The sequence below is a fragment of the Arvicola amphibius genome, chromosome 6 (genome assembly GCF_903992535.2).
Source record: "Arvicola amphibius chromosome 6, mArvAmp1.2, whole genome shotgun sequence".
Taxonomy (NCBI): domain Eukaryota; kingdom Metazoa; phylum Chordata; class Mammalia; order Rodentia; family Cricetidae; genus Arvicola; species Arvicola amphibius.
The window spans coordinates 108,081,046-108,369,403 of NC_052052.2; the positions used below are offsets into that span (position 1 = coordinate 108,081,046).

Below are 288,358 nucleotides of genomic sequence, written 5' to 3' on the forward strand. Positions count from 1 at the left end.
GCACAGACCTGCGTCTGGTCCTGAGGGGAGAAATCTAACAGCATGAAAAGACCAGAGGCCAAGTAAATGGAAATTTGGCAGGATAAGGCAGGCTGCTGGTGGTGGCTGCAGCCAGACAGGAAAGCTGAGATGGTGTGAGCAGAAATGACTGGAGGGCTCAGTCTTTTCTAAGAAGTGATGGAAGGATCTTTTTCCAAGGGACTGGGGGAGGGGGCTCTGCAGACATGATCTCATTGCCCTCCTCAAGGTTCCCTTGCCACTGAGATCCAAGCTTAGCTCATTTTCCTAACAAGACCTCTCTCTGACAGCAGAGAGATTAGAAAGTCCCTCAACTCTCACCCATGACAGCTCACCATGGCAGTCTCTTCAAACGACAACATACTTGAATTCCTGTGTGCAAAGGTGGCCGTGGAAGGTGGGGGAGGGGGAGTTGTTCAAGGGGATTCTATCATTCTGAATTGAAGGGTTGTCTGTCTTACCTTGCTTTGGCAAAAAGAGATGCTACCACTCAGTGAAGCGGGCATTGTTAGACACAGGCCCCTGCATTAATACACCTTCAAAGTGCTCATTACTTTTTCTTTTTTCTTTTTGTCAGCTAAAACTCTGGTGAAAGCTGTACACCCAGGGCCATTCCTGCCCACTGTTTATGTAATACAAGCTGACCATTCCCAGAACCATTCTTGCCTTCTATTTTAATCTTCCACACACATACCCCGTACATGATCTTGATGGATACCTGATGTAGGAAGTCCTTTTGTATATGTGTTGCTTTTATTGCTCAATGAATAAAGAAACTGCTTTGAGCCTATAGCAGGGCAGAACAGATGTAGGTAGGGAAAACTAAACTGAATGCTGGGAGAAGGAAGGTGGAGTCAACAGAAGCCATGCAGCCTGCCCGAGACAGACACCAGAACTTTACCCAGTAAGCCACAGCCTCGTGGCGATACACAGATTAATGGAGATGGGTTAATTTAAGATATGAGTTAGCCAGAAATACACCTAAGCTATTGGTCAAACAGTATTGCAAATAATATGGTTTCTGTGTGATTATTTTGGGAGTCTGGGCAGCTGGGAAACAAACAAGCGGCCTCCTACAACAGATACCCTTCTGAGCACATGACACATGCTCAGAGGGGTATCTGTTATCTTCCTGTCTTAAACCATGACTGTAAACCGACCACACTCAGGAATGCAACCCCTCCTAAAATACTTTCCTATATGAGTACATAGGGCCTCCTAAATAAAATTCCCGTAGGACCTTGGTTTGAGGAGGACATTACTTTGGAAGTGGTAGCCATGCTCTCCTTACCTGCTGCAGGTGTAAATATCCACTCATATCTGTTGGTCACTGAGATGCTAACCCACTACGGTCAGTTATGGAGAGAGATGGGGACCATGTGGAGCAGAGAATTGAGAACACCCAGTGTTGTGGGCAGAGAACATCCAGGATCAACTAGACAGTTGTTTTTTTTTTTTTTTTTTTTTTTTGTTTTTTTTTTTTGTTTTTTGGTTTTTCGAGACAGGGTTTCCCTGTAGTTTCTAGAGCCTGTCCTGGAACTAGCTCTTGTAGACCAGGCTGGCCTCGAACTCAGAGATCTGCCTGCCTCTGCCTCCCAAGTGCTGGGATTAAAGGCGTGCGCCACCACCGCCCGGCTTTAGACAGTTGTTTTTAATCTTTCCTTTGGCATAGAACTTTTTTGGACACTGGGAAAGACAAAGTTTCTCATTCAATTTTTACTTGTGACAGGTACTGAATGAGAGTCACAGGGTTTGGACAGAAGAAAGAGCTTGTCAGCTATGGGTGGTGTCTTAGGGTTCTATTTCTATGAAAAGACAAGGACAGCAGCAACTCTTATAAAGGAAAACATTTAATTTGGAACAGCTTACATTTTCAGAGGTTTATCACCCTGGCAGGAATCAAGGCACTGCGCAGGGAGACCTGGTGCTGGAGAAGGAGCTGAAAATTCTACATCTTGAACCACAAACAACAGGAAGTGAACCGTGTACCACACTGAATGTAGCTTGAGCAAAGGAGACTTCAAAGCCCACATCCACAGCGATATACTTCCTCCAACAAGCCCACACCTCCTAATAGTGCCACTCCCTTTGGGGGGCATTTTCTTTCAAACCACACAGGTGGTCTGAGATAGCTTCATGAGCTGTGTTTATAAGCCAGAGTCCGTCTACTGCATGCTGACTGTGTGCCAGGCATCTAAAGACACCCTCTCATGTAATCTATATCACAGTTGGGAGGATGTTTTGGATTACTTCCCATTCACCACCACCTTAATAGTGTCAGATATGGGCCAGTGATGTTCTCGAGGGAAGAGTGGTACTAACAGAGATAACTAATACAAGTTGGAAATTGTGTAATTGCTACTTAATAAACTAGTTTGGTTTCATAGACTGAACCCAGGGTTTCATGCATGATAAACCCATAGTCTGTCATTGAGTTATACCTCTGGTCATAAGATGTGTGTGTGTGTGTGTGTGTGTGTGTGTGCGTGTATAAATGTGTGAGTGTGTGCATGCATGTATACACACATGTTGAATGCCAGAGGGCAACATGTCTACATTTTAAGTTTTTGACACAAGGTCCCTTACTGGCCTTGAACTCATGCAGTAGGTAAGACTGATGGCTGGTGAGCCCTCAGGAATGTTTCTGATTTCCCAGTGCTGGAATTCTAAGTGTGTAATCCATATATGGCTTGAATTCTAGACATAAAGATCACATCCTTGCTCTTGCCTGACAGCCACTTTACTAAGCTATCTCCATAGCCCCGAAGCCAATACATTTGATTAAGGAAATCAGAGAACATGGTTAACTATGTCCTGGTTGGAGTCTTGTTGTTCATTTTTTCTCGCATCTTGCTGCAAAGCGGAAAGGCTCAGATTTGAGATGGTGGAGCACAGTGAAGGACTGATTTCTCTGTATCTGCGGATGATGGTGCTTTGTGGTCTGAGAGATGAAAGGACACACTATTTTTTCAGTGGTGCAGTGTCTCCTTTTTGCTGCCAATCTAAAGAAACTTGAGACTCTTCACAGTTAGAAGCTGGGGGAGATACCCTTATTCCAGCTGGGGTGCGTAGCTAACATGAAAGAGGAAAGAGAATGCAGACTGTAGAGGGAAAGGCACCAGGCCGCCCCTCCCTCGGAAAAGTCTTGTTCTATTCCAACTCTCAATATTTGCCTTGGCCCCAAGCAGTAGACCCCTCTGGGCAAAGAGGAACCTGGTGGAACAGGAGCAGGGAGGAGGCATTTGAAAACCACAGGGTTGGTGATGAGGTGGCACAGAATACACCTAACCAAAATACTGAGTTTAGGGTGGGTCAGGTATGTGGAATTCCGGACTGTTCCATGACCACCCAGGCCAATGTGAATATCTGCACACACCCAGATTCATGGTTCCTGGCAGATCTGGATTTCCTAAAAAATCTTCTACAAAGTGGTCCCAAAGCTTGAAAAACCACAGTAAGCCTCCCTCTTACTACATCACAGAAGCAGTAGCTCTAAGGTTGATGAATTTGCACATAATAAACAAGGATTCTAAAATAAAAGACCTGTAAAAGCTTTAAACACACACACACACACACACACACACACACACACACACACACACACACACCACACACACACACACACAGAGAGAGAGAGAGAGAGAGAGAGAGAGAGAGAGAGAGAGAGAGAGAGAGAGAGAGAGATAGGTTCTCCTGTACCCTAGGCTGACCTTGAACTCATTGTGTAGCCAAGGATGATCTTAAACTCTTGATCCTCCTGCTTCCATCTCCTGAGTGCTGGGATTGCAGATATGTCTGGTTTATGTGGTACTAGGGATGAAACCCAGGCTTTGGACACATCAGGAAAGCACTCCAATGACCGATCTACAATCTCATTCCTTATTTGTCTTTTAGAGCTGAGCTGTTCATTTCCACAGCCCAGATGTGACTATAGGTATTCTTTTCTAGAAATCAGGGCTTTTCACCCAAGCACTCAGATCAGGTATACAGCACATGCCTCTCCTCCAGCCTCCAGCTTCCAAAGCTTTACAGAAACAAAGTTCACTTGGCATAGAATAAAAGACATGGAAGCCCCATGGTACCACCCAACTGGGGACTCTCATGAATGAATATAAGCCATTTGTATTATTCATTACTTGTAGGGAGATGAAGGGCCATGGAGAACTGGAGGGACATTAGAACCAGTCTCCAGTGGGGTCCAGGGCTGAGAAGAAAATCTTAAGGTGAATGACAGAGGATTAAGGTGGCAGTATGGTGAATGACAGAGGACTGTCTGTCCCTGCAGCATCTCTCCATGCTGCAGTTGTCTCTCTACAGTTTGGCGTGAGCTGGGAAAGAAAATCTCAAGATGTTAGCTTGTTTGTACAAACTGAAGTTCTCTGACCAAGTCACATTAATATCAAGGAAGCTGTAGATTTCCTGACCTCAGCCATCTAGAACTTTGTGATTGTGGAAAGGAGAGCCAAAGCTGGCTTGGGCTTATCGTTACTTCCTTTAAAGAGTCGTTTATTGCCAACTTCTGCATCTTACCTTGGATTCTCACTGCTACAAGATGACTCTGAGAATACACAACAAAGCCTGGCAGACTCTGGCCTCCAGCAACCCGATAGTTAAGGATACTGTTAAGATGACACATGACTCTTGTAGACCAAATTGCTCTGCCATTCTGGAGCTTAACTGCTGATCCCATCAATGTAACTGGGACATGTGTTGACTTATGATTTCTTGTTTGTTCTGTGACTATACAACTTCATGTAACGTGGAACAAGTCATTTCAGGGCAATTTGAATGCATGCCCTTGAGCTGTGGTCATTCATATTTGGCTCTGAATAAACCATTTTCTTTTAAAGTTGAGTTCTTATTTTATGTCAAAATGTGTGTGCCTTTCCTCATCAGGAAACCCTTAGAGGGAGACTGCTTGCTTCCCAGCTTGCTCGATGTAGCACTTTCTGTCTCATTGCTGACATCAAATGTCTGAGAAGAAACAACCTAAGGGAGAGAGGGCTTATTTTGACCCACAATTTGAAGGTACTGTCTAATGGTAAGCAAGGCATGATGGTCGGCAAGTTCCATGACCTGCTCGGCTTTAGAGATCGACCTGACAGGAGCAATGAAAGGACAGACATATTGATACATGTACAGGAAAGCTCAGATCACATGGGCCGTGCACTCTGCTCAGACACACCAATGACATCCTGGAGACTCAGCGTGTTTATTACATACTGCCGAGAGAGAGAGAGAGAGAGAGAGAGAGAGAGAGAGAGAGAGAGTAGGTTTACTGTATACGGCTGAATGAGGAGACATGTTTATTGTACACAGTGGAACAAGTAGGAGGTGGGTTAGCACATCTGGGTAGGAGGCTCTGTAGAGCAGTGGTTCTCAATCTGTGGGTCGCAACCCCCACAGGGGCTGCATAAGACATATCCTGCATATCAGATATTTACGCTTTAATTCACAGCAGTAGGAAAATTACAGCTGTGAAGTAGCAACAAAATAATGATGTGGGGGGTCACCACAACTGGAGGAACTGCACTAAAGGGTTGAGAACCCCTGCCTTAGGGGATGAGTTTCAGCTAGCCATCATTTGGGATAAGGACGTTTCTGCACACACGTTCTTATTTAAATGCAATGATTTGTACCATCACTACTTGGACCAGAGGAAGGCTTTGCCATTCCCGTGGCTCTGAGGCACTTGTGTCTTTGACATCCGGTGGCTGTGCTCCTGTCGCTGATACACATTCACTCAGGACTCTGTTCAGTCTCCACAGGAACATAGGGCAGGTGATAACACTTCCGTCCCAGTCAGGAAATAGAGTGATGGGCGCTGTTGCTCAGTTTGCTTTCTTGTTTTTATGGAGTCTTGGATCCCCAGTCTGCAGAATGGTACCCCCTTGTTCACGGAATCCAGTGTAAAATGCCCTCCCAGATATAGTCAAAGGTTTGTCTGCTAGTTGATCCCAGGTCTGTCAAGTGGACTGTGGACTGTCAGTATTAACCATCCCAGAGCCGTTCTTAGAGGTCATCCAGGTAGTTGATATTCAGGACCTAACAATAGTCTGGTGACCACATAGTGAAGTTAGTTTAGTTTAAACTCATTAGTTTAGAGGGGTGTAGCGCAGGCTCTAACTGCACACCTAGCTGTTGGAAGCTGCTCGGAGTGGCGATCAGGCCCCAGTGCACCTGTTCCTCAAGTAGTGAGGAGTGAGATGAAATCAAGAACAGCCTCACTGCCTCCTGGGATGGACACTGTGTGGCCGTCCAGAAGTGGAAGGTGAACCTTACCCTTAGCTCTGTCATTGATTAACTCCTGGCTTTCTGCTGCCTCTTGGCCTTTTCTCTTTTAAGAAGCTGTACCAGCCTTGCCATATGTCGTCCTTCCGCAAGACTGAGAGCATCTGATGAGGGTATATCCAGATTCCTGGGAAATGGGAAGGAGGCTGAGATATGACTCAGTTTCCCCTAACCTGTGCGTCACTAATAACTGCAAACATCAGCCATGCCGGAAAGCTCTCTTGGACTTTGCTCGTGCTGCACCCATTGACTTGGAGGCCCTGAACTGCAAAGCTAGGACTTCCCTCCCAGCCCCTGACCATGGACTCACTGCCACTACAGGGGCACTGTGGAAGCTGCTGCTGGACTACAGCCTTTGAATTTGAGCTTGCAAGCACTTAATGAATATACAGTTGCATGTTGATAGTAACGAGAAAAGAAGCCCTTCCCATTAACCTTACATGGCTCTGTCAGTCCTTCAGTGACCAAGGGCAGGAACTTTTGAGGTGTGTAAGATAACACAACAAGCCACATGTTCTACTGTTTCCCAAACAGTTCCACCAACTGGGGACCAAACATTCAACTATATGAGCCTATGGGCTCCCTTCTTATTCAGGCTGCCACATTTAATGAATATTAGCTACTTTACGGTAAGCAGTATGTCTCAGAAAGACTCTACTTCACTGGTATTTGGACACCTAGAAGGCAAAACCTTTTTGCTTGAACTTAACCCTTGGTGAAGTCAAGTCATGTTGCCAGTTTATAGCCACTGGTAGTATCTGGCACATCCCCCACTGGGGCTTTAAGAGGGAGTGGGAGGAGCTTGTTGGTCCTCATCCCCATCGCTGCTGCCATAGAGGAGGACTGATGTCTCAGGCTCTTATTCCCGTAAATTGTTTTCCACTTGCCACTCTGACGACGTACCATGCCTAGCCAAACCAAACCGAACCGAAGAAAAACAAACAACAGAACTGTAAATGGTCTTGAACCCAGGAGAATTCTTTCTCAATTTCAACCATGCAAGCATTGTGGTTCACTTAACTGGGTTGCCAAACCGGTCTTCCCAACACACACAACCTCCCGATGCAACTTTTATTTTATTTAATTAACATAAAGAAGTAGCAGATCTCCTTATGACCTTTTCGCACACGTGTAATTTTACCCATTCTTTCCCCATTCACTCCTGTTTCTTATCTCCCTGCTCGCCTTCCTTAGTATCCTTCCATTGACCCCGCTTTTTGTTCACACCGTATCACTCTCTCTTACAGAAGGATTCTCTGTGTTGAGGGTGAGTGAGACCAGAGCTAGCCCCCCTGCTCCTCAGCTTAGCGCCACCACCTTTTCTTCTACCCTTCACCTCTCTGTTTTGCCTTCCTGAGGCCTAAACACGGTTCCTTCCTCCCAGTCACATTTTCTGCTTCGAATCTCCCTGCTTCTCAGTGCCTCCTGAATAATGCTGCCAGATGATCTTCTGGAAAAATCTCATCCATTGCATCACCCAGCCTTCTGAGGATGCTAAAGAGTGCACACAAAGTTCTCAGGATATTGTAGGCACACATAGGGTTATTATGATGGGAATTCAGGGAGTTTCCACTCACTGGCCCCAGAATATCTATACATGAGTGATGGGGGAACAGGAGGGACTGATAAGTGCAGTTTTATATCCTACTTTATAAACACATTTGTGCTTCGTATTATAGAAAGCATCTGCACAGACATGTTACTAATCGCACATAAACACAGCAAAGGGTTGGTTTGTTTTGAGTTAACCTCCCAGCTGGGGTGCTCCTGGAGGCGTGTGAGGTGGTACCAGCCTGTGCTTACTAACTCAGTACCTCCAAAGCAAAGAGTGGAAGGGTTGACATAGCCATCATAAATCTCAGACGTGTGGCTGACCACCTTGTTAGGAGACTAAGACTGAGCTCTGGGATAAATAACTGCTATCGCTGTCCCTCTCCCACCCCCTGTAAAGTCTGCTGGCTGGAGACGATGCTTAAGCCCATTTTTTCTAGTGCTGGTTTTACTACACTGTCTTCTCAGCTCACTCGGTCTCTGAATAAAGCACATTCCGCTCTGGTCTCCATTCATCAGTGTTTGTGATGAGAAGCGTCATGAGCTCTAGGATTCTGGTTGGAGGAGTTTATGTGACAATCTGGTTGACAGGGGGTGTGAAATAGGGCATCCTTTGCAGTGTTTTTTTTTCCCTCTTAGGGCTGTTCTACCAGGTCAACAATCACTGGCTGGCAGGATTTTTATTTTTGTTTTTGACAGCAGGAACCCAGTCTTTCCATTTCCCTCCCTCGGTAGGCTGCTGGTAGCTCCATGGGCTTGTTTGGAAACTGGGTTTTCTTTTTTAGGCAGTGATAGGGATTTTTTAAAAAAGATTTTACATGGAGTAGCACTCAGTTTACAGATAATGTGGTGTTTTTGTCTGAGTTTTGAGGCTCACGTTGCCTTGGGTTTATTACTCAGATTCCTCAGTTTCCCTCCCACATTCCAGATCTTCCTCAGTAGAATCTTGCAATGAGGTGGCCTCCTGGCTGGTGGGGAGGGTCCTGGCAGGGAACCTGTACTTCTTTACTTCCTGTTTTGCATGTCTGCAAAGAGAGGAACTTCTCCCAGGGTCCTGTATGTGCTAACTACAGGGGATGATGCATCACATCATGATCCTATTCATGTGGTTGTAGAGTCCGAGGAACCACTGCACAACTTCCTCAGGGCACCGGTTATAAAGAAATGAGAATCTAGAAGAATTTGTTTCTCCTTAAATCAAGACAGATCTTCTGTGATTTGAGAAATAAAATGCTGTTATCATTTGGGAAACTCTTAAGGGTGCCATCCTTAAGAGATGAAGATAAGCCCAGACTATAGGAGCCTCCAACATTGTAAGAGAATTTTGCTCTCTGTCGTAATTCATCAGGTGTATTTAGGGAGAGCTACATGTTGAAGTATTCTGCTAGTTGGCAAACCCCACATGATGTATATCCCGAGTCCCTGGATTCTCACTTGTGTCCTACTGCCCAGGGGAGCCACACTTCTGAGTTACAGAATCAAATTGTCTTTACCTGTTCTTAGACTTGAGGTAAGCAGAAGAGTGCATGGTGAGCCTTTTGTCCCAACTCTGAGAAAATTATCCAGAACTAAAGCAGCCTCTTTAGAATGTTAATCCCAACAGCAGCCCCTTACTGGATTGCATAGAAAGAAAGCAGGGAACATTTTTTAGAGAAAATTTTAGCTCAAAGACAGAGAAACCAGTACTGTCTTTACAGCTGGTTTCTCAGACATGGTTCTTGAGAATCCATTTTAAGTTTCAGTTTACCTAAAACTAGGGTAATAACTCTGCCCATGTTGTCATGGGCATTGACATTTCAGGGTACCCATCTATTATATTATGCCCTCCACCTGCATGTATGTGCAATACATGCATGCACACACACATGGGTATACACATATACATGTACATGCACATACACATGAACCCACACACATGAACACATGCGTGCACATACACAAACACTCATTCACACAATACACACACACAGGCATGCACACTCGCACAAACACACACACACACACACACACACACACACACACACACCTATCTCCCTTTTTCCCTGGTGTTGTGGTTGAATGTTGTCGAAGTCCTCATCCCAAAGTGATGGTCTGAGTAGGTGAGGCCTCTGGGGGATGGTTAGAGCCTATGGATGGAGCTTTCAAAAGTGAGGTTCGTCTTCCTCTACAAGGGATTCCAAAGAGGTCTCAACTCTCTTTCAACCATGTGAGAGTCTAATGAGAAGTCAGCAGTTTGCAGCCAGTAAAGTAAACCCTGATGGCATCTGACCATGATGACTCCTGTGTTGGGACTTAAGCCTCTACAGCCACGAGAAAGAAATTGCTGTTGTTTTTAAGTCACCAGTTTATGATACTGAATACAAGACCTGTCTTGCTTATATTTCTCCTCAACTGTGACAAAATGCCTAATGCAAGAAGGCTGTTTTGGCTCCTGGTTTCAGAGGGCTTTCAGTCCATCATAGTGAGAAAAGTATAGGGCCACAAAGGGGAAAGGCTGTTCATGTAACAAAGCATGGAAAGCAAAGACCATAGCTAGAACATTCAAAGGTCCATACCTAGTGGCTGGATATCCCTCCTAAAGGCTCCATTTCCTTACACAATAGTGCCACAAGCTGGGGACTGAACAATCAAAACATGAGCCTGTGGGAGACATTTCATACTGAAACCATAACAGGACCCTGGAGATCTTTTTGTTATTGCTGTTGCTCCAATCTAAATTCCTAACCCAGTAATTTAGAAAGGAAAAAAAAGCATATCTTTGGAGGGATGATAATTCAGTAGTGAAAAATTGCAGTGATCTTGGAGTTGGCTGTTTGCACGGCTGTGAAAAATCATGTGCTTTATAAAAAATTTGTAAAGTAATATAAGAATCACAAAGTCAAGTAACACTTTATTTGGAGAGCAGGCCTGAGGCAGTGAACTCCACAGGAGCAGGACTGAACCAGCGACCTGGGCTGAAGCAGGCCTGAGGCAACAAATTTCATGGGAGTAGGACTGAGCCAGCAACCTAGGCCAGAGCAGGCCTGAGGTAGCGAACTCCACAAGAGCAGGACTGAGACAGTGACCTGGGCCTGAGTGGGCCTGGAATGGTGAGTTCTGTGGGAGCAGGAAAGAATCCAAACCAGGGTCATTTGCAGAAGCAGGACTAGGCCAGTGAACTAGGCTGGAACAGGCCTGAGGTGGTGAGCTCTACAGGAGCGGGACTGAGCCAGCAACCTAGGCCCAAGTGGGCCTGAGACCACAAGCTCCACAAAAGCAGGAGCAGATCCAGGCCAGGGACATTTGTAGAGGCAGGACTGAGCCAGCAACCTGGGTCAGAGAAGATCTGAGACAGTGAACTCCACAGGAGCAGGTACAGGGGAGAAACTTCTGAGCCAGTAGGCCAGAGCCAGAGACCACTGTGGGTCTGGGCATGAATCTGGGATCTTTGAGGAAGTAGACCTGAGCCAGGACCCCTGAGGTTTTGGGTGTGACTCTGGGACCTCTGAGGAAGTAGGCCTGAGCCAGAATCTCTGCAGGTCTAGGGGTTGGTCTGGGACCTCTGAGGAAGTAGGCAGGAACCAGAAACCTTTGTGGGTTAGGGCATGAGTCTGGGACCTCTGAGGGAGTAGGCCTGAGCCAGGTCTTCTGTGGGTTCAGGCACACCTGAGTCTGGGACCTTGTATGGAGAAGATCAGAGCCAGAGACCTTTGCAGGACCAACCCTAAGCCAGGGACCTCCGCAGTAGCAGATCCAGACCAGGGTCATTTACAGAAACAGGTCTGAGTTGGCAACCTAGACCAGAGCAGGCCTGAGACAGTAAACTCAACAGGAGCAGAGCAAACCCCCAGGAATGCTGAGCTACCTCTAGGAACATGAAGTGAACAATGGGGTAACTAGAACTGTGGCACTGACTGTACCATGAAGAACAATCATCTGAGCCTTAAATCCACCAGCACCTAGAAGATTATTCACCAGAGTCACAGAAGGCTCAACCACATCAATTATAGCAAAAGATGGGTAGACAAGGTAAAAACACATGCAACACTACAAAGAGCAACATGACACCAGTAAAATCTAGAGACCCTTCAACAGCAAGACTTGAACGACCAAATATAGATGAAGCAGAAGAAAATGACCAAAAAAAAAAAAAAAAACTTCAGGAGAATGGTTAAGACTCTTAAAGAGGAAATGAGAAATTCCCCCAAAGAAATGGAGGAAAGGCAAACAAAAAATTGGAAGGCATCAGCAAATCTCTTAAAGAAAACCAAGGAAAAGCAATCAAACATATGAAGAAACCATTCAAGACTTGAAAGCCGAAATAGAGACAATAAAGAAGACACAAGCCAAGGGAATTATAGAAACAGAAATCATGAGAACATGATCAGGAACCACAAATGCAGACATAAACAGCAGAATACAAGAGACAGAAGAGAGAATCTCATGTGCTGAAGATACAATAGAGGAAAGAGACTCATCAGTCAAAGAAAACATTAAATTTAACAAAAGCTTAACACAAAATATCCAGGAAATATAGGACACCATGAAAAGACCAAACCTAAGAATAATAGGTATAGAAGAAGGATAAGAAGTTCAATTCAAAAGCAGAGAAAATATATTTAACAAAATTTTAGAAGAAAACTTTCCCAACCTAAAGAAAGATATGTGTATGAAGATACAAGAAGCTTACAGAGCACCAAATAGACTGGATCAAAAAAAGTCCCCTTGCCACATAATAATCAAAACACTAAACATACAGAATAAAGAAAGAATATTAAGAGCTGCAAAAGAAAAAGGCCAAGTAACATATAAAGGCAGACCTATCAGAATTATACCTGACTTCTCACTGAAGACAATAAAAGCCAGAAAGTCATGGTCAAGCGTTATATAGACATTAAGAGACCATGGATGCCAGCACAGACCACTATACCCAGCAAAACTTTCAATCACCATAGAAGAACAAAACAAGATATTTCATGACAAAACCAGATTTAACCAATGCCTAGCCACAAACCCAGCCCTATACAAAGTACTAGAAAGAAAACTCCAACCCAAGAAAGTTTGCTACATCAACAAAAACATAGACAATTGATGATCTCACAGAAGCAAATCCCAAAGAAGGGAAAACCACACAAATTAACATCACCACCAATGAAAACTAAATTAACAGGAGATAGCAATCACTGGTCATTAATATCCAGTAATATAAATGAACTCAACTCATCTATAAAAAGACACAGGCTAATAGATTGGATACAAAACCAGAATCCATCCTTCTGCTGCATACAAAAAACACACCTCAACCTCAAAGACAGACATTGCCTCAGAGTAAAGGGTTGGGGGGAAAATTCCAATCAAATGGACCTAAGAAACAAGCTGGTATGGCTATCCTAATATCTAACAAAATAGACTTCAAAGTAAAATTAATCTAAAGAGACAAAGTGGGATATTTCATATTAGTCACAGGAAAAATCCATCAATAGGAAATCTCAATATTGAACATCTATACCCCAAATACAAGGGCACCCTCTTAAGTAAAAAAAAACCACTTCTAAAGCTTAAATTGTATATTAACCCCCATACACTAATACTGGGAGGGAGACTTCAACACCCCACTCTCACCACTGGACAGGTCAGTCAGGCAAAAAATTAACAGAGAAATAACGGAACTAACAGATGTTATGACTCAAATGGACTTAACCATCTATAGAATATTCCATCCAAACAGAAAAGAATATAGTGAGGTAACCCAGACCCAGAAGGACAATTATCACATATACTTACTCATAAGTGGTTTTTAAACATAAAGCAATGAAAACCAGCCTACAAATCACAATCCCAGAGAACCTAGACAACAATGAGGACCCTAAGCGAGACATACATGGATCTAATCTACATGGGAAGTAGAAAAAGACAAAATCTCCTGAGTAAATTGGAAGCATGGGGACCTTGGGGGAGGGTTGAAGGGGAAAGGCGAGGCAGGGAGGGGAGCAGAGAAAAAATGTAGAGCTCAATAAAATCAATAAAAAACCCTAAAAAAAACCCAAAACAAAAAGGAAGTACTTCATTTGTTCCTCACACCCAGTGGCAGTTCTCATCAATCCCCTTTCTTCCTTCCTAATGAGACTGTGAATGGACTCCACAACTTCCATGTCTTGGCAATTAGAGTTTAGTCTTCCCTGTTTCAAATGACAGCTGTCACTCAACTCATAGCTGTTTATCTCTTTGTATATGCTTCCCCATGGTGCTGCATGGACATACAGTTGGATTACTATGCCCAAAGCTGTCACAGGTATGCTTTCCCTGTCTGCTCACCTGAGCTTTTCCTTTTGCATTTGAGGAACTAACAATAAAATCAAAAACCCTGAGCACAGTAGGCTTAGGGTTTTGGGAAATACCTTGTACAACATTAAACTCAATAAAAGGTAAAAATTTTTAGCGGGGTGGTGTTGGTGCACGCCTTTAATCCTAGCATTCGGGAGGCAGAGACAAGCGGATCTCTAAGTTCGAGGCCAGCCTGGTCTACAAGAGCTAGTTCCAGGACAGGCTCTAGAAACTAGAGGGAAACCCTGTCTCGAAAAACCAAAAAAAAAAAAAAAAAAAAAAAAAAAAGCTAAAAATTTTGCTAGTCAATAATAGGAAGCCCTTTCAAATTTCAGTTCTTACGGTCATTTAATGGTCCTCTCTAAACCCCATCACTCTATAGGGTATGATGATGGTGTAAACTATGCCTTACAACCCAAGGAAGTCTTATGTTAAAGGGTTGTTTCATTTTTGGATCCTGTGAGATGATGCCCTGGGTAGTGGTACTTACTATGAAGTCTAATGATTTGAGTTTGATCCTTGGAATCCACATGGTGGAAGGAAAGCAGAGACTCCAGAAAACTACCCTCTGACCCCCATAGACATTCAAAATAAATAAATGTGAAAAATGTAACACTAAAGTAAATGTGAAAAAAAAGTTGATCAGTTTCATCCATGAAACAGCAGCCATAGAGTGACCAGTAGAGAAACTACTTCACAGTATGAAGGTAATCCCAGAGACCTTAGACAACAATGAGGACCCTAAGAGAGACATATATGGATCTAATCTACATGGGAAGTAGAAAAAGACAAGATCTTTATTTTTTACATATCAACCCCAGTTTCCCTTTCCTCTTCTTCACTCACTCTACCTTCCATCCTCCTCAGAGAAGTTAAGTCCTCTCCTGGGAAGTCAACTAAGACTACACTGGTCCCCTCACTGAGACAGGACCAAGGTTCCCCTGCTCCCCTGCATCCTGCCCTGTGCCTAGGAGAAAGGCCCTTAGTGAACTATGAAATGGTTTCTTTCTTCATTGAGTCTATTCTTTCTCACAATGCTGAAGATTTTATGACAACATGCTTAGTGCTCTCTGGAAGGTGAATGGACTTCCTGACTTCCAGTAGACACCTCATCAGGTGGGGAAACCCACAGGGTTGAGTCTGTGATGATGATAAAGCAAGAAATAATGTGTTTGGAGCTTTAAAAGCAGAATACTAGGCTGGCTGGTGGTGGTCCACACCCAGCACTCGGGAGGAAGAGGCAAGTGGATCTCCGTGAGTTCAGGCCAGCCTGGTCTACAAGAGCGAGTTCCAGGACAGGCTCCAAAGCTACAGAGAAACCCTGTCTTGAAAAACAAAATAAAACAAAAAAGCAGAATACTAATGCACAGACCACATTCCCAGAGACGAAGGGTAGTGCTAAGTGTATAAGCACCTAGAGTTAGATTAGCACAGTGAGTGAAGAAACAGGCCCAATGGGGCCCTTTGGGGAGTGCTGAGACCAGGAAAGTAGAGGTCAAATCTGCAAATGCCTGAAGCCAACTTCAGTTAGGGAGATGGGGAGCTGCTCCAGCTTGGATGAAGATGGGGTTTGCAGATAGCAGATTAGGAACAAATGAAGGGTTCATGTGATCCTAAGGCTTCTTTAAGCATTCCAAGGCCAGCATCTTGGGCCCTGCAGGACCTTGCCAGGATAAATTTCAGCTATGTCTGTCCTGTTTGCCTATGAGATACCTAGGACATGATTCTGCTTCCCTAGAAGAGGGACAGTCCTGCCAGTATCCCCTCACTCATGCAGCCTAGAAACAATTCTCCTGGCAATGACTCAGTGATCTGCTGAACTTGCTGGGAGTACATGGGGATAACAGGGCATTGCTGTAGATGAGAACATCAGCCAGGACATTGAGAGACCTTATTGGGTCTGTTTGATTCCATAATAATGTAATAACAAGCAGAACCATGATTGATGGCCTAGGGATTCTTGTGAGGCAGGTCTTAAGTCCAGATCCTTCTTCCTCATTCCAAACTGCTTTTCTGATGCTTCAAGTTAGCTCTGGCTTCATTGTGGCTTTTCTGCTTTGTCTAAGTCACCTGTATTTCCATTCATTGCTTCTTTTGGGACTTGTAAACATAGAACAGTCTATCATCTTGGATCTTTATCATTTGTACTTAGAGGGTCAAGGTCTAGACTTGTACTTAGAGGGTCAAGGTCTAGACTTGTTTTTCTGGTGCCATCCTAAATGCCAGATTTGAGAAATAGAATCTTTTTTTCTTGTTTAACCGTCCTTTATTCTCTCTCTCTCTCTCTCTCTCTCTCTCTCTCTCTCTCTCTCTCTCTCTCTCTCTCTCTCTCTGTCTCTTTCCTTTCTCTTCCCTCTTTCTTCAACATTAGAGGAAAAGAATGGAAACAGAAAACTAAAATTAGAAATACCTGACCAATGATTCTGCTCTGGGCCATGGAAATATAAACCATACCCACATTTCTATTTTTCCCAGGATCTGAAGCACAATCTTGGCTGTTTGGGCAGTTGACTATTCCGGGGTACATTTCAGAAATAGCTCATGTTTATTTATCATTGGATATTTATAACGGTGTTTCAGAGTTGGTTTCCAGTAACCCCATGAAGAATCATGGGCTCCGTCAATACTGGAGGAGGCTGAGGGGACCTAAGCAGGCAGAGATACTGGCACTGCTAGAAGCTACAACCCTGCCTTCCCGTTAGTGTTTAGCCCATTGAGGTTGCAAGGGCTAAGGGGTGGGTACTGAAAAACAAGACAAGTTTTGTTTTTCTGTGAGTCTTCCTGGAAAGGATGTTAGAGCCTAAATCGGATTACTTCTCCAGTTTGATGGAGTGTGGGTGTATATGAATGCACTCACGTGTGTGCACGTGCACGCGCACGCGCACGCGCACACACACACACACACACACATACACATACACGCTCACACCCTCATGCGCAGATACTTTGAGCTCAGGCAGAGATGGTGTTGACATTTCTGGAGGCACAAAAGGATCGTGAATTCCTGAGCAGTCACCCATAGACCTGAGCTGCCCAGGAATGCCGAGTGTTCCAGGCACTGACATCATTCCTCTTCTAGCCCCAGAGAAACCCTCTGATCCCCCGGTCTTAGGGCAGTTATTTTTAGCCTGCAAACCCTCCACATTAGCATTCCCTTGGTGTACTCAGGGAGCCAGGTTTCAGGAAAGGCCTTCGACTTCACTGACTCTGTCTGAGAAAGAACCAAGAATGAGGCATAAGAGATAAAGGGAACCAGGTGGGGGTGGTGCACACCTTTAATCCTAGCACTCAGGAGACAGGCACGCAGATCTCTGAGTTTGAGGCCAGCCTTGTCTACAGAGTGAGTTCTAGGAAAGTCAGGGGGTATACAGAGAAACCCTATCTTGAGAAACCAAAGAAAAAACAAAAAGGGAATTTGGAACACATCTGGTTCAGCATCTCCATTGGGCAAAGGATGCCGGGGAGGTTGAATGGTTTATTCAAGGTCAAACAGCCAATTGTAGATTTGCCCTTCTAGCCTTCCTACAGTTTGCTGTTTCTTTTACTTAGTGGTTCCCAAAGAAGTTGCCCTCAGAAATCTTTTGCACTCTAGAAAATTATTTGTAAGTGTGTATGTGTCTGCATGTGGCATATGTGTGCATTTGTGTTCCTATGCGTATGTGTGTGTAGAGGCTAAATAGGTGCTGTGTATCTTCTACTATTATTCCCCACTTTACTGTTTTTTTAATTTTATTTTTTGAGCCTTGGTACATGAGCACTGTATCCACATTACTCCCTTCACCGGCTCAAACTGCTCCCAGTGTCCCCCTGTAAAATGCAGTTTCTTCTTTAATATTATTGTTACACGTGTGTACAGCCTACTGATTCCATTGTTTGTGTATATTTGTGTCCAGGGTTGACCACTCAGGGATGGGGATCAGACATCCTCTGTAGCAGTTTCTCACTGGGGGAAGTTGATTCTCTCTCTCAGGAGCGTTGACCACTTGCAGCTCTTCATCTAGAGGTGGGACCACGTGGAATTTCTCCTGTCCACGTTGACATGGCAACTGGTGCTGTCACTATGCTGCTCTTCCCACCTTCATTTTTGAGATGGGGTCTCTCCCAGAACCTGGAGCTCACAGATTTGCTAAGAGTAGCTGGTCAGTGAACTTGAGGGAGCCTTCTGTTTCTGAAGCCCCAGGACTAGGAGCATAAGTACAAGTTGCCTTGTTTGGTTTTTGACATTGATGCTTGGATCCATCTCAGGTCCTTACGCTTGATCTGCAAGTAATTCACCTACTGAGCCAAATCCCCAGACACTGGAAAACTGCTGAGGATCCCAAAAGAGTTGTCCTAGTTAGCCTTAACTCTCAGCTTCACACAATGTAGAATCTCCCAAAAGAAGCTTCGGTTGAATAGCTGCTAAATCAAGTTGATCGGTGGGCATGTCTGTGAAGGATGGTCTTGATTGCCTTAACTGATGTCGGATGGCCCGGCCCACTGTGGGTGGCACCTGTCCCTAGCAGGTGGTGGGAAACTAGGCGACCGTGAGCACGAATGAACTAACGAATGAGCCAGCAAGCAATGTTCCTGCAGGGTTTCTGCTGTCAGGACTTTCCACAGCCTCAATGATAGGATGTGATCTGGAAATTTAAGCTAAGCATTTTCTTTTCCTAAGTTGTTTTTGGTTTGAGTATTTTAGCATAGCAATGGAAAGTAAGCTAGAACTAGGTCTTGTCTGTATGGATTGTGCCTGTCAATATATATCATTAAAAACTAAATCTGAGAGTTTGTGAAGATATTTAAGTGAATAAAGTCCTTGCCTTGTAATACGGGGGCCTGGGTTATATCCTCGGCACTCACATTAAAAACTGGGCACGGTGCTACATGCCTGCAATCCCAGGGGCAGCAATGTGGGAGTAGGAGGGAGTATGAAGATATTTACCCATGGCCTCCAAATTTACTTACACAAGAGTTTGTGCACTGGTGCACATACAAGTGGGCACACACAAGCACACACACACACACACACACAGAGACAGACACAGACACAGACAAAGCTGAGAAATCAGGCAGGCATATGTAAGTTTGAAGCTATCCTGGGTGACATAGCAAGACTCACTTTAAAATAAGTGAGTTAATAAATGTGACTGAGAGCCATAACACATTTATTAATACAGGAAAAGTATTATAGTGGAATATCTCATGACAATTGTGTTGTTTAAATACAAAATAGTGGAAAAGCAACATTTTTATTTTATTTAATTTTTAATTGAAAATAAATAATTTTTATAAAATGTATTCTGATTATGGCTTTTCTCTCCCTCGTTTTCTCCCTGACTTTCCCGACCTCTGTGCCCATCCAACTCCATGCCTTCTTTCTCTCTCTTTTTAGAAAACAAACAAAAAAGCATGAGAAACATATATTCACACACACACACACACACAAAACAAAATTCATAAAAATACAAAATTGCAAACCATAATATACAAACAAAAGACCAGTAAGATAAAAAAATGCCAAAACAAAGCAATATGAAACATAAAATCTCCAAAAATACCATGGAGTTTGTTTTGTGCTGGTCGTCTGCTGTTGGTGATGGGACCTGCCCTTAAGTGTGTTTGTATACCTAGTGAGATTCCTTTATGGAAACTATTTATTTCTTTGTAAGAAATTGTCAGTTGGAGGTAGCTTGGTTAGGGATGGAAAGCTCATGTCCACTTGCCTCTCTCAGTGCTGTGACCTCACCTGCCTGGACCAGTGCAGACCCTATGCATGTTGCCACAGTCTCTATGAGTTCATATGTGCTTTAGTCTCGGTGTGCCTAGAAGACACTGCTTGCTCGGTGTTATCCATCCTCTCTGGCTCCTATAATCTTTCTTCTTTCTATTCTGTATCGCAGCTCCCTAGGCCCTGAGGGCTGGATTTGATGAAAGCATTCATTTTGGACTGAGTGTTCCAAAGTCTTTCACTGTCCACATTTTGTCCAGTTGTGGGTCTCTGCATTTGTTCCAATCTACCGTAGGAGACACTTCTCTAATGATGGTTGAATGAGGCTATGGATATAGTAGAGTGTTGTTAGGAATCATTTTTCTTCTCTGTCTCTGTCTCTTTCTCTAGCTCTGTGTCTCTCTCTCTGTCTCTGTCTGTCTGTCTGTCTCTCTCTCTCTCTCTCTCTCTCTCTCTCTCTCTCTCTGTGTGTGTGTGTGTGTGTGTGTGTGTGTGTGTTTGAGATAGGGTTTCTCTGTGTAGCCCTGGCTACACGGAAACTCACTCTGTACCAAGGCTGGCATCAAACTCACAAAGATCTTCCTGCCTCTGCCTCTTGAGTGCTGGGATTAAAGGCATGCACCACCACTGCTCGGCCATTAGGAGTCATTTTTATTGCTATGCTCCTTTAGCACAGCGGTCCTCAACCTTCCTGATGCTGGAACCCTTTAATACAGTTCCCTATGTTGTGATGACCCTCAACCATAAAATTATTTCATTGCTACTTTATTACTGTTATTTTGCTACTGTTATGAATAGTAATGTAGATATCGGATATGGAGGATAGCTGATATGTGACCCCCAAAGGGGTCATGACCCAAAGGTTGAGAACCACTGCTTTTGCAGCATAGTATTATATGGTTTTCCCCTTGGGCCAGGGCCTATGCAGTCTCAGTTCCTTGGCCATCTGAGCAGCGTCAGGCATGGGTTCCATCTCATGAAGTGGCAATCAGTTAGTTGTTGATTACTCCAACAATGTTTGTGCCACTATCACCCTAGCAAATCAAGCAGGCTGGCTGCCACTGTAAATTGCAGGATGTGTAGTTGGGTTGGTGACTACTTTTATATTCTAGTGGTGCAAAGAATACTTTCCAGTAGCACAAACATAATCAGTGAAAAGAGTAGAGTTATTATTTCATATTTTGCAAATCTTTTTAACATCTGGGTTAATGGAGGGCAGCAGAGATTTCATATTTTCTTTCTCATTCAATCAGTTACAAAATCTCAGGTCACAGAGTTTCTGGAAACTCCACTGTGAGAAGATGAGAGCAAAAATGCATCAAAATGTTACAGGATTAATACAAAGAGATCTGTGTATCTCAGGGGTCTCTGCACTCTGCATATCTGTACATGTCCCACTGACAGTCTTTTTCACTCTGGATCAGACTACCATTCAATAAATACTCATCAGAAAACTACTATTTTACAACAACAACAACTACTACTACTGCTACTACTACTACACAGGAGAGCTGGCCCCACCCGTTTGCCTGGGCAGCAAAGGTAACCTGGCCCTGGTGGCAAGAGCACAGGAGAGCTGGCCTTAATGGTGTGAGCATGGGACAGTTGACTTGGGAGAGCTGTCCTGGATGGCACCAGCTGCTGCACTCAGGAGAGCTGGCCCCGCTGACTTGAAAGAGCTTGTGGGGTGTCTAACTCAGCTACCACCCAGGCCCAGACCCAGAGCTTTGAGTTGGTCCATCCTAACATCTACCCCATCTATGAGCTGCTGGAGCCCAAGATGAGGCTGGTCATGAGAATCCATAGCTGTAGGATCTTCAGGGCATCAGCAGGATATCGGAGAATCTCAATGAGGGTGCAGTACCAATGGCACAGCAGAAGTCAGAGGTTTTTAAACTAGACTAATGACTCCTTGCAATAAACATTTGCAAGTAAAGCTGTTTGGGTGACATGCCACAACATCCGATGTGAATGCCAGTAAGGTGAACGAGTATGTGATGGAGAAGCAGGTAAGACAGAGGAGCAGAATGAAACATGTACAGGCAACTGCGGTTGACAGAGGAAACAGGACTTTGCCCAAAGGGGTTGGCGAGATTTTTTTTCTTATAAAACTTTATGCTTTATTTTCTTTTGTGGGGAAAGTTAGAAGGGTGGAGGGCAGATACGGAAGGACTTGGAAAATGAATGAGATTGGGGTGCAAATATTCAATAAGAATTATTTTTTTAAAAAAACTACTACAAGGTGTTAAGTTGGTAATTTAAAGACAAATAGCATATGTAAACTTTCTTCCCAGTTGCAAAAGAAAGAAAGAGAACTTAGTTTTTCTAATGTAATTAAACATCCGATTTCAAGCCCACATTCTGCCAGACTGCTGGGAAACTTGATCCTGATATCCTTTCTCAGACTTTCCTTTCCTCTACCCAAAGAATGTGGTGTAATCTACGGTCTCACAGAGGGCAAAAGCTTTTGACTGACTCTTATAGATTCGCGTGCCCTTGTGTGCTCGGTCATCCACAAGTGGAAATGGGGTGCCCGTGGTTGTCTGAGCATCTACGGCAGGCTGGAGGTGATGGTTTCTGTCCATCTACCTCATTCAGAGTCCAGTTCTTTCTGCCTGAGTGTTAGGAACGTGGGCACAGGTATTCAGACTGAGAAATCACACTTCTTTTTTTGAATGCTCACACACACACACGTGTGTGTGTGTGTGTGTGTGTGTGTGTGTGTGTGCGCGCACGGCACGTGTGTGTGGCACGTGTGTGTGTTGCACTTGTATGAACATTGCATGGCTTTGTGGAAGCCCCTGAGTTCAAGCTTCTGACATGGCTTTATATAATTTACCCAGCCTCTGCTCAGACTCACCTTCCCCTGGATGGGCAGATAGGCTTTTCCCCCTCAGCTCTGCCAAGCCCTCCTCTTGTGACTCACCCTTAGCCCGCAGAATTTTCAATGGTGTTAACTAGGATGTCCTTCCCTCTCTAGAACTTGGTTATTTCTGGGGGAGATCTCAACCATTTTAAGGCCGTTTTTGTAGAATACACAGATCATGACAGACACCAGACACACTTTGTCAGAAATGGAAATATGTTTATGTATGCATATCTCTCTCTCTCTCTCTCTCTCTCTCTCTCTCTGTGTGTGTGTGTGTGTGTGTGTGTGTGTGTGTGTATTTGAATGTATATGTCCATGGCTCTCTATAACCATACATTCCATAAGCAGAAAGTCACAGTGTGGAAAAATCTTCTCTTTTCTTTGAGGACTGTAAGACCTCCGGAGGGTAAGTCTAGAAGACATATGGTATCTGAATAATTAAGAGGTTTTTTTTTTTTTTGATGGAAAGCTCATTGTATGCCATTCTCTGTATACTTTCTTAAGATGTGATAGTCATGACTGGCTGTGCAGTCTGGATAAAGCTGATGCTGCTGCTATGCACCATGCTGATGTTTTCTTGTGTGCAGATCAGAAGTGTGATCGGCTTCTACTGGACCCTACAGCTAGACACTGAGCTCTTGTGAGTCTGGGCAGCATAATCCTCTGGTTCCTCTGGAGCAGAAATTGGAGCTGGATGGGATTTGTTGCGGAGAACTGGATTAGGACTCAGCTCCAGCCTGGGCTTCCTGTCCAAGCCACACACTATTTGTGAGTCAAGAAGTCATGGCATATTACAACTCAGAAAAACCAAAGTCTGGGTTGTCTGCTCGGGAGCAACTCATAGGTGAATTAGAGGTGAGTCAAGAGCTTTCAAAGGAGGAAATGACTTATCTGGCTGCACTTCCTGGCAAGTGTGCCCATCAATCATCTGCAGAAAACAGAATAGCAAGAAAGCACTTTGCCAAGTCCCAGTTGCAAATTCCCCTTTTCTCCATGAACCTTGGAACTGTCACGGCCTATGAGCTGCCTCAAGGGGGCTCAGGCGTCCTTCCACTGTGTCAAGCCATTCTATGAGGTTCAGGAGCTTCCTGCAGGACCAAAGTCAGTGTTTCATATGCTTTAAGCATCCCCTGCTCTACAGTATCACCACTTAAATCTCTTCTTCTGGAGAGCTCTGTCATGGAGACTGATACTGCAGTTGAAGGCCTGTAGCATCAGTTCAGTACCATTAAAGAGGTCCCAAGATGCCTTCACAATATGGTTTGGAACCCAAATTTAGTCCTTCTCCCAAAGACACTTGAGATCTCATCTATGGTTATAGTTAACCTTACATTTCAGGGAGACCCAGGCCTTTCTAACTAGAGTCCTTTGCTTACACAGCATCTTTTACTACCCTGGTTTAATGACTTTTACTGGTTCCTCATCATGACTTCCACTCCTCCTGCTCTTCCTTCTGCTCTTCTTTGGATAGGTGATAGAGAGTCTCATGTAGCCTACCCTGGCTTCCAAGTCACTATGTAGTTGAGAATGACCCTGAACTTCTGGTTTTCCTGTTTCTATCTTCTAAGTGCTTGATTTACAAGTGCACACTACCAAACTCAGTTTATGTGGTTTTGGGGATTGAACCTAAGCCTGCCAGACTCTACTGACTGAATCACATTCCCAGCCCCATAACTTTATGGTCTAATAATTCTGATTCTATACTTCATAAAGGTGCCAAAAGTTCCATGGAGTTAGAGACTGATGGAAATTCAGACAACACCTGACCTGACAGTAGAAGAAACTGAGATTCAGTCTGGATTCTACAACTAAAAGCATGGAAAAAAAATCAGGGAAAACCAGGATAAAATCCTGCTTGAATGGTCCAATGCGTTGTATACATGTCTGGGTGACTAGCTAAGACAATATGCTCCCCCCCACCCGAAACCAATAACCTTATCACAATAGGGCCTGGAGAAATGAAAGCTAGCCGAAGCACATCTTTAAAACAACAATTTATGAATACGTTCAAGAACTTTAAAGAGTGTTAAATGTAATAATGAGGATTGAAAACACCAACATTAAACAAAACAAATTAAAATGAAATAATTTCAAAACATGAAAGTAGAAATAGAGTACCTAAAGAAAACCCAAACTGAAATAAAACTGAAAATGAAGAACTTAGGATGTGAAACAAAAACCTCAGAGATGGATTACAAGACACGGAAGAGAGAATTTCAGGTAATGAAGACAAGGAAGAAGAAATGGGTAGCTCAGTAGAAGAGAATGTTAAATCTAATCAATCAATAAATGAATAAATAAATAAATAAATAAATCCAGGCACAACACATCAGTGAAATATTGGACACCATGAGAAGATCAAGCATATGAAAAACAGGGATAGAGGAAGGAGAAGAAACCCAGGTCAAAGGCACAGAAAAACTTTTTGACAAAAAAGCCCACACCATAACAACACAATAACAAGAATCAATAAATGTGACTCATTGGCAACTTCCAGTATTAATGATGTCAATTCCCCAATAAAAAGACATAGTAACAGATTAGATTAGAAAACAGGATCCATCTTTCATCTGCAAGCAGGGCAGACATAAACTCAGGGTGTAAGGATAGAAAAAGGCATTCCAAATAAGTGGACCCAAGAAGCAAGCAGGTGTATCCATTTTAATAGCTGACAAAACAGATTTCAAAGTGAAACTAATCAGAAGAGATAGTGAAGGACACTGTATATTTATTAAAGGAAAAATCCACTAAGAGGACATTGCACCAAACAGGGGAATCAAGTTTATAAATGAAATACCACTAGAGCTAAAATCACTGACTGCCCTTCACACAGTGGTAGTGAGAGACTTCAATACCCAACTCTCACCAGTAGACTGGTCATCTCCACAAAAACCAAACAGAGAAATATTGACTCTAAAGAATATCATATACCAAATTAACCTAGCAGACATCTACAGGTCAAGCTATCCAAACATTAAAGAATATACTTTCTTTTCAGTAACTCATGGAACTTTCTCCAAAATTGACCACATACTAATACACAAAGTAAGTCTCAACATATGTAAGAAAATTGAAAACAAACAAACACACCCCAAACCCTGAATCCCATTTGGCCTCCATGGATTAAAACTGGTTATCAGCAACAACAAAACCAGCATAAAGTATACAAACTCATAGAAACCAAGCAACTCACTACTAAGTGAAAAAAAATGTGTCAAGACAAAAATCCAAAAGGAAATTAAAGACATTTTAGAATTGAATAAAAATGAATATATAACACACCCAAACCTATGGGACACAATGAAGGCAGTTCTAAGAGGCAAGCTTGTAGCACGAAGTGCCGACAATATTAAACAAAAAAACCTGGAAAGAATAAATAGCCAGAAACAATCAAGCTCAGGGCTGAAATCAATGAAATAGAAACAAATACAAAGAATCAGTGAAATGAAGAGTTTGTTCTTTGAGAAAATCAAATAGATTAATAAACCCTTAGACAAATTAGCTAAAAGGTGGAGAGAAGAATGAAAATTAATAAAATTAAAGATGAAAGGGGGACATTATAACATACATTGAGGACATTCAGAGAATCATAAGGACATGCTCTAAATTCTGCATCCACCAAACTGGAAAACCTAAAAAATGGATGCATTCTTGATATATACAACCTACAAAGTTACGACGTCTAATAGGCAGACCCGTAACCCCCATTAAAAGAGAAGTCATTTTTTTTTTGTTTCCAAACTGGGGTGGGGGTGGGGGAAGAGCCTAGGGCCAGAAGGATTCAGTGCAGAATTCTATTTGACCTTCAAATAAGAATTAAATCCAGTACTCTTCAAATTATTCTGCAAAATAGAAGCAGAAAAAACATATCCCGTTCTTATGAAGCCACTATTATCCTGACACCAAACCATACAAAGACCCACCTGAAATATAAAATTATAAACCGATATCCCTTATGAACATAGATGCAAAAATTCTCGACAAAATATTTGGAAATAAAATTCAAGAGTACATAAAAACATTATCTATCACGATCAGGTTGGTTTCATTCCAGAGATACATAATAAATCAATAAACATAATTCACCACATAAACAGACTTGATGGCATAAATCACAAACAATCCCACACCAGTTTGGAATTATGATTAATAGAATGGTTATTTATTTAAAGGGGAAAAAACTTACAGATCACCGTCCCAGACAACAGCCCTCTGCACAATCAGGAAGGGAGCCTAGTCGTCAGAAGCAGACCTGGAAGCCAGAGAGCGAGCGGAGGGAAGTGGCCGCATTTTTAAAAAGAGAGACCACGCCCCAATGGGCTGGTATCTCAGCAGCTATTGGCTGAAGGAGCAGAAGGAGCTCCCGCAACACCTCCCCCTTTTGTTTAAGTAAGAGAGTTCTAAACCTACTATGAAATTATATACAATAAGCACAAATATCCTATTCCAACTAGCTTAAGTCTTGTATAATAAATAACTTGGCCAAGTCATGAGAGGAAAGTAACTACATTTATATAGTCTTCAACCCCATCGAAGATCTGAGAAGGAAAAGAATGTTACCTGAGTATTAGGAAGTGCATTTAAACAACTTCTAAAACATGCAACAAATCACAGAGACAACTAGCTACCTGGACAATCACCCAAAGTCACGTTTGCAGCGTTGAAGCAACCAACTTTGGCTAAGGCCTAACGTAACTGACATACCATTTTCAAAGGCAAGAAACTTTTCAGAACTATCTTACCCTGTCTTGGCAGGATATGACAGTCCTGTTTTATCCATTTATGGATGCTCTGTATCTGACAGTGGTTGAGGTATGGGCATTTCTTTGCCCAAAGGCCAGTTCTGCCAAGAAGAAAGGCTCCACGTGGAGTGTCTTTGGTGCTCAACATTCTCTCGGGAATAGATTGGTGTTGCCAGGAGCAATTGTGTCTCACTACCAAATTATTTGTCTACCATGGAACTCTGAGTTAAATTAAAGGCCATTTTCTACAGCTCTTTGAAGAGGTTGAAGATTATCTATCTATTCTGAGTATAATCTCTATCTAATGAACCTGATTAGTCTAATTATAAATGACTGACTGAAAAGACAAAAACCACGTGGTCGTCACACTAGATACAGAAAATGCCTTTGACAAAATCCAACATTTGAAAGTCCTAGGGGCTGGAGAGATGGGTCAGAGGTTAAGAGCACTGCCTGTTCTTCCAGAGGTCCTGAGTTCAATTCCCAGCAACCACATGGTGGCTCACAACCATCTATAACGGGGTCTGGTGCCCTCTTCTGGCATGCAGGTATACACACAGACAGAATATTGTATACATAATAAATAAAAAATAAAAAAAGAAAGTCCTAGAGTGACTAGGGATACAAGGGACATTCCTCAACATAATAGGGAATTCTAAGGCAAGCTCACAGTTAACATCAATTTAAAAGGAAAGAGACCCAAGGCCTTTCCACTAAGATCAGCAATGAGATAAGGATGCCCACTCTTTCCATATTTATTTAATACAATAATTGAAGTCTTAGGGCAATAAACAACAACGACAAAAACTGAAGGAGATCAAGGGTAAACAAATAGGAAAAGAAGAAGTCAAAGTATCGTTATTTATAGATGATATGATTTTTTTTTTTTTCTGGTTTTTCGAGACAGGGTTTCTCTGTAGCTTTGGAGCCTGTCCTGGAACTAGCTCTTGTAGACCAGGCTGGTCTCGAACTCACAGAGATCCGCCTGCCTCTGCCTCCCGAGTGCTGGGATTAAAGGCGTGCGCCACGGCCGCCCGGCTAGATGATATGATTCTTACACAAAAAAGATTCTACAAACTCCACCAAGGGAACCCCTGCAGCCAATAAACACTTTCATCAAGGTAGTAAGACACAAATTTAACACATTAATAATTAGCAGCTTTCCTACACACGAACCACAAACAGACTAAGAGAGAAATTAGGGGAACAGTACTTTTCACAGTAGCCTTAAAATATATCTTGGAAGAACTAACTAAAGTGAAAGATTTGTATAGTAAAAAGTTTAAGACAACAAAGAAATAAATTGAAGAAGACACCAGAAAATGAATCTCCCAGATTCATGAATTGGTAAGATTAATATTGTAAAAATGGGTATCTGACCAAAGGCAATATTCAGTGCAATCCTCATCAGAATTTCACACAATTCTTCACAGAAATGGAAGAAACAATCTTCAACTTCATATGGAAGCCCCCAAAGCCAAACTAGCTAAAGCAATCCTGCATAATAAAAAAAACTGCTGGAGATATCACCATTCCTGACTTCAAGTTTTATTAAAGAACCATAGTAATAAGCACAGAAAGATACTATCATAAAAGCAGGATCAAGGAAATTGAGTTGAAGATCCAGACATAAGTCCACACAAATATGGTCACCTGATTTTTGACAAAAAAGCCCCAAAATACAACCTGTAGAAAAGACAGTATCTTAAACAAATGGTGCTGGTCAAACTGGATGGCTGTATGGAGAAGAATGGAAATAGACCCATGCCCATGACACTCACAAAACTCAACTCCAGTTAGACCAAGAATCTCAACCTAAGACCAGATATCCTGAATCTGATAGAAGAAAAGATGGAGAATAGTCTGAAACTCACTGGCACAGGAAAAGGCTTTCTAAAGAGGATGCTGACAGCACAGGCGGGAAAAGCCACAATTTAAGAGGTGCACCATGAAGCTAAAAGCTTCTGTACGGCAAAAACACCCAAGGTAAAGCAGCATCCTACAGAGTGCCAGGGAAAGATCTTTACCAATAATATATCTGTTGGAGAGTGAGAATCTAAAATATAAAAATAACTAAAAGCAAAACAAAAAAAAAACCCCTCTGCCACCAACAACAAAAAGCTGAATATAAAAAAGCAAATATTCCAATTAAAATTGGGGTATAGAATCAGAGAGTTCTCAAAAGATGAAACACAAATGGCTGAGAAACATTTAAAGAAATGTCCAACATCTTTAGTCATCAGGAAATGCAAGTCAAAACTGCCCTGTGATTTCAGCTTACACCAATGAGAAGGACTGAGATTAAAAATAAAAAAAATCACAATACATGCTGATGAAGACACAAGGAAAGGGGAATACTTACTCATTGCTAGTAGGAGTGCAAACTTGTATGGCCACAATGGGAATCAGCATGATGGTTTCTCAGGAAGCGGGGAATAGATATATTTCTAGATCCAGCTGTTCTAACCTTGGGCATACACCCAAGGACTCACATCCTGCTGCAGATATACTTGCTCATCCGAGAGACACTTGTTCATTGCTGCTCTAGTCGTAACAGTAAGAAATTGGAAACAGCCTACATGTCCATCAGCTGATGAGTGGGTAATGAAAATGTGGCACATTTACACAATGGAGTATTATCCAACTGTTAAGAAAATTTGAAATTATGAAATTTGCAGGTAAATGGATGGAACTAGGAAAATTATCCTAAGTGAGGTAACATAGATTCCAAAGGACAAATATTATATTCCCTCTCTCTCTCTCTCTCTCTCTCTCTCTCTCTCTCTCTCTCTCTCTCGCGCGCGCGCGCGCGCACGCTTTTTTTTTGGTTTTTTCGAGACAGGGTTTCTCTGTAGCTTTGGAGCCTGTCCTGGAACTAGCTCTTGTAGACCAGGCTGGTCTCGAACTCACAGAGATCCGCCTGCCTCTGCCTCCCGAGTGCTGGGATTAAAGGCATGCGCCACTGCCGCCCGGCTTCTCTCTTGCTTTTTTGAGACAGGATTTCTCTGTGTAGCTCTGGTTGACCTGGAACTAGCTTTGCAGAATAGGCTGGCCTCAAACTCACAGAGACCTGCCTGCATCGTCTTCTGAGTACTCAGACTAAAGGTGTGCACCACCGCCACCCAGCTAGCATTTTCCCCCCTTAATTGGTCTTTTGCTTGTTTGTTTTGATTTCCATTTTTATGGAGATCTTTCATGTTTCTTGTTTTTGTTTGTTTTTGAGAGAGACAGAGACAGAGAGAGAACATAACTTGGGTGAGTAGGGAGGATCTGGGAGAAATTGTGGAAAGGAAAAAACATTATCAAAATATATTTCATGAAAAAACTTTTACTATGTCTCTATGAGATTAAGTAATAACTACTCAATATTTCATGTGCCATTGCTAACAATAACAATGCTACTATATTCACTTCTGTAACCATGGAAATCACTCCTTACATTTTAATCAAGGCCTCACTTGCCCAAAGCATACAAAGTTAGGTTTGAATGCAGCCGAAGATTCCCATTCAGTTGGAAAGTTTACTGGTTTTGTTTGGGTATTTGTGTTGGGAGGGAGTTGATTTGTGTTTCTAGCCGAAGCCTGGAGTTATGATGTTTCTTCCTCTAGACTCATAACAAACACAGTATTCCATCTCCATACAGCCCGTGAGCTGCTTCATCGTTTCGTTTCACACTCATCCAATGGTAACACAAAGGGCTGTAATTGATGTGGCTGAGAGACCAACATCCAAGCAATAAAAATGAATTCCGTATGATGGTCTGCAGCAGTGCAAATGGAGCCAGCGTCTGGGCTTAATGGGAGTGGGGAAATGATTCCCAGATGACTGGAGTGTTCACACAGTCTCTGGCTTTGCAGTTGAAACCGTTTCTGATGGCAGCTCGTCTCCAACATGTGTTGTACAGACCCGGGTTATTTACGGGATGCCCCGAGAGCAGCCAGGCTCCAGGTATAACAGCAGGGCCTGCATGCGTGAAGGCTGAGGTCATGTAGTCATTCATTTCAAGCTGTAAAGGCATTTGGTTTAAAGAGCCCAAGAGACTCCACAGGGATTGGTTTTCAGAGAAGAAAAACAGCCCCGAGTTCTTTTCCTGTCCAGGCAGCAGTGGGTTCACCCTGACATCACCGGCCCTCTCTTAACTCTTTTGCGCTGGTAGAGTTGCTAAGTATTGTCACTTTCTCTTGGTGATCTTTCGCTTTTGAAGGAAGATAGCTTAAGCACAGTGATTTACAATGGGGCTTGGGCTGTAGCTCAACTGGTAGAGTGCTTGCTCAGTCTGCACAAAGTTCTGTGTTCCAGCCCCAGCACTGCAGTAAATTGAGAGTGGAGGTGTGACCTATAATCCCAGAGACGGAAGGATCAAAAGTTCAAGGTCATCGTTGGTCACAGGTTTGAGACCAGCCTGGGCTACATAAAACACTCCCTCCAGCCAGGCATGGTGGTCTACATCTTTAGTCCCAGCACACCGAATGCAGAGTCAGGTGGACTTCTGTGTTTGAGGTTAGCTTGATCTACATAGTGAGTTCCAGAACAGTCAGGGAGAGAGAGAGAGAGAGAGAGAGAGAGAGAGAGAGAGATCCTGTCTGACCTTTTCTATCCCCTCCCCCCAAGAAAGGTCAATTCCCCCAAATAAAGTGATTTAATGTTAACTCAATGACAACTTCCAGGCATGTGTCCAAACCAGAAGGTGCAAAGATCAGTAAGAAACCACAGGGGACTCAGGGACACACATGTAGGGCTCTGAAGGAGGCCTTTGGCTCAGTCTGAGTCTGGAGACACATCCCTATGTGTAAAGTGAAGGATGCATGGTGGAGGGAAGGTGCCCACTCGTTTTTAAGTCCCCCCCCCCCAGCTCTGTAAAAGCCTGTGAACATATCTGCTGACACGCTATATAATTGTCTCTAATCTGTGGCCTCTCACGGACAACTGCTCCTTATGTCAAGGACCAGTCCTGGGCACATGGGCTATTATACGGTTTACTGCCTGTGCGAATAGACCCCTGTGAAAGCGCTGGGAGTCGGAAGAAACAGTTTACATGTGCACCGTGGCCTGTTATCCAGTGCGCATCACAGACATACAGCACTGGGAAGCAAAAGGGTAAATTAATAATGTTTAGGTCCATGAGTGTCTGGAGATGAGGCTCAATGGCTTGCTCTCCATGCACAAGGTTTTGGGTTTAATTCCTAGTACTGGAAACAAAACAAAATAAAACAAAAGAAAATCCCAAACAATAACAACAGACATTCTTAGGAGTTCTGTTAAGGCAGATGATTATCCTGGAGGCTGAGAGACAAATAGGTATGGGCCTTACTTTCTTAATCCAAAGACATCTGGGTTAATGATAAACCAAAAGAGGTAATGTGATTGAAACGGTCATGATTTCTATATGGTAACTCTTTCCAGTGTGTCATTCTTATTGAGCCAACATTGAACATGCATAGCAAATGCAGAATCTAATGTAAGTATGCCTCAAACCAATGCTATCATTCTATAGCTACAATTCAGCAACAGAGCACTTACACATAGCAGAAAAAGTGGGAGAATGATGTGTCACTGGGTGAGAAGACACATACGTTATGTTTTCTTCTTTTTGCTTATTTGTACTTTCCAAATTTCCTACCAAAAGTAGTAAGGGGTTATTTAGACATGAAAAATATGTTGATCTCATTTAACAACTAGATTAGGAATATTAGAACAGGGGAGTTTCTCACAGTGGCTTTCTGTGACCTCCCAGGTCAGGTACCACCAGTGAGACCCAGGAAACCATCCGATGGCACGGTAAATGATGGTAGGTTCTCTTTTCCTTCTTTTTGCTATGATATGGGCAATTTTATATAATATTCATCCATAAATAAGATGACTCTTGGCGTCTGGTACTGATATCAGCCCTCCACATGGAATTCCATTGCTCCATGCTTTAGAAGGTTCAGATTTGACTGGCATGTGGTCCCAGTCACTCCTGTTCCTCCTCAGAAAGTCATGTGAAGTTGGTATCATTATCCCTTTAAATTAAGTCTCTTCCTTCTCTCCTCCCTCTTTCTCTCTTGCTTCCTCTTTCCCTTTTCCTCCTCCTCCTCTAGTTAGACGCAGCCCACCCTGGCCTGGAACTTGCTATGTAACCCAAGCTGGACTCAAATGTGCAATCCTCCTGCCTCAGTCTCTTGATTGCTAGGACTACAGGCTTGCATCACTGCACCTGGATAACAAGCTATTTCTTTTATTTTTATTTTTTCTTTTATTGAAAATAGATTTTTTTCTCATATGTTATTTCCTGATTACAGTTTTCCCTCCCTCTATTCCCCCCTCCAGATCCTCCTCACCTTACCTGCCATCTGGATACCCTCTTTTCTGTCTCTCATTAGAGAACAAATAGGCTTCTAAGGGATAATAATAAGATAAAATAAGCTAAAACATAAACTAACACATCTGAATAGGACAAAACAAGCAGAAGGAAAGGAGCTCAATAAAAGGCACAGGAAACAGCGATGCAGAGACCCACTCATCTGCATTCTCAGGGATCCTATAAAAACCCTAAACTGGAAGCCATAATATATCCTCAAAGAACCCACAGGAAAAAAAGGAAAACAAAATATAAGTAAAATAAAAAATAAATAAATTAACTAAACTTAAAAAAAAAGTTCTGGTACGACACTAGGAGACACAGAACCCCCAAAGATGCCATTGGTTCTTGCCCAAGTTATTTCTAATAGCCTAATGCTGTGCTGTGTGTCCAATTAGCTTTGTGAGAGAAACAAAACTCAGTTGTGTTTGAACCACACAGACAGCAACACGCTTCAATGACGAGAATCTCTAAGGGTCCCGAAGAGAGTGGAGGAGCGGCTTGCCAAACGTGATGTCTAAAGAGAGATCCCTGAGCACCAGGGATATGCGGCTCGAGCAGACAAATACGAGGAGGAAAGGCATGAAATCACTGCTGCCACGGGTCACCTGGTCATGGGCCACCTGTCTGCATGGCTCCTGGGTGGCTGAGGACAGTTGTTGCCTAGGTGGCTCCCAGAACTGGTACTGATGCTAGCTTCGCCGCCTCCTCTACCCAGACTAGGTTCCTTCATCCTTAGTGATGCAGCAAGAGAAGACAGGAAAAAAAAATCATTCATAAAGTGTGGGCAGTGAGCATATGGCTCAAGATCCTGTGGTCACCTAGTACATTTCTCTCACATGAGCTCCTAATGGGTGACCCTGGGGTTGGGAGGACTGAAACCTCGTACTCAGGGAAGTTTGTTGGGGGCTGGTCTGGATGTTGGAGCTAGCCTGTCCTTCGCTGCTGGCCTCAGCGGGCTCATTCATCTTCTACAGCTGTCGGTGGCAGGGGATGGGGGCAACAGGTGAAAGCAGGCCCGGCTCATTTTTCCCAGGAAGCCTTTGGCTGTACCACCCTCACATCTGCTGGTAGAACAGACCTCCCAGCTTAAACTGAATCACTGTGGGAGGCCAGCTCTCAGAGTGAGTGGACTGGGAAAGCCATTTTCCCGCACCCAGCCCTTGATCGTCTCCGGAGCCTGTGCCTGGAAAGCTGACTTTAGATCCCTGGAAGTGTTCCTTGATATAGCGGGACAGGTGTTACAGTCTCCCTGGAAGCTCACTTAGCCTGAAATCCAGATAGCTACAGGGTCGGAAGAGGGCATTTCCTCTCCAGGCATGAGGCCCCTGGTCACCCACTGGGACATCCTCAAACAACTGTTTCAGGTCCTGTGTATCAACCACACCTTTCAGATCTTTTAGATAGCTCTAGATATTGGTGACCATGTCATTTTCATTTTTAAATTCCTTCTGATGTCTGAGATTGGTGCTTCATGAATATTAATATTTGAAAAATAAGTGTAAATTTAGTTGTATTTAAATTTCACAGGGTAGCAACAAGCCTAGATTCTGAGATTCTGAAGGCAAGGGTCCCCAATATGTGTGTGAGGTTTACCTAAAGTGATAGAGAAAGAGAAAGGCTTGAACACTGGGGACTATCCACCATGTGCAGACACATAGACAGGAAGAAATAAACAGGATGGGGAGATAAACTGAGCATGCCCCGGCACACCCCCACACCCCCATGTGTATTTCTGTGTATGTGCACCTGTACACAAGTGGAGGTGAGTAGTTAAGATGTTGTGTATTGCTCTACCTTATTTTATGAATCAGGGTCTCTCTGGCCTGGAGATTCCCAATTCAGCCAGTCAAAGGGAATTTCCTGTCTCTTCTTCCCCATTGCTAAGGTTACAGGGCATGGTCCCAAAGGGAACTGTGTCAACCCCAGTGCTGGGGTTGCAGATGCACAGTCCTGTGCCTGGCGTTTTACATGAGTGCCAGAGACTGAACTCAGGCCCGCATGCTTGTGTTGCAAGCGCCTCACCAACTGAGTCATCTCCCCAGCTCTGCACAGACGCTCCTTTAAAGCCCCAGTGAGGAATCTAGCCTTCTGCTGTAGTTAGAGCTTTAATCAGCCATTGAAGAATGTCCCAAATGTTCCTCTCAGCATCCAAAAGGACATATTCTGGCTCTCTGTGACCCAGAAGACTGTCTCTTACCTCTCACCCTCTCGGTGCCCACATACTCCCCCTCCTTTGTTACTTCATTACTTTTGGGGGAAGAGAAGAAAGAGGGAGGGGGTAATATGACTTCAAAGAAATACAAAACAGAAAATAGGCAGCCTGGCACGATCTGGGACCAACACACACAGTACATTATAGAGGGACGATGACTCCAGATCTTGAGAAAGTAGGAAATTCTGCCATTTTAAGTATGATATCAGTTTAAATAAACATTGTCTCTCCTACCTAAAGGCCTAGGGTTGGTTGTAATAGAGGAGCGGGCTTTGCCTTTATGGGAATCCAGGATACTGTCAGGCTCTCCAAAGGCAGGGCACTGGGGAGTCCCATGCAGGTGAGCACCTGGGGACAGGTCCTGTCCCTGGGCAGTGAAGGTTTTTTGTTCCCATTCCCAGGGGTGATTTTCTCTGTGGATGGCAGCACTCCAGCTCTGTCCTCAGTAGGAAAGGTGGTAGATAGGACAGTGTGCCCCAAATCTCTACTTATCAGTATCTGACTTCCTGGCATTGGCTTCACTCTTCCATGGAACCCCTGAAGAAGAGGCCACTTCACCAAGTTGCTGATGACACGAAGCAGGTTATTAGCCAGTTATATTAGTCAGATTTTCTAGTTCAGGGCTCTGGAGATGACGTTTTTTTTCATTTGGTCTTCCCACCGTGGTCTACCTTATACTATATCTATGCCAACCCCTGAAAAATTCCACTTCTTCTGTCCTCAGCCCCATCCCCAGACCTTAGACTGTACCCACAGTCTACCCTACCCCTCAGTATATAGCTTGAATTCTTATCAGAACTTTTCAGTGATCTCTAGTTTGTCTCTCCACCTTGTGACCGCCCCAGTGCTCACATAGAGTCATTTCACTGTGTGGTCTTTCTTGCTTCTCATGGCACCTCTGCTTCTGCCCTCAGATTTCTGCTCCCACTCTAAGGCATGCTAAAGTGAGCTCACTCAGCGCATCCTCCAGATCTTGCATGGAGTCTTCTTGGAACGACCGTGGCAGCTGTGATGTTCTTCCTGGAATCCTTGTAGTTGCCGTGGCTGTAGCAAAGCTCATGGCTTCTTGTTTGTTCCACTCCCATGACTCTGTGGCTTTTGCTTTCATACAGATGTCCATGGCTTATGACAGGCAGATGCACCAATAAACTTCCTGCATATTGAAAATTTAATTAAGTTGAAACTGCATTTGTGTGCATGTGGTATGTGTGTGTGTGGTGTGTGTGTGTGTGCACGCGCGCAAGGGAGTGTGGGGGTTCATGTGCCTGTATTTCTATATGGTGTGGCAGCCAGGCGCTAAAGCCATAGGCCCCATTTGAGGTGGTCACTTAGCCCTGCAGACAGAATGTCTCTGCCTAACAAAGGGTCAGGATGTTTGTTGCTCCTTTCTTTGTAATTTGGAGAATGCCTTATAGAGATGCTGATTCAAGCCTACGTGACAGCTAGCATATACAGCAGACAGGTAGATGCGGACGTGATAAAATACCATTCGCCTGGTTACCTAGGAGACAGGTCTGGTGTATTTTCCTGCTCAGTTTATGTGTTGGTATAAAAGCTGTTTGGAGAATAAACGCAGGGAGATCCTCAGGAGGATGAAGCTTGAGATGCCCTTCCGTGATGACCGTGTAAGCTGTGTCTGGTTATTCCTTGTGGCTCTGTACTAGTCCAGTTAGGGAAAATAGTTATCTATGTTGGGGCCCACGGGCTCTAACATGTGTGTACCCATGTAGAAACCAGAACAAGATGTTGGCCATCTTCCTTTACCATAGTCAACATTATTGCCTTGAAACAAGGTTTCTCACAGAACCAAATGCTCTTCACTTCCGTTGGGCTGGCTCCCAGGATCTATCTGTCTGCCTTTACCTCCTCCCCCGAATGCTGGAGTTATAGGCAAGCATAGCAACTTTCAGCTTTCATGGAGGTGATGGAGATTTGAACTCAGGCTCTCACACTTGCAAATCAACAGCTCCTACTGAGTAAGCCATCATCTCTAGCCCCTTAAAATGACATTGAAAAACCGATTTGCATGTGTTTTTGTGCTTGTGTGGGTATGGATGTGTACATGGTTGTGGTGCGTGTAGAGGCCAGAAGTCAACATCTGGTGGTGGTGACATCAGGAGATACCTAAGTTTTTATTTTTAATTTATTTAAAAAGACTTTAAGAATTAACATACAAGGTATTAGACATCATTATGGCATTTTTGAGCAAAGTGTGTTTTAATGAATTCTCCTTCCCCTCATTTCCCCCCTTGCTGCTTCTGATTTTTCCTTATGGACCCCACCCCCCCCCGCAACCAACTATTTTCTTTCCCTCTTTCCTGTCTCATCTGTCTTTGTGCCTGCCCCTCTTTCTTTTTTATCATTTATTTTTGTCCTCTTTTGGTTTTCTTTCTAGGCTTTCGGTTTTACTCAGACGTGAGAATACTTTCCCAGCTAGGAGCTACATATGAGGGGGATGTTTCTGACTTTCTGAGATTGCATCATCCCATTTAGTATTATACTTTCCGGATCATCCACTTTTCTGTACACGTCATAATTTTGTTTTTCTTTACAGATGGATAGAATTCCCTTGGGTGTATGTACCACGTTTTCAGTATCCATTCATCTGCTGATGGGCAGTTCCATTTCCTGGCTATCACAAAGAGCAGCAGTGACCATGACATGCAGGTGTCTTCGCCATACGCTATGGAGTCCAAGAGCGGCATAGCTGGGTCACATGGCAATTCGGCTTTTAACTTTTTGAGTTCAAAATGTGCTGAAACTGCATTTGAACTCTCTGATTCACTGACATCACAGTTTAGAATAGAATACAATTTAGAATATGAGTTCCATACCACTTGATGGTGGGATTCTCTGCTAGTTGTGGCTCACTGGAAAGTATCACATCACACTGAGTCAGCTTAGGAAATGATTAAAATTCAAAAACAGGAGTATAGTTTCCATTGAACATGGCCTCTACACCATCATAAAACTGAAAAACCGTAAGCCGGATAAAAATGACTATCACTCAATACTGATTCTTAACCACTAGTTAAGTTTATAAGTTGTGTATAACTGCAAACTCCATGTCAAGTTTGCTCAACAAAATGTAGGAACTGAAATAGTTTCTAATTTATCTGAGCACTCATATTTTAGAGATGTTCTTTGCAGGATTCTTTATGGTATACTTTTTAGTTAGACTTGATCATTATTAACTTTATTTTACAAATAAAGGATTCACATGCTCTATTTTAAAAATAAAAAAAGAATAAAAAATTGTAAGTCAGCTACCACAGACTTGTGACCATCTGGATTCTATCCAAGGAGATCATCCATTTTGGTTAGTGATGACGTCACACATGTGAAGCTTCAGGCATGCAGATGTGAGTCTGGATCACTTCCACAAATAGCTACTCCAGGGTTGGGACACAGGGTTGAGAAACCTTGATGGTTATGTCCTCTTTGGTCACAAGAGGTTCTGGGGGCACAATGACAACAGGAAGACATTTGAATTTAATGGTCAAAGAGGGTTCAAGAGGGTAACAGCCTATCTCAGGCTGTGGAATTATACCCATGAGCTGGGGACAAACAGGAGTCTCGGACACTGACTCACCTCGAGCTTCAGATAAGATCTCAGGGCACGGGGTTTGGGCAGCAGAACGTACTGCAGATGTAGACTGGAGAAGATAGAACCTTTGGACCCTGGTTCCCATAGAACACTAGGGCAAAGAACCGCAGTAAATCCCCAGCAGGGCAGGGAAGCTGGCACTGCCACGGTATTCAGCCGATGGGAGAAAACCACGCACCAACATGATGGATGTGAATGGATAGATCCTTCCAGACAAGCAGTTCCTGGTTCCTCATGCTTTCCTCGGACACACCTTAGTCCCACCTGGACACTAGGATCAGCTGCTTCCAGCAATTCACACCTCAACTGCTTCTCTCTGCCACCAACCCTCAAGTTACTGGAGTGTCCCCTGGCTCCTTCCAGCCCAGAAAGCTCCCAGACAGAGGCTTTCCACTCTGACTAAAGACCTCCCATGAAATTCCACTCCTTCAGTCATCTGCTTGTCTGGGCTGCTCTCAGACCTTGTATCCTTACCTCTAGCTAAGTTACTTGTTTTTTTGTTTTTTTTCGAGACAGGGTTTCCCTGTAGTTTCTAGAGCCTGTCCTGGAACTAGCTCTTGTAGACCAGGCTGGCCTCGAACTCAGAGATCCGCCTGCCTCTGCCTCCCGAGTGCTGGGATTAAAGGCGTGCGCCACCACCGCCCAGTTTAGCTAAGTTACTTTTATCCTGAGCCTACTGTCCTTGTCAGCTCCCTGAACCAAGAGCCTCTGATGGTCACCAAAAAGGCATGTGGGAACCTTTGTGGCTGCCCAATAAACAGGCTTCAAAATAGCTTTGCTTAACTCCGCTGGGGACACTCAGTCTCCTCGTCTCCTGTTCCCCCAATACTTTGCTGCCCTGACCCAGCTGTGCCTGGGAAGAGACTGTCACTCAGGGGCTTTAACACATGCTTATTTTAGCTTGTTTCAGCCCGTGGTTCAGGTGACTACAGTTCATCTTGGTGGAGAAGGCACAGAAGCTGGGTAAGCTGAGTCTGGGATCGGAGGGGATGAGAAAGTAGAAGGTGTAAGCCAGAAGTCCAAGTGGAAATCATCCAGGCTGACTACTAGCTAGGCCAGAGTTTTAAAGGTTGCACAACCTGTGAAAACAGTGCTTTCAGCGGGGACCAAGGGTTCAGGCACATGAAGCTGTGGGGACATTTCACTTCCAGATCACCATATACCTGGGATGGAGCAATCCTCAAACAATGTGGGGGTGTTTCCTTCACCTTTAAAATGTTCTCCAGTTTCTAGGAAATGATTTGGATGGAGACAGTTCAACCAGAGAGAAGCAGCCTGTTAGCCTAGCTCACTGCCTCCTCATTTCCCCGGGGCAGACAGATCTCAGCCTCACCTGCCAGTCTCGGAGGGGCACCCAAGGCATTTCTAGATGTAGGTTTCTGCTGTCATAACCTGCAGTGAGGATCTTATTATAGTTAATACAGGGACCCCCTCAAAACAAAATTCCAATGTGGATGCTAAAGCCTGATCACCCAATGGGAGTGAGGAGAGAATAGACAGTAGCCGAGGCTGGAGAATGGAGCCCCCTTGCCATCCTGCATGGTGTGTGCGAGGCTTCTGCTGGCATAAAGCACGAGACAATCCCAAGAACAGACTCTGGAGCCTCTTTGAGGTACCCCTGGCCACCCTTCTGACTGTCTCCAGCATGGGTGGAGGCAAGGGTCAGACGAAACTGCTGAGATAGCAACTTGGAGCCTGCCAGCCCCATGCCAGCCCCATGCCAGCCAGCTATTGTTCCCCTCCAGCTCAGCCTCTCCAGGTCAGGACACCGACAAAGGAGGCAGGACCACTCCCTAAGCAAGCTCCGGCACGGATCTCAGGAGTGACTGGGGGCCCTACAGACAGCAGCCCGCCTTTCGTGTGCAGAGCTGGGGGCTGGAAGAAACATGTTCTGTGCCTGCTGCCAAGTTTCCTCCGAGAACAATGCGGGAGAAGATGGTGGCTTGGAGACTGAGAAGGGTGTGGTGCTTACAGGTCTGGGGGAGGTCAGGCACGCTGTTGCAGGGAAGCCACCTTCCCCTGTCCCCCTCGTGAAAGCAGGCATCCTGAGACGGTGTTGACTCCTGGCAGGGATGACTGCTGTTGAATCCAAAGCTTTTGGGAAGACCGAAGGGAGCAGGTAGTCAAGGAGAGAGAGGCTGCCTCCTTCCCAGTTAGTGACTTGAGGTAAATGGGATTTTGAGCATTACTATGGCGAACAGCTACTTTCAGTATCGATCCTAAAATGTTCCATGGAAAAGTTAACTCTGCCTTCTAGGAGATTCTATTCTGTCTGTAAAAAACCAATGAGCACAGTAGAGTAAAAGGCAGCGCTGTGGGTTCAGACCGTACACTGTAGCTATTGTTATCTCCTTCCGGATGTGACTACTTAGGGCTATGCACTTGTGCCTCAGTTTCCCCTTCTGAAACTATAGAGAAAGATCCTAGCATCAAGTGTTTATGGAGTTGTTGTGAAGCTTAAATGAGGCATTGTTCACAAGCCACTAGGACAGAACCTAGTGTCCTATACTTTGGAGTTTGCAAGATGAAGAGTAAATGTCAGGGCAAATGGGAAGAAAGCCTATTCAGGTTTTAGGACCAGGCCTGGCAGTCTTCCATAGTGGGTTTTGACTTTTTTGTTTTGTGTTGGTTGCTCCAAATTTGTTTTGGGTTTGTGAGAAAAACAAGTGAGAAAGGATGTGATTCTGAAATGTAGAAAATATTACAAAGTTTTATGTGAGTGTGTCTGTCCATATATGTGTGTGTGTGTGTGCATGTGTGTGTGTGCGTGCATGCATGCGTGTGTCTGTGCATGTGTGTGTGTGTGTGTGTGTGTGTGGTGTTGCAGGAGCGCATGTGTAGGCCAGTGTGGTTCTTCGTGCATGTTAGTGTTTGTGGAGGTTAGAGGACAACCTCAGGAGTCATTCCTCAAGCTCTTCCACCTTTCGCTTGAGATGAGGGGTTTTGGTCTGGAACTTCATCACATAGGCTAGACTAACTGGCCAGTGAGCTTCCAGGGATTTGCTTGTCTCCACTTCCCATCTCTCCACCCCTGAGATTACAGACGCACACCACTGTGCTTTCCTTTTTCTGCTCTGGGTTCTGGCCATTGAGCTGAAGTTCCCAGGCTTGTCAGTGCTTTACTAATGAACAATATCTCCCCAGCTCCCTTTTCAAAGCCTCTAAAGGCTTCAGCATCTTCTCTCGGGAGCTTATTTCCTGGACAGTGACTTTGCTCTTACAAAGAGTGATACAAGACTGTTCTCAGTTGAGAGCGGGTGGAAAGTGCAGGTTCTGGGCTTTCCTGGCATTAAAACCACTGTGCTCAAGAGGAGACTGACTTTGATTGAGATCTGGGCATCATGATGTGCTGGGCTACAAACAAACTGAGGGTTTGAACCAAAGGCATTTATAGAATGCTTTATCCTCACAGGGGATAAAGTGGCTTTTCTGTACGTTCCCAAACCCACTGGTTAGGAAAAGGAAGTCCAGAGTTAAGGGAGAAAGTAGAGATGCTAAATTCTTGTGACTCCAGTAAGCTCTAGGTGTAGAACTGGTACAGGTTCTTAGAAGACAGTCTTTGGAGACCAGCCAGTGCAGGGACAGGCCTCTCATTAGTCCCCTCTAGGCCACAGGGACAACATAAAAGCACCTGTAGTTCAGGACATCCCGGGGAGGGGGTGATTGGCTCTTCTCATTCCTATCTCAGGAGTGGAGCACCACAGCCTGACAGCAGGGAGTAAATAGGGTGAGTGCTTGGCAGCAGGCACCTGTTATCCTGGGTTCTGGCAGCGCCAACAAGCTAGACTCATCCACCTGTCCTTAACAGGCCAATTAAAGAGGTAAGTCATGGTGAAATGTGGCGAAAAGAGATTTTTTTTCCCGAATGTAGCACATTGGAAAGAGGAACAAAGAGGTCCAATGACCCTCAAGTCCATCTTTGGGATACTTACATGAAGTCTGGGTTTAAACAGATAAGAGATATGCACAGTCATAGGCCATTGGTCCTGGCCATTGAACCATCCTTGTTTGAGATTCAATCTCTTCTGCAGAATGCAAGTTGTAAAAACCAAGTGCAATCTTTCAGGAGATAAACTCCCCATCAGGTTGGGGCTAGAGTTCAGCCTTTTCCTTCTTCAAGCATGAGATCCTGGGGAAATTCCAATTCCTCCTGATCCATTATTTTAAGAGTCTCATAGCCAAAGGGAAGGCTTGCAGTGTTTCTTTAGAGGATCAGGATGGTTACTATCCGAGCACTCAAGTAGGAGGAAGGAGAGATCAAGACCAGCCTGGGCGATCTAGTGAGTTCCTGGCTAACCTGGACCAGAGGTCAGCTCAGAATTGAGACCCGAGTGTGTTGAGGCTGATCAGAGTTTAGAGTCCTCCAGTTAAAATGATTCTCCAGATTACTAAACTAAAGAGACATCACCAAGCATTTACTTCCTCTTCTAAGGCTTTTCCTTGTGTAACTTAACCCGCTCAATTCTAACCAAAACTCTAAGAGGGAGGTAGCCTATTGTCTCCATTGAATAGATGAGGCAACCACAGAGAGGTTAAGCAACTTTTCAAAGACACACATGCAATTACTAGAGCTAGTCTCCAAACCTAGGTAGTTTGGATTTAGAATTCATTTTAATGGCATTGATGAAATTCTGCGATACATCTCTATTAATTTTAAATACAGTACTAGACCCTAGTTTAAATTGAATGGGCCAGCTTGACTTTTAGGATGTGTACACTTTGGGGGAGGTTCTGACCCTAGGCAAAACATGAACAGTGCAAATAATTACTGACCGAGAACACAAGTATATTCCAGCTGTGTCTGCTTTCCAAACTGTGAGGTCCCTACTAACTTATATTCATTTAGGACATTTTTCATTCATACAGGTTTCCTTATGTTTTTCTTAAACTAATGATCTTAGTACATTTTCCTACCTAGATGAGAAGGGGTTTTTGTTGTTGTTGTTGTTGTTTTTAAATATCAGTTGTGGTATCCGACATAGATTCACCCTCCTTCTAAGCTTTGAGCCATCCACAGATCAGAGCAGTGTGTGTTCATCATCCAAGTCACTGTTTAAAAACAGTGAAAGAATGCAGTGACTGAATGTGTGAGCACTGGGCCTGGGGAGATAGATGCCTTACTAAAGCACTGGCCCTGCAAGCCCTGGCGGTTCAAGTCACCAGTATCGGCAGAAAAAGTTAGAAAAAGTTACACATACATCTGTAATCCCAGCACTTGGGAGGCAGGGAGAAGAGGACCCCTAGATCTTGTTGGCCAGGAAGCCTAGCTGTATCAGTGAATCCCATGGTCAGGGAGAAACCCTGTCTCAAAAGATAAGGTGGAGAGCAATTGAGGAAGACACCAACACTGGCCTCCATTTACATGTGTGTATACATAAACAGAGAGAGAGAGAGAGAGAGAGCTAAACACTTCAGTCTTTGTTACATAATCACACACAGACACAGCACCCTGTAACTATCAATGACCTCTTTCCAGAAAGGTTGTGTTGGGGAGTTTCCATATTGAGTCATGGCTGCCTTCAGCTTCTTAGTCCCCTTGCTCACCTCTCCTCCCAGATCCTGTTCCCTCCCCTTCTTTGGTGAGTTGTGGGGAGTGTCCTGGGGACAGGTCCTGAAACTAGAGCTGTTTGGTCAGCGTTCCAACCATTGTCCTCAGAACTGGTGGAGCAGAACAAACCTGCCTGAGATTCTCATTACAGTGCCTGCTTTGGGAGGCCAAGAGCCAGCTGCAGTGGTTTCCAGGGCAACCAACATTGCAGAAAAAGGTCACAAAAAAAGCCTAGAGGCTCTTGACCCAGGCCTTTAAGAGTCAAGGAGTTGAGGGGAGGGCCAGAGATCGTTGTGAGCAAAGGCTGCTATTCAGAAGTGATTGTTCCAAATGTCAGCTGGGATTCCGACCTGCCACCCTCTGGTCCTGGCTGCTCCCCACTACAGGGCCCCTGCTGTGGACCACCACGTTGAGCCTTCTGTGTGTGCCCATCACCAGAGGTCCATTTGGTCCTGCAAAGCCCTTTCTGCTTTGTGTGTTCTGTACTAACACTTGGCTGTATTTCAATAGCTCCCCCTTTTCTCCCATACTCTCCTGGAATTCCTTTTCTTATCCTTCCCCACACGTGAGAACATCAGTGTCAAAAGGCTAAATAAAATACAGTGTAATGAAAAGAAGGGTCGAGGTAGTGCTGATCCATCCTTTAAAAAGCAAAGGCAGTGTTTGTCCTTCCTGACTGCTGGGTGACTCCTTGGGTAGTTCTTGCTGCTACTGTAACTTTCCTGGCAAAGGTAAAGATATTCTAAAAAGACAATTACTCTTCTTTTTAACTGTCAAACTTTTGAAACAGCAGTGCCCAAGGAACTGGAATTTCCCCAGGGGTCTCACGCTAAGAGAAGAAAAGGCTAAAGCCTAATGCCAACCAGAGGGAGCTTCTCTTTCAGAAACAGGTTTGACTCCATTCTCAAATTTGTCAGACCATCTTGAGGAAGAAACTGGAGCTGGATACTGATGGGTCTGTGACAGGTGAGACCACAACCGGACCAGAGCTGCTTCTGCATCCTTCTTCCTCTTTATTTAACCTAAACCTTATATCAGGATTCCAGAGATGGACTTGAGGGTGTACGGCATTGGGCCTTCTCCTTGTCTGTCTGTTCAGTTAGTCTATTGGAGACAGAGGGCCAAGTAAGTTTGTTCGGGCTTCCAAGGCCCATGATTTGACATCAGCAGTTCTGGAGAATCAGAGTGGGGATGCTTTTCTTTCAAAGATGTTAAATAAAATTCATGCCCAAGCCTCATCCAGTACCTCAAGGAGCCAGCCTCCCATAGTGCCTTGCTGCCACTCTCTAAGACGAAGTTCTTTCTACCTGTAGACTTCAGGAACTTACTTGCCTGAGTTTAATGCACACCTCAGAGACAATCTACCTTGTTCCTACTCCACCTGAGAGCTTGTTTCTAATCTCTGTCTTGTTCCTACCCAGTCCATAAGCTTGTTTCTGATCTGTTAAAGTAGCAATATCTCCATCAGCTCTGTATTTCCTCAAATGTCCTAATTAGGAGATCATTTAGAAACACGTGTTTAGACTATAGACTTCTGAGGCTCAGCTTAGAGGCACTGGATAAAACTGAGCAGCTTAGGATCTGATTTGGAAAAACTGCTCTAAGCGTTGAGCATGTTTGAGCAAGTTTGGGTCAGCTAGCTCAAGGGGTACCTTCTTGTATTGGGTTTAAATCCTTACCATTCTCTTTGGCCTCAAGAGGGACACTCTTAACCTGTGGTGTGGACTGGTTCTCAGAGCTCTACCAACCTGCTGATGAACTTCCCCGGCCAGGGAGGCTCTGGGGAAACACGGGACTGGACTCATGCTGACCCCATGGGACCTGTTTTACTTCTTCTCCAGGATGTTGAGACTCTAAGTGCCCTTCCATAGCCTGCAATGCACAGGGACAACCAAATTTAAGCCTCAGAAGGACTAGGTAAGAAAGCTTCTGTCCCTGGGCTACCTACCAGACACCTCATATCTCCTGACTGCAAGGCTAGGCAAGAGGTAACACTTTTAACCCAGGCTGTCCTTTCTCTCTATAGTTGCTCTGGAAGTTCTCATCACGTGACTCTCCAGAGCTTTGCAATGGCACGGTGAACTGGGAAGCACCTGTGTGTTTAGAGTTCAGGGATTCTGAGTGGAATCTGATTGCTGCTTGCTACATATAGAGTGGCATAATTTCCTTTCCTGCAAAGTACGGGCTATGGATGACTTCTCAACATGCTGCGGAAATGAAGCATGGAAAACGTCCAGCTAAGGGCTGTGCAGGGAGCGAGGGCCCTCCGTGTCAGCTCTGTTTCTGGTCACCCACTCCCTTTGATCCTCAGAAACAGGGGAGCTCACCGAACCTACTCTCACAGCTCATTCTTTCTGCTCCACTAAAACACTTCTCATTAAAGGTCTAGGTGCAAAAATCCACTGCATTTTTATATAGTAACATCAGTTAGAAATAAGCATCTTAAAAGCCAATTCCATGGGTAAAGAAAATGCTGTGTATGTATGTGATAGAACTTTTTTCCAGCCATAAACAGCAAAGTTATATCATTTGCAGGATGAGTGCAGCTAGAGGTAGTCATGTGAAGCAAATTCATCGATCACCATGGAGATAAATACACATTTCTCTCATTTGTGGTTTCCAGCTTGTATTTAGACACAAAAAAATCGTGTGTGTGTTTTGTGTGTGTGTGGTGTGTGTGCATGACAGGAAGTACATGTAAAACTGTTCAGAGAGACAAAGGGAACTAACGGGAAGGAGAGGTCAAGAAAAGGGAAGGTAGTGGGCATGGAGATATGCTCAACATGCAATATATGCTTGTGAAAACCAAAATTACAAACACAAGAGAAGCAGAGAAAAAAAACTAAAATCCAATTGCAACTGCAACATTCCAATATATAAAATATGTTGAAATGCATTTGATAGAAGATGGAACAAATATTTTTCAAATTCTGGAAACAAAACCCTAAAACATTGCTGAGAAATATTAAATATAGTAGAAGAACTGAAGCAATTTATAGAGAAGACTGAAGGTCAGAGGGTTGGTATTACATGCCTCAAGATTCCCTAATGACAAGCTACAGAGAGACCAATGGAACAAAATAGAGGACCCACATTTATACGGGAAATTAATTATTGACAAGATCATCAAGTCAATTTGGTGGACAAAGAGATAGTCTTTTGAAGGACAAAAAGGTAGTCTTTTGTTCATCTGTTTGAAACAGAATCTAACTCCATAGTCCAAGCTAGCCTGCAGCTCACTACTTAGACCAGGCTGGCCTGAAACTCTTCATAATCCTCTCTTGTCATCTCCTGAGTGCTGGGATTAGAGAAACGAGCCACAGTGTCTCTCTAAGAATAGTGCTTCTAACAAATGGTGCCGAGAGACAACTGCATATATCAATTAGAAAAAAAAACCCAACCTTGGACTATTGTTTCTCCACACAAAAAATTAATTCAAGGTTTATTAGCATAAACACAAATATGAAAGAAAAAGTTAGAAAACTTTTAGAAGAAAATGTGGGAAATGTATTCATTATGTAGGAGAGAAAGTCCTATTTGTTAGGACACAAAAATGATATATAAAGAACAATAACTTGGATATTACACAAACTAAAAACTGATCAAAGAAATACCCAGAATATTCTGGGAAATATATTTTCACAATGTATGTCTCACAAAGGTTTTGTAACAAGAATATATAAATAACTACTTATAGTGAAAGAAGAGAAACTTCCTAATTTTAAAATGGGAAAAACACTTAGACAGCTCCAAAAGAATATAATTAATTGATCAATAAATATATTAAAAAAATGCCTGAACTATTGCCCATTAGGAACATACCTTCAGCCCACAGTGATGTACCACTTTATCTACTAGGTTGGCTAAACGTGGAACAAGAACATTGTGTGGGACAAGGACTTGAGGCATCTTGAGTCTTCTCCATGGTTGACTGGAGGGAATACAGTGTAGTCACTATGGAAAGTTAGTGATTGGTTACAAAGTTAGCTGACACCTTCAGTCTTCTCCATGGTTGACTGGAGGGAATACAGTGTAGTCACTATGGAAAGTTAGTGATTGGTTACAAAGTTAGCTGACACCTTCCCTGTGACCCAGTTATAACTAAATGACAAAGTAAGCACATTAAAGGGGAGAAATATTTATTTTGGGGGACATTGTTTCAGAGTTTGCTTAGCCTGAATGCTTCGTTTCTGGGAGCCTCTTGGTGGAGAGACCTGGGTGGTGAAAAGCTGACAGCCTCCTGGAGTCAGCAAACAAAGATACACAGTGAAAAGAGCAGGACTCCCAGCACATCCTTCAAGGCTTCATGGGCAGTTATCTTCCTTTTCAGTGAGGCTCTGCCTCCCACTGGGTCTACAACCTTCCAATAGTGACATAGGATGTGAACTAAGCCTTCAAGTCATAGGCTTTTGTGAACAGCTAGGATCAAATCATAACATAAAATCTCAAATCTTGATCCCACTCTTTTTTTTTCAAGACAGGGTTTCTCTGTAGCTTTGGGGCCTGTCCCAGAACTAGTTCTTGTAGACCAGGCTGGCCTCGAACTCACAGATTCACCTGCTTATGCCTCCTGAGTGCTGGAGTGGTGTGTGTTACCACTGCCCGGCAATGATCCCACTATTAAATATCTATTGATGAGGACATGATAATATGTCTATAAGGATATACAAACAATAATGTTTATAGCAGGGCTATTCATGAAACAACACAGATATCCATTCTAAAGAGAATAACTCTATAAGATGGCTCATCAAGGAAAGGCGCTTGCTGCCAAGCTTCATGACCTGAGTTCAATTCCTCGGACCGATATGGTGGAGGACAAGAACTGATTCCTCTGACCTCCACATATGTGCCACAAACATCATGGGCTCATCCACATAAATAAGTAAATAAACAAACAAAATTAATAAAAATGAAAACCAGAAAGAGGGTAGATTTTGCTGTACTTATAAATGGAAAAGGACCACAATAAAAAGGGTTTGCTGGGCCGTTCGGGAATCAGGTGTGCTTGGCACTAGAGTGCCTGGCAGCCAGAGAACCAGGGTGGTATTTCTTACCTGTGATAGTAGAAGTAGGTGATTTTTTTTCCCTTCCTTGGAATTCTTACCATTCACCTTCAGTCTAGGTGCTGGGGCTCCAGAGTCTGGTATGAGGACTTACCTTTGTCTCAACACCTGCCCCATCTCCCAGCTTCATGATGCTGCTACTGTAAGAAAATCTTCCCCACACCCCGTGCAAGCACAGTCAGTGGTCAGACTTGGAGGAGGATATGACAGGAGGGTCCAACTGTGAAGTAAGATATCTTGATTGTACCTGTTTGTGCCTTAGTTTTGAATTTAAGTAGCAAACAAAAAAGGAAATAAACTTGAAAATTATTTGTCATCATAAAATTAAAGCAAGAAAGTGAAAACATTTGATTCCAGGCAAGGCCAAAAAATTACTGATGTCTGCAATAGTGTGGAAGGTTTTCATAGGCATCACTCAGAGCAAAAGAAGCCAGACATACTGTGTGTGTGTGTGTGTTGTGTGCACGCTCACGCGTGCATGTGTGTGCATTCATGTGACTTCATTTAAATGAGGCCCCAGTTTAGGCAGGAATAATCCACAGTCAAGGAATGTATCTATGGTTGCCTTTGGGTGAGGATTTGAGGTGTACAAAGGAGAACTGGAGTGATAGATTCCAAAACTTTCTGTTTTGGAATAAATGAAAGGTTCATTAGATAAATACTTTTTAAAAATCAAAACTTCTTGAACTATGTGATTAGAACTTGTCCGTTAATTTTAAAAGCTCTATAAAGGCATGGAGCCTAATCAGTGAGTTTTCCTGTCTTAGTACTGTGGATTAGCGAGTATATAAACATTTGCTGTTTAACTGGCTTCTAGCAAATGATGGTGAGAACTAGTTTTCTCACAGTTGAAGAGTGAGTTGAAGGTATATGGAGAAAAGTAGGCTGTATCTTTGTGGTACTGGGTCAGTATATCAGGAGGCAGTGTGAACGTTGGGTCCTTTATATCTATTTTTTATTGTTTTAATTGAATTACATATTTTTCTCTGCTCCCCTCCCTTCCTCCCTTCCTTTCTACCCTCTTCCATGATCCCCATGCTCCCAATTTACTCAGGAAATCTTGTCTTTTACTACTTCCCACTTCCCATGAGATTAGACCCATGTATGTCTCTCTTAGGGTCCTCTTTGTTGTCTAGGTTCTCTGAGATTGTGAATTGTAGGCTGATTTTTCTTTGCTTTATGTCTAAAAGCCACTTATGAGTGAGTACATATTATATTTGTCTTTCCGGATCTGGGTTACCTCACTCAATATAATGTTTTCTAGATCCATCCATTTGCCTGGAAATTTCAAGATGTCATTGTTTTTTTTTCCCCGCTGAGTAGTACTCCATTGTGTAAATATACCACATTTTCTTTATCCATTCTTCAATCGAGGGACATTGTTTCCAGGTTCTGGCTATGACAAATAATACTGTATTAACACAGTTGAGCACATGTCCTTGTAGTATGATTGAGCATCCTTTGGGTATATACCCAAAAGTGGTATTACTGGGTCTTAAGGTAGATTGTTTCCTAATTTTCTGAGAAATTGCCACACTGATATTCAAAGATGCTGTACCAGTTTGTACCCCCACCAGAAATGCAGGACTGTTCCCTTTACCCCACAACCTCTCCAGCATAAGTTGTCATCAGTGTTTTTGATCTTGGCCATTTTTACAGGTATAAGATTGAATCTCAGAGATGTTTTGATTTGTGTGTTTCTGATGACTGAGGATGATGAGCATTTCCTTAAGTGTCTTTTAGCCAATTTAGATTCATCTGTTGAGAGTTCTCTGTTTAGGTCTGTACCCCATATTTTTATTGGATTATTTGTTCTTTTGATGACCAATTCCTTTATTTCTTTGTGTATTTTGGAGATCAGCCCTCTGTCTGATGTGGGGTTGGTGAAGATCTTTTCCCATTCTGTAGGCTTCCGTTTTGTGTTGTTGACCATGTCCTTTGCTTTACAGAAGCTTCTCAGTTGCAAGAGGTTCCATTTACTAATTTTTTTTCAGTGTCTGTGCTACTGGAGTTATGTTTAGGAAGTAGTCTCCTGTGCCAATGGATTCAAGTGTACTTCCCACTTTCTCTTCTCTGAGGTTTAGTGTGGTTGGTTTTATGTTGAGGTCTTTGACCCATTTGGACTTGACTTTTATGCATGGTGATAGATATGGATCTATTTTCATTCTTCTACATGTTGATATCCAGTTATGCTAGCACCATTTGTTAAATATGATTTCTTTTTTCCATTTGACTTAGTTTGTTTCTTTGTCAAAAATCAGGTGTTTGTAGGTGTGTGAACTGATATCCTGGCCTTTGATTCAGTTCTATTGGTCCTCCTGTCTGTTTTTTACGTGAATGTGTGCACACTTGGTAAAAAAGTGCAAGTGTACGAACCTGGAGGACATGCCTATTATATTTGCGATTATGTGAATATGTATTAATATGTTGTATGTATTAGAAAATATCTATGAGCTGTGTGCATGTGTGAGTGTGCACATACTCTTGCGTCTGAGGGTGTTGTATTTTCCTATGAACTAAGCAGTACTTGAAAGTGTGTCTGAGTATGTGAACCTGTCAGCATCCGCCTTTATGCTTGGGTGTGAATGTATGTGAGTGTGTGGTGTATGTCAGCACATGCCTGTGAGTGTGGGCATATGTAATTATGTGAACACTTGGAAACATGTATAAATGTGTAAGTCTATCAGTGTATGCTTGAATGTGTATGCGATGTATGTGTCTTGCATATGTATCAACACATGTTCGTGAGTGTGTACATGTATGAATGTGGGCATGTATAATTGTGTGCGCACATAAAGGCATGTCTAAGTGTGTAAGTCTATCAGGGCATTCATGGACATGTGTGACTGTGTATGAATGCTCTGTATGGATCAGTACATGCCCATGAATGTGTGTGTGTGTGTGTGTTTATACTGCTGTGTGTCTGGTTGTGTAACGTGTTCCTATTAGTGTATGTCTAAATATTATGTGTACATTGACTCATAAATGTTTGTGTACACACACTCAGATATGTGTTTGAGGGTGTGCACTTTTACAGGGGCCTTCTTTGAGGGATGCAGAGAACACCAGTTGGTTTTCTGTTCTCCTGAGTTCAAAGTCCTGACAGGCAGGCTCGGGGCCTCAGTTCTGAAAAAAGGGAAGAGCAGCTCTTGGCAAAGGTCCAAGAAACCCCCACCAGAAACGTGCACGTTTCAAGTGTGCATGTTCAAGTACTGAGTTCCCCCTTTCGCCTAATCCCTCTGATTGTTCCTCCTTGTCCTCATTGAGGGGAAGTGGAAACAAATGTATGGCAGGAGGCCAAGAGCAGAATGAGGCGGGTGTGTGTGTGTGTGTGTGTGTGTGTGTGTGTGTGTGTGTGTGTGTGTGTCGAGGCTACTGTGGCCTCTTTAGAGGAGAAAGAGAGGGAGGGGTAGAAGTGACAGGGATGAAACAAAGATAAACAAAGAAAGACACATGGAGAAAAATAAAGAGAAACTGTAGGAGAGGCTGAGAGAAGTGGGCAGATGAGAGACAGACAGGAAAGAGAGGTTGAAGGTCCTAGGGCTGGGCTCCGAGACAGAGGAAGGCCACAGCAGGCGGTGCAGCCGGGACAGGGAGTGGCTGGGTTCCGCTGGGAGCTGCTCCTGTGCTCACTTCTGAGGCAGATGAGACAGAACTGATGACCACATTGGTCGCAATCCCTGGGCTTTCTGAGTGACAAAGCAGAGGAACCCCTGGGCACAGCAGGCCTTGATCTGGAGGCAAGCGGCAGACAGGGAGAGTTGCCCTTCTAGCCAGGCCAGCACCAAGCAGGCAGGTAAACCCTCCTCCCTCAGAAGATACTCCTGGCTCAGCTACGGCTACGGCTACGAAGATCTATTGCAGGTGGAGGAATGGTGGCTGGCCAGGTAGCTGCCTGGAACTCCAGCGTAGTTCCTGCGGGGGCCTTCTGTGGATGGAGACTCCACCTCCCTCCTGCTCTGGGTTCACTACAGGCCATGCACCAGGGCGGAGTGATGGTTTCTGTTAAATCCGCCACACGGTTAGATTAACAAAAAAAAAGCCAAGGTGGTTTCTTCTTTAAGGAATTATGCACAGAATCAATGCATGAATCATCTGCCCCACATGTTTACATGAGAACCGAGTAAAAGCGTTCTTCTAAGGATAAACCCATACCATGAGAAACTGAGAAATTGTTTCTCTTTAGCTGTGGAATGCAGTCTATGCTCTGTCTAGCTTTCCAAGCGAGGCCGACTTTTGGGAAGTGCATTTGAGAAGAAATGTGTGTCGTTCGGGATAGTTTAGGTTTTCCTCCCTCGGTATGGGTAATCAAGAGTGATCTTTCTGCTAAGGAGACACCACTCACAGAACACCCACTCTGTGCTGGGTGTTGGGGACACAGATGACCCAGTCCCACCCCCTTGATGTCTTGACCATTGCTGTGCTAAACAAGGTCAGGGGCCACCTAGACCAGAGCAGGAACAGCCACGTTGGGCTGCTGTCTTCTTTCATCACACTCATTTCATATGTCTAAAGGACTTCAAAAGTGGGGAAACTGAGGCACAGAGCCCTGAAACACATCACCTATAGCTGCATCATTAGTAAACTCGATTTAAGTCAAGATACATTCTCACCATGGCCCAGTTATGTCCATGTAGGAGCGGCCAGAGGAGGCTCTTTAAATGGAGTGACGTAAATGTGGGCCAAAGAAGGAGGTTTCTGGAGAAGTGGGCATGGAGGAGGGCATCACTGGTCCTGCACACCTGAGTGGTATTTGAAAGTTGCACAGGGCCTGCCATGTGCAAAGGAAGCTTGGAGTCGAGGAGGGAGTGTTCATGGGGGTTGGATGTGTGTCTGTGGACTTGCCTTCCGGAGTCCAGAACCCTGTGTCCCCTGTGGCTGCCGCTCCTTTATGACTGCCTATAAAATAGCAGGTGCCTGGTGATCCAGTGACTGGGTGCATGCTCCTATGCACTTTGGATCTTGTGGAATGTGCTCAATCATTAATGAGGTACTGGGAAGACAGAAATATTTCCAGGAGCGTGCCGGAGCGGAGGCACGGCGAGAAGAAGGGCCAACTAGCTGATGTCATCCTGGAAAGGTCACCCTCTCTGTGACTCATGTGTTATCAGCTCCCATTTACTGTGACAAAAAGAATAAGTTAATCAACTGTAGTACAGGAGGGAATATTCGTTTTGGATCATGGCTCTCATCCATGATTGCTTTGGGCCTCTGGGGTAGGGGAGGACATCATAGTACGTGCAAGTGAGTGTGTGGTTTGTGCTCCTCTGTGCATGCTCATGTGGGAGCTGGGGTTGGGTGAATATTTCTCTATTGCTCTTCTCCATACTGCCTTGAGGCAGTCTTTCACCAAAGCAGAAGCTTGCCATTTTGCCTAGGTTGGCTGGCTGGTGAGCTCTGGGGATCATAGTGGGGAGTACTTTGTGGGGGCAAAGATGCTTATCATAGCAGAGTAGTGGGGGTGGAGGGAGGGAGAGGAGGGGTTGGGTTCCAATGCTTTGTTCAAAGGCATTCCTCCAATGACTTAACTTCCTCTCGCGAGGTCCTGCCTCCAAAGGGTTTGTGGAGACTGGTGGCCAAATATTCAATACCTGGCCTTTGGAGACATTTGCGATCCTGACCATCACATTAGTTTCTCATCTGTGATACGAGGCCACACAAGTGGCTGTGAGGATAGAATGGGGTTAATAGACATTCAGGGCTTGTCCCACGTGTTCTGCATGGTGTTGCAATGACTGCTGTTGGGACAAGGGTCAGAAATAGCTGGGCTTAGACTCTCATCTAGCTAGATGTTTCCTGGAGTAACCTCTCCACACGCCTCTCTTTCCTTGCATCCTCTTTGAGTCTTTGTGCTGAGACTGACTGGTTCAGAGATCTTGTGCTTTCTGGCTCTTGGAATGAGGTCTAGTGAATGGGAAGGTAGCCCAGTTTCCCACAGTCTCATTCTTCCTTGTTGTCTGGTTGTGTAGCAGGTGTGGGAAGTCTGGGAATGTCTTTTCATCAGACTACTAAATGCCTTGTAAATGTGTCAGGTCCAAGGAGGCCCTGTGATGTCCCCTTAGTGGGAAGCAACTAAATGCTGTCCCCAGCCTCTGTGGATTGACCTCAGGTCTGAAGGACAGTGACCAATCTTCCAGTGTGTGGTGTGGGAACTGCTAAGGGGCATAGAGTCAGGGTGCTGTTCTTAAAAGCAGAGACACCTGCAGAATGAGTCTAGTGATGGAGTCTGAGGGGTGATGGAGGTTGGATTTGCTACGGCAAACAATGTAACCAGCACTGGTGAATGGGTCACCAAAAGTACAAAGGCCCTCCAATAACAGGCATGTATTTGAGCTTTTGTAAAGATCTTAGGAGAATTACATTCATAAAAAGAACCACTCGGGTCCTTCCATGCATTGTTAGGAAAACACCAATCTCTGGAGTTCCTATGTTCTATACTGATGGAAATGAATCAGTAAAGGCAGGATATAAATCAGAAAATTTAAGCAAAGTGGTTCAAAGCCCTTATAACTCTGTGAAAGAGTCAGAATTGAATGTCATTCTCAGGATTAATTTTATTACTTATACAATTACAGGACATAATCAGGACTAGGAATCATTTTATATATATGATATCACATCATATACATCAGATCCCATATGGGTCTGCCAGGTCCTCTAGCACGAGGTAATGATGAAATTTATAAATTATTATTAATAGGAAGTGTGCTGGAGACTTTAGAATTTCATAAAATTCTCTGAGCTCAGAGCTTAACACATGGAAAGTTTTCAATATTTATTTGTGTGCATGTGTGAATTTATGTGTATGTGCCTGAGTGTTCATATGTATGCTTGTGTAAAAGCACATGTGGCAGTCAGAGAGCAGTTTGGCGGTTGTCATTCCCCAGGCTGGCATGCTCCTCCTCTTCCTCTTCTTCCTCCTCCTCTTCTTCCTCCTTCTTCTCCTTCCTCCTCTCTCTCATTGGGAGAGGGATACAGACTTTCTCACTTACTGTGTTAGGCTGGGTGGCCTTCGAGTCCTAGACATCTGCCCATCCCTGCTTCCCCACATTGGAATTACACGTGTGTGCCACCACACCCAGCTTTTCACTTCTGGAGATTTAACTCAGGTCCTTATGCTTATAAAGCAAGCATTTTACTGACTGAGCCCTTTGTTGTCACGTGTCAGCTCTTCTATGCATGAGCTATCAAACCCTCCAAATTTCCCATCTTTCTAGCTAGACAAAGTTGACCTCACTGATGGATACTTCTGCATGTCTACAAGTCCCTCTTTCCCTGGTGGTTCAGTTCTTACACTTATTCTAGAAACGTCAACCAAAAGGCACAAACTGCTGAAATGGAGAGAATATTTCTCCTCATAAAGAAGGCTTGGTCTGAGTTGTAAGTCTCTGTGTTTCTTAGCTATACTTTTCTGGCACATTGCATGGTTTCTCTTGTGTTTAATTTCTGTCAGGGTCTTGGTTCTATGTGGTTTAAATAACTTTTATGGGGCAGACTGGATGACTCAGTGGTCTGTCATTGTGTTTGTCCTTGGCAATGCATTTAATCTCTCTGAACTTTAGATTCCTTACGCTCTAATGCAGGCAGGCACAACAACACTAATCAGCTCCAGACGCTTTGGGCATCAAAAGCCACGTGTGTAAATGCTTCCTGAATACGTTCCAAGGAGAGACATAAGGAAGCATTTTGGGGCTTGCCCTGAGAGGGGATGAATGGAATTAGGGAAAATGTGTCCTAGCCTGGGGCGCCAGTCAACAAAGAAGCAAATAGGGACTCTTTCTAACATTAGGGCTCTGAGGAACTGTGGCTTCGAGTCTGGGAAGAGCCTCACCTGGAGAGCTGTTTGCTGGGACTTGACTCAAGAACTGACAATGACATGAACATAAATGAGTCTGCTGACAGAACTCTGAGGAGAGCATCCCCTCAGTTCTGGTATGTGTGAAGCTGGAGCAGCCAGAATGCCAGAAGACGCTGGAAACCTTGACTGTGGCACACTATGGTCCTTGCTGTTGGGCTTTCCTCCCTTACTCTAATGGGTATCCAGCCCATGCAACCTGCTGGGCTGGATGTAGGTGGAGAAAGCCATTCCGTTGTTATAGTTGCATTTCAAGAATGAGTGGCCCAGGGGAAGGAGTTTGGAATCTTTGATATTATCAGGAATAAAGTCATCCAAACCCCTAACTGTGTAAAACGACAGACAGTATTTATCACATGGCACAGTTCTCTTGTTGGCTCTCAGCGAGTCTGCAACGCAAAGCAAAAGAAAGACCTACCAGTAGAACCCTCTCTCAACATTCATTTTCTTCTCCGCCCAATCCCTGCTTGAATTGACTGCTCAGGCAGCAACTTTCCAAACTGCAAGACTTTGTTGTCTATTTCTGAGGAAGAGAAGATCTTACTATGTAGCTCAGGCTGGCCTGTAACTCACTAAGTAGCCCAAGTTGATCTTAAGCTCTTGATTCTCCTGCCTCAGCCTCTCAAATACTGAGATTTCAGGCCTATGTCACCACGCCTGGCTCATCTGCAAGATGTTTCTCCCGCCCCCTATTTCTCTCGCTCTCTCATGAGTTTCCCATGTAGGTCTTAAACTTAAGGTATGGAATCAATGTGGCAGGCATGTTGTAGATGTCTGGGAATTGCTCTCTAGTTCATATCTAAACCGTATGGGGTTTTGAGAACTGCTATGCCAGCCATGGCCAGGAAAAGTCTTTGAGTCTTTGCAGAACTCAAACCAAGTTGGTATTAAATATTAACTTACTCAAATAGTAAAAAAGTATCAAAAAGTTGATTTTTATTTACCCAAGATTGTCATTCTGGAATATTCTATGTGATAGGAGTTTAATATGTGTTTATGGGCTGCATCTAGTTCCCAGAATCCTCCTATCCAACTCTACCACCAGAGGAGCATCATCCCTCCTCCTGTGTCCTGAGAACAAAGGTTGTAGCCAAGAGACGCAGGACTCATGTTTTTGCACTGGGATCTTGGCACTGGGCCTAGCCAGATATTTCCAAGCTTGGAATGATTTCACCTACACCCAAAAGAAATGTCACTATACTCGTGAGCAAAGCATGTCACATGTGTGTGCTGACTCCCAAACAAAATGCAACAAGGTCATTATTAATGAGTAGAGCTTTCCTGACAACGTGTTGAATTTTATAAACAGTGCTTGTATCTGTTGTGTCTCTGAGCTCTGCTGCTCCCGCACTTTGCCCTTCTCTCTGTTCAGAGGCCGAAGAAAACCAAGGGTTCTGCAATATTTGGGGACCATAAACTTGACACCAATGTCCCAGAGCTGAGCTGTCCCTAAACTGAGATTACAGTAATAGTCACTTGTGTGTACCAGCAACTCTATATCACATGCTTTGTTTAGAAACCATGGTTTTTCTAATTGTTCTGCAAGGTGGTTTTTTTGGGGGGGGGTGTCTATTTAACAGTTAATTCGAATTCAGGTTCAGTACTTTGTCAGTAGACATGGGATACCTCATTAGCTCTTTCAGGGTTAGACAGAGGTGAGCACAATTACAAATCTTCAAACATATTTACATTTAGAGCAGAAGTTGAAGGTAAGTTCGAGGTAGAGGGTTAGGGGTATCATGGTAGAGCATCTTGTATTAAAAATGGCCATTAAGTCCTCCTGGATGCACAAACCAAAACAACACCCCCATAAATCAAAACAGCCAAATGTTCATTATATACCAACAAATCAAGCAAATGCTAAATTCTTCCTACATGCATACTAGTGGTGTGTGTGTGTGTGTGTGTGTGTGTGTGTGTGTGTGTGTGTGTGTGAGAGAGAGAGAGAGAGAGAGAGAGAGAGAGAGAGAGAGAGAGAGAGAGAGAGAGAGAGAGAGACTGGGGTTTTTCTTAATCATTTTTTCATCTTTTTAAAGATTGGGTCTCTTCCTGGTTGTTATGCCCACTCATTTGATTGGCTGTCCAGTGAGAATCTTCCCATCTTCATGTCCCCACCAGTACAAATTACAGGTGCATGCCAATGTGCCTTTTGATTTTTTTCTTAAAGATTTATTTATGGGTGCTAGAGAGATGGCTCAGCTTAACTGCTGAGCATTGACTGCTCTTCCAAAGGATCCAGGTTCAACTCCCAACACCCACATGGTCACTAATAATAGTCTGTAACTCCAGTTCCAGAGGATCCGATGCCCTCCTCTGGCCTCCACACATTATGCGTAGGCATACATGCAAGCAAAACACATATATACATGCCTAAATAGATATTTATATTATGTATATATGTACAAGTAAGTGAATGTATTTGTACCATGTGCATGGAGTTGCCTGTTGAGGCCAGAAGAGTGTATTAAATCCAGTAGAGCTGGAGCTACGGGCAGTTGTGGGGCACCACTTGGCAAGTCTAGTTTTCTCTCTGCTCTTTAGCGTTGAATCCTCTGCTTTTTATATGGGCACTGGGGATCTGAACTTGGGTCTTCATGCTTGGGAGGCAAGTTTTTTACCTACTGAGACATTTGTCTGGGTTCTGTGTATGGTAATTAAAGAGACTTTAGTATTTCTCTTGGCTGGGCCCTCACTGATAGGAATGTGCAGTGATGGAGATGGATGGACCTTGCGGTCATGTGAAAAGGGGAATTTAGCTCAGACGAATACTTACCACATACTTCGTGTGATCCAAGCTTCCTGCTAGGCCTGGGCCCTCTGAAAGGTAAGGGTGGTTGCTGGGCCCAGTGCTGCTGCAGGTTTATCATTTTAGCTACTGAAGGGGCTGATAGAGGAGAATCCCAAGTTTAAGGCCAGCCAGGACTATAGCCAGGACTTCACGTTTTAATGAAGGCTCAGGATGAGGGCTGGAAAAATTAAATAAATAATTAAAACTAAATAAACAAGCAGACAAACAAATAAAAAAGATCTTGGGATATAGGGCAGTGATGGGGTGTTTGTCTAGCATGTGCAAGGTTACTGGGTGCAATCCTTAGAACAGGGAAAGATAAAAAATAAAAAAGCAAGACAGGGACCCGTCTCTGAGTGGTCCATAAGAAGCGAGAGGGTTGGTAAGATCAAGGATAGTGAATTGTTGCTCAAAGCCCTGATGTGTTCATACGCTTCCGACACAGCTCTCCATGTCTCCTGTGTCAAGTGGGGCTCTGCACCTTGCTGCGAGCAGAACCTAAAAGTCCTTCCACAGGTCGGGGCCCCTTCCAGGCTGCGCTCCTGCCTCTACTGTATGTGATACACACGTTGGTGGGGAGCCAGACTCTGGCTTGTGTCCCTGTGGTCTGTCCAGGGGCACTCAGGGGTGTTGGGAGGAAGTATGCCCCAATGGCTTCAAAGTGGGTACCCACCCTTTCCTCCAAAGCCAGCCAGCTGTGTGGCGCTACCAGGTGACCTGGCACTGGGCATGCCAGGTCTGAGCTTGCTTTTGGAACAATGTGGCCTCTCTTCCCTTGGCCCTCTGTGCTCTGGGCAGGAAACAGCCTCCCCCAACAGGACACAGCGCCCTTACCCCATAAAGCTTGACCTCCTATGTGCCACGCCGCTCCTTGGAACCTTTCTTCTCATTGTGACGCCCAGACAGCACGCTGGTCTCCATACGCTGTTTCCTCTCCAGTACCGCTCCCCCGCACCCCAGGCTCTTGGCTGAGATTCCACACTTGGCTCATCTTTAGATTTATATGTCGGCCTTTTAAAAACACCTGCTTCTGCTCACATTTTAATGGAGGTTCAGGATGAGGCCTGGAAGTCTGTATTCTGTATTTTATTGAGGGCTTCTCAGGGGATTCCTGAAACAATCCAGGCTTGAACCTAGTACTGTAGAAGACAAGCCCTGTTCTGGGATCCAGAAGGGTATCTGTTTGGTAGAGCTGTACTTCTCTGATGGAAAAAAAATCTTTTTTAAAGATCATGTATCCAGGGTGGCCTAGGGTTCTCTGTGTAGCCAAGGATGAGCTTGGGTTTCTGGACATTCTGCCTTGACCTTCTGAGTGCCAGGACTATAGGAGCCTGCCACCATGCCCAGTTCATGCAGTGTTGGGGATCAAACCCAGAACGCCCAGTTCATGCAGTGTTGGGAATCAAAGGAACCGAGAATCACATACCCGGCCCTAACATGAATTTGAATTCAGGCGCTCTCTCTCTCTCTCTCTCTCTCTCTCTCTCTCTCTCTCTCTCTCTCTCTCTCTCTCTCTGTGTGTGTGTGTGTGTGTGTATAAAGCCATTAACCACGTGTTTTCTTACTCAAGGTTGTTACCTGGGCTAAGCAAGATAATAAATATAAAAAGCTCAGAAAAGGACCCGTGTGTACTCAAGGCTCAAGAAATGTCAGCCACTGTTATGATTAGATTGTTGTTCTAAGAATGTGGAATTATAAGGATTTGGGACCATTTGTACTGGTGGTCAGGTTGTGGCGCTCAGTACACAGGGCTCTGTGGAGAAAAACACATTTGCTCTTGAGGTCACAAGCCAGGGACTGAGGCCACAAGCCTGGGACCAAGGCCAGAGTCTGGCAGCAGCCACTCACTTGCCGAGTGACCTGAGCAAATCATTTGACCCCTTGGGGCTTCCATTTCCTCCTCTGCACAACCAAGATTAAGTCCTTTCTTGTTTACTTCAACTTGATTGCAAGAATAAAATGAAGAGGGTAAGGGTTCTCCTTATCTTGCCTTTGCTGCAACCCAAAGTGGTCAGGAGAGACATGCCCAGGCAGGAGTAAGCAGAGGCCTGGCACTTCCAGGAAGTTCTTGCAGGAGTCTCAGGGAGGCTGAGGAAGAGTGCAACCACCATGAGCACCATCTGTCTGCTGTTCTTTCTTCTGCCTCTTCCTTTTGACTTTTTGCTCTATTATAGTTTTTCTTCCCTTCCTCCCCAATCTCTCTCTCTCTCTCTCTCTCTCTCTCTCTCTCTCTCTCTCTCTCTCTCTCTCTGTCTGTCTGTCTCTCTCTCTCTCTCTCACACACACACACACACACACACAGTTTAGCTCAGACTGGCTTCAAACTTGCTGTGTAGCTGAGGATGACCTTGAACTCTCAATCCTTCTGCCCCCACCTCCAGAGTGTTTAGATTTGGGTGTGTGTGCCGCCATTCTGGGTTTATATGGTAATGGGGATCAAGCCTAGGGAGTGTTATGATTTTTTTAAAAAATGCTGCAAGATCCCGGGTGGCAGTAGGCAGCAGAAATGCTGTAGGTCCCCAAATGATGGTAGTGGGCCATGTGGTGGCAGGCATGGGCCCTGGGAACAGCCAGTACCAGGCAGAGATGGCTGCTGGTCCCATTGCGAGCAGGCTAGTCCCAGCTAGCCCAGCAGTGTGAGCATAGGAGGCACATGGACAGACACATCATACAGAATAGAATTGGATATTTATTACTTAGAGGTAGGGAGAAGGAGAAGAGGACAGAGAGAGAGAAAGGGGGAGTGGAGAAGTGGGGAGAGAGGCAGTAGCAAAGCTGCCTCTCCAAGAGGAAGATGGGGGGGAGGAGAGCTCAGGCCAGAAGCTGAAGATCAGCCTGCCTTGGTTGATGGGGGATGGAGTGGGCATGGTTTGTACAAACAATCATAACAGGGAGTCCTGCATTCTAGTCAAACACTCTACCAACTGAACTACAGGCACATTTTTCACACCCTGCGAGCTTTTCTGTTTAAACGTGGTTGTAGCTCATTTCAACATTTCCTTAGGAACCCTCTGAGAGTCTCAGCAGTGGTGGGATGGGCTGCGTTTCGCAGGGGCCGAGGGGCTGCTTGAGGGGAGAGAGGCAGAACAAGGAAATGTGAGCTTTTCTTTACAATCTCCTCAACTCCAAAGATGATTAAGTACATCAGATCTTCTTTATGAACTGATGACAGGACTGCTCCAAGATATGGTTAAGGGGAAGGTTTTTATTGTGGAAATGTGAGAGAGAACAGCTAGAGGCATCTGGAAGAGTCCAGAACCGAATGAGAAAGAACTAGACTGAACAGGGCCAGCAGGTGGCATGGCCAGGGATAACTGCAAGAGGTAGGAGAAGAGAGGGGGGTAGAGAAAACAAAGATAAACAGGAGCAGAGAGAGGGAGAGGAGGGGAGAGAGGAGAGACAGAAACATAGCTAGAATAGCAGGGTTATAAGGAGAATGAATAGCTGGAGGGAGGGAAGCTCATGAGCTAAAAACAGTTTAGAGTAGGGGAAGAAGTGGGTGGTACCATTCGATGGGTCCTGGGTTGAATAAAATGAAAAAGTGAGTTGAGCACACTGTTAATCTTTCTCTGCTTCATGACTGTGTACACAATGGGACCAGCCACCTCATATTCTTGGCACTATGCATTTTCTGATTGGTGGATTAACTGTTCCTCCAATTGTGAATTAAAGTAAACTCTTCTTCCTTTAGGTTTGATTTTTGTCCGGTATTTTACTACAGCAAAAGCATATGTTAGTAATGTAGCCACCTGGATTTTCTTTTTTAACTTTGCTGCAGATACTGAGCTAGAAGACCTTGATAAGACATGCCTGCATTGCTAGCTCATATAATCACTGAGGCAATCAGTATTGCTGCAAAGAACTGATTGCTAGCACACCTGGGGATCTAACAATCTTGTGGGATTCTCTTCTAACCAATGCTATGGACAGCATCCCAACCCTCAGGATGGGCCGCATTTATTCAGTTGTTGGTCAAAGTCAAGAGCATCGACTTTCAACATGATGGATTGCCACATTAACAATGGAAATGGCAACAATGCACAGATGCCTGACTTCTACTCCAGAGATTCTTGATGTGGGATTCCCCTCTGTATGCTGCAAATACCATTGGTTAATATTGAAACTGCTTTGAGCCTATAGTAGAGCAGGGTAGAACAGAGCGAGGTGGGGGAAAACTAAACTGAATGCTGGGAGAAAGAAGGCAGAGTCAAGAGAAGCCATGTAGCCCCACCAGAGACTGATGCTGGAACTTTACTCAGTAAGCCACAGCCTTGTGGGCAACACACAGATTAATAGAAATGGGTTAAATTAAGATGTAAAAAAATGATGTAAGAGTTAGTCAATAAGAAACTAGAGCTAATGGGCCAACCAGTAATTTGATTAATACAGTTTCTGTGTAGTTATTTTGGGGGGTCTGGGTGGCCAGGAAACAAACAAGTGGCCAAGCAGTCTTCCTACTACAAATTGGCGCCAACGTGGCCAACTAAAATCCACCTAAAACCTGAGAGAGTTTGGGAAGAAATTCTAGGCAAAAAAACAAAAAACAAAACAAAAAACAGAGGTAAGCATGGCTTAACACTGTGGCTCCTTTAAAAGAGGTTTTCCTGATTCAGAGATAGCAGAAAAAAGTTGCACGGTTTTGAAATGGCAGCTTTCTGGGCCATGCTGTCAGCCTGAATTCTGACTCTTTCAAGAGGCCAAGCATTTAAATGGGATCTGTGAACAGAATGCTACAACTTGCTTAATGGAGACATAGATCCACTGTGTGCCTAAAAATGGGGCAATGTGCTTGGCTCTCAGAGGCAACCAACATGCCTCAGGCATGTTGGATTGGACAGAGAAAGCAGGCAGGGCTACATTGTCTCTAACCATGCCCACTTATCATAAAAAAAACCCCAGTTCTGGTTAGAAAAGAATTACAGATATGTAATAAAGAAAAATCCAGATGGAAAAGACCTCTAAATGGGTCATAGTATTGAATAAGTGTATGTAGGCTTGGAAGAGAGAAAAAAAGAGTAAAGAGACACTAAATATAATATAAAGAGTACAGATAGTCATAGATTAAAGGAGTAAAGATAATAAATATTAAACTTGTAGAAAAATAATAGAGTAAGAAAAATAAACCATGTAAAGATGGAAAATATATAGAGAATCTGGATTATATATACATTACTGTGTTTTCTTTGAATTTTTTGACTGTTAAGGACCTAAGATCAGAGAGACATTTCATTGTACAGGCTGCTAAGCTAAACCAACATATATATCTTAAAGGTGTCTTGACTTCAAAATTTGGGTCTAAGGATATGCTGCTTTGGAAAAGAGGTTCTTTTTTTGTTTCCACAAAAGATGAGAACCTGTGGATTAATTCTAGACTAATGTGGTTTTATGTACTAAGACCCCTAAAAAGGTAATTGTTAACACACCAAAAATTAATTTGCCTGATAAACAACAGGAAGTAGTTTGGAAGGAACTATGCCCAAATTCCCTAAATGATTGTTTATAAATGTTTGTTTATATTTAAAGGGGGATATGCAATAGAGATTTGTATTGGTATGGATCTTAGTTTATTGATACAAATTTTAGGTCAGTTTTGTTGTACTGTGTATATGTATTTCAGACCTGCTTGTTAAAGTTTATTGCAACCACAAAATCAGTGCATTTCCAAATTCATTCATAGTCGAGGGCAGAGTGGCATCAATACTGAGTCACTGGGCATGCATGTGCCCAGTTGAGACTGAATATGGCAACACTCTGCCTTCTGGTTTCAACTCCCACACTGTAAACAATGTTATTTATCATGGTCTACTCAGTATCACATTTTTTTTTCATTTTTTCCCCATTTTCACTGTTTAACAGTGACCCCCAGATATGGGGCTAAAGAGCTCTGAGCCCAGAAGATTATGATGTGTGGTACAGAAAATATCCAAACCATGAGTTATATAATCTTAGTTCAGTTATGAGTTATGGTACATGCAATTCAATGTCAACAAATCAAAAATATATTTATTAAATTAGCTCTGTATAAACAAGGCTATATATTAACTGGATGGTAAAAATGTGCCCAGATGCTCACAAGAACATAAGCTTACATTTTCCCCCAGGAGTAATGGCTTAGTATTTGCTAATTCAGTGTTCTTGGCAACTTTAAAGAACGTAACAACTGTGAATAACAAGAATCAACTGTACTTTATTTAATACCAAGTGACAACAAAGGGGAATAAATATAGAGAATTCAAAAAGCACAAAATTAATTTGCAGAGTCAGGGACAGACAAATGAGCGTTTCTTGCTACTTTGTAGTTCTTGGTTCTTAAATGGATGGTGAGAGACCACAGATGCATCGCCTGAACCCCTATTATCCTCCTGCTTGCTGCAACTTGGGAGGTATTTTGGTGCTTCTGTGACCAAATTCAAGCGAAATTAAGATCTTCTCTGATGCTGACTTCAGTAATAATGTTCTATTTTTTCAAATAGGTATATGTCACAATACAGCATTATGTAATAATGCATAGAGTCTGATGAATCTTTATGTACGTGTTCACCCACAGATCACCATCTAGACCAAGGATTAGAGGATCTCACAATATTTTAGGCTTGAGACACACATTATTATGCCTGGTGAGTGATCAATGACCTCACCCTTATGAGAGGTATGACTGCCAACATCTATAACTCTGGTATGGCTTGCTGGGTTTTTTTTCTTTTCTTTTTCAGTGCTGGGAATAGAACCCAGGCCAGGGCTGTGCATGTTGAATCCAAGGCCAGAATTCTACTACTAAGCTACACCTTGAAGTCCAAGAACACAGTTTTTCTTTCTTTTAGCTCTCATTAATATGACCACTTTGAGCTGGGTGTGGTAGTTCTCACCTGTAATCTTTACCCTTGGAAGCTCCATGAGAAAAGGCTGCTGTGAATCTGAGGTCAGATTGAGTTCCCAACCTAACTTAGGCTACAGAAGGAGACCCCATTTAAAAAAAGCAATATAAAACAAACACCATAGCCAAACAGGAATAAAATATACACAATGGCATTCAATTTGAAAACATGTACATGTATAGGAAAAGCAAAGCTATTCCTGTCTGCCATGGTGAAAAGAACTATAATATCAACAAATTAACTGGCCATTTGAAAATCACTAGTGTGGAACCCAAGTTTTGAACAAGGCTTCTTTAGTCATTGGACAAATACATTTATGGACAGTCACTCCAACAAATTTCAAGTCTGTGTCTTCCGAATACTATTTTGGCTTGCCAATATTATAATATCTTTAGGAATCAAATGTGCCTACTATAAGGGCTTTCTCCAAGACAAACCCGATTTGCAAGGTGATTTTCATCTAGGTTTGCCTTCTTCGTTCTGTTTTCAGGTAGCACTACTTTTGAACCAAAGTCACCTGCCAAAGTATTTGCTATCATGGGCGTGAGAAAAATCTTTAAAGTAGGCATTTGTTTTAAATGTTTTTTAAAAACTACTACATTATTTTTATTATTATAAAGACTGTTATGCTATAATGAACTCAGAAATCAGCCAGTCCTTCCTTCTACCACATGGGTCCCAGGAATCAGGTTGCTAGGCTTAGTACAAATACCTTTTCAGATGAACTGCCTTACTGCCTCTGCTCCTTTTAGAAGATTTATTTATTTTTGTAGGTGTATGAATGCTTTGCCTACATGTACGTGTGTGTACTACTTGCATGCAGTGTCTATGGAGGCCAGAAGAGGATACTGGAGCTCCCAAAACTAGAATTACAACTGGTTGTGAATCTCCTTGTGGGTGCTCTTAGCCACTGAACCATCTCTTCAGGCATTTTGGGATTTTCTTTGTTTGCTTGAGACAGTCTTACTATGTAGCCCAGGATGGTGTTGAACTTGCAAGCCTTTTGCTATAGAGTTTAAAGTACTAGAATTACAAGTGTGTAATGCCACATTCAGAAGTGAAATGTGTGTGATCTCTCTCTCTCTCCTACCTACCTATATATCTGTCTGTCTGTGTTGAATTGTGTATGTGTTATAAATAGTATAAAATAGTGTTAAAAATAGTATAAATGATATAAAAGACAGTCTTGATCTTACATTATACATTGATCTTTCATAGCTGTTTGCTATGAAAGGACCCTGAGCTGCTTCCCTGTTTTATCCATTGGCAGATGCATGTTTCTAAATGCAGGTAATTCATTTCCTCCCCTTAGGGAAGGGTTCTTGCCCTGCCCACAACTCAGTCATCACAGAGTTGCCGTAGCTACAAAGCAACAAATCAGAATTACACATAGAGGGGAGGGTACACTTCTCACCACCTTGACTAATAGAGACTAATAGAGACAAGCCCTTGCACGTGGGCCCATTGTTAAGAGGGTCATTTGGGATGTGGATAGTTGTCATGGTGATGATAAGTCAACATAAGAAGAAGGAAAAAAAAAAAACTCAAAACTTAGTTGAAATAAATATTTAGAAGGAGAAAGGACTGAGAAAGGAAAAGAAACCCATGTAAGTATTTGAGAGCCTGGAGATTAGGTTTTAGACATTTGGCCTTTAAAATGACGTGTTGGCCAGAAACGACTGCCAGTTATTGTGCCTTTCAAAGTGATTAAAGTGTGATCGTGCCCAAAGCTGGATGAGACACTGGTTGGTATGTTCCCCACATATGTATTGGGGACTTCAACAAATTCGTTAGGTTGTGTCCCCCCCCCCCTCTCTCTGTGTGTGTGTGTGTGTGTGTGTGTGTGTGTGTGTGTTTATTTTCAGGTTGTGACACTGTGGCTTTTCTGGAGAGATGATAAAGGATGGGTCATCTAGGGCAATGGTTCTCCCTCTTCCTAGATTCTCGTGAGCAGAGGGTTTGACATGTATTCCAAATCTTGAGAGACAAGTAAGACAACCACCTTCACTCCCATATCTAAAAGAATCTTTTGTCTGGGTTTGGTTTCCTCTTCTATTCCTCCCCAGAGGACTTGAGGAGTGAGAAGCAGAGATGAGAAACACCCAGCTGAGGTGTCAGGAAGCCAGTGGATGCAGGCCACCAGGAAATCCAGGGAGTATGAAGATAGAGTGCAGTATCTCATGAGTGTGGTGCTGGGGGAAAGACATTGACAGCTTGAAGGGCCAGTTGGCATGCAGCAGCTGGTCTCTTGTGCCAGCTTAACAAGGGGATCTCTCAAATCAACACAAGAGGATGTTTGTATTGAATGGATAGGCAAGCCAGGAGCCTACAGTTCTCACAGAAAGGCCCATCTTCATTGAGGCAAATATCTCAGAGGTGACTTAATACCAGTGTGTGTTAAGGATGTGGTTCCTTCAAGAGCACCCTACAGTGTCTCCTCTAGTGCTACTCCTCTGGAAGCAAATGTTATACTCGGTTAAACTCTGGAGCCCAGGTTTGAATTCAGCATCTGTCTTTATTCTCACAACCTCTCTAGCATGTTCAAGGATGCCCAGGCTTCTTGCCTGTTCCCTCCCAGGTGTCTCACCCTACTTGCTTCAGAAACAAGCTGTCTGAACAGCTGACTTTCTCTTGAATCATGTCTCCCCAGAAGTCATTCTATGTCTACAGGAAGACTCCTCAAACCTCTTTAATTTGCAAACAGGAAATCCAGAAGTCCAATCATTCCAAACTACCCTTCTTCCAGACAAGAGCGGGATGTAAGCTTAGAATTGGTGTCTGTGAGGGTGGCAGGCAGGGGACACTTCTGTCTTCATGCCTAGCACACAGCTTTCCAAATGTTCTGCCTAACCAAGGTGACTTCTTGAACTTCCTTTGCTTCTCTGATGACCAAACCATGTTTGTCAACCTAAATAACAAGTGGAGAGAGATTCATAAAAGATACAGAATCCTGTGTAGAATAGCAATGTCAGGGAGAAGCATTTAAAGGCAATTGAACAGGACAGAAGGAGTGGTTCTGAAGTAATTGTCCTTGACTACCAGGACTGAGAATACGGCTGGGGTCAGTCAGATAGGCAGTTTCTACACAAGTATCCTACAGACTATGCTTTTTGTAAAGTAGCTGTGGCCATTGCTAGAATTTGACACAAGCAACCCCATTTGTGTTTCTCTCTCACTCTCTGTATGTATGTGTGTGTGTGCATACATGTTCTTGAGTGGGTGGGCAAGTGTGGAGTGTGTATATGCTCATATGTGTGCAAGTATGTCTGTGTGTAGAGGGCAGAGTTTGACAATGGTTATGCTCCGCATTACTGTCTCCCTTAATTTTTGAGACAGGGTCTCCCACTGCATGTGGAGCTCACTGATTTCACTAGAGTAGCTAACCAGTAAGCTCCAATAATCATCTTGTCTCTATCTCATTAATAGGATTCAAGGGCATGCTGCCATGCCTAATTTTTTATGTGGATGCTGGGGATTGGAACCCAGACCCTCATTTTTGTGAGGTAAGTTCTTTAGCAACTAAGGTATCTCCTCAGTATCTTCATTTTTGATTCTAACTACTTTCATGTGCCTCAAAGGTTTTGTCAGCAGGGGCTAAAAGAAAGGTGAACAAAGGTGACGTAATAGACATGACAAAGTGGGCAGAGCAAAGCCCGTGGGGCCTCAATCTTACTCAAGGAACCACAGCAACTAAGGAATGCTGAGAGTTGGAGAAATAGCCTTTCCCAGGGAAGAGCACACCAACTGGCTGTCCAATACCAAATGGTCAGTACTGAAAACATACATACAAGCAACATGGTACAGACTGAGTATATAAATACATGTAATAACAATTAATAAAAAGAGAGACCATGGATTTGAAAGATAATGGGGAGGGGTCTGTGGGAGGGTTGGAAGGAGGAAAGGGAAAGGGATGCTGTAATTATGTTATAATCTAAAACAAAACAAAAAACCCAAGAATCATTTGCAAATAGAGACTTTTCTAGAAACTTTCCAGTCATAATGACTCCCAAAGACAAAGACAAGTAGGAAACTGTTATGATTCTAGCACTCATATTGGACCAGGGCCTTGTTGTGTTCATTAAATAAATATAGCAGCTTTGTAGGGCAGGTATGATAGAAGCAAGGCCTCATGGTTTTCAGAATAGTTGTGTTTTCTACATTTCCTACCTCTCTTCTCATTGTGTTTGGGGGAGAGCGTGTAGATTCCCACTCTTTCCTGAGCAGCCTTCTACACCTTCTCACTTCATCTGCTGACTGCTGTAGTAATAGGATGGGATAGGGAGCTGTGAAGTTATGGGGCTCAATGGAACCACGGCTCGTCAGTGCCTCGTCAGTGCGCATGGTGGGTGTGGAGAAGCCCATCCAAGAAAACTACATGGAAGTATGTGCTTGACTACACTGAGGTACTTGTTCTAGCAGCTAGGGTGGAGTGCAGCAGGTCTAGCCACTCCACATATGGACAAACTGGGAAAAAAGACAGTGCTTAAGCTAAAATCTTCCACATTTCAAAGTTTATACAATTTTAGGAAATCTTAAGAGACTATATTAGATATTCTTTTATTGTATTTCCTTTATATTCAGTGGGGAAACTACCACACTTGCTGGATTTTATCTAAATCCAACAATTCCTAGGATCCAGTGTTTGTCTATAGACTTAATCAACAGTAGTATGGGGCCACGAGGGCAGCTGACCTAATTTCATGCCTGTTGTCGCACTTAAACAAACTGACAAAAAACTACAGAGGGGAAAAAGGATTGATTTGATTTATAATTCTGGACTACAGTAGTCCATCCTTGTGGGGAATCAAGGCAGGACCTTAAAGCAGCTAGTTATATCACATTTGGGAGGAGAGAGAATAAAAAGCTCAGCTTGCTGCTTTCACTTTTACACAGTCCAGGACCCCTGTCTAGGGAATGGTGCCACCCACAGTAGGCTAGATCTTCTACCAACAATTAATTTACCAGTTCCCCCATAGGCATGCCCACAGGACATACAAATGTAGACAATCTCTCAACGATACTCTCTTCCTAGGTGACTCTTGGTTGTGTCACATTGAAGATTAAAGCTAACCATTGTTGCCAGGGTTTCCATCTCGCCCGGTACCCCAGCTGTTTGGTCCCCCAGCTGTTTGGTCCCAAGAAAATCACACAGAGGTCTACATTAACTATAAACTGATTGGCCCATTAGCTCAGGCTTCTTAATAACTCTTATAACTTATATTAGCCCATTATTCTAGTATATGTTAGCCACATGGCTCAGTACCTTTTTCAGCGAGGCAATCACATCTTGCTTTTTCTGTGGTGGGCTCACAACTGCACACCAAGATTTCCTCTTCCCAGAATTCTCCTGTTCTCATTGACCTGCCTCTACTTCCTGTCCGGTTGTCTTCACCTATACTTCCTGCCTGGCTACTGGCCAATCAGCATTTATTTAAAATATAATTGACAGAATACAGACCAATGTCGCACACCAAACCATCATAGTGGCCTTTATGCTGTTCACTTGTATTCTATCTTCGGACAGCCTTAGACATTTATTAAAACATCAGTAGAGAGGTGTTCTGAAGACAATGATGGAGGTAGAGGGCAGGGGCTCTTTGCAATTACTCAGCTATCTTAAGGAAGAAGGTACCAAGCACGAGGAAAAATCATTTGTGGACAGGCATTCTCAAATGAGCAGGAATATGCTAAGTGTTGTCTTCTAGGTTTAAGTACTTTCTGTGTGGTAGACATAGTACTAGGGAGCACAGTCCAGGCCCTGTGAGTTCAGTTGGGGCGATCAGGGAAAGAAGCCAGCAATCACAGCACAGTATGATGAATGTTAAACGCGTTGCCATCACATCTACTACAGAGCCAGGCTTTCGAGTTTGGAAAACACTGCAGGGGTCATAGAAACATCTAAGGAACTAATGACAAGCAAAGGGTGTGCCAGGGAGGATGGTGAGAGCTGGGTGTGGAGAATGGAGTGACAGGCCACTGAGCTAGGCTAGGACATAGAAGATGACAGGCAGTCACCCAAGGTTTGCCCCCAAAAAAGTTGTAATCTGATTTATATTTTAGAGCAATGACTGTGGCAGCTGTGGGAGTGGAGGTATCAAGGCTCTTAGACCAACTAGAGGCTGATATTAGTGTAAGAGTTCTCTAGAGAAACAGAACTGATGGAATGTGTATACACACACATGCATACATATATACTTACACACACATATAAAAGCACACGTACATAATAAAAGAGGGTTTATTGGATTGGTTGTACAGTAAGAGCAGAGTAGTCCAACAATGGTTGTCTGTTTGCTGGGGAGGCCAAAAGCATGGTCATTTCTCAGTTCATAAAGCTGGTTGCCTCAACAGTCCCAATCTGTCACTGAAGGCCTGGAAGACTCCCAGAGAGTTGCTTGTCTTTAGTTCATGTTGGAAGGTTGAAGAAGCTGGGTTGCAATATCATCAAATGATGACAGCATAATTGACAGCCACAGAGTTGATACACTCACCAGCAGGGATGAGAGGTGAGCAGGCAAGCAACACTGGTTTATTACTTGGATCTCTTTCTATCTGGGTTATCTCTAAAAGAGTCCACCTACTCTAGGGAAGGGTCATCTCCTTTCAGGTAATTCTTCCTGGCTGTGAACTCACAGACCTGCCCAGTGATATTCTCTTAGTTGATTCCCAGATTCAATCAAGTCCAACAATTGAGATTAGCCATCACAGGCTGTTACATTGATCATGACCGTAGATCACAATGGGGTGGGAGAGGTGACAGAGGGAAATGGTTAGAATTGTTCCAGTCATGTCACTGCTCAGAAGGTACCTTAGAGCACCACTTGGAGCCTGAGCCTGCTTCAAGCTGTTCTCCTTAACTCTTTATGTATCTTCCAGCCTCTGTGGCTGCAGAAGAGAATAGCTGGGATCCTTCCGTAAGGATGTCATTGCAGAAGTGAAGCCATGTTTCTGAAACTCCCCAATAAAGCAAAGACTCTGCCTTGCTTGATGAAACTATTAAGAGGGAAAGTGGGTTCATCTATGGAAGGTGGGTGTGATGGTTAATGTTGATTGCGATTGCCAACTTAACAGAATCTCAAATCACCTGAGAGATGGGCTTCAGGGCATGCCAACAGCAGTAGAGTACCCTCTGATTGAATTAATTGAAGTGGAAAGATGGCCCCACCATGGGTGACACATTCCCTAGCTGGGATGCTGAATTGTACAAGTAGAGAAAGGGAGCTGAGCAGCATTCATTGCTCAGCATTCATTCCTTATTGTGGATGTCATGTGACAAGCTTCTTCTGACTCCCACCACCTTGACTTCCTGCCATAGCAGACTGTATCTTTAGACTGTGAGCTAGAATCAGCCTTTTCTTCCTAAATTTGCTTTTGTGAAGGCCGTTATCACTGCAGCAGCAGGAAAAGAAATGAAGACAGCGGGGTTAGGCTCCAGGAACTTTGTACTGCAGAACTGGAACTCTCCGGGGAGCTGAGCTTCTAATGATGGGTTAATGAGTGGGACTGAAGGAAAGGAGGAGGCTCCAAAACCAGCTGGCTGCCCCATGAAGACTGTGAACACTTGATCCCCAGAGTCAAACAATCTTTATCCACTCCTGAGTTTGCCTCAAGGCCAGCAGCGCCTACCAGATTTATGAACCAGAGAGTACATGCTGCAGATTTACAATGCTTTGGCTTCAGCAGGGAGCCTGGAATTCCTTCAGAACTAAGTCGGTGGACATCCCTTTGTGGGGCTGATGCTTTCAAGGCCCAGGAGAGAATTCCTGTGATGGTGTTTCTTCAGCATCCCACCTCAACACTCTACAGCATTCTGTTATTTCTGGCATCTCTACTTGGCAAGCGTTACCTCCTCTGAGCTGCATGGCAGACCTCACTTTGACCACAGCATTTCATTGACTCAGACGGAGCTGGGGCCGTGACACTTCAAGCGGTGTCTAGATCCAGGACAGTGACTTTGACAAAGGCAATGCTGAAGTCATGTCCATGGGACAGTCCTGGCTAGAATATCCTGTGGCTAACCTAGTCAGCTTCAGTTCTGACTATCTGGATTTATAGACCTGGGAACACACAGCCAGTCACTGGATGCTGAAGACCATGTGGAGAAAAGAGCAATAACAGCAACAACAAAAAGCAAAACAGTGTAATGGTTGTAAGATAAACCTTTTTTGTTTTTTATTTTTGAAGTAGGGTCTCTTGTAGCTCAGTCTGTTCTTAAATTCACTCTGTAGCTTAGGTTGACCTTGAACTATCTGATCCTCTTAATTCTACTTTGCTAGAGCTGGGATTATAGGAGTGCGCAACCACATTCAAGCATTACATTGAAGCCTCTAGTATTCTTGGCAAGCATCCTACCAAGCAAGCTGCATTCCCAGCCCTGTTCTACATTTTTATTGGAAAATCTCACACATTCATAAAAGGAAGCAGACTATGGTAAGAATCCCCTGTAAATACCACTCTCTACCGTCATTGCCAAGTGTTATCATAGCCAACTCTATTTACATCAAAGGGCAGGGTCTCATTCTGTAACCCAAGCTGCCCTGGAAATCCTTAAGAGTGCAGGTTGGCCTTGGACTCATGGCAAGTTTTCTTTCTCAGCTTCCCAAATGCTGAAAGTGAGTCACTACACCTGACTTTTGATTCCCTTATTTTAACAAATATATTTGTTATTTTTAAATTTTATTTTTTGTGTGTGTGCACACATGTGCATGGATGTGCAGACCATAGCACATGTATGGAGGTCAGAGGACAGTTTTTAGGAGCTATTTTTCACCATGTGGGCTCAATGGGTTTAACTGAGTTCATTAAAGTTGGTGGCAAAAGCCTTTACTCACTGGGTCGTTTCACTGGCTCCAAGGAATCATTTTCTATGGGCGTCCCTGGAAGTCACCTTTTTATTGGGGTTCCCAGGATGCACCCTCAGTGTAACCTCACCCTCTCTTGAATGAACACAGCTTCCTGTTCTAGAACCTACTGTGTTGGGGATATGAAGTGGGGAACACAAGAGCAAATCCACACGTCCAGATGGAGAAAGTGAGTAAATGGTCCAACTTATCAAGCCACATGTTGCTTGGGTTGTTGTTGTGCAGACAATAGTAATAATATAATAGATAATAGCTCTAATGCGACGTAGTAGAACTAATACTATGTATTGGGCCCTTCATGAATTTTGTTTAACTTTCACACAGTTAAATAATTATGAGGCAAGAACTATTCTTATACCCATGTTCCAGATGAGGAAACAAAAACTTTAAGACTGGAGAGATAGCTCAGTGGTTAAGAACACTGGCTTTTTCCAGAGGATGTGCGTTCAGTTCCAAGCACCCATACCAGGAGGCTGACAACTGCTCATAACTCCGATTTCAGGGGATCAAGTATCTGCAGGCCTCCTCTGGGCCCTGCATGCCTGTGATACAAACACCCCTTCACACCTTCACAAACACAGACAAATAAATAAATAAATACATTTTAAGACGGAGAAAGTCTTTAGGAAGTAATGAGTTGCCCGATGCTATCCACTTGGTAACAGGGCTAGACCCAAACCTTGAACCCCCACTGGCCCCTCACCTCAAGAAACCATAATGTGAGGTCTCTGAGGGCTGAGATTATGACAAAGTTTTCTGCTGTTCTCAACCAATGGCCACCGACTGAATCCTATGTTCCCTGAGGTTACTTTAACAAAATAGGCAAAATATTTAAACAAAATGGACGGTGCTTCTTGTAAGGATTTCATAAATCTTTATGCTCCTTAGAGCATCCTTTCCAATTTTGAGCAACATCAACTCTTTTCTCCCTGATCCGGCCGCCACTTCCCTCCATTACCTTTTCCGGCCATCTGAGTGCTGAGCTAAAGCCCAAGTGGCCAAGAGAAAGCCACTCAGATCTCCTCCAGACAAGAGCCTTCAGCAATTGAATCAAAGTTTTACAAAAAAAGTGCTGAATTCCATCTTACTTAGGAAGGAAAACACAAACAGACGCACGGCTGCCCCTTAAGTTTGCTTTTTGGTTTGTGTCATTGTTCAGACATGTTTTGCACTCCCCGACAAAGGCTGTAGTTAAATTAGAAACTGGCTTAAATGCCGGGTTATTTGTGTGTGTGCCTCCTGATAGTGGCTGGCTGGCTGGGGCTATTTTTTTTTCCTGAGCAACCAGCGAAGGTGAGCTTTATATAGAGCAGGAGGGTATGTGCAAAATGCAAGGTGTTCAGGCTAGACTTGACTTTATTTAGACAGTCTGTTTCTTCACAGTTTCCTCCCTGGAGGACTCTTGGCTCTCTCTCTAGACGGCCTGCGTGTGGTAAGACAAAGCAGAATGTGGAGGACTGGGGGAGGGATTAACTTCAAGATCGGGCAATAATAGATTTTTGTTATGAGAGTGATTGCCTCATTCGTATTTGAAATTCCCATGTAGTACAGTTTGATTAAATATTTATACGATCCAGGTTACCCTCATCTCCCCAGATGGTAGATCTTCTTCAAAGCATCATTCATTCAAGGAAGAATAAAAATATACCCAGACCATTTGATCAAAGACAAAAATTCAGAAACAGAGGCAATTGGTACATCAAAGATTAATGTGAGAAAATATTTGATAGCATAATACCTTCAGTTTATATAGTAATTGCTGAGGCATTCTGTGGAGACAAGTCTGTAGAGAAGTTCATACACTTTAGAATGTTTCTAGGGCATAGTGGCACAAGTGCCATCTCAGAACTTGGGACAGAGAGGTAGGAAGAGTGGGTTCGAGGTCAACTTGGGTTATGTGAGCCCCATCTTTTTATTTTATTCTTTAAAGTATGCTTTATGTAATGCTGAGTTCTGGCTATGAGCCCTGATCTCCTTGACAATGAACTCCTAGAAGAGAATGATAAGACATATTGTCTATGATTTACCTATGTCATCATGAAAACAAGCATCATTCTTTGGCTGGAGCAGTGGCGACATCCTGCAGCATCTCTCCCAGCCCCAAGATAGAGACTTCAGACAGGATGCCTTCATCATTTGTAAACTGAAAAATAAACAGACAGCTGTTGATTCAGCCATGCTGAAAATATCACAGCCATCTCCAGAGAGGGAGATCTGTGTTTTAGACTCCATTCAGCAAATATTTTGGAGCCTTTTCCTACTTTCAGATTGGTTTCTTCACGTAGGTTTGTTTGGAATTTAAAGAAGAGGACCAAGGGCTCTGAACCCGAGTCTGTCAGGAACAGTATCGTTACTGTAAGAGCTCCAGAGAGAATGCAGTCTCTCTTCAAAGGGGACGTTCAGGCAGACCCACAGGACAGATGCAGGCTTTTCCTGAGTCCAGTGGAAACCTGAGGATGTGGAGGCCCTTTCCTTCCCTGGTCCTGCCAGATAGAAGCCTTGTCCCTCACATGGAACCAGCTGCTTTACCAAGGAGCTGGCCAGAATCCTACGGAGGAGGAGGCTTTGTGGCTCCTTTGGGGCAGGGGCACTTGTGGGCCCTCAGTGTTGTAGTACTCTGTTATCCATAAACACGCTGTCCAACATTTTCCCTGCTCTGGTTACATCCTCTGCACCGGTCATGGCCATTTAATTAACTTAGTGTGCTTACCCACCCTAGTCAGTGACCCCAGAGATATGTCTGTCTGTCTCTGCCTTCCCAGTACTGGGATTTCAAGTGCACCTCATGCCTGAATTTTATATGTTGGTTCTGGGGATCAAACTTAGGTTTACATGCTTGCATGGCAAGCACTTTATGGCCCCAAACCATCTCCTTAGACTGACCTTGAACTTCTGCTTCTCTTGTTTCTACCTCCAGAGTGCTTGCGTTATAAGTGTATGCTGCTGTATCTAGTTGAGCTGCCCCCTTTCCAGATATGCCTGCCCCTGGTGGCAGCATCCAGAGGCGGCTCGTGGTATCTTGTGTCACCACAATAAGCTGAAAGTTAGATACACCATTGAATTGATGCTCCCTGGGTCTTCTGGGAGACCCCAGGCAGGTACTCTTCTCAGTCTTCTTCTCCAAAGGACCCGACTTCTAGGGCCTTACTGTAAGGTCAGGATGGTCTTCCCCCAAGTCAGACTATTCAATGGGATGTCTTATGATCCTCTTCCTTAGCATGGCGTGATAAGAGAGGGAATGGGGAAAAAAGGAGGCGCTCTGAACATCTCTAAGAATAAAGATACTACAAACTATCGTACCCAGTTTGATGGGCCAAATGGGCAGTGAATTATGCCACCTAAAAGCTCAGGGAGAGAGAGGTCCCTTTAAGCCTGGAGTTCCTTTTGACATGTTAGGTTGACTTTGCTCCTGAATCACAACAAGACAGTCTCTACTCTCAGAAGAAATTGCCTTTGATCCATTGTTTGGCAGTTGTTCCACAACTCTCAGATCTGATGTGCCCACAGGCTTCCCTCGGTCAGAAAACAGGACATGCTAGGGAGGTGAAATACTTAGTGGAGCTGAGTTCCAAGGGAAGTCCTGGTCATTAGAGAGAAAACGGCCCTCCGGAAAGACGCCAAGTTCCTTGTAATGCACAAAGTTGCTTTGATGTAAGTTTTTTATTGGGTGCAGTGTGAAGGCACAAGAGTGGACTGGGGGAACCTCTGGATTCCAATGCACAGTTTCACATCTGGGTGGGCAGAGAAAGCCCAGAGGAGGCCAAGGAAATATTGCTTAATTATCAGGTGTCACAACACAGAGTTGAGAGCTATTTGTCACCAAAGATGTACCAACAGAAACCCAAAGACCAAGTGACCTGGAGTCCATGCTGTCTGAATCTTTAATGCTTGTGACCTATCATGCTCGCCCCATTAGCTGCCCCCTGTTGCTCATTTGCTGCCCCTCTTTGCTAGGAGAATGGCAGGCTGTTCATCGGTGTCGAGGTAGCTGCTGCTGTGCTGTGACATGAGGGGACACTGAGAGGTAGAACATTTGCTGGCAAAGGCAGGGAGGCCCAGGCTTAAAAGATCCATTTGGAAGGTAAGGTGAGGCATGGAGGGTAGGTTCTGGGTGCTGAGTGTTTCCAGTTAAGTAATATTCTACAGTGCTAAAACAGAATAAACTTTGTGAGCCTGAAAATTCTCTCTCTCTCTCTCTCTCTCTCTCTCTCTCTCTCTCTCTCTCTCTCCTACAGTGCTGAAAGAGAATAAACTTTGTGAGCCTGAAAAATTCTCTCTCTCTCTCTCTCTCTCTCTCTCTCTCTCTCTCTCTCTCTCTCTCTCTCTCGTCTATACATGTGAGGGTTTACATGCTCAGAGGTCAGAAGAGGGCATTACGTGTGCTGATTTATCCATTCCAGCTTTATTGAAACGGGGTCTCTCACTGAACCTGGAACTAAACTGACACCCCACAACCCTAGTGATCCTGTCTCTGTCCTGTCCCCACCTTGCTGGAGTTACAGTTGGGTCAGTGACTACACCTGGCTATTTACATTGGAGTTTGAGCTCTGGTCCTCATTCATATTTGTGAAATAACTGCTCTTACATGCCGAACCAGTGCCCTGACGGTGCTGCTCATAGAGCCAAGCCTGGTGGCACCTTGACTTCTCCACGGCAGTTTTCCTAAGGCTGGAAACTGTGGTTGTTTCCCGGCAGGCTTCAGGGAACCCACAAACTTCTTGAACTCGATCCAAAACATGCTGTGCCTGAGTGTTGCCCTGGGTCCAGGGTCTAGTGAAAGGGCTTTTGTGAACAAAGCATTCTCTGAAGGGTGAGGAACTATGGCGAGTCTCATCACATAGGGATCTTGTGACCTGCCAACCTCCTGGATTCTGTAAGTAACTTCTTGGGATTGCCCTGTATTTCCTTCAGGGCGGAAACAAAGACTCCACTTGTCTCCAAATTTGGAACAATTTATTCTACTTCCAGATTGCTTATTTGGGCATTTTTTGCGCATGCGTGTGTGCATGCGTGCGTGCGTGCGTGTGTGTGTGTGTGTGTGTGCGTGCGTGTGTGTGTGTGTGTGTGTGTGTGTGTGTGTAATCTGTAGGAGAAGGGAGAAAGACCGCATTCTCTAAGAGTGCTGTATGTGTGTGCCCATGCCTGTGAGTGTGCAGAAACCCCTAAGCAGAGGACTTTGACTCTTAGAGCTGGCCAGTGTTTCTTTCCCTTTCCTTCTTTATGTTTGCACAGTGTCTCCACTTTGAAGACCTGCCTTGCCATTACTTCAGAACCCTGTCTGCTGCCCTCTGATCCACACAGCCGTTCAGGGGATGGCTCCGATCCCGCGTGTGCCAGCAACTGGGGCCAACTGCAACAGTGGAAACCAAGACCGCTCTGGAAAAATATTTGTTTAATTAGCAGAAATGATCTGTGATCCGAATCCATGTTTAACTGCCTGGCCCACGGCCAAGGCTGATGAATTTCCCTTCAGGGCTGTGTTTGGTTTTGAGTTGGGTAGTGGTGTTGGGCTCTGCGACTTGTACCCTGGAGTAGGGAGAGGCTCGGCTCTGCTCAGATATGAAATGTTTTCCTGACAGGCAGTGCCAGGTACACATGGGGTAAAGTAGAAGGGTGGGCTAGTTAGTGTCAGCTCCCGACAGTGCCATGAGGATTTAGTTTTGCCATGACAGGTAATTCCTCATGAGGGTGCAGACATGTTGCATTGTGGGTGTGTGAGGGATCTTGGGAAGAATGCAGCATCTGAAAGAAAAGACTTGTGAGACCTATAAATGGGGTTGTGTGACTTCTGTCTCTGCATGTGTTGTAGGAAAGGGGACCTTTTGGGTCCTTAGAGAAGACGTTACTGATGTAACAGTGTGACATGGGGGAAGAGTGGATGATCCCAGGGAAACCCCTCAGACTTGACCATAAACCAGAATGACCTATGAAAATGCCAAGGATGAGCCAAGAACATTTCAGAGAGGGAGAAGACAAGCTCGGAACAGCACTGGGTTGTTCTGTCCTGTGTAGGGTTGTTCTGAGGATAGTTAGAGCTTTAGAGATAGCCCTACCTACTCCCAGCCTCTGCAAACTGGCAGAGGCTCTCAGGACTCTGGGGTTACTCAGGCCATTGTGGGTAAGAGTTCCTTGGGATGCTTTGAAGGTAGAATCCCCACTTTCCCAGGGACTTATAACAATGCAGGATTGTCTATGGCCCTGAGAGCTGGTCTAGGTATCCTGGAGCTTTCCTGATGCTCCCTGTTTCATTCACTCTCCTCCCTCCTTTGGCAGTCTGGCCATGAGCATGCACCCTGCACACTCTGACTGTGCTTCGGAAAGCCCATGGGGAAGCCCCCCTGGGGAGAGAGGGGGTGAGGTACCAATGTCTACCTGCCCCCTTCCTTCTCTAGGCGCTTTGTATTTTCCTTCTCCCTTCTCTTCCACATGTGAATGTAAGCTCAATGATTTGGCTAATCCAGCTAGCCAGCTTGGTCTCTGCCTCCTGAGTCCTAGGATTGCAGATGGGCCCCCATGCCCACCTGGCTTTTATGCGTGTGCTGGGGATTCCCACTCTAGTCCCCTTGCGTCTGCTGCAAGGGCTGGCCCATTGAGCTATTTCTGCAGACCCTGGTTTGTTCTCTGAGACAGTCTCTCCTAGGCCTGGAGCTTGGTTAGGCTCAGGGACAGGCCAGTAAACCTCTGGGATGGGCCTGTCTCTGCCTTCCCAGCTCTGGCATGACAGGAGGGCCACTATGCCAGCTTCTTTCCATCGATTCTAGATCCTTGTGCTTGCAAGGCAAACACTTTGCTGACTGAGCCAACTCTCCACGTTTTCTAATTTTAATATTCATAGTTTCTTCCCTCAGCTCACTCAGTCCTGGGGTATTTTTGTTTTTAATCTTTTCAATTACAAGTATCAGTTTTCTACCCATGCAAAGATTTCTATGAAATCTTCTTGGCTCAGTGGGGTGGCTTTGTCTTCTGTACTGTCTTACTCCTCTGGTACTTCTTCCTCTTCTGTTCTGAGAGGAGGTTTGGGGAGGGGAAAAGGAGGGAGGGAGGGAGAAAGGGGGAGGGAAAGGAGGGACACACACATACACACACACACACACACACACACACAGAGAGAGAGAGAGAGAGAGAGAGAGAGAGAGAGAGAGAGGGAGGGAGGTTAGCAATTGGAGGCTGGAAGTTGTAATCAGCAAAGGGGACCAAGGAGGAGGAGGCATGTGTGGGTGGTGGGGAGGTGGCCCACAGGGAAGGGACTCTCTGAGTCACATGCTGCCTTGGGAATTTGACCTGGGGCCAAGTGCACATCAGGAATGTGGGTAATAGTGGTGGTGGGCAGAGGAATCAGGGAGAGGAATCTTCTAGGACTGTGGAGTCCTGGAGAATGCGATGCGCAGGTGCAGTCTTATCTCTCTGGCTCCCGCTTCCCTTGCCAAAGTCCCTGCAAAGAGTCATCTTTCCCCCATTTATAGAGCCCTAGGCAGTTTCTTACAGGATGAGTTTCCTCTGTGCTGAGGCACCATTCTTGTCTGTTTCTTGTCAGGAGGGGAAACTGAGGTGACTCTCCCCAGGCCTGGAAGATTTCCTCACCACCTGTGTTATGCCCTTAGAGGGAGTCCGCTTGCAGAGGTCCTCCATCTCCCACAAGTGAATGTCTCTCCAGCTGAATCATGAGGCACGCTCAAACTTCTTCTACTGGACTCTGGGTGCTTAGGCTCAAGATGTAACTCCTGTCCCTACGCCTCATAGGAAGTCTAGAAGTTGCTGGAAAAGCTGGAGCCTCCTGGTTTTAAGGCCTGTGTGCAGGCTTCCGGTCATGGGTTTCACTGACCTTTTGATATTGTAAAATGATGTTATCATCTACAGAGTTCACTCTGGAGAACCTACCCATCGAGTTACAAAAATTAACACCCCTCCCTTCCTCTCTCTTTCTGTTTCTCTGTCTCTCTCTGTCTCTGTCTCTGTCTCTGTCTCTGTCTCTCTCTCTCTCTCTCTCTCTCTCTCTCACACACACACACACACACACACACACGGTGTTTTAGATACATTTAGGACTTCAGGGTAGATTGCAGTTTGAACCCACCTGGAAACCATGCTCCCGCCCCCAGTTCATAATGTGAAGCCTGAAGTCCTAACCCCCAGGACCTTGGAGCATGAGTGTATGGGACACAGATCTTTATAGAGGAAATTACATTCAAACTAGGGCAGATGAATGGGCCCCAGTCCAGTCTGCCCAGTGTCTTCTTCAGAAGAGGCTAGGATTGTCTACAGTGCCAGCTGTGTAAAGGAACAGTCACATGAGGACTGGCTATCTGCAAACCATGGAGGGAGTCATACAGCAACCTCATCTAGGCGGGTCCTTGAGCTAGGATTCCTAGCTTCCACAACTGTGAAACAAGAAGCCTCTGCTATTTAAGTTCCCCAGTCTTGGCTGTTTTGCAATGTCTGACCTAGCTGATGAACACTGCCCCAACACCTTCTCTGGATGATTGAATCCTTCCCTTCCGTCTTGCTCAGCCGTATGATATTGGCTTAACACAATACAAATGTATATTTCTATAGTCTGGAGGTCGGAAGTCCCAAGTTGGGCCAAGACAGGGCCAGCCTGAGAGTGTTAACTTCAGAATACAAGGGGGACTGTAGTGGCACAGTAGACATGGGTAAAGGGCTTGGCTTTGTGCCAAGGGAGAGAGCTGCTTGTGGTTTTGTCTCTTGACTTGCTCTGGAAACAAGGCGATATCAACTTTCATTTTCTCATCTGGAAAATGGGGTGATACTGCCTTAAGTTAAACTTAACTGGACCAAAAGACTCAGGATTCCATATTTGGAGTTCCTTCATAAGGAGCTGAAACCAAATGTGGTAGTAAGTCAACCAAAGCTTAGTGTTGGATTTTCCTCTGATAACAAGTAACTGAGTCTCAGCCAATCACAGCAGCTGAACATCAGCCACACACAACAGGCAACTGATCCGACTATGTTCAAATAAGGCAAAGATGGAGCTAGAACCAATTTAGTTGCTTCTGCACCTCGCTTCAGCTGTCTCCACTCCCATTTCCCATTTTCTGCCCCCATGGCCCAGTGGAGCTTCTCCTGGTTCTGTGCTGTCTCATCCATCCATTTGTCTTTCTTCAACTTGAACTCTTTTAAACTGATTTCTACGGTTTCTATTGTTAGCTGACTCTACCTTGTTGGGCTATGAAAATTAAGTAGAAATTTCAGCTTTGCAGTGGAATGACAGTAGGTGTTCTGTAAATGCCGGTTGTCATGACACCAGTGTCTCTATTGTCTGTTTCTTCAGTATTATGGTGACTAGGGGCCTCAAGTCAGTGCTACTGCTAGTGTGTGTGTGTGTGTGTGTGTGTGTGTGTGTGTGTGTGTGAGCATGCGTTTGTGGTGTGGTGTGGCTATGAAGTTGGTGGGAATGATGGAGGTTGGTTCAGCTGACAGCTATCAACCGAAGAAAAGTCACAAAAAACCACATCAACCATGGGCATAAAGACTACCCTTCCTGGGATGGAGAGATGGCTCAGTGGTTAGGAGCACTTGCTGCTCTTGCCAGGACCTAGGTTCAGTCCCCAGCACCCTATCTATAACTCCAGTTCCAGGTCTTCAACCTCTGTGGACACCAGACGAGCATATGGTGCACATACATACATGTCAATAATACACTCATATTTATACCAATAAATCTAAAATAAATACTGTCCTTCCCTCCTCCTTATTTCCAGGTAACCCACTGATTGATAGGAAATTGCATTAATCTGACTTCATGCCTCCACCCTAACACCCCCATTCACCCTCGGAGTTCACACCCATTATTAGTCACCGTGAATGAACTAGGAGTTGTGTACAGGCCAGATGTCACCCTAAGATAGAACTCTGGCTCCTGGAAGGTGCCTATGTGAGTTTGTATCCCTCACGTGGAGAGGCAAGAATGTATGTCTTCATGAGTGTGTCTGTGTAGCAGTGCGTGTGTGTATATGCCTCTGTGGACTCAGGGCAGGGAAGAAGGGATTGAGGTCTCTTTCTAGCCTCTTGGAGTGAATACTACAGCTTGGAGTGGAGGCATGACCTGAGGTCACAGAGCTGATGAGCGCTTCGGTTTGAAAGGTCAGCCTGCTGACTGAATTGGAACCTCAGGCCAGGCTATTCAACTGCCTACTTGACAGATTTTGATTCTGGGGGACAGGGGAAGGAAACACGGAGGTAGAAGAAGGCAGAGGAAGACAGAGGGAAAAAGGATGTACAATCCTTTTCCTATTTGTGTGGCCTTAGGCACAATCCTCAGGTGGTCTCCATTTCCTCATCCTGAAAAGGAAGCAGGGTCTTTTCCTTTTTGGGCAAGGACTGTGCGTGAACTTAATAAATGAACTAATGGAGTAAAGGACGCTGATCAGGGCTGGAGCCTCCCTGACACCTAGTACGGTCAGCTACAGCAAATGCCACGGGAGTGCTGGGTGTAGCCCTGTCACGTGGCTCTCCTTCTTTTCCCATCCTACGCTCCCCTCTTCCTCCTGCCTCTCCTCTTCCTACACTTAGAGCAGATGTAAGGGGAGTCTTTAGAAAGCTAATTTGCCAAGGTAGTGCTAGCCAGGCTCCTGTTTGCCGAAACCAAGGCAGTGAGCCCTCCAAAGGAATATGACAACCCTAGACAGAAAGGAATCTTTCCCTCTCACCCCACCCCCTTATCTTTCTTCTCATACAGAAGAAGACAGAAAAGTTGCCCGAGTCAGGTCCCATTAAACTCTCAAGAGCCTCTTGTTCCAGCCTGATATAGAATGAGACAAAAACAAAACAAAACAAGACAAAGCCCAGAAGCAGCAGAAGGGTGTGTGTTTGCTTCTCTGTTCTTAAAGCGTTTGGGGGAGGCCTGTTCAACATGCATCTTCCTTTCCTGTCCCCATCACGAGAGGATCCACCAGGCACAGTCCTAACCTTATCCCAGAGACTCATGAAATGCCCAGACAGAGGGAACTCCTATGGTTTGTGACTCCAGTTAATTTTTAATTTTTTTAAAATAGTGACTCATGAGGTTGGGGATATGACTCACTCAATAAAGGCCCCTCTGTGGATCTCCAGCATGTAAGAACTTGGAGGTGGTGCTATGGCCTTGTAGTCTTTGTGCTGGGAAGATGAAGACAGAAGGGACTCTGGGGCTCCCTGGCCAGCCAGTTAGTTTCAGCCAGTGAGAAATTCTGACTCAAAAATCAAGGTGAATGGTACTTGAGTCTGTCTTCTGGCTCATGAACACATGCACACATACACACACTTGTTCACGAGCACATATACTGATTCACAGTGCTTTAGTACACACACTTGTTCACGAGCACATACACTGATTCACAGTGCTTTAGTACATGCACTTGTTCACGAGCACACACATACACTGACTCACAGTGCTTTAGTACACACACTTGTTCACGAGCACACACATACACTGATTCACAGTGCTTTAGTACACGCACTTGTTCATGAGCACACACATACACTGATTCACAGTTCTTTGGTACACGCACTTGTTCACAAGCACACAAATACACTGATTCATAGTGCTTTAGCACACACACTTGATCACGAGCCCACACATACACTGACTCATAGTACTTTAGTTCTATGTATTAAATCTCCGAAGTACTTCAAGCTATGTGATATATGAAGGCGTGTCTAAGAATCTGGCCAAAGGCCAAATAGCAAGTTACTGGCTGAGCTGGACCTAGAACTAGGTCACTTACTCCTCAGGTCAAGCTTGGACTGGTTGTCACACATTGCCCTCTCTGGCACTGGCTGTAGCTCTAAGTCTGCTTGTGTCCTTCCTTTTGTCTATAATGCAAAGAGATTTCTGTTAAGGTCTGTTTATCCTATGACATCATTGAGGTCATAGTGACTCTCCAGGCAAAGATCTGTGGGACTATGAAGTGTGCAGTGACACGGAGCGTGACAACCTTGTCTCAAGGGTTAACCCAGCATTATTGATTTATTCCTCCAGAAAGAATGAAGACATGGCACCCCTAGGGACAAATTATGTCTCTACTTCCAAACTTGGTGGTCCTAGGCTGGTCGAAGGCTCTAAGAATAAAGACACTTATTGTCAAACATGGTGGCCTGAGTTTGATCTCTGGAATGGAAGGAGAGAACCAGAATTGGTGCCCGTAATCTCGTATAACCAAATCCAGAAAGCAATAACAATGTTTTATTTATTTATTTTTTAAAAGTTAGAGACAGTAGCTCCAGGCAGACACCTGTTGTCATAGGGAATGGGCTGCTTGCTGTGGGCACACAGGCAGGAGACTGGATCCTCACACAAGGGTTGCTGGGAGTCTCCAGTGGGGCAGTGCTAACCCACCAGGTCAGTTCTAGATCTTAGGCAGCTAGAGGGGGACAAACATCAGTTTCATGTTTCTGCTGTGACTCAGCAGTGACATAGTGAAAGTTTGCCAGCCTTTCTCTCTGGCTCTGTTTCCTTATCTGTGTAAAAAGAAAAAAAAAAGAAAGAAAGAAACAGGCAGAGCAGGCTCAGCCTGTGCCTGCTTATAAGGACAGATAGGACAAAAAGGGGGCAGAGTGATTGTGAAATATCTCCGGGGGCATCGTGTGATGTCAAGACACCAAGGGACGGCATGACGCCAGGAGCTTCTGTGAGGCAGCTGGTATGAGACGAAATGAAGGAAAAGGCTTTTCTCATGCTCCAGCCACCGCTGTCTGGAGCAGGGCACTCCGCACATGACATTCTTTTGAGATATGCTGGTTTGACTGTGAATTTTTCTTTTGTGAGTAAGAAAGCCCTGGGTTAAATTCCTTCTCCTTTCTTCCCTTCGTCCTTTCCTCTTCCTCCTTCCTTCCTTCCTTCCCTTCCTTCCTCCTTGCTTCCTAGGATTTCCTCCTTTCCCACTCCTTCCCCACCTCTTCCCGCCTTTTTCCTTTCCTCCCTTCTTACTCCTTCCCTCCTCCCTTCTTTTGCTCCCCTCCTTCCTGCTCCTCCCCCTACTTTTCCTCCCTCCCTCTCTCTTCTCCTCTCTCCTTCCAATCCCTCCTTTCCTTCCTACCTTTCCTCCCTATTCTTTCCCTTCCTCCCTGCCATCTCCTCTTTCTTTTGTCAAAACACCTCTGTTGAATTATTATATAATAAATGTCCTATATTAGTTCCCTTTTCCCCCACGGCTGTGACAAAATCCCTGACAGAAGCAGCTTAAGGGAGGAAGGACGGTTTGTTCTGGTTACACTAGAGTCCAAGGCAGCTGGAGGCATTGCATCTGTGGTTAGGAGTCATAAGAGGACCAGTGCTGGCTCTCAGTTCACCTTTCCGTCCTTATTTGGTTTAGGCCCTCAGTCTGTGAGGGTGGCGCCACCCACATTTAGGGTAGGTCGTCTTATCCCATTTAACCCCGGCTAGAGACTTTTCACAGACAGGCAGGGAGGTTTGTCTCCTGGGGGATTATAGATCCTGTCAAGTTGACAGTGTTTATCATCAAATGGCTCAAATTTAAGTTGACAATTTAGGTGCCTTTTCAGCGAAGTAGACAGTGAGTCGGTCTCTTAAAAGTTGATAACTTGATAAACTTTCACGTGTGAAAACACACTAGAACCGTCATGGACGTGCAATGACACCATCACCCCAAGGGGATTCCTCACGGCCTTTGTGGCCCTTTCTCCCTCTGTCTCCCACTGCCATACCCAGTCACACCGCGGCTGGTGTCACTTGAAAGATTTTTCCTTCAAGATCTAGGAAGGTAGAAGCAGGAGGACCACAAGTTCCTGGTGAGTCTGAGCAGTGCATCCTGAGAGGGGGACACTGCACCCTGAGAACAGGAGGCTGACCCAGCAAGGTACGTAGCAAGGCGCTGTTCCAGACAGCAGCAACGTCAGCAACCAACCTCCTCCAACTTAAAAATAAAAACAAATAAAGATAGTTCCATTTTTTAGATTGCCGTGTCTGAGATTTTACTCTCGTTGGTTTGTTTGGTAAAGAGTCTCATGCAGGTCTGGTTAGCCTCAAACTTATTGCATTGCTGACGATGACCTTGAGTTTCTGATTAGTGCACACCCCACCATATCTGGTTTTATTTGGCAAAAAGTGTAGGGTTCAGGGCTTCGTGCATGTTGCTCTACCATCTGAGCTACATCCCCCAGCCTAGAGTTCTTTATAAAAAAAACTTTATTTTTATTTTGTGCACATGAGTGTCTGTCTGTATGCATGCATGTGTAACACATGCAGGCCCAAACAGGACAGAAGAGATCTAGGTAGCCTCTAGAACTTGAGTTACGGCAAACTGGGAGCCACCATGTGAGTACCAGAAACTGAACTCAGGTCTTCTACAAGAGCAGTGAGTGTTCTTTACTGCCAAGCCATCTCTCCAGCCCCAGTCCAGAGATTTTTTAATATGAGAAATAAAAGAAGCATATTTCAGAACCTACCAGATAGGTCCTCTCAGTGCTCACTGTGAGTAGGTGTAGCTTGTGCCTAGGGACAAAGAGTCTGGGATGGACAGGCTGCTGACACAGTCCAAAGAAAAGTGTAAACCACGTGAGATCTAAGGTTCAAGCTCCAGCTTTGAGGGTTCCATGGTCCCTGCTCATGTGACCACCTCAAACTATCTTCACTAACCAGGTACAGGGAAGCTATGGACTTGCTTAATCTTTCAAGGGGCTGACCTGGGACTCTGAAAGAGAATGAGAGGCAGGATCAACATCCAGAGCCGTTGTGCGTCATTTCTGGGACGCCAGCTTGTTCCTGACTAGAAAAAGAGCGCTGGGGTAAGAAGTCAGAGGAGCTGGAGCCTGCCAAAGCATCCACATAGTTTTGCTGTGTCATTTGGAGTTAGGCACCAGGGCATAAGCTCCAGGAGGACAGATTTACTTTGTTCCTTAGAACACCTTGGTGCCCAGCATGGTGCTTTGTGTGAGAGAGACTGAAAAGGGTGTATGCCATGGACAAAGAACACTCAATTGTGACACACACAGCTCCATCTTCCTAAAGTTTGTGCAGCCTTTGGCGTGTCCTGCAAGGACACTCAGAACTAAAGTTGCTAAAGGTACCGAGGCTCAGCCCATAGGCAGCTTTTCTGGTCATCCTTCACCTGTCCTGGACTCTGACTCGTCTGCCGCCTGGACCATTAGGCAGTGTCTTTTGGCTATACCATATTTGCCTTCAAGGAATGAGACTTTGGTCACTTGTTCCCAGCCTGCACCCCTCATTTTTTTGTTCAGCTTGTGGTCTAACTTGAGACTTCTTCTCTGGGAACTAACTTTCGGGTAACACACACACACACACACACACACACACACACACACACACACACACACACACACGTGTGACTCTGCTCAGGTGGACCAGACATCCTGTGAAGGTTCTAGCTGGTGACTACAGGGTTGTCATAGTTCTCTGAAATGAGCCCAGAAGCTGCCAGATCTGCAGAGCTATCCCCTAGTCTGTCTTCCCTGCTCTTTGAAACACTGCTTTGGGGGAATGACTCATTAACTGATTCTTCCTGTCAACAAAAACAAATGGCTCAGAGAGATCCCCACAGGCCCTCATCAGTCGAGGGAGAAGGGGAAACCCTCTTACACAAAAGCCTTTGTGGGGAAATTGAGAAGGAGGGGGGCCAGAATAAATACAGGACGATCCAAATGACCTGGGGCCAAGGGGAGGGACTCTGCCCAGATCCTCTGGCTCCTGAAGCAGAGCTCACTTCTTTCCTACTATGGCCATCAGAACCTGTGCTTTAGAGATGAGCAGGGGCCTTCCTTGGCACTGAAGCACACTTTCTTTTCTTTTGCATTTCTACCTAAACAGGCTTGGGGAAAGGAGGCCAGTCCACATACTGATGTCATCATGAAGAGGACTGTAGCCTTCAGAAGTGACCAGATCAGACAGCTTTGCCTTTTCTGTATATTTTAAACACATGGAACCACCTAGTATGTGGCCTTTTATGACAGGCTTCTTTCTCTCAGCCCAATTTCTTTAAGCATTATTCATGTTGTTGCATCTATTAATAGTTATTCCTCTTTATTTTCAAGTGATATTCTACTGCATGGATAGGCCATATTTTATTTATTCAATGATTTATTCACAGATCATTGTAATGTGTTGAGTTTGGGGTTTGGTTTTACGGCTCAGGCAACTTTCTTAACATTATTGAGTCTTAATGTCTTTCCTTTCTTTTAAAAACTATTATTTATTTAAGTGCACGCATCTCAGTGTGTAAACATATTCAAGCATGCGTTTACAGGTGCTTGTGCGTGGAGACATGAAAATAGCATTGTCTTTCTTTCTCCCTCTCCACTTACTTCTTTGGAACAGGGTTTCTCCCTGAACCTGGGTCTTGTGTTTCCTTGGTTAGGCTGGCTTCCCGCAAGCCTCAGCAACCGTTCTGTCTCTGCCTCCAGAACTGGGGTCAGAAGCATGCGTTCAACACCCAACTATGGGCCCTGTGAACCAAGTTCCAGGTCTCTGGATTATCAGTAAGTGCTCTTAACCACTGAGCAATCTCTCTGGCTCCCTTGGTTCTTTATCTGTCACATGGCTGCAAAGTTTACCTGGAAGATTGCCATAAGATTTAGCATAAATATACAGTTTGAAAATACATGAAGTCTTTTCCCCTGATGGATAATTCGACGTTAATATCACCATCTTTCCAATGAACTTTCTGGGTCTAGTGAAAGGAAAGTGAGTAGAATCTAGGCTTCTCTCAAGCATACCATGTCTTCTCTAGGACAGAGAGAACATCTGTTTAGCCTCATCTGTCCAGCAGCCCCATGGCCTGGTTTTATAAGCCATCCTCCTTTGATGGAGGCTCATTTCCAGGTCACTGGCTAGCTGCTCGGCAGTCTGAGGCAAGCCCACGCCGTCAGTCCCAGGCCCATTTCTTTGTCATCACAGAAATGTCTGTTTTGTCCACACCACCTTAAAGCTAGTCAGGTTCGCCCACAAACCGTTGGGTACATTTTCGGAGGTCTGGATACTGGCATGCTGTCCCAGGAGCCGGCACTGGTCCCCTCAGGCATTGTGTGAGGCCTGTCAGCTGTCCAGGCAGAGGGGCAGAACCACTGTCCCCTGGAACTCAAAGGATAGAGCTGTGCTTGTACAAAGTCCTCAAACAGGAATCTGGGACCATGGTGGCACACGCCTGTAATCCCAACTCCTAAGAGGGTGAGGCAAGAAGGTTACAGCTTCTTGGCAAGCTTTAGCTATGTCACCAAGAGCCTGTCCTCCCACCTTCCCACAAGAACAGAAAAAGAAAAGACATCTTGTTATGGGTCTGGCTGATTGACTGCTGGGTAGACAACAGCATCTAGAGAGGTGCATTCCATTTCAGTGAGATGGAGGACCTCTCCCATCCTCAGGGGGAAAAACCCCTCACTACTGAAGTGTGCACTTGCAGTGTTTTCTCTCTCCTCTCTCGCTTACTTGGCCACAGGTGGAAGAGAGTAAAGAAAGAAAGACAAGACAGACAGACGAAAGACAGACAGATACACACAGAAAAAGACAGACAGACGGAGAGTGATTTCATAATACACCAAATACATCATATAGTACAATACATTCTGCGTTAGAAAAATGTAGGTTGTTGGTCTTAAACTCTGTTGCTGTAATTAAATGCAAATCAACCACTGGTGATTGAGCTCATCCCCAAACAGAGATGCCCGTGAAAGCCGTGCTTCTGAAAAGGGGAGCTCCTTGGACAAACCTATTTCTGTCTGGGTGTTTCCCCATTATAAACACCTCCAGACAGAACAATGCTGTGCTGATCTTCAAGGATAACTAACCGAGGACAGCGGGATGGGTTTCATCTTCCTTTTGGCGACCTTTAGCTCTTTATGTAGCCAAGAATGACTTTGGGTTTCTAATCCCCCTGCCTCAGCTTCCGGAGCACTGAGATTACAGGGATGTGTCACCACCACACTTGATTTATGTTGTGTGGGGATTAGACCTAGGGCCTCATACAGGCTAGGGTAGGGCCCCACCATCAAGCTATATCCTGAACCTTGTATCTCCTTAGAAACTCTCCCCTTCCTGGAAGGCTTCTAATTACTGCACAAAGCAGGTGATTGTACTGAGTTCCCAAGAAGTAGGCCACTCTATTGCAGGAATGGAGTTGAGCCTTCAGGGTATTATCAGGGAAAGGGGTGTCCAGGTGTCTGTGTTTTCTTTGTATTACTTCAGAGTCCTTTCCTTCCTGGCCTGTGATTCTTATCTGTTGCTGGTTGGCTCCTCGGAGTTGGCCATTCTCCCCCATCTATCATGGTTAGTCTGCTGTTTCCTCTGGGTCCTCTGCTTTTTCTTCAGCAGTGACCACACTCATGGTTTCAGGCAATGCCCTCACTTTCCATTTGTGTGACAGTCTCCTCCAAATCCACCTTCTCCTCTGTGGGTAGTTGTATCTTAACCAGAAGAGGCATGGTGCAAACTCTTCTAAGGTAATTCCAGGGAGGCCTAGGAGCTGACTATGAACTCTCGGCCATGCTTGAGGACTCAGTGTAATACCATCTCTCTCAGGGTTCCCTATTTGTTCCATATGCAGCGTTAATTAACACGTTAGCACTTGATACCTGCTAGTTGTGCCTTCTCTTGTGATCCTAGGGCGTTTAAGTATGCCCTTCATCTTGTGTAACCATCACCTGATCAGCCATTCATTTCCAGAGTTTTTCTGTCCCCCTACACAGGAAAACTCCACACATTAAACCATAGTCCTTATTTGCCTCTTGTATTTGAGGATCATTGCCTTACATAAATCTAGGCAGCATACAGTGTTAAGATGCCCTTGAAATTATGCAAGGCATTGGCCATGTTTCTATCAACGTTCATGACATTTTTGAAGAAACATAAATATTCTTTAAAGTTAAAACAACCAGAAGACTAGATGTTATGGTACATTTTAAAGTTCTTGGGTCAAACAATGCTCAAGAATTTCTGTCCTTTGCACGAACATGGTCAGAACTGAAGGTCATTAGTTAAATGCAATAAGGCAAGCAGGGAAGATAAATACCACACATTCTCACTCATTTGTGTATATTAGTATGTTGATCTTGCAGAGGAGTGGTTTGGGACAGTAGGCATCAGAGACTGGAAGACCATGAGACTAATGAGGCAAACAAAGAGAAATTCAATTAAGAGGAAGAAAAAGGAAGAAAAAAATACAGAGAGGAGAAACTACGTTTTTTATATACCACAATAAGCTAACAATTAATTAAAACATTCTTTAATATATTTCAGAATGACTAGGAAAATATGAATTTCCCACTCCTAAAAGCAATGTTTAAACAGATAGAAATGCTTATTATCTTGATTTGATTATCACACATGACTTCCCTATATCAAATCACTCTAAGGTACCCCATAAAGATCTATAAACATAACTCAAAAAAATTTTTTAAAAAATATTGTAATTTTCACTGTGAGATCACTTTTTCCTGTATTACAGATTCTACAGTCTATGACATCAGTTCTGATTAAATTAATTTCATTCTGCTAACATGCCTATGCGTGTGAATAAAGTGTTAGCCAAAGCAGTGGATTCTTTCTTCTGAGAGTGCCCAGAACCTGGTGTAGGGCTGAGAGGAATGTCCTTCTCAGATAACATGTCTTTGTAGTTCTTTGAAGTCATGGTTTTTAATTATGGTGAGCAGAGCAGAGGAACTTTATGCTTGGGTCTTCTCAAAGTAAGACCCAGAAAGCTTATTCAGATGGAGAGATGAGGAGATACAGAACTCTCAATGCAAAGCACATAATATCTGTTTTAGAACAGAAAGGGTGTGTCTCTGACTATCAAGTGGGCAGGGGCTATGTTCCATCTAGCCTTCCACTTGGCTGTAATGATTTATGGCTTAGAATCTCGAGAGAGGCTTGGTTAGGTCCATGTAACTCGAGGTCTCATGAGTTTTCAGTCAAGTTATCACCAAGAGCTAACATCACATGAAGGGCACTTACGTGATTGCTGGCAGGTGTGAGCTGTTGTTGGCTGTGAGCCAGTGAGTGATCTTTGCTCCTTAGCAAATGACCTCTTCTGAATCTGCTGGAAGTTCTCATCAGTATGGCAATCAGCTTTCTCCAGAGCAAGGGATCCAAGAGAAAGAGGAAGAGCATAAAACGGAAGCCATCCTCTTTTCAGCCCAACCTCAGAGGTGACGTATCAGTACTGCTACATTCTGTCGGTGACATAAACTCCAGTCCAAGTGGGAAAGGGCTACAAAAGGGTTTTCACACCAGGAGGCTGAGGTCACTAGAGACCATGCTGGAGGCTGTCTACCTTAGCTTCTTACCCCCATCAAATCTTCACTTGTCAAGGTCATCAACAGCCCTCACATGTCAAAGTTCACTGGCTTATTCTCAGATTTCAGTTTATAAGACTTTGGAGACTGTTAAAAGTCTCTTTTTTTAGTACCTTGATTGCAATGCTCTCTCTAAAGTTCATGTTGAAATTTAATTGCGCATATGGCAGGGATAAGAGGCATCATCGGAGGGCAGTTAGGTCTTGGAGCTACTGCTCTCCTGAAAGGACTAGGTCATTAAGGTGGGACAGACTTAGTTATTGTGTAAGTGGCAAACTCCTGATAAAATGCTCATTAAAAGGATGACTGTTTTGATTCCTTTTATCTTGGTGCATATTGCCTTCTGTTGCCCTGGTATGACACAGCACAAAGGGCCTCATTGGGCATCAGCGCCATGTTCTGATACTTCCTGATCACCAGAGCCATGAGCCAAACAAATTAGATTGCTTCTAAATCACCCAGTCTTTGTTATCTTCTTAAGGCAGTGGAAAACAGACCCTAGGTTTCCAGGGTTCTTCTGCTCACTTCTTCTCTTGCTCTATCATCCTCACCAACCCCCTATGGGATTTAACTTACGTTTAATTACCTCACTTGTAGCTGAGTTCCATGTGTTCATGTATTCTTTCTGTTTTCTCTGCTATTATAATGATCCTTGGGAAGACTGGTACCAGCAATAGTTGGCTGGGTTCCCTCCAGGAAGACAAGGCAGTTCTAAAACTTCTTAGAGAAAACACCAAAACCAGGGGAAGGACTCTTTAGAACGATGCAATTTTGTTTACAAGTTTGTGTGGCCAAACTTTGGATTTTCTCTGTGTGAGTCTGAAAGCTTACAAGGAATCTGTCCTACTCCTGGGAGGGGCAGAAAACCACACTAGGCTGAATCCTTATCCCCAATGAGATGACTTTTAGAGGCCTCAGTGCAGGTTGGGTTTTGCTCTGGATGGTCTCATCCACTAGACGGGGGTGCTTCAGCCATGCAGGATCCAGACTGCTTATACTTTTAACCCCAAGAGACCCAAGGAAATTTCAGGTAGTGAGGAAGTTTTATCAGCTTCCCTTCCTCTTAGGTGCCAGCTAGAGATGAGACCTGAATGTCCCCAGAAGGTGTATATGTGGGGGAGTGCATTTATGGGAGTGGGCGCGTTTGCAGATGTGTATACACTTGTGGGGAGGCCAGAGGGTCAGCGAGAAGCATTTGTACACTGGTGCCGTCTGCCTTGATTTCTGAGTTAGGGTCTCTTGCTTGGTTTGGAATTCGGCAGTTTGGCTAGGCTGGATGGCCAGTGAGCCCCAAAGATTGTGTGTATTCAGTTCCTCATAGCCAGGATCACAAATGTACACCACCATACCTGCTTTTTGGGCTCAGAGTCAGAGTCAGTCCTTGTATCTGCACAGGAAGCACCTTACAGACTGAACCCTCTTTGCAGCTGCCACTCTAACTTTGTGAGTTGATGGTCTCATTGTAAATCGTATCTTATGTTCCCCCAACTTCACATCTTCTAGCCCTCACTCCATTGTGACTGAATTGAGTGCCTTTATAGGGGTAATTAAAGTTCATTGGCAATAATAAAGATGGGGCTCTAATCCAGAAAGGTTAATCGCCTTATTAAAAGAGACGAAAGTGACTGTTTTTTCTGCCCCTTGAAAGCAAGGTCAAACAACAGTGGCCTGCAAGTCTGGAAGGCAGTTTTTATAAGAAACCAAATCTTGCTGGTTCATTAACCTTGGACGTGTCAACTTTCCACACTGAGAAACAGAATGTCTGCTGTTTAAGCTGCCTGCTCCACAGGATTTACTATAGCAACTTGTTCATAATGAGACAGACCCGCATCCTCACTACCTACCTGGCCTGGCTCGCTATCAGTGTCTGGATCAAATGGTATCCTCACTCTCCTTAGACCCTTTTGGCACATCCTCCAGACTCGAGCTTTGCTCCGCTTGTTATTTTTAAGATGTTCTCTTTCTCTTCTGGTTCTGCAAGCCCATTCTCCCTCCACTGACAGCCCAGGCCTGCTCTTCTGCAAGGAATTCAATGGTCCTAGGCTCTCCCTCCTCTGATCTGGCACATTCATCATAGTAAACATCATCTGTTTTACTACTTGCATGTGATCTTTTGTCTGCAATAATGGCTTTATGTCCCTAAACCCTAGGGAAAGAGTTTGAGGACAAGTTCTTTGCTTTTTTCTTTATAGTAAATCAAAGTTATGTAGAAGTCATTAATAGGGTAATAAATATGCAGATTATACAAGTCTTTGGAAAGACAGGAATAGAATTAAAGAAAAGCTGTTATTTAGGAAGAGTGTCCCAGACATCTGACCTGTTCATCTCTTGTGTCTGGGGCATAGATTATACCATGGGACCTGCCCTTCAGGGGTACTACCCGTCTACCCGTATGTTACCTGGAACTCTTGGACAAGTTCCCACTGTTCTGGCCTTGTGCCCTGGTCGGAAGCATGAAGGGAAAGGGTTCACAAAAGCTTTTCAAAGTTATGGAAGGTACTGGGAATAGACGGAGAATCAGAGAAAAGGGAAGAAATAGGAACACACACACAAACAGAGAGAGAGAGAGAGAGAGAGAGAGAGAGAGAGAGAGAGAGAGAGAGATTCTGATATAAAGAGAGAAGGATAGGAAGAGGGAGAGGAGGGAGAAAAAGGATGTGGATAAGGAGGACGATGGGGAGGAAGGAGAGAAAGATGGGAGAAGGGAATCACTGGGAGGGTAAAGTGTGGGTAGAAAGCCTGGGAGGACTTAGCTGAAGATTCTGAGGATCAGAAAGGACAGCATGAAAAGTCAGCAGAGGAGACTCTGAACAATAAGCAACATCAGGAGGATTATGCAAAGGAGGACAGGAAGAAGGGCAGGCCTAAAGGCAGAAGAAAGGATTAATCAACTTAGTATCTTTTGCTGGAACTTCTGAAGAAGCCTGACTTAAGTTTGTGTTTATGAGTCTTGGACATAAATCTGCTCCAGCCTCGAGAGCTTGGAATCTGGGCAACCGGAAGACTTCTCTGTTCTCCCAAGGGGGAATTATTCCAGGCTATGCAAAGGGTTGAGCCTCGTTAGATGGTCATATCACTCAGGTTTTCTCAGATATGAATTTGCCAGGATGAAAATTCAGCCTGGGAGGATGAGGAAGAAGGTGCCTCCCAAGGCCATGGAAGGGGTTTATAGTATATATGCTCACTTATATAGTCTTTAAATTATTTTGGCAAACCATTCTCTTTTAGCTGTTTTCATCATTAAGGACTGCTGCCCCTGCCCTCTCTTAGGTGGCTCTTAGTCTCTTCGCTTCAGTTAAATTATCTTCAGTTGTTCTAGTATAGACATGGCTGCCTTCTGAGTTACAGCAACTGCCCTCTGCCATTGTGACTTGAGGGTTGGGAGCTTCCTGTCTTGTTACCTCACGGATGTTTCCCATAGTTCTGGCTTCAGTAGGATGAGGAAGCAAAAAAAAAGGTATTTGTAATGTACAGAGCCAGAAGCTGGCCTGTAGGAAACACAATCATCAAATGTATAAGGAAGTGCAGAATTTCCTTCCTAAGAAGGTGCAATGACCAACGTAGCTCTGCTTAGCATTAATGTGTGTGATAATGAGGCTTATGCGATCAGTTATAAATGTGCCATATGAAATTCTTCCTCTTTTGAATTGTACAGCCAGTATTAGTGGTTTCCTCTCCCTCTTCCCTCTCCCTCCCTTCTTTCCTTCTTTCTTTTCTTTTTTATATATGTGTTCATGTATGTACAGGTATGTATGTGTGTGTGTGTGTGTGTGTGTGTGTGTATGATGGTACATGGCATGGGCTTGATTGTCCATGTGGAGGCCAGGGGACAATCTGTTGTTTTTTAAGTGCCTTCTACTTCTCCTCCTAGTTATCCCTATATGGTGTGTGTGTGTGTGTGTGTGTGTGTGTGTGTGTGTGTGTGTGTGTGGTCAGACGACAATTTTCAAGGTCAGTTCTCTGCCTCCACCACGTGGGTTTGAAGAAGGAGGAACTTAGTTAATCTGGTTTGGTGGCTTGCTCCTTTATCTCACTGTCCCAAGGGTTTTGTTTGATTATTTTTGGTTTTGTTTGAGATAGCTTCTTCCAACAGCCTGGAGCTTGCTTAAATAAACCACGTCTACTTGTGCCACAGGGATCCACCTCCCTCCACCTCCCCGTTCCTGGGATTATAAGCATGTGTCATGCCTGGTTTTTTATACACAGGCTCAGCAGCTATAACTCAGACTAAGTCAAGCACTTTAGTGACTGAGCCCAGCGCTGGAGATATTTTAGTTCTGAGATGTGCTCGGTATATCATGTGTGTTTATATGGACTAAACATTAGGACATTAGCTCTCTGAAAATGGGAACTCAATGTCCTTAGTGCTGATATGAATCAGGCATTGGACAGATATCGCTAAGATATGAATGAATGACTGAATGAATGAATGAAATGCACCCTGAAGCAAGTATCTGGCTGTTCATTTTCTAAACACCATCAGCCACTGTCTTCACTATAATAAAAGAAGCTGTATCAGCAAAGACAGCCTTGCTCATGAGAGAAATGTCTTTTTCCACCTCTTATCCAGGTCACTGAGGGATGGCAATGTGGAAGGTATGAACATCATGTTCTGTGAGCCTTGTAGAGCCCTATGTTCTAGGTTGGAGAAGTCTGTCTTAGCTGTCCTTTCAGCTTTCCTGGTATCCCCAAAGCTTTTTTTTTAAACGCGGGGCTCGGTCATTGCCAAACCTCTCTGCATGTTTTTGTTCCTTTTCGGTGGAAATTTCACTTTGTCGACAGAGCTGAAGTTTCCTCACAGGCTTCAGATTACAAATAAAGGCTTACTCTGTCCCCTCAAGTCTCCTTTGGGAATACTTGTCTTATTTTACATTTTAAAAGTTACCCCTGGTCCGAATTGGGACTTGTACAAGGCTACCAAGACTCCAGACTGAAAACCCAATGATTTCCTTTTAAATTTAGGTAAAGAAGTTTGACCCAGGATTCTTATTTGGATAGCCTAGTTCTTGGAAATGCAGCTGGTGTCTCTTGGGACCACTCCCACTCTAAAAGCTTCCCTGTGTAACTCGCCTGTAAACCTTCCTAGAAAGGGCTTTCCACGCCAAGCTCTGTGGCAGGGACTTCAGGAGACACAAAGGTGCTTTTATTCCATCCAGGCAAGGCCCCTGGGCAGGGTAATTTGCTCTGGTTTGGTTTCCCCAATAGCTGTCTCCAAATTTGATCTTTCTGAAATTCTTTTGCATGTCTAATCTAAATCTCGCCTGTTTCAGACAACTTTTTGTTTGTTTAAGACCACTTAGTTCTTTCTGGGAAAGAAGAAGTATTCCTCCCCTTCCATCTAATCTTTCCTTCTGAATTAAAAGATCCCAGTCTAATCACTATGAAGTACTTTTGCAGTTGAACTGGAAGAAATGGAGACGCCCTGTACTTGATCTTAGCCAAAGGGTGGAGAACCGATAAGGACCAAGGTCGTTTCAAGAGACGGTTGGGCCTTCTCCTTTTATCTATCAGACCGGCAGAACAATAGACTCCATGAAATTGGAATTGTCCCTGTAATTCTTCCATCCTGGGAGAAAGAAGAAGGTGTGAGGGACCCTAGTGCCCACCAGAAGGGAAGCTTGTCTCCCAGAAAGAGATGGACAGCTTGGTAAGCAGATTAGTTTCAGACAATGATAGGTCAATGGTGGGCAAGACCACACCTTGACCAGGACTGCTTTGTTATGTATATCTCTTGCTCTCTACTTATAGAGTTACTAGTTTGATTATTGGATGAGGTCTTACTATGTAGCTCTGGATGGCCTGAAACTTGCTATGGAGACCAGACTGGCTTCAAATAGAACTGCCTGCCTTTGCCTCCGTAGTGCTGGGTTTAAAGGCATGTGCTAGGTGTTTTGTTTTTAACAAGCCCCCACGTGTGTGCGCATGTGCATGTGTGCGTGAATGCACACATGTAAGTACGGATGCCAAAGGAGGCCAGAAGAGAGTATTGTGTCCCCTAGGACTGGAGTTATGGGTGGCTATCACTTGATGTGGGTGACATATGTGTAACCCCTCAGTTACCTCTCCAGTCCAGGAGTTCTGTCTATTTAGATATAAACTTTATGTCCGTACCCCAAAGCTCTTGGGCTTGGAATAAGTGTCAATGGACTTCTCTGCTCCTCTTTCCAATGCGGCTGCATTGAAACTCCTTTCCTACATTTCACTATGACTTGTCTCTTTAACCGGGTTATGGAGGGCAGGTGGTCCAGATGAGGCTGTTAATGCTACCAGGACTCAGGTGCTGACACTAGTAACTTTAGTAACGTTTTCTTCCCTGAGCTCCTGCTTCCTCCTCCCTTTCTTGGTGGTGGTGAAATGGAAGATGCAGTATGCTAGGGTAGAGACCACAGTCTCTGGCCAGGTTGATTTCACAGTCTGAGTTAAGTCTTTGTTCCTAACCATATCTGTATTCTTGTCTGTAGTAGTCTAGGGGAAAGTATGTGGTTCCAAGCCTGCTATGGTCAGGGACATCCTGAGGACCAGGAGTGACTGAGTCTGGTCTGGCCAACCAATCCTGGAGGTCTTGGGAAGTGTGGTATGGTATTTTGATTCTCTCAAGTTCCCAGATGACGTGATTAGTCTTCTGCCCTTCTTATTCAGAGTGTGATATCTCTGTGCTTTCTGGAAAAAAGAAAAGGTAGAAACGGTGTCCATGTTCTGGGTGGGAATAAAGACTGGCCCATTGGCAAAGGCCTGGTGGAAAATAAAGAGCTCTGATGAACAGACGTTCACTGGTGTGGAATATCCTCATGGTAGGATCTGTCTAGAGCCAAATCTACAACAGTGAACAGGAATGGCTACATACTTCATTGAGTCCAGCGCCAAAAGCAACTGCAGGGTTCATTGTTTGAGACAATAGCAGCAGAGCCTTAAAAGAACCACGGGCTTTTCTGCAAGTGAACCCTTTCGCATCTGTAGGCATACAAGGAAGAAGAACCCAGGTTACAGATTTGGGTTTGCTCTTTCTACACTCTCCCTGGAATGCCTCCTTGCTTCTTCCAGTTTTGTGTACTTTGATGTGTGCCCAGATCCTCAGTCTTGATCTTGTACTTGATCTGTAAGGGCTACCACCTGAAAGTCAACAAGCCTGAAACAGATTTATCATCTTGTCCTTCCTTCCAAGTCCCCAACCACCCAAACACCCTTCCATTTCCCCGTTCTCACTTTCAGAGATTAGCGAGAACTATCAAGACCTTTGCCTGAGTCTTTCTTGACTCTTCTCTCCCTGAATTCCCCATGACGTTGTGATTTTTAATATGTTTGGTAATGTCTTGTTCTCTGGCATTAATCACCTATTGTTCCATCCTTGCTCCAAACCCACTGAGGTTAGCATTTTGCTTGAATTACTTCCTAGGTATCCTATATAGTCTCCTTGTCTTCCACAACCTCTATCTTCCAATAGCTACCATTGTGTTTTCTCTTTCTCTTACATCAACTCAAGACTCTCCATTGCCTGCAGTATAGACCTGTGAGTCTGCAAATGGCTGGACAAGCTCTTCCTCACCTTACACAAGGCCATCTTACCACCATGAACATCTCTACGTAGGCCTACGTGAGTCTTCTATTTGCCCCGATCAACTTGCCTTATTTTTAATAACAACTCTAAGCCATGTTCTTTGCTGTTTTTTTGGCTGTGAAGATGACTAACTAGAGATGTAAATGATTCGGAGGAAAAGAAAAGGTCAAACTGTAGAAATGGGATACAGTGTGGTGTTGATGAAAAGTATGGAAATGTAGGAAAGGCCTCTAATCTAGCCCGGGGCTGAAGTTGGGGGCCATTGGAAAGTCAGTGAAGTTCTCTGTACTTCCAAAACCAGAACTAAATGCATAAGGATTCAGAGAAAATGACCACCCAAAGAGGTAGCTCTGCGCCTATGAATTTTCATGTCTTGTTTTACTTAGAGTATTTCTGTCAACCTTATCTGTTTGACTGCCTTCAAGACATAGGCTTATAATCACCCCTCAAGTCTTCCCAGGTAACTGCCTTCTCAGTTTGTGAGCTGGCACCTCTTCCTCTCCGCTTCCAAAACACTACTCCCTCTTCTTTCTTGCCTATATATCTATTGAGCTTTCCATCGTGGCCTGTATATTTTTGCTGTTTGAATATGAAATGTCCCACCACAGATTCATGTGCTATATAGAGGCACTGTTTGGGGAAGACTGTGGAACCTTTGGTACATGAGGCTGGATGACAGAGGTGGTCATTGGGGGCATGTATTGAGGTGATAGCTGGGTTCTACTTCTGATCCTGTCTTCTGTATCCAGCCCTACAGCTAAAACATGAACAAGTTTCTGACACATGTTCCAGCTGCTCGAGCCTTTCTACCATGCCTTCCCCACCATGATGGACCGAACCCCCCTGAAACGATGAGTCAAAATAAACTTTTTATCCATTGCATTCCTTTGTTGGCTATTCCATGGTGGCAGTGAGAAGACTGCTAACAGAATCTTATCTTCATGTCTTCCAAAAACCTAGTATGTGTGTGCATACAGTGCTCAGCAATATCTGCTGTCATGTTGTATCATTTGAGCCCAAGTCTGTGTTGGACTAGTAGGTTTTTATTCTTTACAGTACTATGTTCAGGACAGGGAGGAGATGTTCCTTCACTGTGGATATTGGTTGAATTTTGTTGGGGATCTGGAATCTATCTACATGGAAGATTTGGGAGAGTTGACAAGTGTCCAGAACTGAGCAACTAGTATAGTGAGGGGGCCTGAGGATGGGTTGTGTAACACAATCTTGAGGGATGAATGCTCTTCAGCCAGGAGAAAACGGAGTGGGAGATACAGCATTTTGTACACTAGAGGCGCTGACACATGGCTAAGGGGCTCTTTTCTCTTTGGATGCTCTACATCCTGTCTAGAGTGTGAAAAGAAGGAAAAGTTGGATAGGTGACATTGCACGAAGGCATATTTCAGGCTAAGCAAAGGATGACCTTTCTAAGGATAAGAGTTATCCACCACTGGGCTGGACACTTGGCACCACTGAACTCTATATTATGGTTAGAGATATTGTCACTCTCAAGGATATTGTTGCTCTTAAGTGTTTTGTCTAGGGTGGGGATTGAACCAAATGACCTATATAATGTACAAATCTAAGACTCTATGAGCCTAAATTTTATTTAGTTTTTATTATTCTTATTGAGTTATATATTTTTCTCTGTTTGCCTCCTTTCTCACCCTCCCCTTCTAATCTCTCTCATGGTCCCCACGCTCCTAATTTACTCAGGAGATCTTGCCTTTTTCTACTTCCCATGTAGATTAGATCTATGTATGTCTTCCTTAGGGTCCTCTTTGTTTTCTAGGTTCTCTGGGGTTGTGAATTGTAGGTTGGTTTTTCTTTGCTTTATGTCTAAAAGCCACTTATGAGGGAGTACATATTATATTTGTCTTTTTGGGTCTGGGTTACCTGACTCAATATGATATTTTCTAGATCCATTTATTTGCCTGCAAATTTCAAGATGTCGTTATTTTTTTCTGCTGTGAAGTACTTCATTGTGTAAATGTACCACATCTTCCTTAACCATTCTTCGGTCGAGGGGCATTTAGTTTGTTTCTAGGTTCTGGCTATGACAAATAATGCTGCTGTCCTTGTGGCACGATTGAGCATCCTTTGGATATATACCCAAAAGTGGTATTACTGGGTCTTGAAGTAGGTTGTTTCCTAATTTTCTGAGAAGTAACCATTACTGATATCCAAAGGGACTGTACCAGCTTGCACTCCCACCAGCAATACAAGAGTGTTCCCTTTACCCCACATCCTCCCCAGCGTAAGTTTTCATCAGTGCTTTTGATCTTGGCCATTCTTACAGGGTTGAGATGGAATCTCAGAGTTGTTTTGATTTGCATTTTTCTGATGGCTACGGATGTTGAGTATTTTCTTAAGTTTTTTTCAGCCATTTGAGATTCCTCTGTTGAGAGTTCTCTGTTTAGGTCTGTACCCCTCTTTTTTATTAAATTATTTGTTCTTTTGATGACCAATTTTTTTTTTTTTTTTTTTTTTTTTTTTTTTTTTTTTTTTTTTTTTTTTTTTTTTTGGTTTTTCGAGACAGGGTTTCTCTGTGGCTTTGGAGCCTGTCCTGGAGCTAGCTCTTGTAGACCAGGCTGGTCTCGAACTCACAGAGATCCGCCTGCCTCTGCCTCCCGAGTGCTGGGATTAAAGGCGTGCACCACCACCGCCCGGCCTGATGACCAATTTTTTGAGTTCTTTGTAGATTTTGGAGATCAGCCCTTTGTTCAATGTGGGGTTGATGAATATCTTTTCCTATTCTGTAGGCTGCTGTTTTGTCTTGTCCTTTGCTTTACAGAAGCTTCACAATTTCAGAAGGTCCAATTTAGTAATTGTTTCTCAGTGTCTGTGCTACTGCGGTTATATTTAGGAAGTAGTCTCCTGTGCCAATGCATTCAAGTGTTCATCTTAAATCAGAGCTGGACTTTGGAAAAGAGTCTGCAGCCACCCTTGTGGGCCTGGGAGTAAAGAGAAATAGACTATGAATATCCCTCATCTCCTCTTAGAGTGAATACGTTAGTTTTCTGAGGCTGCTGTATCAGAGTGCTATAGATTGGACTTCTTCAAAAAGAAATAAAAAAGAAATGTGCTTTTACAGTTCTAGAGTGCAGATGTCGAAGACTCCTTGTGGGAGAGGCTTCCTTCTGAGGGGTGTAAGGGAGAGTCTGCCATATACATGGCCAACTTCTTGCATCTTTACAAGAATACATGCCTTTGTCTAAATGTCTCTATCTTATAAGGACTCCACTGATATTGGATTAGGACTAATTCTAATGACTTCATTTCCACTTGATTCCTTCTGCACAGACCCTACCTCCAAATGCACTCACGTTCTACAGTGTTGCCAATAGAACTCCAGCGTATGATGTTTGGAGAACAGCTCCTTTGAAATGGGAACAGGCCCATTATCTGGACCCTCATGATGCGTATTTTTGTGGGAGTCAGATTCTTCCTTCTGTTATGGATGCTGAGAAGCCAAGAAGCCTCCAGTTGCTTAGGACAGTGACAATGGCTTGTGTTTTTTTCCAACTCCTCTCTGCTTCCTATCATAGGCCTTTCTGTGAAGGTCTCTTCTGTAGTGCCCTTATCTGAGCTCGCAGCCTCTGTTAGAGCTGATATACTTGCTCTCAGGCTGCTTGCTCTCAGAGCTTCTTCTTGGCACGACAGATGGGATACGAACATAGGAGTCAGTCTGATGCAGGGTCAATCACAAACTTAAACTCGGGAGTCAGAGGCAGGTGGATCTCTGTGAGTTCGAGGCCAGCCTGGTCTACAAGAACTAGTACGAGGACAGGCTCCAAAGCTACAGAGAAAACCTGTCTCGAAAAACCAAAACAAAACAACAACAAAAAAAAAAAATCACAAACTTAAGCTGCTGAAACTTATTTCAAGTCTTGAAGTCTCAATCTTCTTTAAAAAGAGTGGATCAAAGTAGTGCCATATCAACTTATTTTGAGGATTTGGTGGTGACTGGTTTGCATCAGTGTGCCCAGTAAAAGCGTCACTTCTATCATGGGAGACTATGGACCAGAGTCTTTGGGGCTTCTCATGTGCTATAAATTAAATCAGCTAGGTTAGTGGCTATGGGAGGTGAGAGTCTCCTGTGGGCTGGTAGGGCTACATGTGGTTGGATTTCCATGGCCCATGGCTAGATTGGCCGCTCTGGTGTGCAGCCTGAGCTGTAAAAACATCCTGGGCCTACCTGATATTTAGTTCTCAGACACTTAAGTGTATAACGCTCAGCTCCTTTGCCCTCCTGGGTGGTGCTAAGTGCTCTAGGAGGAAACAAAGCATCTGGTGAAGGTTTGTAGGAAACGTTGATTGTTTCCATATTATATCCTCTGAATGTGGAAGCTCTGTCCTCAATCCTAGATTCATGTCAAGGCCCTCTCTCCCATGTAGGGAACTGAGCTAGCCTACCCTATCCCAGCACCTGTCAGCCAGACTTGAATTTAATCGTGGGAGTGGATTAGAGGAGTCTTTCTGCAGTGGCTCCGTGGTCAACCCCTGCCTTCCCTTGTCCAGTTCAGAGTCCTAGCTGAGGACTTGTCCTGGAAATAATCAGAAGAAAAGCAAGGTGATGGAGAGACCGATATGGGAGCCGGGCACATACCTCTCCCAGTAAGCAGTTGTAGATTTTGCATTGTTTTATTTTGTCCAATTCCTCTCATTTCTGTCTCCCTCCCTCCCCCTCCACCTCTCTGTCCCTTCTTTAAAACAAGCAAACAAACAAAACCTAATTTTCACCCATTGCTTCATGCTATATAAAGCTCTTTCATCCAGTATGTGAGTTTTCATGTTATATTTCTCTAGCAGGAACAATGGGCCATTTTTAGCCAGCTGGTTCTCAGTGTCTTTGAACTGGCCTCTGGAATCCGTAAGGATAAACAGGAGCCAGTTTGGCTGGCCTGTGTTTGATTTAAAATTGGAAACCCAGCAGTCACAAGCGAGCTTTATATATCTGGGAGTGTGGGAGCCTCGAGTCCTGATTTATGAGGGAGCTCAGTGAAAGCACATGAAAGTAGAGGTAATATTTATAAATTCTTTCCTCTAAAGATAGATAGAATGTTCTGCCAAGCTGGAGTTAGATAGCACCTTTTTGGGGGGGGATGAAGGAAGGTTGTTTAAATCTGATTATTCAATGTCTGAAAGGAAAGAGGATGTTGGAGGTACAGCACCTGCTCCAGAGTCTGTCAAAGAAGAAAACAAAACCAAGCTCTTTCTTGCTCCTTGCACACTGAAGACTATTTGGTAGCTCCTTTCTGCTGCTCCAGAAACTTTGACCTCTTTGCCTTTACTCAGTAAGCAAATGCTGCTCTCAATTACGGTGATCACACTATAGTAAAATAAGTAAAAATAACTGTGTTGTCTTCTTTCCTTAAACAAACAGCATCTCCCCCACCCTGTTGCTATATGTAATTAGACAGGATTGATTCCTTGGGGGTCCTAGCCACTGTAGGGAGTAAGAGGGGAAAGAAGGTGAAGCTGTGGAAGTGGGGAGAATGGTGATGATACGCCTTGGGTACCCTAGATGCTAAGGTTACTGTGTTCTGGGTACATTGTTCTGGGTAAACTGAGTCAGAGTAGCTGATGCCTAGCTGTAGAGATTGGCATTACCAGGGCTGGTAAGAGACTTGGGATCCACCAGTTTGTTCAGGGGAGTCACACGATATCAAAGCTTTTTCAGTGAGGCACAGATCAGAGCAGGAGCCCGGGCTTTGTATCTGCCTCTTGTGGAATTCAGGCCTCGGAGCATAACAGCCATCAAGATGATCACAGGAGCTAGTGCTGCCTGCAAGAAACCTTCGAGACTGCATCTGGTGGTGTTCTCTCATAGAAGTGTGTGTGTGCATGCACGTGCATGTGTGTGTGTACACGTGTGCGTGTATGTGTGTGTGTGTGTGTGTGTGTGTGTGTTTGGGTGTCAATAGACCCTCATCTGAAATCTCAGCCACCTCCTTCCATCGATCTCCTAACTGTATGTAATTCTGCCTCACTGCGTATAGTCCTAGGAGATGCTGGAGTACATAGAAGAAGGAGTTCCTCCATCTCTGCAGCTCTGGGGAAATGGTTATCTCTGCTGGGATGCAACTCTTCAGAGATGTGCCTCAACAGTTTGGGGTCACTCATGCTCCTTCAAGTGATCCCTCACCCACGCTCCTATCAGCCCCAAAACCTCATTGGTTCACCAAGTCAGACTTGGGTAAAATTGTTAATTGGTCTGTCATTTGGTGCTCTGTCTGGAGTGAGTAAACTTGGTCACATCTTCCCAGGAGATGTAGATACGCTCGCTATATCTTACCCTAAACTCAACGGGTTGGAAAGAGGGGTCAGCCATGTGCCCAAGCAGCAGGTGCTTACTGCTAAATAACCCTGAGTCTCCAGAACAGGAGGCTGCAAAACCAGTTTTAGTGCATTGTATTTGGGAAAGTAAATACCAGTGAGGCAGGACCAGGCACAGCCAGCTTGTCTCAGGGCTAACTGACTTTGACCTTGATGTCTCAGAGCTTCCAGGACAGGAGGAACAACCCCCCCACCCAGTTTTAATTACCACTCTGCTTCCAAGGAAACCACCTGCTGGGAAGCTGGTGGGGGGGTGGTGCTGTCAGTTCTTGGCTGAGGGCAAGCAGGCGCCTCTCTATCTTACCTGCCAGTTCCTGCCCTGGCAAAGGAGTTCTACATGAAAGGCTCTGAGGCCCAAAAGAAACGTAAGCATGAGTAGTTTCAGGGTGGTGTGTGGATCACAAATGAAAGGGTTGTTTTAGCAGCATTGCCAGGAACTGGCCCGGAAATATAAAAAGAACCCCTCCTAGCTAAACTCAGGGGTGTGAGGTGGTCTTGGTGTTTGCACGTACTTCACATAACTCACAACCCAGAATGTTAGGATTCCATGGCAGTGCTCCAGCCAGGCGATCTACAGGGTACAGAAAGACCAACCACCGGAGACCTCTCTTCCTCACTTGCCTGCGGAATCTAGGAGAGAGCTGACAGAATCCCTGGAGACCCAAGTTCTGTTTGCCCCTGCAGGGCATGGTTTCTTTGGGTGGGTGGCTCTGGGATCCGTATCCACACCTCAGACACAGCTCTTCTGTTTCAGCGACTCCAGGGAGCTTCCATCTGGTCACCTCTGGATACTGTGTCCCTTGTGCTTTTGAGACTCATCCCCAAATGGAAATGTCCAGTCACACCTGACTCTTAGCAAAGCCGAGGTTAGTTAGCTCAGTCCGAAACTTTCTTCTGCTCTCCTGATGGGAGGATTGACAGTGATCCAGGTAGCAGAGCTGGCACAGAAAGTGGGAAGTGCGTTTTTGGTTTTGTTTTGGTTTGGTTTTGGCCTCATCTCTGCCTTTGATGCTGGGGGTATTTTGAGGGTATCACGCCTTGTTGACTATTGGTGCTAGAAGGGACCCTTAGCTATGATAGTAACAGGACATATACTTATCAAGGGGCCTCTATGCACACGTAGGGACCTACTCCATGATGGGTTTTATTCTTGGACTGATGAGATGGCTTAGCAAGTTAAGTACTGGCTGTGTAGTCTGACAACCTGGGTTCCATCCCGGGGGAATGAGAGTGTCCTCTAACCTCCATGTGTGCACTGTGACACCTCTACTCTCCTATAAACATCACGAATACAGAATAATAACAAATAAAAAATTTTAAAAAAAGGGTTCATGGGCTGAGAATATAGCTCAGTAATAGCGCTTGCTTAGCATGTATAAGAGCCTGGGTTCACTCACCAGTACTGAATTAAAAAAAAAATACCATTCTTATAACCCTTTGCAGTGTGGAGAAAGGCCACTCTTGTCATCACAGTGAAGGCAAAGGGGTCATGCTCAGCCAGGAATGAGGTCAAGCCTATGACATGCCCTCGGGTTCTTCTGATGTAAGATGAAGAAACGAAGAGTCATGGCTACCCTATGGTAGTGAGTTCCTATACAGACTCAGTGCTGCTCACTTAACAAGGAGAGTGTGTGGGTCCTGGTGTCATCAAGGAGCACAACCATGCAGATAAGAGAAGGGCAGGGTTGCAACCCCAGGCTATCCCACTCCAGAGCCCACCTTCACTATTTTACGAATGAGAAATCAATGGTGGTGGGGGTGGGGAGGATGTGGTGACCACGAAAGATCAGCATTTTTGCTGAGTCCCAATCTAGGGTCCACCTCACAAAACATTGAACTTTCAGTCCCCTTGGCGCTCAGATGTTGATTGAGGAGGCCCCTCAGACTCTGGACAAGCCGGTGCAATCTCTGCGCGTGGCCAGCATGGACAGGGCTAACAGTCTCTGAGCTGCTCTTACACCTTGGCTGGAGTCATCTTGCAGTTAGAACCCTCCGCAACCTTCTCATTACCAGATACTTGACAACAATCAGAGCGACTGGAGGGAAATCGGAGTAAAGATTGTCTCCGGTGATTGACACAGGCATTTGAGCAGCTTTGCACATATTTCCTTCTTGTTCTAAAATTGGAATTTCTAGCACAGGTTGGAGTCTAAGGAGAGCGTTGAACTTCGCTGCCTCCACCTCCTGAATGCTGACATCACAGGTTTGTGCCACCACGCCTGGTTTATGTGATGTTTGAGAACCTGGAGCATCATGGATGTTAGGCAAACATTGTATCAGCGAGCTCTCTACGACCAGCCCCTTACTGAGATATCTACTTGTTCTTTGCTACCAATTTGGTCATTACACGGACAGACTTACTGCATCCAAACGCTTTCTCTATGCACCAATGCAGGGATTTATTGCACTTACACAAAACGAAACAAACAAACAATGACAGTTGGAGGAAACAGGGTTTTAGTTAGAAACTTAAAAGGGAACAACACGGGGACACAGGTGTCTTATTTATTCCCCACAGCCTCCCTGTCTCTGCCACTCAAATTTCTCTCCTTCTAGATGAATACAAATGTGTTACAACTGACCCCCAGCTTAGAAAAAAAAAAAGAACCACAGAGGTTTGCATGAGACAAAAAGGAACAAGCCAGAACTTCACTGAAGGGAAATGATGTTTTCCAGATGGCCTGACCTCAGTCCTCGAAGTCCCCATTCCTGCTTTTCATACCCAGATATTTCCCAAACTGAACAGCAGACGACGTCTTTGGTCTAAGATGCTCCAGGAACTGTGATGTAGGCTACAGGCCTTCTTGATGCCAAGCATTGGGTGCCTGGTAGAACCCTATCCAGGAGATTCTGAGATGCTACTAGGTTAAGAAGACCTCTTCATTTTTGCTCCACCCCTACACACACACACACACACACACACTCGGAGATTCCAACCTGGTTTATGCCATGGAGTTAATGATCATTTCTGTTGGAAACAGAAAAAAAGAAAGAAAGAAAAATAAAAAAAGAAGTATGGGTCCTTTGGCTCAGTGTCCATGCAGAGATGGGACAGTCCGTGTCAGCTCTTGAGGGCTGGGAGGAGTTGGTGCCTGTCTCAGCCTGAGGCTTTCTCTGTCAAGGGGTGTGAGCAGGTGGGAAGCTGGCAAAAAAAAAAGAGAAAGCAAAATGCAGTCTGGTGGATGAAGTCCACTTTGCCTGAGACGCAACAGAGCCCAGAGGAAGCTGGGAAACAGGGAAAGACACCCAAGGCCTGGGTAAGATTCTCACCACAGTGAGGGTAGCCACTGTCCGGCAGAACTTGCACGCAGCCCGGGAGCCTCATGGGCACCTGGCTATCGCAGCCTCTGGCGCAGCCTCACTTGGACACGAGCATGTGGACAAACTCCTCATAGTTCACTTGCCCATCACCATCTGTATCTGCTGCCCGTATCATTTCCTCTACCTCCTCGTCACTCAGCTTCTCCCCCAGCCTGGTCATCACATGCCTCAGCTCAGCAGCACTGACATAGCCATTGCCATCCTTGTCGAACACTCGGAAGGCTTCCCGGATCTCCTCCTCGCTGTCAGTGTCTTTCATCTTCCTTGACATCATGCTCAGGAACTCCGGGAAGTCTACAGTGCCGTTTCCATCCTTGTCGATTTCATTCACCATGCCCTGGAGCTCAGCCTCCGTGGGGTTCTGACCCAGGGACCGCATGACAGTGCCCAGTTCCTGGGTGGTGATGCAGCCGTCCCCATCCTTGTCAAACAGAGAGAAGGCCTCCTTGAACTCAGCGATTTGCTCCTCAGTCAGCTGGTTGGCCATGCCGGCAGGTCGTGGGTGATGCGGCAGAGGTGACCAGGCTGGTCTCTGTTCCCAAGCGTTCACTGCGGGCTGGGCTCCTCTTCCCAGGCTCTGTAAAGACAGGTGGAGACTTCAAGGGGCGGCTGTCTGTCTGGCTTTCTAGCCCTGGCTTGACTGGCTGGGGCTTAAGAAGGAGCAGGGTCCTCCCCCACCGTTGGTCTGGCAGGATTGGGCTGCCATCCGCAGACACCCCCGCCCCTGTGGTTGCCTGAAGGCCAGGTCCTGTTTAGACAAGAGTCCAAGAGCAGCAACCAGGCTGGTCTGCTAATTGAGCTGATGCCAGACCTTCTTTCTGTGTGAAAGGCAGCTTTCCTCGTCAAACACCAACAGGGCCCGCAGCAGTCACCGCAATACCTTCCATCCAGGTAGAGGGAAAACCCTTTGTAAAAAAAACCAACCTGGGCTTCTGGCCTTGTATTTCCTATCTCCCCTTTCATTTTCTCAATTTTGTACCCACCCTCAACCCAAACGTCTACTCATCTCTCAGTAAAATAAACATTTCCCTTTCTTCAATGGAGCTGAAGTTTTCTGTAGATGAAGAAGAGAAATTGCCTGTACGTTCATTGTCTTTGATTTCCAAACCTGGTGATTTCCTTAGATTTTCAGATAGGAATTATGGGTTTTCTTCAGGTAAAAACAGGGTTCACTTGTCTTCGGAAATGAATGACATGAATGGAGAATTTCCTGCAATGCTTGTACACGCTCACAGCTGTTTACCGAGTGCCTCGAGGGCAGATGTGGTTGGAGGGGAAGAATACAGAATGAACACAGCATAGAGTCCTGGTCTCCATCAAGTTCAGGCCCTGACTGTGACTGAGTTACCGAGGAAATGAACAGGTAAGCCCAAATGAGGTCCCTGCGTATTTTTTGGCCCATGCTACAAAGGAAATAAAGGCAGTGATGGGGAGGATGGAGGTAGTGGTGGTTCATGGTCAAGGACAACTCTTCTGCAGAAAGACTCTTGGAAGTGGCCTAGGGAAGAAGAGGGCATGGTGGGACTGAGAGAAGAAAATGCGAGCTATCTGACTGCCATCTGGTGAACGAAGGGGAGGCAGGTATGAAAAACAGAGGAGAGCTTTGCGGGACTCAGCGAGGAATCCCTCAGCTCTCCTTTGGTCACAGTACCCTTGGAGGTTTTCAGCAAGCGCTTGCCTGAGTTCTGGAGCCAGGGCAGAAGGTGGGAGAATCTCCAGGAGGTGAAAAAGTCAAGAAGGACCCCAGCTCCCTACTGTCTGAGGTGGTAGTGGAGGCTGGGGAAATGACCTCCCTAAGTAAGAAGACTCCAACCAAACCCTATTTGAAAGAGAAATACAGAATTGGCCCTTTGTTCTGTTACTGAACAGGCAGGCCCAGGGCCAGGACTGCATGGAGAAGATTGTCTACTTGGAGGAGTTACTGAGGAGAGAATATGCCAGACCACCGCTTGGCTGTTAATTGTTTCCTCCTGGAATTTCTCTCCCTTCTCCATGCTAGCATTTATAATACCGGTACAAATGCTTTCTTCATTCAAGTAGATGACAGCTTTGCTTTTGTTGTCTGGAGGGAGAGAATAGAAGTTGCCTTTCTGCCAGATGGTTGACTCCTCCTTAAAGGGCCCCACGAGGCCTAGACCTTAAATGTGTGGGAAAAATAAAGAAGGAAGGTGTTCACCATGGGAGAAGAAAAAGGAGGCAACGTACTCCTTCCACACACCATAAAATGAACACCAGGACAACAGGATCTGGACATGGGGTGGCTATGGGGACCCAGGCGTGTAATGGAAGAAACAAGGTGTCAGGCATATTAGAGGCCGCTGTGTGGACAACCACTCCATTAGCGGTCAGAAGCCACTCTCCTCTCCTCCATACTCAAGTGTTTGGTAGTACGGGAATGCGGTGCTACCTCGGAACCTCCAGCGTACGTTGTTTTCTTTCTGTATTGACAGAGAAGGGCTGAACGTGAAACAGAATAGAATAAAATTCATTTATTTAGGGACAATGAGAAGATATCACTTGTTTCCAGGCTGAAATTCATATTCTCCCCTGACACTGATTTTCTGTATCAGTTACTCATCTTTTTCATATAACAGAATAACCAACAAAGGTAATCTGAAGATGGCTCAGTGGAAGGCTAATGACCTGAGTTCAGGTCACCAGGAATCACATGGTGGAAAGAAAAAACAGTCCCACAGATGTTCTCTGCTCACTACATGTGCACTACTGTGTGTGCACGCACAGTAGTGCGTGCACACACACACCACCACCACCACCACCACCAACAACAAAACCCAAACACACAAAACAAAAAAACCAAGAACAACCCCCCCCAAAAACTCTGCCCACAAAGAAAATGCGATAAAATTAATATACATGTATATATTTGCACATTTAAATTTTTCATTAAACCATGTGTTTCTATTAGCAAGGGAAATGAATAAATAAAGATTAAAAAACTACTTCTAATAATTTTTATTGATTTTTGTTGAGCTCTACATTTTTACATTTTTCTCTACTCCCCTTCCTGCCTCCCTCCCCCATCTTCAACCCCTCCCAATGTTCCCATGCTCCCAATTTACTCAGGAGATCTTGTCTTTTTTTTTTTTTTACTTCCCATGCAGATTAGATCTATGTATGTCTCAGAGTCCTCATTGTTGTCTAGGCTCTTTGGGATTGTGATTAATAGGCTGGTTTCCTTTGCTTTACTTTTAAAACCCACTTATGAGTGAATACATATGATAATTGTTTTTCTGGGTCTGGGTTACCTCACTCAATATGATGTTTTTTAGCTCCATTGATTTGCCTGGAAGTCTCAAGATGTCATTTTTTTCTGCTGTGTAGTACTCCATTGTGTAAATGTACCACATTTTCCATATCCATTCTTCGGTCAAGGGGCATTTAGGTTGTTTCCAGGTTCTGGATATGACAAACAATGCTGCTATGAATATAGTTGAGCACATGTCCTTGTGGCACAGTTGAGCATCCTTTGGATATATACCCAAAAGTGGTATTGCTGGGTCTTGAGGAAGGTTGTTTCCTAATTTTCTGAAATATTGCTATACTGGCATCCAAAGCAGCTGCACCAGCTTGCATTCCCACCAGCAATTCAGGAGTGTTCCCTTTACCCCCCTCCCCATCCTCTCCAGCATAAGTTGTCATCAGTGTTTTTGATTTTGGTGATTCGTACAGGTGTAAAATGGACTCTCAGAGTTGTTTTGATTTATATTTCTCTGATAACTAAGGATGCTGAACATTTCCTTAATTTTAGCCATTTTAGATTCCTCTGTTGAGAGTTCTCTGTTTAGGTCTGTACCCCCATTTTTATTGAATTATTTGTTCTTTTGATAACCAATTTCTTGAGTTCTTTGTAGATTTTAGAGACCAGACCTCTATTGGTGAAGATCTTTTCCCATTCTGTAGGCTGCCATTTTGTCTTGTTGACCGTGTCCTTTGCTTTTCAGTTTCAGGAGGTCCCATTTATTGTTTCTCTCAGTGTCTGTGCTACTGGGGTTATATTTAGGAAGTGGTCTCCTGTGCCAATGCATTCAAGTGTACTTCCCACTTTCTCTTCTACGAGGTTCAGTGTGGCTGGCTTTATGTTGAGGTCTTTGATCCATTTGGAGTTCAGTTTTGTGCATGGTGATAGATATGGATTTATTTTCATTCTTTTACATTTTGATATCCAGTTATGCCAGTTCAATATGCTTTCTTTTTTCCATTTGATATTTTTTTCTTCTTTGTCAAAAATCAGGTGTTTGAAAGTGTATGGATTAAGATCCGAGTCTTCAATTCAGTTCCATTGGTCCTTCTGTCTTTTTTTGGACCAGTACCAGGCTGTTTTCAGTACTGTAGCTCTCTAGTAGAGTTTGAAGTCAGGGACTGTGATACCTCCAGAAGTTCTTTTATGGTGCAGGATTGCTTCAGCTATTCTTGGTTTTATGCTTTTCTATATGAAGCTGAGTATTGTTCTTTCAAGGTGTGTGAAGAATTTTGCTGGGATTTTGATTGGAATTGCATTGAATCTGCAGATTGCTTTTGATAAGGTTGCCATTTTTACTATGTTAATTCTACCTACCGAAGAGCATGGGAGGTCTTTCCACTTTCTGGCGTCTTCTTCAATATCTTTCTCTAAATATTTAAAATTCTTGTAATACATGTCTTCCACTTGTTTGGTTAGAGTTACTCCAAGATATTTTATGCTATTTGTGGCTATCATGAAGGGTGATGTTTCTCTGATTTCTTTCTGAGCCCATTTATCATTTGTGTACAGGAAGGCTACTGATTTTTTTAAGTTAATTTTGTATCCTACTACATTACTGAAAGTGTTTATGAGTTGTAGATGTTCCTTGGTAGAATTTTTGGGGTCGCTTATGTAAACTATCATATCATCAGCAAATAGTGAGAGTTTGACTTCTTCTTTTCTGATTTATATCCCCTTGATCTTCTTTTAGTGTCTTATTGCTGGCCTAGGGCGCTGGCTCAGTCCTGCTCCTGTGGAGTTTGGCCTTCCCAGGCCCACACCAGCCCAGGTTGCTGACTCAGTCCTACTCTTTTCCTATCAAATTTATATTTTGTTTTTCTTTTAAGATTTAATTTTATCTATTTGAATTCATTGTTTGCACATTTATATATACAGTGTGTGTGTGTGTGTGTGTGTGTGTGTGTGTGCCTGAGGAAGTCAGAGAAGGTGTTAAATTCCCTGAAATTTAAGATCTGGAGTCAAGAGTGGTTCAAACTGCCATATGTGTGCTGGGAGCTGAACTCAGTGCTCTTAACTGTTAAACCATCACTCCAGCCTTATTTATTAAATTATTATTATTATCATTACTATTACTTTTATTATATATGTGGGTGTACATGCCCCAGCACATGTTTACAGATGAGAGGACAACTCCATTTGTTCTCTCCTTCCACCTTTATATGGGTTCCAGGGATCAAGTTCCAGTTGCTAGGCTTGCAAAGCAGTCGCCTTTATCCACTGAGTCTTATTAGTCATAGACTTTGTTGAACACTGAATATTGTCTTCTTTTTCTGAGGTTAGTTAGGAATTTGGACCACTAGGTAATTTGAGCAACTTTCCATTTTGGAGGATATGAGAACATGGTTGGCAGCTGTTATGAAGTAGAAAAAGCAGAAAAAAAATGATAATCAATGACCCCGCCTTTCCAGTTGATTGCCACAGCAACAATCTGCTGAGAGAGAGACTGTTGAGCATTCTCCTCCCCCATCGCTGCCTGACTGCTGCAGACAGGACAAACCGTACCTGGACATGTGGTCAACTGCCTCCCGGAAAACCAGGGCTGACATCACCGGAAAACAATTAACCCATAGCAGACAGTTCCACGGAAGATGAGGAGTCACAGGTGGGTGAGACAATCCTGCTCCCTTCAAGAGGAGTACACAGGTAGCTGCAGGTTTTACTTTCTGGGGCATGTTTTTGTGGGTCAACCACCCAGTCTTTGCCCGGTTTTTACAAAAAGGCACATTGAAAGAGAACCCAGGAAAGACATTAAACAGAATTGCTTAGTATCCATGACTCACAAAGGGCTGCCTTGTGATAGCCACACTGCTGCAATTCAAAAATTGGGAAACTATGGCAGAAGGAACGTTTCTCATTTCATGGCTTAATTCTCTCCTTGCAGCCTCTCACCCCATACACTGGCTCCTTTCTCTTCAGAAAAAAAATGTGTGTGACTCTCTAGACCAGTTGTTCTCAACCTTCCTAATGATGTGACCCTTTTATACAGTTCCTCAGATTATTTTTGTTGCTACTTTATAACTAATTTTAAAATTGTTTTTATTGAGCTATACATTTTTTCTTCACTTCCCCCTTTCCTCTCCTCTCCTCTTCTATCCTCTTTTGTGACCCCCCCAACACTCCCAATTTACTCAGGAGATCTTGTCTTTTTCTCTACATATATATAGATCCATGTATGTCTCTCTTAGGGTCCTCTTTGTTGCCTAGTTTCTTTGGAGTTGCAGACTGTAGGCTGATTTTTCATTGCTTTATGTCTAAAAGCCACTTTTGAGTGGGTCCATTTTTATTATATTTATTATATTTGTCTTTCTGGATCTGGGTTACCTCAGGATGTTTTTTTTTCTAGTTTCATCCATTTGCATGCAAATTTCAATATGTCATTGTTTTTACCATGAAGTAGCAGTACTCCATTGTAGAAATGTACCGAATTTACTTCATCCATTCTTCAGTCAAGGGGCATTTAGCTTGTTTCCAGGTTCTGGCTATTATAAACAATGCTGCTATAAACATAGTTGAGCACATGTCCTTGTGGTATGATAGAGCATCTTTGGGTGTATACCCAACAGCAGTATTAATGGGTCTTGAGGTAGATTGTTTCCTAATTTTCTGAGAAATTGCCATACTGATTTCCAAAGTGGCTCCATCAGTTTGCACTCCCACCAGCAATTCAGGGGTGTTCCCCTTACCCCACATCTTCTCCAGCATAAGCTGTCATCAGTGTTTTTGATCTTGGAGCAACAATAAATATATGGGACCTCTTGAAACTGAGAAGCTTCTGTAAAGCAAAGGACATGGTCAACAAGACAAAGTGATAGCCTACAGATTGGGAAAAGATCTTCACCAACATCACATAGGACAGAAGACTGATCTCCATAACTATAATTTTGCTACTGTTATGAGTCATAATATAAATGTCTGTTTTTTCTGATGGTCTTAGGCAAGTCTTGTGAAAGGGTTGCTTGACCCCAAAGGGGCCATGACTCACAGGTTGAGAACCACTGATATAGACATTTAAAAGTTACTGAGAAATGTATTACATACATGCATGAAGATCTTATATTGAACCCAATTGTTGTGTATAACTAATATATAAATAAAATATTTAAAAAGGATCTGGGATGACCATTCAGTGTATAAAGAACTTGGCATTTAAGTGTGAGGAGTCTGGATCTACAAAACCCATGTAAAGCTAGATACAGCAAAGCAAGCCTATAATGCCTACATTCCTAGGGCAAGGTGGAAGGCAGAGAATGGAGACTCTCCAGAAGCTCAAGGGCCAACTCGCCAGTATATGCTACCACAAACAACAAGAAAGACCCTGTCTCAAAGAAAGTGTATGACAAGGACCAATACCTGATATTGTCCTCTGATTTGCTCATATGTTGTTGGCACATGTGAGTCTTCACTCACAATACAAGCTTACACACACACACACACACATACACACACACTTTAAAAAATATGTCTGTGAGTGTTTTACCTTCATGTGTGTCTGCATAGCACATTTGTGCCTACTGGGACCAGAAGAGTTGTCAGGTTACCCTGACACTGGAGTTACAGATGGTTGTGAACCCCCTGTATGGGTGCTGGAAATTGAACCCATGACATCTGGGAGAGCAATCAATGCTTTTAACTGCTGAGATATCTTTCCAACTCCAACAAAGATTTTTATTATAAAGTGTATTTAAAAAGTCAATAAGGACTTTGTCTTGTGGCTATGTGAGGTACATGTATCCATCTTTACTGTACTTGAAGGTAAAACTGTGAAATACTTAAATATATAAAAATATAACATAGAAACTTAAAATATAATCAAAATGCCATGACTTGTTCACATAAGTAATGTCTTTAAAAAAACAAAAACCAAAAAAACTTCTTTCTTGAAGACAGAAATTAAGGAAAGGTGTGGCACTCTCAAGAGCATTTTTGTGGGTCTTGGCAACACCTGGTTTTCTGAAGCAAGTGATAACCCAGCTTCACAGAGACAGTGGGGAGGGGTGGAACATTTAAATGGCTTTTGGTTTTCTTTTCAGAAAGTTGGCTATTCTTCTTTGATGTCATATCAAGCTGTTGCTTAAACATCACTTGCAGTGTGGAATGTGAGACCGCATCTACCAAAAGTTCATGGTCATGCCTAAAAATCTGTTGGTCTTGCTTGTACTCTAAAATGGTACCCATGTATGATTTTATAATGCCATGCACTGGTTGCTCAGAAAATTCTGGTTCACTAGTTCTGTGGGACTTTTAAATACGAAGCCACTAAGTATATAACAACAACAACAAAAAACCCTCAGAATAATAAATACTAATACCAATCTGAATGGAAAATTCTTAAGGCATTGAAGATTCTCAAATTTACAATGGCAAATGTCAACAATCCAAGCTTTCAATTTTCATTTGGAAGCTCAAATTTTATTGCCAGCAAATACTGTTAAGTAAAAATAATAAGAAAAGAGGCAGCTCAGTCAGTGCAAGAAGTACAATTAAGTCAAATCAAACCAAATCAAAATGCCCATTGTTTTATTAAGTAAGACGCTCTCGGGTGGCCGAGTGCATGCGGGGAGACAGGAAAGTAGGGAGCCCATGCAGACCTGAAAACCATGTGTTTCTCCTCTGGGAGCCCACTTAAATACCCTGTGGGAGTGGTCCTGACCCTCCAGTTTTAAGCATATTTTTCAGGTTACTCCTACTGCATAAGCCAAGACCAACCTACCAAGCGCTCCCAGGACAATGCCAAAAGCACCTGTACCAGCTCCTGGGACTTCATTGGTACCAGCTCTTCTGGGTCACGGACACCTGCCAACTAAAATCTGTTTTCCTCTGCTATTGTGTCTCATCCCAAGGCTAGCCCCATTTCATAGGTTCAGTAATAACAATATTTTTTCCTCCTAGACACCTGCCTTCTTACCTCCCTCAAGAAACAAATGCCTAGTGTCCCTGGAATGACAGCAGACAGGATGCTTCTTCAGCCACACCTCCCACTAAGCGTGGACCCACCAACAGCCAGATCTCCCCTCCCCACGTTGCTCCATGCCCAGAGGAAGTAGCCAGACTTGAGTCTATGCCCTTTATTCAAAGAGAGCCTAAAATGTTAATCATAATTATCACTTCAATTTCCTGTCACCCCTCTATCCAAAGAGTCTGGAATGTTAAGTGGGGAGTGTAGCTCCAGCCCTGGCATCCATCCCAGCCCCCCTGGCCCGGGAGTTGTATTGGACTGGACTCCAAATCCCAGCACTCCCTTGCCTTGCCAGCTGCTCTTCCAATAAAATAATTCTATGAGGGGAAAGGAAACATCACCTTGGACTCTTACAGACAGCCACACAAATGTTCTCATGGCAACTGTCACACTTTCGTGTTTAGCTGATGTGAAAACCTGTATACATTTGGGCATGGTGGTCCATGCCTTTAATCCTGGCACTCTGGAGGCAGAGGCAGGAGGATATCTCTGTGTTTTCCAAGAGCTACATGGAAAGACCCTGCCTCAAAAAAAACAAGAAAGTGTATACAAGAATACAAAGGCACAAAAGTATAGTTATCAGCTCTTCAAATAAGACTGTCTTTTCTGTTTTAATGAGACATTTAGTAGTCCAAAATACAGTCATTTGAGTCATGCAAAGAGGCTAGCATTTTCCCCATGATTGCTTTTGACCTCAGAGTAAATGTCAAGACACTGTAAACAGAAAGACACTAGGATTGTTAGGAATCTCTCTCTCTCTCTCTCTCTCTCTCTCTCTCTCTCTCTCTCTCTCTCTCTCTCTCTCTCTCTCCCTCTCTCTCCCTCCCTCCCTCTCTCTCTCTCTCTCTCTCTCTCTCTCTCTCTCTCTCTGACACACACACACACACACACACACACACACACACACACACAAGTCCTCTCAAAGGGTCTTCATCCCCTGCCCTGTAAGGATCCACAGAACAAACAAGAAGAGCCACTGCCATGGGGTACTAGGGAGCAGAGGTCTGAACAGTGTGTCCATGCTCCAGGCTACAGTGCCAGATACTGAGGCTCCTGCAATCACGATGGGATGGTTTTGGCCAGGTAGACTATGGTATTGAGGAAGACTGTGCGGATACTCAATCAGAGATATTCACCTGCTGTAAATTACTTCCTTTGAAGAGCAGGGATTTTAAAAGCTAAGAGATTCAAGGAATTATGTCTTTGCAGTCTGAATTAGGATTAGAAATGACTTTTGTTAAAAAGAATGTGCTAAACACCTTGGTCAGTGTAGCTCTCCCTCCGGGTGCTACAGAAGGAGGTTTGGATCAGGAATTCCCACCTTTTAGCATTCCATTCCTAACATGGAGCTAGAAGGATGCATGGGTGACTACGGGACTCTTCCTCTCTTTTCTTCTTGCTAAAACTACCCACCTGGCTAACGTTTGCTCATGGTCTTCCTTTTCCTGTAATAAAAACATAAAAACCTCTATCATGAAATACTTTCGGATTCACTTTGCCATCCATTGAGCAATCGCATGGATCTGCATATTGCTTTGTTTCAATATGACAGCTGAAAAATTTGAATCAAAGTTAGACAACTGGCTCATTGAAGGCCTGCGCTGGAATCTCGACCTTCTCATTCCTACCGGCTTAGTCAGCATCCTATCCTATTTACTTTGTATTTATCACCAACTTCCGGCTGCAAAACATTTTGGCCCGGGAGCTACGAAAGACACTCATAAGCACAGCTGTCTCGGTGTAGGACAAATGGCAAGTCATTTCTGTGAGTTCAGTATGTCTCTAGTCTACGTATCCAGCAAAGAGCAGTTACCACCTTCGTAGGTCCATTACTGGGGTTTAATTAGCACCTGACAATATGACTAAGGGAGAATTTGCTTCTCGTGCCCCACCAGATCTGCTTCTTCTCCAATCTCCCAATCTCTCTTGAAAACAGTTCACTTAACTATTCAGAGCGAAACCCAAGGGCCATATTTAATTCTCGCCTTCTTCTTATACCACATCCAGTCTTTCAGCTCTTCCTCCAAGATGTGTCCCAATGCACCCACCTCACCAGCCTCATCTTGAGGCAAGACAGGTCAATACTCTTCAAGCCAATCTCCCTTGTGCTTGGCCATTCGGTGACTAGCATGTCTTTTCATACCCTTATAAGGACATATCTTTGGCTTACCCATAAAATCCCGACAGTGGGCGGCTACCTTTGTCTTCCACGACCATTTCCTGCCTCTTCTTTGTCTCCATACCACTGACCTCCATCATTGAGTGTTGGGACTAATGAGTCCTCGCCTTCAGCTGCTTTTCCCTCCTAGAACCTTCTAATTAAAGTTACTAGAAGCTATGCCTAGCTTAGAGGATCAGAGGATGGGATTTTCACCTGTTGGCCATGGACTGCAGTGTATTTAAGCCTACAGGGTGCTAATAAAGAGGGGCTTTGGTTTGAAACCAGTGTTTGAAGGTCTGTGTGTCGGTCTGTCTCTGCGTGTGTATTCTCAACCTCCAGCCCCTTTCCCGAAGCTTGCCTGAAGCACAGACCGGGGCCGCGGTGCGCGGCAATTGAGTTCTAGGCGCTGGCCGGCTTTCTGTTCCTTTAACACTTCTACCCTGATTCCTACTTTGGCATCTTTGTACAATGTGCTCCATCTGTCCCCAAACCTTAGGCAGAGGTCTCCTCAAGACCCTACTTTAAACTGACCCTCCCCTTACTCATCACTTCCCCCACTTTTCGTTTTCTTCGCATTTTATCACTTCTTACTTTATATTGGTCATTTATCACTTCTTACTTTATATTGGTCATTTATCACTTCTTACTTTATATTGGTCATTTTTTTTCATGCTTATCTTGTTTCTTCCGAAAGATAAATCTGTTGCTTGTTTCTTTTTCTCATGCTGCTCCATGAGGTAGGACAGGACCTCTGCCTAGCAACAAGTCAATCAGTGGGTTGCTGGCTGACACAGGAAGGCTGCATCATAAACAGCCGCTTTGCTTCCAGCTACATGAGAAGGGTTGTTTCAGCCTTCTCTTTGATTCAAGTTAGAGCGCAAAAATCTCTGTGGTATGCCTCGAATCGTCTTTCCAAAACGTCAGTTGTATTCATCTTACGAAGTCTAATAGTTTGTCTTCTTTTGTTTGTGTGTTTGTTTATGGCTCCATAGTAATGAGCGACCTCTGTGTCAGTCCTCAGGAGCAGCTGACGATGCCCCCACCTGTACACATCTGCCCCAAGGCCTTTCCGGTTGCAGATTTCTGCAATGATGAAAAAAAACCCATCCCCCGTAGAACACATTGTATCTGCAGCCTAAGCTCAAGACTTAGATTTATTCTCCCAGCCTCCTGTAAGCACTCTGGTCGCGTGTCACTTTTATTGACCTAGTTTTTTATTCTGGTTCCTAACCCAAGTAATCTGGCATGGAGTCTCTAAGGACAGATCAGGGACAACTGAAGTGATAACTGCTGACAGACTTATGCTTGAGGTGGGAGTTTCCTCCATAATTAAAAAAAAATCTATAGAGATGATAGATAAGAGACTCCGGGCTCAAATTAGAATTTGAAAGACTAATGGGCCAAGCAGAGTCAATGTAGAGTGCCTACGTGGAGAGATGGTGAGGGGTTCCAGAATTGTTGGTGAAAGAACTGAGGATCTAGCCTTAACATGTGCTTTCCTACCATGCTTGAATCTCTGGGTTTAACTCGTAGACAATAAAACTGGGCATGGTAGTGCATGCCTCCAGCATTTGGAAGGTAGAGGCAGGGGGATCGAAAGTTCAAAATTGTCCTCAGTAACATTGTGAATTTGAGGCCAATCAGGGATGCATAAAACCCTGTCTCAAACAAAACAAAAAGAAAAAAACCAACAACAACAAAAGAATTGAGTGAGGGGAAGACCTCGTGAGGTCTACAGAGCACCGGAACTCAGACGTCACCCACAGTGAGTTGAACACTCCAGTGACGATGGGGAGCTAGTGAGCAGAATTAAGGAGGGACTCTCTTGAGTCCCTCTGCTTCTCAGTCATATGTCACAGAGTGAGTTCTTTGCTCACTTCTTGCTTGGAACTGACTTCTTACCTGGTGCATGACCCGGGGAGAGCTTGAGGATTTTTATCCTCAGTCCCCCAAATTTTTATCAGCGACTGTCCATCAGAATACCCCATAAGTATTCCTTATCAGGCACGGTTGAATTTGTAGGGGATGCGTGGTTTTGGTTGTTGATCTGGGTGATCTTTGGGTGGCTTTTTGTCTGTCTTGTGTGAATTATCAAGACTCCTACATAGGGGAGGAGATGGCAATTTTTAGTGAGGAATGAAATTAAATATTAAAAAAAAAAAAAAAGAAAATCTTAGGGCCAGGCGATGGTGGCGCACGCCTTTAATCCCAGCACTCGGGAGGCAGAGGCAGGCGGAACTCTGTGAGTTCGAGACCAGCCTGGTCTACAAGAGCTAGTTCCAGGACAGGCTCCAAAGCCACAGAGAAACCCTGTCTCGATAAACCAAAAAAAAAAAAATCTTAGGCTGTTCCTCTCTATTCTTATAATACAATGCTGAAATTGGTTCTCCATTAAATTTCTCTGTCTGGGTTTAAAAAAAAAAAAAAAAAAGACTCCTACATGGCCTCATCCTGGGCTAAGATGGAGACCCAGTGAATCATTGTATGGAATTAAGATGTGGTTGGTGTGATTGAAATTGGACAAGTAACCAGATAGAGCATCTTTTTGGATTCAAAAAAGAATGGCTTCCCCTTAGCTTGAAGGCTTCTGCCTGATTGTAAGGTAAAGTTCACCAAGTGCTGAAGAACTAAACATCTGGGCTGTGTTAGGAGAATCCATGTCTTCTTAGTTTGAGGTCCGCATGTCGAGGTCTACTGTTTCCTCCAGGAGACTGGTTTATGTCAGCACCAGGCTGCTCTGCCTAGTGCTAAGGTTACCTTCTCAGCAGCCAAGTTTATTAGGTTACTGGATTGCTGAGTGTTTAGTCAGAAGCATCACCCCAGCTCCCTAACATCCCTTTATACTAAGAATCTGGAATATTATAGTCAGGGGGCCTCATCCCAACCCCCTGGCATCTGTCTTTGGAATACTGGCAGGAACTCCATTTCAAGCCCCTCCCCTGGCAGTTGCCTTAGTCCAAATTCCACCTCTGAGAAAGCTCACCAAATGGTGATCCCTCCCCAGGGAGGGTCAAGACCACTCCTATAGGCTACTTAAACTGCCCACCAGAGAATGAACACATGGTCTCCCTCCCCCTTCCCCTTGCCATGCTTTCCCGTTGCCACCAGGGAGCATTGCATTAAACATGGGCATCTTTTATCCAATTTAATTTGGTCTGATTGGAATTATTTGCGTTGGCGGAGAGGCTCGTCTAAGAAATATTCCTAACACTGAGGTCACCTCTCAGAGCACCTGAGGCACCTGTTATAGGGAGTTAGAAGGGCCCCCGAAGTGGACTGTGCTTAATTTCCAAGAACAGGTTTGAATACATCAGAAATAAGTGATCTCTCCAAACACAAGCAAATTGGTAGTAGGTTTCATTTAAAAACAGCCAAATAAGTAAAACTCTAACCTCAGACTTCTTACTTTCCCTGGAAGAGACTATTTTATGATATCTGAACGTTTTAGGGAAATTGACAAGGGCTCACTTGCTGACTTCTGTGCTGGGGTGATGAGTAAACCCTGACGGGGAAAGTGTGGACAGACAGAAGTGACATCAGAGGAAGGAGAGGAATGGCAGGTCTGGGCAGCCGTTCACCTGTGTGAACTACTCACCTTTTAAAACTGACATTGGAGATTTTGAAAAAAAAGAAAGAAAATCAAGAAACAGAAATATTAAATAGGATAATATTATTGGGCCTTGGGGCTACTACAGTTATCTTTTTACCAAAGTGTATTCTTTCATTGGATGCAGGGTCTCATGTAGCCCAGGCTAGTTCTGAAGTCTTAATAAGTTGAAGATAATCTTGAACTTCTAATTCTCTTTCCTTTAGCCTTCTGATTATAGGCAATACCACATCCAGATGTTAGGATTAACCCCAGGATTTTCTGCATGTTAGGCAGGCACTCCACCAACTGAGCTGCAAGCTTCTGACTCAAGCTCTTGCTGCATAATTGGGATAAGTAGGATTGCCCATTGATGTAAGCCTCTGCAGCCCAAGCTAATTGCCACGAAGAAAACAAGTTGATCTTCCCTGAGGCCGATGGCTCCTTAAGAGCTCTTGTTCTAAACTCCAAGTCTTTGAAGTTTATGGTTGTGATAAAAGCTTTGGCATTTAGTTTAAGAGTCTATGTGTGTATACATGAACATCTGTATGTGCATATGTGTGCATATGTGCATGTGTATACAATCCCGTGTGGGTCAACTATCCATTTGGGAGTATGTTTCCCAGAAGTAAACGTGTTGATGAGGGCAGGAAACAGGAACGTGTAGGGCACAAACTCACTGCCTGGGTTTGTGGGAGGCAACATGACTCAACAAGGTGCTCCATTTTACCCGCGCTCACTCTAGCCATCTACCCAGCAGTTTTCAACCATGTTCTTTGAAATCATGGACCTCAAGAGAGCTCTTTTAGTAAGGACAGGAGCCAGAGGTTCACTCTCCTCCTTCCCTCTCCTCACTTCTACCCAGGGAAGCTCTCATCTTCATGTGTGGCTCCGAACCCTCACCTAAGTAACACAGTCAGTCACAAAGGCAGCATAGAGACCCCAGGGGAATGTGTGCTGAGGCATGGAGCTCAGAAGAGCATCCGAGTCACGGGCATAGCAAGAGTTCAAGGAATGTGAACTATTGTTTTCAAATACCAGTGATCCAGTTTAACATAAAGTTAGAGCCATTTTCACGGAGCCACACTTTCAAGGTCTTCCCTCATCCTAGAGAGGACTCATTTGTGAATACCCTTAAGTATTAGGGTTTCACTGTATGATTTCATGGAAGGTACATTCTAGTTCCTAGTGTCCATAGAAAACTCTGGAATTTCTGTATGCTTTTGTAAAGTAAAGAAATCAGACAGTTTCTGACTTAATCTCTGAAGCAATATGGAGGTGATCGGAAAAAGCCCCACCCACGACTGAACCTTCTATTTTGACAGCAGGCCAAATTTGGTGAGTCAGAGAGAGGATGCCCCCAGGAAAGGAGGTAGTTACTTAAGTGGCGGAAAGGACAGAGACAGGAAGGAGGGGGGAAATGGCATAAGAAAGTCTTGGAGGCAGGAGTAGGAGTGGACCCCGAGAGGAGGGGGGAGGGAGGGAGGGAAGAGCATCAGGGTTCAGTCTCACTTCTTGGTGGCCCAAGGGAACACAGTAAAATAAATAAGCCCTAATAGAACTTGAGTGGAAATGAGGTTGTCTGGCATGCAGACACCTGAGCTGTAGCCTTAGATTGGCCAAGAGCATGCCGTGATGTGTTTCTGCAGCAGGGGAGGTTAGGAAGGAGGGGTAAGACAGAATGAGAAGGAAAGAAGGAAAGAGGAAGGAAAGACGGGGGCAAAGTTTGTCTGAAGGAGCTATTCACACTGTCTTTTGTAACGTCTGCCTTGTGGGCCTCAGATAAGGGACAAAGAGAAATCACACATCGCTTTTCTAAGAACATGGAAGTAGTGACGTGTTCCTAGAGACCCTACCACGAGTTCCACTGAGATGGGTCCAGGCATAGAGTTAGACAGCTACATTTTTGGAAAAGAGAGAGAATTTGCAAGGCACAATGGGATTAGGTTGGGTGAAAGAGGACTCAGTAATCAGAACTTTGTGTTCACTTAATCATTCGTTTACCTGTCTATCCATAACCATCAGGTTACTTTGTACCGTGAGACCATCTTCATTCTTGTTCTCAGGACATTCAGGTGGTTTCAACAAAGCTCCCACTATCAAGGAGCCGAGGCTAGTTAGCTTGCAGTTCTTAGAGTGCCCCCAAATCTGTGACTGCATAGGAGGGGACCTGACACTATGTAGCAGCCAGGAAAGGGAGCTCATATCTGAGCTCTGTGAAATACTCACAGATCCCATTCATGAGGTCTCTGTGTAAAAATGGACGGTGTACTCTGGAAGCTGTTTTGTCTTTCCCATCAGCTCTGCAGAACAGCCTATGAAATGCATGTGAGCAGCTCCTGACTTCTACACCATTCAGGGAAAAGCAGTTACAGTCTCTTCTAGAGGAAGGACTCGGAGAGAAGATCCTGATGCAATAAGTCATGAGACGCCATGGAAAATGTAGGACAGGTCAAAGCTGGATTTGAGCTCATTACGCAGCCCTTCCCTCCAAATGCCTTTCATTGAGCAAGAAGGAGCGTGCAAGCCTGTGAATCCTCTCTATAAAGAACACTTTTTGGAAGGCATTTCCCATGCTTAGGGGAAAATACTATGGCCTAAGGAAACTTTATGACTGTGAATCCACATATTTCAAATTGATTTGGAAGACTCAAGCTGTAAAAGTTTACTCCTCTATAAATGACAATAGCTTGGAATGCATTGGCAAAGGGAGATCGTACTGGAAGGAATCATGGGGTGTATTGGGGGGAAAAGCCCATGTCATGAGTAAAAGCAAGACATCTGTCTGATCATGGAACATGCATAGAACGGAGCTGATGTGTAAAGTTGACGTGAGGGTGTGGTGGGGGTGGGATGGGGGTTGAGGAGGAGGAGAAAATTCCCATCATATTAGAAAGTTATTACAACAGAGGACCAGTTCTTCCTGAAGGAGAACTAGGCATGACCCAGGTGGTGTATACCTATGATCCCAGCACGTGAGAAGCAGAGGCGGAATCATCGAGGTTATATGAAGCTGCAGAGCAAATTCAAGGCAACCCTGGGCTATGACACCTTCTCTCGAAAAAGAAAATGGAGGAAAGCTGTTGTCTTTTAAGATACAGGGATACCTTTCTTAAAGAATAAGTTCTGGGCTAGAGAGATGGCTCAGTGGTTAAGAGCATGTGTTACTCTTACAGAAGACCCAGGTTTGGTTCCCAGCATCCACATGGTGGCTCACAACCATTCCTCCCTGCAGTTCCAAGGAACTGATGCCCTCTTCTGAACTCTCAAGGCACCAGGCACTTGAGTGGTACACTTGTATACATGCAGGCAAAACACTCAAACACATCCATCAAAATAGATAAATCTAAAAAGATTTCAACCAAACGAGAAAAAGGAAATTCCAAAGCTTCCCAGGAATTGACTTATTTTCACATTTCCCAGCACAGACACTGAGAAGCAAAAGCAAAGGCTCTGGAATAAAATTAAAGTGAAAAGTGAAATCACAAAGTGATTTGTAACCGAGCTTTGGTTAAGTTGTCAAGAAGATCCAACGAGACTCCATGGTGTTTTCTCACAGAATGTTTTAGATTGCATACATTCAGAGATGATGATTGATGAAGTGATATTATATATGATAAGATTTTCGTTTCTCAAAAAAAGTTATTTTAGGAGGCAGGCACTCACTATGTAATACTGGCTGGCTGGAATTCATTATGTAAATCAGGTTGGCCTCAGGTCCACAGAGATATGCCTGCCTCTACTTCCCAGTGCTGGAACTACAGGCATGTGTCATGGCATCCAGCCAATGATAAAGTTCTTGATGATAATGCCCCCAAAGACTGCACAGAGACGTTCTGAAAACCTTCTACCTACAGACTATATTTACCACATCATTGACTTTAAACTGGCTCTACACAGATCAGTGCACTGCCAAAGCCCTGTATGTACTGGTCAGGAGGCAAAGCTCAGGCCACATGGCCGTCTCCACATCCCAACATCTTACCATCACTCCACGGCCATCTTCTAAAAGTTTCGGGTCAGTTCCAGGGTCCTAATTAGAGTTATGAAAGTATATGTGACTAAGGGACAGTGTCCACTGTGTGTCAGGGCAGGAAGCTTTGTTGCCAGGTCTTATCTTGTGTGTGTGTGTGTGTGTGTGTGTGTGTGTCTTGTCTGTTTTCAGCAGTTGAAGAAGAAAGTTGAAGTTATAAGATGAATAGATTATGCTGCCAAGCACAAGAGACTAGATTCAATTTCCCAGATCACCACTGACTAGTTCTGTGACATCACTAAGACTCAGTGGCTTAGCCTGTAAAACAAGAGTAAATTAAGAAGACACAGTGGGGTCACACATAAAACCCTTAGCACGGCAGCTGGCACAGAGAATTGGTTCACTTCACCCCTCTCTCAGGTAAATGGGACAGCAGTGACATCAGTGTGGCCCTGCCCAGTTCAGTTAACAAGGTGTTGCCAGGCTGGAATGAATACTTAGGTAAAGGATAAAATTGATGGCAGCTTGTACTCTGGAACACAAGCTCAAAGATTTCCAGAAAACCCCCTACAAAGGGCACCACGAACACTAGGGACCGTGTTTACATGAGGCGCAGAGCTGTTCTGCAGATGATATGGAAATGTCGCTGTCGCTTATTTATCACAAGCTAGTTACAGTGACCTGAAGCTCCAGACTCACTTCCCCAGAGAAGGAAGCAGGAAGGAGCAACATCTCTGGTTGTAGCCGGCTGGACGAAACTGTGGGGTGACAGGGAGGCCAGGCGAGGATTCACGCAAGAACACATGGGAACACATGAGAGTTTTATCACATGGGAAGAGGAAAAGGGAGATTTGATCAGCTTCGCCAATGAAGTTTAGGTTCTCTGGGCAGCAGAAATGGGAACATACTTGAAAGTGTAAACTAGTTAAGAAGAGAGAGAAGAAGGCAGAGTAGAAGGAGAGAAAAAGAAAAAGATGGGATGGTAATAACAGACATTTAGATTTTTTAAAATTATTATTTGTAGTGCGTGTGTGTGTGTGTGTGTGTGTGTGTGTGTGTGTGTGTGTGAGCGTGCGCCATACGCTCATGCTAAGAGTGTTCAGGTATTAACAGAAGCCAGAAGAAAGCACTGCATCCCCTGGAGTTGGAGTCACAGGGGCTGTGAGTTGCCTGACATCAGTCAGGGAGAGCACTCTTAACTGTGGAGCCATCTTTTCAACTGACATTTGGGTTTGTAAGAAAGTGATACAGAGCTCTTTGGAAAACTTTATGCAAGCCCCCGTCTCTGGCTTCCATCTTTGGAGGCCCCATCCCTGTGTTGGTCGCATTTGCGGCTTCTCGGTTCCCCCTCTCCCCCCGGGGCCACCTGAGAGCGCAGGAATCCCATTAAACCTGGATATTTTTTAATTTGGCTTGTTGTGATTTGGCTTGTTTGGGATTTTTGCATCAGCAGAGAGTTCACGTTAGGAAAATTCCTAACACTTTAGTTGTGGGTAAAATTTGGCAAACACGTGGCATGGCATATTGTTTATGACTGTTTTAGTTTAGTTTCTGTTGCTGTGATAAACACAACACTGACCAAAACCACCCTGGGGAGGGAAGGTTTTATTTGGCTTAAGGGTTATGGTCTGTTGTCAAGGAAAACCAGGGCAGGAACTAGAGCAGAGACAATAGAAGGGTGCTTCTTACTGGCTTGCATCCCTGTGGTGTGCTCAGCCAGCTTTCTTCTCCTTCCCAGGACTACCAGCCCAGGGGTGACACCACCCACAGTGGCCTGGGCCCTCCCACTTCAATCATGAATCAAGAAACTTCTGTATAGACATGATTACAGAACAATCTGATGGAAACAATTCCTCAGTTAAGGTTCCCTCTCTCCTTGTGACTCGAGTTTGTGTCAAATTGACAAAAAGTAACCAGTACAGTTATTGAACATCTATCCAACACTGGGGAAAGTCTAAAAGATCCGGGGGACAGAAGAGTACAAAAGATTATAGTCTTCTGAAATAGTCCATTACAGAAGTCCACAGTAATGGCCATTAATGTGGGGAATAATAAGGTAAGGGAGATAGATGGGAGTCCAGAGAACTAGCCAATATCTGGGTAGAAACAGGAGTCTTGAGCACATCAGAAAGTTATTGTACCAAATGGGGGTTTGGCATGGGCCAAATATAAGTTTACATTATGCATATTTAAATTATGGTTTCTCCATTGAGGATGGATATTTCTCTCTCTCTCTCTCTCTCTCTCTCTCTCTCTCTCTCTCTCTCTCTCTCTCTCTCTCTCTCTGTCTCCCTGTCTCTCTCTCTGTCTCTCTCCTCAGTTTCTCAGTTTTTGAAGCAGGGCTAATCATGACTACCCCTGGATCTAGAGGGAAGGCTCATTCACACAGGGACATTAGGCACATCTTTGAGAAGTGAGGGACCATACTCAAAAAATAGATTCCTCCCCTTCAACCCAGACATTGCAAAGAGTAAAGAAAGGCTGGGAGTCTCTACACACCACTGAGAGGGAAGAGAAACCCTTAGCTGTAAAGAAGAGGCCCATTTTCTGATGTGTTTCCTTGCAGCTAGCCCTAGAACTGTAGGCTCAATTCCACCAAGTTCAGGTGCACCCAGCCCCTGTGGGGCTTAGGCATTTTGGCAAAGGGATGGCTCTGCCTTGAATCTGATGAAGTTACTTGGTCAATTGACTTGATCTTCTGAAGCATCATCCGTGACAAGGCCAGCCCTAACTACATTAACAGGATTGCAAAGGTAGTGCCCATCTGTCACGGAAACCTTCCTGTGTTACTTCACACCCAAATTGATCCCCTACCGCATGATGAGCACATCAGCTAACCTCTGACCTGATCTGTATATGTATGCATTGATAGGAAATGAGGCAGAAGATGTCCTGGGAAAGGTGTGGTAGCAGAGGTGGGGCTTCCATTCCACCGGCTGGACAGGGTGGGGATAAAGGGAAGAGAGGCCACAGAGGGAGGAAAGGTGATGGAGAACTGGCCTTCAGAGGTAGCAGGGTTTCTTTCTTAGGATAGGGCTAGCCATTGAATCCTCACAGGAGTTCACTGCAGGCTCTGCCTGAGCTAGTTGGCCTCCAGCTGGAGACCAGTCTTACTCTACGTCATGAACCTACAAACCTGTGACCAGACCTGTTAACTATCTTCATTTCTTGGTTCTGGGCTGATCTCAGAGAGGAAAAGGCCAATGCACATCCCTTCTTCTCCCTCTCTTCTGGGGTTGCCCATCTCCCCATTCTAGAGAAGACTGTATCAGCAAGCAGTCTCAGGACCCACACTTCTCTGAGTCCCCTAAGGAACAGCCACCCAAGTTAGGAGCATGTGGTTTCTGCTGGATGGACTCAGAAGGTTTGCATAGGAACACTTTCTATACTGGTCCCTTCTCTGGTATAGGAAGTTCTTCTATATTTGTGTTGCTTTTATTGGTTGAATAGAAAAAACTGCCTTGGCCTTTTGATAGGGCAGAACTTAGATAGGCAGGGAGGACAGAACTGAATTCTGGGAAGAAGAAGGCAGTGTGGCTGACGCCATGAAGCTCCTGTCTGAGACTGATACTAGTTAGAATCTATCCCAGTAAGCCTCAGCCTCGTAGTGAACACAGATTAATAGAAATGGATTAGATCAAGAAGTGAAAGTTAGCCAATAGGAGGCTATAGCTAATGGCCAGGCAGTAATTTAATTAATACAATTTCTGTATGATTATTTTGGGTGTAAGCTAGCCAGGCAGATGGAACAAAAGGCTCCACTCCTCATACTACAGATTGTTAAGCTAGCTGGGCAGCGGGACGCACGGCTCATCCTACTACACTTCTCTACTGTAGGTCCCCTGGTTGTAACCTCCGCACAACATCCCTTCTCTGATCACATGGCCATGCCCTTTCTCATTTTCCTGAACCCATACCCAACCTTAGGATCAGTCTCTCTTTGCTTTGCAATGGTAGAACCCAGGACCAGCAGCGATCAGTAAGAACTCTGATACATCATTCATCCACTCATGCTCAACTCCCAGCTCTTCTTAGCAACTATTGAGAGAAAGAAAGGTCTAAAGGGGTTTGATCTCCTGATGAAGATGGTAAGCCACCTTTCCACCTTTGTACCATAAATTACAGCTACAAAGAGTTGCCATAATCACCTTTCCAATTCATTTTTCACAATGGTCCCATAATTTATAAAGGCTGGAGATTATTGGCTTCATTTTCAGTTGCCCATAACTCAATGAAGTGACGAGAACTATCATTTCTCAAAAGGCCTAAAGCTAGCAGGCCACAGGGCCAAATCATAAGCGAATCACTCTGACTCCTGGTTAGGGTCTTTCTCAGAAGCTGGGGAAATGACTCAGTAAACTGCTTACCATACAACATGAGGACCCAAGTTTAAAAATAAAATCCAGAGCTGGTGGCACATGCTTGTACTCCCAGCACTAGGGTGATGAGGACAGGCTGATCCTTGGGCATGCTGGCTAGCCAGCCTAACTGAATTTGCTACGAGGCTACCCCAGGCTAATGAGAGGCCTTGCCTGTCTCAAACAACAAGGTCTGATAGTTCCTGAGGAAAATGATACCTAAGGTTTTCCTCACATTTGTGTACATATATGTGTACATGCACCACCCCAACACACATGTATGTACTTGAATACATGAGTAAACATACATAAAATACAAACAAACATCTTTCCCTGGGACCCAGTCTTTCAGAAGTTCAAGCAGTTTAGCTTCATGGTCACCTCTTACTCTTCTTTCCCAACCTTTATTCTCTTTGGGGAAAGCCAGTAAGTACCTTTCTCCATGGCTCCTGCTATATTTCTTTGACTCTGAGTGAGTTCCTTGGTCAGAGGTAATGCTATGTGGAATAGCAAGCTGACCTGCCTTAAATCCCTGCCTTGAATTCCCCCAATGATGTACTATGACTCAGAACCGAAAGTTCAACAAACCCCTTCCTCCCTTCAATTGCCCTTCGGTCAGGGAATTGGACACAGTAACAGAGATGACATGAGAAGAGAGATTCTTATGTTCTCATTTCTGGGGTGCAGGGCCCGTTTCTTGTTCTTTGGAAGAGTCTTCCCTGGGTTGGGCGAAGAGTAACAGGAGAGAGGGCCCCGGGAGGGCGGGCCATGGAGAGGCTCCTCGTCCATCGGTCTTCAAGCCACAGCAGCATTGAGGGTAAAGAAAATAAACTACCACCCCCCAAGTTAACTGAGTTATTTTTAATATGGAGCTTTAAAAAATACTTCATCTCTGAGGCCCCCTCTTCTCCCCACAGCTGCCCCATACCTCAACCACACAGCCTCAGCTAAGCCTTGACTCCATCCTAGCAGATATACAGAAAAGCCAGCATGGTGCCATTTCATGGAAATTTGTGTGTTTTTCTAAGCTGGGCTCATGAATTCTGAGTCCCGGGGAATGTGACAAAATTGTGGGGTCACTGCGTTATTACAAGACAGGGAAACCAGACCACTTCCCACATGCCTGTGTAGGCTACACATAGTCTATACTTTGCTTCTTTAATGGACCAAGAATTTCCCCAAAGTGAGTATATTGGCTGACTTAACTTTTGTGGCACTTCCATGACACGCTTTGTCTTTTAAAATATGCAATAAAATTGCTAAAATTGCCTTAGTATATATAGAGAATTGGTTCTGGGACTGTCTACCCCAAGATACCGAAATACGATGATGATGACAATGTGCTATATATAAAATGGTATTGGGTGTGTGTATATAATTTAAGTGTGTCTCCTGTATTTTTGTTTTAGGTTTTTGAAGGCAGGGACTTACTGTGTAGCTACAGCTGTCTTGATCACTGTGTAGATCAAGCTGGTTTCAGACTTGTAGGTCTTCCTGCCTCTCCTCCAAAAGTGTGCATATCACACAAGATATGGCACTTCTATATGCTTTAAATTATTTCAGATTTCCTTACTATACATAATATAATGTAAAATCTACTATGGGAACCAGCTGTGTGTAGTTGAATGCATTAATAGTTGTCATCCCTCATTGTTTGGGGAATAAGGACAAAGGAAACCATCTCTAAGTGTTCAGTACAGATGTAAGTTTTAAAGAAATATTTCTTGGCTAGGGGAGGAGGTGGGGATAAAAGACATCTTGTTCAGGGCTGAGCACTCAATCTTTTAACACTGTGGCCAGCTCCGTGTCTGTGTTGACTATTGTCCACAGCTTCTTACGAGGAACTAAAGCTAGTGGCATTGACAGATGCTAGGCCACGGAGAAAATTCATTCTTCTTAAAATGTGTTCCTCCTGGCAGTTCCTGTGCTCAGTCTATGGCCCCACACCCATGCATGCATGCACAGCGCTATCTAGACTTAGTAGGTTATATTTTTTTCAAACGTACACACACACACACACACACACAAAAATACAAATTTAGAAAGGAAACCTGTTGGGGAGGATATTGAGGAACTTGGAGGAGTGGAATGGGGGTGGCAGATATTTCGTTGTGAATGTATATAGGAAATTCTGAAGAGTAAGGAAAAAATATAATTAAGAAATATTTCCTCTCTGTTGTTAGTTGACTTCTTGAACATAGAAGCCATGGGTAAGATGAGTCAATTAAGTAGGGGCAGATATTGTAACCTTTGCTTTATAACTGCTGGGTTTCTAATTACTTAAATTTATTCCCTGCTTACACGTGACTTTAGGAGTCTGCCTACTTGCACCAAAGGACCTTTGTGCCTATGTCACAGTACCCAGTATGATGTGGGCATCCCCATTTTCATCCAGTATGCTGGTCCATGGCAATCTCCATGTTTCTGAACACGATCCTGAACCCATGATCTGTTCCTAGATGAAAGTAGCTGATTTTTCAAACTGTTTACCGGAACTTTCGGTTATGCTTTGAGTTCTGTCACTCAAAGAACCCAAGAGCACAAGGCTCACTGAGAGAAGACCATGAAAGAGGGGCAGGTGTCAACAGTACCCTGGAAAAGGGCAGCGGACTAGGACTGCTCCAGGTGTGGCCGACAGACCCCACAGAAGTCTGTGCACGATGCTGCGGTGTGGCAGAACTGAGCATGCTTGGCTACAGGGGTGCTGATGCACCTGACTCCCTTTAAATGACAAGGAGTGAAGCGCATGGTCTACCCCACAGAGTTAATCTAGATGCTTAGATAAAATAGCTATTAGGAGGACGCTTCACTCGGGGCTGGGAGTGTGGCTCTGTTGATAGAGTATTTGCCTAGCTGTCATGAGTTCCTGACTTCAATCCTCAGCACTGGACAAACCAGATCTGGTGGTGTGGACCTAAGATTAATATTTGGACAGCAAAAGCAGGGGATGAGAGATTCAGTGTTATTCTAAGTGAGTTTGAGGCTAGCCTGAGTACATAGGCTCCTGTGTCAAATAAGTAAAATTATATAAATGTACCATCAAATAAATATATATTTTTAAAGATATCTCCAAAAACTTCTCATAGAAATCTTTGTGACTAGGGACTGTGTCTGTGGGAAAGGAGCCCATACATGAACCCTGGGTTGGGGACACAAAGCAGTGTGTGTTCTGCCAGGTTCCCAGGTATGTCACTGATGGGTAAGAGCGGGAAGGGCTGCTCTTACCGACTAACCCAACAAGTCCAGGCAAACCTCAAGCACGGAATAAACAGCAGCTCTGACCAGCCCAAGGCTTCTCCTCACCTCAGAACCCTAGGCTTAAGCTCCGTGAGAGCAGGGCCTCAGCACCCTTCCCAGGGGACTCTACATGACACACTATTGTAGCTCAACTGTCACCAACAGGGAACCAAACTTCTGAGTCTTCACCCTGAGATTGCTTTCTGTCATCTGTTCCATCCATTCAACACACACATGTGGCAGACGCTGTGAGGCAGGAAGCACCACCCTTAATAGCTGTAAAATCAGTGCTTAAGGAAACTGATGGTGATTGAGCTCTGGAAGCTGTGCCCCATTCTCTCCCATAGATCACGTCCCAAAGAGAAGAGTGACCCCACCCAGACTCCTTAGTTCCCTGGGGGACAGCCTGTTGTGTCCACACCATGGAAGCTCAGGTGTAAGGAGGGTGAAATCAGGTTCCTGTAAGTCCTGGGTCACAGAGGAGTCTCTGCCGTGGTCTGTGTTTCCCAGCCTGTTAGACCGGTTTCTTTGGGAGTTGTTTCACACACAGAAGCCAAACGATCATGGAAGGATTGGGTATTTTGTGTGTCTGCTCCGAGGATAAAGCCCTGTGGATGTAGGAGTCGACTTTAACCATTTGTCCTGAACATCTGAGCAGGAATAGAGCTATTCACACACCTCCTCCCAACACCTGAACACACAACCACACAAAACCCACAAACACCTATGTGCATGTGTACGTATGCACACGTACATATACAAGACACACACATGAATACATTGCATACATACCGTTCTGGTTTGCTTTTTCTTTCTATGGTAAAGACTGTGACCAAAAACAACTTGGGAAGGGAAAGATTTATTTCAATGTATAGTTTCTAGACCGCCTTGAAGGGAAGTGAGGGTGGTATCAAGGCAGGAACTGAAGCAGAGATCAAGGATGATAGATAGCTGCTTACCGGCTTGCTCCCAGTGGCTTGCTCAGTTTGCATTTTTATACCTCCCAGGACCTCCTGCCCAGGGGTAGAACTGCCCCCAGTGTGCTGGAACCTCTGACATCATTCATTAATTAAGAAAGGCTCACCACCCACCCAGATTTACCTGCAGGTCAATCTAGTGGAGGCAACATTGGACAGGTTTTCATCTCTGCCACCTGCAGAAGCCTTCAGCTGGCCTTAATGAAGGGCTCGCACTACTTAGCCAGGGCCTTAGTCATTCTCCCTAGGAAGAGTCCATATGTTCTTGAGGATATAAACTGAGGGGACATGAGCTAGGACACACCCTAGGTCAGAGTCCACCTCTACTACCCAAGCCCAAAGGCTCAAGCCTGCCTGTACACCCGCTGGATCCAGTCTCTCCTTCTGCTAACCATAGACTTACCTCCTTCCTCACAGCTTTCCAGATGTTCCTTATCAACAGATCTCACTTGCTCAGTTTAGGTTCTCTCCCCCTGAACACATAGCCTGTGTCACTCACGTGGGCCAGCCACCTGTGTCAGTCGCCGGCTCCAGGGTCACCCACCATACCTGGAATAGATCTGGTGCTATCTTCTCTTCTCTTGATGGTCTGTCAGTTTCCTTCTCACGTGTTCCCCCGCTGTGTGACAAGAAGCAAGCCCTTTAGCCTTCAGCTACTCATGAAGGAATAATTTCCATTGTTTCTTTATTACCTAGAAGCCTCATGTGAGGTGCAGGTGTCATAGCTACAGGTAATCATGAAACCGTGACATTTCTAGTCCCCATTGCTCTCCTTCCTACAAAAGTCCCACCACAGAACCATGCTGGCACATTAATTCAGCTAATGAAGAATGGCCGGAATTGAAGTGGGTTTGGGCAGCAAATGACACATTGTCCTCTTTCTCAACCTATTGTTTGACTCTGAGGTTCTTTGGAATGGCTGTCGTCACTGATGACTTCCATCCTTGGAAGTTAAACCATGCAGTTGACAACTCACTTATTGAGGCAGGAGACTTGGTGGGAAGGAATAAAGAAACCATTTCCGTGTTTACACGTGGTGAAGCACAGCCTATCAGAGGAAGCAGCGCCCACGTGGCAGGAGGAGGGAGAAGCCTTTCCTATGACTCCTAGTCATAGGTCTTTCCTTCTGAAGATACCATTTCTTCATCTGGAATATGGAATGTGGGCATCACATAATGATTGCCTTTTCTGTGCTATGACATCACTCAACAAGATTTTAGGTTTTTGGTGGTAGTGGGGATGGAAGTCAGGGCCTTACACACGATAGTTTTATCCTCAGCTTTATCCACGACTGAACTTTATCCCCAGCCCAGTTAAATTCCTTCCTTCCTTCTGCCCTGGCCGCTTCATTTTGTGTATGTTGTTTGTGTGTGTCGTGTGTAGTCATTCCTGTGACATCCAGAGGTTGATGCCAGGTGTCTTCCTCCATCGCTCTATTGCTTCCTCTGTTGTCTTATTGTTCAAGGCAGGGTCTCGTGATGAACCTGGTGCTCATGGATTTAGCTCTAGCTGTTCAGAAAGCCCTAGTGATCCTTTTCTCTCTACCGCTGCAGTGGTGGGACTATAAACAAGTACCTGACTTTTTACAAGGGTCCTGTGCTTTCATGGTAAACACTTTGACAACAAAGCCATCTTCCCAGTTTCATAGATTTCTTTCTAAATAGAGTTGACATTTTAAATGAAATGGCATTTGTTAGCTGATGGTTCATTACTTTAATCTCAGCACTCGGGAAGTAGAGGCAGGCAGATCTCTGAGTTTGAGGCCAGCCTGGTCTACAAAGCAAGTTCCAGGACATCCAGGGCTACACAGAGAGACCTTGTCTTGAAACACACACATGCACACACACACACGCACACACACACACACAAAAACAAAGCCAAAAAACTCGAAAACAAAAAAGAAATGACATTGGTTGATGTTCAAAATCTGCTAACATTCAGAGACTTGGCCTATTTATCTACAACCTCAAAGTAGATGTGATTTTTGGTGTTTCTGTTGTTGTTCAAATAAAAAAGGTATGATAATGAAAAAAAATGAGCTCTCCATTCAGGTAGATTGTTTGAGGCTTCCACCAAAGGCAAACCAGCTTGTGCTTGAGTGTGGAGCTCATCATACAGTAGACATATTTTCTGTTGGTCTGAACTTTTTACTTTGGTCTTAATTAATCTCCTTAGATATGGTAGATATATCATCTTTGCTTATGGATGAAAACATTGGGACATATTTGGCTGGATTAGCACCAAATCCAGAAGCAGAATGAGAAAATCTCCTAACATTGAATGATGAGTATTACTTAACCAAAGGAGCGTAGTAATACAGTGATTATTAAGTATTTGCTTTAATCACAGGCTCTACTAAGATGAGAGAAAAAAGACATTTCAAGTATAGATGTATATCTTCAAATATTCTTTAAAAAAATAAACAAAGGAGCTGTGTTGAAGCTTGTTATTAAAGGCCTCACCTTTCCTGTATCTCTCACCAAGCAGGATGCTGCCTTACTCTGTTATCCGGGTTGGGATAACATTCTCCACCCAGAACTGGTTGTCAGCTTCATTGAGAAATTGGTGACCTAATATTTATTGAGGCCGCTGTATTTTTCCAGCACGGAGATGAGACAGCACTCCTTCTTGAAGCGGATTTTGGGAAATAAACTAACTGGAGCCTTTCTCTTTTTCTCTCCCTCTCCATCTGAGGCTCCCTGGACACAGTGGGGGAGTCGGGGTGGAGTGCCATAGGGTCTGAGTATTCTGAAGTGAAGTCTGGCTTCGGTGCAGAGATGAAGGGAATGCTCGGTCCATTTACCTGGTTGAAGCAGAAAAGGTGGAATTTGTTAAGTTTCTCAGGAAGAGAATGATTAAGTTTGTTCCTATGGTTCAGGCAAGAGTGGAGGATAGAAACCCAAAAGGGGCTGACATGAAATTCATCTTGGGCACTCCATGACAAATGTACACTCACATGTCCACCCACCATTGAAAAATCTTAGGGACTACCCCATAGTGTTGAGGTCTTGTGTAGGGATGGGTTTCCTTCCAGCAGGCAGACCACACACAGAAGGCCATGGGTAAACGTGTCCCTAGTGGATTAGTATGCTTAGGGCTGACACAAAAAAAAATCCCCAGGGGGTCAAATTACTATCACAGCTGGACTTTGCCGGCCACACATTGCCTTCCAGTGCCCAAGCAGCACCCAGGCAAGATGCTCCAATCTCAGCTGTTTCCCACCCTAAGCATGGAGTGAATGTCTCTCATCTCCAATGGAGAACAGTCTGGAGAACACTGGACTTGGTTGTGGAATTGTAGGTCTCACTAGGGGAGATAAAAAGCCTTTCCTCTCGCCTCTAAAATCACACTTCACATACACGTTTGTGGTTTTTTTTTTTTTTTTTTTTTTTTTATAAACGATGCCTCTGCAGCAGAAAGCAACCCAGATCTTTCCTTTCTAGGTGCTAAAGACAGCCCTAGCCTCTCTTCTTGCCCTGGGCTGCAAGTGGAATGAAGACCATGGTTATATCCAGAAAGCCTTAGTGCTTTTCCCTCCCTCTTTCCATCAACCTCACCCTTAGGACAAGCTTGAGAGGAGAAATCCTAATTTGAATTCCCATAAGGACTGCTGAGGAGAGCCCCCAAGGCAGCTTCTTCAATACCTGTGCCTCACTCTAGTGAATCTCTGTAAAGTTGGGGAAGCACTCTTGAGACCACCAACTTGGTCAAAGCCTCTATAAAAATCAGTCACAGGGAAAGTATGTCCCAGGTAGATGTTTCTGCAGTGGGGTGGTCTGCCATCAGGGCCAGGACAGGCTGGTAGTCTCTGTCCCATTGCCCCGTACCACTTCCCATCAGTTTACCCAGTATCTTCCCATCCATCCCAATTACTTCATTTCTTGTCTGCAGCTGGTCCGTCCCTCCCTGGGAGGAGCATCTTGCCTGAGGGCACATAGAGGGTGGAGAGCCTCCTCCCTTTGCTTCAATTGCAGAAAAGGAGGGGATTCCCATGCCAGAGCAAGGCTACCTATAGCTCAGTCTCCAACAGACACGGCCTCAGAACCCAGCAGCAGCCTTGTACGCTGGACCACAATCCCCAGGAACAGTAGATTGACATCTGGTTGACAGCACGCTTCAGAAACTCTGCCAGGTACAGAGAACACAGCCATGTCTCACGGGTTTCCTAAAGAGCAGGTGGAAGAGTTCCACGCAGCCTTTGATAGGTTTGACAAGAATAAGGACGGCCACATCAGTGTCCAGGAACTGGGCGATGTGATGAAGCAGCTCGGCAAGAACCTCTCAGAGGAAGAGCTGAAGGCACTCATCTCCAGGGTGGACACAGACAATGATGGCACCATCAGCTTTGACGAATTCTTGGCAGCCATGGCCAAGTACAAGAGAGGGAGCTCCGAGCAGGAGATGCGGGCTGTGTTCAGTGTCTTTGACAAAGATGGTGATGGGCACATCACAGTGGACGAGCTCAAGCAGGCCATGACGCAGCTGGGAGAGGAGATTTCACAGGAGGAGCTGGACGGCATGATCCGTGAGGCTGATGTGGACAAGGATGGGAAGGTGGACTATAACGAGTTTGTGCGCATGCTCAAGGAGAAGTGAGACTGCCCGGGGCGCAAGCCCCATCCCATCTCTATTTGCCTGACTCAGGGCAAACAGGCACTGTGCCTTCTTTCAGGGTTCCGCTTTTGTGTTGGGGTTATAAAGGAAATGTCTGTATTGGTGTATGGGAAACTACCTCATGAGGAGGAAGACTCTACTGGTCCTGGATGCTGCACCATCCGGAGCTGCTCACTAGTCCCTTCTCTGCCTGCTGAGACTCTGGGCAAAGGATGGTGTCTTTGGGCTGGTCCCTCCTCTTCCTCCTGCTGTGGATTGGGTGCTTCCTACCTCTCAGGGCTCTCATAATGGTTTAAATAAAAGGAATGCAAATTTTGTGTGCTTGGTGTTTGATTAAATAGGGAATTTCCAGGGGCTTCCAAAAATATACTCTTTGGAGCTGCAATCCCTTTCATAGAACTGGTGGGAGAGCTGATCTGAGAGGCCCTTTGGTCTCCTTTCATAGAACTGGTGGGAGAGGTGATCTGAGAGTCCCTTTGGTCTATCTCCTGCCTTCCCTAGTTACCAAGGAGGAAAGGTGAGTAGTGGCATGTGGTAGGGGATGTTGGATGGAGGCATCAGGTGTTTTGAGGTTTAAGGTCTGCCTGAGCCACTGGGTACCAGTGCCTGGCCTGGGATGGGCAGAACCAACTGCATTCCCATCCAGGAAAGACACTAGCCTTCTCACATAGCCTGTTGTGCATTAACCTTGAATAAAAAGGTGGTGAGAGATGTCTATATTTGTGTTCTGTGCATGTCTATGTCCATCTGCATAAGCCTGTGTGTGTGAATTGTGCATGTATGCATTTGTCTATATTATCCATGTATGTCCAAATGGGTTTATACCTGTGTGCCTGTATGTGTGTGTATAAGTATATATGTAGATGCATGCATGTGTCCCGGTGTGCATCTGTATATGTGCATGTGATTTTGTGTGTATATGTATTCTGAATCTGAAATATATCAGCCTATAGGTATTTTTTTAAAAGATGGATCATTAGTAATGGGATCTACTTTACAAAAATTACAGTCATGTAGCTGGATGAGAATTGATCAGGGCCATACATGGACAGAAGTTCTGGAAGGAGGGGGGCAGTGACAGTTCCATGGTGAAGGCAGAAAAAGCAAGGAGGGGTTTCCAAAACCGCTAGTAGGACATTCACGTTCCCACGGGATAGAACTCTATTGGCCAAGACTGTAGCTTCCTCTTGGCTGTGTTTGTGAGAATCTGATGTCCCTTTCCAGAATTCAGTCTGAGGGGTTCATCCAGATCAAAGGTAAAAAAAGAAAGACTGAGGGCTGCAAGGGCTCCTCATTCGCGTTCGAGACAGACAAGGTCACTATGTCTAGTTTGGACACTACGCTGAGTCTTGCTTGTTGTTTAATAAACTGGGCTCTTATTTCTTCCTCCACGAAATGAGCTCTCTCTCTCTCTCTCTCTCTCTCTCTCTCTCTCTCTCTCTCTCTCTCTCCCTCCTCTCTCCCTCTCTCTCTCTTCCTTTATTTCTTTCTCACTCCTCTTTCCCTCCCTCCCTCCTTCCTTTCTTCCTTCCCTCTCTTTCTCTCTCTTTCGTTGTTTGTCTAGTGGAACTTAAGCTCAAGTTGTCTGTGATAATTGCTCTTATCTTGTCCCAGCTGTGCCAACTCAATGGTTCTCACTCAGGGTGGGGAGAGAGACAGAACCGGCTTCTCTGAAGAGCTATTGCAAAATACTTCAGCCCAGTCAGTCCCTCCCCGCCCTCATTCTGGCACACCTGTGGTGGGTGGGCACCTGTGGAGATATGCATCTGTGGGGTGAGCGGAACAGCCTGTCTTGTCTTCTTTATCCTGGTTTGAGCACAGAGCTTAGTGGAGCGAGGAACTGGTCAAGTTCACTAAGGGAAGTCTGCTGTATCTTTGAAATAACTTTTATATCTTCCCAGGGGGCTTACTCCAGTCTCTTTGGTCCTTACACATTGCTACCTTGTTCCCTCACCTCTCTGTCATCTCTATCTGGCCCCTTTGGATACTTTCTAGCCTGCTGGGTGGAGGCCTAGTCGGCAGAGTAGGGAAAGACCCAAGGCTGGAGTGTGGTGGTGCCCCGTGGGTAGAGTGAGCAAGAGAGGTCCGGAAGCAGACTCCAGGCTTGCTCACCTGTGCTTTGCGTATGGGAGGGAAACACCATGGGCAGAAGGGCTGGTAGAAGCTCTGATGGGAGGATGCAGAGATGGGGCAGGGAGATTGGGGTAGGGCTAGCCAAAGGCTGAGTGTCTAAAGTGGGATTGCTCTACGGTCAGAGAGGAAATAGCACAATGTTTCTGGGAAAAGAAAAAATAAATATAGATAGACAAAATAGGCTGCAGACATACTTGTCAGGAAAGTACATTGTGTTGTCTGTAGGAAGCACTGGTTTCGATTCCCAGGGTTCAGTAAAATCCTGTGTGATGATATAGGCCCGACGCTTGGGAGGCAGATGTAGGATTAGAAATTCAGTCTTCCCTGGCGACATAGTGAGTTCGAGGCCAGCTTGGGCTATATGAGACTCTGTGTCAAAATAGACACAAGAAGCCAGAGAAAGGCTTTGACTCATTCAGCTTTTGTCTAAAACTGGGAATCTGCTATTCCTGAGCTTGCAGTGTTGGATGTCTTTGCTGTCGGGAAGCTGTCAGGATAGTACAGGGTCATTTGGGGTTTGGGGTGTGTTTCCCGTGTCTCCAAGTCTATTTTGAATGTTACTGATCCGTGAAATCTAAACATCTGATAACTGCTTGAATCTAAGGAGGACAAAAATTGATTTTTTTTTTAAAGAATCAAAGTTCCCCTTCATCGCTTAAGTGTAAATGGTTTTGTCTAGTGGGGACAATAGACATGAAATTCAGTTGTCCCTTCTAGTGGGAGGGAGTGCCTTAGAGAAGGAATGAGAGAAGCCTCAAGGTTCTCCTTAATGTTTTTTTTTTTTTCCTGGTCGGGGTGTAGGCTACATGGATGTCAACTATTTTATTCTCTATACTTTTGTCTATTTTAAACTAAAAATAATACCTGCAGATCATAGAAGATTAGAAGTTACAGAGGGGCACTTAGAAGGAAATAGCCCTCCAGCCTAAACCACAGCTAGAGAAAATTAGGTGGCATTTTTTTCTAACTGTCCAAGCTCTCCCTGACCCTCACAGTGGGAAAGCTAAGTTAATTCTCCTACTCTGAATTTATGACCTGTTGGATACTTAGGGATAAAAGAGCTTGGATTTAACCAACTAGGCATAATCTTTGAAACCTTTGTCACTAAAGAGCTGAAGACCCAGAAATCAAGGCATTTTCTACAGTACACTACCAACAACAGGGCATGTGCTTCCCAGATTAAATCTAGTTTTCCTTTCCAATAGTGACCCAAGGTCCAAACATTTTAACATGAAAACACATTGGAACAGAAATTCTTGGGTCTTGCAAGGGAAAGTCATTGTCCAGAGCCTACTCCATGCTAGAACTGTACATGTACAACTATCACACACCATTTCTACAATGCTATGATCAAACCCTGAGACCTGTGCATGCTCACCAGACACCCTACCTACCAAGAGCGTTATGCCCCCAGCCTTTGTACATTGAGACCTGTGCATACTTGCCAGACACCCTACCAATGGAGCTCTGCCCCCAGCCTTTCTATATTTTATCATGTAATCTGTGTTATGCAGAAGAAAACCTTCCCCTTCTCAGCTTCAGTGACTGGCCTTTACAAATTAAACTGACAGAAGACAGATTGTTGGAAAGGAAATTTTCTTTGCGTTTATACAAAAGAGTCACAGAAAAGAAGTAAAAACCCAAAGAAATGCTTAGGCTTGAGAGTTCATATACGATCTTCTTAAAAATTAATTAATTGTTTTTTTTAAACTGTCTTCTTTTCCTTTTACATGTCAAATCCAGTTCCCACTCCCTCCCCTTCTCCCTCTCCCTCCACGTTCCCCCTCCATACCACCCCTCATTCTCTCCTCAGAGAGGAGTCAACAAAGTCCAGCACATTGCTTTGAGGCAGGGCCAAGGCCCTCCCCAGTATATCTAGGCGGAGCAAGGTATCCCTCCAGAGAGAATAGGTTCCGAAAAGCCAGAACAGGCAGAAGGGATAAATCCTGGTCTCACTGCCAGGGTCCCACAGTCTGCCCCAGCCATATACCAAAGGGCTGTATATTGTGGTAAAATAAGACGAAGAAAACCAAGTTTGGACTTCTGGGGACAGTAGAAAGTGGGAAGGTGTATACACGGGAGAGTTATGTAAGGTATATTATGTCATTCGAAGCCCACTCTTAGGCAGTCTGACCTAATCTGAAGTTGGATTAGCTCACAGATGAGCAATGGTGAGTGTTCCCTCACAAGCCTGGAGGGACACAGAAGTGATCTCACACCATCTCTGCCTTGCAGCAAGTAGGTACTAAGTGAGTGTTTCAGACAAGGCCCTCAATTACAGTACTACCTTGGGTATGGTTAGTCAGTGTTCATGACTGTAACAAAAGGCCTGTGACAGTGTAACGGAGACAGTCAAATTGAAAGAGGAATGGTTTATTTTGGTGTATAGATACAGAGTTTTCAGTCCATGCTCTCTGGGCTACATCTCTGTGAGCCTGGAGCTGCGCATTATGGTACTTACTCCAGCCTGGGAGCAAATAAGGAACTAGAGGAAGAGGTGGGTGTTCAGATATCCCCACCAGGGGCACATTTCCAATGATCTAACTTCCGTTCACTAAGCCCCACCTCTTAAAGAGGCAACTACCTTTAGGCAATGCCTTTAGTGCATGGATGTTTGGGGAAGACATTTAAGTTCTAAACCATAAGAGTGGAAGTGGAGTGTGCATAAATCCCTATCAGAACGTGAAGCCTGCCTGCCTGCCTGCCTTCCTTCCTTCCTTCCTTCCTTCCTTCCTTCCTTCCTTCCTTCCTTCCTTCCTTCCTCCCTCCCTCCCTCCCTCCCTCCCTCCCTTCTTTTTTCTTTTTTTATTGTTTTTATTAAGCTATATATTTTCTCCACTTCCTTTCCTTCCTCTTCCTCTCCTTCTACCCTCTCCCATGATTCCCCATGCTCTCAATTTACTCAGGAGAACTTATCTTTTTCTACTTCACATGTATATTAGATCCATGTATTCCTTTCTTAGGGTCCTCTTTATTGTCTAGGTTCTCTGGGATTGTGAATTGTAGGCTGGGTTTTTTTTCTTTATGTCTAAAAGCCACTTATAAGTAGTGAGTACATATGATATTTGTCTTTCTGGGGCTGGGTACCTCACTCAATATGATGTTTTCTAGATCCATCCATTTGCCTGGAAATTTCAAGATGTTATTATTTTTTCTGCTGTATAGTACTCCATTGTGAAAATGTACCACATTTTCCTTATTCGTTTTTCAGTTGAGGGGCATTTAGGTTGTTTCCAGGTTCTGGTTATGACAATGTTACTTTGAACATAGTTGAGTACATGTCCTTGTGGTATGACTGAGCATCCTTTGGGTATATACCCAAAAGTGGTATTGCTGGGTTTTGAGGAAGGTTGTTTCCTAATTTTCTGAGAAATCACCGTATTGAAATCCAAAGTGACTGTACCAGTTTGCACCCTCACCATCAATGGAGGAGTGTTCCTTTACCCTACATCCTCTCCAGCATAAGTTGTCATCAGTGTTTTTGATCTTGGCCATTCTTACACGTGAAAAATGGAATCTCAGAGTTGTTTCGATTTGCTTTTCTCCAATAGCTAAGGATGTTGAACTTTCTTAAGTGTCTTTCAGCCGTTTTAGACTCCTCTGTTGAGAGTTCTCTGTTTAGGTCTGTACCTCATTTTTTTTTATTGGATTATTTGTTCTTTTGATGACCAATTTCTTGAGTTCTTTGTATATTTTGGAGATCAGACCTCTAGCTGACGTGGGGTTGGTGAAGATCTTTTCCCATTGTGTAGGCTGCCGTTTTGTCTTGTTAACTGTGTCCTTTGCTTTACAGAAGCTTCTCAATTTCAGGAGGTTCCATTTATTAATTATTTCTCTCAGTGTCCATGCTTACTGGGGTTATATTTAGGAAATGGTCTCCAAGACAACATTTCTTTATGTAGCACTGTCTGTCCTGGAATTTGCTCTGTAGAATAGGCTCACCTTGAACTCACGGAGATTCTCCTGTCTTTGGCTCCTGAGTCCTGGGACTAAAGGTGTGTGCTATCACCACCCAGCTCACATGGATCATTTCTTAGGAGTTAATTTGAATTCCCAGTGCCCCAGCTTTCTCCAGCCCTCTGGTATAGAGAGGCCCAGAGGCCACATCAAGGCTGTGACCTTGCATCTGGAGGAACAGAGGGGTAGGGATGAGCTCCATTTACATTGGTAATCCCAGCGCTCAGAATGTGGAGGGAGGAGAACCAGAAGATTGATGCAGTTTTTAGCTATGCAATGCCTTAAAGGCCAGAAAAATAAAATCCTAAACTAGGCAGTGGTGGTACATGCCCTTAATCCCAGCACTTGAGAGGCAGAGGTGGGTAGATGTTCAACTCGAGGTCAGCCTGGTCTACAGAGGGAGTTCCAGGATAGCCAGGGCTTCACAGAAAAGCCCTGCCTCAGAGAAAAAAAAAATCTGTCTCAAAAAAAGAAAGAAAGAAAGAAAGAAAGAAAGAAAGAAAGAAAGAAAGGAAAAAGGAAAACAAAGGAATGACACAATTCATCTTAGAAGCATAATTTTGACAGTGTTTGTAAATTTCTTTGAAGTTTTATTTATTCGGTTTAGATTTTGGGGGTGAGCTTAGTAAATTATTTTAACTGTAGTCAACTCACATAATCATTGTAGCACCACCTGACTGAGATTAACGTTCTCTGGGGTTTTATTTGTTTTTGTGGTTTGGATCTATGATTTGGGGAAAGAAGAGTTGCTGGCTCATTTTGGTTGACTTGTAACCTTCATGTCTTCGACTCCTGAATGCCGAATCGCTGGTGTATACCAGCCTACCCGACTCTTAGTGCTCCTCTTAATTTGCAGGTGTTTTTTTTTTTTTTAACCTCTTTGATCAGTAGGCATTTTTCATGCATTTTAATTATTTGGTAGGTTCTCAGTGTCTGAGACAGTGAATCATACCTGCACCACTGACATTTAGCTGAGCAGAGCTGACCTGAGCCTTCTACTAGAATTGTCTCTGGTGAAACAGCTGTGGTGAAAATGAAACTAATTAAACTGAAACAAAATTTACCCAAATCTTCCAAGCCACTAATCAGTAAACTGATTTGAGAGAACTGTTCTGCATGTTTTAAATTCTGTGTATGTAATAGTACGCTGTTTTCATTGGATTACCCTAAAATTCCTTAATCCTTATTTTTCTCTTTTTCCTTTCTTTATTTCCAGGGTGTTATGTAGCCCAGGCTGGTTTCTAATGCAGTTTAATCCTCTTGCCTCTAACTCCCAAAGCTAGGATTATAGGTGTGCTCCACTACACCAAGTTTATGCCATGTCGTGAAGCCTCCGGGGCTTTGTGCATGCCAGGCAAGCGCTCTACCAATTAACTGAGCTACACCCCTAGTGTCTATATCCATTATTGACAGATCTGGTGACTCAGTCCCTATCCAAAGTCCCTGTGTCACATCTCCTCCTGGCAGCCTTTCCAAGGTGGGCCTGGCACACTTTCGGTGCTGAGTGAGGCCTCTCTGAATGGACTCTCTTGTTCTTCACATACTTCTTAGCCAAGTGTACCTGTATCATCATTCCTGGTTACGCCAAATAAAGAAAAGCTCCTCAAACCTAACCTAGACTGTGAACTCTCTAGCATGTTTGCTGTAAAACAGCCTTCTCCGTGCACGTACTGTTACAGCAGGTCCCCCTGGGCTCCAGTACTTGAAGGCATGCTCTCAAGTCTGATAGGGATGGATTTCAGAGTATTGTCAAGGTTAAAAGGGATTGAAAGACAGAGGAACTCAACACGACGGTGAGTTCTGAGGTGAGAGTGGAGAGAGGGGCTTCATTCTTGTTTTCTAGGGTTTAAGAGCCACCACTATCACCATCCTTGTGTAAGCCTCCATTCCCAGCAGGTCACTCCTCGGTTTAGCAATGTGGAGATTCTGCACTATGTGGGAGAGATAAAACTTAGATGTCACACCAGCAGGGTATGGTTGTGCAAGCCTGAATTCCAGCACACTGGTAGTTGAGGCAGGAGGACCGAGAGTCTGAGGTTAGCCTAAGACTACACAGAGGGAATATATAAGAAAATATTAAAGGGGGGGGGGTGCAGTCAGATGGCTGAGTGGCTAGAGATGCTTGCCAGGAAGCCTGGGAACCCGAGTCAGAGCCCTGGGATTTACAAGGTGAAGTGGGTGCTGTAAGCTGTCCTCTGTCTTTCGTGAGCACACGCTGTGACCCTGGGGCATCCTCCCAAAAAAACATGTGAAATACAAACAGACATCGTAAATCATACGATCAAGATCGGACTGCTTGGACCCATTCATAGAGTTTCAGGCTGTTGTTTTCACTCCCCACCCCTGAAATTCTTTGTTCCTGTGTGTATATGATCTATCTGTTTGCCATATATGTGAATGAATCTGAGTACCTGTGGCTCTTGCAGACGCCAGAGGAGGGTGTCAGGAACCCTCTTCTGTCGTGTCTGTCCTGTCCCTCTGAGGCGGAGTCCCTCACTGAAGGTGACGCTTTCTTCCTTTAGCTAAGCTGGCAGCCAGCGAGTCCTGGCGATCTTGTCTCCATTGCTCTCAATGCAAAGGTTGCAGGCCTGAAGGGGATGATATTCAGCTTTTGTGTTGACACTGGGATCCAAACTCTGGTCTTCACACGTGGGCAGCAAGCATTATTAACTACTGAGGCATCTCTCCATCCTCTGAATTATTTTTAAATATTTTATTTTTTATTTTATTTGTGTGTGTGTGTGTGTGTGTGTGTGTGTGTGTGCGTACCAGAGCGTACCAGATATATGCAGGTGCCTGTGGGGGCCAGAAGAGGATAATGAATCCCCTGAAGATGGAGTTATCAGCCATTGTGAGCGACCGCTGAGGATGCTGGGAATTCAGTTGCGCTCCTCTGGAAGAGCATCAGGCGGTCTAACACTGAGTAACCGGTCCAGTCCCTCACCCCCAGCAGATGTTCCAGATTCTCAGGAACAACCAAAATAAAATATTCTCTTTTGTTTCCTCTGAAGTTGTAAGGTCATTAAATGTGGCTGTCATGTCCTGCATTCCCTAAGAGCAGATACAGTCGTCCTGTAGGGGGCGAAGATGAAGTCTTTCCTCGCGTCTCCACCCAGCTCAGTCCACAGATGACCTCACCCTGCCCCTCCCTGGGTTTCTCTCTGTGTTGACAAAGATCTGGGAAAGCGTCCAAAGGCCACTTCTGCAAGCAAGTTCTTGCTTTATCTACAGGTGTTTACTATCTCCAGGGATGTACAGCTGCTCCCTCACCCCAGGTGCTCCCGCCTCTACACTGGGGGTGCCTACTATCTCCAGGGATGCACAGCTGCTCCCTCACCCCCGGTGCTCCCAACCGCTCCCCGTTTCAGCTCAGCCTTTCCCAGTGCCCCTGTCATTGTGCTGTGCTGACTTTAAAACATCACAACAGCTTGGTGGTAAGGGAAAGAAATCAAAAATCCTCAAATCTTGGTGAAGCTACTCGCTGGCTGACAGCTTCGAGTAAGTCTGCAAGACTCCTGTGCCTCAGTTTACTCATCTGTTAAACAGGACAAATGTCATAGGTGTTAGCGTTGTGAGGACAGCTGCCTGTCATTATTGAGTACATGGAAACACCCAGAAGCTTTTAAAAATTGCCACCCGTGTGCCCACCCCTACGCTGACCCCCCCAACAGTGGGTATGGGAGAGGCCTGGGTGTGGTTGTCTTTTTTAACCTCCCCAGGTGCTTGCTCAGCCAAGATTAAGAAGCCAAGATTGAGACGTTCTGCTCTAACTTGCCCCTGGAAACTATGACTATACTAAGCACTCCCCCACAGCCAGCCTCTCTTTCGCTTCCATGGGCAGGTTGCCTCCAAGAGGATGGAAAGAATCTATGGGGCAAGCATTCAGCTGCATAGCTCTCTAGTAGTGGGAGGCCTGTGGGTTGGTCAAACAACTGTTTTGAATCGCTTTGGGAGTATGGGGTGTTGTATTGGTGACCTGTAGCCGATGCCCATCCACCAACCACGTGACGACAGGTTTGTGCCTGGCTGTTTCACAAATCCCAGAGTTCTGTCTTCATATCCCAGCCGACTTCCTGCCGAAACGGGGATCGACGCTCAGTGCTCTCGAAGAGCCGTATTTAGCTGTACCTTTCTTCATTATTGCAGCCTGGCTCATGGCAGTGTAGCGAAGGTGTTGGTGACCTCCATTCACTTCTTTGGTCACCCCACAAGTGACTTCTTGGGTGCTGTGCATTCTTCTGGGGCTTGGAGGAAGGCACTACACAAGTCTGTTCCCTTTGAGGGAGGTGAGATGCTTTGTAGCTATGAACGACGACATACGGAGCCTGGGAGGCGGGGGCTGCGCGCGCAGGTTTGTAGCTAGGAACAACCACATAGTGATTGGAGGGGGCAGGGCAGGTACCTGGTTACAGAGTCCGGGGCTAGGACTAAAAGCAAACAATTTTCTGAGGGGGTTACAAATGAGGCCCAGGGTGGAAACGACTACAGAGTCTCAGTGGTCAGACACACGGAATTCTCAAATCTTGATAAAGTCATTGACCAGCTGTGTAGCCTTGGGCAGGTCAGTGACGCTCATGTGCCTCAGTTTACTCAAATCTTGACTTTACACCGAGGCAATAAGCAAAGAGAGGGGTAAGGGTGGTGTGTGGACCTGCAGTATGTACTCTGCCATTTCTGCGTACTGTGAGACGAGACGGTTCAGCCGGCAAAACGCTTGCTGCCAAGCCTGAAGATCTGATGTTCAATCCTTATTTACTCATATGGTAGAAGGAAAAAACTGACTCCTGCGGGCTGTCCTATGACCTAAACACCTGCAGCACAGTGCGCGCCCCCTCCCTCCACACTGTGCACCCAAAATAAATAAATAATCATGCAATGAAAATCTATAGACTGATCAAATAAGAAGCATATCAATTACATTTCTTGTCCTTCTGACAAAATGCCCCCCAAAAGCAATGTAAGTGATCAAGGATGGGTTTGGGCTCATGTAGAGGGTTGCAGTCCATTATGGAGGGGAAGGTAAGAGAAGGCTCTGTCTTGTGATGTGTGAGCATCTGAAGCCGAGAATGCAGATGCAGGTGGGAAGCCGGGCTGTGTGACTCTCCACAACCTTCAGAATAATGCTGGGAATTGAAGACCCGGGTTCAGAACATTAGCTTTGGTGGGAAGTCTAGATTCAAGCTACAGTGAAACTCAGAGCCTCCTGCATGCTAGGTACATGTGCCTGCATCTGAGCAGAGGACACCTCCTGGAGGCTAGAGGAAGTGAAATAGCATGAAGCTAGCCCGGGGGGTAGGGGGCTGCTGCTTTAGTAACCTGTGGCTATGAGAGCTGAGAATGAGTCAGAGGTTGGGCTTCTAGGAATGGGCTGATTTAGTAACCAGCTGAGCCCAAGGGAGCCTCTGGAGTTTGGGAGGAGGTGAGCGGGGACTAGGCATTGAGAGACCAGGCTGAGCCCCACCCCAGCACCCACAGCTCAGGTCAGGTGTTACTGCCACTGTTTGCTGTCCTGGCTAACAGGACATGTGGCCTCTTGCCTCATCTGATGGTGAAAGATCACCAGAGTTCTCAGAAGCCTGTAGCCACTGAGCAGCCAATGGGTCTCTTGTCCAGTTTTTTGATAGAAACAAGGGCAGAACGTACTGTTTCTAAGCCTTTGAGTCAAGCCCAGGACCTCCCTAGTGCCTGGACAATGTTGTCCAAGAGCTGGGAGCGTGGGAGGCACATGTTCCTATACTCAGTTCAGGGGAGCTGGCTATCAGGCAAGCCTGTCTCAGCTCTTCCCCCACAAACCCAGGGTTTTCCAGCTCTCTATCACATCCTAACCCAAGACAAGTTCCGAATCCCTTACTTCTCCCCTTCCCCCAACAGAACATCCTTAGAAGTCAAGGGGAGTTTCTGAGCTATTACAGGCAACTGGTCTGTGGCAAGCTGACCAAGGAGAGCTAAGATTCCCAAACACCAGGACAGAAAGCAAGGCCAGCCCAGAGAGGTGAGCCAGTGTGGGAGGGGCAGTGAGCTCTCCCCACCCCCACCTTCATCCCCCTACTCCCCCTTCCTCCTCCCTCTGTCCCTTTGTTCTACTTCTTTGCTTTTCTTCCCTCAGCAAAGACTCACTGCAGCCATTAAAGACAGCCACCTGGGGTGGCTAGGCCCCAGGGATTCAGGAAGAACTCCCTGTGGGGGATGGGGGGGGGGGAGCTGGACACAGTACAATCGACAGGAGCTGGGCAAAACTACCAAGATAAAAGTTTCAAACCGATACTGTAGTTGGACTGTTGGAGACTTTGGGAGATCCCAGACTGGCCTCAAACTTGTTTGGTAGCCCCGGGTGACTTGGAGCTCCCCACCTCTACCTCTTAAGTGCTGGGATGCCATCATGCCCAGTTTCTAGGGTCCTGGGGATTGAACTCAGAGCCTCACATTTGCAAGGCAAACACTCTAGCAACTGTACTTACTACACATCTCCAGCCCCTCGGCTAGGTCTTAAAGCATCTAATTGCTTTTGAGACCAGGTGGGCACTACTGGCTTAGGGGAGTCGGAGTCTGGAGTTCTTCGAGATTTGGGGCTGCATGGCACTTTGTTTCTATCCAGTCCCTCAGAGAAGATGACCAAGCAGAACATTGTGACTTTGAGAAGAGTCTCCGGCTGTATGTAGGTGGGAATGGGGTTACAAGGCCTTTAAGCTACCTAATCCTTTTTTCAAGCGCATTGACATCCTAGTCTGAAATAACTGCCATTAATGGTATCCTGAGGGCTTGTAAAAGACGAACCTCCTTTCCAGGGTGATTATCAGGGCAGGTTTGTACCTAGCTCAGCCACACCCTTCTGGGTTGGTCTCGTTGGGAAGAGGCCAGGCAGCCTGACAATCTGGAGGACTCTTATCCAGGCTGGCCCAGAGGGTGAGCTAAATCACCAGGAGGGGCGAGGGTGGGGTGTTCCCTGATGCCTCGGGTTCTCTGTTTTAACTGGCCTCACCTCCCAGATCTCAGCGTAAAAAAAACGCCAGCCCCTCTAAGAAGAGCGATTGTCTTGCCACTCTCTCCCACAAGGCCTTTCTTAACTCTTTCTCACTCTGCTTTTCTTCTCGTTCCTCACTGACTTTCTCACTCCCACTAGCATGTGAACCATCGCAGCCTTGGGACAGCTGGTCTGGCTCACTCAGTTTATCCCAACACCAAAGGTTCTGCTCCGTGTGACAAACAACTTGAAGATCTTCTTTGATCTCAGTTCTGGGCACAAGTGAGTCTCTCGAGCCTGTCCAGTTGAGAATGACAAGAAGGCCCACTGTGTGTGCAGCAGCGTAGATCTGAGAGGCCATTCCGCCCAACACCTTTTGAGAAGACCTGCATCACAGTAATGGAACGGATTGAAGAGCAGCTAGCTAGCTGCCTTTGAGAGCGATGCCTACCTGCTCCCTGGAGCCTGAAGGCTAAAATTAGGGCTGTTGTGGAAGCTTCAGAATGCTGCATTCTAAGTCAGCAGGAGGTCAAGGGTGTGCAGTCCCTTAGAAGATGGACAGGTGGGAGGGACATCCAGAGGAGATTTCAGCTGTGCCATCCGTCCTTCTTCTGAGATTTGTAGATCATCTCAAGAGCCTTATTTGATTGGAAATAAAGATTTTGCTCTGATTCTCAACATTGGGTAGCCGAGTATTTACACCCATTATAGTGTCTTAAACATGGCCCTCTTTATGATTAATGGATGTTAGAATGGGATTTTTGTAACCGAAAACAATGGGTTCACACCTCTCAATGGATGCAAAACCAAAGTTACACACAGTCAAGAAAAGCGGAGAGTAATTTATTACCTGCAGCAGGTGAGGAAACCATGGGGCTCATTTCCAAAACACTTTCTCCCTCCTCCCTCTGCTCAATATCATGAAGGTCAGGTTGTCCTTAAACAGTCTATGTACCTGAAGATGCCCTTGAATGGTGATCTAACCACCTCTACCTTCCTAGGAGTACATGCCTGGTTCATGTGATGGTGGGGATGGAGCCCAGCCAGGGCTTTGTGCATGCTAGGCAAGCACTCTACCAACGGAGCGACATCTCCAACTTGTATTCTTATTTTATAAATGAAATATCTTAGATTACACAACGATACACTGTGTACTCTTTCCACTGGAACTGAAAAGTCCACATCAACCTTGAGAAATATCAAGATGCCTATGAGTGGAATTCTCATACTTGAGAATTTAACAAAACAAAGCAAAATCAGGAAGAGTTTTTGACGTTGCAGGGAAGCTTTATAAAAGTCATGTATTTGTAGAAAACGATGCTAGTTATTTTTCATGTTTTTACGGTTGTTTTGTTTTTCTCTTTCCTAACATCTACTCTTCCCCTATGTAGCTGAGAACTGAGCTAGAGCTCCACTGTGCATTCCTTGCTGATGCTCAAGACCAATCATGTAGTCTGACCTGTTGCTCTACAGGTTCAATTTGCTGTGGGCAGGGAGGTGGCAGAAGTGAAGAGAAAGAGAAGTGTTGGTAGTGGATGGAACGGGATGAGGTGTCACCAGCAGGCTTCAGTACAGGAGCTGCCCCGTGTGCTCAGGGCTTGATGCGCTCCAACAGACATTTCTAATGCAAAGATGTCCAACTGCAAATATCCCCAAAAGAGGGAAGGAAAGCATGTATGTGGTATATTATGTATGATATGCAATTCAGGGTGAAGTTTGGGGAGAGAGAAAAAGAAGGCCAGTGTGTGTGTGTGTGTGTGTGTGTGTTTCCCCAGCTAGAAGACAGTTGGATCACCACCATTACTAACACGAACACACTGGTCTTGTCATGTTAGGTCTTGTTGCCTGGACCCACTCATCCAGAGGAGGTGGATGTTGGTAGTCTCATCGGCTATGATCCATCATTCCTCTATTCTTCATGGTGAGGTCGTGGATGCCAGGATAGATGTTTATTCTGAGTCCCTTTGAAAACAACCTTGGGATTCTCATCTTTCTGGTACTGACACTCCCAAGGATATAATCAGTTACGTTTTAGAAATTACTTTGTCCATTTGCTGTTGCCATCATACAATACATGAGTGGGTTCTTTATAAGGAAGAGAGGTTTCTTCCACTCATGGATTTGATGGTTGAAAAGGCCAAAGTCAGGCAGCCACTTCTGCTGAAGGTCTTACACTGCATCATTACATGGTAGACGGTAGCGTGTGGTGGGAGCATGTGCGAAAGTGATAGTGTTGCCTAAGGAAGATGCTGAACATTTTGTGTTGCGGCAACCCACTCTCAGCCCCTAATCCAATCCCAAGAGACGTAACCCACTCCCTTAGAATGTGCATTAATTCCTACTGAACATGGTACCAAATTAGGCCTTAGGGAATTTTGTTTGTTTGTTTTGCTTTTTTCATACGCATATGTGTACATTGTATATGCATATTGTACATGTGTATATGCATGTTGTCATGTATGCAAGCCCACGTGTATGCAGAGGCCTGGAGTTGAGGTCAGGTGTGTTTTCCATCACTCTCTACTGTATTTATTGAAGTAGACCTCTCACTAAACCTGGACCAGTGGTTAGCCTGGGAACTCTTTGTCTCTGTTTTCCAAGTGCTGGAATGACAGCATGTCCCTGAACCTATCTGAACAAAGCCTATCTGGCTTTGTGCAGATGGTGGGGATCCAAATTCTGGTCCTCACATTTCCACTGTAAGAACTCTATTCACTCATCCACTTCCCCCACCATTTAAAGGGTCCATCACCTCTCCATATCATTACACCGGGGGCCTTGCTTTTACCATAGGAGCTCTGGGCTGTCAACTACATTCAAACCATAGTAGAAGGCACAGCAGCAACTTCCTGCATCCAAACAGAATTCTAGCCTGCACTGATGGAAAATTTTCACATATGGGAGCCTGGGTGGAGGCTGGTCACCTCCATTGGAGCTGCTCTGCTTCTTTCTCTGCTTTTCCATGAGGCAGAAGGGGATTTCCTATCAGGAACCACTATGGTATCTGTCTCAGCCAGCAGGAGGGGATTTTGGAAACAGGGTCCTTTATCTCTCTCAAAACACAATGCTGGTCTCTTGTTCTGTGCGCTGGCTGTGGAAAAAAATAAAGGTTATTTAAAGCGTGCACTTGCAGACCAGGGAATTGTGTTTTTGCATGTGTTATAATTATTGTAGAAAGTGTCGAAAGCAGGGAAGGAGACGTGGGGTGCATAGCCAAGATGGCAGCCCCGGAAAAGACTGTAGAGCTGTTTAAATGTAGTGTTTTCCTAAACTGGAGACATGTTCTCCTGGTGGCATTTGAGATGATCTTAGGGCTCTCGTGGGCAAACAGAAAGAGGAGCGCAGGCCTTCCCTAGGAAGTCAACAAATGCAGCCCCAGGACTCATTAACATGATTTTACTTGCAGTAGCTTATTGTTACTCTTTCCTTCCATTTTCAGTAAAGGAAGCTGGTTTCCCACTTATAACAATGACATAAAGTGCTCATTTAAAATACACTTCTTAAACACGGGAAGTGTAGATTAAAAATGTCAAGGAGATAATGTATTTTAAATGTGAAAGTGTGATTATGCTACTTCAATAAATGAGCTTTTGAAAATAACCCTAATCTCTAGTGCTCCTGAGAAAGGTCAAGGCCACGGTCACAGCGGACCGTGCAGAGATCATAGTAGAGAAAGGATGTCCGCGAACTGGAACAGCTAAGGTCACAAGTTCCTCGTTTCTGTTCCTGGTCCTGCACCCTGTACTCTGGTTTGTCTCCTGCCACACCTCCAGCAAGAAGGTCGCTCGGAGGGGACAGAACACCTCTTGCTTCCCATCCATTTCTCAAGTCCATACAAGAGGTCATGGTCTGTGTCAGAGGTGCAAGCCTGGCCCCAGCCACACAAGGGACTTCCTGAAGTTTCTATTGCAGATTTTCTGATTCATTTTACCAAAGCTTTCCCAGAATTCCTTGAGGTCTTAGAACTGCTTTCTTTGCTCATCAAAAAAGTACGGGGAGCCACTTCTTATCTGTGACCTACATATTTTCAGCACAGCCAAGGGGAACCAGCGACAGAGGGAGACTTTTGGGGCTTGACACTATTTGACCTAACTTTAAAAAGGAGAGAAAACTTTCTGTTCTTGAGGTCCAGGGAAATTTGACTTGAAGTTTAGCTTAATTGAAAGAAGAAGCTAGAGCCCATCATCTGGCAATGTGTGGGTTCTGAAGCCAGGTGACTGGACGAAAGGCCTCCTAGAAGTCTTACTATGCCCTAGAAGTCTCTCAAAAGAGGAATGTTAGTCAGTACCATGCTGCCCATGTGGGCCTAAGGACCTGTGTTCAGTCCCCAGCTGCTGTGTGGAAGGCTGGCTGTGATGCTGGGCACAAGTAACCCATGCTGGGAAGGTAGACTAGTGAATGCCTGGGACTCTCTCACAAAACAGGGTGGCTGGTTACTAAGGAACAACACCTATGACTACACACACACACACACACACACACACACACACACACACACACACACTCCTGTGGGAGGATGTGATTTTTCTCCAAGGCCAGTTCTTCTCTCCTCTTCTCATTTTCTGCAGGGAGAGGGGGAGGACTAATAGCCACTCAAGGTGTGAGGCTTAGTATGGGGTGGCTAAGACAGTATATCTAAATTTATGGGTTTCCCAGGTGCCTCAAGGTAACATTTGGGGAGGATTAATATCCTCTCAAGGTATGAAGCTGACACCCCTTTAAACCTGAGCCTTGGATAGTGTTTCTCAACCTTCTTAATGCTCTGACCCTTTAGTATAGTTCCTCCCAACAATAAAATTATTTTGTTGCCACTTCATAACTGTAATTTTGCTACTGTTATGAATCATAACGTAAATATGAAGGGTATCTGAGATGTGACCCGTGTGAGAGGGTCGTTTCACCCCCAAAGGGGTCATGACCTCAGCCTTGGCCTAGGACCAAGTGAACTACAGGCTTTCCCAGAGGGATCCTGAAGGACAGGCAAGCACAGGGACCATGACCATCCCTCAAGGCCTAGGATCTTCAGATGATAGGAGTCTATAGCCGAGCCAGTGTTTCAGGCCCATATTTAGTTGTATGGATTTCCCTCTAGGGAAAGAGTCACTAGGTTAGGGAGGTGGGAGCAGGAAGGGTTTGTGAGGTAGAGGGGAATCAGTGAGTCCTCTACTCAGAGAACAGAAGAAACTGAACACACCTCGGGTGAACTGGAGGGGCAAATGGACAGGAAAAGGAGATCTTGACTGAAATTCTTGCAGCCCCATCATCTCTCATATGTGACCCAAGCAACCAAAGAATTTTGCTTAAATTTTTGTAAATTCCCTTAGTTTTCTGTATACAACGCCCTCCTTTAGATAGTAAGCATTTTAATAGTGGTGAACCTTAAAAAAGTTCAAATAAGGCTCCGAGTAGAGGCACCCATTGCTAACCCTGATGTCCTCAGTTCGATTCCCGGGACCTCCATGGCCGGGGGTGGGGGGAGAGAAGCAACTCCTGCAGGCTGACCACTCATTGCTGGGCATGTGCACCCTGCCTCCCCACAAGAAATAAAATACGGTTTTTTTTTTTTTTTTTTTAAATCAAACCATGTGTAGAAGGACCCAGGAAGAAATGGTTAGGGATCAGCTTAAATTTGTTCGAAAAATAAACGTGAACTCGGAATGAGCTGGCTTCGCTAGCCTTTTCCATGCTGGTCATTGGATGAGGCTAAAGGATAGCTTTCAACCTGACGTCCTAGAGGGAATTCAGAATCATCCTGACCACCCAGAGTAGAGCTCGCAGTAATGGGAATTCAAACTGAAGCTTAGATTGGAAGCCCCACTCTGCTATCTCAATCTATGGTATCTTGACATGTAAGTCACATGTGTCTCCATCACCGACCCTTGAGGGGGGTGAGGTATGGAGAGTCACTGTCAATCCCTTTGACATGTCCTCTAGGCACCCTCCTGGCTTCCCAAAGTACATGTCAAGACTATTTCATTCGTGAGTTTAGGTCACATTATTCCAACACTGATTTTAAAGTTCGGAGAAAGTATCAATTTTATAATAAAGACAATTATACTTAGGACCACAAGTTAGTGTTTGGGCAGTGCAGAGACCTAAAATGAGAAATAATGAAAATAATCACAGGCTCCCACCCGTCACCACATCCCCAGCTTGACACCTACACTCCTCTGCTACAACAAGTGTGTGTGTGTGTGTGTGTGTGTGTGTGTGTGTGTGTGTGTGTGTGTGGTGATGTCCTGGCAAGCAGACACCGTATGGTGGACTCTCTGAAGACTTGGAGTTGTGAGAGTTTTTGGGGTTTGGCCTCAGTAGCCACTGATCATCTCAGGCCAAGACTAGAGCAAGCAGGGCCTTGAAGAGTCAGAGATGACACTGTTGGGCCACATTTAGGGACGCTTATGTAAATGTAGTTAACTTCCAGAGTAAACACACAGTGGGGTGGTTAGTTTCAATTATCAACTTCTTACAGCCTAGAATCACCCAGGGATGAGCCTCCAGAGACAAAGTCCAGGGCAGGGTGGCCTGTGGCCATGCCTGTGGGCGTGCCTGTGGGCATGCCTGTGGGGGGGCTGCTGTGATGACTGTAATTGATGTGGGAAGACTACTCTGCAAATAGAAAGCACCAGTCCCAGTATGGGGACCTGATTGTATAAGAGAAGAGAAAGTCAGTGGAGTACTAAGAATGCATACATTTATTTATCTCTGTGTTTGGATGTGATGTGACTGGATTCCTTGAGTTCCCCACAGAGTATAACCTGGAACTGTAAGTCAAATAAACCTTTCTTCCAAGAGTTGCTTTTTGTTAGGATATTTTATCACCGCCACAGATATGAGACTAGGACACATGGCTTAGTCAGGAGGGAGCACGGGTTGGCGACTGGGGATTTCAGGACCTGAAGATGAATGTCAAGGATGTGTCTCTGGGAAGAGCCTCTTCAGTCTTCCCATGTGGCTATGTGGCTACCACTCACATGATAAGAACAACTTTGTATTGTTGCTGTGCTTTGAGGGTTAGGATGACCAGGCGACTCTACTTTTGGAGAGAGACAGGCAGCAAAGCAGGGAGGGAGACAGAAGAATGGAGAGGCAAGGGGGAAAGAAGGTGGAGGAAAAAGGAGGCTCATTGAAATAAGTACCTCAGTCACCAACTTGACACACAATTGAGGAATCACCTCTGTCGGATTGGCCTGCAGGTATTCTTGTGAGGCATTTCTTTTAATTGCTAACTGATGTGGGAGGTCCCAGCACACTCCTGGAGGTATTGTTCCTGGGCAGGTGGGCCTGGAGTAGACAAGAAAGGTAGCTGAACTAGCCAGAGGGAGCAAGTCAGTAAGTAATGTTCTTCTATGTTCTCTGCTTCTGCTCTTGTTTTTAGGTTCCTGTCTTAAGTTCCTGTCCTGACTTCCTTTCCTGATGAATTGTAAAGTGTATACTGAAATAGACCCGCCTCCCCAAGTTTCCCTTGGTCATTGTGTGTGTCATTGTGTGTAACACAGCAACAGAAAACAGACTAGGACATGCTTTCAGCAGGGACCAGGGGCAGTTCCCCTATCTCTCAGGAGCCATATGTCCAGGAACAAACTTCAAGGTCTGCTCACTGTTATAAAAATGAAGACAGAGCCAGGTGGTGGTGGCGCACGCCTTTAATCCCAGCACTCGGGAGGCAGAGGCAGGCGGATCTCTGAGTTCGAGGCCAGCCTGGTCTACAAGAGCTAGTTCCAGGACAGGCTCTAGAATCTACAGGGAAACCCTGTCTCGAAAAACCAAAAAAAAAAAAAAAAAAAAAAAAAGAATTAAAAAAAAAAATGAAGACAGATTCAGTACAATTGGGAAATTTTAGGTCAGGTCAGTTGCTCGTATCCCCTGGGACATAGGATTTGGCTCCAGAGGATTTAGGCCTCAGATTTTAGGCCATGAACAACACCTAATAGATGCCTATGCGTCCTGTTCCTCTGTTTTGGGCCTCAGGAGACAAGGCCTCTGTGTCTTGTCCTGACATTTACTTCTTGTTCATTTCCTCTGGTTTGACCGTTATAGTAGGGAACTGATGCCTGGCTTTCTGTAGTTCTGCCACCACAGGTACAGCCTGCTATAGTCTTTAGGATATAAATTGTTAGCCCCCACACATATAGTAAAATCAACATTACAAAAGCTTCATGGCTTAAAGCACTAATAAACACACTCTTTCTCTAACATAGCGTGGAGTGGTTCCATCTTAATAGTTTTCATGAGCAGCAGCTGAGACCCTAGAGGGTGGGGCAATACTGAAGGCTCGACGGGGCCACCTCACAGTAGCGTCTACTGGCTGTTTGCTGTAGGCCTTGGTTTCTCCTGTTACAGACTTGTACACAGGGCAGCTCAATGTCTTCATGACAAGATGGCTTGCTTCATAGTAGACAATTAAAGCCAGAGTGGCAGCATTTCTTTGTGACTTGGACTCAGAAATCGCACTGTCACTTCCCCACGGGCTGCTGGTCTCATTCTAATGCGTTAGCCCGAGTGTATTGTGGGGATGCACAAGTCTCTGGAGTTGGGAACCTTGGGGGCCATTGTGAAGGCTGGCTACACAGGTCATATCAGGTATGGAGGGCTGAGTCTTCGAGCCGCTGGCTCTTGATGATATAAACTCTGCTAAGGCACAGCTAAAATCATGCAGCCTCTGTGGTTCGTTCATGGAAGAACTTGAAACGTATTCTCCCAGTCAGGAAAAATGCTAAGGTGGAGATTCAGAAAGACCTATAAACTTGTAGGCTCGTGGAAGCAACGCCTTGCCTGAAAAGTAGGGTCACAGCAGTAGCAATGGAGACCTTGGCAGGGTGAGAAGGGGCCGGTATAGGCAGTGACCAGTTCTGCAGCCCCACTCAGTGAAGGCGGCTTCCAGAGAGCAAGGGTCAGCTGGGTGCTGAGGGTCAGCTGGGTGCTGAGGGAGGGGCAGATCACAGGACAGTGGGAAGGAGATTGGGCATGGATGACTTTCCCGACTGGAGTCACAGAATGAGAAAAAAAAAAAAAAAAAAAACTCTATGACCATCACTGCCCTGAGCCTGGCTGGAGTTACCGATCTCTGACTCTAGAATTATCTCACGCAATAGATTTATCATCCTGTAAACCCAGCAGCTGCTCTTGTCTGTTGTTGCAAACGAGAAACTCATCAGAAAGCTCTGGAGTGTTTCCACCGTGGTGGACCTGCCTGTCAAGTTAGAACAAAAGAGAATGTCACAGACAGTTTCCATTGTGGAAACGACAGCCCGTGCTCCTTGGCTGGAGACAAATGTGATTCCATAAATCCGGTCCCCTCCCTGCTTGCTCTCAGAGAGTGTGTGTGTGTGTGTGTGTGTGTGTGTGTGTGTGTGATTGTATTTATAGGCCTCAACATTATTTTCCTTTGTTTTGGAAGAGGCCTGTACCTGCTGGGACCAGTGGAGGTCTGCAAAGTGCACATGGGGCTCCTGCTGGAACCGGAAAGTTTGAAAGCTGTTTTGGGTTTCGGCCACCTCAGAAGTGCACTTTTACAAGCCTTTGATTGGATAGAAAATATCGTGTGCTCTCAATCCAGTGTTCAATGTGCGAGCCTGCTCAAGGCTTGCCCTGAGGCCTGCTTTGTGGCTCTCTTAGCTTGTATATTCTTCCAGGGCAGTGGCTCCACTAAACCTCTTCCCTCAGTCTTGTGTACCAAGAGCCCTTAACACACTTCTGAACGAGACATAAAAAGGGAAGCAAGTGTAGGTCGTGGTCTGCCCACCCCCCCACTTCCCTACTCTCTGGAGTCAGTGGGCCTCACCTGCTTCCCTCTCCCTCCTGGCTTATTTAAGTTACTCTCCTCCTCCTTATTCTTCACAGAATCTCCATGCTCCCCCAGGGTGGGGAGCTGGGGAGCTGAGAGCTGAGCTCACACCTGGCAATCCCCCAGGATAGAGACCTGTTCAGGCCTGAGCCTGGGGTGGGGAGATGTGGAGACCAGCAGGCCTGCACTCTGTGGTTGGCAGAGGTAAACAATGCCAGATAACAGACAGCCTTTTCCAGCCCTGCAGCACTTTCAGCGTGTGCAGAGAGGCCTAGTTCTGATGCCAACCTCCCCAGTCACATTCAACTGACAGGCAAGGTTCGACGTGCCCAGCGGGAAGAGAGATGCCTGAGAGAGGCCTGGTGGGAAGAGAGATGCATTCAACCACCACAGATGGCGGCCTGCTGGCTCATGACCTCACCATGCATGCCTTCTACTGTGGGACAGGGGTATGCTACTGATCTAGTCCAGTCCCAAAGGGTGCCCTTGACCTCAGTGAGATGGCTGCCTCTCTTTCCCTTCATAGGCAGGGAAGAGAAGGGAGACACAAAAGCAGACATAAAAGCTGCCAGGATGGGTCAGCCAGAAACAGAAACAGCCCAACTCCTGTTTGACTCCACTGGAGGAGGACGAAAAGGGCCACGAAATCTCCTCACCCAGATGGGATGCTGTTCTGAGACTCCCACAAAACCTGTCTTCCCCCTCCCCCCTGGTTGCTCTGTCCTCTGTCTTGAAGAACTGGTCCAGTCAGCTTTCTGCACATGGAAGGATGACCAGTGCCTACTGGTTGTTCTTTCAAAAGCTTCGCCTGGCTTAGGCCCTGGTCTTCTGGACAGAATTCCTTTGGGAGCCATGCGAGAGTGAAGGCTGAGACCCAGACTACCAGGACAGGCTCAGATCACGGTGCTGAGCGCTGACATTCAGTTTCTGCCTATAGAGTTTATACAGCGTTATTACAGCTGGGGAGTTAGTTAACAGAAATACAGACATGGCTTCTGAGTCTGGATAGTTTCTATTTGTTAAAAATAGACTGTCTTTTGGGGGCTGAGAAGGTGGCTCAGTGGGTTAAAAATGCTCTTTGTGCATTCATGAAGTTTAATCCCCAACAATGAGTTTAATCCCCAACACGCATGTAAGAGTGGTGGCCCACGCCCATAATCCCAGAGCTGGAGGCGCATAGACGGGTGATACACGGGGCTCTCTGGCCAGCCACACCAAGTCAGTGAGCTTCAGCTTCAATGAAGACCATTTCTCCGAAAATGAGGTGAGTGATCGAGGAAGGTACTTAGCATTCATCTCTGAACACACACACACACACACACACACACACACACACACACACACACGGTCATGTTTCAAGAAACATGACAGGTTTATAAGCACAGCTGAGTTGTGTGCCTAGTACAGGGAATTCCCATATATTCCACATACATGCACAGCCTCCTTGGCACTGTGGAAGTGTTTGCTTTCACACACAGACTGATCTTATTTCATCATCGTCACCTAGAATCCATGATTTACACGAGGGTCTCCTTGGTGAAGAGGGTTCCATGTGCTTTGATCAGTGTGAGAAGTTCTATATCGAATCACTGCAAGCGAATCACGTGAACCCTATCACTGCCCCATAAACTTCCCTTTCTCTAGTCCCCTCCCTTTCCAGACATCCGCTGATCTACTGTCTCCATGGTTTTGCCTCGTCTGCTGTGTGATATAATCACACAATCTATCAGTAACCTTTTCCAGTTGACTTTGGGCCCCTGATATATCACACAACTTATGTTTCTTCGTGTGCTTTCTCATCTTGCTAGCTCGTTTCTTTTTAGGGTGGAATAATATTGTCTGATACATTTACTTAACTCATTTGCACTGCGCTTACAAAATTCCAGAGACTGGATAATTTATAAAGAACACAAATTGTTTCTTATTGTTCTGGAGGCTGTTGACAGAATGCAAACAGATCTGATGCTCCAGAGGTTGCTGTTTGCTTTCAAGATGCCTCCACATGGGAGTAACTACATGGCAGGAGTGAGCCTTCAAATTCTGTGTTTGTGTGTGTGTGTGTGTGTGTGTGTGTAGGTCAGAAGTCAACTTCAAGTGTTGTCTCTCAGGAATGCTTTACTTTTCTACAAGGTAGATTTTTTTTTTATTGGGCTCTGAGGATCACAGTAAAACTAGGCTGGCTGGTCAGTGAGCATCATGGAAATATTAGGTGCATTGAAATATTCAATGGAGTAAAATGTTTAACTAAAATTTACATTTTTATTGTGTGTATGTACATGTCTATATATTTGAGCACGCATATATCATGATGCATGTGCAGAAGCCAGAGGATAACTTGTGGGAATTGGTTCTCTTCTTTGCCTCTATAGATCTTGGGGATCAAACTTAGGTTGTCAGGCATGGTGGCAGGTGCCTTTACTCACTGAGCCACTTCCGTGGCCCCACATTCGGTTTTTAAAGACTCATGAAGCTGTGGGTGTTGACGTGTTCTCATTCACTGCCATTTCATCCTGATACTCAGCTGTATTCAGATCTTTGAAATCAGTTCCTGCTCTTGTGGTTGCCACACTGTGGCTCGTCGTGGCCAGGGAGAGATCCATATTTATCAGCCTCTGAGCAATCCATCTTCCGCAAAAGCAGAGGACATTGGTATCAAATTCAGTTTTACAAAACAAGAAAAATGTACTTCTATTTTTATGTTATCTTGGAGGAAATCATATCTAGACCAGTCAAATGTGTCACAAATGACTTAGAAGACCAGGTTCGACCATGGAAGATTATAGATTTCAAACAATTATTTACTAAGTGAGGGTAGGGAAATGCTTTGAGAAACTACGGGAAAGACAAATTCTTACTCTATAGGGTTCCCAGAGTCCTACCAGGAAAGACATGGGCAGATCTGAACGTGAATTCAGAGGGATTGTGGGAAATACCCAAGGCTCTAAGCTGTATGTATGGCTACACGTTTTCCTGGAAACGGTCAAGATAAACAGGTCCTTAGTGATTTTAAGTTATTGCTTCATATGAGTAACCATGGGCTGGTTAGCTTCTGTCCATTTGACACAAACTAGAGTCACCGGGGAAGAAAGAACCTCAGCTGAAGAACTGCCTCCATCAGATGAGCCTGTCAGGCATTTCTTGACTAATGACTGAGGGAGGGCCCAGCCCACTGTGGGTGGTGCTACCTGAGCAGGTGGCCTGGGTTATGTAAGAAAGCAGGATGAGCAAGCTGTGGAGGCAAGCCAGAAAGCAAGCAGTATTTCTCCACATCTGCTTTAGCACCTGCCTCCAGATGTGGGCTCCCGGTCTGGCTTCCCATGATGGCGGATTGTGACTTGTAAGGAGCCCTAAGGTGCTTTTGATCATGGTGCTGATCATACTGACAGAGAAGCAAACTAGAATACCATATGCACATGTGGTCTGTGTCTTGTGGTTGGTTGGAGATGACGTAGATGTGTGGAAATTAAAACTCCGTTTTCAGAAGCTCTAGCTTCCCTCCAGATCTAGAGAGATTCATATTCTAGTACATTCCTTTCATGGGAACAAGGTGCTCTGGACAAAGGGACGTTAGGTTTCTAGGCTGAGCTATCACCTTGCTTATACATCTGAAATAAGTATTGTGTTAGATTTGCATACTCACAATATTAAACAAAATAGACTTAGCTAGCATAAAGTTGCCCATCAGGTCAGTTGGAAAGTCTTCATTGATTCCAGTGTTACCTGGGGATACTGTGATCACAACTGCTGCTAGGTAACTGGTTTCCCATTATCATTTTGTGTGCACACACCCTGACAGAGTGCTGAGCACCTATAAAGAGATTATCCTTATAGTAAGTGAACTCACTGGGGGGAGCTAAGAAAGAAACCTCAGCTTCAACTCTAAACAAGTTAAGGCAATGTAAGAGGACGGATACATTAAGGTATTATTTATCGTTTATGTATAGAGATCGGCTAGGTCATCATAGTACCAGCATTACCAGGAGGAAACAATGGAAAACAGACATGATCAGAGCTGCGTATGGTGGCATGTACCTGCAGTCCCAGCACTTGGGAAGCAAAGGCAAGAGGACCACTGTAGCTTAAAAGCAGCATAGGGAGCTCTTGGCCAGTCAGGGATCCCCAGAAAGCCTGTCTCGGAAAACCATCACATATACTTGAATGGCCAGCTCCCTCTTCCGGAACTGGATCTGGTGAAATGACGCAAGCGAGGCCTCGTCACTTTATTTCTTAAAGCATCCCCGACTGCTGGTGATGCTCGGCAAGTCCGAGGACTGAGCCGAGGTCACGGAATGTTGCCCAACAGAGGAGCCGCTCCTGAAGAATCTTCAGCTCCTGTTATTACTGTTAATTTTCTCCCATGAGAGAAGCAAAGCAAGACACCTGTAGATAAAACATCACTCCATTTACACCATCGGAACCACTTGCTTCTCTAACTCCGGAAGCTGAACAAGGCCACTGTGACAGGAATTAAACTCCAGATACTCTAGATGGAACCAGTAGGCACTTTTGGGTGTTGCAGATCCCACCACAGGAGTAAGAGACATATCTGAATTTAAATTTCCACAGTGAGGAGGCTGAGAAACCTAGACATCAGAATCTGGGCTTAATCAAATTAATGAAGACATTGCTCTTTGCTTTACCACTATATCCGGAAGATGTCGGCTATCTGTAGTACAATGGTGACTTCTGATTCCACTGTGTCCTTTAAGATCACAGGGCTCACAAGATTTCAGACTATTGTCCTTTCTTACTTATCAATGAATTTCAAAAGGGTAAATTATTTGGGATTTCCTTAACCATTGTAAGGTTTGCACGACCTACCCCACCCCCCCAAGCTAAATCATCAAGTTCCAGGGATGCCCCACCCCACAAATATCAACCAGGCAAGAAATGTTTTGGGTTATTATGTGCGTGCTTTTTTTTAATTGTATAATTCATTTATACAAAGAAATCATTTGATTGTTCTATTTACAGCCTTTTCCAATTTTCATTTCCACTGGAGATATATTTCACATAATGGTTAACAATGACTTGAACTGATTGCCAGTTTAAATCTGGGTTTACATGGGATCTCAGTCCTCCTCCCTCAAGAGCATGACCACATTTCTAACACAAACATTTTGCAGTCAAGAATCACCAGCTTCTTTTTTAAATGAAGAAATCCAACCAGAATTAACCTAACATAGTCAAATTTCTAACACATTTTACGGTTTCTTTTCAAATTCAGTATTTGCAGGTATGAGAAACCAAAGCAAATACAGTTCACGCTCCCTCTGGCCTTCTACAACTTCCTACACACCCTCAGGTCAGACTTTTCCTGTCTCCGCTCTGCTCCTCTGGCCCAGCCAGACATTTTTACTTTTGACGACTCCTCTTTCCCTTCCTTTCTCTTCACTATTCCAGTCTCCTGCCTTCTCTTGCTTTCCACACAACACGAAAACTTTCACCAAAGTCCTTCTTGTGGCTCCTCTCAGTAGTCTAGAGTACACTAAGTCATCCCATGGGTCTTTGCTACCCTGACATGATATACTGTAAAAACTGCAGTTTTCTTAATTGGCTCAACATTATGGCTTGGTTTCACTCAGTAAAATTAATCATTAATACGATCACATACACACACACACACACACACACACACACACACACACTCACTCACTCTTTAATCAGAAAGAAAAACTTTAAGGACATGCCAATTTTTAAAAAGGCATCAACGTAAAAAAATAAAAGCAAATACTAAGAACTACTTTACAATAAAAAAATTAAATAGTTGGCAGAATAAATGAATGAAAACTGAGGAATGTGCAGTGAAACCCGACACAAGGCATTCCAGTTGACAAGACGGAAAACACACCAAGTTTGGTGACTGCTTTCCAAGGAAGCAGTGCTTCACTGTAAATATGGAAATATTTCAAACTCAAAAATCTTCCATGTAGAATGTAGGTGTCATTATTAAAATTTCATTCATCTTTTGAGGTTTCACAAGGAACACTGATAGAATTTCAGCATTTACAAAACTAAGTTTCACAAACACTGTAAATATCACATTTGGTTTCAATTGGGAAGTCAAGGTGAACCCAGAGTCAGGACAACACTGGTTTCATATATATTTCTTCTGATAAAAAATACCAGATGGTATGTTCCAAATAATCCATGAAAATACCTCTTTAAAGTGTGCAATTTAACAGTAATCTGTATGTCTTTAGCTGCCATTAACAACAACGACGACAATAACAGGGGGAGGGAGGGGGAGAGAGAGAATCCCAAACCATGAACACATTACAGCTGCTAGAGTGACCCTAGGATGCTCCCATTACAAGAAAAACTGTACAAATGTATAAATAAACAGCCTTCCACCAGAGAACACACATTTACACCAGAGTCTCTTTCCTGTTGCCACCTGACTGGGCTTTGTCCCTTGCTCTCCGCAAGCCAGGCTGTGCTCTCCGCGCCTTCCCGCTCTTGGTGTCTTCTGTCTGCACACCGGAGCCACATTCCAGCACACTTTCACTCTCTACCTGCATGAGCCCGGGAACCATGGACGACCTTCGCTGGGCTTGGAGATCCCCAGCTGGGGGGTTGTTCTCCTCACACTCTTCATGCAGCTCTGGCAAGCCCTGCAGCTCTAGGGGGCTGGCAGCCCGCTGGAAAGGGGCGATGGCGGAGCGAATGCAGTTGAACCATTGCTGCTTATGGAACACGTCATTGGCCTGTAGTGTGTGGGACTGACCTGGACAGGGGTCTTGGAAGCGGACTCTAAAGATATTTTTAGCTGAAGGGAGAAAAAAGGAATCAAGATTAAGAAAGTGGTCATATAATCTAAGGAAAGTTCTAGTATTTATGTGACACACACTTTTAAGACGGCCACTAGCCAGAGGTCCCTGACCAAGTTCAATTTTGTGCCAGTACATAACTGGGGAATGAGTTTATTCTTATACTTCTTAAGGGCCAAGTCTAATTTCATTTATGTACATTTGTTTCTTCTCATTACTGTTGTTTTTCAAGATGGGGCTCTCACTCTGTAGTCCAGAATAGCTTCAAATGTGTGGTAATTCTGCTTCAGCCCTTTTCTCCCCACCCAATCTGGGTCCTTTGCGAACCTATTCTAGACCTTATATCTTACCTTTGTCTGAGTTGCCAAAAGCCCCTCGGAAGGAACCACCCATGCGCACATCTCCATCCTGCAGGTCTTCCAGCACCAGCTCCTGCACAGGGATTGGCTGCCGGTAAACCTGGTAGGAGTGACGCTCATTTCGTGTAACAGGCCGAGTCAAAACCAAGATGTCTTGAAACAGGAAAATGTACAGTTTCTGCAGAAATGAAGAAAAAAACCCAAACTTCCTAATAAGGAACTTGACTAAGAACTGGATTTGACATTTAGAGTTCTGATTTCCCTTTATAAACGGCATCATAAAATAGTGGTCTCAAGGCCATATAGGTTTTACTTGGAGCATTAAACTTCAGGCTACCTGAAGTTCTTTTCTTTCATTGGGCCACACTGACCAGGTTAGGCAACAGCTGAGTAAACACGATGTATCGCCAAGACCTGCAAATCAGCAGGAACAGGTTTGAAACTCCAGTACTGTCTGCATGCTGCTACAGTGTTCATGGTTCATCTGTCTACACAAGCCTAAGTCTGTACAGACAATTAGGCCCTGGGATAGAAATCAGATAGACTGGATTTCAACTTGTTCTTGTTCTTAAACAGCCCCAACTTATACATGCAACACTGGAAAGCACATATAAAACAAAAATATCATTCCTGACTCCTATCTAGAAGGTTCTTTTGTAATTAATATTTAAAAAATAAAATTGCCTATTTAACCTGCTGCAGAATTTCAGTGTTAAAACCACTAACATCACTATAAAAGATCCATTTCCTGAGGTGTGTGTTTATGAAACATTAACAGGAGACCCTGGCCACACACATTGGTTTACAGTTCACAACTGGGTATGAATGACTACTTGCCGAGGTGTTTAAGTATTATTTTATTCTTATTTATTCAGAAACCAAATGCTTGCTTTACCAAAGCTGGTCACATAAACAAGCAGCAACCTTCTTGCGAGCAGTGGGCTTATGTTTACAAACCTGCCTCGTAATTTTGTGTGGAAAATGAAGCAGGCTGGGAAGGGGAAGTAACGGCTTCCCTCTGGTTCGCATTCTAAGCACTCACATGGCCACTTTTATTCTTCAGCTCCCCATGGCACAGCAGCACTTTGCTCGCTTCGATCCTGGGGTCCTTCTGCTTCTCGTCCAGGTACTCCAGCTTGTCGATGTAATACTGACACTCGGATTCACCTTTCTTCAAGTTGATGTCAGAAAGAACTCCTTGTATTATCAATACCTGAAAATGATAAGAAAACAAACCAGATGGAACAGCTGCTGCATGTCAACCTCCCTCCGTCCAGAGAAAATATTCACAAAGGACGGAATCTAAAGCCTGAATGGACCCTAGAAATCAGTCTCTACATTATACACCAAGGACGCAGTCCAGCCACACCGAGCGACTACTCCACCGCCTCCGGACAGTGAAGGAACCAGATCCAAGCCCAGTCTCTTGACGACATGAGAACTGAGAGGATCACACTTTGCTTTTCTAAGGTGATCGATGCCAAACTTGGAATACTTGTTTATTACTTACTGCTTCCTCCAGCAGCTGAACATCCGGGTGGTCTTTTGCAGTGTGTCTAAGGATTTCTTTTAACAGTAAAGGGTATTTGACGAGGCGACTTCGAGGGATATCCAGGAAACTCCAAAGATCTAGTTTTCGACTGAAGGGAGACTCCAGACAGCGCTGGAGGAAGTCCTGGACTCTTGGGTCTTGTTTCTTCTGATCCAGAAGAGCCTTGGCTGCCAGTTGGTTACTACAGTAGCCTTTGTAGGCATTCAGGCCTGGTAACTAGAGATTAAAAACAAAGCATGACACAATGCTGTTATGACTGGGTGTATGAGCAAATGATGAGCACAAACCACAACAGACAGCACAGCCACATGTGTGTTTTACAGGCTCAACTGAAGACTCATGACTTCTCCTTCCTCGCCTCACTAAGATGTCAGCTATTTGTGCTCCCAGACACCCGAGCTGCTTCTACCACAAGCCTCACAATCCTGACACTCCATGGGCCTGCTCCTTCTCCTGTGCAGTCATAAACATAGAAACAGTCTTCATTTCCGAGTCCCCAGGAATTCTCCTTCAACAACAGGCTCTCAGGCATGTACATGAGAGACTGTAACAGCTGATGCATAGCATTATGGGAATTCTGCTTAATCAAGGACGTTATTTGCAAGCAGGTCTGTAACACAATCAAGCTCTGTATTTTTTACAAGACTACAAGCTCGTTCGTATCATCACAACTTTGCTGGAGTTTGGTGTTTCATAGTTTTTAGAATCTAATGGAATAACATCCCAGGCTGCAGCACATCCTGTTATATATGATGACCTGCTGACATACCCAGTTCACGAGAATGTGACCGATCTGTTCCACTGTCCCATCAGGCTTGGTTGCTTCTCCTATTCTTGCCAACAAATCTAAAGTGTACAAGAGCAAAAAGAGCAATGATATGCTTATTGAAAAAGAACTGATGATTACCACATTATTATTAACTTAAAATTACATGTGTTTAGTTCTATTCAGAGACAAATGGAAACTAAGAGCAAAGCTGACCTTCATGCAGAGGTATGTAAGCGTCCAAATCACCAAATATATGTGTCAGTTCCTCTTCTGACATGATAGACAACTTTAACATGGGATCGTGGTAGGCCTGTTAGAGGGGAAGAAAGCGTCACACAAAGAATGGGCACAGAAAACACTTGAGCAACCTTTCCTTGAGTGCACCCAGTCACTACATAGCAGTGACACAGTAGGGAGACTTCAGTTATGTTCACCCCTGAAGGCTTACTAAAGGTCACATTTGAAAAGCTGTGTTTCAGTCTCAAGTCAGAGATGTATTCAGCAGTAAAATGCGTTTACTTTCCACTTTAAAGGTTAAGAAACCACCTTCCAGAAGCTGTGAAATGTCATTTGTGAGAACTGGTACAGGTCAAATGCCTACTGACCTTCCTAGCAAGCTTGAGGTCCTCGATTAAGTCCTGTTCGCCTCGGGACAATTCATATATTGCCTAAAAGCACCCAGAAACACAAGAAGTCAGAAATGAAAATGATGCAATTAATATTTATAGTGTTTAATGTTTTAAACAGCTCATTTAAAGAGACCTGGTCTGAAAATTCTAGTTCAAGATGGATTCTCAAGTAAATTTGCAATTTTTTCTATCATTTACCCACCAGAGTTGCTGAATCTGATGAGCACCACCCATTACAAATTGTTACAGACTGGGTGGCTATGAACAGTTGCTTAAATAAGAAAATTAGCTTCTATTTCTTCTGGCAAGACATGCATTTAAAAACTCTTTTCTTTCTTGGTGTAACTCAGTAAACACAGTTTGGGTACTGAGTGCCAGCATACCTCCTGACGTTTGATCTCTCGAGTGGTCAGGGACTCCTTCATACTGATGTCTAGCATCTCCGACCACAGCACACTACTTCTTCTCTTGGTGGGTGTTGGGACTGTAGACCTGCTGAATGACTTCTGGGCAGAGGCTGGGGATCTATGGTCACCACGAAGGGTAAATGACTTTAAAAAGACAAATGAAAGAGAAAATGAGATTTGGAAGCTACAACAATTATCCTATATTTAAAAAAACCCACATCCTAACAAATTAAAACACATTTTTTGAGAATATTTCAGTATGTAAAGCAATCATTTAAGTTTTAATCTAACTCCAGTTAGTTTTAGGGAATTAAAATGGTCCAAGAGGAGCCTTTGACAAAGGATCCAAGTGAACAGAACTTATACAAACACTGCTCTGGTAAGATGTACAACAATGCAAACATGTTTGTACAGCTCAAAGGAAAACAAATTGTAGGCGTCTATAAAAAGCGTCCTAAGCACACTCTTCCTTCTCTTTTTACCTGTATGGTTTGACCAAAGCGCCTGACTGCTCCATTTCTGACGGGAGAGATTAAGTTTGCCAAGGATGTGACTCGAGCTAGAGGCCGAACTCTTTTATTGCTTGGTTCCTGGGAAAACAAAACAGATTACAATAAATATGTGTTGAGGTGTAATGATTTCATACAAGCCCAGACAAAATTAAACCCTCTTACAAAACAGTGTTTGTATAAGACTGGGAAACAGGGAACTACAAAAATGACTGTTGTTCTTCATGTTAAACTAGAACAATACCAAATAACAACAGCTTAAGAAAACCAATGTCTCATCCCTGTCCCAGTGTTGTAGTTAGCTGGAGGATCACCTTTAAACATGTCTGACGCTGAATTAGGTCAAAGAATGCTCAAGCCCAGGCAGAGGGGAGGTTCAAAGGACTCCTAGGTTTGGACAGGCCTAGAATCCTGGCTCCAGCTCTTGTAATGGCCCAGCCAGAGCCTCGCTTGTCTGGGTTAAGAACCAGCAAAACCATTAAAATATCACATAGCAAATATGCATTAACATTCATGGATTTCAAAACTTCACAAAGTTAGTGTGAGATACACGGGACATATCATCAGATGACTTTAGACAGTCACCGAAATAAGGAACTCCTGATAAGGGGATTCACAGGGGGAGCATACACTGTTTGCATATGGGGCCTTTTAAGTGTCACACATGATAAAATAATTCTGATGAGAGTTCAGAAGGATAATTTAAAATTACATTAAGATCACCAAAGCCAGGCATGGTGGTGTACACCTTTAACTCCAACACTTGGAAGGTAGACTCAGATAGATCTCTTTGAGTTCAAGGCAAATTTGGTTTACAAAGAGTTGTAGGCTAGCAGGGCTACAGAGACCCTGTCTTTTTGAAGAGACCATCATTAAATTAAAAAGTATAAAAATAACCTTATAATGTAAAAACGAACTGGGAGAAAAGTTTGAAAGTAGGTAGGAACTTAATGAGTCAAACAGCCCAAGAGGCATGTGGGCACACACACACACACAAAGCAACGCCAATGACCGAAGAGACTTCAAAGGGAATTCAACTTTGGAGGCTTTAAGAGACAGAGTTGGAAACCACTCCCTCCCTCCTCCAAATACTAACTGCAAAGCAAAATGTAAACTATAAAAGCACGATGAGCTGAAAAAGAAGCCTGTGAGACATGTAGTAAAATGGCTCACGCTGCATGACGGAGGACATGTGTGAATGTCTTCAGCACACATCTGTGCTGACTGAGTGACACAGGCGTGTGCAGGGGCAGCTCGAGGCATTCCTTTCCATTTAGTAAAGACAGCACAAAGAGTCTCCTGTTTGAATGGAGATAGAATTACCTCACAAAGCAAGATATGCCAACATTAACCAGACACAAAGCAGCTGCCACGACTCTCTTGTGCTTTGGGAAGCAGAGGTTAGCACCTCTTCCCTGTTCAAAGCATAAAAATTTCACTTCCCAGTAAATCACCAAATCTTTAATTTCCAGTGGAAGGTCCTTAGAAAGGTGCACCTCCCAGGGAGTCAGAAAGTAAAAGTCAGTGTAACAAAGAGGAAAGGGATTTTGATAATATTGTACTAAATAAAATTACTGATAGATTCTTGTCTTTATAAGACTAGTTATTGTAAAACTACTAATTTCTTAGTAATGAAAAGTTATACCATGTTTAAAGTGAAGGAGGCATAATTATGGTTATTGCTGTGCTGAGGACTAACCCAGGCCCCTGTGTCAGGCAGGCATCCTCTCACTAGAGACTTAGAGCATTTAGACCTAGGTAACAACATGTTGCTTGATGTAAAAACACATTTATAGTTTATAATTTATACAGATTTCGCTCATGCATTTCTTTAGGCTAAACACATTCATAGTTCTTTAAAACTAACTACAATCTCTCTTCTTTACAAAGGATGTCATTATTCAGTCTGTAAAGTCTGAAATGATTTATAAGAAAGTATATTATACTTGGTGGGTTTGGACAGATGCCAAGAGTTCTAGACAACCTGGCCCAGCCTGGGTGACCTGAGAAAAAACAAAACAAAATAAAACATACAAACAAAAATGGCAAACAGGGTGGAACAACCATTTGGGGACTCCTACTCAAATAAAAAAAATTGTAATGAAAGGTAAAGTGTAACACTGGAAATGGCCTCCTGTTAGTTTCAGGATGTAGATACTGTTTGAAGAAAAGATCATTCATAAAAGATTTGTGGAGAAGTGAAATGGATTAGGTACTCAAGAGTCACCAAAATGGCAGGGACAAAAATCCCTATCTTTAGGAACATGGGTTATAACATAGGCTGTGTAAATCACAAGCAAAAGTAGTTTTTCTTCTACAGGTCGAAGAGAACCACTTTAGTTATATGGATTTACTAAGGACATGAACATCTGTAGTACAACTGTTGTTAAACCCACATTCACCTCTCCCCATAGACAGGACCCAGCAGGGACATCTGGAGGTGATAGAAGTGCACACCCACAGGCACCCACACCCAGGGACACATAGACACACCCACACCCACACCTCCAAAGGCAAGGCTTAATTATATAATGGTGGTGGTGACGACTTGCTTAGAGTGCTGGAAGCTCATTACAGCAGACATCAACAGTTTAAAGACACCCATGGACACTGACACCACACACTCTCCCTCAAGACAAGAGCAAATCCGGGAACCAAAGAGTGTTAAGGAGGCTTACCCTCAAGGAACTTCCGTAGGCAACCTTTTATGAGGGCTAAGTTCACTTGGAAGGGAAAAACACTGTTCTCAGAAGTCTATTCTGTTTACGCAGGTTAATCTTTAACCAACTATCTAGTTTAGACAGCCAGGGCATCCATCACCTTAGGAAATCTGCCTGACCCTGGGCTTTTAAGTTACTGATTTTCACAATTCACCTCTATTCACTTCATGTGCTAAAATATTTTCTGAGTGTCTATAAACAGAAAATGAAGTCTCCTTTAAAGTCTGATTGGGATGTAGCTCTATAAAAACAGAAGCCTGGATAAAACCCTTCGTGAAGTGGGCTTTTGTAAAGTTTTTTACCTAATGATGCCATTACTGGGCATATTTTAGAGTCAAATAAAACTTTAAAAAGAATGAGTCTTGTTTTATTCCTTTAGGATTGCTTATACATAATTTCTCATTTGGCAAGAACTTTAAAACCAGAAAAAGAATTTTAAAAAGTTTTTTTTTTTTTTTTTTTTTTTTTTTTTTTGAGAAAGATGGAGACAACATTTGATCACACAGCTTCTCTCTACACTCAAGTCATTAAGGCTGTGTGGACAGTTCTAAAGTCTGAACCCCATCCCTGGGGATCTTAACACTCCAATTAAAGGGGCCAGGAGAACACTGTGTCTCACTAACCAAAAGCCTCATCCTTGATGGCCCAAAAGATAGCTACTTGGAGTATTTCCAGTCATGGCATTGTATGAAGCACATTCTCTTCCAAGAAAATGCTTATTTATTTTATAAAACATGTAAGTACATAAGAAAATCCAAAACCAAATAACAAAACTCACTATCAGCCCCCAAATAAAGGCACATTTTCTAAAGATGGTAGTTTAATACCCCAAATGTATGTATAACAAACAGCTTCCCTGAGACACAAAACAAAATGCTCACGCTTAAAATGTACAATTACATCTATTTTGGCAAAAAACATCACTACCATTAAGAGATTTGTTTAGTTGAACCCATAGCCATTTCTACCATGTAAGTGAGCAGGCAGCAGGACACTGAGAGACACAATCAACTGCTAAGATTACATAAAATGCGTAAGATAACTTTTTTCATAGAGATAACTTTTTTCATAACGTTCATAGAGACTTTTGAAAGTCAAAATGATTTCAAAGCAAGGCAGGCTGAGCGTCAGGGTTCCACTGGCTTGAATCTTCTTTCAGAAGGAAGAAGGGCACAGGGCAAACTGAATTAAGTATTAGTGGAAAGGAAAAGGAACAGAATCCCGGGTCAGGCTTTACTCGCTTGTCCACCATCATCAGAGGAAAATATTCTTATTTTTACTTCCTCCCCTAAAACAGTCCCTTAGACTTAGTAATGTAAGTTAAAAACAAAGACAACTCATAAAAACACAGCCATATCAAACATGAGAAATGTTTACTCAGCGACACATATGTATTTTAAATCTTCTTTGTATGTAAGCAGTACACAATCTAGCGATGTTATATACAAAAAAAGCTGCCTAAACTTAGACCACAGTTCCTAAACACATTTTAGACTTGCTTAAAAAGTTACACATTTTAAGATTTAATACGATTAAAAGTTTAAAGTGAAATTTTAAAGTTTAGAAGTTCTGCGGAGTTGGAAAACATTCCTTTGATCGATCTGTTTCTCTTACCTCCTGCTCCCTGAAGGGCTGGTTATTAACATCTAGGACTCGGATAGTCCTTTTAATGGGCAGAAGACCTCCGATCTCATCATGAGCCACCATGCTTCAAACCTTTCGGGTCAGTCCCCCTGAGAGTCAGCCCCTCAGGGCAGTACCTCCAAGGCGCCCCGGCTTTTCTTCCCAGTACTCAGCCTGGCCCGGCAGCCATGCGCCCATGCCTCCTACCCGCGGTGGAGCTCCGTGCTTCTGCTAAGGCAGCGAGCACGCACGCAGACCTCAGGACTCCGGGGCGGGGCCAGGCCTCACGTGACTCCAGATAACTGCCAGAGGGGCGCACCTAGGCTGCCGCCTGAGCCAGGCAGGTTGCTTTGACTCAAAAAGGCCCTGGAACTTTTTGTTCGGGAAGAGCTGAAGCCCACAGGAGGCCTAGGTGAACAACAGAGGAACCTACCTCAGTTACTTCTCTAGCACTGTTACTGACAGGGGCACTCTTCCCTAAAACTAATGCCTTGGAAAAAAACTAAGTATAGGTTAAAAAACTATGTAGCAAAGAGTTCTGGGTTTAAAAACTATGTAGGAAAGAGTCTAATTACCCAGCAGTGCAGGCATATGAACAACTGTAAATTACCCGCTTCTTGGAACACGGTTCCCATGGTGGTCGGCAGGAGGGAGCATGGGGGGGGGGAAGAGTAATGGGAGAGGCAAGTATGAAAATATCACAGTGAATCCGTTACTTTGTGCACGGAAAGTCAACTGAAAACTGAAGTAGTTCCTGTCCCCACCCTGCCCCCCAGGGCTGACATGGGAATAAATACAGCGGACACCCCCAGTTCACTCTATTCCTGCTAAAATGCTCTGGTCCTAGGGATACTGGGTCAGTTAAGATTTTCAGGTTCAGAATGTCTGCCACAAGACATTTGTTTGTTTTAAAAATTTTAAGAACTCAGTGTGAGAGATTTTTATCTTTCCTAAACTTATCTTGATGTGGCTCTAATCATGCCAAAAGAACCATTACAAAGTCTTGCGTTTGATAAGGGCCCCTTGGGGATGACATCACACAGGAGAGGCAAGCCTCTGACTTTGCAAAGACTTTCCTTTATGGAAGGGCACCATTTCTCAAGGTTGGTCCTAAGATGAAGGGGACTTTCTTCTGTACTTGCTTTGCAGATCAGGCTCATTTTAACAGTGTGCTAATATCATATGCTAGTAATTCGCAAAGGTATTTTTCTTAATATTTACAAGCATAAAATAAGCCTTGTGTAAAAAAGGCACTATTCAAGATACTTGGGTGATAAAATGTAGGCTTTGTAGCTGAGATCCCACTGTGTAAAGACAAAAGGCAGGTCACATGAAGAGGGATGGATAGAAGGAAGGGAGCTTTTGCAAGTTCCAAGAAAGCTGTGCAGCTATTTAGCAAGCGCCACTTGTGGCAACATTTTGACCTGACACACGGGTGGGAAAGCTCCCAGGGAAAAGTTGTAAGGTGGTGTTTCTGTAGGGCTTGAGTAAGAGTGTAAGGATGAGGGACAGGCTAACAACAGACAGCAGAGTGCCTTTGCTGTGAGCCAGGTTGCTAACGTCTGTGTGGCTGTGTTGAAGGTGGCTAAAAGCTGACTGGGGAAACAAGGCAAAGCTCAAAAGGTGGTGCCAAGACCTCTGCCCAAGGCGGGGGTACTGGGAAAGAACGGATACGTGCAAGATGTCAAACAATGATTTCCCACAACATTGTTAATTTCATTTGAGACACTGCACCTGAAGAACAGTGAACACATGAGTGTTCACAAGAACTGAAGAGCAAGCAAGTGAGGCTATTCAGCCAGCATCTGGGACTGAGGAAAGAGGTTTGCATAGATTTACTTTGGAAAAGTCCGGATGAAAAGAACACATGCAAATGATATAACACCAGAGGAATTAACACCAAGGGAAAGAGAATTCCACAAATGGATGTGAGAGACAGCAAGAAAGCAGGGGAATAAACAGTGTTAACCATAAGGAGAGGTTAAAGGAAGGAAGGAAAAGATCTTTACTGAGGATCTCAAGGGATCTGTCAATAGGGGCATGGGTAAATTCGGGGAGGTGAAGAAATGAGTGGCAAATTGTGAGCACGAGATTTATGACTGACCAATTTACAGCCTAGTGCCACCCCATTTAGAAAGGGCCATTGCTATCCCCGAGGCTACCAATGTGGTTTTCCTGAGACAGGGTCTCATGCAGCCATGGCTGGCCTGGAACACACTGTGTAGATCAGGCTCTGCCTCTGTCTCCTGAGTGAGTGCTGGATCACAGGCCTGTGCTACTATATCCAGGCAACCACGAGTTTCTCACAAGATGATGTTATCTTGTAGTTTTAAAACGTTTAAATCTTTGAGTGGTGGAGACTGCTATAGTCTGCTATCCACTCGTTACTTGGTTATATCTGGGTGACATGTGCTTGGCTTTAAAGCTGGGTGACTTTTTGTATAAGATGCTTCTATAAGCACCACTCGAAGGTGCCTGGAGATTGTGGACTTTCAGGTAAGGTCAAAGGTCTGTTTAAGTTCTTTGAGCTAATTAAACAGTGTAGGCCAGGATCCACTGAGTAGTCTGGCTCTGTTAGCTTGGTCAGTTAAGAAACAATGCAAGTGAGGCCAATACTATGGCCACACAGTCTCATGAGAGAATAGAGGACGAAGTGCAGTACGAGTTAGGAAAGAGAAGGCCAGGGAGTTCTCATGGGTCTCTTACCCAATGTCTTCTCGAAACTGTTTTTCCATTTGTTCTGTCTGAAGTATGGCCAAGATATGGAGGGGAAAGGATAGCTTTCCTTTCCTTCTTTCAGCTGGGGACTCAAGAGGCAAAGACCCAAGTCGCAAACACAAAGTCTACATAAAGCAATAGGATCTAGCAGTAACAGACCGGTCTAAAACAAAACAACAACAAAACCTCTTGGCTCAGTCTCATTTTAAATGTGCAAGTTTATGGTTTAACCATAAGCAAGACAACGAGGTACCATTCCCACAGGCACAATGTAGACATGCACGCATTCACTTGGCAAAGATTACTAAACCACTCTCTTAGTTTACTCAAGGAGCAAACTGAAAAGGGGTGATGAACAGGAGGGGCCTTCATAGTCCTACCCTATAGCTCTATGCATGTGACTAGTTAATAATCCTACAAAACTCTAACCTCTGCCATCATCTTAAAGACTAGGAAGATGGGAATTTTAACTTAAGAAGTTTGTCCGAAGGTGTCTGGTGACTCAGTGCCTGGAGAGTTGATCCTGTTTGACTTTGTTATGGTGCACCTTTCAGACAAGGGAGCATACACAAAATCCTTAGCATATGTTCTTGCACCTACAAAATATCCAGAAAGCATCAGCTGCAATTAGGTTCCATACTGATGCTCATTTAATAATTGCCAATACCTTACAGAGGATGGGACCACAGGTAAAGACCGGCACATTAGGTGATTTACAATAACAGGGCAGGCACAGAAAATTCTAGTTGTTTAACTTTGAGAGGTCTTATTTTAACCAACGCTCGTGCCTTATCAGGCTGCCAATAGCAAGTATTTCATAGCTCTTGACTGATGGCACCATGGAGGTGCAAGCTGGTTGAATTTTCCTTGTATGGGAAATAAGATCTGTAAACTTAAAACTTAACATTGAGTTATCTAGAAATAGCAACACAGTCTGGTGAACAGGATCAAGTTTCTGATAAAATCACTGGTTTCCAAGGTCCTGGTTTAGTTATGGTCTTATTCTGCCTGGATGGAGAGGGCAAAGAGAAAGGTCACACTGTATCTACTCTCGACAGAAAGGGACTGTTAAGCTGTGCTTACATCCCTCCCACATTTAATGTTAAAAACAGTCAAGAAGTAAACTCAATCTTGAAAGGAACCACTACTTTTTACTGTAAATACTGTTTCCATTTTCTTTTATCTGAAGCAAGCCAAGTTGGAGAGCATGGAGAACAGCTAGCCAAAGACCAACTAAGTTATCTGCTGCCCTCTACAGGAAATACTGTGAAATGCAGAAGCAACCTGCTTTTCTGAACTTCGTAATCATGTATGGGTTGTTGCACAGATGATTACATGAACAAATTTTTATTTTGAAAAAAATATGGATATCAACTAAATTTATACCTCCATCCCTCATGTGGCTTGTATGTTTATATTACTAAACAACATATATTTAAATACTGTATGGTGTATGAAACACATTCTACAGGTCACAATACTTTCGGACCTTTTCTTACTGTAGGGAGCTGTTTCATTTTAAAACTCTAGAGTTAAAATCACAAACATCGACCATTTATCTAGCTAAAATAGATAAGTTAAAAATAACACTTAAAATCTTACTTAAAAAGGAAGCACCAATCAAAAAAATGGGAACTTTTGAGACTAGTGTTCCAAAGTGTGAACAAGCTACAAACAAAAAAGGGTAGATGAATATGAAAGAAATGAGTAATGAAGTTATTTGTGAATTTATTTTTAAAAAATCAGTGAACTAAAAAAACTGAGAGCCGGGCGGTGGTGGCGCACGCCTTTAATCCCAGCACTTGGGAGGCAGAGGCAGGCGGATCTCTGAGTTCGAGGCCAGCCTGGTCTACAAGAGCTAGTTCCAGGACAGGCTCTAGAAACTACAGGGAAACCCTGTCTCGAAAAAAAATAAATAAATAAAAAAAAAATAAAAAAACTGAGAGTGTCCAAGCTCCAGTAAGAATGTCGCTTCAGGAAAAAGCGCAGTTGGAATCAATTAAGCGCTACTAAACAAGACAGTCCAAAACATGAGTTGTCTCTTGTTCTTTGCAATGACAACACAAACAGCCAACGAAATGGGCACATATGCTGTTAGTGGTGACTTTGTCTCAGATACACAGGATAATAACAATTTCCAGTAAAATATGTCATCTCTTACTCTTGTTTTGAAATCTTTTATAATTCTGTACGTATGATACTTGTGTGCTCCCAAGTATGGGTGCAGAAGCCAAAAAACAATTTTAGGGCTTACTTTTCTCTTTCTACCATAGGTTCAGGGGATCAAACTCAAGTTATCTGGCTTGAGTGGCAAGTGCCTTTACTTCCTGAGTTATCTTGCTGGCCCAGTAGATCTTACGCATTAAGATGCTGGATTCCTCCCATTTCCTCTGAGCCTAGCGCTAGCCCCAAACTGGCCCAGGCTGCTGTGTCTTCAGCCTAGACTCTCCACTCTCTTCATTCTCCTCACCCCAGTTCCGGCCCCAGCTTCCTCACAGCACCAAGCCTCACCCGCATTATATACTGCTTGCGTCCACTTGTGCTTACGCAAAGCTGCTGTGTGCAATTTGTGCACGGGCTATGAGGAACAGATGACGCGGAGGGCATCGCTGACTAACGCACATTAGGAGCTGGTGGCTAATAAGCACTTCTCTTTAGTTCCTTGAGAGAACAATTCTGTGGTGCATCTGACATGGCTCTTCAGTGTGTCCCAGCAAGAACAATTCTGCCTAGTGTGGTCATTAGCTTAATTACATACATTGCATGTGCAGTCTCCTGCCTCACTGCCCCATCCTATTACCTGTGAACACATCTCAAGACAGACCATCTGTCAGTCAAGTGCTTATTCATGGAGGGTTCCAGGTTAAGGCACCTAGGGATCATTCAATGATACAGTGGTGGTAGGACTATAGGGCTGGATCGAGGTGAGGCACTACTGATGGAGAGGTAAGACTATGTAAAAGTGGCAACAAATGAATAGAGGGGCAAAGGTAGTTTAATGAGTTGCAGAACTGGCTTTTATTAATTTTTATTTATTTATTTTTTATTTTTTTTTTTTGGTTTTTCGAGACAGGGTTTCTCTGCAGCTTTTTTAGAGTCTGTCCTGGAACTAGCTCTTGTAGACCAGGCTGGCCTTGAACTCACAGAGATCCGCCTGCCTCTGCCTCCCGAGTGCTGGGATTAAAGGCATGCACCACCACCGCCCGGCTTTTATTAATTTTTAAAAGCCCTGAATAAATATTTAGAAGATCCTTCCTAATGTTTCAGAACCATGGTGACAATAGCCAACTTCAGAGACCTTGACACTTCAATCTCTACATTTAGACTAAGATCTGAAGCAGTACTGCACGCTAGGGATGGACACAGAGAACTAACTGTTGCCATGGCTGCTGTCTGGGTTGGCATGTCTAAGCACCTGTCATTTGTCTAGCTGATCGACATGCTAGTGTAGCTTCTCACAGTGCTGCTTTAACAATGCATTTACTTTTATATAACTGGTAGTAATGATGGCACAGTAACAGTTTCTCAGAACTTTATCAGTCTTTAATTGATTTTGGCTAAGAATCATCACTCTCTTGCGTCTACCTCCAGGTGCTCTTTACTTTCTTCACTGGCACCAGCAGCGGGGTTTGCTGTACGGACCTTGTCAAAGCAGTAATATTCTGTACTGTACAAGACGACAGAGGGATCAGTTACATCAAAAGGCAGATGCACAAGGCATTTATCAATTGAAAGTGGCTAAATTCCTAGCTTTTGTATGACAGCTAGCTTAAAACTATTCATATGTGTGCCTAGGAATATTACCAAATTACTTACCATGGTTCCAAGAGGTCATTTATCAAAAGAGGTGTTTGGAATGTTAAGTTAAAAGCTGCCAAAACATTATTTTCATTCAAAATAATCCTGTTTTTAAAATAATTCTCATTTATTTATTATTTTATTATGAATAAAGTATATAATTCATTATTCTCAATCCCCAAATGGCAGAGTATACTAATACTCAGAATGTAATTAAACTTTTAAAAGAGCCAGAGCCAGGCTCCCTACATATGAACAACATAAAAAGAACTAAACATTCACATGGATAAAGATATGTTTTTAAATCACCTCTTCTACTTAAAGAACACTTACATAAAAATACAGCTCAGCATTGTTAACCCTAGAACCTTCCTTAGTAACAAAGTCAATGGCCACTTTTGACTTTATGTCAAAAGAAAAAGGCGAGTTTTTAGTTGGTAGCAATATAGAAGTGAGAAAGGCCTTTAAAACAAAACAAAGCATGGGACTAGGAAAATGGCTCAGAGATTGAGAGCACTATCAGCTCTTCCAGAGGTCCTGACTTCAATTCTCAGCAACCAGGCTCACAACCATCTGGAAGGAGATATGGTGCCCTCTTCTGGCCTGCAGGCAGACATGCAGGCAGAATACGGTATACATAGTAAATAAGTTATCTAAAAAAACAAAACAAAACAAAAAAAAAACTCAAAGCAAAGCATGTATCCCTTTACCTATAATATAGAAGAGTAAGGCTCTTTAGCAATATAAAATATATATATATATAAATACATGTAGATATATGTATGTATGTATATGGTTATGTGGTATTTATCTGAAGAAACATGATAAACAATTAGTTATAGAATAGAATAAACAATTTCCAACATAAAAATTCAACTACCATCAATATTAAATTAGTAATAAAAGACGTCCAAAATCAAAAGCATAACCCAATGATAATACTATCTACTTGAGACCACAGTTTTTCATCTGACATTTATTCATACATTCATCTGTTAGGTGTTTGCTGATCACTGACTACACATCAGGCTATGTGGCTACATTACTAAACATAGAGGTAAATAAAATAAAACAGACCCCAGCAATAGGACAGGCATCAAATAATACACATTGATTATATTTAGCAAAAAACAAAAAGTAGACAGCTGCTGGCAGAATACAGAATACCATTTTTAATGTGTTTTTCTAGAGAGATAATTTTGAAAATGCCATATTCCAACTCAGTGGTTTTCTATGCTAGCTACTAAACACAATCATTTGGACAGACAAGAAGAAAAGTAAACCCCACCCCCAAAGCATCTCCACATCACCCATCCCCACTCTCTACCACACCCTACCATTTACTGACTGTCAAAAACTGGTTTATTCCAAGGATACTAGGCTTTGGATCTAAGAATAGTTTTACATTAAAAGAGTACCTAAGTATTTTATATATAACTGATTTTCAGTTTACTACAGGATGCATATTTGAAGTCCATGGGGCACCTTTGACTTGTAGGTTTGCTTAGTTTTTGTTTTAAAGAAAAGAAAAAAAAAAAACTTGCCCGATGTGGGATGCTCCTCTGTATGGTATGAACATGTTTTACTAGCAATGGTTAATAAAGAAGCTCTTTTGGCAGGGCATAATATAAGTAGGTATGAAAACTAAAAATAATGCAGGGACAAATAAGGTAGAATCAAGCAGATGCATTTAGCTGCTGAAGGAGAAAGACTCCTTTAGTTTACCAGTAAGCTAGAGCCTTATGGTGATACAAAAAATAATAGAAATGAGGTAATTTAATATGTAAGAGCTAGCTAGGAATATGCCTGAACCACAGGCTAAGTGGTGTTGTAATCAATATAGTTTCTGTGTGATTATTTGGGTCTGGGTGGCTGGGAAATGAACGTGTACTCTCCATTTACATAATGGCACCCAATGTGGGGAATGAACCCATGACCCTGAGATTAAGAGATTAAGAGTCCCGGGCTCTAAAATGAAAGTGAAGTCTCTGATTACATAATGGTGCCCAAATGTTTGGGGCTATCCAGTGTGGCCAGCCACCCACTTCAGTCTGGGTGCTTGTACATCCACTTGGGATTAGAAGAAATGTAGCTGAGAGCACACCATGGCTGAGCACTCTCTGCCTGGGTAAGTGGTAGGATCAGGTCTGCTGGGAGTGCTGGGCGTGCACAGGCAGGAAAAGCATGCCCTATTCCTGCTGTCACACAGAGACATTTCCAGGCCATGCAGTGTGCTGCATGGCAGTTTTAGCTTTTACTCTGGGGGAAAAAAAAGTGCTTATGTGCTGCATGCTGCTTCCCAGAGTTGAGGTGGTGAGCACAGCTCCCACCCAGCAGTTCCAGAGCTGGTGGTGAACGTACCTCTGCCGTGTTAAAAGGCTGAAAGAGGCAGAGCCAGCTTCCAGCACCACCATGACCACAGTGCTTACTATTTTAAAAGTGCTCCTTATCAGAAGAGATTTCAGATACACAATAGGACAGATCCAGACAAAAGACCTCTAAACAAGACACAGTGTTTAAAAAGTGTACTTAGGCTTGGAAGAGAGAGGAAAAAGAGCATAGACAGCTACAAAAAGAAGCAGTTTTAAAAAAATAAAACGAAGTCTTTAAAGAGACAGTAAAAGTAATATTAAAAAGCCACATAAAGCCAGGAGGTGGTGGCGTATACCTGCAGAGGCAGGCAGATCTCTGTGAATTCAAGGCCAGTCCTATAAGAGCTAGTTCCATAACAGGCTTTGGAAGCTACAGAGAAACCCAGTATCAAAAACAAAACAAAACAGAAAAACCAACCAACCAACCAACCAACCAACCAATGAAAAGTACTTCACCCAACAAACAGCTGGAAGCAGTTTGGAGAAAGCTATACCCAAATTCCCAAAATAATTCTTTTTTAAAAAAAAATTATTTATTTTATTACGTATACAATATTCTGTCTGTGTGTATGCCTGCAGGCCAGAAGAGGGCACCAGACCCCATTACAGATGGTTGTGAGCCACCATGTGGTTGCTGGGAATTGAACTCAGGACCTTTGGAAGAGCAGGCAATGCTCTTAACCTCTGAGCCATCTCTCCAGCCCCCCAAAATGATTCTTTATAAATGTTTATTTTCATTTAAAAGGGGTTGGGTATAAATCGTTAATGGTCAGAGTCAATTTCTTTTTTCTTTTTTAAATGGGAGATATCATATAGAGATGAATACTTTGCATTGGTATGAATCTTGGTTTATTGATGCAAATTTAAGGTCCATTTCTTATATGTATATTTCTACTCTTGTTTAAGGTATTAAGGTTTTACAGCTCGTTTAAAAATGCAATGTATAATTAAAAACTATGGATTAATAGACAGTCATTTACAATAGTCAAACTTGTAGTTATGTTTTCTAGATATATAGAGATATATTTCAGTTAGATACATAATCTTCAACACTTCAAAGGCCTACAGAATATGGCACTTAAAATATTTTAAGAACTTAGACTTTTCTTGACAGTGAGACATGTATGCTTCTGGCAGTATCAATCTGCTTCAAGAGGATGATGGGCATTGAAGAGGCTCCTTATGGAGTTTGCTAGCCATTTGGGTAAGACATGCTCTTGCCTGGACTGCTTGATGGTGTGCTGTATAAGCTGGACACCCAGAAGCCGGGCGGTGGTGGCGCACGCCTTTAATCCCAGCACTCGGGAGGCAGAGGCAGGCGGATCTCTGTGAGTTCGAGACCAGCCTGGTCTACAAGAGCTAGTTCCAGGACAGGCTCCAAAGCCACAGAGAAACCCTGTCTTGAAAAACCAAAAAAAAAAAAAAAAAATAAAAAATAAAAAATAAGCTGGACACCCAGGACCCACAAAAAAATGACTGCTGAACTTGCCAAAAGAAGGCAAGACAGTCCTTCAGGACTACTCGCTCATGAAAGAGTCTTCCAGACATTCTGCAGGACACAGAAGAAAGTGACTGGTAAACTGCCAATATAGGCGAAATAGTCTTTCAAATTTCCTGCTTCATGGAAAAGTCTGCCAGATACTATGGGCCTACAGGCTAAAAATGGATGTCTCAATGTTACAAAAGAAATTTGGGTGACTGTCCAGACAACGAGATGTCTCTGTCATTTCTAGATCTTTGGAAGTTGCTTATAATGTACTTTCTGTTTACTTAGGTAATATTATATCCTGGGGTCTCTGATGGATTTGAAGACAGACAGTTATAGTGTTCCTTAGTTATGAGCAAAGATACATTAGACTCACAAAGATAAAATAGGTGATAGAATATTTTCTTTAATTTTGTCAGATACAAAAGAATAAATGTTATAACTGTAATTCTTGCTTGATACCTGTTTTGTTATATGTTATTTTACTATGTTCAATTTAAAGTCTTCCTTTTTATTTAGACAGAAAGTAAAGATGATGTGGGATTGCCTTCTGTATGCTATGAATGTTTTATTAGCATTGGTTAATAAAGAAGCTCCTTTGGCTTATGGCAGAATATAGGTAGGCAGGAAAACTAAAAAGAATGCAGGGAGAAAGAAGGTGGAGTCAGGCAGATGCTATATAGCTGCCAAAGGAGAAAGACTCTGGAACCTTACTGGTAAGCCAGGGTCTCATGGCAATACATAAATGAATAGAAATGGGCTAATTGAAGCTGTAAGAGCTAGCTAGAAATATGCCTGAACCCTTGGCTAAACAGTGCTGTAATTAACACAGTCTGTGTGATTATTCGGGTCTGGGTGGCAGGGAAAAAACACACAGTCTCCATTTGCGTCTATCCAATATTTAACACTTGGGAAGTTTCCCACAGAAGTTTCAACTCTGATGAGTCTTGTTCATAGCAATGGGCTGGAGCCCAGAAGTAGTGCTCCCTTGTTCTTATGACTATCCTCGCTACTACCTTCTTTGTTTACATAGATCATGCCTGGCTCTTTACTACTTACACCTTACCACTGTTTTGAGAACGCTATTCCTCTCATTCTTAACCAAGAAGAAGAACCACAAAGAGGGTGTCTTAGGATTCTATTGCTATGAAAGACACAAAACCAAGGCAATTCTTATATAAGAAACATTTAATTAGTGCTTGCTTATAGTTTTAGAGGGTTAGTCCCTCATCATGGCGAACAACATGGTGGTATGCAGGCAGGTGCGATGCTGAGAAGTTGCTGAGAGCTTTACATCCTGATTAGCAGGCAGCAGAGAGAGAAAAGGAGGGAAGGAGGGAGGGGGAGGGGAGAGAGAGGGCCTAGTATGGGCTTTTGAAACTTCAAAGCCTATTCCCAGTGACATACCTCCTCTAACAAGGCCACACCTTAATTTAAGCTTTTCAAACTGTTCATTAACTGGGGACTAAGAATGAAATATATGAGTCTATGGGAGGCATTCTCATTCAAACCACCAAAGAGTATCTGTAGACAATACTGTTCTGTTTTGTATTTAAAAAGATGCAGTGAATGCCTTTTCCCCTCCTAAACTCAACACTCATCATTCCCACAGCATAGGAATAAAGTGCTATTTGTACACATTAAAATACTTTTCTTTACATGGCAGCAGGACTTACCTTCAGATCAAGGCTGCTAAGGCTTACGACATCATCATCTTTCTCTCTTCGCTTTCTTTTCTAAGGAAAAAAAAGATCTGATTTATACATAGAACTAAATGTTACTGTATTAAACAAACATTCCACACAACTAGAAAAAAATCATTCCAAGGAGCTGCAGCAGTTAAGAATGCTGGCTGCTCTTTCATTGGACAGGAGGAGTTCTGGTCCCAGCACCTATGTCTGTAACTCCAGCTCTACACTGGACAGGGACACACATGGACACACATGGACACACATGGACACACACACACACACACACACACACACACAATAAATATTTAAAAAACAAAAAAGTATATTGATTAGGTAAACTTACAAATTATCTCTGGAATATGCACTGCGTAAACAGACCCTCTGACTGTGTTCTCTTGCTGACGTCATTCCACACCACTAAAACCTTACGTGTGTTTCAGACTAGAACTCATGTAAATTATGAGACATCTGCTCATAAAAGGAAAATATTTTACATAGAAACGCAGCAAGTTTTATGAAAGAAACTTACTGTTTAATCAAGGGATGAGGGAAGTCTGTTTGTGTGTGGGGCGTCCTCTTCTCTTGCCCAAACTCAAATTTATTGCCTGAAGTAGGATTTATCAAATGGAAGAGGAACATCTACGTCCTGGAATGACCCGGGTAATCATTTAGCTCTGCCTGGTTCCAGGGGTAGTACAACTGTGTACATATCTATCATTTATGGTTCTTAATCAATTATGCATAAACACCATTAAGTAGCATTTTATCATTCCACATCTCAAAATAACAACACATTCCTTGGGACCCAGACTAGCTCTTGCAAGCGCCTAAAACTAACCACCTAAGGTTCCCTTCAGTTCCTGGGCCCATGAGAAGAGAAGGCTTAGAATTGAACAAAATAGTTAAAAGAGAAAAAGAAAACTTCTGGATAGATGCAGGGGAAATAACAGAGCCAGAGAGCAGAAAAAGCAGCCTCCATGGAAATGAGAGGAAGTCTGTGATGTTAGAAAAGTCACCTAAGCCCCTTTTTAAAGGGGGAAAGAAACAAGAGAAATTAATTTAAGTGAAAAAAAAAATCTCAAATTCCAATCCTATAAAAATCATCCTGTGGGAGGTGGAGAGATGGCTCAGCTGATAAGAGCACTCGATGGACTTGTAGGGACCCAGATTTTATTCCCAACACCCACACGATGCTTCATAACCATCCATCCATAACTCCAGTTCCAGGGGATCTAATACCCTCTTCTGACCTCCACGGGCACTAAGCAGGAATGTGGTGCATACACATACGTGTAAGCAAAACACACATAAAACAAAATGAAAAAATCTAATTAAAACCAACCCCCCCAAACCAAAATTACTCCGGGGGGGAGGGGGAGGAGCAGAATACCACACTACTAGGCAATGAAGGCATACCAGATTTAAAAAAAAAATAAAAAAAAACACCATTCTCAACTGAGTTTAACAGGCACTGGAAAATGATATAAGAAATGAAGGAACATTATAAATCAGAACTGGGAAAAACTTCAGAACCAAAGTGATAGATTTTAAATCTTTATTTACTTGAAGGTCATGTTTAAAAAAAAAAAAAACAGGAAGGTATGAACGGTGTGATCATGGCTTTGCAAAGCCAGCTAAACCCAAGTCCTAAGTATTTCTACCTTTCAGGGAACCTGCATATTAACAGGCAAACAATAGTAATGAAATCTAGAGCAATACACGTGGAGTTGCTGACAGGGATCAGGAGACACTGGAGATGCACAAGCCTCCAGGGGGGGAGAGACTGTGAAGCAAAGGAAGAGTATGAGGGGAAAGCACATGACCATGAGTTGTAAATATAGGTGCGCCCACAGGAGCAGAGGAAGCTAACAGGATCTGAGATGGTGTACTGCTGCTCTTTTCAACACCTTCAGGTTTTATTTATTTAGATCTACTTAGAAGTTACTTTTGTTAATATGCAGCATGTGGTCACACAATCAGCCGCCTCTGCCTACCCTTACACTGTTTGCCAAGAGTCCCATTCACTGGTTATCACACCAGTGGATAGAGAAAATTCTCAAACATGTGTGGGTGTTGTGGTTTGGATATGTAATGTTCTCTGCAAGCTATTCATGAATTGAAGGCTTGGCCCTGACACGCGCAGTGTTTAGAGAAGGGACTTCTGGGTAAATGACTGCATCAGGAGGCTCCTACCTTCATCAGTGATAATCCAGCCATAGGAACAACCCCAAAGACAACCGGGAGTTTAGAACTATAGAAGGAGGAGCCTAGTTGGAAAAAGTGGGTTGCTGTGAGTATGCTCTGGAAAGACAGACTATGTCTGGCCCTTCCTGGCCCTCTTTCTGGATTCTTGGTTTTGTTTCCTGGTCTGCTTACCAAATGTGTGTCCCTATCAGGCTGTGGCTTAACTAGCAGCAGCTACAGGCACCCTAATCTGTACAGTTGTGTTCTGGGTCTCCTTCCACGGGAACTGTAGAATGGGGGCTAGGGATCTCTAATCAGATTTCTTTTAAAATTACACAAAATATGGAGTCTTTCGAGGAGAACTGACTTTTTTTTTATGGCAGTCTTTTCCTGCATGAAGATTAGAGTATCTCTCTTCTGAACTAGCTCTTCCATGTTTAATGCTTCCCAGATTTTCTCATAAGTGTTATTTTCACGGATTTATTTCTACTAAATTTGATACTATTTCCACAATAAAACATCCTTGCCCTAAAAATGGCAAGGGGGTTCTTCTGTCTTGAGGTAGCAAACAGCAGATAATCAATCACTCATTTTATATATACGTATATATAAATATATATAATTTATAGTCAAGCATTTATATATTTTTAAACATAGTATAAAAAGTTGTCAAAGAATGTACATAAAACAATGCCTTGCTTTATAGCACTCAAAGGAACAGAAAGGTCCAGTGTTAAAGATGAATTCATATGGGTGCTTTGAAAAATGTTTTATTTACTTGAAATAAAACTTCCAGCTTTTGGCAACAAAGGACTAAATAAGGCTGCCAAATTGGGCTTAGAAGTTCTGCTTCATGAGACACTCAGAGCACAACTGAATTGTACAGGAAAATAAAAGACAGCCCAGGGATAGATCCCAATGTTTTGAAAATCCAGTTATCTACTCACCAAAGTAAAGTCCCAGTGAGGGCCAGGTGTTAAAAACGTGAAGGAGCTGCCTCTCCGAAGGGAGCATCTATTGACAGAAGAGTCAGATAAACAGAGGAAGTTCAATATAGTAAGGTGACCAACAGACAAAAAGCCATCATGTTTGCAGTCTCCAGACTAGTTAGAACAGTGACCCAGGGTCAGCAGCTGGAGAACACACTGTCCTTCTGGCCAGTGTACACACATAACAGGGCCTATGCCGTCCCCAGAATCTCTACACTGAAAAGAGACTATATATAATTAATGGAGGGACAACTTAAAAAAACAATTCTCCAAAGCAAACAGAGTTCATCTTGGGAATATATATACAACTCAACAATATAAAATCTATTAATATACAGCTTTAATATTTTATTAATAATAAAAAACAGCAAGTGAATTTATAACTACATTTGGTACAATTCAAAACTTATGTCCATATTTAAAAATAAATGAAAAACTAACATATTAAAGCCAAAATGTTATTTACATGAGCAAATCTCTTTTGATTTTTAACAATTAGAATTAAAGCAAGAGAGTCCCATTACAGAATCTACCTTTACCTTTCTAAAATACAGGCCTGTATATACACAAGATAGAAATATCTGTATTTACAAATATGTTTAAAAAAAAATCACAAAACACGGCACAGGTGAGGCCCATCAGCTACACTGTCAATGACTTGAGAATACAGAATGTGGACCAAAGATGGCTTTCCTCTCATGTGGATAAACGGCAGCCAAATAAGGAGAGCAGAATCAGCCCGAGCTTGCTGAAGCAACAGAGTTAAGTTGTCGTCACTTTCCCTATGGCAGAGGCTCAAAAAAGTAAGGAGTGTGACCTTTATAACGGAACAAAATGGGGGGGGGAAGCTCAAGTATAACCCGGATGGAGCTGACATGGGAAGCTAGCAACAAGAAAAGAAAGACATGGAGTGCTAATCTATTGTGACTGGAGAGAAGGTATGTATTTGGCCTTTTTTGTTTATAAATGTAGGTCTGAAGAGATGGCACACTGGTTAAGAGCACTTGCTACTCTTGTAGAGGACTTGGGATCCCAACACCCACATGATGGTTCACAGCCACCTGGAACTAGAACTCCTGGGATCTGATGTCCTCTTGGCCTTCATGGACACTAGACACATAGTGTACATATACACATACAAGCAAAATACAAATTTTAATTTAAAAAAATCTTAAAAAAACAATTTAAGACATAAACAGGACAAAAATTGAATGTAGATGGTTACTAATAAATTTCTAGCTATTTTAGACCAATTGTTATACAAGTTATTATTTAGCTTCTTGGCCAGGTCACGGTCTATTTTTAAATCTGACCCTTACCATGCCTCTCATGCATGTTCTTTCTTTACTATAAATTTCCATAACATTACAGATGGCAAACGCTTCATGCTGAAATCAAGTACAAGGGTTCCTATACTTTTCTAAGTTAAATAGAAAGCAGAAGTCTGTATTTCAGCAAGGACAATAAAGGAAACATGGCTATCAGAAAAGCCTCACCAGAGAACAGTAAAGTTGGCTGTTAAGATAGTTTAGCCCATAAGAGGCACAGTCACCAAAGCTGTCACTCTATGTTTAATCCTGGATGAAGCTGTAAGATGAAAAAACCCTTTCCTCCCTAAGGTGCTTTTGGTCATGCTGTTTATCACAGCAATAGAAAGCCCACTAAGAAAAGTATGATGGAGAATTATAAAACCAAAGCTATAAATTAATTATATATCTGATATATAATTAATATTTGATATCTGACAGTTGGAAACAAAAACTAGCTCTTGAGAATCTTTAAAAAAGCTAACTGGAAATTACATTCAGTCTGATGAAAGATTCTTTTAAGCACTATTGACCATCAGCTTACAGCAGTAAACATCATGGACAGAATAAACTGAAATAATAAACTGTACTTAGAAAACGTGGGTGACGTGCCAACTTCCAAAATTTTTGAACAGACATACTCTTCTATTTTCCCCTTCTAAGTAAGAGTTAGACTCAATATATAATCACTATTTAAGTCTTGTGGAACAAAATCCAGTTTCATAAAACATTAAGAGCATATGTGGTTTTTCTAGAAGAAACATTGAACAACTAGCACGTTAAGGAGCCAGTTTGGCTCATTAAGCTGTGTCTTCCTTAACTCCAGCGTGCTTTCACTGGGCCTCTGACATCCTTCCTTTTCCTACAGTACAGTATACTCATCAGTTTTAGTAGAAATGAAGCATATGAGTGTTTCGCCTGTCTGTAAGCGCATCACATGCAAGCAGTGCCTGTGGAGGTCAGAAGAATGTATGAGATCCCCTGGAACAGGAGTTACATCTGTCATGTGGGAGCGGGAATCAAAATCTGGTCCTCTGAAAGAGCAACAAATCCTCTTTCACAGCAGAATCATCTTTTCTAGTGCTCTTCATCCCCACTGGTACCTTGTGTTTTATCCTTTCTTGCCCTTGGGACCCTTGACTCCTTTTCTTCTTCTCACCCTTGCCTTCTCTTTGCTTACTTCCCTCAGCGTATCTGCTTACTCTTGCACAAGAGATTTCTCCTAAGTTGTGTCCTTTTGATTATTCGAGCTTCTCTGTCGGAGTGACATTTCTTGTAATACACACCATGCACTCATTCTCCAAACAGTGCTAACCATCAGATTAAAATGCTAGCCATTTTCCATCCAGGTTGCTAAAGACTGTTCTTTTTGTTTTTAAATCTGGTGTAAACACTAAGTTTTTCGGATCATAAATATGAAATATTTTGTATATAAGCATTTTTAAGGAAACAGGTTTTTATAAGATTTAGAGTGCCATGAACCCCAGATGTTATTTATTTTTTAAATGAAAGACAGGGTTTTTAAGAAATATCCACATGCTCGCATCACTGGCTTGTTTAAAATCTCCCAGTAGTTCCTCCCCCCTACCATGACATACTGAACCTCTTCACAATGAGGCTTTTGCCTCAGTATAATTTCTAATTAGTTCCTCTTCCATAGCCTTACTTTAGGTTCTGCAGCTACAGTGAATGGGTACATACACCCAGAATTCAGCATGCCCATTTGTTTCAGGGTCTTTTACATAAGTGAAGTTATTAATCTATCTACCTGTTTATTTATTAATCTGCTTAGTGTGACAAGGTTTCTTCTAAGATGACTTTGAACCTCTGATCTTCCTGCCTCTACTTTCAGGGTGCTGTGATTATAAGAATGTGCCAGCATGCCCAGTAGTAGGAAGTGCTGGGGCTCAAACCCAGGGCTTTATGTATGCTAGACAAGCACTCTACTTACTGGGCTATATCTCCAGCCTTATAGTTACCCACTCCTTATGCACCCCAAACCAACAATCCTCCTGGACTCAGGGATTGCAACAGGGAGTTAATTCCTGTCTTCTCTAGCCAGGATGGAGTATTCCTTTTATTTGCATCTATGCCACTGTCTATCACTAGACGCTCTTACCAAATACTATTTAACTTGCTTATTTGTTCCTACTAGATTACTTCCCATCTCTAATTCTTTGTATCTGGCATTCATTTATTTTTCTCAATAAATCACACCACATTGTTTTTCAACCCACTGTAAACTATTCTCAGCTCTATATTCAGAGTAAGAAGGGGTTAAAGCCTGACAAATTCTCATTTGAAAGGGCTGAAAGTAGCTAATCATGGTGGTATACATTGGTAACCCCAGCACTCTTGAGGTAGAGGCAGGAGATTCAAGAGTTCAAGGTTATCTTTGACTGGGGAGGTTTGGCTTCAAAACAAGTGAATGAACAAAAAAACCAAACCCAAAAGGCTGAAAAATGTATAAAAGAATTTAATACACTCAACCAATTTAACATTCTTAAAAATATGAATGGATAAACACTCTCTAATGTAATGTTGAGTACGAATACCTGTGGGCACAGCACTAGCAACATATACCATACACATGAGCGTGTGTCTACACCATTTCCTCTAACTTCCTTCCTAATTTGCTAAATTAAACTTGAAATTCTTTGAAAAATATTTTTACATTTATCTATGTATGTGTGTACTGGCCAGAGAACAACGTGGAGGTGGACTCTCTCTTTCCACTATGTGGGTCCTGAAGATTGAACTCAGGTCAACCTTGTCAGAACATGCCTTTAACGGCTGAGCCAGCTCCTTGGTTTGATCTGAAGGTCTTACAATGACTGTCACCAGGCACTAACTACTACAAGATTCCCTCTGTCACTCCATTTCCCACATGCCCCCCTTGTTTTACTTCACGCTCCTCGCTTGTTTTGAAGTTCCCTGAGATACCCAGAATTCTTCTTCCCAGATGAGCACTTGCTGCTCCTCTATGCTCAGAGAAGTTTCTTCCAAATTCCCACATCTCCATCCCTCCTTTCTCTCCAACTGCATTATCAAGAAACTTTCCCTGTGATCTCTGAAAAATAGTAATGATCTCTATTCCTCTCACGACGCTTTCATTCACTTCATGTGACCAACCCTCCCCAAGAGAATCCCAGCTTCCCAAGAGCAAGAGCTCCAGCTATTTGCGTTCTAGAATCTCCACTATCTACAACAGTGTCTTTGTCTGGGCAGGTGGAACAGTGTCACTGAATGAGTGCAGAACTGCCTCCACCCATCTTTCGGAATCCCTCTTATTTTTTTTTTTTTTCCTTTTAACTAGTCTTTCCTGATTGTCCTCTCAGTCTTAAGGATGACTTCCTTCTGCATCCTGACTTCTTAAACACAGGATGAGAGGACGTTTCAGAAGGTAACAATTCAGGTAAAATATTACCTTAAACTTCAAACTAATAAAAATTTGCACCAAGTGAAAGAATCTAGCTCTTTACGGAGTTACTTAACACACTGGGTTTACCCATGCGTTGGTAATGAAAGTAAGGTATTCCTCAAAACCATATGGCATAACTGGACAGAAAATTATATAAAAGTTTAAAATCATAACAAGTGATCTGGGTGTGGTGATATACACTGTAATCCTAGCACTGGGGGAGGCCAAGAAGAAAGACCAGCTTTTAGGCAGAAAGGTTTGGCGCCTGCTCAGGTGACAATTCTCCTCCTCAGCACGGTTATCCCGAGGTTTGGTTTGAGCACCTGCAACCTGCTAGTTTTAGTAGAGAACAGCTCCGGTGCAGAATGACGGTGTGAATTTTTGCTCAGCTTCCTCACATAGTGAATTCTGGGATGATCAAGTTACACAGTGAGAACCTGCCTCAGAAACAAAGCCACCACCACCAAACCTAAAACCGCGGCAAGTGGGATGTGGGCTTCTGAAAAGATGGAGCAGATACAGGATGGTCACCTTTAAAGATAAAAACTGACAAGATTTGTGTGGAGCGTTCTTTGTGCAGGCCCATGCTAAGTACTGAGGTCCGCCAATGCCTTATGTGAAGCAGAAACTATGGTATCCTCAGTGCACAGACACAGAGCTCATAGAAAGTTATGTGACCTGACACTTCATCCGAGTCCCTCATTATGATGGGAAACACTATATTCAGTAATTTAAAACAATTTTCATATTTCACAGGTCAAACGCATTACAGAGCAGCACAGTCAAATGCCATTACTAGTTTCCTATTTGATAATAACATTGTGATTTCCATGGCCTCTCTTCCAGTTGCAGGTTTCTAAAATCAATCTAATGTCCACTTTTTCCAGACATACAGAAATGAAGGCACAGAATATGAAATGTGCTAATAATCGAAAAGTCAGAGAGTGTCTTTCTCTGATCTATTCGCTCCGGGAGCCTGGACTATTCTGGTCTGGAAAAAAAAAAAACCATTTCATTTCAAACAGCCGCTTTTAGGCTTAAAGGGCTGGTGCCTGTTCAGGTGACAATCACTCCCCTCACCACAGGTTCCGTGACAGTCTGGGTCTGCTAGAGTCGCGTACAGAACAGCTCTTGTACAGAAAAGTGTGGCTCCCCAGGAAGGGGTTAAAGGAGACTGTCAACAAGTCCAACGGGTCCGCCCCTTCTAAGCAGGGCCGAGTAGTCGCTGTTTGGGGCCTCAGCTCGGGGCTGGTGAGTCCTCGGAACCTCCGGCCTGGCCAGCAGTACACTCTCCTCCCGTGGGTTCCCGCATTTCTGCCCGGCCTGCCTCCCTCCGTGCTCCTACCTCCCTGCTCCATTCCCAGCGCGCGGTGAGCTCCCGCTTCTCCCGGAGCATCCACTCCTTCCTGAGTCTCTGGATTCCATGCCTGGTGCTCCCCATCCACCAACTTCGGGATCCATCTCTGGCTCTCCCCAGCCACTTCCTGCACACTCACCTCCCGTCCGCCGCCGGCCCGGGTGTGTCAGCCGGAGGCCCTGCGGCTCGGTCCTCGCAGAGTACTGAGGCCCTGCGGCTTCTCCTCCGCGGCCGGGGCTGCTTCTGAGCCGCTGGCTCTGGCTCCATGTCCGGGGGCAGGGGGTGGGGCGGTGGCCCAGTGCCCGGGAGACCGACCGTGGCGGGCACGGTGCCCGCCAGCTTCTGCGAGGCAGTATGTTGCCTTCTAGCAGAGAGCCGCTACCGCCATCATCCGGGGATTTGAAAATGGCGGCGGCCCAGCGGTCAGCCAATCAGAGAGCGGGTAGAGGTTGCTAGGATATGTGGAGTCCCGCCCTAGTCTCGAGGACCTCACAGCACACTCCTGGAAGCCTGAGGGGGAAAGGCGAGAGAAATTAGCATTAGAAGAGTGAAAGTTAGGGGTTTCCTCAATCTCCCAAAGTCAATCTTTATTCACGTTTGCTGCAGGCCAGAAAAATGGATAGAAAGCTGTTTACCATTTGATGTTGCTTAGCGTTAGATAGGTTGAAAGGAAAGCAAGGTGCAGTGGGCATATAAAGACTAAATTATTCTTGGGGGATATATGCCCACTTGGCAAAAGCAATACCTGTGTCCTCAGTTATGCCGCCAGATAACCAGTGTAGTCTAGCTAGTCCTCCTGTCTTCCAGTGACTCCTCTGCTGGCAAAACTGAAAATGTGCGACATGAAACACAAGGACAGTTCTCAGGTTATTTTATGAAGACTGGTAAATAAAAAGTTCTTTATTTTAAATATTGATAACAGCCTTAAAAAACAGTCTCTTATTTTTGTGGGAGGTTATCCTAAAAAGTAACGCCATCTGTGCAGGAAGATGTTAATAGCTTTGTACATAATAGAAAAATTAAAGGCAATCCAAATGAGTGATTGGGAGACTGGAAAGGCTATCTTCAGCCTAGAAAGAAATAGTCTTCCCCAGGGAAGAACACACCAGTTGGCCATCTAATACCAAGCCGTCAGCCCTGAAAGTATATCAAGTAACATCATACAGACTGTATTTAGGAACATATATGTATATATGTATACGTATGTAACAATAATTAATGAAAAAAGAGATCACAAATTTGAAAGAGGGCTAGGAGGGCTAGGAGGGAGGGACAAAAAGGAGGTAAATGATGCGATTATAAGCTCAAAAAATAAAAGAAATAGCTAAAAAATAAAAGGTATGACAGGTGATGGTGTCATGTGCCTTTAATTCCAGCACCCAGGAGGCAGAGGCAGGTGGATCTCTGTGAGTTTATAGCCTGCCTGGTCTACAAATTGAGATCCAATGGAGCCAGATCCACACAGGGAAACCTTATCTTGAAAAAAACAAAACAAGAAGTATGTAATAAGATTAAACATTTTAATTTTAAGTAAAAACATGAACTATAGAACTCTGCTGGCTAGGTTTATGTCAACCTTACACAAGCAATCGTCGTCTGTGAGGAGAGAACCTCCACTGAGAATATGCTGCTATAATATCGGGCTGTAGGCAAGCCTGTAGACCCTTTTCTTAATTAGCGATTGATGAGGGAGGGTCCTGCCCATTGAGGATGGTGCTATCCCATGGTTGGTGGTCCTGGGTTTTTATAACAAATCAGGCTTAGCAAGATATGAGGAGCAAGCTAGTAAGCAGCAGCACCCCTCCATGGCCTCTACTCAGCTTCTGCCTCTAGGTTCATGCCTCTCTTAAGTTCCTGTCCTGACTTCCTTTGGTGATAAGCTGTGATGTGGAAGCATAAAATAAACCCTTTACTCCCCAACTTTGTCTCAAAAAAATCAAAACCAGCCCCTTAAAGAAAATGGTATTTTTTTTATTTCTTTCTTTTCTTTGGGGGAAACCCCAAAGGTAGGGTGGGTGTGGACCTGGGAAGACTGGGAAGTGAGTGTGATCAGGGTGCATTATGTGAAACTTCCAAACCATCAATAAAAATATTGTATCAGAAAAAGCAAAAAACTAAACCAGGGCTGGAGGGATGGCTCATCAGTTAAGAGTATTGGATGATCTTGTAGAAGATACAAGATTGGATCTTAGTACCCACATTGGACAGCTCACAGCTGCCTGTAACTTCAGCTGTAGCTTAATTGGACACCTTCTTCTTACCTTACACACATAAGGTACAGATTAGTAGAGACAGGTTAAATTAAGATGTAAGAGTTAGCCAATAAGAAGCTAGAGCTAATGGGCCAAGCAGTGATTTAATTAATACAGTTTCTGTGTGGTTATTTTGGGACTCTGGGAAGCCGGGAAATGAACAAGCAACATGGTAGTGGTTTACTGGCAAAGTTTCAGCATGTCTGTTTCTGGCAGTGGCTCCATGACTTCTCCTTAACTTCACCTCCTTTCTCCCAGCACTCAGTTTAGTATTTCCTTCCTAGCTTTACTCTACCCTATCACAGGCCTAAGACAGCTTCTTTATTAACCAATGGTATTCACAGCATATAGAGGAGAATCCCACATCACTTCCCAAAGAAAATAAATATAAAAAAATAAAATACTATATTAACAAAATAATCACAAACACCTAGAAATTTCTCTCATGTCTGGGAGTACTACTGGATAAGGTACATGTGTGGAAGATGATGTTAAAAAGATGGTACATCTGAACAAGCATGGTTATGCACGGTTTTAATTTTAGCACTTAAGAGGTCAAGGTAGGATGACTGTGAATTGAGTTTCACATGGTCTACATAGTAATAGCCTGTCTTAGAAAAGAGAGGAAAAAAGCAAAAAGTTTTCTTTTTTTGTTTTTCCTAAGTACTTAGTACTGATATATATGTCCATACCATACTGAATGTGTTTGATTTTGTCTGTATTTAACATGGTTTGAACCTTTTCCAAGGAGAAGATACTTGTGAAACATGTATGAAACAGAAAGGCTTGATTTGGGGTTGGATAGATGGTTCCGTGGTTAAGAGTGTTGGCTGCTCTTGCAGAGGACCAAAGTTTGGTTCCCAATACCTTTTTGACTATTGCTCCAAATGTTACTCAAATGCTCTCATTTTCCCCATTAATGTTGACTCAATTCTTAATATTAGAGGAAAAATTTAGGAAGACATTTGTGAGGGCTGGGAAGATAATGAGCAAAGCGCTTACTGCAAAAGCATGAGAGCTCGAGTTGCCCCCGTGTTGAACTTGTTATACCAGGGTGGTGGTTTGAATAAAAATGACCCCCATAGGCTTATAGGTTGGAGTACTTGGTCACCAGGGAGTGGCACTATTTGAGAGGATTAGGAGGTATAGTCTTATTGGAGCAAGTATGTCACTGGGGATGGGCTTTGAGGTTTCAAAAAGCCCATTCCAAGCCCAGAATTTCTCTCTTCTGTTGCCTGTGGATCTGGATGTAGAACTCTTGGCTACTTCTCTGGCACCATGTCCTGCCTGGGTGCCACCATTCTTCCCTCTGTGATAATGGACTGAACCTCTGAAACTGTAAGTCAGCCCCAGTTAAATGTGTTCTTTTATGAAAGTCCCTGTAACACAACCAAGATGGGTAGCTCCTGAAGACCAACACCCGAGGCTGTCACCTGACCTTCACACTTGTACATATACATGAATGTACATTCACACCCACACAAATACACATGTGCATATGCACATACACAGTAATTTATTATAGTCAACATACATCTAGTTTAGAAGCAGTTGCAGGTAAGCTGTCACTACTGTAGTAGACTAAGCTGTAGTTGGCATAAACTTTAGCACAGCCTGTTCAGTCCCATTATGGCAACATTGTCATGTGAGAACTGAAAGATTTAAAATTGGGTGTGTTGCTTTAAGAGAAGAATGTTTTCAGTCCTCAGGTGGAGTTATTTCCGGGCCCAGTGATAAGGCTGGGCTAGAAATGACTGCTCCTCAATCATCACCACAGGGCTGGAGGGACACCTTCAGATCACCATGGTAAGTGGGCATAGTATGCCACTGACAGTGTTGAGTTGGGATGGTGGTGGCTTTCATAGATTGTATTTAGGTACTTTCCTCTACCCTAAATCCTTAATAAATCAAAAATGTGTAGCAGATCAAAGGACACAGCACTGTCTTTAGCTTCTTTAGTTCTGTGTGAGAAGGAACATAGTTACTTTAGAGAGTTAAGGGATTTCTCCCCCTATGGAAACCACAGTAGTTTTCCGTATCTTAGAATTTTGAATTTTTAATGGAAGAAACCTTTCAAACTGCTTTTTCATCTTTGTCTCCCCACAGTGGACTTTCCTGCATTCAGGTTGCTTAAGTTGTTTTTACCTTAAGAACCAAGGCTTCTAACACGAAAGACACTTATAGTAGAAGATCCTGTGTCTTGACTGGATCAATGTCAGCATTCTGGGTGGGATGTTGTCCTGTAAGGTATTTCCCCTGGGAGCAAATGAGTAAAGGGTATGAAAGGTCTTTTGCTTATTTCTTAGAATTGCATGTGAATCTGCTGCTCTCTTCACATTAAAAGCTTAATTGAAAATTATCCTTTCTCAGTAACTCAAATGAGTTTTGGAACAGCATTTATTAGTGTGCTGGGACTTATCAATGCTGACATTTAGTGGGTGGTTTACAATCTTAGACTACTTAATACTATGGCTAATGTTCTAATAGAGAGTTTTGAAAGATGGCAGAGGCTAAGAGAATAAGGTCTCTACCACCAGATGTGGCTATTTTGTAGAGTTGGATGTTTCTACAGCCAAGCACAGGGCTTGTCAGGCCAAGTTATGCTGTGTTGAGAGGCCTGCTATGTCGAGAAAGAGTAGTACTACTTACTGTGTTGTTTGAACATGCGAAGGGCAGCAGTTTATTCCTGTTGGTGATTGTTTTTACTGTGACTTACTGTCAGTGAGTATGCCTCTCGACAGTTCCCGGTGTGGCCACTGACAGCTGGAGAAGGGACTTGCTGGGAGCTGTTTGCCTGTGAATTTTGTAGAGTTTCTTTCGGGTACAGACACAATAAACAACCTTCCTCTCTAAATAGGTATTGAACTTAGAGGACAAAGGTCTTGTTTGGTTAATATGTTTACAGCTTTTAAAGTCCAAAAGGACGGAGAGGAATGGAATTGTCCTTTGCAGATAAGGATTTATGAAGCTTGCTCATAATGGAAGGCACTGCTTTGGCCAAGAGATGTAGGGCTATTAGTTTGTTCTAAGCGATGTTGAAGTTAAGGTCAATAGCCATTGTCACCAGAAACCCATAGTCGTCCAAATTAAACAAGATGAAGTTCTAAGTAGTAAACCCGAAATCCTCACGAAGTGAAGAAGTCTATGGTGTGCCAAGTCAATTGAGACAAAGTACAAATGCTTGATGCTGCTGAGCTTGGCAGAGTCTGGATCAGATTGCTGGGGTGTGGCAGGTCAGAGCTCTTGACCTCGGCTCTGAATTCTCGTTCATGCAGGCCTGGCCAGTAATTAGTGGGAGGTCTGAGGTCTGTAGCTGAGTTCAGACTTTGAGACAGTACATTTGTGGTTGCCCCCCCCGCCCCCTGCCCAGCTTACAAGGCCAAGCACCTTAAAGGACTTGAGAATGCAGAAGGCCGGGCAGGCCAGGGCAGACTTGGTACAGGGCCACTGACAATCAAAATGCAGCAACTTTTACTGTAGATTTCTAGAATTTAACTTTTTCTTTTCTCCGTTAAAAAGTAGTTAATATGGTGTACTGGAGGTTTTGTGTGTCAACGTGACACAAGCTAGAGTCATCAGAGGCAGGAGCCTCAGGAGGGAGCCTGAGGAAATGTCTCCTTGAGATCCAGCCATAAGGCATTTTCTCATTTAGTGATCAATGGGGGAGGGCCTAGCCCATGATGGGTGGTGCCATGCCTAGGTTCGTGGTTCTAGGTTCTGTAATAAGGTAGGCTGAGCAAGCCATGAGGAGCAAGCCAGTAAGCAGCTCTCCTCCATGGCCTCTGCATTAACTCCTGCCTCTGGGATCCTACCCTGTTTGAGTTCCTGTCCTGACGTCTTTTAGTGATGAACAGCCATGCTTAAGTGTAAGCCTAATAAACCCTTTCCTCTCCAACTTGCTTTTGGTCATGGTGTTTTGTTGCAATAATAGAACCCCTAACCAAGGCATGTGGCCTCTTTCAACTACTTAAAAAGATGTTTACTTTAAAAATAATAATGAATGCTGATGAGGGAAGATTAAAAGAGTAATATTTACACAATAAAATTCCTATTATTCAGAAATAACTAGAGTTTGTGTAATCATGAGTTTCCTTTCTTTTTTCCGTGTGTATGTGGACAGGTGTATGGGGAAGTACCTGCATATGGAGGCCCAAGGTTGATGTCAGGAAGCATCCTCAATTGTTATTCCATTTTATTCACGGAGTCAGGTTATTTCAATCAAACCCAGAGTTCAGCTACCTTTGCTCGATGTCTGGCTTTATGGATCTATCCCTGCCTTCCCAGGCTAGAAGCATAGGCAAGTCGCCTCACCCATGCAGCACTTCTGTGGGTTCTGGGGATCTGAACTCTCATACATCTAGACACAAAATCATAGAAAATAAGTATTTGACAAAATATTCCATATAAAATTATGCATATGATAGGGGTTTTGATGGAGGACTCTCATTGGTTAATAAAGAAACTGCCTTGGCTTTTTGATAGGGCAGGATTTAGATAGGTGGAGTAGACAGAACAGAATGCTGGGAAGTTAGTCAGACCACCATGTCTCTCCTCTCCGAGACAGATGCCATGGAGCCAGCTGCCAGGTCATACATGCTGAATCTTTCCTGGTAAGCAACCACCTTGTGGTGCTACACAGATTATTAGAAATGGGTTAATCAAAATGTGAGAGTTAGCCAGTAAGGAGGCTAGAAACTAATGGGCCAGGCAGTGTTTCAAAGAATACAATTGGTGTGTTGTTATTTTGGGTGTAAAGCTAGCCGTGTGGGATCCGGGAGGGATGAAAAGCAGGCCGGCCCACTGCCTCCTACTGCAGGGTTTCCTTAAATTATTACATTTATTTTATTTATTGTGTGCAAAGGGGTCAGGACATTGGTGCAGGGTCAGATGCCAACTTAAAGGACTTGGTTTTGATTCCCTCTTTCCACCATGAGGATCCAGGGATCAAACCCTGCTCTTCAGACCTGGTGACAAGCACCTTTACCCACCCAGCCACCTCTTTGGCCTCCAGTTTTTAATGCACAGTGACGTGCTTGTTTTGGAAAATAAGTCAAAACTTCTAATAGTTTTAACCTTAGAATATTCTTCCTTGTGGTGAGTACATATGAATAACAAAATTTCAAGAATGAAGAAACAACATATTTAATTTGTCTGCAATGAGTTTTACTATTTGACGAAGTTGGTTGATTTAAAATTTACTCTTCTAATAACTTTTTTTCTGGGTAAATTAGTTTGATGTAAACACCCATTTACTGCAGGCAAATGGACAGAACTAGAAAAAACCATACTGAGTGAGGTAACCCAGACCCACAAAGACAAATCTAATATATACTCACTCATAACTGGATATTAGAAGAAAGCAAAAGATAACCAGCCTACAGTTCACAACCCCAGAGAACCTAGACAACAAAGAGGACCCTAAGAGAGACATACATTGAGCCACCTAGGAAGGAAGATTTACTCAAGATCTCCTGAGTAAATTGGGAGCATGGAGGGTAAGGGTGAGGGTGGAAGGGGAGAGGGGAGGAATGAAGGGAAGTGGGAAAATGTAAAGCTCAATAAAAACAATAAAACAAACAAACAAACAAAACACCCATTTACCACACCCACATTTTACCCTTAATTACAGTTCTGTGTAGGTCATATAAGACTATACATATACAGTCTTAACTCAATTTCCCATCTAGCACACACTAGTAGGGACTTTATAGAGTAGGAAAACTTTTAAGACATTTTTGTCTTGTTTATCATGATTGCATGTATGCATGCATATGTTAATACATGAGAATTTGCATGTCACCAGCCATGTGTGGAGGTCAAAGTATAGCTTTGGGTAGCCTGCTCTCTCCTTCTGTCTTTATCTGGGTTCCAGGGATCCAACTCAGGTCCTCTGGCTTTCAAGACAATTGATTTTACTCACTGAGCTGACTCGCCAGCATGATAGAATTTAAGCACCATTTCAGTCCTTGGTTCTGTTTTCCATGAAACATATCTACTCCTTGGAATTTGTTATTCATGGAACACTTTTGTAGAGATGGTTATCTTCTTCCCCTTGTATGTGTGTTCTAGGGATTGTATTCAGGCTGTCAGGATTATGTGGCTGGCAATTGCTTTTTACTTGCCGAGATACCTAGCTGTTCCCCTTTGTAGAATACTTTAGAGTAGTGCTTCTCAACCTGTAGGTCATAACCCCCTTGGAGGTTGATGACCCTTTCACAGGGGTCACCTAAGACAATAAGAAAACAGATATTTATATTATAATTCATAACAGTAGCAAACTTACAGTTATGAAGTAACACCAAAAATAATTTTATGATGGGGGGGGGTCATTACAACATGAGGAATTGTATTAGAGGGTTGCAGCATTAGGAGGGCTGAGAATCACTGCATTAATTACAATGAACTTCCCTTATGATTTCTAAGCTAGTTTGGCCTTTTTAGTTGTAATCAGTAGTGTTCATGTTATCTAAACTCCTACTCCATTCTAACTCACTATGACTTATTCCAGAGGGAGTGTCTCTCCATTCACATTGGTCAAGCTGGTGTCCAGATTGGGGATGCTTGCTGGGAACTGTATTGCCTGGAACATGGAATCCAGCCAGATGGCTTTATTCTGGACAGCCAACACGATCATTTGGAAAATGCTAAGACGGAACATAGGAGTACATCTTTAGATACTTTCTTTGATGAGACAAGAGCCGGGAAGCATGTGCCCAGAGCACTTTTCATGGACCTTGAACCAACTGTTATAGGTAATCTAAATTTGACTTGCTAGTGCTTTAACCAAGTCTTAACTTAAACAACCAGACAGGTGAGTGGAGGTAAAGATATCACCTTCCTGCAGCAGGTGAGATTATGAGATGGTGCTCATCTATATGAATAGGATTGTGTAGACCTTTTTCAACTTCAGTCTGTACCACGACAAACATACCCAAATGGACATTAGCCTTCTTTCCGGTGGGATGAACTAAGTAAAGCTTCTAATTAATCCACCCACATACTTCAGCAGAACACTGAATCCTTTTCCTGGGCTGAGAGCAAAACTAGAAGCTATGGGCAAAGAACCTGAAAATTTGTCATTATCTTCTGCAAAAGAGTAGAGTATTTGAAAATTATTCCATAGAAATAAGATACCACATAAATCTTAAAATTATGGGGGAAGCTAATGCTATTTTAAAATTCTACTTATTTCTCTCTCTCTTTTTCCTCCTTCTTCCTCTCTTCATTTTCTCTCTCTAGAATCAGTCCTCTCTCTCTCCCTCTGTCCCTTTCCCTCCCTTCCTCTCTTTCTCCCTCCCTCTCTCTGTATCTCTTGTGTGGAGGTCAGAAAACACAAGATCTCAGGGGTCCAGCTCAAGCTACCAGATTTGGTATCAAGTTTTTTACCTATTTTCTATCTTGATAGCCAAAAAGCTATTTTATAATTAACAATGGAAGACTTCACAATATCCTGTCATAAAACTTCTAACATGCAGCTAGAAAAATATTGGACATAGAAAGGAGGAATTGTCTTAAGAGAGCAACTAGAAAGGAGGGTAGGTTTAGATCTGATGTATATTAGTTATCTATTTCTACACAATAAGCTTCCTTCAAATGCAGTCATGTAAGGCAGTACTAGCCATTATTTTGTTCATGAATCTATAATCTGTGTGGTGCTCAGAAGATACGAGTGCTCACTGTTCCACATCATTTCAGATTTAAAGATTTATATGGGAGCCAGGGGACTCACTTGGATAGTGGCCCACTCACCTATCTGTCAAGTTGGGGTTCTGAGTCCTGAGCCATGGATGCCGCTGGGGCTTTGAGTCCTCTTCATGTGAACTGTCTTTGTGAAGCTTTGACCTCATCATAGCATGGTGGCCAGGGGCCAAGACCAAGTATCTCATGCGTACAAGGCAGATGTTCATGGCATTTGTTACCCAGTCCTGAAAGTTACATAGTTCCATTTTAGCTGTTCTCAATGAGTCAAGATAGTTATGAAGACACAGGGAAGGGATATGAATCCCCTTCCACCTTTTTAATGCAAGCATAGCAGGCTTCTAGAAGCAATGTGTAATAGAAAGTGTTTTGGGGGCCATCTTTGGAAAATAGTCTGCCCTATTAGAAAAATGCTATCTGTCTATACTAGATTAGAGTTGATTTCCTTATTAGAATGGCATTAGAATGCATAAGACATTTGTGGAACAAAGTGGGTTGATGCCAATGAATGTTAATATAGTACAAATATTAAAAGTTTTATTTAAGTGGATAGGGTGAAAAGGGCAAGGCTAAAGATCCTTATATACAGGCTATGTATTGTTCTTCTAGGTGTTATGAACAAATAAAAACTAAGAAATTATTGGGAATGTAGCTCAGTTGGTATAGTGCTTGCCTAACATGTAGGAATCCTGTAATCAGTCCCTAAGCTCAACATTAGAGCAGATATGGCTGTGTACACCTGTAATTTCAGCTCTTGGGACGTGGAGGCCAGATGGCAGACAGTTCAGGGTCTTTTGGAATACATAGTACCTTACCAAAAACACCTGCATGAAGACTTCTTTGTTTTTCTAGACTAAGAAAAGCCGTTTCTGCAGAGTAAATCCCGTTCCTTTGCCTTAACACGGGAAAAGGACAGGGATCAGAGCATAGAGTCCTGTCAGGGTTAGAGAGGAGTCAGAAGTTACTCACTGACCACGCTTCCCTCCCCGCAGACGGGATCCGTGTCGGAAAGTACCACTCACTCTTCCACCCGGAACAGCTTGTGAATGGAAAAGAAGATGCGGCAAACAACTACGCACGAGGTCGCTACTCTGTGGGCTCAGATGTCATCGAGCTAGTGTTAGAAAGGATCCGGAAGCTGGCAAGTGCCCCTCTCCAGCTCTGAATGGGTCAGGCTGGATACTTCTGATCTTGTGGTAGCAGTCACAGCCTTGCCTGTTCCCATCTTCCCTCCCCAACCCTCTCATTCTGGGCCTCCAGAGGTACTTAGGACATCCTGATGTTTACTTTGGTTACACGGTTAAAAAAGGAAGCCTTTACAGTTGTCAGGTGGTTCCTCTTTACCCTTGTTTCTCCTATTGCAGTGTGTGTGTGTGTGTGTGTGTGTGTGTGTGAGAGAGAGAGAGAGAGAGAGAGAGAGAGAGAGAGAGAGAGAGAGAGAGAGAGAGAGAGGGAGGGAGGGAGGGAGAGCGTGTGTGTGTGTTAGCAGAGACTTTCACTAAAATGAATTATTTTCCAATAGTCACCACTACTTGTGAAGGTGACAAGGGGCAGACCTTTTGTGAAGGATACTTACTGCTCTTTCTCATAGTTCTGTAAGGGTTTGACTCTGCAGATCCTTTGTTAAGTGGTTCGGTAAAACCACTGGTAAGAATACCTTTCATATCTTTCTGATGTAGTGTGTAGCTTAAGAGGTGAAGGGGACTTTATTTTGCTTCTGTATTTTGCTCATTTTCTTTTCTTTATTATTAACAAAAACCTTCAGATATCACGTAGATAAATTCGTGGAAAATAATGAAAGACAGTCGATTGCTTCTGTAGGCTGAGCCTCCCTTCGCTGAATGATTGGGACCAGAACTACTACTTGATGTGTATTTTCTCCAGGTTTTGGTATATTTGTACACACACACACACACACACACACACACACACACACACAATTTTAGGAGATCAAGCAAGACACATGTAAAACTCATTTAAATTTCGAATAACCCATATAGTCATAGGCTCCAGGCAATTTTATGCGGTACTTTTAATGTGCCTGTATGTTGACTGTAACCCACTCACTGCTATAAGTGCAGATATGGAATTCTCATTAGTGGTATCATGTAAGTACTCAAAATGAAAGAAAAACAGGATTTTGGAGCATTGTGAAGTTTGGGATTAGAACTGCTCAAAGCCATAGTGAAACTCTAAAGCCTTCACCAACTCCAGAAGGATCATTCGGGAATATCTCAAAGTAGCCATGTTTGTCATGTAGCTAATAAAGATGGAAGAGGCCATGCTGAGTCATTTTTGAGGTGTGTATTCCTGTGCCTTTGTACACACAGGTGTATGTGGGGACCGGAGGACCCCCTTGCCTGTCGTGCCTTCGATTCCATCTACTTTGTTGTTTGTTTGAGACAGGGTCTTATATGGCCTGGTCCTGGCCAGCCAGGAGAAGATGGATAATCGTCCAGCCCTGGTGATCTGTCTGCCTCCACCTCTTCAGTGCGGGGGTGATGGCTTCTTGACCAGCTTTTTTTTTCATTTTTTACAATGCAGCTTCTGAGACTCAGACTCAGACCTGCATGCTTGTAAGGCAAGCCCTTTGCTGATGGAGCCAGTTCATCAGCCTCGTTTCTCAATCTTCTCTTCCCGGGAACTGATATTCTACCATCACCAACTAGTTAATTAGTTTGCATATATCTGGTGGAATTTTCACATTGCTCATTCTTTCCGCAGGCAGAACAATGCAGTGGACTTCAGGCAATTTCAATTTCCCGAAGCTTTGGAGGAGGCACAGGGTCGGGATTTACATCTCTCTTGATGGAGCAACTCTCGGCAGAGTATTACAGGAAGACAAAATTGGAGTTCTCTGTCTACCCATCTCCTAGGCTCTCCACCGCTGTAGTAGAACCTTACAATGCCATCCTCACCACCCATTCTACTATAGAACACTCAGACTGCACATTCCTGGTGGACAACGAGGCTCTCTATGACATCTGCCGTCACAAGCTTGGTGTCGAACGTCCTTCCTATGCTAGTATAAATAGGTTGATAGCTCAGGTGTTATCTTCCATTACCGCTTCACTCCGCTTTGAAGGGCCTCTGAATGTGGACTTAATCGAATTCCAGACCAATCTAGTGCCTTATCCCAGGATACATTTCCCCATCCCATCCTTTGCCCCCATCGTCTCTGCTGACAAAGCCTACCATGAGCAGCTCTCTGTGCCTGACATCACTGCTGCTTGCTTTGAGTTCTCCAACCAGTTCGTCAAGTGTGATCCTCGGCTTGGGAAGTACATGGCTTGCTGCCTACTATACAGAGGAGATGTGGTCCCTAAGGATGTGAATGCAGCAATTATAGCCATGAAGTCAAGGACCTCTGTTCAGTTTGTTGATTGGTGTCCAACTGGTTTCAAGGTGGGCATCAATCAGCAGCCGCCTACGGCAATGCCAGGAGGGGATCTAGCCAGGGTTCAGCGAGCTGTGTGTACGTTGAGCAATACCACGGCGATTGTGGAAGCCTGGGCCCGCCTGGACCACAAATTTGACCTCATGTATGCCAAGAAGGCATTTCTGCACTGGTACATCATGGAAGGCATGGAGCAAGGGGAGTTTATAGAGGCCAGGGAAGATCTGGCTGCTCTGGAGAAAGATTATGAGGAAGTGGGACTGAGTTTTTGATGTAAAGATCAAAGAGCAAATGGATACTGAGTTAATGTTGTTATTTGTTTTCAAGCTATTATATACTTAATGAATAAGAGGAAAACAAAAATCCAGTCAGCAAGGTCCCAAATTGTGCATTAAATTAAATATATCAATGTCAACAATACAGTCATATTTTCTCATGTACAGTAGAATTTAGCTCTGCTAATTGAGAATCTCCCGAGGATTGCAGTCATTTGAACTACTTAGTCTTTTCTAGGTAGAGTGTTTTTGTTACTAATTCTTATGTCACAGCAAAAGCCTGACTTTAATCTTTGCCCCTCCGCTTTAAAAACCAAAACAAAACACCAAGCAAGTATGGAACCTTAACGTTTCTGCTTTTCCTTTCCTGTATCTAAGATGGAAAACACACAGATTATGAATGTTATTTCTCTATTATTTATGTATTATACATCAATTAAATCACAAATGTTTTCAGAATATTTCTTTTCCTTTCTCCAAGTGTGGGCTTTAACTCCTTAGTTTCATTTTCAAACAAACAAACGAGAATACGGTTGGGCATTTTTAGAATTTAGGTGTGAGTATCCTGCAGGTAACAAACTATGTATCCCCTCTTTATTTGATCTGTCCAGAATGGGCAGTTGTATTTGTTTTGCATGTGTATATGTGTATGTAGCATGCTCATATGTGTGTGTGGGTGTTTGTATGTCTTGTTTAGAATTTTGTGTTCTATCAGACTCCTCTTCCACACTGTCTTTCCCCAGTGGAGACATTTCCAGCCCTCTCTTGTTGTTTATCTCACAAACACATGATTTGAAAAGTGACTGTCCACATTCTTATCTCTAAGGTTTATTTCTCTTTTAAGTCTTACACTGAACTTTCTGTTTTCTAGACACATTCTCCAAGATGCTTTGTGTAAACTTAAATGCTTTTTTTCCTAAAAATGTACTCTTTACCTGAAATACATTTTCCTTTTAGTGGTCTCTATGTCAGTTTGTGTCATTATCTTCCCACTGATGCAAATTGTAAACAACACTGTTAGGTTTTTTGCTAACTTCCCTGATTTCTTATATTATATATAGAACCAGCTACTGTTGATTCTGCTTCTGTTATTTTTTTCAGAGTCTACCTCTTTCTTTTGGAGTCATGAAATCCCCTCCTTTTTACAGCTTTCCTGTCTTTCATCCTGTCTTCCTAATCCCTCTTCCACTGCTCCATGATTGAGCATTCTGAAGTACAGTTTGCATGAGCTTGCTCCTTGGCCCCAGGATTTAATGACTAGCCATTTCTTATAAACGTCTGCATACGGTGGGTAGTCTTTTCCAACTCACATCAACCACATTTCCACTCCTATCTGTCACAGTGCTCTCATAAGTTACAACCAAAGACAGTCTCCCCCCATTTTCTAGTCTATACTTGTCTACGGCTGGTGATATAACTCATGTTTAGAATACAATTCTAAGATTCCCTGAAACTGTGAAATTCTACTGCCTTGTGTCCTCTTTGAGTAACCAGAGCAATCTAGAGCCTCCATTCACTCCCGCCCAGGATTTAGGGATAGCTGAGCTATGCTATGGAATTTCTCTCCATTTTAATAAATGATATTAAATAATAGTTTATGATTCTTCTGTTTGAATATACTACACAGTGCTTTACAGTTTTGTTACATTTTTTCTTTAATGTACTTGTTAGCTTTAGCCACTGGAGGGCACTAATGAAGTACATATTCTCTCTCTCTCTCTCTCTCTCTCTCTCTCTCTCTCTCTCTCTCTCTCTCTCTCTCTTTCCTTCCTTTCTTTCCCCAGAAGAACATTTGTAGATTTTATTTTGTTTTAAAATTTAACAACATAACAATATTCAAATGAACATTGTTTCTTAAGTTTTAAAATAAACCTACTATTTATAGTCTGGTTTACCTTTTCTCATGTGTATGTGTGGGGTGTGTGTGCTTATAACATATGTGCACTTATTTGTGGGCACGCATGTGTGTGTAAGTGATGTTCCCATGTGTACCCTAGCGTGTGGAGGACAGACATTTATGTGTCTTCCTTAACCACCCTCTCCATTATTTACTGAGATAAGGTCTCTTAGATGAACACAGAGCTTGCTGATTCAGCTAGTGTAGTATTCGACTTGGTCTGCCATCCCTGACTTTATTTTCCAAGTGCTGGGATTTATTTTCTGAGTACAAGCAACTGCTAGGCATGTCCAGCATTTAAGTAAGGCAAACTTACACATTTGCTTTTAAGTAATATCCACCTACATCCTTTTGGTACCATCTTTATATTTCTAAAAATTGTGTTAAATATTTGAGATTGGCTATGGATTTAACATATTTCACTTCCTTTAGGGGCTGTAGTAGTGTGACAAACTTTCTCACAAATCCTTAGGAACTCTTTTTAAATTTAAAGATTTAAACTATAAATATGGTGAGGACCCTTAACTGTCCCAAGAATGTTCGTAAGCTAGACAAATCGTGATTTAACCTTATAAACTTTAGGTTACTTACAATGTCCATATTTAAAATAGGAACTAAAGGGCTTAATGTGCTTTTTCTTCTAAGCCAGCTGCTCTGAAATGTAAACACTATAGTTTAAAGTCAAATATGTACAACTTCTTTATCACAAGAACTTTGAGACATAACACTTAAAGTAATTATTCAAAGCTTAATAACTTAGCAAAGCTACTGGGAACACAACACTGAAGAACTATGACAACGACATAATCCTTGTTCTCACAGAGTAGACTGCGGTGAAGGTGGTGAATGAAGGTATTGAATGGAATTCTAACGTCTGCTAGAAGACCAGAGGGATGGCTCGGCTGGTTAAGGTACTTGCTACTGAGTGACCTGAGTTCAATCCATGAAAACTACATAATGAAAGAAGAGATGACTCATGTAAGTTGCTCTCTGATGTCCACCTGTGAGCTGTGGAATCTCATGCTTGTGTGTGCACAAGCACACAATAAATAAAATTTAATTTAAAGATGTGTTATACCGCATAATGAATAAATTGCATTCAACTGGGCGCTCCTTCTTAACCCTTTCTTCCAAGTCTATTCCACAGTTGCAGGGTTTTGAACTAGACATGGTCATCTAATATTCCCCTAATGCATGATCAACCAAAGCGTGCTCATAGAGGGGAGGCTTGAGTCCTCTGTGCATTTTCTGCATTGATTGAAGAAAATCTCAGTGACCCCCTTCAAACCATTCACCAAAGAAGGTGCATGACCATTATTAGAGAGTGGCACAGTCTCTAAGAGGACATAGACACTGGGTATTCTGTGGGGCTCCCTCACCGGATATTTGAACTGCTTGTGCACATCTGTCTTGGAGAATAATTTTAATAATGCATCTTAGGGAAATGGCAAATTATGGTCTGACAAGAGCTCATGGAAGTTCCAAGAGCAGTGTTTAATTCTTGTGCACTCAAAGTTCCCTTTGACACCTACTTATCACCAGGGCTGCTAGAGTAAAAAAAAAAAAAAAAAGCTCTTCAGCCATAGCAGCTTGCCATTGAGTTGAATTGCTATGTTCTTGCAGCTGGTAAGGCCATGCCTCACCTGTGCACCTGCTCTCCTCTGACTGGGGAGAAAGCAGGAGGCCTAGGCAACTTCTTCATGTTAAGACCATGATTGATGCCTGTCCTCCAAAGTAACGCAGCACAAAAGTGAAATGTAGCATGATAAAAAGTGATGGTGGTTTTTGGATATGGCCAGCTCTACCTCCCATGTATTGAAGGCATTATGACTAGCACGCTTAGAGGCATTGTTTAATCTCAAAATAGGGTTTGAGTGTGCAGACAGACAGACCTCTGGAATTAAAACACAGGATTCTCACCAAAAAAGAATCCTGTGTTTTAATCTTCTCTCCCTGATGAGTTTCAGATTTGGGCAATCCTTCTAGTTCATGAATATCTGTACATTTCATCATCATGTTGGGGACATACTACTAAGCCCCAGTACCCATGTGGGTTTTTTTTTTTTTGATGCCTCTGCATTTGCAGCTCATTTGAGTCTCAGGATAGTTCTATGACTTGGGGGATTGGCTGGTGCTTCTAATGCTTGCAACACTGATTAAGAGAAAGTTCATGAGCAAATGGGTGTGACTCTGCCACTTCATAGATGGGAGACCTTGCTTATCATTCTGATTATATTCTCTGGTCTTCAATCTCTGTCTTCAAAAGGGAAAAATTATATATATACCTTGGAATATACTTGTAAGAATTGAGATAATATTCATATATATTATCATGGTTTCTGGAACACCAGTGACCAAAAAACTTCCAAGATTTGATCATAAACATGTAATATTCATAAAAACGTTCGTTTCCCTGTGCTTGGAGTATTGTTCTAAGAGTTAGGATGATTAAAATTAAAAAAAAATATTTAAAGTTTAAATTTTCCAGTGCTTGCAAGAGGATGATTGTTAAATCCTAGGATGTAAAACTTAGTAATTTCACTAAGTATTGCCAAATTGTCTCTCTCTGGCTGTAGGGACATGGTGAGTAACGGAGGATAGTGAATGCTAGCACTGCCAATGTAGTGTGTTGTGAAACTTACAGACCCTTGCCAGTATGACAGATGAGAAGTCATATGTGGTAGTTATAATAGTGTAACTGTTAGAAGCTGAACACCTTTTTACAGCGGTAAAGCTCATTTGCATATGTATGTATGTTTTTGGCATCTGTCATGTCCTTGCTTGTTTTTCTTTTGGATTAGTCCCTAATGAGCTTATTTTTTTTAAGTAGCTCTTTATGTATTGGACAGGAAGCTGTGTGCCTTTTACATGAATGGCAAACTTTTTCCAAATTTGTCTGTAGGTCTCTCTGTGTCTGTCTGTCTTCCTGTCTCTATCTCTTTTTTGTCATTTGATTATTCTGAGATTCAGCTTACTAATTTGTACAGATAAGGCATTAGTATCTGCACGGAAAGATTCTCATAAGAGTTAGAAGATGATTACATGCAATCCCACCTTGATCACCACAGTTAAAATAACACAATTTTTCTAGTGTTCCAGTAACCTAACAAACTGAGTGGCTTAAGAAAGAGAGAGTCACTGTGTTACAGCTCTGAAAGCTAACCATCAGAGACAAGGATTCAGCAGCCCAAACTCCCTAAATTCTTAGGAAGGCTCTCCTCCAGACTATCCTCCTAATTTGTGATTATGTCTTGGCTTGTGACATAACTTCAGTCTTCAGATAATATTTTCTACTTGTGTGTCTCTTTGGCCCAAATTCCTCCTCTCATAGGACACTGGTCATACTGAATTAGGGCTTATGCTACTCCAGTATGACCTCATCTTAAGTAATTACATGTGTACCAATTGAAGACCCAGGGATCAGGAGTTCAAAATGCCAACAAGGGAAAAAAGACTCACAGTTTAACTCAACAATTAGAGTGAGAAAACTTTGAGAGCCTAAAGATTTGATAAAATTCGTTTAAGTGCCGAGACTCCAAAGAAACAGTACAACGGGTCATATCTAAATCATTCAGCTGCATTTCCAAGCGGATTTGTTTGTTTGTTTGTTTGTTTATTATTTGTGTCTTTCACATCCTGCCTCCCAATCCCACTCATCTTCTGCTCCACCCCAAAATAAAACAAAATAAAATTTAAGAGAAAAAGGGTGAAGAAGAATGAAAATAGGAAGAAGGGGAAATCTCGTCATGGAAGCTGCAGTGTGACCCAGTGAGTCATGCAGTAAACTCCTTTATCTGTATATTTTTACATTCAGGCATTTATCCAAAAGAACCGTGGTCTGGTTTGAGGCCCCGGGTCTCTACTGCACCATCGATGCTACGCTCTCTCTGTGACTCTTCCTAGACATCCTGTTGCTGCTCTGTGTTGTGGAGATCCTGTAGCCCTGGTTCTACAGGACTGAACTGTTTGTCCTTCTCCCTATGCATGCATTGGATATTTAGTTAAGGGCTTTGCACATAACTAGGCAAACATCTACCACTGAACTATAACCCCAGTTTCATTTTTATATTTTGACTTTACCTCTGGTAGTGGTGCTGATGTTCATTTTGTGTGTGTGTATGTGTGTGTGGTGTTATGTTTTCTCACTCAGAAGTTCATTTTATGTATTAATGATTTGTCATGGTGTGGAAGCCTGTAGGACAATGGTCTCTTTTCTGATAATCTGGCCATTGAGTCTTGCTGTGAGGAGGCCACAGAGTTTTTTTTTTTTTTTTTTTTTTGATGTGGTCCAGTTTTAGGAAAATTTTGTTCATATTAAATATTCTCATCTTTGAATTCTTCATATAAATCAATGTATCTGTATGTACAACTGCTCTCATTCTCAAGTTCACCATTTGTAACATTGTGGTAACACTGGCTTCTTTTCAGATTTGCTTCTGTTTATTGATTTAGCTTATTGGCTTTCAGATAGCAGAAGCCTCCCCTTGCATCACAGAAACTCCAGGATCTGCCACAGTGCCCTGCACAGTACTGGGTGGGTATGTGGGTTCAGGGAAAGTTCAAGCAAGGAGTCAGGGAGATGGCTCAGTGGGTAGGTTAGTGGGATTGGTTGGGAAGGATTAGGAGGTGTGGCCTTATTGGGAAAAGTGTGTCACTGGGAGCAAGCTTTCAAGTTTCAAAACACATTTTGCTATTCTCCCTCTCTGCTTCCTGGCTGGTCCTATCTCAAGATGTGTGCTCTTGGCTACTGTTTCAGTGCCTGCCTGCTGCCATGTTCCCCACTATGAACTCTCTCCCTCTAAAACTGTAAGCACCAAAAGTAAGCACTTTCTTTCATAAGTTGTCATGGTCATAGTGTCTTATCACAACAATAGGAAATAACTAAGACACCATGCAAGCTGAAGGACAAGAGTTCAGATCCCCAGTGTCTATATAAACATGCAGGGTGGGCATGGTGGCCTTTTTATAATCCCAGATTCTGGAAGGTGGAGACAGGATTCCCAGAGCGTGCTGGATAACTAGACTGTCTGAGCTCGGGGTTCAAGTGAGAGATCCTGCCTCTGTGGGTAAGGTGGGGAGTTATCCAGGAAGACAAGTACATCAACCTTTACCTTCACCGTGCATACTCACATGCAGGTACACCCACCAATACACAGGTGATCCTCAATGCTAATGTCTTACACATATGCATGCATACAGCACACATACACATAAAGCCCAACAAGAAATTAAGAAACTAGTGACTCCATACTCTACTGAGCTATGGAAGAATTCGGAATGTTATGGCCTTCTGCACATCCACAGCCCAGTGCCTACTCTGAAACAAATCCCAAATTATGCCACTTTTGTGGGACCAGCTTGCAGAGGTGGCTTGAGACGTAACCACACAAGTTGATCGACTCTTGAGCCTTTCTTTACTCTTTAGCAGACGCAGTTCCTGGGAGAAATGGGAAATTGACCCTTCAGCACCTCCCTCATTGGCAGTTCCTATTCTAGGGTTAGTTTGAAAGAAGAAAACAGAGACAAACAGAAGTTCAGGAAGCCACTGGCTTTAATCCGGATAGAGTTGACATATTTGGGGGCAAGTGGGTGAGCTGTGCCTCTCTTTGTCTCTGCCGGCAGGGGTGGAACAGGGAGGGAGCCTCAACAGTCTCTCCTTAGATGTGTGGATAACAGGGAGGAGCTTGGAGAGGAGGGGCTCTGTGTGAATTTAGCCTGTTGCCACAGGGAAGCAGAAAGCAGACACAGGACACAGGGAGAGACACTAACCTCCGTCATCTGCACAGGCTGAACGATACTGTGCTGAAGTGAATATGTACAGAGGAGAGGGGAAAACAGGCTGGAGGGAAGAGAGGATCAGAGGGGCACAGCAGTCCTTTGAGAGTCAAGGGCATGTCCTCAGTTTCCCTCACCCTCTACTCTGGGGCTCCTGTCTCGAAGTGCTGCCCTCCCCCTGGCCTCTGCTTTACTTCTTCCCAATCTGTGCCATCAGCTGGGCGTTGGCAGCTGCCTTGGCTCGCAAATTCTTGGCCTTGTCAATGTTGAAGAGGATGTTCATGATGTTAGTGGGAACATCAAGGGACAGAGTGAACTTGGTGCCCCGGTCACTTTTGACCTTGTCCTGGTACAGCTTCCCCTTGTGCTGTGCTTGAGACTGGTATCTGTACCGGAGGCTTCCAGCTCCACTCCCACCCGCTGGGCCTGAGAAAGTTCTTTTGCTTTTGCCATGCTTTTGTTCCTCCTCTTCTTCTCCCAAGGAGTTTTGTGGGGGCAGGTGGTGGAAGCTGTTCTTGCTCAGCAAGGGCACATCCTCCAGCTTGTTCTTCTTGACCTCAGACAGGGCCATGTTGAGGCAGCTGAAGACTGATCCAGTGTTGTAGAACTTGCGGGAGAGGCTTGTCCCTGGGGACCCCAAGAGCAGCAGTAGGAGCAGCAGGAAGTAAGTGGGCATCAGCATTGCTCCCTGCAGCGGAAAAGAAGGACATGGAAATAGGTGTGAGAGGGACTTAGGTCTGAGAAGGACATGCAGTAGGGCCAATAGATGATTTCTAATGTTCTTCTGAGAGGCTTTCTCGAAGGTGATCCCCAGAACAGCAGCATCAGCATCACCTGGAAATCTGTTACAACTGCAAACCATTCTCAGGTCCTGCCTTAGAACTGGGGAATCATAATAAAAAGCTTGACTCTGTGTTTTAGCACAGTCTTCTGATTCATCTGGATGTGTACTGTGTCTGGAGGCTTGTGGATCTGAAGGCTTGTGTCTCCTGATTGAGCTGCTTTTCTGGAAAGTTCTGGAAACTCAGAAGGAGGAGAAAGTAGGTCACTGGGGAACAGGGGTGTTCCTAGGAAGTATATTATGCCTGGTTGTTTCCTGCTTGCTGTCTGAGTCCTCTCCATTGTGATGGAAGCTTCTATAGTCTGCCCTGTCATGATGTGCTGACATCTGGGACTGTGAGCCAAAATAAACCTTTTTCCCCCTAGTTTGCTCATGTCAGGAATTTTCTCACAGCAATGCAGAGCAGTTCACCTGCTGTTAGGTCTAATGGTCTCTACAATCTGAGAATTTGCTAGAATAGTATTTCTATCTTGTTTAATTCAGCTTTGCTACTGAGCCAAAAAGTGAATAACTGATGTACTAAGTAAGTGTGTGGCCGCCTTCCTGGTCTTCAGAATTTGTCATCTGTGCTCGGTCTCTACAATAATGGTAAAGTGGGCAGAAGCTGCCTCCTGCATACAAGAGCCGATCCCATCTCCACCCTGGTCTGTGGATGTATATCCCTCCCCCCGAGAAATAAAGACATGGGCTTAATTAACTTCATTATAGCTCCCCATCATTCATAAGAAAAATTGACGTGGAAATGGCTGGGGCTTATCAATGGCTGGGGTTTGTCTAAACACCTCACAGAGTAACCACGGCCATTTTGCACCCTTGACATGCTGATAACCAGCATGCGTGTTCTCGACCTGTTGTCAGAACACACTGTCCCCCGAGAGCATGCAGTGCATACAGTGCATACTTAGCGCAGGTTTCCCCTGCTTTCATCTGGGTGTGCTCCTGAACTTTACTTTGGGCTAACTATGAAACTTGGGTCATTATTTTCTAGTGCCAGCATTGGAAAATTCAAGAAATATTCTGTAAGTTAACAAACACCAGGATCCTGCTGAATACTCAGCAGTGAGGAAGGTTGCTTTGTCAGCTGCAGTCATGGTGCGCAGTGTCTCAGCTGCCATTGTTATGGTGCGCAGTGTCTCAGCTGCAGTTATGGTGCACAGTGGCAGGAAACATGTAATCAGAGGCCTGAACTCTAAATCACCTTAATGACCAATGTGACCTTGGCCATGCAGCTTCCCAGCTGATGAGTAGGAATGGACCCAAGGCCACCCCGAACTTCTTTAGGCTGTAAAAATGAGTCTTACTCTTTAGCTTAGGCTGGTCTGTAACTCAGTATGTAGCCCATGCTAGGCTCAGACTCCTGTTTCAGAGAACTAGGATACTATGTCCAAGCCATTCCCCACTCCCCAACTCAGACCCAACTCTTTCTCTGAAGAAACCTGAAAGTCCCACACGTATTCATCACACACACACAAACCCACACAGACACACATGAACACATATGCATCTATATAATTCATACAGGTACATTCATCCACATGCATGTATACATGCTGTCGAGGGGATACCAGGCACACACAGCCTTGACACAGTCCGAGTCCTTCCTACATCGCTAGGCTCCTCCTCCTCTGCCTAAAACTGCTGCAGCATAGTGGCAGGGACCACCTTAGATTTTTATACAAGAATCATAAATATTGCTGAAAACTCAATGTATTTTGTGTCTAAGTCCATCGTGAGACCAAATACACCAATACTGGCTGCTCCTTCAGTGTGAACTAAATCCTGAATTTACAAACCAGCACCCTTGATGGAACCACTTTGAACTCTATTTCTTTGGCATGTCTAGTTCTTCTGTGGTGTGTCAGCTTTTTTGTGATGCAGAGATTTTTTTTTGTCCCTGTGCTTCCTTGGGGGCTCTTGAGGTCCTTGGTAGCTGCTGATAGAGTCAATAGAGCCTTATATTAAGTCATATCCTCAATAAATATTTGTTATATAAACTGACATACAGATTAGCATTCAGGCACTTAGTGAAATTAATTTCCCCTAAGGCAGAACAACTTGTTTTCAAGTCTCTTTTTTGATGTATTTTCTCTGTGTATATATATGCTATTATGTATTACTGAGGAAAAAATACTTGATGAGGCACAGGGGTTTGTTGTTCTTATTCTGAAGTCATGCATGTATGTTTACATGAAAAAAGTTCTGCCAAAATTAATGTCTACAGTTTTCCCAGGAAAAACTTTAAAATTTTTCTCGCTATGGCCTGGCCTCCATGGAACCCCTGTTATGGATTTGTGTCCTGCTCATCTCAATTACACATGTAATTGACCCTGGGGCTGAGAGGCTAGATCCCTGTTTATCTATTTAAATCGTGTGTGTGTGTGTGTGTGTGTGTGTGAGAGAGAGAGAGAGAGAGAGAGAGAGAGACAGACACACACACACACACAGAGAGAGAGAGAGAGAGACAGACAGACAGACAGACAGACAGACAGACAGACACACACACACACACACACAGAGAGAGAGAGAGAGAGAGAGAGAGAGAGAGAGAGCGCGAGAGAGCGAGAGAGCAATTTTCTAAAGTATGTTATCTTCTTATTCTTTAAATCCTGTGTTTCTATCAGAGAAGAAAATCATGGCTAGGAGGCCAAGGACATCTGAATGAAGCCTCAGATGTGTCTGCAAGCAAATACCCTGTATGGGACTTCATTTGCAGACCCCAGGTCCTTGTGTGTGTATGAGAATGTGGGTGTTTGGGTTGACAAAGAGACACCAGCCTTGACGCTGATGGAAAGTGGTTACAAAGACAATTATCCAGAACACTGTGCATTACAGAGAAGTCTAACTCTAGCCCTGTATTATCTAAAATATAAGGCTTCTTGACCATTCTGGGTATTTTCACCATTAAAGTTATGGTTAGCAGTTGGGAGACAAGAGTCACATTTCTTGCCGGGCGGTGGTGGCGCACGCCTTTAATCCCAGCACTCGGGAGGCAGAGGCAGGCGGATCTCTGTGAGTTCGAGGCCAGCCTGGTCTACAAGATCTAGTTCCAGGACAGGCTCTAGAAACTACAGGGAAACCCTGTCTCGAAAAACCAAAAAAAAAAAAAAAGAGTCACATTTCTCTTCTGGGATTTTCTTATAATGGTTCATTTACATTTCCCTGAGGCTATGGAATCAAAGGAAAAATGCTTTTTGTCAGGTATAGATAGTGGCACTTGGCTCTAATCTCAGTACTGGGAGGTAGAGATGGGGAGGTCAGAGTTCAAGGCCATACTTGGCTATGTAGGGGGTAGCAGGCAACCCAAGACTATGTGTGACTCCGCTGAAACAAATAACCAATCAAAATAAAGAAAAACTACAAGAAAGGTGCCCATGTTCTCTAGGTAATGCATAGTTCTTGAACAAAGGTCTCCTGTTAACTTCTTCAGGACCATTTACCTCAACTGAAGCAACATCAAGTTTCAAGATGCCTCTGTTCCTCCCTATGGAAACATCAAGCCCCGGTCAGTTAGATTTAGGGGGTAAATTTGTGCACTTATTTTTAATCTTCAAATGGCTAAAGCTCCTTGGGGGTATTTTAGCAGGGCTACCCCATGGGACCTTTAAAGAGATACAATCACTTTAGACACCTGTAACAGAATCAAACTTCAACATGAGGCAGTGAAGGACCTGGCTAGACCGAGGGAAAAGCACAGGACAGAGAAATCGTGGATTCCACAGCTTCCCAAGTGTAGCAATAAAGACAGAGCTGGACCTCTGAGGCCCAGAGTGTCTGCAAACACAGATAAGAACATCAATGAAGAAATGAGCCAGCTAAAACCTTTTTGTGAATCCACGCTGCAGGACTTAGGGAACACTCAACATTTCAAATATAGGATGAAGCCTTTTGAAATATTTTGCTTTTGGAATAGTTTGTGTGGAACACTCTCCAACCTAGATCCAGACCTAAGCAATTCCCCTGAACATGAAAAGTGAGTCTTATGGATGGCAGTCTCTTCTCTTCCCCCAAAGGCAGAGGATACATTTGTCATTTTATAAAGCAGTAATGGGTGTATCTTAATTATTCCATTCCTAGAAGAGCCCCCACCCCCTTTACGCAGCTGTGTTTAGAAAAGGATAAGGCAAATGGAATTCTCAGGAAACCCGAACATAAAAGGTAGACATGAAACATTCCTCTATATGAGTCCTTGCTCTTTTGCTCTCACAGGTGATAGTCACTCAGCTACTGCACCCCAATTCCAACCCCCTCATAGTCCCAGCCTTGCAAGATGGAAATGATTCCAGCCTGGGAGAATTCTTTACCTTTTATGTTGTATTGGGTTAGTCTCTTAAGCTCTTGGGGTTTTTGTGGTAACTACCCCCCACCCGGGCAAGACAGGGAAGTGAAGGAGATGCCACAGGCACATATACAAGTGAATGACAGATCTATGGATCCTTGCTGCTCTGAGGCAGTGTGTAATACAGGACTCTAGCTTCTAAGCATTAGTATCCCCACCTAGTTGTGCACTGCCACCAAAGACTGCTTTTCGTATTCATAGTGGACTGTATTCAGAAGCAAGAGGTGTGTGTGTGTGTGTGTGTGTGTGTGTGTGTGTTTGTGTGTGTGGTCAGGACAAGCTGCACTGAATCTGCCACCTCTTCAAAGCAGGACTCTGTATACTAACAAAGGAATGGTCATTTTTGGCCCCTGAATAACTTCTCCTTGGAGTCTTTGTTACCCATTTCTGCTGATTTAAAACAATCCTGGGAATGGAGGTCAGCACTCCCTTCACGTGAGCTCCCACTAAGGGTCGGTATCAACTCTCTCAGCTGTCTAGCACCCAGCCCTAGATGAGAGAAAATTCATTTACACTTTCTAAGTCAGTCCCTAAGAACTGCCTTACCTGTCAGTGGACTTTGCTCCGGAGTGGAACTGCTCAGGGCGAGGGGCACAGCTCTAAGGACCCGGCAGGGCTGCTCCAGGCAGGTCTTCTGAACTTCTGACTGCTTGGGGTCGCAGCTTTGTCTTCTCTGGTATTGTTCGTAGGTGGGTTGTGATATTTCCTCTCTATGGAAACTGCTCCACTCCCTTGTGCACATATATATAAAAGTGACGGATCACAGGGTGGATCGTAATCCCAGACGTGGTGCCTACATTAGGGTGAGATTTCATTTAAAATACAACTAGAGCCAGCTGTCTACGTCACAGAGATGACAGGTACTCGGGAGACTGCAACCTCTCCTGCCTCTCCCTCCTTTAGTCACCTCCTTCTTCCCCTCCTGTCCAGGCAACTTGCTTCATTAATTAAATAACAAAAGAAGTCAAACAATAACAGAACCCAGACCTCAGGTAAGCGGAGAAGCAGTGTCTTTGGACAGGGTTTCATGACTGATATTAATTCTGGCTGATTCCAGCTTCTCTTACCTCTCCCTCCCGCTAACCCTCCCATTGGAAATCTGGGGCCAGAAACTGCTTTGCAAGCAGAGAAGGTGGTTTGGAGTTCATCTGTTGCCCTGTCCTTTCATGGGTTCTGTGAGTGTCAGCCGGCTGCTCACACAGCTCATTATCATTGTTTGTGTTGGTCAAATATTCCGGTGTCCAGAGCGTTTTCATAGGAAATCACTTAATTTTTACTAGTTTATGCATTCAGTATTTACTGGACACCTACTGTGCTCCTGGCATTTTTCAGATGCTGAAAATTAAGCTAAGGCTAGTCTAGAAAAGAATGAGAGGGAGAGGGAGAGGGAGAAGAAGAGGGAGAGGGAGAGGGAGAGGGAGAGGGAGAGGGAGAGGGAGAGGGAGAGGGAGAGAGAGAGAGAGAGAGAGAGAGAGAGAGAGAGAGAGAGGGTGTGTGTGTGTGTGTGTGTGTGAGAGAGAGAGAGAGAGAGAGAGAGAGAAGAGAGATCAGAAAACAGAACCTGATTACCAGGCAGCAAATGCCATTGTTCAGAAAGTTGCAGGACTGCCCACTGGGACTTTCCTGTGCTCTGTGAGAGGAAAGCAGACCTGTGCACCCAGGAGGGCAGTCATCTGGTGTGGACTGAGCTAAGGGAGAGAGTCAGCTGGGAAGGAGTCAGGCAGAAGGCAGCTAGGAGCTGGTCTACACTGAGAGGTGTTTGGAGACTTGTTTAAAGAGTAAACATTACTTAATATGTCTTAGGAGGGGGCTGGAGAGATGGCTCAGTGGTTTAGAGCATTTGACTACTCTTCCAGAGGTCCTGAGTTCAATTCCCAGCAACTACATGGTGGCTCACAACCATCTGTAATGGGATCAGATTCCTTCTTCTGGTGTATACATAAAGTACATGAATAATACATTTTTAAAAAATATGTCCTAGAAGACGTGGAGGGGAAGGATTCAAATAGGTGACCCCTAGTTCATAGATGATGAAACTGGGGCCATGAGAAAGAACTTATTGCTACCACCTAGACTCTGCATCACAGAATCAGGATGAGAACTAAGCACAATACTTTTTCTAATCCACCTTAGATCTTGTGTTGAGTAGATTTTAAAGGAGCCATGTGACTTGTTGAGTCTCCATGGTACGCCGGCAAAACCAAAGGCCAAGACCCAGATGACGGTTCCTTAGTTGAAATTCTTCTAGGTCAATGGTTTTCAACTTTCTTATTGCTGCAGCCCTTTAATATAGTTCCTCATGTTGTGGGAACCCCAACCATAAAATCGTTTTTACTGCTACTTCTTAACTGTAATTTTGCTGGGTTTTCTGAATGTCTTGGGTGGCCCCTGTAAAAGGGGTTTGAGAACCGCTGCTCTAGGTGATGACCTAGGTGTTCTTCTTAGATGATCACGACCTTTAGTGACCTCAGATATTTAGGGGAAAAGTAGAGAGGGATTCCAAGGCATCCAGTCTCGTCTAACATTCTAAGCTTTATAGAGACATGAAATTGAGGGCTGGAGTGTAGCTCAGTTATAAAGCAGGCCCTGGGTCCTACCCATCAGCACCACAAGTTCCAGAGAGGTTGGAAATTGGACCTCTTTTCCAAGTCCTTTCCCCAGAGATCTCTGGGCTGGGATTCTCAGAAGGTTAGAGATAAAATGCAACTAGATTTGTGCTTGATTCAAATCCACTAGAATTTGGGAATACGGGAAACACAGGGACAGCAGAGCAGGGTTCTCAGCCTTGGCTGCACTGACATTTGGGTCACACAATCCCTCGATGTGGCGGTCTTTATGGATCCCTGTAGGGTATTCAGCAGCCTGTTCTCCGTGATGACAGTACCACCTCTCCACATACTATTTGTGAAACCAAAATAGCACTGGGAGGCAAGACACTAAACCTTGGCTTCTCTTCTTATGAATTTGTCCAGCTTACTCTGGACTTCCCGGAGATTTTCCTCTCTTGAGGCCAGACCCCTGTGAGGACTCAGGCATCTTTGCATCTGTGGCTGTCTCTAAAACCCAGGGTTCCCTTGCTATAGAAAGCAAGTGTAAAAGTTTCTGTTGACCGATAGGAGTTGGCTTTCAAATTCACCACCAACAGAGTTCTGTATCTAATGACACATAGACCTGGTATCTTAGTTTGGGTTTTTATTGCTGTGAAGTGTAGGACACAGGGATGCTTGGGTGCCTTGGGGTCCTTCTCTACTTTTCCCTCTAAATATCTGAGGACACTGAGGGTCTTGATCATCTAAGAAGACCACCTAGGTCTTCACCCAGAGCAGCGGTTCTCAAACCCCTTTTACAGGGGCCACCCAAAACCTTCAGAAAACACAGAAACAGCAAAGTTACAGTTAAGAAGTAGCAATACAAACAATTTTATGGTCCCACAACATGAGGATGGGTGGGAGACAGATAGATACGCCATGTAGAGAGAACTTGGGCATAAAGTTTATTTTAGTGAGTACTGGGAGGGGTATAAAGGTAAGGAGGTATGGAAAGGGGAGGGAGAAAGAGAGAGAGAAGGGGGCAGAGAAAAAAGAAAGAGGAAGGGGGAAGGGGAGAGGCAGAGACTGAGAATGACAGAGATGGAGATGGAGAGACGACAAGAGATCTGCTTGCCTCAGCAGAAAGGGGAAATTGGGAGTGGGTGGGGCTTGTCTCTTAAAGGGACAGGGTACCCAGTTAACAAGGCAGGTCAGCAGTTGTATTATTACAGCGCCTAAGACATATTTTTTTAAAAAAGACTTATTTATTCATGTCCTTTCTGTATACACTAGAAGAAGGAATCTGATCCCACTACAGATGGCTGTGAGCCACCCTGTGGTTGCTGGGAATTGAACTCAGGACCTCTGGAAGGAGCATCGGAGGTGGGCACCTCAGCCTTAATCCTCCAGAATGAAAACTACCAGACCCTATAATTGGTCAGTAATTTGGATCTCAAAAATATAGAACAGTCTATACTCAAGTTAGAGACCTCTTTATATTCCATGGCTGAGGTTGCCTTACAGAATTGGAAGAGATCTGTACCTCCTCTTCATACAACAAGGAGGCCTGTGTGCTGCCCTGGGTGAAGAATGCTGTTTCTATGTCAATCACTCCAGGGTAATTAGAGATTCAATGGTCTTGTTAAAAAAAAAAAAAACAAAAACAAACAGATTAACGACTGTAAACAGAACACTCACACTGGAAGCTGAATGGTTGAAAACTTGTTCTACTGGTCTCCTTGGTTAGCCACTTTCCTTTTGGCTCTGGCAGCCCCCCTAATGAGCTTGCTTCTAGAACTTTCTCTCAGCCCCTGCCTCATCAAGAGATTAATGGCTTTTGTTCAAAAACAGGTCAATAGTGTTCAATTATTGAGGTCCCAATATCAACCCCCTTGAACCTCTGGACAGAAAAGACCCATGCTCCACCCAGGAACAGACCATCCAAAGGAAATTCCTAATGTTCTAACTACTGTAAATAGGATCACTTGATGTCCTTCAGCCCAGCACACAACCATCCCCTTTTCACCAGGGTATCCTTAGACAAATATCAGCTAACCAGGGGTCCTGAACCCTAGAATCTCCTCTGCTATTATAAAAACCCCACCCCAACTGTGCTCAGGGCTCTTCAATTGTGCCAATATGTTGGACACATGGAGAGTCTGAGTTCATGAACTTACGTATGAATAAAAGCTTTTTGCTTTTATTCAATTAAAGCTCAGTCTCCTTGTTAGTTTTTAGGGGACTATGAGGATCTGGGTATAACATGAAGAGACACCATGACCATGGCAACTCCTATAAAAGAAAACATATAATTTGGGGGGGCTCGCTTACAGTTTCAGAGGTTCAGTCTATTATCATCACGGCGGAGAGCATGGTGGCTGCAGGCAGACATGGTGCTGGAGCTGAGAGTTCTGCATCCTGACTCGGAGGCAACATGAAGCCAACTGTCAGTCACACTGAGGAAAGCTGGAACAAAAGGGACCTCAAAGCCTGCCCCTACAGTGACACACTTCCTCCAAAAAGGCCACGCCTCCTACTGGTGCCACCCCCTTTGGGGGCCATATTCTTTTAAATCACCACACCGGGGGAGCATGGCAGTTGTAGTTTAGGTATACACTTTTGTTAAGGATGGAAACCTCGATAAGTAATCATTTGCTTTACAGCTTGAAGGACATCCCTGAACAACACAAGGATGATTAGTGGGGAAAGCTCCCCAGGTATCACTTAGGCATGAAGTGGTGGTTTCCTCTCCCACCCTCTGCTGAAGCCTTCCCCAGACTTGCTGCTGATCTTGCAGATCTCTCTGGCCTTTGTGAGCCATTAGGATCTTTTACGAGTTCAGCAACAACATTTAGAATGCTGTTTAAGGGCGTAAATTACTCTGTGGAGACTATGTGGAGGGCTGGGGTGAGAAGAGAAGAGAAAGCTACCCACTCTCACGTATGAGCAGAAATGGCTTATATTTATTACGTTCATTTTCCAGTATGCTCAAAGTGCTTAGATTAACAATGTAACTACTAAAATCCAAGCTTGTCAGTAGAGAAAAGGGAACAAGACATTAGGGAGCTATAAGAAAGTTTCACAGATATAGAAGAATTTTACCTTGGAGCCAGGTCGGTGAAGCTTCCATTTCTGCCTCTTCCCAGACCAAGACATAATATTTTAGCATAAGGCGATTAAGAAAAGGCCTTAAAAAAGCTCTCTATCCCCATTGTTATTTACCTGTCTCATTTTTCCCCCCACAACATTTTGAGGCTCTGTTATGAGTGCATGCCCCTTGCTGATTACCTCTCCTTACCAATTGACAGTTTTGCCATTATACAATTTTCTTCATCTTTGGTAACATCTAAATTCCCCTTTCTCTTTCCCTTCTCAACATCCCCCCTCTTCTCTTGGGGCAGAGTCTTATTATTACAGCTCAGTCTCCTCTTGAACACTCAGTCCTCGTCTCTATCTCCAGACTTCTGAGACTACAAGTGCGCGCGGCCACCACAGCTCACTTGAAAACTCTTTTTTCTTCAAATTCATTTTGACTGACCTTTTTTTTTTACGTTGAGCATCAAATTCAGCACTCCATGAATGATGTAGTGTTTCCCTGATCATCTTGGGCTACAGTGTGAGACTCTGTCTCAGAAAAAAACAGAACTAAAACAAAATAAAATCTTGTCTGCTGGGGCTGCCTTACTGAGGAAAACACGCCTAGAAAGAGGAGGAAACATAAGAAGCACCTGGTGTGGAGCTCCGGTTCCTTCTCCGTGGGTATGAAGTCCCTGGATGCTATAAAATCATCTTCAGCTGTGCATGAACTGTGGTCTTGTGTGCTGACTCTTCCATGATCCTCTAGTAACAACAGGAGGGAAAACAAAGAAAGTGGTACGAGCTCCACGATTTGAGATGACTGGGAAACCATTCCAATAAATACATTTGAATTTTGAAGTCTCCCTTTCTCCCTCCCTCCCTCCCTCCCTCCCTCCCTCCCTCCCTCCCTCCCTCCCTCCCGTCTGTCCGTCCGTCTGTCTTTTTATCTATTGATCTATTTATTTGGTCTATCATCTACAGTTTCATTTTTACTTGTCAAAATTCGGCCACTTAAAATTGCATTGTCACCCATCATTTCTTTTGGGCTGCACCTTTCCAGATAAATAGTGTATTTGGGGTGGTCATAAAACTGCCGAAATGCTCTGCTTTGGAATCAGACAGGCTGACTGCTTTATCAAACCCTGCGGTGGTGAACATGGATGATCTCTTGCTGGTTACCTGGACTCTTTATATCTTGGATTCTCTTGGAAAACGAAAGCCACTGCCCCCGTGGGTCCTGTTCCTGAAAGACTTAAAGGAGATGACAGCGTTAGGAGTAGCACAGGATCTCACCCGGCATGGACTCCTTTCTTCCTTCCCTTCTGACAGCCAAAATTAAAAAGTCCGTCAACTAAAGCAAACAGAGTACCCACAAGTTCTCTCCACTCTTTACACCCTTCCTGGCTGTGAACATAGAGACCATGGCTTTCTTTTGTTCTCATTTACATTTCTTCGGATTAAAGATATGGTCCTTTTCAGACAACCTTGTCAGCAGAGCAAAAATTTTCTGAAATGATTTTGCTAAGGATTTGGAAATGCTCATTTAATATTTTCTCTAGTTATGTGTATTCTCTGGATTTATTCTAAAAATCAAAATGAGTATAAGGTATTCTTGCTTATGCTCAGAAATCTTCGTGTTAAAGATCATGGTTAAAGGTGGTAAATCCAGGGACTGGGGAGACAGCCCAGTTGGCAAAATGCTTGATTTGCAAGCAGTTAGAACCTGAGGTCACTATTCAGGTTCTAATATACAAACATATAAACAGGCAACAACAACAACAAACACCGAAACCAAGGAAGGGTAGAATGCCTTGTAATCCCAATGCTGGGGAGGCAGAGGAAGGTGGATTGTGACGATGTTGCTAGCTACCCTACTCAGCCAGTTGCAGATCACTGACGAATGCTGTCACAAAAAATAAAACTCCTGGGTGGCACTTTTACTTGGGTCACCCAGGCATAGGGTGGAACAACAGTCTATTCTTGCCTATGTGGTCACTTCTTTGGAGAGATGTGTCCAGTTATCTTCTTTTCTAGCTCACTTGAGTCTTGAGTTGAATAGAACCTCCCACCTGTTGTCTTGTTTAAAAAATGTGGGTGCAGCTGAGGAGAGATGAAGTTTCCTTTGGCTCCCACAACACATGTGTACCTCACACACATGTAACCTCCTCCTAAGCTGGTAAAAGTTAAAGTGGCCTTATAAGGTGTGACTTATTCATTTATTGTGAGTGCTAGAAATAGAGCCCAGGTCCTTATCCCTGCTAGTCAAGTTCTCTACAATTGAGCCACATCCAAAGCTTCACAGATGTGCTTTTTCTAAAGCTCAGGAAGCAAGAGACTGGCGATGGCTGTGTGATCCTGAGGAACAATGCTGGGGCTTGAGGTGAGGCTGGGACACTGGTGGCTTTTTGCTGTGACAAGTACATCTTTTCTTGCCAGCTCCTTTTAATATTTCTGCCTCATCCTTTCTCCTTCATGCAGCTTCTTCTTTCTACCCACTTCTCACCCAATGTATGTTTTTAGTTGGTTGTGTAAAGGAAGCCTCTGGTTTTGACACTGACTTTTATCAAACCTCTCTTTTAGCCCCTTGTGCTCTCTTTTAATTCTTGAGGATTTAAGAGCTGAAGCCAGGTAAATGTTGATTTATCTAAATGTCCCATCTATTTCTTGAGTAACTGACAATAGACCAGGTTAACCCAGGACATAGAGATAATGATCACAAACTTGTCAAGTGCTGAGTGGTAGTGGCTCATGCTGTAATCTCAGCACTTTGGAGGCTAAGAAAGGGAGACTACAAGTTTGAGGCCATCCTGGGCTACAGAGTGCATACTGCTCCTAAAATAAATAGGTATGTCCTGCCGTGAGGAAAGCAGCACAAGTACTTTAATAACACCAAAAGATTGTTTACAAGAATGCAAAGGAACAGACCTTTGCTCTGTAAACCATCTCTCAAGAAAGAATACTATATGGCCATGGGGTAATTAATTCCCTTATTTCATAACTATGGTAAATAAAATGAATTGTCTTTCATACAAAGAATATTGATCTTTTGATCATTGGGAACAATATGGAAACTAGTTTCATTATGGAAGCAGAATTTTTTAACATTCTAAACGTTGTTTCCAAAAAAGTTAAATTAGTAGCTAGAAAGATGGCTCAGTAGTTAAAGGCATTGGTTGCTCTTGCCAGGGAGCAGAATTTGGTCCTCAGCACTCATATGAGGAAGCTCACAACCTCTTGTGTCTCCAGATCCTGAAGATTGGGCTCCCTCTTTTGGTCACCATGGAGATTGCATACACAAGATGAACATACAAAAGCGGGCACAACATAAACGCACAGATAAAGCTTAAATCCTGTCTCGAAAAACCAAAACCAAAACTTAAAAAATATAAATGAATTCTAGAGTAGTACTAAGGGAGCAGGCCTTAGGGAGGTGTTCTCCCACCCATGGGAATCCTAAATTGAGGGAGCAAGCCTTAGGAAGGTGTTCTCCCACCCATGGGAATCCTAAATTGAGGGAGCAAGCCTTAGGAAGGTGTTCTCCCCGCCCATGGGAATCCTAAATTGAGGGAGCAAGCCTTAGGAAGGTGTTCTCCCCGCCCATGGGAATCCTAAATTGAGGGAGCAAGCCTTAGGAAGGTGTTCTCCCCGCCCATGGGAATCCTAAATTGAGGTCTCAAACCTACTTCTGCAGTGAATGGAGAAACATTAGGAATTCCTGCAAAGTCTGGCAAGGAGCATTTGTTGTCAGTAGTATCTTTGGCAGACACAGTACTTCGCTTTGTTATATTTTTCTATTGCAAGTGCATCAAACTCTGGCACTTTCATCTAGGGTAAAAAGTTGTAGATAACAGGATAATGAAAAATGTGAAACTTTGGATTTCAGCATGTTAGGTAGGTACCTTTCATTCAGAATATGGTGTGTGCCTAAGCAGGCAAGCGGTTTGATATCAGTAAACCTGAGCTTGATTTGATGTGGCTAAGATGATGAAGTACGCCAAATTAAAAACATTAAAGAATATTTTTTGTTTGCAGAAGACAGAAGTAGGCTTTTAAAATAGCATGACCCCATTTGATGTAAGTATTTTTAAAGAATGTTTTTGATGGCTATAAGATGGCTTATAGTGAAAAAAGGTACCCATGGCCAAGACTGGTGACTGGGCGTGGTTCCCCAGACCCACACGATGGAAGGACAGAACCAGCTTCCAAGAGATGTTCTCTGACATCCACATGTAGGGCATGAAACACACACACACACACACACACACACACTAAAAATCCCTAACGTGCCCTTAAAGTGGTGGGAAGGAACCTAGGTCTCAGGCTTGCTAAGAAACCGTGTCAGTGAGGGTGGAGGTTCAGCTTCCAGTCACTGGTTTCTATCTTCTGAGTTTAAAGTTCACTTTATATAGATTTTTTTTTTTGAGACAGGGTTTCTCTGTGGCTTTGGAGCCTGTCCTGGAACTAGCTCTTGTAGACCAGGCTGGTCTCGAACTCACAGAGATCCGCCTGCCTCTGCCTCCCGAGTGCTGAGATTAAAGGCATGCGCCACCACCGCCCGGCCTCTATGTAGCTTTGAAGCCTGTCCTGGAACTCATTCTGTAGACCAGGCTAGCCTCAAACTCACAGAGATCCACTTGCCTCTGCCTCCCAAGTCCTGGGCTTAAAGGTATGTGCCACCACTGCCCGGCTCATAGGATTGTTTTAATAAAAAAGAATCACCAAGGAGCAGAATTGTTAGTTTTGAACCAATTAGATTTACCCCCACTCTCCATTTTCTCTTCCTGGAAATGAGCAGCCGTCGGGGGAGATGGGAGCTTCAGGCTTCTGTGAAACATTTCTAGGAGAGAATGATTTGGGAGCGGATTTAAGAGGAGACAGACAGGGCAGAGTTTCAGGCTGCTTTCCACACAGTCAATAGCATTCCGGCTTTTCTCTGTTTTGTATAATCGGATTTTGCACAAAATTGTGTTTGGAACACAGCTTTGATTACTAAATTAAGTTGAATAACATAAACCCAAGCCAAACCCAAATAAACAACTCCTCCAGCCACAATTTTGAAAATAGTATGGCTGAAAGAACATTGGAGCAATGCAGGAGAAATATGGTGCTTGTATATGTATATTTGTATGTATGTTTGTGTATGTATTTCTGTATGTACGTGTGCGTATGTCTTGTGTGTATGTGTGTGCCTGTGTATATGCATGTAGGTTTATGTCTCTCTCTCTCTCTCTGTGTGTGCATGTAGGTGTATGTCTGTGTGAGTGTGTGTGTATGTAAGACCCTTACTTGGCTCTCACATGTGGTATTTATTCATCACAACTTGGGAAAGGAGGCAGTTCATCTGAATCTTATGTCTGTGTGGATATGCTTAAGCAAGCTTGCTCTGTGATATGTGGGCTGGGGTAAAACTAATAAAAATTACATGTTCACAGTAATCACATCTTATACTGAACAGATATTCTGTAGGGATTTTAAATGTTTCTGAACTTTGAATAAACTTTTCTAGAATCATCAAACATTTCCTCCTACTATCTACGTCAATCTTTTTTTCAAAAGAGGAAACTGAGATCCAGGTGTGTTAAAAACTTAGGATCATACATGGGTGTGCTAGATCTCAGGCCCTGGACACAGCTATGTCCTGTGGCTTTGTCTTTTGCAGCAGCAGCTGACCATGAGGGAGGAACTGAGCCTTGCCATGAGAGTGAGTGATTGTTTTAGCCATGGAGCCTATAATTGAAGATAATATTATTAAAATAAGGTAAAGATGAGGGATTATTAGATGTTTATCCAGAAAGACAAGTGTGGGGAGTCAGATGGCATTGTGATTATATTTTATCTTTAACAATCCAGGAAGAGTGTAGGATTTTATTTTAGGAAGATCTGGTGCCAGGTAAGAAAATAGCAACACCACTAAGAGTTTGTTTTTGATAGTGGAAAACCATGCAATATTAATTTCTATTGTAGAGCATGTGTGTCTGCAAGGGCATGTGTGTATATGAGTGCAGGAGTTTTGTGTAGAGAGCAGGTGCTGATGCCTGGTGTTTTCTTTAATCACCCTCCACTTTATTTTGGGGGACAAGATCTCTCCTTAAACATGGAGCTCACCAATTGAGATAGACTGGTTGCCTTTCGGGTCTTAGGTATCCTCTCTGCCTTCTTATGGCTGCAATTACGGGGTTTTCCCACTGTGTCCTCTTTTACTATGTGGACTTTGGAGATCTGATCTGAGGTACATATGCTTCTACATATATTTTACCAAATGAGCCATCTCCCCAGCCCCAGCATTACATACCTTTTTTTTCCATTTTATTTTTCTGTTTATCCATGCTTTTCCTGTGTGTATGCCTATGTACCATGTGGATGCAGTGCCCACAGAGACCAGAAGAGGGCATCAGATCTTCTGGGACTAGAGTTAATGATGGTTGTGAGCAGCCATGTGGGTGCTGGGTGCTAAGAATAAAACCTGGGTCTTTTGGAAGAGTAGTTAGTGCTCTTACACGCTGAGCTATCTCTTTAGTCCCTGCATGCCCTTTAATAAATCCAATGAGAAAAAAAATAAAGGGCTTAACATAAAGTAGTTCCTGTGCTATGACTACACATAAACGTAACTTTGGTTTCTACAAGCTACCGATCTATGCTGCTCCTGTTCCCAGAAGCATGGAATCTCTAATTTTATGCTATCCCAAACTCCAATAGGCTATTCCTACTCATCCAGTATGAACTACTAACCAGTGGCTTTTCATTCTTCCACTTTTTGGTATAGACCACAGATTATTCCGAAGCTGAGATGCTATTGGGACTACGGAAATTCTCCTCACCTTTCACTCAACTCACCACGTTAAAATATTTTTATTATATTTTAAAAATTTTTATTAATTTGGTTATTAAAAGTTTTCAAATAAATAAAAATATCTCACATCAAAATTAATAGACTTTAAACCTATATAAGCCAATAAACTTCTATACAGTTAGAATAGGCATTCAGAATGGAAGCTGTGGGACTTCCTATTAAATTTTAGACTTTCAATATGGATTATATTTTACACACGTAACCACCATCACCAAAAATATCTGTGACTGAATTAGAAGTATAGAAACAAGTAGCTTCATATCCTCTTTCATAATTCATGTCCACTACCTGCATTCAGACCTTCCTCATCCCCTTCTATTTTGCCTTTCTTGTTCTCTTTTAATGTTAGATGGTGCCCATATGCACACTGGTTTACATCTCTATATATGTCTTATTGGCCACATTCTGCATCTGAGAGTGAACTTCTCTCTCAATTAGTTTTCTTTCTGATTTTGTCTGACCTCACTTAAAAACAAGGACCTCATTTCCCACTTGAGTCCACAATTTCTCGATTAGTCTTCACAAGCGTTCCTAAAAGAAGCCACCCTCCTTCGCTACTGCTCACCATGGAGGTTCCGGTTCAGTGTGTCTGGGATGGGGGCTTCTGACAAGTTCCCCATGCTGCCAGTGTTGCTAGCCTTTGGACCACCCCAAGGAGCCAGATCAAAAGTACTTAGAACTAATCACCATAGTGCCTCACACCTTTGCTTTTCATACATAGTAAGTTTCCACGTTCTGAAAGGAGCCTGAATTTGGTGATGGATTCTACAATGCTTGGATAAAGCCAAAGGCCTTACCAAAATATCTGCCCTGGTTCTCTTTATGCTTCACTATTTTCTTGCAGCTATAGGACTATGATTTAGGTGGAAGAAGAAATAGCAAAGGGTCCTTTAGCTTTGGGTCTCTGGAGAACAAGAAGAGAAAGAACCAAGAGCCAAGGACTGTAGCTTCTTGTTTTGAGACCTGACATCCACTTTTCCAAGCTATAGCAGCTTCTGTTTCTATACTCAGTAACTGTTAGTGTCCCGATTTTCAGAATTATCACAATGTACGGTTTAACATTTGCCTATTAAAGCAGACACACTAACAAGCACATATACACATTCACCATATGTACATACTTACACACATGTACGCACTCATCACACATACATACTTAGATGCACATAGACAATTTTTAACAAAATACTCCCTTTGAAGACCTGAAGAGATGGTTCAGCTCATAAAGTGCTTGCTCCAGAAGCATAGACACTTGAAATCAGATCTTGGAAACTCATAGGAATGTTAAGTGTGCCTGTAATCCCAGCCCTGGAGAAATGGAAGCAGTGGGCCTCCTCCTGCTTGCTGACCAGCTAGTGAAGCTCAGGCAGTGGGGTCCAGGTCCAGGGAGAGATGCTGTTTCAAAAAACAAGGATGAGAGTGGAGAAAGAAAGGCGGTACCTGACAACTGCTGGTCTCCACACAGGCACACCTAAAAATGTGCGCGTGTACTTGTATGCACCCATATATTCTCACAGCAGTGTATATACCAGACACACCAAACACACACACACACACACACACACACACACACACACACACACACACACACACATACACTATGTATGACAACAGTGGAAAAAATTTAAAGGCTGCTTTTTTTTTTTTGCCTATGCGAGTTTTATTTTTCCAGTCACTTTTCCACACTCGTTTTACACTCTGCAGGTCAGGCGGATGGCACACTGAGCCCATGGGATCTTTGAGTTGAGTTTCTTGCTGGAAGAGAAGAAACACCAGACTCTGGCGAGCAGCAGGTGTGCTAGTTGGTGGTAGTGTTTGCAGAAGGTCTGCTGACATCATACCTGTATGGAATGCAGAGCAATCTGGGCAGAACTGAGCTGCTAATGAGAACTCCACCGCACTCTCTGGGCAGCTCAGAAGTGAGAATGAGATTTCCCCAAGTGATTATTCATCGCTTGCCTTTGACTTGCTCTTCCTTTGTTCCTAGGCTTGCTTTTTTTCCCAAACATCCAAAGTTCACTTTGAAGACAGCTATCTGCCAGTGATCTGTCTTGCGAAATAAGAGAATTGACTGTATAACTCCCTGCTCAGGATGTTCTTGCCTCCAAGCTTTTGGATTTTCTGGTCTCTAGAACAGTAAAGAATAAGATGAGCAACATTGTGCCTTTCCTGAGCCACCACTGTCAATATGGTTCTTTCTTGAAATAGAGAATATAGGACAGATGTACCCAGATAAATCTGGATTACATATGTCTTTTTCTAGCCCTACGATTCCTGTGCTTATTAACTGACCTTCTGCAGAGAAGAATGTTATCCCCAACCTTAAATATCTGTTTCGTTCAGCTTCTTTGCCCTATCTCCGTTTTTGAATATCACAGTGGGAATTTTAAAATCACAGAATTTCAAAAATCAATCTATTCTCCATGATTATAATTTAAAAACTCTCTAACAATTCCAAATGTGTCTTATGTGATCTTTGATATGATTTCTCCCTTAAAAATAACTCTTAGAAGCAACAATAAGTGGACTCAGTAGGATGTATACATACATACACATGTAAACATATGTGTATTTGTATGTTGCATTTTCTCTCAGTCTTAGAATCCTTTCATCAATACTAAGCCAAGGGATATCAGACATCTCCAACTCCTTTCAAGTAGGCCATCTTTTGACAGTACTTCAGCCAACCATTCAAACAAATGTTTGACACCCCCTCCTTAAATGGTGTGAACTTTCATTATTAGAGCTAGAATCTCCCTTAATGAACCTAGAATCAGGGGCCCATATCAATAAACTCAGCCTGATCCAGTTTTATGTTCCTTCCACCATTATCTTACATTCTTAAAATCCACTCCCACATATATTCCCCAGACTTCTACTCAAATGAAACAACAAACTCTTTAAGCTCTTTATCAGTGCAGCACACTTCCTCACGGATGACACCTTCTACGTCCCCCTCCCCCAGGAGACTGCTTTGCCTTAACTCTGAGTTATAAGTCTAGAGACAACACCTCCTTCAGAGAAGGGAGCGGCTGATTTAGCAGACAATGAAGGATCGATTTCTTCAGCCAAAGACGAAAAAGGCAGTATTTTGTTGTGTGTGTGTGTGTGTGTGTGTGTGTGTGTATCTGTCTATGTGTGTGTGTGAACACCTGCTGAGCATGGAGAGACTACTTCCTCAGGTGAGATAAACCCTTGAGAATCTATAGATTCTAAGTTCTCATCTTCAGTAGCCTCGTCACACACATTTCCACCCCAAATTAACTGCCAACACACTCAGATTGGAACTGGAATATTTGCTGTAATTCAACCAACCAAACAATAAGGGTTTTGGTTCAGTTTTCCAGTTTAAGTTCTGTGGCTTCTGGAGAGAAGATTCTCTTCAAGAGCACACTTAGAAACCTTAGACTGTTTATGTGCATCTGGAGCCGGTCAATTTTACCACTAAGTTCTTTGCTTCATTCACTGTATTTTGAGATGTTAGAAGTTGGTAAATTTTTTTTTTATCACAGAGCTCATTCCTATCCTTTGCCAATTTATCCAGAGACGTTAAGAGCAACAAACCAACACTATCTTTTTCCTTATTTTTCCACAAACCGTTAGTTTTCATACACAGATTCCCTAAATCTATTGTGCTCACAGATGGCGAACCAGGATAACAATGCATTTATCTCCTTAGATTTGTAGAATGGTCACTCCATACTCTTCAAGCTCAGGAGGGGCCTTAGATGGAAAGGTTTCAGCCCTGGTAGCTGTTAGCAAATAGGAAAGCTTATTCCAGATACTTAAAAAGTCTCATCCTTATGCTTCTGCTGCTCTAGAACCACTTTGGGTACCAAAATCTGTATTAGCTGGGGTCCTATAGAGTAACGGAACTTATAGAATGAATCCCTCTCTCTTCAAATATATAAATTTATATATATGCACACAAATACACACACACACATATATACTTACTCTCCACAAATATATATACACACTCACACATATATTCCATATATATGAGATTTATTAGAACGATTTACTGGCTGTGGTTCAGCTGCAACACTAGCTCTCTATGAATGAAAACTCCAAGAATCCAGTAGTTGCTCAGGCCCCTAGGGTGGATGTCTCAACTGATCTTCAGTGTACACTGGAATCCCGAATCTAATGCTAGAGGAGGAATGGTCTTGGCAGCAAGCCAAAAGCAAGCAGGCAAAGAGGAATGTCTTCTTCCATATAGGCTTCAGAAGATGTGGCCCAGATTAAAGGTGTGTCCTTTCCAGGCACAGAGGATTTGAATTAAAAGCATATCTTCCTATGTCTAATAAATCTTCAAACTAAGCAAACATCTCTCCCAAGGGTGTTCTTCATTTTTGGATTTTAGTCAATTCCAGATGTAGTAAGGTTGATAACCAAGAATAACTATCACATATATATAAAATAATAAAGAAGAGGTCATGGATTTAAGAGCGGTGTTGGGAGGAGTTGGAGTGGGGAGAAGAGTGGATGCGAGTGATATGTCTATGCTGCTCAAGTATGAAATGCTAAAAAAACCCAAAACCCTAATAAGTGTTTTGGAAAAATTAACAACTTGATGTTAAAATTTATGTGAAACAATCTTGAAAAGTGGTTACAAAGTTTAATGATTTCCAGTGCCTGAGCTTAAGACTTAATAGAAACCCATAACACTGTGTTACGACCAGTGTCACAGCAGAAATAGACAGAATAATGTATATACACATGAAAATGCCATACCAAATTTTATCACTTAATCCACAAGGTTTAAAAATAATTTAAAAGTTGAGAAAATAAGAATAGAAGTGTAATATGCAATATGTGACGTCAATAACATAATATGTATGTATGCATGCTGTCAGTTGATTATGTGGGTAATGGGATAAATGTTTATAGTAAAATAAGCCTCAATCCCTACCTCATGTCACATAGGAAAGAGAATTCAAGATTGATCATGAGCTAACATATAAGAGTTAACATTATCTATCTTCTAGAAGTAAGCATAGGATATCTTCATGGTTCTGTGGTATATGAAATGTATGAACTGTAGTAAAAAATATGACATCTTAGAACTCATCACATTTGACAGTGTTCATCAAGACAGACATAGAAAACGACACATGAACACACACACACACAGATTTTTGAGACAGTCTTGTTTCCTTATTTTTAATTTACTTATTGCTTTTTTGAATTACTTATTTTACATCCTAGCCTCAGTTTCCCCTTTCTCCTCCTCCTTTATCCCTTCTCAGTACCTCTCCCTTCAACTCCCCCTCTGGTACCACCCCCCCCTCACCCAGGCCACTCCTACCTTCCCTAAACTTTTTTTTTTTCTTTTCTTTTAGGAAAGAGCAGGTCTCCCATGAGTATCAGCAAAACGTGGCATATCAAGTTGCAGTAGGACTAATCAGCTCCCCATGTATTAAGGCAGGCAAGGCAAACCCAGTATGAGGAGCAGGGTTCCAAAAGCCCATAAAAGAGCCAGAGACAGCCTCTGCTTCCACTGTTAGGAGTCCCACAAAAAGACAAGCTATACAACTGTAACATATATGCAGAGTGCCTAGGTAAGTCCCACATAGGCTCTGTGGTTGTCGGTTCAGTCTCTGTGAGCTCTTATAAGCCCAGGTTAGTTGATTCTGTGAATTTTCTTATGGTATCCTCTGGCTCTTACAATTATTTCTCGCCGTCTTCAGCAAAATTCTACCTAATCATTGACTGTGGGTCTGTATCTGTTTCTGCCAGTTGCTGACTGATGCCTCTCTGATGACAACTGGGCTAGGCACCAATCTGGTCACAGAAGATGGCCAGTCAGGCTATTTATCTGCTATTGCTAGGAGTCTTAGATGGGGTCATTTTTGGAGGTTCCTGGGAGATTCCCTTGGGTCAGGTTTTTATTTGATCCCAAAATGTTCCTGCTTTCCAGTAGTCTCACTCAGTACTCTCCCCCTTGATCCTTGCAACCCAATCACTCATGTTCCCATTAATTTATTGTTTTATAATTTCACGCACACACATGTAATGTTCTTCACCAAAGGCCCAATTTTCTTCTATCTTCTTTCCTCTCTCACCAATCCCAACTTTTTTCCCTACATTTTTTTCATACTTTCATGTATTTTATTTTTTGTGATCTGCTGAATTTAACTAGGGTTGCTTCATGAGCATGAGTCAGGGATTATTTGAACAGTGGACATACTACTGGGGAATATAATATTTGAGACTTGGGAGAATGACTCCAGAAGGCTATTTGTTTTTGCTTTGGGTCAAAGACACAAAACAGCCCAAACCTTAGCTCGATTTATAATTCCATTTTTGGGTCAAGGACTCAAGCTGTGGTATAATAAACTCGAACTTTTCCTGAAGGGTCTTCATGTACACAACTCTTGTGGAGTCACAGTGAACCGCAGACAAATATTCCATCTCAACTCAATTAATGAGTTAAAAAAATTAAAGAAAGAGATTCATTTTTGTATCAGTGCATTTGAAATAATAGGAACTTAATAATTAACATTAACAAAATGAATCACGCTTTTTGTAGCTATTGTATTGTAAGGGAAAAGATGTGATGAAGGAATAGAATGTAGAGGAAAGATCACCGAAAGGCCACTAAGAAGCAGAAAACTTTAGCCATGGATGGACCATATAGGACTTTGTGCCATCTTGAATCCATATATCAATTCATTTACTCCTCTCAATATCCCTACAGGGTAGAATATAACCATCCTATCTTAAATAGATGGAATGATGAATGATTCCTCAACAACTTCCTCTAAATCTTTCCTTTATCTCTCTGCCACTTATTACTTCCTTCTTAAAATAATCTCTTGGATCTGAAACACTACGCTCAGTTGGTTCTTGATTTTTTTTCTGGCATCTTAGAAATACAGTGTTCTTCACAGAATTCTTTGTTTTTTCTTAAAGATTTGTTTTATTTTCAATTGTATGTATCTGTACGGGGGCATGCACATTTAAGTGCAGGTGCTTGAGAGACCAGAAGAGGGCATCAGATCCTCTGGAGTTGGAGTTACAGGTGGTTGTGAGCTGTCTGATGTAGGTACTGGAAACTGAACTTAGGTCCTCCACAGAAGGAGAACGTGCCCTTCACTGCCAACTTCAGCTTGCACAGAATGCTCATACTCACATTCTAGCTTATCTTGTTCTTTGCATCTTCCTGGGAGGAGTCTGACTAAGTTGAAGCTTCTTCTGCTGTTTGACAACTCATCCTGAGGTTTCAGCTCAGGTATTTCTTTGCAGAGAGCCTGAGACCACATACCCAACAGCCATCTAGATATGACTGTGTTCTAGAAGAAAGTCAAGTGCAGGGTTTTCAAAACTGCGTCTTATATTTTCTCAAACTATAACTTTTCTTTGTTCTTTATAATAGCCATGTATACTATTTCAATAGGTTTTTAAGACATTATCTTCAAAGAGATTCTGGGGGCAAAATAGTGAGGCCAAAATATAAGTATGGGTTTGGGGTGGAAAAAATACCCTCAAAAATATCCAAAAGCTGATTTTTGGGATTTCTCTTTGCAAGAAACTGTCTTTAGAAAAATACTCTGAGGTTTCAGAACAGAATATCCAAAGCCCAAGCCTGAGTTTCAGGTGACAGGGTTACTCTATTGCTTGCAAGTAGGTGTATTCTGTCTATTAAAACGTATATATATATATATACATATATATATATGTATATGTATATTTAAATGGGGCCCTACCTAATAGCATCAGCTCTCTGCTTCCAAATACAAGCAATAGCAGCGAGGTGTGGTGTCTGTATCTGCTTCTATTGCTATGGCCAAATATCTGACAAGAGAAGCTCAAGGGAGGAAGAGTTCATCTTGGCTCATGGTTTGAGACTGATAGGCCATTATGCTGGAAGACAGGCAAGTCCCCATATTAAAGCCATCCATCTTATCTAGATAAGTCATACTTCATCTAATTTTAAGCCATTTAACTCGCTCTGTAGACCAGGCTGGCCTCCAACTCACAGAAATCACTCTGCCTTCCACGTCCTAGGATTGAAAGTGGAAGTGAATGCCCCCCCTCCCCCGTGCACTTTAGCCAAGTTTCTAACAAGCCTTAGCTGTTTCAATGAGTATTAGAACTGACCTTCTGTCACAGCATACCTTTGGGGCCTGAATTTAAAAGTATGCCTCTACCTGATTCATAGTTTTCTTATTGTTTGTTTAGTTTGGCTTGTTTGTTTGAGACAGTCTTGTTATGTAGCTCAAGCTGAGGCTTTAAGTTTTAATTCACTTGCCTCAGACTCCCAAATGCTACAGAGTTGCTGAAATCATCTTAATAATGGTAAAATAATATATAATAATAACAACTAATTATTTATTATTTCTGTATATCTCTAATTCCTCTCAACATTAGAAGGCTGTTTTGGCACTAAAGACATGCGTCTTATGGGAAGGGTGGACATTAAATAGGTAATTTTATATTAAATAATTATTGAAGATAGGGAAGAGGAAAATAGTCACAAATGAGCCCAGTTGTAACCCCAATTGGGAAGAGGGTATCTTGTAGTATACATGATAAAGGGAGGTAGGAAGAGTCTAGGTCAAGACAGTTAATGACTAGATGGTTTGGGCACATAGACCCCCCCTTTTATAATCAATAGGACTGGTAATATCATTTTCTTCAATATTTATTTAGCTGGGAGGACGTCTGGTCCAAGGTTACATAACATATATTTGAGTGAAGAAAGAATGGAGGTAGGTAATGAGGAAGAGAAGGAATGAAGGAACGAAAGAAGGGAGGAAGAAAAGAAGGAAGAAATACAGGGAGGGAGGACTAAGACACGGCAGGAGGGAGGAGGGACAGAAGTTAGGAATAGGAACATTTTGTTCTCTTATGCAGAAAGAGAGTTCACTGATGAAGGAACATAGATGGGAGGTTTTTGTCTCCACCCATTATTAAAATAGACCCTTTTCTTATACAATATATCCTGATCACAGCTTCCCCTCTGTTGAGTTTAAAAATGTTCAAAACTTACAGATGATGGGCAACAGGACTGCGAGTTGCTTTGAGGGCCAGGAAAGGGCTCTCTTACCCTAAATGACTTTCTTTACATGTATATTATGGGACCGGAGTTTCTGGCATATAAGAAACAGAGCCTTTCATTTCATCTTTATCATCCTCCGCTCATTCGTTTGAATGGCCTATTGCATTGCTTTCCAGGGATAGAAATAGCAGAACATCAAAAAGAAAGTTGGGGACTGAGGTATGGCTCATTGGTTAAGAGTACTTGTTGATCTTACAGAGGACCATTGCAGCTCAGTATCGCACATCAGGTGGCTCACAGCTGCTTATGTAACTCCAGCTCCAGGGGATTTGGGGCCCTCTTCTGGCCTCCAAGGACATCTGTATTTGCAAGTACACACACACACACACACACACACACACACACACACACACACACAGAGAGAGAGAGAGAGAGAGAGAGAGAGAGAGAGAGAGAGAGAGAGAGATTGAGAGAGAGATCTTTTTCAAAGCACTTGACTTCAGGAATGAGAGCGATGGCAATATCAGGACAGGGAAACTCAGTGCTGGGGAAGCCATTGCTCTTTTGAATAATTTTCCCTAGGGCTGAATTTGAGACATTTTGCACACCTGTAGATCAGGCTGATTCCTTGGATGGGTTCCATTCTGCCACTTTTAAACGTTCATTTAATTTTTAAAGGTTAAACATTTTTAAACTGTTCTCCTCTTGTCCTTTCAGTCAGTTGCTGTCATTGCTGGAAGGCAGAATCCCCAACAAGGTTTGAACAACTCACCCAAAGGGTACACAGGCATTACTCAGGTTCATGTGGGCTGAGTCATTTTTCCACCTGACTGCTGATTTACAACTTTGAATTCCTTAGGCCTTTAGCACTCCAAATGCTTCTATGAGATGCTCTGCTGGCTTCTGTGAGTCTAGGCAATGTGATAAAAAGAAGGTCAGGAAACTGGGTTGACTTGCAATTATTTGTTCCTCTTTTGAAACCTTGGCCTTTGCAAAAAATCTATTCTTTCTGTCTGTGATGAATCCCCAGTCCTCAGGTACTCTCTGTGTTCAGCTCTGTCAGGCTATCAATGACTTCAATTTCCTAAGTGTCTCTTCTATTGTTGAATGAATTTCCTAAGAATAGAAACTGTGCCTGGTTTGTTCCCAGACCTTTATCCCAAAGCCTAATACACAGCAAACAAGCTCCCTCACTGAATGAAGGTGGCACAGCGTCTTTGAAACAACGTTGGTGGTAATAACAGGAATTAAACTGAATGACAGCACCAGGCCACACATTTGTTATACAGGAATTTCCTCCATGAAAAAACACTACATCCTGAAGAGAAGCTCATTAAAATTCAGGGATGCTCCAAGGGGAGGTGAGACATTCCATCTTGCAGGGAAACTCCTGAAAACTCGGGACTCAAAAGTTTCAGAAAGTCTCTAAAACTAGCAAGATCCAATAGGCCCCTTCTTCTCAAGCTTATATGAGAGACACTGTCAGGGGGGCTGAGCTATCTAAAGGAGGCTCAGGCCAGCTGACCTGATTTGCCTGGAAGAAGCAGACCAGCCAGACTTCTCAGAAGAAGAGAACGACTGAGTTGCCTGGAAGACGTTTAGACCAGTGAGCTATTTGGAAGAGGTGAGGACTATCTAAGTGGCCTGGGAAAGGTACTCTCCTGTGGATTGTTCTTTCAATTGTGCAGTGCGCTGCAGGCTTCCAGCTTTTGTGGACAGTCACCCATGCTGGGGCAGGCTTTTGGTGATGAGGCTTTCTTCGAGTGATTTCTGATCCTGAAGGAAATACCTCACCTATGTTCATTTAAGTAACGCCCATGAAACTTACCGGCTCACTAAGCTGGACTTTGGCAGTATCTATCTTCACTTTAGAATCGAACAGACATTTGTTCACATCTCCTGTGGAAATAGTGTCACGCGTGTTTTCTTTCTTTCTGTCACCTAAAGCTTTTCCTATCTATCTTTCTGTCCAAACCTGAGCGGATCTTGAGCCTGGATCTCATCACTGAGGATTCTTTTATACATGGAGGACTTTGACTGTTTACCTGACAGCCATGCTTTCCACCCTGATGTATCTGAACACCTTCAGCTACTGTGGAAAGAGGCTCTAGACCTTCACGATCTGATAGTGATACTGGAACCGTGACAGCATCTCCTGGGAACAAGATCATGGAGGAGATCTTGGGCAGAATTCAAACTGTTCTCAGAAGCAGGTAAAGTTTTATAATGTCTCTTGTACAAAAACTTAATTGAACCCCAGCTGTAATTAAGTAAGAGGTTAGTGATTTGCCTAAGCCCATATAATTGGTAAGAACCCATATCTTATAAGAGTAAGTTTTTACTCCTGGAATTTTATGAGGCTGTTTGAGAAGCAATTAAAGAATTAAGTTTCAGGCGGGTGCTCTTTATGAAGGGTAAGCGAAGTAAATACAGAAGAAGGGAGATGGATAAAATAATAATAAGGATGTCTGAAAAGCCTCAAGGAATCACACTATTAACTTATTTTACCTAAAAGTCTTATAATACATGTAATTCCACAGTCCATTCCATAGTTTATTCTATAGCCTTCATGAATTCCCTTCATCTCAGCTAATGGTTTCCTCTCAAAGAGCCAAAGACTACTTAACAAAATTCTAATACCAGGCACAAAAAAGTCCTCCTTTGAGTTGTTAGCTAAGGCTGTCCAAGAGACTTCTAAAACATACAGTCCTTCTGTATATATGTTGTGTTTATTGGTTAATGAACAAAGAATCTGCATTGGCCTGTGATAGGGCAGAGTAGAGGTAGGTGGGGAAAACTAAAGTGAATGCTGGGAGAAAGAAGACTGAGTCAAGAGACACCATGTAGACACCACTGGGAATAGATGAGCCAGAACCTTGCCAGTAAGCCACAGCCACATGGCATTACACAGATTAATAGAGATGGAGTAATACTAGATGTAAGAGCTAACTAGCAATATGCTTAAGCTATTGGCCAAACACTTATAAATAATATAGTTTCTGTGTGACTATTTCGAGTCTAAGTGGCCAGGAACGAATGAGCAGCCTCCTACTACAAAAAGAGATCACTACAGAAAACCACAGCCAATCAGAATGCAGAGTTGTGGAGCCCAGTCCCAACAGATACATCTACAAAACACTCTCACACCTAGTAGTGCTCAGGGCATATTGCAGAAGAGCAACTAAAAAGAGTGTAAGACCCAGAGGATCAGGAAGCTTGCTGTGAGAGTGTGTCTCCTAGTAACATCAGAAGCTATATCACCAACATCCTTCCTAAACGTGAGCTGAACAAGGATGACAACAATGGACATGCCCAACTAGACTGGGAAGAGCCCACAGGGCCTCAACCCTATGCAAAGAGTTATAGGCAACTGAGGAAAACTGGGAGAGGGAGAGATGATCTTCCCCAGGGAAAAGGGGGAAAGCATCCAGTTTGTTGTTCAGTAACAAATGGTCAGTCCTCCAAACATATATAAGTAACACTATACAGGCCGATCAGATTGTATTTGGGAATATATAAATGTGTGTGTGTGTGTGTGTGTGTGTGTGTGTGTGTGTATGTGTGTGTGTATGTGTGTGTGTATGTGTGTGTGTGTATGTGTGTGTGTGTGCACATTTAATTTACAATTAGTGAAAAAAGGCTGCAAATTTGGGGATAAGCAGGGAGGAGCATATGGGAAGTTTGGGAGGAAGAAAAGAGAAGGAAAATGTTGTAAATAAAATAAAGTAAAAAAGAGAAACAGGTTTTAGGTTTCTTCAGGAAGTGAGGTAAAGGGGCAGGAAGGAGAACATTAAGTCTGGAGTGTTAGATTATTTTTTACCATCACCTTCCTTCCATAGGAACAAATGACCTGGAGCGATATTTCCCAGCCTTCCAGTAAAAGAGTCTTAAATGTTGTCAGGGCTACAGAAAAGTGAATTCAATTTCTGAGGGTTCACTATTATTTAACTTTGCTAAATATCAACCGTTTTTGTATTTCTTCTTACTGTGGGCTTCATGACAAATCCATTAGTAGTTTATTTGCCTGGACTGTAAGAGCTGAGCTTCTTATAATTAAGGGAAATTAGTTTGTGGAGAATAAACCAATGCTGGGAATGATCCTTGCCCAGCCTAACAAGCAATTGATAAATGCCATAGCACAGTTCGCAAGTGTTGGCAATCAGAAGCAATGAGACCAATAATGGCTTTCAATACTTCAGTTATAAAAGGTCACATGTTAATCAGGGATGTGATGATCGGAGAGAGGATGTAGGAGTTAAGGCATAATCTTGTCAGGAATCCATTAAAATTTTTAGTCAGGGAAAGAAAGTGAAATTATATTGAATACAGAGCTCCAGGGCAGTTGTGAATGTACTGAAGAATTCTTGCTTAATGTTAAGGAAATATATTTGTTTCTTATAACTTTTATGAACTTGGATTATTTGTGTCTATGATAAGAGATTGCTAAGCTTGAATGCATAAAGAATAGGATATGAAGGGATGCTACCTGTTATTGATAAGCTCTTAACTTTGAGAATCGTCTGCTTGAGTTTGCTCTCTAGCTCTTGGATCTCTGCTGTCAATCACCACAGAAGGTGTGCTAAAAAGTCGTGAGATATGGCTGGAGGAGAGCTCACTCATGTCAGCCAGTGGACAATGGGCCATCATGACCCCCCATTCAAACAAATGTTTTAATATCAAAACTAATGGCAAATGAGAGAGTAATGGCATTTTCTTTTCTTGATTCAGTTTCTTTTCTATTATAATGTATCTTGTTATTCTTCCAGCTTCATATTTTTTATTACTTTCCATTTTTTTGCCCTTCAGTAGTATAGAAAATTACTCTTTTGCAACTACATGTTTGGTCAAAGGGGTCTGATGGAAACTCCCGAACAATCCATGTGTTGTAAAAGGATTGGTGGGCTGCTTCCCACTGCCCAGCTCCTGGCCGCCTGGCTAGCTTATATTCCGAAATAACAACAGACAAATTATATTCATTTAAACACTGCCTGGCCCATTATTTCTAGCCTCATATTGGCTAACTCTCACATCTTAATTAACCCATTTCTATTAATGTGTATTGCCACTTGACTGTGGCTTACTTGCATGAATCTAACCAGCATCCATCTCAGAGAGGACAGCCATAACGTCTGCCACACTGCCTTCTTCCTCCCAGCATTCTGTTCTGTCTACTCCGCCCACCTAATTTTCTGCCCTATTAAAAGGCCAAAGCAGTCTCTTTATTTAACCAATGAAAGTAACACATAGACAGAAGATCCTCCTACACCATCCATGCAGTTGACAAGTCTTTAAGTTGCTCTCCACAACTAATGGCAAGTTCCCATTGCTGAAGACAACACCTACTTAACTCATTGAACATAGAGAATTCAAGCTTGGGTCTACATAGAGCCTTCAGCTCATCATTCTGGGGTCTTTGATACAGAAAGATACTCTGCAGTCTACCAAAAAAAAGAAAAACAAATGCCAACGCAGCCACAACCCCTTTGATCTACAATAGTGCCCTTTCATGATATGTTAGAGCAATGGTGGCATAAGGTTTGTGGGAGTAACCAATATCTGACTTGACTGAAGGCCCACTTGATGAAATGGAACTCATACCTGACATTACTTGGGTGATCAACAACCTGAGGCTAAGCACCCAGGACCTTGAGTAAAACTCAAGGAGGCTATAAATGACTCCTAGTGACATTATGCTTTACTCACAGATCAATGCTTTGCTCGGCCACAGTCAGAGAAATTTTCTCCTGCAGCAGAGGGGGAAAATACAGAGAGCTAAAGATAGGCACTATGCAGAGAGTGGGAGACCTTGGAACACTCACCCCTAAACAAGATAGCTCTACCAAATCCCTCTCCCCAGGGCTTGGAAAGCCGGTGGAAGAGGTGGTAGGAGGAGCATAAGAGCCAGTTGGGATGGAGGACACTAAGAAAACAAGACCTTCTAAATTAACACGATCTACTGTTGGTTTCATGCTTAGCAGTAGATGGCCAATAGAAAATGAACTCAGTGGCATCTTTGGAGATTCCTAGTCTCATAAGGTTATGTCATGGATTTTCCCACTTTTTTAAACTTTAGCTTGTTATTTTTATTTTTATTGCATTTATACATATAATTTCTTCTCTCTTTTTACCATTCAGGTCTTTTGTGTATATATTATGGTTCCTGGCTTAGTGATTTTCATGGGATTCCTGAGTGTACAAACAAATGAGTCTATGTTTCTTGTACCTTCTCCTGGGCTCTTTTCCTTCTGTTTGTCTTGTCCAATTCTGGTGTTGGCTTTTTCTTTGTCTCATTATATTTTATTTTATTATTATCACTTAGAAGCCTGTTTGTTTTCTACTGAGAAACAGATGGGATGAATCCAGATGGGAGGGGAAAAGGTGCTATGCAGTCTTCTGGGAGAAAAAAGGCATCAATGATCTTATCCAGAATGCCACAGTACTAACTTACAAGGCAGGATCTCTCCACTTTTGTAATAGTGGCACTGCTGTTACGGGATAACTAACTGTTCTCTGACTGTATTTGAGGCCTGCTTCATTAGAGATAATGCCACACCTGCTGCCATAATCTTGGGTTCAAAGCCCAAGACTGGGGATGTCACTTACCTTAAAGTAGAAGCTGCTGGTGTTATTTTACTAAATGGTCATGTTATCAAGATGGCCTCTAAATAAACCCATAAACCTTGGCTGCTCTCAACATTGGTCAGATAAGTTTTTCTTTCTTTCTTTCTTTCTTTCTTTCTTTCTTTCTTTCTTTCTTTCTTTCTTTCTTTCTTTCTTTCTTTCGCATTGGATAGTAGTCAATGCAGAGAAGCAGATAGGGCCAAAAGGCTGAGAACAAGATATGGAATGTTCAGCCTAAATTGGGCAATCCTTTGTCCTTTTTAAGCAACCTGGGACCACAGATTAGAGCACCTTCTAGAACTACGAAAGCTAGTCAGCAGGGAGGAAGCTTCTTCGTTCACTTGAGATTGATTTCTCCATGTTCTGCAGCCAAAGTGTGAAGTGTCCCCATGAATAGCATCTTGCCGTGTAGTTACAGTGGATAACTATGGGCAATGGCAGTAATTTGTGCTATTTTGGAGACTTCTAGAGCCTCCCTGACCAATAACTTATAATGAGGTATCCCTTGCCCTGTATTGCGATTTTAATTAATAACCTATATCTTCTGTGAGCAGCATTGCTCACCTATACAGGATAACTCCATCCAAACTGCTCTTTTAAAAAGTTATACATTGAAATTGACTTACTAACTAGTAGGTTTCCATGAGGCTTTAACATACTTCGTTAATTTTTGTTAACTCAACCACTACTCCTCCCCCTGTCATCATACTTCTTCCCACTTAATTTTTTGACCACCAGTGTTTTCTGCTCTCCTCTTTCCCATCGCTGGTATTCTACTATTCCTCTAACTCAGTGGGTCTCAACCTTGCTAATTCTGGGTCATTTTTGCTATTTTAGCTTTTCTGTTGGTTTGCCAATACATTCTAATTTATTTCACCCGATCATTGAAAGGGTATTAGATCAGACACAGGAGGACAATGAATGGTTATTAAGAAAATAAAAATAGTCCAAGATAATTTGGCTCTGGCTCAAACACTGAACTTTGCACAATCAAGAAGTTTGAAGCAGTCAGTCAACGTTTTCTTCTCTGACACAGCCATGGCTTTTCTCTTCAGTTTATCCCTGCATCACCAGGGAAGGCATGATTCAGTCTCCCTGGGGGGATTTCTTCTCAGATGAAGGCAGGCAGGAAGATTATTCCTGATCCACTCTGGGATGACCTAGGGTCTGATGTTTAAAGTATTAAACACATTTAAAGTATCTCTACTACATTGGTTTATGGCCCCTTTCCCACTTTTCTCCTGTCAGATTATGACCAGGGGACGAAGATATCAATTGTCTTAAAGCATGGTGATAGATCTGTGTTCGCTGTATTTGAAAGCAAATCAGAGTCAAATTAAATCATGGAGGATCAGGAAGACACATTTCAGTCACAGGCTTCAGTTCTTGAGGGAAGGGGGATGGTTCATGGAACCTGGAAAGGAGGTAAGGGTTGGGAAAGAGAATTTGCTCAAATAGAACAATGTTGAAATCCTGGAGTCATAATCACCACTAACATGCTTGTACCTGGATACACCTATGCCTTTTCTTATGTTTCTCAAACAGGAGACTCAAGACAAGACTGTGTTCACTTTTTTTTTCGAGACAGGGTTTCTCTGTAACTTTGGAGCCTGTCTTGGAATTAGTTCTTGTAGACCAGGCTGGCCTCGAACTCACAGAGATCCGCCTGCCTCTGCCTCTCATATGCTGGGATTAAAGGCATGTGCCACCACCACCTGGCTTGGCAGTGTGCATTTTTGTGTGATGTTAGGGACACAACTCACAACTTTCCTCTCACCAGCCATAGTAACAGAGATAGTTTGCTCTGTGCCTGGGAAGTTGCCAGTCTTTGGGAAATCCAGACTTTGACACAATGCCATGGAAGGGAGAACTCCTTTAGCACATTACAGAGTCAAACAATAGGTAGCAGAATAAACCATATGGTGGTGAGGGTGACATGTGTAATGGAAAATAAGAGATGCCAGCAGTCAACCTAAGACCAACCAGGCTGGCTTTCTTCTTTCCTTCCTTCTTTTCTTCCTTCTTTCCTTCCTTCTTTCCTTCCTTCCTTCCTTCCTTCCTTCCTTCCTTCCTTCCTTTCTTTTGTAGTAACAGAACAAAAGAAAGTTATAAACCACAGCAATTTTGCAATGCATTTGTGGGAGTATTGGTAGGTGGTTCCAGCAGAGTGGGGAGTCTTTGCTATAAGCCTCCTATGCTATTTATGACCCTTAGTCTTTGGGTTGGTGGAGGTTAGTGATCTATTTGTGCATTCCAAGAGGATTTGCCTAACACTTGCAAGGAGAAATGTCAAACCAAATTTAATTTTTGAGATTTTTTTTTAGTTCATAAAAGAGTACAAGGAAAATACAAAGATTTCCCACATACCTCCTGTTTTCCCACGTCTAAAGCCTTCTAAGCTATCAATATTCCCATTAGAGTGGTAGGTTAGCGACAAACCTACATTGACACAATCTTATAATCCCTATGTCCATTAGGGCTCACTTTCTACTAGGTTCTCTTTACACTGTACTTTCTCTGGGTCTAGATAAATGTGCAACGACACCAGACACCATTAAGGGTCACACATGCTAGCCCGCTGAGACCTCTGTGCACTCCTTCTCCCCTCCCCACTTCCCCTTTGGCGCTGAGCAAGCTTCACTTTCCTTTTGTTCAGAATGTCATGTAGTAGGTTTGTACAACATGGAGCCTTTTCAGACTCACTTCTTTCACCTAGTCTAGTGCATTTAATTTTCCTCCATGACAACTCATGGTCTGACAGACAATCTTTTAGTGCTGTATCATATATCAGTCATATATCATTGTTGTATTTGTTAGTATTTAGGCATCTGTACTGGCCTGCCCTTGGGGTCCTGACAGGACACATCCTGAGCTGCAGCCACTAAGAGCACCTTCTGTGCATGTTCATTTCATTGCCTTTTAAAAGGTGGGCCTTGCTCACATCATCTCTCTCTCTCTCTCTCTCTCCTCTCTAGCGATATAGTCGAAGCTCTCTACAGCCCGGAAGTAACGGAAAAGACAGAATCCTCCATAAAAAGCTCCCTCCCCCCCTCTCCTCTCATATCTCAACTCTACTCTCCTCTCTCTCTCTCTCTCTCTCTCTCTCTCTCTCTCTCTCTCTCTCTCTTTCTCTCTCTCTCTCCTCTCTCCCACTTCTTTTTCTGCCACTCATGTCCCCAGGGGCCAGTCTTTCTCCCTCTCTGTCCCCTTTCTCTGCCTGCTTCTTTGTCACCTTTCTGCCCCTCTCTTTCTCTCCTAATAAACCTTCCACATGAGAGTTCTGTTGTATGGCATGACTCTCTTGCAATGTTTTTAAATTATAACAGTGTGCACCATAGTTTATCTGTTCATTTACTGAAAGACAGCCACTTTTAAAGTTTTGACAATTATTAATGAAACTAACTTAAATACCTACATGTAGAAATTTTTAGACTGAAGGAGTTCCCATAGCATGTTACAATTTATAATAAAATAGTCCCATTTTATGTTATTTTTAATAGTGTGTGTGTGTGTGTGTGTGTGTGTGTGTGTATGTGTGTGCCTGTGTGTGTATGTGTAGTTAAGTGCACAGGAGCTTAGGCACTGGTGGAAGACAAAACTGTGCATTTCTGTGCATTTGACTCCCCTGGAGTTGGTTACAGGCAGTTGTGAACTGCCCTTCATATATGCTGGGAACCAGATGGAGGTCCTCTGCAAGAGTTCTATGTGCTCATAACCCTTGAACTATCTCTCTAGTCCCTTATGTGTAGGTTTTGTGTTGGCATAAGCTTTCAATTCATTGGAAGTGTTTGTTGCTGGATTGCATAGAATATGTTTACTTTAATAAGAAGGTAATAAAGTTCCTTCTAAAGTAGCTGTATCATTTTGTATTCTCATTAGCAACGGGAGATCCTGCTGCCCATCATCCTCATCATCAGTATTTGCTATTGTCAGTGTTCTGAACTTGCGCTGTTGTAACAGGTGTATAGTGGGTGGAATCGCCAGCATTGTTCTTTTATTTCATACAGGCTCTCATATGACTCAGGCTGGCTTTGAACTCACTATGTAGGTAAAGACGACCTAAACTCCTGTTTTTCTTGCCTCCAGCTCTTAAGTGCTGGAATAATAACACACACACACACACACACACACACACACACACACACACGAGAGTGTGTGCTATTTATATAAAATTTGCTTGTGTGTGTATTATTGGTAGTTCCATTTCTTTTTGCATTGCTTCTAGGTTGGCTTTGAATTAATGGCAACCTTCCGGCCTCAGTTTTGCAAGTACTGAGATTCTAGGCATGTGCTTCCTTCACCAGCGCAAACTATTATACATTTTAATGGAGGAATTTGAAGACTCCAAATACACACAAAACTGATGATGTGAAAATTAATTATGCTAATGTGATTATTACCCATTTTATGTAGTGAATTATCACACTGCGCCACATTAAGATACAGTTATTATATGTCAGTGAGAAAGGGAAACTAATGCCTGGGGATGGTCTCAATTGACAGAGCGCCTGCCTAGCATGGGTAAGCCCTGGGTTTGACCCCCAGAACCTCAGTCATGGTGGTACTTACCTATAATCCCAGCTTCAGGAGACAGGAGGACCAGTCGGAAGTTCAAGGTTAGCCTCCTGTATGACAGCTTTCTCGGCCAGCCTAGTAGGCATAAGATCTAAACTCAAACAAATAAAAACTTTAAAATAAAAGTGAAAGATAGTACTAAAGGCAAAAGACATGAAACTCAAACTCCTGAAAGTCTTTTTTCTTCCTTTTAGTGGACATTCATTTTTTTCATATTTTATTGATCATGTCTTCAATATCTTGTCTGTTCTCCTGCCTCTGGCCGCTGGATCCTTTCCTGGATCCTCTCCTGCCTCTGGCCTGTGCATTCTCTCCTGGATTCTTTCTGTGGGCTCACTGGAATTCATAGCTTTTTGCTAGAAGGAACAGCAAGTCAGAAATTGTGATAGTTAAGAAGCTCAAAAATGTGGTCTTTATGTTTGACCAGTATCTTTCTTTTTGGAAATTGCTCTACACATCCAATCCTTCGAGAAAATAAAGACAAGTAGGACTGGGGTCAGAGGCAGTTATGGCTGAAACTCTGAATGCGAAGCCCCAGCTGAACATCTGTCAGCGGACTGGAAATGGAAACACAGACACGACATCAACGCTGTACCAGTGATTATCAGCCATCTGTTGGCTCTCTACCTGCAGCTAGGCACTGAGATTAATATTTCAGTCATATGATTCTGAGTAGAGTTTCTCGTGACACTAACTTGACAGGTTACTACACACCACGTATGCCCTGGGATGGAGTTATGATGATTATTCTCACTGGCAGATGAAGAAACAGTAAATTTAGTTGGGCTCGTGAAGGTAGGAGATGGAGGAACAGGGACGTTAATTTAGTCTATCTTTGAAACCTGTGATTGCACTTAATGTCTGTGCGTCACTGCCCATCATCGGCGTCCCTTGTGGACAAGCATGGGTCACGCTCCCTTTCTCTGCTTCTCCTTAACACATTGTTCAGTGGGTGGCTCCCATATTTAGAAGAACCCTTCACATTTTCTTAGTATACAAGGTCAAGGTCACCACCTCTTCATCGCCTGCCTATTCTTCTCAGCACAATAGCCCAGTGACTATGATTGTTATTTTTAATTACTCACATACTCAGGGCGTAATTAAATAGGCCGGTGGGCTGGGTGGTAGTATCAGGTGATGGATTCAGCATTTGCTTTTGCTTTAACCTTCCCCACCCCTTGCCCTTTGCGTTAGCTGATTCACAGACTGTTTCCTTATTACCATGAAATCTGGGGGTAGAACAGCCTATTTCTAGTTTCCATTAGCATTTTTATCCTGAAGACCATTGCATGATAGGTGTGTCACACTCATAGCATTTCTTTGAGATTCAGGTGCCAAAGGAATTTCCAAGCATAGTGTAAGAGGGAGTGAAGAGGTAGGTGTTACCTGAACCAACGCTTAGTTCCCAATCCACGTTGCTATTTGCTTTTAGAATGCAGCCTGAATTCTACTCTTTCTCTAGGGGAGACATAGGCAGATGGTGTATCAAGATGGGGGATACTACAGAGGGTCAAGGGCAAGAGAAAGAGGTCATTTTCTTATTGAGCGTGGGACCAGACAATGCCAACATGGGCCCCAAAGTCTAACTTGGCAGTTCTGAATTAAGAGGCACATCTCCAACTGTGTGAGGAGCTCCTAGGTCTCACCTATATAGAGTCTACTTCTAAAGGTTTGATGAGTTCTGGCATGCTGTATTAGCTTTCTATTGTTATGCCAAAAATCCTGAGCAAATAAAAAAGGAAGGAAAGGTTTATTTCAGCTCTGTCTTTAAGGATATAGTCTGTCATGGCAGGAAATATATGGCATCAAGCTGTAGGGAGCATCCTGAGGAAATAAGCGACATGAAGTCTGGAGTGTGGAAGCAGAGCGATGAATGTCAGGGCTTGCTGCACTCCCTCACTCCTCTGATTTTACTCAGTCATCCCATAGGGAGGCACGGCCCACATGCTCATGTCTCCTCCGTTAATCTTTCCTAAAACATTGCTGTTGGGGTATCCACCATAGAGGACTACTCAGACAGGGGTTCAAGCAAATACTTTATTAACTAGCTGGCGATTGCACTGGGTGTTCAGAAACCTGGTGCCTTTCTTAGGGTGGGCTTTTAAGCACAAAAACCACATCCTGGGTTTCCACACCTCAGTTATCAAGAACAGTCAGACACAGAACTACAGAGGCCAAAAGGCAAGTTTAGTACACGGAAGCACTTTCCCAGCATGGTGAACTTGGATGGATTTGGTCTTTGTTTTTGTTTTGGCAGGAGGCGCTGCCTACTTGCTAGGTGCCAAGGCATGAGTAGGGTTTCCATCATGGCACCGGTTGTGCTAAGGACTGGGATCTATTAAGATCTGAGGACCTATTACATTCCTCATTGATTCCATGGGCATCAGCCAAATTGCGGACTCCTTTAGGGACAGGGGGTTATATAATCTCCTTAGCACTAGTAGTTTAATTGAATTTATTCTCTCTTTTACATATCTAAGTAGGTAGTTGAGTTACCGGTATAGGGAGGGTTAGGAGCATAAGGATTAATGGCCCAGCCATGATTGTAAGAAGGTTAGGTAACGGAGAGGGGAGCAGGGGAATAAATATGGGTACCAGTTGTTAGAATCTTGACTTTTTCTACTTTCCTAAGTCTTATTTCTTACCGTGACTAAAGGATCCTCTTTACCCATATAAGGTCGTGAGGCTGAACTTGTAGTTAGACTCAGACATGGGCAAAGGTGCAGCCTTCTGAAGCGTCTGTTGGACGGTGCTTCCGGTCTGTTCCCGGGCCCCTGAGGACTTTAGGGGGCGATGGTTAGTCATCTCTGCCTTATGAACCTCTTGATATGGGGTATGTCTGGCCCTTTGGAGGCCAGAAGGTGGCAGTTTGGCTCAGTTTTTGCAGATCTCAAGAACATAATTTACCTATCCTGAGCTTTGTGGATTACAGGCAAAATGTAGATTTCAATCAACTTTTATGTTGTAATTTAGAAAAAGCAGTACGAGTGAGAAAGATGCCGTGCGACAGAGCTCAGGTAGAGGCGTTTTTATTGGGGGGAAGTAAATGGGGGAGGGGAGAGGGGAGACAGCCTCTGGGGACAGGAGTAGCGGAAGAGAAGAGATGGGGAAAGAGAGAGAGGAAAAAAACCCAGAGAGATGGGATGAGAGATAGGCAGGGTCCTTTTTTTGCTTTATGGAAAATTTATTGCAATATTCCAAAAGCACATCACTTTTTCTTTTAAACATCTTGTTCTGCAGCTTCCTTTGCCCTCTTTGCTCGGATGCCAAAGAGCCGGGCATTGGCCCCGGGCCATACGAAGGCTGGCAAAAGCCTTGAAGTTCTTCTCTTCTTCCGTGATGACTCTGGCTTTCTCCTTTTTATAAACATTCCGGATGGGCATCACAGGTCCTGTTAGCTGAGTGGCCAATTTAAGTTCTTCAGCCGAACTATCTCCCTTCTTTGGAGCGGAAGGCTTCCTGGGGAAAAGGATGAGCTTGGAGCAGTACTCCTTCAGGCGCTGGACATTGGCCTGCAGGGACTCGGTGGACTTGTTTCGCCTCCTTGGGTCCACGGAGATGCCGATGGTGCGAGCCACTTTCTTATGGATACCAGCCACCCTGAGTTCCTCCAGGCTGAAGCCCCGGCCAGCTCGGACCTTGGTGTGGTAGAGCACTGTGGGGCACCTCACGATGGGTTTGATGGGCCCGGACGCGGGGCGCGGGGCAATGCGGTGCACTTTTGCCTGCCGGGCCTTGCATCTGCGGATCTTGCGTGCCGGCTGGTTGAACCAGGTGTCCACTCGCCGCTGCCAGTCCTTGTGGAAGTGGGGCTTCAAGATCATGCCATTCCGGCCGGGCGCCATGGCTGCCTCCCGTGCAGGGGAACGGCCGAGCGGAAAGGGGAGGCAGGGTCCTTTTAAAGGGGAACATAGTGGATGGGCACAGAAGGTGGTCTTAGTGGCTACAGCTGAAGACATATACCCCAAGGTCAGGCCAGTACAGATGACTGAACACTAGCAATTTAGGACCTTTGCCAGATTTAGGGAAGCTTCGGCCACGAAATCTGGGCAATTGTTGGCCTCCAGGGAAAGGAGCAACCAAAGGTTATATCTCTATCTATATATCTATCTCTATCTATCTATCTATCTATCTATCTATCTATCTATCTATCTATCATCTATCTATCTATCTATCTATCTATCTATCTATCTATCTATCTATCTATCTGGGCCTATTTAACTTGGCAGTTTTAGTTGCTTCCAATAGGTGGCCTGGTAAAGTTTGGTGACAATTTGTTTTCTGATAATGGCAGGGAGTACAGGTCTCTCATCTGGCAAGAAACAACACCCATTTGCCTCCTGTTTGGCATCTTCCCTCTTTGTCCACTTGGTTTCTTTGTGTATAGTCTGGACAGTGGATCATTTCAGGTTCAGGCAAGGTAAGCAAGATATGGTCAGGCTTGACTGGTTCTAGGCCCATCTTCTGGGTGGCTCAAATGGCCGCACTCTTCCCTTAGGCCTCTGGGGAGTTCCCTTTTTGTCTTTTACAGTGACTAATGGCTACTTCGCTTGGCAGCCATATAACCTCTAGTAGGGCCAAGATTTCTTCTTTGTTTTTGATTTTCTTTTTGGCTGAAGAGAGGAGCCCCACTATTTATATAGAGGGCCCTATGGAAATGACCATGGCAAATACATACAGACCATTGTGTATACAATGATGCTTTGCCTGTCCCCCAGTGAAGTGCCTGGGTTGATGCCAGAAGCTCAGCCTTTGTGCTGAAATCCTTCTGCTGAGGAACTGGGCCCACAGTGTCCTGCCCAAGGTGACTGCTGGCGTGCTGGCATACTTGATTTCATCCTGAACAAAACTGCTTCTGCCAGTGTGCAGCCTGGGGGCCTGTTCCCATCTCCCAGTTGACTCTAAACCCAGTCAAGTTGACAGTGAAGATGAACCGTCACAATGAGGTAAAGTGTTGATGAAGTCATGCCCCCTGGATATACCCAGTCACTTCTCAGTACCGCCACTAGCTAGGGACCAAGTCTTCAACACATGGTATTTCATGATCAAATCATAACCATCAGATACTTGCACAAAGTCTCCTGAGGATTCTAGCGCACACATCTTAGGGAAGGAGGTACAACAGCTAGAGCTGCCCAGAGGACACAAAACCTGAGACTTTTGGTTAATTACCCCCCAAGTGTGAGATGCAGAGTGTGTTAAGACAATTTATGTAAAGTTCTCAGCATTGTGCTAGTGTTGCTGAGTGACAGCTATTAATGTAACTAGATCAGGAATGGAGGGTAATCCCAGAACACAAACAGAAGACAGGGCTTAAGAATACTGTATCAGTTATACAGCGTAACTGTGATTGGGGTACCAGACAGAAGGCATTTAAGGAGGAAAGGTTTATTTTGGCTCATAGTTTCAGAAATATTTCAGCTCCTCATGGTGGGGAAGGCATGGTGGCTGGGGTGTGGTGTGACTTCTATGGGAGAGCATGGGACCAGAGATGGGTATAATCCCTGAGGGTCAGCCTCAAGTGACCTGCTACTCTCAGTAACCAGCTTCCACTTTCTGAAAACTGCACAAACTCCTAAAATGTTGCTCCCAGCTCATGAACATGGGCTCAAACACAAGCCCATTGGGAGTTATTCTGATTTAAACCATAGCACACAGAGTCGGGGTCAAGAAAAACAAGAGTTAGAGTCAGACATGGTAAAGAATGTTTCAAAACTTAAGGTTGGAATAACATAGCGAGGGACAAACCTGCTTATTAGAGAGGAGCATCCAAAGCCTTGGATACCTGATTCTGTGAAGCACAGAGGTCCTTGTGCTCACAGATACACACTAGGGGAACCAGGAATGTTAAGCACAAAGTGTTGTCCTTCAAAGAGAGGGATGCATAACCCTCCCTTTGAAGAAAGCTGGGCGTGGATGTGGTTAATAGTTGGGTGACCTTTGTGTTTTCTGTGTGGTCAAGATCACAGTGGATCTTCCTCCAGACCCTTATCATGAGTTTGTCAATCTATAGAACACACCTTCATGGAAGGTGTCACCTGTAGAATGTCTATAGCACTCATCTTTATGGAAGACATCACATGTACTTTACAAAGAGTTGACGTAGTCACATCTTAAGCTTTGTGTACACACAGGATTGAGTTAATTATCATCAGGGAAGTTTTCATCAAACTGTGCCGTGCTTAAATATGCCTAAAATAAATATGTGGGGTCAGTCTCCCAAAGTGTGAACCAACACCAGCTACTGAGTTGTGGTGAACTGAATTGCCTTCTTGCTTTTTGAGGAGCGTACCCTGCTAGCTGTGGTGGTTGTAGGGACCCCACACTCCCTCCACCCTCTTTGCTTTGCTAACTGATGCCTGTGACACCGTTTCACCAGTGCTTGTCAGACCCTTACGTCGCGGAAAGTAAATTCATTCCTTATACCCTAGGGCATGGCAGGATTTTAGTCCTGGGTCACCAGGGTCTAAGTGAATTTCTTCCCTTCCTAGTCTCCCCAGACACCCTTCTCTGCAACTCTACGGAGAAAATGAGGTGAAGAATGAGTTAGATAAATGAAGTGAAGTGAGGTCAATGAGACACTCAACAGTGGGAGAGTGGGGCCCCACCATGATTAATGACATGTGTCTCTCTTACCGGATGAGTCAAATTTTTCATTTAGCACCCAATGACCCGGCTACTAAAGGAATTTAATTACTTCACTTGCCAACATGAAAGAGATTCATCACTGAGGTTTGGAAAATGAGATAACTTAGCAATGATGCTGTCATCCCGTACTGGGAGCCAGTTAGTGGCATCAAACCCCCGGAGGAGAGATGGGGTGGGTACTTTAGGCATAGATGGCTTTGATTATGGACTCATCTGACTGAAGCAATGGCTGAGATACAAATAGATTCTAATATCTTTCCCTGTTTAGCTCTGAGGCTAAGATCTAATCGCTATAGTTTTAAATCAAATTGTTATCACAAGACTAACAAGTAATTTGATCATTTGTTTATGTAGGAAAGCAAAATGGAAATTTTACTCATTTGTCCTTCATTATAACTGTGTCTGTTCTGATGTCTACTACCTAGATTTGGACTTATAGGTCTCACATATCTCACTGTCTTTGATTATTAATATTCTTGGCAGGCTGATCTTAAAGTGTTTTTTAAAAATTTTCTTTAATTGGTATTTCCTTGATTACAATGAGGTTCTTCTTTTCATATGTTAATGGGACATTTCTATTTCCTCTTCTCTGAATTGCTTGTCATACTCTTTGGCTGCTTTTTTATTTTTAATTTTCTTGTAGGAATTTCATGGCAACAAGCTCTCAGCTGGATATTTAATATTTCTCTAGATCTATCCTGTGACTTATAGCTTTATTGGTCATCTCTATTCTAAAAGAGAAGTTCCACATCCTAAAGAGATAAAATGTACCAGTCTTTTCCCTACTTGCTTTGTTTTGTGGTGCTTCTTAGCATCTTAGAGATACCCTCCCTTCTTTTCTTCTAATAGTTACAAAACATTGTCCAGTATTGACATTTTTAATTGAAAGCATCTCTCAGGGCTTTAAATGATTTTTTTTGTTTGTGTGTGTATGTGTGTGTACATATGTGGGAGTATGTGCATGTGAGTACCTGAGTGCCAGCGCCACAGGAGGGAGGCATGGGATCCCCCTGAAGCTGGAGTTCAAGGCAATTGTGGGTTGTCTGATAGAGATGCTAGGTACTGAACTTAGTAAAGAAAGTTTGCGCTTCTATGCGGAGACATTCCTTTACGTGCAATGGGACAGGTTAGGGTTAACCTTAGGATAATGTGTTTTCCTATCCAGAACACCTACCACTAGTGCAGTCCTGCAAGCCATGCTGCCGTGAGGTTCTGCTACATCTGCTTAATTCTGTCCTGAAGCTTGGCTCAGAAAGGCACAGCAGCTTCCTTTTCTTCTGAAGGCAGGCCTGAGCTCAAGCATCCTTTTGAACGTCTAACTAATGCTTTGGACTTCCTTCTCCTTTTTCCCAAGCTCTTCTCTTTAGGTGCTGACCACTGTACAGCCTTATCTCAAGCAGCATAGCTTTTGTTCTCCATTTACCTCCTCCCTTCCCAGCAGTTCCAAGAGTTACAGCTTGCCTGACCCGGGATTTTCCCCTTGAAACGCTAAGAAATTGTCCTTAAGCTTCCCTCTGAGAACATCATGTATTCTTAATCTTCTGGTTGTGTCTGCTCTTTAATTTTTTTATTAATGACACCATGAACTGCCTGCTGCGACTCCCCAAGATTTCCAGTAACTCTTCTTCCCTGGTTTTTAATTCTTTAATTGGCAGAGGAAAATGGACCTGTTCCTGTACCACTGGGCAGCATCACTTGGGTCCTCTACGAAAGCAGCACACATTTTAAATCTCTGGGCCATCTCTCCAGCCCTTCAGCTTTTTTTTTAAATGGTGTAAAGTAATGATTTAAATAATAATAATTTCTGCCTCACATGTTCAGCCAGTACTGCCATTTATTTGTTTTTGAGACAAGGTCTCACTACAGAGCTAGGGCTGGCTTTATCCTCTTTCTACAGCCTCTCTCGTGCTGGGCCTATAGGAGAATGCAGTCACACCAGGTGAATGCTATTGAATAGGTTCTCTCCCACCCATCCTTCCTGGGATTAAAGTAAATGTCTTTATTACACAGTGAATTCCATGCATACTCTATCCTTTCACGGGCTTCATAATCTCTCACCTTTCTGCATGTGATTACTTCTCTATTAATGCACTGTTTTGGTCTCAATAGCGTGATCTCAAGCATATTTGGAATTTGGACAATTTTGTTTTGTTCTTTTCCAAACTTTCCTTAAGCATTTTTTGTGGCCATGAGTTTTAGAATTAATGTCATTTCTTTTTGAGACAGGGTCTTGCCCTGTAGCTCAGGTGTGATGGTTGATACTGACTGTCAACTTTGCAGGATCTAGAATCACTTAGGAGACAAACCTCTGGGTGTGTCTGTGCTTGGTTAATTAAAGTGGGAAGATCCAGGCTAAATGACATCAGCATTAGTCCACTGGCTAGACTCCTGGACTAAATAAAGAGGAGAAAGCTTGCTTAGCCCAGCCTTCATCTGTTTCTGCTTCCAAACTGAGACTATAATGTGGCCAACTGCCTTATGCTCCTGCTGCCATGAATTCCCCACTATGAAGGACTGTTCCCTTAAACTGAAAGCCAAGATAAATCCTTCCTTCCTTAAGTTACATTCGTCAGGTATTTTGTAATGCTCCTCGTGCCTCAGCCTCCCAAATGCTTTGATTATAGGCAGGTACTGCCATGTTGGACATCACCACTAAATTATCTGCCTGCCTGCCTGCCTGCCTGCCTGCCTGCCTGCCTGTCTGTCTGTCTGTCTGTCTGTCTGTCTGTCTGTGTATGTGTGTCCATCTGTCTGTCTATCTACCTATCCATCTGCCTTCCTGCCCATCCATCCATCCATCCATCCATCCATCCATCCACCCACCCACCCACCCACCCACCCACCCACCTATCTATCTATCTATCTATCTATCTATCTATCTATCTATCTATCTATCTATCTATCTATCTATCTATCATCTATATCTATCATCTATTCATCTACCTATTAGGTGTATGGGTGTTTTACCTGTATGCTTGTGTGTGAAGCACCCTCATAGTGCAGTGCCCTCAGAGACCAGAAGAGGGCATTGGCTTTCCCCTTGGAATTGGAGTTATAGACAGTTGTTAGTTGCATGTAGGTGTTGAACTGGGTCTTTGGAAGAGCAGTAAGTGCTCTTAACCCCTGGGCCATCTCTCCAATATCATCAATTTTTGATGATTGCTTTTCCTTGCTCTTTCCCATCCTTTCTCTAGGTTTAATCTTCTGTTTCTTTCTTTTCCCACACCCCCTTATTTCTAATTCATCTCCTAGGTCACCCCATTTTTCAGGTTTTCTACATTTTTGTCTGGGGAGGTGGACAGAAGGGAAACTAAAAAACTCCAACTTTTACTTTGAGTTCTGTCATGAGTTGGTTGCATGGCATTGGCTATTGGCTATGCTGCTTTTTCTATCTGGATGTTAGGGGGTTTTTTGCAGGGTGTTGACAAATGTTCACTTCCCCTATAACCTTTTATATGACAGCTTTTAGTTTGTCTTATTCTTCCACCTTGTAGAGCTCTATTTACTAATTTACACCTTCTAGTAAAAATCTGTAATCCTTCCACCCCTCCTTTACTTGTTCCGCCCAGCTGCACACTGAGGCCCTGTTGTCCGGATGTTGAGGTTATGTGCTTGATACCAACTAATGCTAGTTATTAGGTAGACATGTGCTTGCATGTAATCAAGAATGGACATCTCAATCAGAGTCTTCTTTGGACCCCCACCTTCTGTTTCCCTGGTAGCACTAGAAAGGGAAATATCAGTTTTTTCACTACTTGGATTCTCAACAAACATAGGAAAAGGTGGTGATGCTGATGGGTTGGTTGATTCACATAGAATTGTTTTTCTGGTCAAATAAATAGAATCTGAGTTCTGCCTCTAGCTTTAGGTCACAACATAACTTTGTAAGCTGCCCAAAATATTATACCCCATTGTTTCTTCCCTTTACTGTTAATCCAGCTGAGCCTGCCAATAACCTGATGAGGAGACCACTTGTTGGGAAAGCTAATTCACCTCAAGACATGCTAAAAAGATGGAAGGAATACTCTCTCCTTAACCATATAGTTATTCAACTCAGACACCCTTTCCTCTATTCAGTTGCTCTCAGTTCTTCATTTCTAGGCCTGCCCCTTTCTGAATTTTAACTCAGAGTGTATAGCCTTTTCTTTTCCTCAAGTCTGTTTCTCCATTGGTTGAAGTATCACCTAGTGCCGTTGCTGTCTCTTGGGTCTTTAACTCAAATGAAACGGTTTTCTTTTTCTTTGTCACCTTCCGTTTGACAACTGCCGTGATTTACAACTTGCCCACTGTGTGGTTTCTTACTCAAATTTAATAAAATAATCTTGAACCTTCTGAATCCACTTTAAAATTCTTTTATAAAACATATTAAGAACCCACAAAAGGGGTATCGGAGTTGTATGGAAACCTAATACAGTAGAAGCTTCCTAAAGTATATACATGTTTGAAGGAGATCTAAATGAAATTGCCAAATAATGGGGAGACCGTCCCAGCTGGACATATATCACCAGCAACGGAAATTTCCAGTACTGGGGATAGGTAACATCTCATCAAGTTGTTGGCATGGGAAGCCCTAAACAACCTGGGCTGTTGCCAGGGCTGTTGGTGGCTCTTTACAAACTGACAGTTCTGTCTCTGAAGGCAACACTGACAAATGCATCAAACATGGAGATGTTGAAATAGTGCCTACCTAGAATCTTTGCTCCTTCTGGCTAGTGTTCATGGTACCGGAATGGTATTCTGCACACTACCACAGGAGGAGAAAGGTAAACATGAACCCAGTTACAACCCCTGTAATCTACAGTGACGATCTGAGTGTAAGATGTACTGGTGTATTGGTGGCACAAAGCTTGTGGGAGTAACCAACCAATGTTTAGTTTGATTTAAGGTCCAATCCATGAGATGGAACCCATCTATGACACTGCTTAGGTGGCCAAGAACGTGAGACTAGTTAGGTCAGGGACCTAGGAGAAAAGCAAATACTGTTGTTCTGCTAAAGGAATGTAGCACTACAATGAGTCCTAATGCTCTCATAGATCAGTGTCTTGTTTAGCTATCATCAGCGGAGCTTCCTCCTGCAGCAGAGGGGAACAAATACAGAGACCCACAGATTAAGAACGTGCAGAGAATGAAAGGCCTTGGAACACCCAGGCCTGAAAGGGATGTCTCCATCAGATCTGTCCTTTCAGGGTTCAGGGAACCCTGCTGAAAAGGAGGTGGAAAGATTAAAGAGCCAGAGGGGATAGAAGAACCAGGAAAACAAATGCATCAGGACTGGTGCACCATATGAACTCTCAGAGACATTGACAGCATGCACCAGGTCGACACCAGATGGCGTCTTGGTGCTGTGAGAAGTGTACACAAGGCCCCATCCCTAACCCAGAAGTTATCTACAGCTGATAACTGCTCACAAATGAAAAATTAGTTTTCTCTCCAATGAAGTCTCCCTGAGTATATAAACCGCACTTTAGGGCAGGCCTATGACCAGTAGTAGATGACCAAACAAAATGAAATCAATGGTGTTTTTTCGAGGTTCTTTGTCTCATGTTTGTCAGGGCTTTTTTTTCTTTTTTAACTTTACAGGTCCTTCGTATGTATTATGGCTTCTGATTTTGTTTATTTATGGGATTTCTGTGTGTGAATGTCTGTGTCTCTGCATCTACGTGTGTTTCTCGAGCTTTTTTGGCTTTTTTTCTGTTTATTTGTTTTGTCCTATTCTATTTTGTTTGTTTTATTATTATCATTATTATTTTTATTGTCATTATTTGGTTTTTCAAGATAGGATTTGTTCTATATAGCCTTGGCTTTCCTAGAACTTCTTCTGTAGACTAGGCTGGCCTCAAACTCACAGAGATCCACCTGCCTCTCTTTTCCACATGTTGAAATTAAAGGCGTATACCAGCACTGCCTGGAAATTTTATTATTATTATTTCTAGATGCTTGTTTATAGTCTAATTAAAGAGAGAAAGAAAGGGTGTGGATTTGGGTAGATGAGGAAGTAGGAGAGGATCCGAGAGGAGTTTGGGAGGGGAAACGTAATCAAAATATATTGTCTAAATAAAACCTATTTTCAATTGAGGAAAAAAATGTAACAGAACAACAGTAGCAGCAACTCCAGCAAAACCCAAAATAAACCAACCAACCAGTCACCACCAACAAATCCCAATTCCCCAGTCATACTAGGACTGGATGCTTTCACGGAAACAAAGAACCTTTCTAAGAGCCCCAGTCTGCTGCCTCAGGATTTGCAGGGTCTGGCTCCATGGAGCAGACAGCCTATCCACCACGCTCAGCATGCCCACACTGCTGTCCAGGTAACTCCGCCGGCAAGGAAGCCTCTCTTTGAAACCTTAGCAAATGGTGAGGGTGTGCTGAGCTTGTCTAGCTGATGCACTTGCTTTTCTCCCTGCTAATGGCCATAGGTAGAGGGCTAATGAGGCAACTGATGCTCTTCTGTTTAATTACACCCTCAGTGAGGCACAGGTGGGGTGGAGCATGATTTCAGACGGTCTCTAGGCTCTAATTTGCCTGCAGGGATAAACTAATAGAAAAACTTCTCCTTAGTCATTTGAATTTTCTCAGCACCTAGGAGAATCAGCTTACCTAAAAGGAGCTGTATGCCCCTCAGGCCTCGTAAAAGGAAAAGACTTGTGGCTAGAGTGAGTTTTAGGAATTCCTAGAATGCTTGGGGGATTCTCAGCTTGTGCAATATTGGCCCTGCAGTAAGGAAACAGTCTGTTAAAATGGACTCTATAGCTAGGGAGTGGTTTACTGATGATGGTTGCATATATTTGAAAGGCGGCTCAATCTAGGACAACTCCAGAGCACCTGTTTCCATCTGGAGTTTTCGATAGTGCAAGCTGCTGCAGATGCTTCGTGGGTCAGTTTCTTCTCACATTTTTGTCTTTGTGTGTTCTTATAGGTGTGTTTCCTAGGAATGCGCTCCTTTGACCTTCTCTGTGTAGTTCTTGTCTTCCTGGAAATCCTGAGGTTAGCCATGAAAACTACACCGCTCCATCCCCTGCCCCATCTCTTTCTTTCTTCTTTTTTTTTCTTTTCTTTTCTTTTCTTTCTTTCTTTTTTTTTTTTGATACAGGCCTTGTAACTTGCTATCTAGATTAGGCTGATCTAAAATTCACAATTTACAGAGAGTCACCCACTTCTGCTTTTGAGGTTTGGGATTAAAGGCACCACACCCAGCTTCTACACTTTATTATTGTAGTATCTGCTATGGAATAAAATTTGCACTGGATGCATGGAAGTAAGTAAGTAAGGAAGGAAGGAAGGAAGGAAGGGAGGGAGGGAGGAAGGAAGGAAGGAAGGAAGGACGGATGAATGGAGACAAATCTTGGCAAACAAGGTGGAGAAATTTAGAGTCGTTTTGTGCCTTGTGCATCCTTTGTTCTAATACTTCTCAGGTATGAGCAAAGCAGGAAGGAAGAAATGAGTTTCAAACACGCTAATCTTAAGATCATGGCTGAGTTGACATTGAAAAGCTTTGTTGGGGAACATAATGAGACACTTTTCAAAGATCTCTGATGAGTTTAGTGTCTTTTCAGCTAAAGGACTTTAGATTTGAGTGCTGGGCAGTGAGAGCTAAAGCCTGGTGATCGCCCACCTACATTGTCCATATTTCAATGGTTTCTCTCTTAGGAGCCCATTCTAGACCCAGAAGGAAGTAATGAGACCCAGGCTCAGAGGGACACTGGGTCGGATCTTGGCTGAGTTATGTCTGTTCCATTTCCCCCTCTCTAGCTCCCCTATGCAGTGCCTAAGGTCTGTCAACATCACCAACCTGACTTAGATGCATTAGCTTCACCTCGGTAGCCTACTGGCTGCTGGTCATTGGCCAGACTTTCCAGGGGGCTTTGTGCTGCACTTTTTTTCCTTCAGCCTTGATTCACTGTCTCTTGTCCTTCAGGGACACTCATGTGGCATGCTGGATGCAGCTCCAAGGACACTGTGACAAACCTTGCCTGTCTTTACCATACTGTCTGTGTTCATCTGAATTTATTAAATATATCACCGGGGTGCCAAGGGGAGGGCATATTTTCTAGTAGCACTTTTCAGATAGAGTCATTGTTTAACTCCTAGACTCGAATGTCTCTGAGAAGCAACAATCACAAAGTGATGCCAGGGGCAGCTCATGTTCTGAACGAAATACATCACAACTTATTTAACGATTTGAGTATGGCTAAGGGGGTTACTGTTGCTTCCGTTTTGTAGGGGTAGATGCTAACCATGAGGAAGATTAAGTTTGTCCAGTTTATTGCAGATTAAGACAGGGCAAGGTTAAGAAAGTTGTCGTGGTAATACAATAATGAATAAGCACCAAGGCTGGTTTTTCAATCAGGTAGGCTTGCTGGAGGGCGCCCTCTGGTGGACTAAACTGTATTACTTTTCTGAGAGAGAATGTACTCAGGAGCATTGCTCAGAACCTGGTTACCTGATCTAAGGGTATTTGCCTGGGCAGCCTGGTGGGTTTTTCTAGCTATAAAATCCAAGAAACATGTTCCTACTCTTGATATAGAACACTTGTGTTTGGGAAGGAATTTCTTGCCACAAGGAAAACTTCAATGCCTTTTGGGTGAAGGGGTAGCCAGTGGTTTTTGTCTTTTGCCAGCTCTTGTATGTGTTTCTTCAGATATGGTTAATCAAAGGTCCTTTACAATTCCAGCAAGCACCGGAAAGGGGGTTTGTACATATTATTCTCTTCTAGGTTATTGTAGACAAACACAGCACTAGCAGCATCTAGCAGACCCTTCAAGATCAAGGCAGTTACTTGTTGATTTTCTTTGGAGGCAGAGTCTCAGTTTCATGAGGTCCCATTTATTAATTGTTGATCTTAGTCCCTGCACTATTGGTGTTCTGTTCAGGAAGTTATCCCTGTGCCAATTCATCCAAGGCTGTCCCCCACTTTCACTTCTAGCAGGTTCAGTGTTCCTGGTTCTATGTTGAGGTCTTTGATCTGCATGGAGCTGATCATAATAGTTATGGATCAATTTGAATTCTTCTGCATGCAGGTATCCATTTTGACCAAATCATTTGTTGAAAATGCTTTCTTTTTTTCAGTATGTATTTCTGACTTCTTTCTAAAAATCATGTGCCCAATAGGTGTGTGGGTTTATGCATGGGTCTTCAATTCTATCCCATTGACCAAAGTGTGTATTTCTATGGCAACACCATTTAATTTTTATTACTATAGTTCTGTAGTATAACTGAAGATCAAGAATTGTGAGACCTCCCTCAGTTTATTGTTGTTTAGGATTGTTTTAGCTATCTTTGTGTGAAGTTGAGAATTGTCCTTTCAAGGTCTGTAAAATATTTTTGTTGGAAGTTTGATGGGGATTGTGATGAATCTATTGATGATTGTTTTGGGTAAGATGGCATTTTTACTATGTTAGTCCTATCGATTCATGAGCATGAGAGATCTTTATATTTTCTGATGTCTTCTTCAGTTTCTTCAAAGACTTGATTTTTTTTTTAATCATACAAGTCTTTTACTTACTTGGTATGGTGGTGTGAATGAAAATGGCCTCCATAGGCCCATAAAGAGTGGCACTATTAGAAGTGTGGCCTTGTTGGAGTAGGTGTGGCTTTGTTGGAGGAAGTGTGTCACTGAGGGTATGCTTTGAGGTCTCAGATGCTCAAGCCAGACCCAGTATCCCGCTCTCTTCCTGCTGCCTGCCAGTCTGGATGTAGAACCCTCAGCTATCTCTTCAGTACCACATCTGTCTGCATGTTGTCAGGCTCCCTGCCATGACAATGGTCTAAACATCTGAACCCGTAAACTAGCACCAGTCAAATGTTTTCCTTTGTCAGAACTGCCGTGTTCATGGTGTCTCTTCACAGCAATAAAGATCCTAACCAAGACACTTGGTTAGAGATATCCCAAGGTATTTTGTATTATTTGAGGCTATTGTGAAAGATGTTGTTTCCTTGATTTCTTTCTCAGTTTGTTTGCCATTCATATATAGGAGGGCTACTAATCTTTGTGGGTTAATTTGTATCTGGCTACTTTGCTGAAGGTGTTGACAGCTGTAGAAGTTTCCTAGCACTTTTTTGGGGGTGAACCCATAAGTATTATACAGTAAGTGTACAGCTGTCAGATCTATTAGACAAATCCACGTGAGCATGGACACTCCACTTGGAGAACCCCATTTTGCAGAGCTGCTGGAACACCTGCTTTTTGGTTAAGTCACTGTCAGTTCTGGAGAAATCTTGTGAAATCATGATGTTTCTCCCTTCTATAATATCCCAGCCATGTAAACTTGACTTTTGCTGTAGGGCAACCAGATACCTTCTCCTACACCTTGAAGCCCTGGTGTGAAAGCATTCACTCAGTCAAACCTTTGTTCTCATAGCCAAAATCTACATAAACCTAGCCCCATTCCCACAACTATCTTCATTGACATCACTCATTGATAAGAAAGGAGCCCCAAACAGGAGACAGTATGTGGGCTCCACCAGCAGACTCAGGAAGGGGGCCATCTATTAGTCTTCTACTCTAACCCAACAAGCTACTAATATTCTGTATTACCCTTCACCTTGGTTTCAATTAACATAAGATCACAACCCAGAAAATTAACTGTTTATACCTTTACCCAAAGCGAAGAGAATCCTTTTAACTCAGCCAGCTAGACACTAATGCAAATCAAACACCTTGCCTTTTTCCCAGGCATATGAGTTGCTATGGCTACCAATGCTATGCTTCCAGACTCCAGGGAGTTTCACAGCCACGCCCACACTGAGCTGCAAAACACCTCCTTGTCAGATCCACTGGTTTTTGTGATTCTGTGAAATGCTTGTATGATACTATTGTTACTGCCCATGGAATTGCTAACTTGTCTGTATGCCTATATAAACAGAAAGCTTTGTGGAAAATATTCCCCCCCCCCCCGTTTTCCTTCTTCACCCAGGGACTAAAGAAACATGTAAGAGGAACTTACTCAAGTCAGTCAGTTTGTTCTACCCTTCAGATCCCTTTCCTCAGCCATTTTCACTTGCCATAGACATTCTGCTCTAGACCCTGAGAGGTTTAATGGGCTTAATGCCAAAATAAACATCGATAAAGCTTTAGGTTCACTTATGTATACTAACATATCATCTGCAAATAAAAATTCTTGACTTCTTCTTTTCCAATTTGTATTCTCTTGATCTCCTTCAGTTGTCTTATTACCCTAGCTAAGACTTCAGGTACAATATTGATTAGGAATGGACAACTTTGTCTTGTTCATTATTTTAGTGGAATTGTTTTGAATTTCTTTCTATAGAAGTTGATATTGGATATGGGCTTGCTGTAAACTGCCTTTACTACACTTACGTATGTTCCTTGTATCCCTAATCTCTTCAGGACTTTTATCATGAAGGGGTATTGGCTTTTGTCAAAGGCCTTTTCTCTGTCCGATGAGATGATCATGTGTGTGTTTTTCTTCAATTTGTTTATATAGTGGATTGCATTTATTGATTTTCATGTATTAAACCATTCCTTTACCTATGGATTGCATGACCTTTTTTGATGTGTTCTAGGATTTGGTTTACAAATGTTTTATTGAATATTTTTGCACCTATGTTCATAAAGAAAAATGGTTTGTAATTTTCCTTTTTCTGTTGAGTCTGTGTATAGTTTGGGTATCAGGGCAAATGTGACCTCATAGAAGGAATTGATCAATGTTCCTTCTGTTTTTATTTTTGGTGAATAATTTGAGAAATTATCGGGGACCTCTGAGTGCCAGCCTGTGTCCCCTCAGGTCCAGAAGAAGACTTACAGAAAACGCGGGACTTAGAACTGAGGGCGAAATGAATGCTCCATTAGGTACTTTTCTGCATCAGTTTCTTTATTCCTCTCCTGCTGTTCTCCTCCTGTTTTGTAAAGTTTCCAGTTTATATACACACGCAAAACAAAGGCAATTCTCTGAGCTTGGACGTCCCTTTATCTTTGAAGGTCCCAAGTGTGATCTGTATGAAAGACTCCTTTCCTGACTGCATGTCCTGTCAAATGGAAGATAGCTGCAGGGAGGTGGCTTCTAATGGATCTCAGGAAAAGAAGCAAGAGATTAGACTGTGGCAACCAAGGTTACTGATTCTGCGACTGAACTTCCCACTGGAAGTCCCGCAGAGTGTGGGGGTGGGGAGAATTGTGCACAATAATCCATACTCTGCTGAATCTTGCACCAAGGGAGAGTGCTTATGGCTTCACAAGAGATCCACTGTGAGTATCAGTCGATATGCAAAAGGTGGTAGGTCCAGCACCTTGTGAATTGGGCTTTCCTCTGGAGGGTCAGCCTCCTGCCTTATCAGTGAAATCTCACTGCATGATTCCTGCGGACGACAGAAAGGAATATTGGTATTAATTCTTCTTTGAAAATTGTGCAGAATTCTGCCCTACAGTCATCTGGCCTTGGGCTTTTGTTTTTGTTGAGAGACTTTTAATGATTGTTTCTATTTCACTACCAGTTATAGGTCTGTTGAAACTGTTTACCTGATCTTGATTTAATTTGGTAAGTGGTAGTGATTGAGAAACATCCATTTCTTGGAGATTTTCCAATTTGTTGGAGAAGAGGTTTTTTCTTTCTTTTCTTCTTCTCTCTCTTTTTTATTCATTTTACATGCCAACCACAGTTCCCCTCCCTCCTTCCTCCCACATGCCCTGATTTCCCTCCCACCACCATCCATTCCTCAGAGAAGATAAGGCCTGCCCTGGGGAGTTAGTTAAGCCTGGCATATCGAGGTGAGGCACACTCCTTTCCCTGATGAGCCATCTCACGGCCTAGTTCTGTGGTTCTAATAAAGTGGTGAGGGTGAACAGTCTTCAGTATTCCTGTTACAACTGCCATCTGATAAGCACATGCCTCCTTATCTGCTGCTGAATCAGACACTGTTTAAAACCCAGCACTTTGACCTTAGGATGTATTTCAGTTGGTAGAATGCTTAATCAGCATACATGAAGCCCCAAATTCAGTCTCCAAACCCCATTAACCTGACATGGTGGTGGTGTACATCTGCACTCCTAGAACTAGGGAGGTAAAGGCAGAATGATCAGAAGTTGTTCAAGTTCAAGTTCTCTGCTACAGAATGATTTTGAGGATAGCCTGGGCTGTATGAGATTCTGCATAAAAACAACAAACCAACAAACTCATCTTCCTGAAACCCCACAAGACAAACACTGAGTTGTTATCTACCCATGCAAGGGCCCTGGCTTATGTGAAATTCGTTGCTGTTGAGCTGAGTCACAACAGATTCCTCTCTTCTGTGTTAGATGACAGGTCCTGGAGGGCAGTCAGCACACAGCACTTTCCAGGTTTAGAAACCCCCAGAGAGGAACAGGATCAATGAAGCTCTGTTTTGCCCACAGCCTTCCCTGTCAACCTGAGAAGCGACAAGGCAGTTAGAGGTGGAAGACGTTCTGATTATCTCCACAGTCACTGACTGGGCGACCTTGGACAAAACACCTGACTTTGGGTGCTTTGGCTTTCCTGTCTGTGAACCAGGCTGGTGGAAGTAAGCGTTCCTCAAATTCTTAAACAATCAAAATTTTGTAAGGCTGCAATATGGAATCAAACCAGAAGATGGGAGTATTAGCTAATACTTACTGAGAGGCAGTACAAAAATGCAAGCACTTCAGACTCCTTGGTCAGCAGGATTTTGTGTTGAAATCCAAAATTCAGTCTCTCTAACCAACATAAGGTGGTAGAAAAGAACAGACGCCGTAGAGTCTTCTTCAACTTCCACTGTACGTAAACACACACACACTAAACTAGAAGAAAACATTGTAAGTCGGCCACCTCAGTTAAATGTTTACCTTTATAAGAATTGCTGTGTTCGCAGTGTGTTTTCACAGCAACAGAAACCTTAACTAATAAATTTGGTACCATGAGCTGGGGTACTGTTGTGATAGGCTGGACCATGATACTTTCAGTTTTTGAAGTGTTGAGAATTCAGAAGTTCAGAGAGTTTGTTCTGGTTGTTTTACTGTTTAGCTTGTGTTGAAAAAGTCATTTCAACATCCTGGCCTTAGCAAATGTGATAATCAATACCAACAAGGTAGCATTTACAGGAGCTCAAGGTGACTGGAGTGCATAAAGGATGCCGGACGTAATTTTACTCTTTTTTGTTCTCATGACTGTAATGAGGCCAGTTTTATTATTACTGCATATAATCCTACTAAACTTCCTATAACATGGAATTTAATAGTATTTTATGTTTTTTATCTGTAAACTCTGGGTTTTAGAATAGATGCCTTTCTCTATCTTCTTTTCAACACAGGATTTATAACATGGTCCATCTGGACTTTATATAATCCATTGGTCTTGTCCTGTGGGACAATAGAAGAAAATTATCTATGAGCTTTATCTCAGGCTTCCTGTTATTTGATTGTTTGCCATTTGGCTAAGCCGTTATCTTAAAAAATATCCAAACCTAATACCCAGGACCTGTGAGTAGCTTACAGAGTCTAAAGATGTGATTTTAAATAGGGGTCTAATGTTGGGGCTTGTCTAGGTGTTTCCTGAGTGTAATCACAGTGTCCTTTTAAGCAGGCTGTAGATTTGACATAGAAAACAAGTAAAGACTCAAGCAGAAATCTGAGGGTTTCAGTTACGATCGAAAGAAAGCATGAAGCTACCAGGAACCAGAATAGGTGAAGAAGTGTTCTCTCCTTGGGCACCAGAGGGAGGATAGTTCTAATGATATCCATGACAGGATGTCAAATTTCTGACCACAAAATTTCTATGAGCCACTAATCCTCTTACAAATTGTGATAACAACAAAATCAGCCTAACACAGTCCCCAGGCATCTTATGTCAATTATTCAATAACTGCGTGTGAATTATGAATTAAAAGCACAGGAGAAGCTGCACAACACAAAGATGGAAGCTGACCATGTTGTAAAATATCCTCTCCTTTATCATGCAAATCTGAAGGAACTAGGGACCACAGGAAGAAGGACCAAAGTTGTTGTTAAAGTTATAAATTTTAGGATGTTAGAGCTGAAATGTGAGACTGTGAGCTGGCGGGTCAGGACCTAAATGTATCACTGCTACTTTCTGGCTGACAGGTTTTTTTTATTCATTAATGGTAATCACAGCATACAAAGGGAAATCCCACATTACCTCCCCTTTTCTGTTTAAATAAAAAGGAAGGTTTTAACTTTAACATAGTACAATTACATATAACAAAACAGTTATCAAGCAAGAATTACACTTACAATATTTATTTTAACTTTTGTCATAACTAAGGAAAACTATAACTATCAATCTATTCTTCAGTTTTATCAAAGACTCCAGAAGGATATAATATTATCTAAAGTAAACAGGAAGTACATTGTAAGCAACTTCCAAAACTCTAGAAATAACAGAGACATCTCGTTACCTAGACAGCTACTCAAAGTTCTTCTGTACTGTTGGGGCATCCATCTTCAGCCTACAGGCCCATAGTATCCAGTAGAATTCTCCACGAAGCAGGAAATTTTAGTCACTTTCTTTTGTATCCTGCAAATGTCTCACAGATTCTTTCATGAAGCAGGAACCCTGAGGGATCATCTCACCTTTAGGCAAGTTCAGCAGCCATTTCTTTGTGGGTCCTGCATGTCCAGTGAAGCAGTCCAGGCAAGAGCAGTTCTTGTTCAAATGGCTAACCAACTTCATAAGGAGCCTGTTCAATGCCCATCATCCTCTTGAAGTAGTTTGGTGCTGCCACAAGCAGATGTGTCTCACTAACATGAAAAGTATTAGGTTCTTAAACATTTGAAATGCCATATTCTGAAGGTCTTTGAAAGATCTGAAGAATACCTATCTAAATGAAATATATCTCTATACATTTAGAAAATCTAACCAACATGACTATAAGCTTAACTATGGTGAGTATCTATTAACATATTTCTTAATTATACATTACATTTTTAAATGAGCTACACAAACACAATAGCTTAACATCAGAAATACATATACATATAACAAAATTGACCTTAAATTTGTATCAATAAAGCAAGATCCATACCAATGCAAAGTATCAATCTCTATATCATATCCCCCTTTAAATGTAAAGAAACATTTACAAACAATATTTGGGAATGTGGGCACAGTTCTGTCCAAACTTCTTCCTGCTGTTTATTGGGTGAAGTATTTTCTTTGTGGGGGTGTTTACAGCAACCTTTTAGGGGGTCTTGTTCCAGCAAACCATATTGGTCTGGAAGCAATCCACAGGTTCCCATTTTCTGTGAAAACAAAAGAACTTCTTTTCCAAAGCAACATATCCTTAGACTCAAATTTTGGAATCAGATACTTTTATGTTGGTTTAACATAGCAGTCCTACAATGAAATGTCTTTCTGTACTTAGCTCCTTCACAGTCAAAAAATTCAAAGAAAATACAATAATGTACATAATCCAGACTCTCTGCCAATTTCTCATTTTTACATGGCTTATTTTTCTTTACTCCTTTTAATCTATGACTGACTGTACTCTGTCTCTTTAAAGACTTTACACTTCTTTTTAAAAAAAGCATCAACTTTATTTTATGACTCTCTATACTCGTTTTTCTCTCTTCCAAACTTACATACATTTATCCAACACCATGACTCATCTGGATTTGTCTTTATTGCATACTTATAATTATTTTCTATATTGAAGTGCTTTTAAAATGTTAAGCAGTTTGGTTGCAGCTGCTCTGGATGCTGGCTCCACCTCTCTCCACTTTTAAAATGGTGGAGGCTCTGGGGCCACCAGGTAGGAGCCATGCCCAGCACTTTAACTCTGAGAATGAGTGTGCAGCACATAAACTCTTTTTATTTGAGTAATAACTAAATATGGTCTGCAGCACACTGCATGGCCTGGAAATATCTTGGTGTATGGCA

At 43.5% G+C, this 288,358-nt stretch overlaps 6 protein-coding genes, 2 long non-coding RNA genes and 1 pseudogene across 22 annotated transcripts; 4 read left to right on the forward strand and 5 right to left on the reverse strand.

Moving 5' to 3' along the window:
• The first annotated feature begins 40,902 nt into the window (after positions 1-40,902).
• On the forward strand, positions 40,903-85,903 carry LOC119816428. 10 transcript variants are annotated; one of them, XR_005285764.1, is made up of 9 exons: positions 40,903-41,812; positions 71,205-71,281; positions 71,357-71,543; positions 74,133-74,287; positions 74,658-76,211; positions 76,733-76,811; positions 78,026-78,074; positions 80,597-82,231; positions 84,177-85,903. It is a non-coding gene; the product is annotated as an uncharacterized LOC119816428 (long non-coding RNA). The 10 variants fall into 10 exon arrangements; XR_005285765.1 differs by lacking the exon at positions 84,177-85,903 and having other exon boundaries at positions 80,597-81,515; positions 81,875-83,621; XR_005285771.1 differs by lacking the exon at positions 84,177-85,903 and having other exon boundaries at positions 74,658-74,808; positions 76,058-76,211; positions 80,597-83,621.
• Positions 85,904-96,642: 10,739 nt separating this feature from the next.
• LOC119817552 (calmodulin-4-like) lies at positions 96,643-155,330 on the forward strand. 5 transcript variants are annotated; one of them, XM_038334867.1, is made up of 3 exons: positions 96,643-96,751; positions 119,781-119,974; positions 145,512-146,216. In XM_038334867.1, the coding sequence occupies exon 3, from the start codon at positions 145,770-145,772 to the stop codon at positions 146,214-146,216; it is 447 nt and encodes a 148-aa protein (XP_038190795.1). In that variant the 5' UTR covers positions 96,643-96,751; positions 119,781-119,974; positions 145,512-145,769. The 5 variants fall into 5 exon arrangements, 2 of the variants coding, with proteins under 2 accessions (XP_038190795.1, XP_038190796.1); XM_038334868.1 differs by lacking the exon at positions 96,643-96,751 and adding an exon at positions 115,388-115,473; XR_005285912.1 differs by lacking the exons at positions 96,643-96,751; positions 145,512-146,216 and adding an exon at positions 155,097-155,330 and having other exon boundaries at positions 119,787-119,974.
• Calml3 (calmodulin like 3) lies at positions 114,148-114,597 on the reverse strand. The gene has a single exon (XM_038334866.1). The coding sequence runs from the start codon at positions 114,595-114,597 to the stop codon at positions 114,148-114,150; it is 450 nt and encodes a 149-aa protein (XP_038190794.1).
• A 941-nt stretch (positions 155,331-156,271) lies between the features above and the next one.
• LOC119817383 lies at positions 156,272-159,963 on the forward strand. Its single transcript, XR_005285892.1, has 3 exons — positions 156,272-156,610; positions 158,196-158,316; positions 159,509-159,963. It is a non-coding gene; the product is annotated as an uncharacterized LOC119817383 (long non-coding RNA).
• Positions 159,964-173,965: 14,002 nt separating this feature from the next.
• On the reverse strand, positions 173,966-184,666 carry Net1 (neuroepithelial cell transforming 1). Its single transcript, XM_038333358.2, has 10 exons — positions 184,402-184,666; positions 180,041-180,148; positions 179,535-179,702; positions 179,128-179,190; positions 178,736-178,832; positions 178,523-178,599; positions 177,712-177,969; positions 177,244-177,414; positions 176,193-176,379; positions 173,966-175,841 (listed from the first exon to the last, which is right to left on the reverse strand). The coding sequence occupies exons 1-10, from the start codon at positions 184,492-184,494 to the stop codon at positions 175,441-175,443; spliced, it is 1,623 nt and encodes a 540-aa protein (XP_038189286.1). The 5' UTR covers positions 184,495-184,666; the 3' UTR covers positions 173,966-175,440.
• Positions 184,667-190,669: 6,003 nt separating this feature from the next.
• On the reverse strand, positions 190,670-206,113 carry LOC119816591 (neuroepithelial cell-transforming gene 1 protein-like). Of its 2 annotated transcripts, none has more exons than XM_038333359.1 (4): positions 205,873-206,113; positions 199,607-199,673; positions 196,461-196,520; positions 190,670-190,795 (listed from the first exon to the last, which is right to left on the reverse strand). In XM_038333359.1, the coding sequence occupies exons 1-4, from the start codon at positions 205,998-206,000 to the stop codon at positions 190,775-190,777; spliced, it is 276 nt and encodes a 91-aa protein (XP_038189287.1). In that variant the 5' UTR covers positions 206,001-206,113; the 3' UTR covers positions 190,670-190,774. The 2 variants fall into 2 exon arrangements, with proteins under 2 accessions (XP_038189287.1, XP_038189288.1); XM_038333360.1 differs by lacking the exon at positions 205,873-206,113 and adding an exon at positions 205,722-205,829.
• A 3,614-nt stretch (positions 206,114-209,727) lies between these two features.
• On the forward strand, positions 209,728-219,352 carry Tubal3 (tubulin alpha like 3). Its single transcript, XM_042055345.1, has 4 exons — positions 209,728-209,791; positions 214,494-214,737; positions 216,676-216,776; positions 218,408-219,352. Exons 1-4 carry the CDS (start codon positions 209,789-209,791, stop codon positions 219,350-219,352), a joined length of 1,293 nt encoding a protein of 430 aa, XP_041911279.1. The 5' UTR covers positions 209,728-209,788.
• A 7,865-nt stretch (positions 219,353-227,217) lies between these two features.
• Ucn3 (urocortin 3) lies at positions 227,218-227,709 on the reverse strand. The gene has a single exon (XM_038332458.1). The coding sequence runs from the start codon at positions 227,707-227,709 to the stop codon at positions 227,218-227,220; it is 492 nt and encodes a 163-aa protein (XP_038188386.1).
• A 40,362-nt stretch (positions 227,710-268,071) lies between these two features.
• Positions 268,072-268,740, reverse strand: LOC119817879 (annotated as a pseudogene).
• Between the last annotated feature and the right edge of the window lie 19,618 nt (positions 268,741-288,358).

What these genes read in the sequence shown, in the direction of transcription:
- LOC119816591 (XM_038333359.1), bottom strand. Translation starts at nt 206,000, where the DNA reads ATGGAGCCAGAGCCAGCGGCTCAGAAGCAGCCCCGGCCGCGGAGGAGA. An exon ending in GGGCCGGCGGCGGACGGGAG is followed by an intron (nt 199,674 to 205,872) that starts GTGAGTGTGCAG and finishes TTCTGTCAATAG; the next exon opens with ATGCTCCCTTCGGAGAGGCA. An exon ending in TTAGCAGCCTTGATCTGAAG is followed by an intron (nt 190,796 to 196,460) that starts GTAAGTCCTGCT and finishes CGTCTTGTACAG; the next exon opens with TACAGAATATTACTGCTTTG.
- Calml3 (XM_038334866.1), bottom strand. Translation starts at nt 114,597, where the DNA reads ATGGCCAACCAGCTGACTGAGGAGCAAATCGCTGAGTTCAAGGAGGCC.
- Tubal3 (XM_042055345.1), top strand. An exon ending in CCTTGAACCAACTGTTATAG is followed by an intron (nt 214,738 to 216,675) that starts GTAATCTAAATT and finishes CCCTCCCCGCAG; the next exon opens with ACGGGATCCGTGTCGGAAAG. An exon ending in ACGCACGAGGTCGCTACTCT is followed by an intron (nt 216,777 to 218,407) that starts GTGGGCTCAGAT and finishes TTCTTTCCGCAG; the next exon opens with GCAGAACAATGCAGTGGACT.
- Net1 (XM_038333358.2), bottom strand. Translation starts at nt 184,494, where the DNA reads ATGGTGGCTCATGATGAGATCGGAGGTCTTCTGCCCATTAAAAGGACT. An exon ending in ACCTCAAGCTTGCTAGGAAG is followed by an intron (nt 178,833 to 179,127) that starts GTCAGTAGGCAT and finishes CCCCTCTAACAG; the next exon opens with GCCTACCACGATCCCATGTT. An exon ending in TTTTGGCAACTCAGACAAAG is followed by an intron (nt 175,842 to 176,192) that starts GTAAGATATAAG and finishes TTCTCCCTTCAG; the next exon opens with CTAAAAATATCTTTAGAGTC.
- Ucn3 (XM_038332458.1), bottom strand. Translation starts at nt 227,709, where the DNA reads ATGCTGATGCCCACTTACTTCCTGCTGCTCCTACTGCTGCTCTTGGGG.
- LOC119817552 (XM_038334867.1), top strand. Translation starts at nt 145,770, where the DNA reads ATGTCTCACGGGTTTCCTAAAGAGCAGGTGGAAGAGTTCCACGCAGCC.